At 43.8% G+C, this 288,358-nt stretch overlaps 3 protein-coding genes and 2 long non-coding RNA genes across 7 annotated transcripts; 2 read left to right on the top strand and 3 right to left on the bottom strand.

Annotated features, from left to right (window-relative positions):
- The first annotated feature begins 34,819 nt into the window (after positions 1 to 34,819).
- Cmas (cytidine monophosphate N-acetylneuraminic acid synthetase) lies at positions 34,820 to 59,711 on the top strand. Its single transcript, XM_028879867.2, has 8 exons — positions 34,820 to 35,155; positions 47,055 to 47,197; positions 47,351 to 47,506; positions 51,592 to 51,725; positions 54,245 to 54,339; positions 54,890 to 55,061; positions 55,914 to 56,067; positions 59,139 to 59,711. The coding sequence occupies exons 1-8, from the start codon at positions 34,902 to 34,904 to the stop codon at positions 59,327 to 59,329; spliced, it is 1,299 nt and encodes a 432-aa protein (XP_028735700.1). The 5' UTR covers positions 34,820 to 34,901; the 3' UTR covers positions 59,330 to 59,711.
- A 15,306-nt stretch (positions 59,712 to 75,017) lies between these two features.
- Positions 75,018 to 95,455, bottom strand: LOC114700278 (sulfotransferase 6B1-like). The gene is made up of 6 exons (XM_028879861.2): positions 95,043 to 95,455; positions 92,670 to 92,854; positions 88,500 to 88,626; positions 81,067 to 81,161; positions 80,585 to 80,771; positions 75,018 to 76,149 (listed from the first exon to the last, which is right to left on the bottom strand). The coding sequence occupies exons 1-6, from the start codon at positions 95,185 to 95,187 to the stop codon at positions 76,016 to 76,018; spliced, it is 873 nt and encodes a 290-aa protein (XP_028735694.1). The 5' UTR covers positions 95,188 to 95,455; the 3' UTR covers positions 75,018 to 76,015.
- Positions 95,456 to 115,071: 19,616 nt separating this feature from the next.
- Positions 115,072 to 259,720, bottom strand: St8sia1 (ST8 alpha-N-acetyl-neuraminide alpha-2,8-sialyltransferase 1). Of its 3 annotated transcripts, XM_037204003.1 has the most exons (7): positions 259,421 to 259,720; positions 256,124 to 256,289; positions 253,781 to 253,901; positions 193,401 to 193,545; positions 162,222 to 162,331; positions 155,423 to 155,515; positions 115,072 to 120,364 (listed from the first exon to the last, which is right to left on the bottom strand). In XM_037204003.1, the coding sequence occupies exons 2-7, from the start codon at positions 256,161 to 256,163 to the stop codon at positions 119,878 to 119,880; spliced, it is 996 nt and encodes a 331-aa protein (XP_037059898.1). In that variant the 5' UTR covers positions 256,164 to 256,289; positions 259,421 to 259,720; the 3' UTR covers positions 115,072 to 119,877. The 3 variants fall into 3 exon arrangements, with proteins under 3 accessions (XP_037059898.1, XP_028735698.1, XP_037059897.1); XM_028879865.2 differs by lacking the exons at positions 253,781 to 253,901; positions 256,124 to 256,289; positions 259,421 to 259,720 and adding an exon at positions 251,759 to 253,198; XM_037204002.1 differs by lacking the exons at positions 115,072 to 120,364; positions 155,423 to 155,515; positions 162,222 to 162,331; ... (1 more) ...; positions 256,124 to 256,289; positions 259,421 to 259,720 and adding an exon at positions 168,033 to 169,865 and having other exon boundaries at positions 193,401 to 193,541.
- On the bottom strand, positions 238,656 to 251,748 carry LOC119087650. Its single transcript, XR_005091152.1, has 3 exons — positions 251,394 to 251,748; positions 240,126 to 240,220; positions 238,656 to 239,949 (listed from the first exon to the last, which is right to left on the bottom strand). It is a non-coding gene; the product is annotated as an uncharacterized LOC119087650 (long non-coding RNA).
- A 174-nt stretch (positions 259,721 to 259,894) lies between the features above and the next one.
- LOC119087549 lies at positions 259,895 to 261,402 on the top strand. Its single transcript, XR_005091014.1, has 3 exons — positions 259,895 to 259,930; positions 260,570 to 260,648; positions 261,073 to 261,402. It is a non-coding gene; the product is annotated as an uncharacterized LOC119087549 (long non-coding RNA).
- Positions 261,403 to 288,358: the final 26,956 nt, after the last annotated feature.

Here is a 288,358-nt window from a genome sequence, read left to right as displayed (position 1 = left end):
ATCAGGTTGAGCTTAAGAAATGAATGAACTACGAGGTGATAATCAACTTTACCTACTGCCTTTGGCTAAATTTATAAGAAAATTGTCAAATATACACTGTTTCCTCTGAGTTTAAAGGTCTGACTTTTACAGATATGTGCATACACGCACACACATACATTCACACACAAACACAGGCACACATGTAGACACATAAGCACACACATACATACAGCTAGACATACACACATACAGACATACACATATACACACACACATACACATAACACACATACACATGCACAAATACACATAAACAATGTATACACATACACACATGCATGCATATACATGCAGAGAAAAAGACAGAGAGAGAGCAGAGAGGGAGAAAATAAAGAGAGGCACCTAAGAACTAGAATGAAAACAGGCCTTTATATAATTCCTTACATTTGAAGAAATAAATTAATTCTAATTTGCTTTTTATATTTCTATTTTAAAATTTTTATTTTTGTGTGTGAATGTAGGTAAGGTGAATGTCACGGTACACATGTAGGGATGAGAGGAGCAAGGTGCGGGAGTTGGATCTCTCTTTCCACTCTGGGTTCTTGACATCAGCCTCGGATCATTAGATTTGCAAAGCAAATGTCCTTACCACCTGAATCATCTCACTAGCCTCAGATTTAAAATTTTAAATTTATAAATACCCCAAAGTACAAATTGTATAGATTAATGAGATGCTATATATTATTTCAGGACATACATGTGTAATCAGGTTAACTCTCTTCCTTAATAGCAGGCAAAACAGGATATAAGGAACTAAACCTGGTCCTGGAAGGATGGCTCAGCAGTAAAGAGCACTGGATGCTCTTGTGGAGAGGACCTGGGTTAGTTCCATGCACCCACATGGCCACGCCCAACCATCTGTAACTCGAGTTCCAGAACTCCAAGGCCCTCTTCTGGCCTCTGTACACATACATAAGGAAAAAACACTCACATTCATAAAATAAAAACAAATAAATCTCTTACAAAAGAACTAAACCTAACAATTGATTAAATTAGTATATACCTACATGCTAACAACCTTAACTTTAAGAAAAGAACAACTCTAAGGCTGAGAATTGTAGCTCAGTTGTAGAGTTCTGGACTAGATTCCACGTCAGAAAGAAAATTTCTACATCTTATAGTGCATCATTTATCGTTTTTAAGTTAATACAAGAGAAGAGTTGGCCAAAAGGAAAATCAAGCAGTTTGCATTTCTTTTTGCCCACCTGCTTGCGCATTAACAGAAGGCAGCTAAGTTCCCTTTTCTACTACCTGACAGGTGCTCATGGCATTCTCACGTTACTTGCCAGCAAACCAACTGGCTGAAAGAAGATTGCCATGGAACCTACTCTCCTTTTTCTTTTCAAACATGCAAACCGAAAGTGTCACAAGAGCGCTAAGGACAAGCCCTCTAGTTTGAAGGAGGTACTCAAACTGCATATGTAATAGCTGGATTTATAAAAAGTGGTCATCTTCAGAGGGATTATTTCTGAAATAATAATGGAAGAATGTTGCTGCTGATTCTCAGTCTTTCATTTTCACACGGCCAGTAATGGTAAATGTCAACACTTTTTTCCAAACTAGACACTCTTAATGAATTTCCATTTTTAAAGATTTTTTTACAAATTTTGTTTTACGTGTATGGATGCTTTGTCTACACGTATGTACGTGTACCACATGTGTGCCTGGTTCCCATGGAGGCCAGAAGAATACATTGGACCACCTGGAACTGGAGTTACAGACTGTTGTGAGCAGCCATGTAGGTACAGAGGACTCCAGTCCTCTGAAAGAGTAACAAGTGGCCTTAACCACTGAGCCATCTCTCCAGCCCCTACATGTCTTGATAAATGGAAATGTGGTATTCAGGAGATAGGCACTTTTGTCTCTCGGAGATCCTTGCTGCCTCAACTACTACAAAATAGGAAAAGATTGCTAAACACAATCGAAATAGCTCTGTGTGTCCACCACACCGGAAGTAACAAGAACCCTGGAAAAGCATTGACCACTTTCCCCATGACCTACATGAGGCCTCGCCAACAATCACCTGTATGTATTTCATAGAGGCCTTACCTCCAATTGGCTGGGGTTCACCCTAGTCCTAGCTCCTCAGAGGTGAAGAGCAAAGGAACCGTACTACAAGGCCAATGTCACCATCATCACTGAAATGACAATAAGCAGTCAGGAGGCAGAGTCAGAAGTTCAAGGTTTCAAGGTTTCTTGAAACTATGTTTCAGGAAAAGAGAAAGTAAGTTAGCTATAGATAATAAAGAAGATCATTATATATCTAGGCCTTTTACATCTATACACATACACATCCAGCATGCAGCAAGTAACAGTCACAATTACTCAGTGGGCTTCGCTGTGAGTCAAAGTTCACAGCTAACTAGCTTACCGCCGCCGAGATCATGTGACATGCCAGGAGCCCGCACAGTGTGAAAGGAATCAACTCTCTCTCAGCCTTAGAAAGGCCAGGACCAGTGGGGTGCTGTGGGGCGCTTTTACTACAGCCATTTTAACACTCGGCAGATAAGCAGGAAGCCCTCCTGAATCCTTCAGATGGTACCTACGCTCCAGATTTTTTCTCTTTTTAGAAGAAAGTATAAATTTGAGTTTCACTGTATTAGTTCAGAGTTACATAAGAAAATAAAGTGTCTCTAACGGCAGATAAACTGCAATTCTCTTTCAGTGTGGGACCGGCCGTCTGTCTAGGGCTGAACCTGCCGCGTTTGTCCCATCCCTGAGAGTGGCTTTCCTCCCAGAGTGGAGCCGATGACAGCAGGGGAGCTCCACTCCCACCGCCTCCTTTTCAGTGGGATGCTTGCTCTCGGCATGAGAGTTACACTGTGCAACATCCACCCCACTTTTCAGGCTAAATTCCACAGCTCACGGCAAGGACTGGGTCTGACTAAATCTCCAACAAGTTTAGCTCCTAAGAGAACAATCTTAGTGGGCAGCTGTTGGTGGGAGATATGCGACCTACGATCACTTTCCTCTCCGGGATTTAAAGAAGCTATGGGCAAGGATGCCATGCGGGTAATGCCAGAGCTGACGCCAAGGACAATGCTTCTCACCCACTCACAGCGACTAGGGCTTTATGAATCTCTTTCGTCACTTCCCGGGAAGAAAGGCAGACAAGGACTTCTGAGGTTGTTTTACATGACCTTAAAATTGGTCCCCTAGCAGCCTAGGATTGAGTAAATCTCTTGCATGTGGGAAGTGTCACTCCCACGGGACTTGGAGTGGGGCAGTCCAAATTTAAACAATATATCTAGGGAAATAAAAGAATGTGGGAAAAAATAAAAAGTTGTTCTTGTATGTTTGTATAATTTCTACTTCTGGCCCAAAAGGAGTCATATGTAATCAATGGTTTCACGTTTTCTAGTACTTGGTCCAAAGCCAAATTGAAAAATAGCTCGTCTCCCACTGTAGATGATCCCCCAGGCTGCAAGTCTGGTTTGTGCTGTGAGAACCTCGGCCCAGGATGTTTCCCTTGTTCAGAGATGGGGAGAGCGGACGTGCAGACCTGAGCGCTTAGGCCGGGTCATTAACACTCCCCAGCTGTTTTGAGACATGCAATCCCAAAATAAAAGTGATGCAGAACATCCCTGAGTCTAAAAAGTCACTCGACGAACACCGGGGCATGAGAGAGGAAAGGACTTTGTGTGACTCTGAGCCACCGCTCAAGTACCAAGGGAAGGACGCTTTTCCTGATGGATTAACTGCAAAGGGACCCGGGGGGCGGGGAATCTGGGCTCTGTCTGGTCATTAGCTGTCTCCAGAGACCCAGGTATGGAAGCAAATGTGTCATTTCATCCCCAGATGTCATGCAATCTGCAAGGTCGCCTTATGCTTTGGACTTGGGTCACTGTAAGCCTGACTGTGGGACCACGGGAAAAGTCATCTTCACACAGAAGTACTTGGTTCTGGGCTTAGCCAGGGAAAGGCGCTTGCCACTAACCCTAGCACCCTGAGACAAATCCCAAGGACCTATGCGATGGAAGGAGACAACTGACTCCGGCAAGTTGTCCTCTGACTTCCACATGCAAGTGCTGCCATTCGTGTATGAGCATGCCCCCCCATGGTTAATTAGTTAATTAATTAATTAATATTTTTAAAACAGAAGTACGTGGTTATATTAATTTTTACCCATCCAAATTTAGAGTAGGAGAAAAGTTTATTATTTTACAGGAAACAAAAAAAAAAAATTGGAGTGAGCTATTTGACTCTTTCCTATTGGGATAATGCCATTGTGTGGAAATTGCTCTGTTCTTGATATAGGGACCACAATGATGTGAAATAATCCATCTTTACATTTCCAGATGTTGGTTATGCACAGGCCCAACATAAATGTTTCTAATCTGTTTTTATCTAAAATGAATAAAGCCTGGGTGAGCCAGGATCCCCTTGGAGGTGGGCCCAGAAGCTGAGGTACTGCAGATCTGTTTAAGACAGGGGATTATCTGATTTGTCATGCCGGTGGTTGAGCCTCCTAGAGAAAGGGATAGCTCACCCAGAGGTTTGGACATTGGAGTGTGCTGCCACATTTGATCAAGTGTCGAAGAGTCCAGGCCGGCTGAAGTGGAGGAGAAAGAGAAGGGCGGTGAGTGGGGAGCGTGAAGAGGTCACAGTCACAGCCCCAGTGCTGTGTGGCCTCACTGGGAGCTCCTGGAAAACTGTGTCTGCTCCAAGCAACTCGAGGCACCTTGCAGCGTGTTGAGCAGAACAGTGATGTGACAGGCATGACATTTGGACAAGGTCATGCGGCTTCATCTATGCAAACTAGGCGATAAGAATGGAAAGTTCGAGATCAGCTGGAAGGCTTCCTGAATAATTCAGGAGAAAGACAGCAGACTTACAGGTACCCCTGGAGGTGGTCAGATTCTGAGTACCTGATAAAATTCGGCTAACCAGCTTCTACGTGGGTTGGAAATAAGTGAGTCAAACACTTTCTGCCTTTTGGCCTGAACAATGCCATAGCTGACATTATGAATAAGAGGAGAAATTTTGAACACATCTAATTGAGATTTTTACAGGCTGCTGAATTATGTCTGGAATTCAGAGAGGAGTTTGGAACTGTACTGTCAAGTTGGGCATTGTCACTGTCCAGATGATACACAGAACTCGAAGTCACACACCCCACTGTTTTGTAGGACAGCAAAATAACTAGATTAGCGGTGAGCTCCATTCTACACAGGTTACACTTAACTCAAAGCAGCACTTCCCATACAATTAAGTCTTGAGGACATGGCTCAGAGCATGGAAAGAGTCCTCACTTAAACTATGGACATTTGTATTAAAACCACAAACCTGGATGGTCCAACTAAGGAAATCCGAACAAAGAAGGAAAGGAAGTCCATACAGTGGTTCCCTGGGACACTCCCACAGGCCAGGGGGAGCAGACGAAGCAAGGAAGACAGACAAGACTCCATGGAGGAATTCAGAAGGAAGTGATGTCTACCGTGGGAGCCAAAGATACAGTACAGTGGTACACTGTCCATCCAAAGAAGCCCTGAGGTCTGAAACCCAGATGTAAAGAATGAGCTCACTAAAACTCAAATGTCACTGAACATCCAAAGTAAAGACAGAATCCTAAACTGATCCCACTTGTAAGCCCAGGTACTTGGGAGGTGGAGGCAGGAGGATCATAAATCCAATCTGCCTCGGCAACTAGTGAGACCCAAATCAAAAGTTTCAGAGCAAATAAATACAGGGGTTGTAGCCCAGCAGCAGAGTGCTTGCCTAGCAAACAGAAGGTCCTCAGTCGAATCTCTAGTACATATAAATATAAATAAATAGTCGAGCAAAGAAGCACAATGAAGACAAGCAAAATTTTGTTTTGAACACTAAGCCAATTATGATTATATTTTTGAAAATATTGGTCTTTTGGGTCAAGGATATCACAAAAAAACCCACAGAATCAATCAGCCTGGACTCATAGGGGCTCACAGAGACTGAATCGACAACCAGGGAGCCTGCATGGAACTGACTTAGGCCCTCTGCACATATGTGACAGTTGTGTAACTCAGTCTTCTTGTGGGAACAGGGGCTGCCTCTGACTCTTTTGCTGGCTTTTGGGACCCTGATCATAAAACTGGGTCACCTTGTCCAGCCTTAATACAAAGGGTGGTGCTTAGTCTTACTGTAACTTGATAATATATTTTCTTGATATCCATGGGAGGCTTGCCCTTTCCTGAATAGAAACAGAGGAGGAGTGGATGGGGGTTCAGCTGGAAGATGGGGGAGGAACTTGGAGGAGAGGAGTCAGGGTGAACTGTGGTCCGGGATGTACATAAAGGGAGGAAGGAAGGAGGGAAGGAGGAAAGGAAGGAGGGAGGGAAGGAGGGAGGGAGGGAGGGAGGGAGGGAGGGAGGGAGGGAGGGAGGGAGGGAGGGAGGAAAAAAGAAAAAAGAAAAGAAAATATTGTTCTTTAAAATATATAGAAGACATAACCCATTGGTTAATGCCTGGGGAATGTTCTTTCTATACCTTAGATAATGTGGCACTGAAATGATGGATTTATTGAATTACCATATAGAATTAAACGCAGACATGTGCACCTTATTATTGGGGGACCCTCAGAGACATTTCTTATCTGTACTCAGATAAAACATACTGCTTCCCAAATAAAATGTTAAAATAAATTCTGAATAAGTCACAGTATATTTATGTACACTAAATCATTCACTTTGGGGACAACACTGGACACAATTTTAAGTATTTAATGTAAATTAAGTGATGGTTTGCATTAAAACAAAAAACAGAACAAAACAAAACAAAAAAAAAAAAACACCCTGGCCTCTCATGACTGTGTGCTTATAGCGCCATCTACTGTCTTAACCAGACAGTAAAATCACAGTATCCATTCTAGACAACTAAGAAAATTAATAAAATACAGATATCATTATTACTGTTTCCTTTTCTGGAAATCAGATGTGTGATCATATTATTTTAGAGAGTATATTGCATTGTCTTGATTGTTTATTGCGCTGAACTCCATTCTTTCCATACATGACTGCCGCGTTTCTGTTCCTGTGATAAATACTAACCAAAAGTGACGTGTGAGGTGTACCTGGCGTTCAGGTTTCAGTCCCAGGGAAGCCAAGGCAGGACTTCAAGGCTGAAGCTAAACCAGAGAGCACAGAGGAGTGCTGCTCCCTGCCTTGCGTTCCTAGCTTCTTTGCTTTGTTTCCTTGTGTGCCCTAGGACCCCTGCCTAGGCTGGCAAAGCTCGCAGAGGGATGGGCCTCCCACATCAGTCACTAATCAAGAAAACTCCCCCACAGACATGTCCACAGACTCATCTATGATTCCTCAACTGAGATTCCCTTTGCCCAAGAGACTCTAGTCAGTGCTAAGTTGGCAAAGAACAACCAATGATTTTTATTTAGCTATGTTAGGAATTAAAATATTACTAATTAACCCAAACCCTGCCTATTTTATAAAATGTACACTGCTTTTCCCAGATGCACACAGCAGGCCGTATGGCTGTGACTTTCACAATAACAGACAATGAATTTGCACACTATCTGCTGGCCATTTATTACTTCCATTAAGCCTGGTTAACTTAGACACCTCAAATTAGTCCACTAGCAGGGCCACAGAATGGGGTTTGAATCCAGGCCTGTCTTCAGCACAATGCCTTTCTACAGCCAAAGAAAAAGGTGGTCAGGGATCAAGCTCCTTCCTGTCTCCTGTGTGGAATCAAGAATCATTTTATCTAGGGGGCTGGGGAGATAGTTCAGCGGTTAAAATCACTCGCAGCTCTTGAAGAGAACTAATGTCCTGATCCCAGCACACATAGTGGGTGGCTCTCAACTGCCTATAACTCCAGTTCCGAGGCATCTGACACTTTTTCTTGGCTTTCTGCAGGCAACTGCCTTTATGTACAAATAGTTTAACACAGAATAAACAATTTTTTTTAAAAAATGTCTCAGCAGTGTTATAACACAATACTAGGCCTCTCCTTGTCCACTTCAGGCAATGACTAAGCACAATATATTCTTTTTGGTTTTTTACGCTTTGCTTGCTTATTTGTTTCTATGGTGCTGGGAATGGAACCTGTGGCTGCTAAGTGCTGCACTGTTGAGCTACATCTTCCCCCTTACTGACCATTTCTTTGCATGGAAGGCATTTGGGGTTGTTTAAAAGCCGTAGCCGTGTTTCAGATAGATTACAAAAGCACGCTTTAAGCATAAAAAGTAAAGTGGACAGTGCTGACACTGGGTGGCAGAGTCACTAAATTGAGGCCTGTCACTCAATCACTGTATGTTGGGACCAGCCTAGCTACACAGTAAGTTCCAGGCCTGCGTGGCCCACTGCCCCCCCACCCCTGGTAAATTCCAGGCCAGCCACAGCTACCTAGCGAGACCCTGTCTCAGAGGGGTGGGGGAGTAAGTAATAGAAATCTCTTAACCAATGAGTTGTGTCCACTCTAGAAGCCGAGGGGAAGTTAAATTGTTCACGGAAGGTCTCTGTCATCACCAGGTGCCCCTGGGTAAGAGTTTGGAGGTGTTTAGAGCGGGAGACCTTAATGCCAGTGCGTGTGCAGCATGCTGAGTGCATCCATTGAGTTATCGTCCAAGCCAGACAGCAAGCTGTCTCCGGCTTACAAGTAACTGGTGGACAACATGCTCGTGGGCATGCTCTGAGGGTTATTCCCTCCAAACCTAACAACAGATCTTTCAGATTGGCATGACTCCCATTTCGCAGATGGAGAAACTGAGGCTCGGCAGCAAGATGAAGTCTTCTATTTCTGTTGCACTCTTGGGAAATGGCCAAGCTAGGGTAGAACCCAGATTTCCTCCACAGCCCCTGATGCCCAGCAAGGAAGGAGGTGTGGTGGTCTGAAAGAGAATGGCCCCCATAGGCTCAGATATTTGAATACTTGGTCCCAAGCTGGTTAAACTGTTTGGGAAAGAATAGGGGGTGTGGCCTTGTTGGTGAGGGCATTCTGGGTTAGCTCTCACTCTTTACCTCATGGTTACTGTCTTAAGGATGTGAGCTCTCAGCTATTGCTCCAGCACCATGCCTGCCTGCTGCCTGCCTGTCTGCCTGCCTGTTCCCATGCCTGCCTGCTGCCTTCCTGCTGCCATGCCTGTCTGCTGCCTGCCTGCTGCCATGCCTGCCTGCTGCCTGCCTGTTGCCATGCCTGCCTGTCTGCCTGTCTACCTGCCTGCTGCCATGCCTGTCTACCTGCCTGCTCCCATGCCTGCCTGTCTGCCTGCTCCCATGCCTGCCTGCTGCCTGCTCCCATGCCTGCCTGCTGCCTGCCTGCTGCCTTCCTGCTGCCATGCCTGTCTGCCTGCTCCCATGCCTGCCTGTCTATTTACCCGCCTGCTGCCTGTTGCCATGGCTGCCTGGCTGCCTGTCTGTCTGTCTGCTGCCTGCTGCCATGTCTGCCTGGCTGCCTGTCTGTCTGTCTGCTGCCATGCCCCTTGCAATGATGGTCATATACTCACCCTCTGAAATGCTATGCCTCAATAAAATCTTCTTTCTATAAAAGGATATATCTTTGTTTTAATAATAGTATGTCGTTGTTTTGTTGTTTTATCTTCCGTGTGTTTTAACATTCTGTATCTGTAACATAGAGACCATCATTTCAGCTGTCCATATTTTCATTACTCTAAAATCAGTTTATAGAATAATAAATGGTGAACTCTAAAGAGTCCACAAAATCACCAAGTGCTAACGTTCCTGTCCTTCTGTAAGGCTTGCTGGCTTTTTTTTTTTTTTTCAGATTTATTTTGTTTTATTTGCATATGTATATGCATGCATGTTCAGGTTCCCTCAGTGGCCAAAAGAGGGCATCATATTTCTTGGAGCTGGTGTTACAGCTCTTTGTTAGCCACCCTGTTTGGATGCTGGGATCTGAACTCCAGTCCTCATGATTGAACAGCAAGTGCTCTTAACCACTGAGCCATCATTTCAGCCCAGCTTACCTACTCATGGTCCTCTGAACTGGATGCACAGTCAACCCTTAGAACATGTGAAGGATTTGTTTCAGGACATGTGCAGAAGCAAAATCCTCAGGTGCTGGAGCCCATAACATGAGAAGGATTAATATCTGCATACAATCTATCCATATCCTCGCGTGTGCCCCACATCATTGCAAGAGAATCTGCCATGCCTAACACAATATTATCACTGAGTAAATAAATCCATACTGCATTATTTTGTTCAAGGAATAAAAAAGTGTCTGTACATTTTCAAAGATGAATGATTTTTTTTCTTTTAATATTTTCTGTTTATGGTTGGTTACCCTGAAGATATGGACAGCCAGATGATTTTAGTTTCTACCCTTAAACATCCAAAAGCTACTGCTTTTTCTACTGCTATTCATGTTTCTCTCCCCACCTCCTATGAAATCTGTTTACAAAGTGCCCTGTAGTGGTTTCCTGAAGACAGACTTTCTCTAGCTCCTGTCAGTGTCTTCTGTATCTCATGAGTCTCAGAAAGTTCATGAGACTGAACCCTGAGGAACTATCTTGCCTACAGCCGCATCCCTCTCACAGATCAGGCATGCTTACCATGTACTGTCATTACAGAGGTGGGAAGATGACTGTTCTTGACTCGAATACACACATCACATAAGCAATCTAGGGAGGGATGCATGGGTCACTTGCAAATACGATCCTGTTGGATATGAAGGCCCAGGCATCCACAGGCTGTACATACTAGATCTCTCTGTAACTATGTACAGCTATCACTTAGAATCCTTCAAGACATGATTCCATATCTTTCTGCGATACAAAATTCTGTGGACACTCAGTTCCTTCACATAGCATGTGCAATCCTCTTTAGTTAAAATATTTAATATAGTACCACGTCTAGGTTAGTAGTTGTGCTGGGTTATTTAGGGAGTAATGACATGCTCACTACAGCTACAGTTGGGTTGGATCCAAAGTTCTTAATGGATCGGTTTAAATGTGGAAGAGCAGGAGCTGAGGAGGTGACTTGCATGGTCAGTGAGGTACATGCCATGCAAGCATGAGGACCTGAGTTCGAGCCACAGCACTCAGTCCCAGCACTGAGCAGCCAGACCGGAGGACCCTCTGGGTTTACTGAACAGCCAGTTTACGTGCATCAGTGAGCCCAAGGTTCCGTGGGAGACCCTGCATCAAAACATAAGGTGAAGAACAACAGAGGAAATCAACCTCTGATGTCTCCATGTACACGGCACATGTACATGCACCACACACACAAATATACTCAAATCATTCTTGGTGATGGCTCCATTTAAACAAAATCACTTCTAGGTTATGAACCTTCACCTTCCATTCATTGGCTTTTACAAATTATGATAAAATAGTTTGTGTTGGTTCACCTGGAAATCAGTAGGGGACAGAGACTACAGAGTATGAGGTCTGAGAAAGCATATCTGTGTATGAAAGATCAAATCAAACTGGGATTCCACAGACTGGGAAATAAACACAACATTTCCACAACTGAACGGTAGAAAATCTGGTTATCCTCAAGACATTGAACAAGGTACAGCAGTGTTTCATAGTCATCTTTGAGGAAGCCTTTTTTTTTCAATTTTTCTGGAGAAATGAAATGCAAGTTAATAAAAACTAAAAGGGAGGTGGCAGCATGTGAGGTATGTGGTTAGAGATGCAGGGCAGAGTGCAGTCTAGACAACAGCTGTCACAAGGGCACCTGTGATGGACTCTACCATCGTAAGATCTGGAATTGAAATCTGGTTACTGATATTCTGGAATGCAAGTCAGGATATTAAGAACTGCTTCACCTGGGTACACCTTGACTCAGTACTACAGGAGTGAGGTACCTCCTGTCACGAAACCAGAGTTGGCTAGGTGTCTTAATTTTCATTAATGGATAAATAACTTATAAAAGAAGTTTAAGATCTAAGTGATCAATTAAGGCAATACATGAGAGTGGCGGTTCATTTCATATGTTAAAACAGCTCTGCTGGTGGATACCTAATACAACATTATTTCAGCTGTGTCCCTGAGGTAATTTTTGAAAAATATTGACAATTGAATAACCAACTGGGAAAAACCACCTCCATTACAGCTGGACAGTGCTCAAAGCACTGACACTCTGAGTAGAACACAGGGGTGAAACAACAAGTTATGAGTGTTTCAGCTCAAGGAGTGAGGCAGAGTTACAAAGACAATCCACTGTGCATGGGTGAGAAATGCTAGACACGCCTTGATCGAATGTAGAGAAGTGATCCAAAGTCTTAGAGATGCTGTAATGCAGGAGTACAGTTATCATTTACAACACATTTATCCACTTTAAGAGGGTACACACCTTTACTAGGTAGTGTGAAAAATAACGTTGTGATGGGATCCCAGCCTCCTTGAAGAGCTCTGTGATGCCTTACCCCTTAGACTAGACCAAACTTTGGGAAACATAGCCATTAAACAGGAAAAGCTAAATGTAAAGGGAGAGTTGGGTCCTTGGGTATCCATGGACAAGTGCCAGTGCTCAGCCATCTATGGTCACATAGATGAGGTTACCATAGTGGACTATGGAGCCAGAGCAGGTACCAAAATAGGTGACTTATGCAAACCGAAGACCTTGGCCTAGAAGTGAGATAAACAAGACACAGGCTCGATTCTCACCCCATAGGTGAAAAAAGAAAGTTCTATGTCAAGCTAATGAGCGTCTAATTCAAATTACCTCCAATACAATAAAAAAGGCATCTCTTTTTGTCTGACCATCAAACAAACCAGTTTACAGAATCAGAATCATTGGAGTGAGAGAGAAAACCTTTGTCCTCAATCAAACATTCATATGGTTAATATTTCTCCCAGCCTTTCCTTAAAGGGACCTTTAGTCTCTAGCCAGGATATCTGTACACAAGGGGAGATTCAAATGCTAATAACTTTGGGGGACTTCTGGACAGTGTCAATAAAATGACAATGGATCCAGGTGACCATAAGTTCTATGGAGGCTTACTAGAATGGATGCTTTGCAGGTTAAGAGCCACTCTATGCCCTCACAGTAGATCCCTGAACCAACCCTGTACTGATTTTCACAATCCCAGAACACATAATTGCATTAGGCATCCTTAGCAGTAGTTGTAATGTCAATATGGGTTCTTGATCCAGTGCACACAAACTATAATGGTGGGAAATGGGACTATCAGAGCCCTTCCACTTAAGGCAATAGTAACATAAATCACTGCTGCATTCCCGGAGGATCGCCAAGGGTAGAGCAATACTAAAAACATGAAAGATGCGAAGGGGCAGTTCCTACCACAACTTTGTCCAGTTCTGTTTTGCCTGTGTAGAAAACAAATGGGTCACGGAGAAAGATGGCAGAATATCGTGAGCTTTGCCAGGCTGCAGCCCAATTGTAGCAGCTGTACTAGATGTGGGTTTTTTTTTTTTTTATTGTTGGGCAAATTAGACATGCCTTGGTAGCTCATATACAGATGTGGGTCTAGTAAATGACTAGTTCTTTTTTCTCCATATTTGTTCTGAAGACTCATAAGGATAGACTTGCTTTCATCTGGCAAGACTGACAGCATACCTTCATTGTCCTGTCTCAGACCTATACTAGCAGTCAGCCTTAGGTGCTAATTTAGCAGGCAAGAATCATAATCACCTTCCCCTTTTGGAAGGTATCACTCCAGGCTATTACATGCTATTTCGCTCATTTAACCTGATAAGCAAGAAAAAGCAATTACTCTAGATTTACTGGGCAGACATTTCCTTATCAGAGTATGGGAAATCTAAAACCCCAGAGAGTCAGGGAAATGGCTCAGTAGTAATGGTACTTGCCACCAAGTTCCATGACTAGAAATGGATGCACAGGACCCACATAGGAGAAGGAGTGAGCCACCTCCAGCACAATGTCCTCTGATATTCATACTCATACCATAGACACACACACACACACACACACACACACACACACACACACACCATGCATACATAAATGTCAACCTTTCCCCTGTGTGACATTTGTAAGGGACCAGTGGTGGAGGGTATCCCAAGACATCTGCTTTTAGGTCAAGTGTCAGCTGTTGCATCCAGCCCCCAACCCCTACCCCAAGCAAGAGCACAATGGCAAGCGCCTCTTTGGATTTGAGGGGAAGCATGGTCTCACTGTGGTGTGTTACTGAATGGCTTGAAAAGCAGTTAGTTACCCTTGAGTGGGACCCAGAACAAGAGAAAACAGCCCTAGGCTCCATGTAAGCTGCTGTGCCAACTGGATTCCCGAGACACAACACATGCGGCTGTAGCCATTGCTGTCCAGGACCTTCAGAAGCCCCCAAAGGTGAAGTCACAACATAGGACTTCAGACTTTTAGAACAAGGCCCTAACATCATCTGTAGAAAATACTCCTCTTTTGAGGAAAAAAAAAAAACCCTCTCTTACTCTGCTGCTGAGCCTTTGTAGAGGGCAAGTGCTTGACCAAGGGCCACCAAGTTACCATGGGAGTTGAACTACTCATAATGAAGTGATTGCTTCCTAACACATGAGACCTTAAAGCTGAGTATGCATGGCCATATCTAGCATCTAATGGAAATAATGTATAATATATATTATGCATTTATGTATGTGCACATATAATAATGTATATGCATAAATAATGTACAATATATTATATCGTATATAATCATATAGTACAAAATATAATATCTAATTGTATATATGTATAAATGTGGATAGATAGGTAGATAGATAGATAGATAGATAGATAGATAGATAGATAGATAGATAGGCAGGCAGACAGACAGATGATTGGGCCCAAGGAGACATGTAACTTATAGGACCGAGTGGTTCAAATGCCCATGGTCCCACACCTGCAGCCCTGCCTTTCTGTCAGCCGGTACTAAAGTCCTCACGGAGAATTCCCCATGAGCAGCTGACTGAGCATGGGAAGACTTGCTCTCAGCTTACAGAAAGTTCTTCACAATGTGCAGGCACTGTATAAAAATGGACAGCTACAGAACATGGAAGACTACATAGCAATTCATAGACTGTATGCAATGATTCAGCTATGTGACTGTGAACTTGGGAGAGGTGTGACTAAAAACTGCCAGATCTGGTGGTATACAATGGTAATTCCAGCTCTTGGCAGGTGGAGGTAAGGTTCATCAGCTTCACAGCCAGTGTGAAGCCAGGGTGGGATAGAGGAGAGGAGGGGGAGCAGGAAGAGGAGAAAATTAATCACTTAAGTAATTTGGAGACTAGATTATGCAGTCTGACCTCCCAGAAGGAGCATTTTAAAAGTGAAAGCAAAGTATTTGTCTTCCACAATGATGCTCACCAAAGGACGACTTCTTAGTAGAGGAGTGTTTCAACAATCAAATGCATAAATCAACCCATTCTTTTCTCGGCCAGTCATTGCCCAATGAGCTCATAAACAAAGGACTGTGGGGACAGGGATGAGGTTACTCACCAGTGCCCACCGAGTCCCAGCCATCACTGAGTACCTCTCCCAACACTGAACTCTGACACAGTATTGTTCCTGAAGTAGAATAAGGTAGAAAAGACTGATTTTTGGATAGTGATTTGTTGATTTATTTAGTGGTTTACTCACAGCATAGCTTGTACTGCCTGTTTGCCAAACATGACTTCACTTGCTAACTGGAACAGAATGACCTGGAGAAATGGCTGAAACAATGGGCCATTGCCCTTAACAACCTCCTTACTGCCACGTACACATCTGTAAAATATTGCTTGCTTGCTTGCCCCACCTTGTGGTTTCAGAGTATAAAATGAATTGCAAAGCGGCCCGGAACTGCCTTGGCTTCAGTCCACCAGTGAGTAAATCTCCTTTCTGGGCTCGTCAGTGTTTGACTGCTTATCCTGGACAGATTCCCACAACCAACCTGCAAAATGTCTACGTACCACCACAATATCTCACAAAGCACTGGTCAACAAACTTACTTCACAGCAAAAAGAAGTGTAGCAGTAGGCCCATGCTCCTGGGAACCACTGGCCTCGAGAGCATCCTGAAGCAGGTGTCTGGTGGAAGAGTGTAAAGGCCTTTTGGAGACAGATACAGCACTAGCTAGATACAATATCTCGTCTGGCTGGGGCAAGGTCTCCAAAAGGCTGTATACACTTTGAATTGGTAGCTAATACATGACATCAAGATTAACTGACTGGGTAACCAACGAGTGGAAAGGGAAGTGGTGCCTTTCACTCTTACGCCCTTGACCCTCTGATGTATTTTCTTTTTGTTCCCATGACTGTATGCTTTGACTGACATAGAGGTCGTAGTTACAGAGGAAAGAATGCTTTCCGCCAGAGACACAACAATGACTCCACTAACTGTCACTTAGGCACTTTGCACTCCTCAGGCCTCTGAGGTAATAGGCAAAGATGGACGTTATGGTATCAACTAATGTGGCTGGTCCTGACTCCCAAAGGGAAACTGAAAAACTACTCCATGATAGAAGCCAAGTCTGTCTGGAGTACAGACAAGCTCTGGGAGCATTTCAGTGCCTTGAGGTTAAGGACAAGGGAAATAACCACACGATGTCCTTTCAGACAAATGCTGCAGGAGTCTATATGCTGCCAGATATGCTGAGGTGCTTGGTGAGGGCAAACAGACCAGAGATGGAGTAATATAGGAAGGTAGTGATAAACAGTAGCTATGACATGTGAGCAGTTCTAGAAAAAAAAATGGGCTGGAATTGTGTGAATCTTCTATCCTTGTGAAATAAGCAAAATGTTTTGACTTTATCACTACCTAGTTAACTATTCCTCAGCCTATTTAAGTTCCAAGATGTTGGAGGAAGGGTAAACCACTCAAGGATGTGGCCGCCTCATTTGTTTGCATATGGAGTGGTTTCAGGGCCTGAACAGAACTGTGGCTTCATTGTTATCCTTGTTTGAAGATTGAGTGTGAACTAGAAGGTGTGTGGTGGCCAGGTGACAGCAGGTGCGACTCTGGTGATTCATCTTATGTGTTCCTTTGACAGGGTGTAGGAATGCCCAGATATCCGGAAAATTCTTATTGGCCAGTGTATCTGCAGTAGCATTTCTGAAAGGTGTTAGAATTAGAATCAATAGACTGAGGAAAGGTGGTCTTACCAATAGATGTGTAGTATCACCCAAGCCACTCAAGGCCTGAAAATGGAAGTGCAAAGGAAGTGTAAATCTCCCCTGTAAGCCAGGATATTACCTCTCCTCCTCTCAGAACTGTGCTCTGGTCTGAGGGCTGAAGGCTTGAGTCAGGACTCATGCTCTGTGAGACTTGAACTGAGGTTTACACTATTGCTCCTGGTCCTCACATCCTCACGCCCCAGAGATGGCCCTGAAACCACACAGGCCTCCAGCCTGAGGATGGACAATACTAGAACTTCTCAGCCTCTTTAATCATAGAAAACCACGTGACAAAGCTCCTTCACTGGTTTTGTTTTTCTAACATTAAGCATGTTTCATAAAGAAAAACTGACAACTTCTGGAGTACTTGAGATGATTTCTGTGATAAATTTTCCAAACACAAGATGAGCATGGAAGTCAAGAATATAAAGATTTAAAATTTTACAAATGTGTATAAATTAAGCAGCATATTCCTGCAATATTTTCTGAAATCTGTGGGTCAAATCTTACATTAAAATTATCAGGCCTTTGCTGCTAGCCCACTGGGGGATTTCTTATTCATTTTACATGTTTTCTTTTTTCCTATAAGGATGCATGTAGTTGCTGTCTTTTAAGAGTTCATGGCATCCCTCCATACATTACCTTTGCAGTACTAGGGACTGAACCCATGACCTGTGTCTACTGGGAAAGCATTGTGCTACTGAGCTGTCCTCCAGGCTGCCACTGTACAGTGTCCAAATGTTATCTTTGTGTCATTCAAGTTTCCTCTGTATTAATTATAAGGGCTTCCAATAGTGAAAAAACTAACATTGACCAGCCCCCATCATAACAGAATATTCACTAAAGAGATATTATAGAAATAATATAGTAAGCTATTATTAAAAGAAATACAATTACTACATCTAAATGCATTTAAGTACATCTTATAAATAAAAATGGTTCAAACAAAATTATAATTTTATTTATTAATAAATAATGTGGAATTTTTAAATGACTCTATCTGTTTGTTAATTAGATTCTGAGCCCTGTCTCATCCTTGGTGGTTTGCACATCTTACAAGCAGAGTTGAAGTGGTTTGCATTTAACGGTAAGCAGACATTCCTGGTACGTTGTTCTCTCCTGTCTTTGCTAATTAACTTGTTCCTTAAGCTTTACTTAAAATTTATGGTCTGGCTATGGGAATACATTCTCATTTAAACCCGCAAAATGTGTTCCTCCACATTTGCAGTCTCCCATGGATATAAAATTTACCCGATTCTATTTTGTATTCTGCAAGGCTAAAACGATTATAACATGGTGAGAATGTTATGATTTTGAGGTTCTCATATGGAAGGAATTATAGATGTCATGATCTAGCCCCAGGCTTTGGAGTTTATCCTCACACTTTATACGCAACACTGATTTGTGAAGTTTTCAACCTTCTTATTGACTTCCAGCTTCGTGCCACTGTGCCTGGAACAGACAGTGTGCTTTAAGTGTTCCTTAATGTCTCCAGGCTTGTGTTTTCCTGTGATCCATCTTATTCTATGTAGCCTTGAGGACAATTTGTATTCTCCTCCCAGGGAAAGGAAATGCCCTGCCTGTTAGAACCATTTGTTCTAGAGTGTAGTTGGAGTTCAGCATCTCCTGACCAATTTTGTCTGGTGAGCAATGCACTGTGGAGAAGGAATCAGCCACCCCACTGCCTTTCCTTCCTTTCCTGTAGTTACACTTGCTCTACGTTGTTGGGTGTTGTGTCAGGCAGACATTGTGTGTAAGCACTATGTCTTCTGTGGAAGCCTGCCGACAGTCAGCTGGGTAACTGGGTAGAGGCGTGAGGATTGAAGAGACAATGGAGAGGACAGAAAAGAATGAGAGGTCTGCCAGTCAATGCCAGACAATCCCGAGTTTATTTCACAGCCAGCTTATGTACAGTCTTGAAGGACAGAGGTAGAACAATGCACAGCACAAGCGTTCAACCACTATCCATCCTGCCTTGCGTCAAGGAGCAGGCAGTTTCATTTTCTATCTTGATGTACCTCTGGCTGGCATCAGCAGCCTGCGTCTAGCTAGATAGTGTGTTCCTTCTTGTGGGCTAATCAGGACTTTCTCACAGCCCTTCAAGGACACTCTGCAGGCTAATCAGGACTTTCTCACAGCCCTGGAGCAAGCAAGCTTGAACTCTATTGACTCAGAATAGACTTCAGATTCAAACTGGGAAACTGAGTCAGTTGTGGGCTCCCACAGTCTTCCTCATTTATTAAAGATATCCCTTGCTCCTCTGCCAGTATTTGCCTTAAACCTTATTCTGTCTGATGTAAGTGCCACCACCTGTTTCCTTGGTTACCATATGACACAGCCCTTTCTACACTTGGACCCCATAAGTGTCCTTAAAGCTAAATAAATGAGCTGCTGGTACAATAGACAGCATGTAGCCAGAACTTATATTTTTGCTTTGTTTAATCTATTTGGACATTATTTGTGTTTTAAAAAATGAGATGAAGTCTCACTATGTAAGCCCTGGCTAACCTGGAATTCTCGATGAATACCGGACTGGCCTTGAACTTTAAGATCCACCAGGCCACCTGCCTCTGCCTCTCAAGCGCTGGGATGAAACGTGTGTACCACCATGCCTGGCTTCATTATTTGCCTTTTGATTGGATACTCTATTTCATTTACCTTTGACATAATTGTTTAGAAACTTAATATTGTCAATTTTGTATGTTGTTTTCTGATTTTTGATAGATAAGCATGCCAAAAATACACAATAATTAGATCCCCGTACCTAATACACAAAACTCAATTCAAAGTAAAAATTTAAAGGTAAAAATCAAAAATATAAAACCACCCTAAGAAAACACAGGGAGAAAGCTACTTTGTTTGCTTGCTTGTTTGAAACAGTCCAGACTTGCCTTGACCTCCCCATGTAGTTCACTCTGGCCTCAATTTTCAGGACACCCCTTCATTTCCCAAGTGCTGGGATAATAGTTACAATCTATCAGGCCTGGTAAGGGAAAGCTTCATGACATTAATATTGACAATTTTTTTAGACTTGATACACAAATACAGACAATTAAAACCTGACAAGTGAAGCTCTATCAAAATTAAAATGTCTCTAAAAGCAACATAAAAACGAGTAGAATAAAGAGGCTAACAACACAGGCAAGAAGACATGTTCAAAAAATGTCTGGCCAGGGGTTAAAGTTCAACACATATAAAACCTATAAAATGATTAACTATAAAGTTAAAGTAAGGGTAAAAGACCTGAATAGACATGTGTTTACCAAACTCATGCAAATGGCCAGTGGTATATTTTAAAAAGGGCTCAATTCATTAACTGTCAGAGATTGGCGTATTAAGCCCACAATGAGATACTATTTCATACCTAGTAGGTTAGGTATTATAAAAAAGAAAGAAAGGAAGGAAGGAAGGAGGAAGGAAAGAAGGAAGGAAGGAAGAAAAGAAAAAAGACACCAAATATCAAGATTGCTTGAAATTTAGATGGAGCTAGGTAAGCTCAGTGGTGGAGGATTTATGTAGCACACATGAGGCCCTGGATTCCATCTCCAGCACTGAAATAAATTCACACTAGAAATGCCATATGATCTTGCAATACCACTTATTTGTGTGTGTATAATAAAATTGAAACCAGAATCTCAAAAAGAGAGCTGTGGCCCTGCAGATCTTCATTATGGCATTATTCACAATGACTAAGACTAGGAAATAAATCCAATGTCTGTCAAGAGATCCAAAGTAGGATAAGGAAAATGTGGTTTCTACTACAGTAAAACATTGTACCTTACAAGAGGACAACCAGAGACTGGAGAGATGGCACAGAGATGAAGAGCACACATTGTTCTTCCAGAGGGTCAGAGTTCAGTTCCCAGTTTTCATGTAGGGCGGCTCACAACCACATGTAACTCTAGCTCCAGGGGAGTCTGACACCCTCTTCTGGCCTCCACAGGCACTGCACTCACACAGCATATTCTCTCACACATACAGACATACACATAAACAAAAATAAAGTCTTAAAAGAGGAAAATCCTACCGTTGGCAACCACATAGGTCAGTCTGGGGAGACAAGACTGAGTAAAGTGAGCAACAATAGAACAAACTATGTGATTTCCCTGAGAAGAGAGCAAAAATAACCAAACTGTTGAAGCAGAGAATAGAAGAGAGATTTCCTGAGCTGGAGGCAGGAAACCATGGGAAAATGTGGTAAATGAGCATAAAGCTTCAGTGATAAAGATGAGTGGGTTCTAGGGTTCTGATTTAGGACATAGCATATGTGGTTAATTTGGCTTATGGCATGCACACACACACAACTCCTAAGAAGTTCTGTATCTAGTCAGTATTTTGGTTGTAGTAATATCACAGTTTTACATATCTATTCAAGCTCATCAAAATGTATAATTAAGCCAAGCAGTAGTGGTACATGCCTTTAATCCCAGCACTCAGGAGACAGAGGCAAGTGGATGTCTGTGAGTCTAAGGCCAGCCTGGTCTACAGAGCAAGTTTCAGAATAGCCACAATTGTTACACAGAGAAACCCTGTCTCTAAAAAACAAACAAAAAATATAATTAAACATGTGCAAATAATAAGCAATATTAATTATACTCCAATATAGTTTCTTTTAAAACACTGATGCAATTACTAAATTATATTCACATTGGAAAAAATATCTGTCATTGTGACATTCATTAAAGCTGTCGACATTATTATTTATCTGTACATTAAATTAAAGGGAATATTTCATTATGATGGATAAGTACGCCAGGTCAAATAGGCCAAGAACAATAAACTTTCTCAAGTAATTCAGGATTTTCCTGTTCCTTGTCAGTTTATAGTGTCTCAAAACTTTGGAATACTTACTTATTTTTTAAGGAATAATGTAGACGAATTTCTAAAGAGTCTTATTAATTAAGAAACACAGAGCCAAATACAGAGGTGAAAGCTGTAGAGATCAGAGAAATAGTGATAGCCACCAGCTAATCTTAGCTTACCACACTGTTGCCGTAGCTTCCCAAGAGAACCAGCTTCTTCCTGTCTAACCTGCACCTTTATTGCCTTGCTGTTCTGCCTGCTCATTGGCTCTAAGCCCAGCTACCTCACTTCCTCGTCACTGCCTGTCTGTATAGACCTCCAGGTTCCATGGTTGGTACTGGGATTAAAGGCGTGTGTCACCATGCTTGGCTGTGTCCTTGAACCCACAGAGAATCTGCCTGCCATGTGATCAGATTAAGGGCATGTGCTACCACCACCTTACTTTGTTTATGACTGGCTATCTATGTCCTCTGATCTCTAGGCAAACTTTATTTATTAATATACAAATAAAATATCACCACAGAATAACGTGTGTGTGTGTGTGTGTGTGTGTGTGTGTGTGTGTGTGTGTATGTGTACACGTGCACACATACACAGATTTATGTGCAATGGAATATGACTCACCCCTGAAAGCAGGAGATGCTGTGGTAAGCGACAACACCAATGAACCTGGATAACATAGCCCTATGTAAAACACAAATCCCTGTAACATCAGGTTTATGGAGAATCAAGTTCTCTTACTGATTCCAAAACCAGACATGATAAAATCTGTCCGATAAAAAAGAAAGAAACCTTCCACAACTAGATAGAAAACTTCGCATTTATCTCTGTGTTAGAAAGCTCGTGATAAATTCTGACGATAATAAATTGTCTTTAATGACTGTTGTTTAAGCCTGGCCTCCTCGTAAGATGAAGCAAAGCTGGGTTTCTGTTTGGAATCAACATAGCAAGAGGTTGCTGTGACTGTAAAGGTGAGTTTCTACCTTTTTAAGAAAAAAAAACCTTTCAAATGACAACAAAAAATGTTGAATTTCAACACGTAATCTAGTCTGCAATCACTGTTCCTTCTTAAGTCCCCCTTTTTTCCTCACTGGCACACCCTGGCTTTCTTACAGTGCTAACCCACACAGGTGAGTACATCCTGGACTCCGGAGTGTGTCTTGAGCATAAGCAGTGGTGAGCTATTTTGGGGCTGGCTGCTGACAGGAGAGGGGGGATTCCAGAAGAGTTTTCTTTTCTCTTAGAAAAAGTGAAGTGTCAGACAGTCTCTCACTACTGATGGATGCTGTGTTTAATAAGGATGCCTGGAATTACACACATAATCCCAGGGAGAGCCAGATGAGGAAGAAGGCCATGTTCAAGGGATGACAAGGAGGAAGTGGGGAAGAACCGTAGGACTAAGGGTGTCACTGAACTGTTTCTGGAATAGCGTATTCAGATGCATCCAACAAAGCGTTAACTCTGCAATGAGATGAAATGGACAGAGAAACTGCCAAAAATAAGTCATTGTGTGGGCAATGGAATTTACAGTCACAGAGCAGTTATGACATTTGTAGGAAAATGGATAGAACTGGAAATTGGTATGTGAGGCAAAATATGCCAAACTCAAAAAAATAAATACCACATTTTCTCTCATGTGTAGAAACTAGATTTTAAATCACATACATACGCACACACACACTGTCATGCACGCACGCACATGCGTGTGTGTGTGTGTGTGTGTGTGTGTGTGTGTGTGTGTGTATTTATACTTATGAATGTGTGTGAAGTGTATGAAACTAAAAGGGGTCACGAGAGAGGAGGACAGACTATTAAGAGAGGCAGGAAGGAAAGAGGGACTGGAGTACATGAGACATGAGAATAGAGTGGGGCTGTCTAGAAAAAGGAAGGGGTCAGCTGGAGGGAGACAGGGGCTGCGGGAAGGCAGTAGAGGAGAATGAACTATGACAAAGTACAATGAAAATGCCATGATGAAATCCATTACTTCATACCCTACTTTTAAAAACCATTAACTATTTTTTAAAATAAATCCAGGCAAAAGAGATGGCTCACTGGTTAAGAGTACCAACAACTCCTGCAGAGGTCCCAGGTTTGGTTCTCAGCACCTACATGGTGGCTCACAGCTGCCTGTAACTCCAGTTATAGGGGATATGATGCCCTCTTCTGGTTCTGAAAAGAACTGCACACACACTGCACACATATATACATTCAGGTACAAAGGCAGGTATACATTAATAAAATAAATAGGAAAGAAATAATTTTGGTATGGTTTCTAGACTACATGTCAAAGCAAGGAACCAATAGCAGCATCAAATGTGACCTTGAGATTTTCAGCCATGTTGGCTATGAGAGCCAATTCCACTGACATGAAAGAGGGCAATCACATCAGAATGTCCTTAGGGGTACAATAAAGCACCAGAAGTGAAAATTCAAAGATAAGACCTGTTAACTCATTTGTTAAAACTGCAAGCACAAAAAAAAATCTACAAAAAAAGGAGTGGAAAGTGAAAGAAAACATTCTAAACCTCAAGAACAAAAACCATTCAGAGCGAGACAGGGATGTCGTATTTCAAAACAGTGGCACAGGGCTGGCACTGCTGACATTATCTGGAAGCCTTCCAAAAGCAAGGAGGAAGCAGAAAGGAAAGCAATAAAGCTATTCTGGGTGAACGTAGAAGACAGTTTTATTTTATCCAATTTATCCAAATGCCAAAGCAGATGAAACAGCCTCGATCCTAGTGAGAATCCAGCAGGCCAACACTCCCAAAGAACTAGAGCAAAAAATATTGCAGCTGGTTATCTCAGAAAAAGCCAGAACAAAAACACACATGAAACAGGATGGGTTAGGCCTGGGTCACAGAGTTTTGTGCCCCTGGGATGCACGTTAGAAGGAAAAAGGGTAAGTCAAATGCAAGACTCAGTTTGTCCCCAACACATGGTGTTTGAAGCATGGAAAGGGGCTGTTTGCTTGTGTTAGATGAGGTCTCGCATAGCCAAAGATGGCCTTAAATCCTTATGTTGACAAGGATGCGCTTGAAGTTTTGATCCCATGTCCCTAGCCCTAGGATCATATGTATACATCATGCCTGGCTTCATGCAGTACTGGGAATTGAACCCAGGGTCTCACACATGCTAAGTGAGCACTCTACCAACTGAGCCACAAGCCTTGCTTCCTAGCAGTGGAGGAGAAGCTTTGTGTCTTTCAAGAAAGGAGAAGATCAACTGGAGAGATGGCTCAGCTGATAAGAGCACTTATTGAGTTTTCAAAGGACCTGGATTCTTTGGGTTCCAGCATCCACATCCAGTGCTCTCAACTACCTAGAACTGCATCTTGTGGGGATGTGACACCCTGTTCTGGACTCTGAGGACACCTGCACACACATAGCATACATTTTCTCTCTGTCTCTGTCTCTGTCTCTGTCTCTCTCTCCCTCCCTCCCTCTCTCCCTCCCTCCCCCCTTCCCCCACCAAACACACACACACACACACACACACACACACAAAAAAAAAAAAAAAAGAGTAAAAACAAAATTAGAAAAAAAAATGAACTGTGTAGCTGGGGAGATGGCTCGGGGCTAAAAAAAAATCTCAGTGCAAATATGAGGCCCAGAGTTCAGATTCCCAGAACTCATATAAATGCACAGAAAGCATGGTGTCTGAGCTCTAGGTTTGATTTCGAGATCTTGCCTCAGTGAGTAATGTGGAAGAGTGATGAGATGGATTCTCAGCATCAATCTCAGGACAGCACATGTATGTGCATGGCAACACACATGTGACCACACACGTGCAGAACATGTATGCTCACCACACACACACACACACACACACACACACACACACACACACACACACGAAGACAAGGAAAAGGAATTACACAGAATTTAGGTTGCTTGTCCATCTGCTCCTTCAAAAAATGTCTATCTCCCCTCACTCTCCCAAATTTCTGTAAACAAACAGAGGAACCATCCTATTTTAATGATGGAAACAAGAGGGTAATTTGTTCAGGGTCCCCACAAAGATCCCAAAGAAAAAAGGGGAATCATAAAAAGAGAGAGGAAATGAAGGCACGAACAGGAAAATCAACAGAGGGAAATAATAAGAGGAAGGAAATGGAGGTGTGAACAGGAAAGTCAGCAGAGGGAAATGATAAGAGGAAGGAAATGGAGGCGTGAACATGAAAATCAGCAGAGGGAAACAATAAGAGGAAGGAAATGAGGGTGTGAACAGGGAAGTCAACTGATGTGGTAGCCACAGTCAGCAGAAGAAAGTTGCCAAGTGGCAACTAAAAATGAAAACCAGGTATTTAATGAAAATGAGAATGTCTTAATGAAACAATTGTCTCCGTGGAAAGGTAAGAACAAGCAAGGGGATCCGAATGAGCAAAGAGGAAAAAGAACAGGAAGACGGGCTAGGGAACTGAGTCAGGTGGGTGAATGTAGAAGCAAGACCCTGTGCCCTGTACGTGATAACCTGACAGGGATGTCCCCACACCCACAGAAAAGCCAGTGAGTGCCTGACACCTCAGCACTTGGGGTCAGAGATGGCAAATCCTGGGAGCTCACAGGCCAGCCTGCCCATTGTAGCCACATGAAGGTGAGCTGTGAGTTCCACGAAGAAACATGGCTCGAGGCAGGAAGGGGGCTCTATAGGGAAAGACACCAGGAGTCTCTGTGGTGGCCTCTGCATATGCAAACACCAGTATACTCACAAGTATGCTCACACCTGCATACTCATGCTCAGGTGTGTGCACCACCCCTCTACACACATACATAAACAGACATTTAAAAGAAACAGGAAGAAATAATAAAACACTGGTAGGAAAATGGAAAGTCAAGTACAAGATATCACTGCCTTAGAAGGAGCAGAAGGGAAATTAGGAACTGCTGAAAATACAGCAAATGGCATGAAGGACAAAAGTGAGGTGAGTTCACAAAGGTGAAGAGTGAAAAAATGTTAAAAGGAAGGACTAGAGAGGCATCTTCATGTCAAGAGTGTTTATGCAGCATGCATGAGGCCCAAGGTTTGAGACCCACTATCAGGAGAAGGAGCAATCCATGAAAGGAATTCCCAATTCCCACCCATGAGCAGAATTCCCAATTCCCATCTTAAACAGAAGTTCAATACCAGAATCAAGAATATTTGAAAGTATACACACACATATATATGTATAAAAACATACACACACACACACACATACACACACACACACACACACACACACACACACATATATATATATATATATATATATATATATATATATATATATATAATTTGAAGTAAAAAGAGGACATACTTTTGCAGGAAAGAAGCCAACACTATGAAATTAGCAAGTTAATTCTGTGGATGTCATATAACTTCAGGTAAGCAGGTATACTCATGGAAATCTATGGGGAATCACTGAAATTTTGTTTGTTTGTTCTTAACATTTTGAGACAAGGTCTCATGTTTCCCATAGATGGACTCAAACTAACTTTGTTGATGAGATTGGCCTGAACTCCTGATCCTTCTGCCTCAACCTCCTACATGCTGGGATAAGGAGCAGGTGACACATTGTCCAGCAGATGGCTGCTGGAATTGGAGCAAAAGTCAGTACTGATAATAATGAATATAGCTATGCTCAAAATGGATTACACAACTTAGGAAAAACAAGCACACTCAAGAAATTCACAGACTACTAAACTGACTTAAAAGGAAATAGAAACCCTGGGTAGTCCTTTAAAAAAAAAAAATCCTAGAAGTGGAATTTACAAAAGATTTACACAGAGTCCAGCCACAGGTGGGTTCACTAAGCATGTGAAGACATGCCCAGCACACACAAATGTCTAAGGAAACAGAAAAGGGAATTCTTCCCAATCTAAGCCAGGTAAACCATCTTACTTTGTACCAAACCAGGCAAATGTCACAAGAAAACTAGAGACCACTATCCCCTAGAGGATGGTTGGTTTTAATTGTCACTTGACATGCTTAGAATCACCTGGGAAGTCTCACTGGAGGACTGTCTAGCTCATGTTGGGCTGTGTGTAAGGGTTGTCTTGATTGCCTCAGCTGATGTGGGAAGACCCAGGCTGGGGCCTGAAATCTAAACTAGCTGAGTTCTGAGCAATGAAGTATTTATTTCTTTCTGCTCCTGACTGTGAGTGTGATGTGACCAGCTGCCTCAGGTTCCTGCCTTGGTGAGTGGATTGCAACCTGGAAACATAAGCTAAATAAACACGTTCTCCCCTCTATTAGTTCCAGTTTCTATTCCTTTGATAAAAGACCACAACCAGAAGCAAATTGGGGAGGAAAGGGTTTATTTCCCTTATACTTCCAGGTAATAGTTCATCACTGAGGGAAGTCGGGGTAGGAACTCAAGCAGGACAGAAACCTGGAGGCGGGAGCTGATGCAGAGGCCATGGAAGAGTGCTGCTTACTGGTTTGCTCCTCATGGCTTGCTCACCCTGCTTTCTTATAGAACCCAGGACCACCAGCCTGGGAGTGGCACCACCCACAGTGGGCTGGGCCCTCCCACAAAAATCACTAAGGAAATGCCCTACAGACTTGCCTACAGCCCAGTCATATAGAAGCATTTTTCTAAATTGAGGCTCCCTCCTCTCAGATGACTATAGCTGTGTCAAGTTGACATAAAATTAGTCAGCACACGCCCTGAGTTCCTTTTTCATTGGAATATTTCATCACAATAAACAGACTCGAAACCAGGATAACATGAATACAGACAAAAATTCCTCATAGAAATGCTAGTGTATTCGTTTCTGTCTTAGCTAAGGTTTCAATTGCTGCTACAAAACACCATGATCAAAAAGCAAGTTGTTAGGGAAACCATTTATTTGGCTTATGCTTTCACATTGCTATTCACCACTGAAGGAAGTCAGGGACAGGAACTCAAACAGGGCAGGATACTGGAGGCAGGAGCTGATGCAGAGGCCATGGAGGGAGCTGCTTACTAGCTTGCTTCCCTTGGCTTGCTCAGCCCACCTTCTTATAGAACCCAGGACCAGCAGCCCAGGGATGGCACCACCCACCATGGGCTGGGCCCTCCCCCATTGATCACTAATTGAGAAAATGCCTTACAGCTGGGTCTCATGGAGGCATTTCCTCAGCTGAGACTCCTTCCTCTCTGTTGACTCTAACTTGTGTCAAGTGAATACACAAACCCAGCCATTACAGTTTCCTACCCGGTTGCAATAAATTGCCACAAATCTAGTGGTTTGAAACAGGAAGTGAAGAGAAAAGAGAAGAGGAGAAGAGAAGGGAGATGAGAGGAGGGGAGGAGAGGAGAGAGAAGGGGGGAGGGGAGGAAAAGGGAAGGGGAGAAGAGAGGAGATTTCTGGGGCTAAAAATTCAAGACCAATTTCTTTTACCAGAAGCCCAGCTGAGCGGGAAAGGGGTCGGAGACTGGTCTATCTAGTATCTGAGTCACTGAGTAGGGCAGCTATGGAAGGCTTTGAGTACATTCTGCAATGGTGTAAGCAAGTGTCCGGAAGAGAGGACCTGCCAGCTCCCCTGTTCCGTTTTCCCTCTTGGTCCACTACAAGAGGTAAGTGTTAGGCGGGTCAGTCGGGTGTGGGGTTAGCTCACTGACAGAGAGACACAAGCGAAGGGCTCTGGAAGTTGTGTGGCCCCTGAGGTCAGAGGGAGGGTAAGGAGGAAGGGACAGAAGGCGAAAGTTCATGCAAGGGCATCTCTCAGGGTTCCCCATCCTTTCCCTGGCCACAAGGAGGCCCTTGCAGGAGAAACTGAGGATCTCTGCCCAAAGCCTCAGAAAAAGAGAGTTAGGAATGAAGCTCTGAAGAACCAGCCTGCCTCCATTTTAAGCTTAAAAGCTGTTTTATAGTATAGACAAACAGGACAAAAAAATTCCTGTTTATGATTAAACTTGTGTTTTACAAGGATTGGGCTCTGCCCCACCTGTCACCTTAACTGCAAACGGTTCTGTACTGTGTGTTCCAGGAACTGCAATCATGCCTTTGTTTCCAAAGCTTGTTCATAACCATCTCGCAACCCTACCTTTGTTTTAAAAGATTATATGACCACCTATGACTACATTATTATCACCGTGACTGCCCATTATGCCTGCCCACCTTGCAAGCGTCTTTGTTTCGAGGTCGTAAGGACTGAGTTGTCTGTTCTGGTCCCGTAACCCTGCCTATTTTGCCCGCCAAAACCACCATTTGGAAACCCCCTACCCCTGAGGTATAATAGCCTTACCTTCCTCACATCCAGTGCTGACCTCTCAAACCCCGTCTTAGGGGAAGGCAGCCCGTGGCAGCCCATGGACACGAATAAAAAAGCTCTCTTTAATTAATTGTTCCATTGATGGTTTGGGTCCGTGTCTTTATTCTCCCATCTTTGCAATTAACAGGTCCAAGGCTAGAAACTCAAATACACAGGGTGTGATAGGGCCAGGGGGCTTGAGAACTTGGTGGTAATTCCTTTCAGAAACTGTAATGAGCACAAATCGGAGGTTGGGAGGCTCTGTCCTTCCCAAAGCCCAGTAAGACCCTTGTAAGTGTGTGTGTGTGTGTGTGTGTGTGTGTGTGCGCGCGTGTGTGAGGGGCAGTGCGTGTGCACATGAAAGCCAGAGATCAACATCAGCTGTCTTCCTCACTTGCTCTCCACCTTATTTTTCTGGGATATCTCTTTCCTAAACCAGGAGCACAAGACTGGGGTAGGCTGACTGACCCGGAAGCCCTCGGGATCTTCCTGCCTCTGTTTCCCCAGCATGACTACAAGTGGGTGTTAAGTCTCAAACCCAGGACAAACTGCTGAGGTACCTATTTAATATATCAAAGCTGGGCCTGGCCACCAGGTTCTCCCAGCATCCCTCGGTCCCTACATGGAGCAGAGTATGGCTCAAACACCCCTTCCCTTACCCCCGAGCTCCCCAGCCAGGGGCTGGACTGCCCTTTCCCCAGAGGCTCTTCCCTATGTCCTGCAGACATTTTGGTGATCTGCCCCTTTTTGTGTGCCTTTGGCTTTCTGGCTGCTAACACCTGGTTCCCCTATCTCCTCTCTCTCCTCCTCTCTCCCTCTCTCCACATGCCCAGCCCAGTCTGGCCATGTCCACTCTGGATTCTCCCAGATGTCCCTGCCTCTGGCTGTGCTCTCCCTCATATCCACAACGAACTTTCTCCTCCACCACACCTAGGAGCAGTCATGTCCTGTCCTTTCTTTTTTCCATGCAGTAGCACTGCATCCGTGGACTGTTTGGTTTGGGTTATTGGGGGGTTGTTTTGTTTGTTTGTTTTTTAAACATGGGTGCTGGGGATCAAACTCAGACCCTCATGCCTCCAGGCAAGCACATTTTACCCACTGAACCGTCTCCACTGCCTTTGAAACTACTTACCATCAGCCTGAAAAGTCACACAGACCTCTGCATCGGAAGCTGACTTCATAATGACAAAAAAGCAGAGTTGGCAAGGACTTCCTGTCTGGAGACGACAGGGCAAACACATCCCTTGTCCTTTTCAGTTTCAGGAGGCATCCAGCACTTCTTAGCCTGAATGCAAGAGGTGAGGAGCCTCTCCCAGACCACAGATAACAAAATAAAACAACTAAAAATTGTTACCTCAAATAGCACATGAACTTAGAAAACAGAACCTGGGCCCAATGTGAAGGGCAAGGCCTGCCTACGTAGTTTCTAACTACTGTCTGTATTTTCAACATGTGACCTTGTTACAACTGATTTAAGTCTACTGTGTTTTTCACTGGCATTAACAGGGCAGGGTAAAATTCTCCAGTCTCCTCGGTTTCTAGGGTTTCTAATACACTTCAGACCCGTTTTGTTAGGTCTCAAATGGCTATCTGAGGTGCCTATTTAACATATCAGAGTAGACCTGGCCACCAGGTTCTCCCGGCATCTCTCAGTACCTGTTACAGAGTCATCCTGGCTGGACTACTGTAGCTAGAGTTTTCCTGCCTTGCCCACAGTCAGGACAAATCTCTGTCACCCTCCAGTCCCACAGCCGCTCAGACCCGACCAAGTAAACACAGAGACCTATATTGCTTACAAACTGTGTGGCCATTGCAGGCTTCTTGCTAACTGTTCTTATTTCTTAAATTAATCCATTTCTATAAATCTATACCTTGCCACGTGGCTCGTGGCTTACCGGCATCTTTTCATGCTGCTTGTCAGGGTGGCGGCTGACAGTGACTCCTTCTGTCTTCCTGTTCTTTTATTTCTCCTCTCTGTTAGTCCCGCCTATACTTCCTGCCTAGCCATGGGCCAATCAGTGTTTTATTTATTGACCAATCAGAGCAACTTGACATACAGAACATCCCACAGCAGCCTACCCCACGTCCTACCCTAAACTCTCCAGTCCAGGGCTCAGGCTTCCCTTCTCCCCAGCTTCTCTAATTCCTATATAACTTGGGTCATTTTGGCTAATGATCCTTTTTCACCCCCTGGCCTCTTGGTCTCTGGGTCCCCAGGTACTCTCTTTGCTCCATGTCTCTTCTCTTCCTCTCTTGCTCTTGCCCAACCCCTCCTGGCCTGATTCAGTGTGGACCCTTCCAGATGCCACTGTGCTCTCCCTCATATCTACAGCCAACCTCCTTCACCATACCTAGGAGTGTCATGTTCTCATTATGTTTTCATTCATGTTTTATAAGTGCATGTCCTTAATTTTATGTGTGAGGATACAGATGCTGAATTTAAAGGTGCTATGCTCCAAGATTTTTCTGTGTCATTGGAAAGACAGATATGCTTCCAATATAACAAATTAAATGTTATTTAAGAAGAAATTCAGTGTATCAAGAGTGAAAATAAAGATGAAATGATGGGTGGATGAATGGAGATTGAAGGTGATTTATATTTTACTCCCCATGTATGACAGTTTATGGTACAGGTTACACAACAAATATCCTAAAATGCTCCAGTCACAGCTCACTTGGTCCACACACTTTACATTTTTATCTGAAGAGCCTCTCTAAGTATTATGCTGTTTAAAAAAAATCTGTCAACATGTTGTAAAACACTAACTTTTGTACCTGCTTATAACCTACCCCTCTTTTGCTAATATACAAATATTTTAAAGCTGTCTTTTGGAACTATAACCATATTCTATTCACTGTATTGGGTATTTTTTCATACATTGCCACTTAGTCCCCCAAGCAACGTTATGGATGTGGTCATTTTTCTTAGCATATATGTGAGACAGGCGAGAAAATTTAGACTCTCAGAAGAAAAGTAATTTTCCCAAAGTCAAACACTGAAGTCATAACACATAGACCATTGAGCACAATTAATAGACCAGTGAGAGACACTGTGTCCCCTGCAGGATCTTTCTGTCCCATGTAACGATCTCTGTTCTCTGTCCACACAGTCAAAGAAATGGACAGTGTGTTATCTGGGGCATTCTGTTTTTTCTGGCTTCCTCCCAGGGCCACAGACTCCTACACACTTAAAAAGTAGCATCCAGCTCTGTAGCCAGGAGCAGCAGGAGCAGAGCAAGTGAGCATGGACAGGAGCCACTGTGTGACATTCCTACGGAAGCACAGCTCTCTCCCCAGCCTCCTTGCCCCAACATGGGGACAAAGGTAGTTCCTACTGACTTGGCACTGTGGGAAATGGGACCAGCAACTGTCTTCAACTCAAGGCAACTTTGACAAAGACTATCCACATGACTACTTACAATTACAACTCTGTCCTGTCCTGTCCTAGTCATTGCATCTCTAGAGCCGATATTCAAAAACCAGTAGAATTCAACATGGTCCATTTGGAGAGAGCATCCAACACTATCAACATGAACTTCCTCTCTCCTCTCTGCATATCATGGGGTTGCTTTCTTCAGAGTGAGTGCTGACCCATTCAGAACACCACATCCCTCCACCCTTTACCTCTAGGCTTCAGTCTCACAGTCTTTTAACATCCAACAACTTAGCAAGAAAGGGTTCTTTTAAGATGTTGAGTTTGAGGCACTGTAGGACATTAAAATGAGGTAATTTCTTGGAAGGGGGGTGAATCAGGAGCATAAGAGAAAGATTAATGTTTAACATATAAATGCTAAAACAAAATTGATTCGTGCTTAGGCACCCCATGGTATGCACTAAGAAATGAGCCTCAGTTTCCAAGTCGGCAAGTTCTTTAGCTCATTCATTCATTCATTCCCTCCCTGGGAGTGGTGGCACAGCAAGAGATTGGCTCCTGTTCCAGGCCAGTTTGAGCTGTAATGAGTTCCTGGCTAGGCTGAGCTATACAGTAAGATGAAGGTCATATAGTGTGTTCAAAAGCTAGCCGGGTCAGAGAGCAAGTCGAGGATAATTACTGAGACTGACTTTTTGGAACTTCGAGGGGCTACAACCTTTGTGCAGGATGAAGGTTGAGCTCATTTAGAGGAGCTGAGGGGGAGCACACACACACACACACACACACACACACACACACACACACACACACACCAGTGCTATCAGAAGTCGCAGGTATTTCTGGCTTGACTGGGAGCAGAGTGGGTTGCTCTTGATTCCCAGGCACATTGTCTGTGCAGGTGGAGTGGAACAGTCAGGCTGGGGCTAAGCAATTCTTTATGGCTAGGGGCTATTGTCCAGTACAGCCTGACTCAATTCCTCATGTGGACCTGAGGCTGTTACCCAACAATGATGATGGGGGCGGGGGCAGCTGGAGAAGGAACAGAAAGGAGAGAAGGCCCTGGAGGAGGAAGAATGGAATCGGAGGAAGGAGTAGGAGGGAGGAGAGGTAGGAGAACGGAAAGGCGGAGGCTGAGGCGGGGGGAAGGATGAGTGAAGGAGGACTAATCCTCCTTTATTCTAGAAATCTCCAGACATTACTGAGCACTGCACCAAGTGCCTCCCGCACGTGGAAGATGGCTCAGCTAGCCGTTCTTTCTCAGAGCCTGTAGCCCGGCCAACTCCCCCCGGGGGGGGGGGGGGGCGGGCAACGGACTACAACTCCCGGCGTGCCCCGGGGGCGGGCCGAGCCGTGGGCGTGGCCTGCAGCTGCCACAGCAGGCGGGCGGTACCGAGTGGAGTCGGCGGGGCCGAGCTCCCGGATGTGGAGACGTTGGGGCGGCGGCGTGGGAGGAAGATGGACGCGCTGGAGAAGGGGGCCGCCACGTCGGTGCCCGCCCCGCGCGGACGGCCGTCCCGGGGCCGGCCCCCGAAGCTGCAGCGCAGCCGGGGCGCGGGGCGCGGCCTGGAGAAGCCGCCGCATCTGGCGGCGCTAGTGCTGGCCCGCGGCGGCAGCAAAGGCATCCCGCTGAAGAACATCAAGCGCCTGGCGGGGGTTCCGCTCATTGGCTGGGTCCTGCGCGCCGCCCTGGATGCGGGGGTCTTCCAGAGGTGCGCATGTGCGGGAGCGGGGTCCGGGGGTCGGGGGTCGGGGTCCCCAGGCCTGACCCTGCACGGCCCCTGCTGATGGGCACCTGTCTCCTCTGGGCTGCGCGGACTGTCGGGTGCTGTTGCAAGGCCTGGGAGGCAGCAGGTGCATAAATGGAGTCCGGAGTTGGGACTCTCCAGCCTGGAGAGTCTTCCCTCACCTTTGGGGAAAAATACTCTAGCTGTGAGGCTGTGAGTCAGCACAATGCGAAAGCTTCCTACGTGTGTACGGAGTATGACTGTTTTATGGGTGTGAATGGCTTTCTCCTGCCTCTTGAACTTTGGCCTCTCTAACGACAGTTTAATTTCTGCATCATTTTGGTTCTACCAGATTGATCAGGAGTTACAAGTTGATGCCATTCATCAAAGGAGGAAGATAAAACCGTTTGCCAAGAATGAATTTAAATGCACATGCTAGCTGCAACCTGATTGTGCTTTTATTTATTGCTACCTTTGGATTTTAAGATGATTGATCCTGAAGAATATTAATTCCCCATATTACATAGGCAGATTTTTTATCCAACTTTGTTTAAAACTGCGATAGCAAAAGGTATAAATTTATTAATTTTCTGTATGTTTTAACCCAAAAGGAAGCTCTGGGTGGAGCCAAGCAAATAGAGCTGACATTCTGAAAATAACACGTAATAGGAAGTGTGCTACGGAGAGATAGGGGAGTGTTGGGGATTTGGTCAGTTCAGTCAACATTTCCAGAGCCCCACTTCTTGCCATACACATGCAAGGAAATAACAAGATAGTCCATACACAGTTCTATCCCATATGGAGGTCAGGTTTGGTTTTTGGTTTTTTCGTGTTTTTAACCCTCTCAGAATACAGACTGCAAAGGAGTGAGAAATGTGTATAGGCAACAGTGGCCAAGTAAAATCTCAAATTCATGGAAGGGAAGAGAGATCGAAGTCGTATTGACAGTAGATTGAGAACAAAATTATTATTTATGATTCAGGTCACATGTCAGGATATGACTTTCAGAGATGATTCAGAAAGGGTAGTGGTTGAACTGGAGAGATGGCCCGGCACTTGAGAACATGTGCTGTTCTTCCAGACGACCCAAGTTCAGCTCCCGGCACAATTGTTAGGTAGCTCACCGCTGCCTGTAACTCCAGCACCAGGAGATTGGATACCCTTTTCTGGTCTCCTCAGGCCCTTCCACTCACCTGCACGTTTCACACATGCACAGTCTTTTAAAAGGAGAGTGTGATTGACAGGAGATGGCTCTGTGGAGAGAGTGCTTGCCATGCCTGAGAAACTGAGTTCTAATTCCCTGAGCCCATGTAAAGTCCAGGTGAGGGACTAGTGCTTCTAATTACAGCAAGACAGGGGGTGGAGAAAGGAGAATCTGGAAACTCGTGCTGTATCCAGGGCACAACAAAGGAGACGCTGTCTGAAGGTGGAAGCTGAGGACCAGGACCTGCGGTTGCCCTCTGACCTCCACACATGACACATGTGCCATGACACTCAAGCCTGCACTCACACAAACATTACATACAAGTATCTCAAGAACAATAACCAGGCTTAAGGACAAAAGATGCATCCTGAGGAAGGCCGAAGAACAATTACCAAGTGAGGGAAGATTGTCAGATGAAAACTCAGCAAGTAGTGGCTAGCAGACATTGGAGGTTTTGCTGGGAAATTCCTGCTTTGTTTATTAAACTGTCTACGGGGAGCTGGTGAGATAACTCAGCAGATAACACACTTGCCACCGAGCCTTAGAACCTGAATTTGATCCCTGGGATCCTCCCAGTGGAAGGCGAGAACAGACTCCTCCACACACTGAGGCATTTGTGTGCCCCTCACTCCTACACACTACACACTAAGTGAAAAAATGTAGATGCACCCACATAAACTCCCATTAGGAGTAATGCAGGCCTCAGCTTCCTGAAGCTGTCCTCTGTCCATGTAGACTGAGTTGTTGCTGGTGTGGACAGTGTCTTGTGTTTCTTTGAGTTGCCTGCAGGACCTGTAGCAGCAGCAGCAACCAGGAGGAATAACCCCCCTTCCCTAGAACAGCAGCTTGAGTGTCTGTCCAGCTCCGCCCTCTCTAGCTTATACCAGGTGACTTCACTCGCCTGTTTCTGGTGGTACCTGCTTATGGGCATCCTCTGTGGGGACCTGTGGAGATTAACTGGGTAGTAGAAGGTAATAGACCAGCACTGCTTCTCTCAGTGTCTGCCGACTCATTCTGAAAAGTAGTCCTGTGCTACTGTTTGTGCCCCGCTTTGGAGTCAGCAGTGTGGCGGGGGTGAGGGTGCAGATCACAGCCTCGCCACCCAGTAATCACGATTCCATCCTCTCTCTACCCTAACATCTCCACCTACAGGACTTGGATGTACATCTGAGAGGAGAGGCTCGGAGAGGATTGCGGGAGATAATGTGCCTTCAGCCCTGATGTAACACTGACAGTTTTTCCTTGTATCAAGTGCTCCCATCGAGCAATCTGATTCTTCCCTTGGGCCACAGTTCCCTTGCATGTAAATGGAGAATTAGTAACCCTGAAAATGCCTTCAACCCTGACAGTCCTTTTTGACTTGGGGCGGTTAATGGAATCATGTCTTTATTCTGTCTTTCAGCTTTCAGCAGACTTATTCTAGACAGGGCCACACAGTATGTATTGCCAGTTTTGCAGGCCAGGTGCCCTCTTTTAACGTCTCAGTTCTGAGCCTGTATGTTGTAAAAGTGGCCGGTGGTCCATGGATGAAGGGATGTGGCCATCTGCCAGTAGAATGTTATCAACAGTCTGAGGGGGAAACACTGCCTTGCTCATTCTGGTAAACCATGTATCTTAGATCCTCAATTAAAATGTATAGATTGGAACTGAACTGGCTTCGTAGGACCCCTGGAAGACTTTGGAGCATCCTCCCTACCTACGGTTCTTGCTTTTCTTCCTTCAGCAAACACTGAAATTAGAAGGAAGAAACTTAGAGCAGCCTGCTGTGTGTTTTCAGGACCAGAGGAGACTGGAAATTCAGATTATTTTGTTCAAAGCCATGCTTTGGCTCAGCCTGAACATGATGGAAGTTAACAGAATGTTTCCAGGTTGCTAAACTATGCTGCTAAGATAGTCAGCAGTCCCCAAAAAGGCGAATGAGCATGTTCATTAGAGAACTGTTCTTTCAGCTGGGAAGAGTCTTGATTTTCAACCATGCATCAACAATGGTGTGAGCAAATCTGAGAGCAAGGTGGTCTTTTGAATCTTGTACAACAAAGTGGTGAAAATCAGCATACATTTTAGTTTCATTTCTAAGCCTGTGAGGGGCCTGTGCTCTGTTATTGTTCCTGAAATGACACTTCGTGGTTCAAGATAACTGCATAGGCACCATGGCCGATATTCTGTGTGCTGAGTTAGATAGAGTGTGACTTCATTCCATACTAAAGCTGTTGACTTCGACCTTGACATTTACTCCCCTGGAGTTGTTTTTAGGCCATCTTCTCATTCTTGTTCATTCTTTACCTTTTGCCCATTTTGCAGACACCCCTCAGCCAAAGAGAGATCTGTCCACCTGGTCCCTTTAGTCAAGAGGATCATTGTGTTCAATGTGTTGTATGTGTTCCTGTCCCCAGTGCCTCCATGTAACACATGACATGTGCTGTGGATATTACTCTATATAAATAAAACACTGATGGCCAGTGACCAGGCAGGAAGTATAGGCGGGACAAAGAGAGAGGAGAATTGGGGAAACAGGAAGAAGGAGGAGAGAGACACTGCAGCCACGGCCAGGAGAAGCAGCATGTAAAGACGCTGGTAAGCCACCAGCCACGTGGCAAGGTATAGATTTATAAAAATGTGTTAATTAAGATAAAAGAACAGTTAGCAAGAAGCCTGCCATGGCCATACAGTTTATAAGTGATATAAGCGTCTGAGTGATTATTTTATAAGTGGATTGTGGGACTGCGGGGCTTGGGGAACCTGGAGAGAAGCCCTCCAGCAACAGACATGCACAGAGCTTTTCAGTTTTCTTCCAGAGCAAATAAGCCAGTGTGCAGTCCTTTATTAGCTCTTCTGTTTCAAGGCTTGGAAAATTACCATTTTTACCCCTTCTTCCTGTGGCGGGTGATTTATATTTAATGCACTCAGCCGTAGGCATACCTATAGTTATCACGACCCTTGTGCTGCGGCACCACTGCTCTTGACCACTCACCTTTCATTCATTCATCAAACACAGCATATGTTAGTCATCAACAACTGTAAAGCGTGTGAGGGAAGGGAAGGCATTAGAAGGAGCATGCTTACTTAACTGTTCTCATGTCTCTCCCTGGCGGTTTAGCAGAAATTACAGCATTGTATGGGTCTGTTTCTATTGAAAGGCCAAGAGTTTGAATAAATGGACTGCCCTGCATCTGCTGTCATGCCTCAAGGTCTAAAGTAGTGCCTGGGATAGAATAGATTGCAGCAAACATTTCAAAATAAAGGGATGAGAAAAAGGAAGGATGACAAGCTGACAGACTTCTTTTTAAAAAAAATCACTGAAACCTCCACAGTTGAATGAATCCTCGCTCAGTTGTACTTCAGCTGTAAGCTAAATGCCAGGAATGTGTGCCTTCTTTTGGTTCATTTTTACTATATTCTGCTGTCCTCCCCCTCCACCTGCATTTTCAAAATCCAGTGCAGTTGCTTCATTGGCAGTTCACTTGGTTATATACTGTTGAGAAAAAAAAAAAATCTGTGGGCAAACTATTTACAGTGCAGAAGTCATGAGCTCTTTGCTTTGCACCAAGAGACATGAGTAGGTGCTGGAGACTTGACCATTAGCCTGTAGCCATCTTGTTGAACAGGCTTCCTCCGAGGGGGGAAAATTGGGGCTTATTGACTTTATCCATAACATGTTTTTCTCTGTCCTGCCAGTCAGCTCCCAAATAATGACACTTACTATTATATAAAGACTTCTTATTAATTATTAATTAAGAAAGCTCAGCCTTAGCTTACTTAGGCTTGTAGCTCTTGTAACTTAAATTAACTGATTTCTATTAATCTATGTGTTGTCACATGGCTCATGACTTTTACCTCTCCTGCATGTCCTGCTTCCTGTGCGTCCAGCTGGTGACTCCCCCTTTCTTCCCAGAGCTCTTTCTGTCTGGAAGTCCTGCCTACCTCCTGCCTAGCTATTGGCCATGTAGCTTTTTATTAAACCAATCAGAGTGACATATCTGTACACAGTGTCATCAAATATCTCAAAACATTTCCCCTTTTTGTTTAAATAAAAAAGAAAGGGTTTTAACTCTAACATAGTTAAATTTGTACAATAAGCACAATTATCAGGTAAAAATTACATTTGCAATGTCCAGTCCATTTGTATTTGGCAATTTTTAAGAAAATACTCTACTATCTGTCCTATCCTGATGAGTCCAAAGTTTTATACCCAAACCACTTTTTATCATAACTTGTATTACCAATTCAAAACTATCTCTTTAGATGTCAAAACATTTTCTTAGATAAACAATTTAAGCTTTTATATTTCTCAACTTTATAAACTTTACATCTCTTATGTAAGTTTTTTTTTTAATTTGGTAACAAGGAAAACTGTAACTAACTAGTCTTCAATCCCATCAAAGACCCAAGAAGGATATAATGTTACCTGAGTAAACAGGAAGGGTAGAGCAAACAACTTCCAAACCTATAGAAATGACAGAGACAGCTGGCTACCTAGATAGTCACCCAAGGTTCCTCTGCAACATTGGGGCATCTATCTTCAGTCAACAAGCCTAGAATTTCTGACAGACTTTTGTGAAGCAGGAATTCTGAAGGGCTGTCATACCTCATCTTGGCAAAGTTTGGCAGTTATTTTCTTTTGTGTCCTGCTTCTCAAGTTTGGACAGCATACTGTCAGCAGCTGAGGCCAGGGCAGTTTTTTGCCCAGTAGTTAACTTTTGCCAAAAAGAAAGCAAACTCCATATGGAGTTTCTTCAGTGCCCATCATCCTCTCTGAAGTAGATTGGTGATGCCAGGAGAAGATGTGCCTCATGGTCATGAAAAGCCTTGTGTTACTAAAACATCTTAAATGCCATTTTCTGTAGGTCTCTGAAGTGTTTAAAGATCACCTACCTATCTAATATATATCTCTGTTTGACCTTGAAAACATACCTAACATGACTACAAGTTTCTTCCAGGTAGACTAACTACTAACCTGCATTTCTTTATTATCCTAAATAGTTTGTAATAATAACTTTCAAGGTCTAGAAACTTACCTTACGTTGTTAACTGAGCTATATAGGTACAATACCTTAAATGAGTAGAAACATATATACAGTATAACAAAAACAACCTTAAATTTGTGTCAATATATAAAAATCCACACTGATATAAAATATTTAAGACTAGTAGTTGCATTTTTAGTTTAAAAGTAAATTCAGTAACCTATCCTTTTATCCTGTCATTCCCATATCCCCCTTTTCTTCTTAGAACGAGATCTCTGAATCTAATCTCCTTTGCTTAGTTTCCTCCATGACTGTGACCAATAACAACTTGCAGTCAACCCCCCTAAATGATGATAAACATCCATAATCCACTGAAGAACCCAAAACCACCCACCCCACCTCTTGGAAATGTGAGCATCATGTTTTCTAGACTGCTTCCTTTTGTCTTGGGGCGGGGGGCAGTGGCATCTTTAGGGGACCCTGAGAAAATTGAAATAATGGTCAAGTCCTGAGAGAGCTAGCTGTTGTCCAGTCTCTGTGTGATAGGAAAGTGCAGGGCTGATCTGAAGTCCTGACTGGAGTAGTCTGTGAGGCTGGATCATCTCAGCTAACCACCTTGAAATTTTCCTGAGCAGTTTGTAGTCTAAAGCTAATCTTTGGATGGTGTTTGTCAGCTTAGTGGCTTTACCACAATCCAGGTGGAATCTTCATTGTAGGACCCCATCATCCTTTTGGAGACTTCAAAGGTTGCTGTTAGGAGTACTGATGTTTCACTGCAGAAAACTTAAACATTTTAAATGTTAAATGCAGATCTCAGAGAAGTTAAAGGACTGCAATTAGTTAAGTACATCCAGAGTGCCAAGCTTAATTCCTAGTTACCTGATTCAGACTAAAGCCCGAAATCATGTACAAGAAGCTGGATGAAGGCTTTTCTAGAATTAGTTAGTACTCTATGTGATCATTAATATCACAACAGAAAATTTAAATATATAAATCTTTTAAATTTTGAGATAATATTTATACCTTAACAAAGGTTTTAAAGAGTCAAAGTAAAACCAAAGGATTATGAGATTAGTGCCAATAGAGTAGTCCTTTAATTTTGTTTTTTCTTCTGTCCCATACCTGGTGGCTTTTCTGACATGAGACAGATTTTGGATTTTCCTTTAAAAACATGCTTGGATTTAGAGAAGGATAGAGCCACTCTCCATCTCCGAAGCCAGCTTTAATTTTTAATTGAATTGGGACTACAATAAAAAGAATTTGCCTTATATGTCTGTAGAGAACAGCAGAAACACAAATTTGGGTAGATTTATGAAATTTTAACCTGTTGGAAATGTGCTATATCATTAGGCCATTTATTCTTTTTCTTGGGCATTTTCTCTGGATGATTTGTCCTTTTAGTTCAGATGTCTCATTTGTCCAGTGGTCTTTAGAATTCTTAGTTGGACGCCTTGGAAACAAAAACTTGCCCCAACCCTGACTTTGGGGAGTTTCCTTTTTGGCAGATTATATCTGATCAAATGAAAGGCATGTGTTAGTCCCTTAAATTAGTTTCAATTGAATGGCCATGCTGTTGTTTGAATCTAATCTTTATTAATTTTGATTGTATCCATAGCTTTTCTTCTCTTGTACAAACAAAAGCAAAACCTCTTCCCCAACGTAACACATATCCCTTTCTTTTTATTAAGCATATCTTTTGAAGTATAATTAGGTCTTTCTATAACTGCTTGTCCTGTAGGATTATGTGGTATACCTGTAATATGCTTTATGTTGTAATATGCAAAAATTGTTACATTTTACTAGAGACACATTGTCAGTCTTAATTTGTACAGGTATTTCCATGATGGCCATAACTCCTAATGTGTAATTACAAAATCATCTTTTCAGAACTCAAAGCAGTTGCCCATTGAAATCCTGAATATGTATCTATGGTATGGTGTATATATTTTTTATTTTTCAAACTCTGCAAAATGAAACACCTCCATTTGCAAAATTTCATTTCTTTGAGTACCCTTTGGGTTACTTCCTGCAGGTAGTGAGTTTGGTTATACAAGTAGGACATTTCCTTATAATTTCCTTGGTTTGTTGCCAAGTGATAGAAAATCATTCTTCAAACTCTTGCTATTAACATGGTGTTTCTTATGACATCCTGGGACTTCTAGCACATTTCCTACCAATAGGTGATCAATTTCATCATTACTTTGTGCTAGAGGGCCTGGTAGGCCTGTATGGGATCTGATATGTGTTATATGCATTTCTATTTCTGATCACTTCTTGTAATTGAATAAATAACAAAGCTAATTGTGAATCCTGGAATAAGTTCAGCAGTTTCAATATGTAAAACAACTTTCTGCATATTAAGAGTCATTAGCTATATTAAGAGCTTCTGGAAAATCTATAATACCATGAGAATAACATATAATTCTGACTTTTGAACTGAATCATAAGGGCTTTGAGCCACTTCACTTATATTTCCTGACTTACAGCCTACCTTTCCTGATTTATTTGAGTCAGTATAGAATGTAGGGACTCCAGAAATTGGTGTTCCCTGTACAATGTAAGGAAGGATCCAATTAGTTTCTTTTATAAACTGAAGTCTCTTGGTTTGGGGATATTTATTACTAATCTCTCAAAAAAAATTACTGCAAGTTCTTTACCAATGTTCATTTTCTGCCCATAATGAGGAAATTTCAGCAATAGTAAAAGGTACCACAATTTCTGCTGGGTCTATTCCTGCTAATTGATGAAGTTTAATTTTTTTTTCAGAATCAATTCAGAAATCTTTTCTACATAAGTCTTACTTTTTTACTCTGTTGGTGTGGTAAAATTATCCATTCTAAGATATTATCTTCTATCTGCATAAGAATTCCTGTAGGAAAATGCATAAAAGGTAAAATAACCAGAATATGATCAAGCTCTGGATCTAAGAGATCCACATGTGCATCCTGTAATGTCTTTTCTGTTAAAGCCAATTCTCTCTCAGCATCAGCTGATAATTTTCTTGGACTGTTTAAGTCTGTATCACCTTGTAAGGTTTGAAATAAATTACTTAAATCTTGAGTTGTCAATCCAATTGTTGGATATATTGAGTTAATATCTCCCAGCAATTTTTGAAAATCATTAAGAGTTTGTAATTGGTCTCTCCTGATTTGTACTTTCTATGGTTGAATTTTTTGTAAACCTATCTTATATCCTAGGTAATTAATTTGTATTTTTCAGGAACAATTTGTAATCCCCAATAAGGCAAAAAATTTTTTCACCTCTCCAAACACTTTTTCTAAGGTATCTGAGTCTGAATCAGCTAGTAAGATATCATCCATATAATGGTAAATTATAGATTAGTGAAACTGTTTAAAAATTATTTCCAATAGTTGTTTTACAAAATATTGGCACAAGGTAGGGCTGTTTAACATCTCTTGTAGAAGAATTTTCCACTGATATCTTTTAACACTCTGGGAATTATTATAAATAGGCACTGTGACGGCAAATTTTTCTTTATCCTTTTCTTGCAAAGGTATAGAAAAGAAGCAGTCTTTTAAATCAATCACTATGGTAGGCAATCTTTTAGGTAATAGAGAAGGCAAGGGAATTTCAAGCTGTAAAGATTGCATTGGCTGAATTATTTATGGCTCTTAAATGTTAACATTCTCCATTTTTCAGATTTTTTTTTTTTTGGTTTTTTTGAGACAGGGTTTCTCTGTGTAGCTTTGCGCCTTTCCTGGAACTCGCTTTGGAGACCAGGCTGGCCTCGAACTCACGGAGATCCGCCTGCCTCTGCCTCCCGAGTGCTGGGATTAAAGGCGCCAGATTTTGCTTTAATGGTAAATATAGGAGAGTTCTAAGAACTACTAGTTGATTCTTAGATATGTTGAGCATTTAACTGCCCCTGGACCAGCTGTTCTAATGCCTGTAATTTTTCTGACTTCACTGTATGTATTAGCCACCTGTGGCTTTAATTTTCCTCTCTGTCCTTCTAGCCCTATACACTCAACCATATTGTGGGAGATTCTGATGCTCCCAATACTGATATAAAGTTTGCTTTGAATCAAAGGGCAGAGCTAGCTGCTAGCTGACCAAATTAGCCATAGAGTTTTTGGAGGACCGAGAACAGATAGAGAGACACAGGAAGAAGTAGAGTGGGGGCTTAGAGTCTTGACCCTTTTTTGGATCGAGGAAAGAGATAGGAGGTCACTGATGTTTTCCTTGCTGCTTCTCTGATCATTCCGGTTCTTACCCCAGTATCTGACACCCGAGTTTTTATGGATAAAGAATAATTAGATAAACACTTCATCTGGTGACCCACATTGGGTCATATCTTCACATAGTGTAATCAAATATCTCACAACATTTATCCTTTAATTTAAATCCTCAGTTGTGTGTGTGTGCATGTGCGTGGGTGTGTGCCAGGGGAAGATGTCAAGTGTCCTGCGGTGTCACTCTCCACTTTATTCCATGAGAAGGATCTCTCACTGACTTTGGAGCTAGACCAGCAGCCACCAATTTTCAGCCATCCTTATCTTTCTGTCCTTCACAGTTCTGGGTTACATGCACCTTGCAACCGTGCCTGGCTTTTTGTACATGGAGGCTAGCAATTTGAACTCAGGTCCTTTGTTTGTATAGCAAGCACACTCACCCACAGAACTATTGTCCTGGCCCTTAAATCCTGTTTCTACAAATGCTGAAGGGAATGTGTGAACTTAATAAATGAAATCCACAGGTTGGAAATTTTTTCTTCCTTTCTTAAGTGATCTTGGATATATGGCATGTATACTCTTTTTCTCTTGGTAAATGCTGAATGAATGGGACAGAAAGCAAAGAGTACATGTATATGACAGACTACAAATCTTGAAAATATCTATATACTATCATTATTAAAGCATTGTGGCTCAAGTAATATTCATGTCTTCTATTTCTAGAAGTGGGCGTTTATGAAGGTTCAGAAAGCAGGAAAGTAGAAAGCAGAAGGTTCAGGGAAGCACTTTGCTCTCTGTCTTGGTCTTAGAGAATCAAGCAGGCAGCTGTGCATTGTGGTGATGACAGCAGATGTTCCTCAGCCAGAGCAGTCATGGCTGTATCATCAGTGGTTGTTGCCCGGGTATCCATGTGTTTTAAAAGTAAAGTTGAATTTTCTGATCACTGTGAACCCAGATCTGGATATTTACTCTTTTCTAAACTTAAGACTATTTCAATTAAGCAAGTCCAGCTTATTTCTACACATGTATTAGTCTCATATGTATGATGTTTTAGGTTATTTAAATTGGCATACAAAGCAGATCACCTTCAACTCACCTTGGATTTGACTTATGGTGCTGTCTTGCTTAGTCTGTCACCATCTTAAAAATACTGAGTTCATTTTTTCCTAGTTTATAGAATTATAATCTAGAGCTACCTAAATAACAGTTTATTGTGTTATTTTTATTTTTGCATTGTTTTGGATCTTTATGTTTTTGTTTCTTTTTGTTGATGGGGTTTTGAAATAGGGTCACCCTATGCGGCGTTGGCTGGCTTGGAACTTGGGGACATTGCCCCACCCCCACTCTGCTTCCTGAGCCTCCGGGGTCCAGGCGTGCACCACAGTGCCTAGATCAGTATCGCTCTAGTTGTACGAAAGCTTTTCCAGTGCCACGTTGTGTGCGCTGGTGCAGAGCTCTGTCTTGCTGTTGGCAGTCTCTCCTGGGGACTTAGTTATTTAACTTTCTTCTTATTGTCCAAACAGCGTGTGGGTTTCAACAGACCACGATGAAATTGAGAATGTGGCCAAACAGTTCGGTGCGCAGGTTCATCGAAGAAGTTCTGAAACATCCAAAGACAGCTCTACCTCACTCGACGCCATTGTAGAATTCCTTAATTATCACAATGGTATGAGTTTGACTACTCCACTCAAATTGTATGTGATCTGTAGCCATGTTCACCATCACACAAGACTTGGGTTAACATTTCCTTTAAGATCTCAGTATTTTGTGATCACCAGGACTGTGTGTGTTTGATGCCTTTTCTTTGTGTTGTCTTCAGAGGTTGACATTGTGGGGAATATCCAAGCCACGTCTCCATGTTTACATCCCACCGACCTCCAGAAAGTTGCAGAAATGATTCGAGAAGAAGGCTATGACTCTGTCTTCTCAGTGGTGAGGCGCCATCAGTTTCGATGGAGCGAAATTCAGAAAGGAGGTAAGTCAGCTCGTTGTACTGAAAGTCGGGCTTTGTCTCGTTTTGTGGATGTATACTATTAACAGTAAAGAGAGCTAAGGAGCAGAATAGTGCTTGGAGCACAGCTGCAGTAGGCCATGACAGGTTATTCCTGCCTAGACCTTGTTGTAAAGCAAAATGGTAAAAAAACAGATTTCCTCAGCTTCCCACTCCTTAGACACCCCAGCCTCTGTTTCTGGTAGTTGGCAATGCAGACAGTTTTTAGATCAGCTCCTTTGTGTTGGTTTTTGGCCTGTCAGCTGAGCATCAAGCCACACCAGCCCTCCAGACTGAACTAGTGCAGCACCTCCATAGGGAATCCTCAAGTCAAAGTGGGTGTTGAGGGTGAGGTGCTGTGAGGGCCTGTTCAATAAACTCAGCGAGTATTTAGGTTAAAGAGATGACAGATCCATAAGCGATTGCCATACATTGTAAAGAAGTTGGGAATGCTTGAGTAAGCGCCTCACAACCCCCAGAGTGAGTGCTGGCAACTGCTGTTTTATCTTTTCATGTGCTGCGACCCTTTGGAGCCCCGGGAAGCAGAATGCTGCTGGTGGACAGCGGCTGAACCAGGCCGACAATTCCTGGGCTCTGTTATATTTCTTGTTTATAAAATCGTAGCTGCTGTCTGTGTCAGCTGTGTGCCAGTCCATCACAGATTTCTGTGACATTTTCTGTCCTTGTTACAGTAGATGTGCATGTCCAACATGGTGGTCCTCGTGCCACTCATGCTGTGTTAACCATGCCAAACTCAAATGCCCCTTAAAAGTAGAAATACATATCACAGGGCAATGGGGGGATGGCTTGGTGAGTAAAGCATTTGCCACAGTGTATGAGGCCCAGCACTCTGATCCCCAAAACCTGTGTAAAAGGTGGGTGGACATTGCAGCCTCCTATAGACAGAGATAGGGGATTCCTGGGAAAGCTGGCTGGCTATCATCATCAGTCTGCAAGCTCTGGGTTTGATTGACAGACCTAGCTGCACAAAATGAAGTGCCTGAGGCAAATGTCAGGGCTGCACTTCTCTGCACCACCCCCCACATGCACACACGTGCTCATACACATGCGACCATCATAGACCTGTGCACACACCAAATAGAAGGAAAAGTACACGCTGCACTTCTGCAATTTCATGTGGATTAGGGGTCACAGTATCTTGTTAATAATCTTATACTTACTGCAGACTGAGATGAGGTGATGACTGTTTTCTCCTGGCATTTTAAGACTGTTTTCTGAAGTACTGTCGTGAAGATGTTGTCTTCTGTCTTCCGTGTTTTTCTCAGCAATGCAGCCGCCATTCCCGTGATTATTTGCCCAAGTGTAACACCTCATCTTCCTTGGGATGCTCCTAAGAGTCTGTGTCTTCTCTCTCCCCACATTGTGTGGTGATGTTTCTTAGTTCACCCCACAGTAGCTGGTAACTTAGCAGCAGTGACACTGTCACATGAGATGTTTCTCTAGTGTTTTCTTTGTCCTCTCTCTGGAATCCATTTGAAGTTAGTTTTGAGTAGTTTCTGGTTTGTGTTTCTCAGTCTGCCCTGCTGACCTTTTTCCTTACTCTGCTTACTTTTGAGCAATCCCAGCTGGCCTGAGTGCACTAACCGTCTATTCAGCCAGTTGGAGCCTTGAATTACTTCAGGGTTGTTGTTGTTGTTGATTTATAGTCTGCATATTTGAGTTCGTTTTTTAGGAATTCCATTCCCTGGTGAAATTTTCAAGTTTATCCACCTTCATGATCTTTTTCTTTAATGTCTTTAGCATATTGATGGCAGTTATTGAAAAGTTCTTTGTGCAAATTCCAGCATTTTTGGTTTTCACTGAGTCATCTCTCCTTCTGTTCGTCCTCTTGAATGTCCTTCCTGTTTCTGCTTCTCTGTGTCTCACGGTGTGGCATGTACCTGCCGTAGACGTTGGAATCCACATTTTCCTTCGGAAAGGACTCGCCTCCACCTCTGTGATACACAGGGATAAGGAGCTGGAGACGGGTTCAGTGAGAAGTTGTACAGACTCGCTGTAATTCCAGTCCACCGCCCCGTGCGGTGGGAAGGTCTCATAGGTACAGCTGACTCCCAGTCAGCCACCCTAGACAGTGTAGGAGACGCCATCACACCGTGCTGTGAGGACAGGAGAGCCATCACACAGTGAGTGCTGTGAGGACCGGAGACACCAGCCCTCTGGTACTGTGAGACGCTTGCCTGCTCTCCAGCCCGCCCTCCTGCCCCTTGTGTGTGGCATGGCGGTGGGGAGAACCGGTGATACAGTTGTCCTGTACCTGACAGTCTACACTTGTCCATGAGTCTGGATCTTTTCTCAAGTCTTCATGCAGCAGACTTCCTCTGGTTGTGCCAAGTGTGAGCTTGCTCATCTGCCCTCACCCTCCATAAAGTGTCTCCAAGGAGAAGGGCTTGTCCTGTCCCATCTTACTGAGTCCCCTGAATTTTTAGCTGCCTGTCCACACCTCTGTTGTAGGTTCCCTGAAGGCAGAGAGTTCTATCTGTTGAAGTCCAGAAGCCTGAAAAATGTGTTGCCACTAGCTAGTCAAACATATTTGCTGAGTTTCCTTAATTTACGTCAGACACAGTCAGATGGCACAGAATGTGGTTAGTAAGGGAAGTGGGTATAGGTTAGTCATGGGAGCCTTCTCATACAGAGGTGACAGCCCAAAGTAAGATTCTGGAGTGACACCAACATGTACATGTATGCATACCTGAATACATACACATATGTATATACCCCACAAATATACATACACATGCATGTATACCCAAACACATCGTTATACACAGACTTGGGTGTAGTCGAAGTTTTCCTGTGTCCTGCCCAGCCCGTGGTCAGGACAAATCTCTCCCACCCACAGTCCTGCAGCTGCTTATAAAATAATCACGCAGAGGCTTAATATTGTTTATAAATTGTATGGCCATGGCAGGCTTCTTACTAGCTAGCTCTTATAACTTAACTCAACGCATAACTATTAATCTCTGTATCACCACGTGTTCCATGGCTTTACCTGTGTCGCATTAAATATTGCTCTTTCGGTGGCTGGCTCGTGTCTCTCTGCCTCCACCTTTCTTCTTTTCTGTCTCCCTCCTTGGATTTACCACCTGCCTCTAAGCTACCTTGCCATAGGCTAAAGCAGCTTATGTATTAGCCAGTGGGAACAACATGTATTCATAGCTTACAGAAAGACATCCCCCAGCAATTGGGGGGAATCCAGTCAGAGCAGAAGGGACTCTCTATATTGATAACAAAAGCTTCACTGTCCATCCATTATACTCTTTAGTGTTGACACTGCTGGGCTTTCATTATCAATATCATAAATATTTATTTTTGTGTTTCATATATCTTAAACACCAAATAAAAACATTTACCTATTTTCACTGGTGTAAAGCTTTGATATGGGCTCAGAGTGTAGATCAGTTGGTCATACTTGCCTAGCATGCACAAGGCCCTGAGTTCACATCAGCCTTGCATAATACTGGGCATGTTGGCACATGACTGTCATGTCATCCTGTCACTCAGGAAGTAGAGCCAGGAACATCAGAAGTTTAAGGTCATATTCAGCTAAGTAGGGAATTTCAGGCCAGCCAGGGTTACATGAAACTCAAAAACAAAAAAAGCCAAAACCTTTCAGTGATTTAATAGGAAAGTCCTTAGTTTTCTGTGATAATTCTATGAAAGCACTTTCTAACCGTGTTAGATAAATGCGCACACACTGTATTTCTGCAGCTGGAAATAATAAGAAATAGACTAAAGAGGTCAAGTTTGGAATGATATTTTATGACAAGTCCCAATCCTTGGGAGCTGTTCGAAGGTTGCCTGCATGCCCTCCAGAATCACAGAACTTGTAGAAATACCTTAAACCTGAATTTCTCTGAATTCCTTCATGAAATAATTTTTCTGATATTAACAGTTTAAAAGTAGATACAAGTAATTGTCCCTCTAGAAGTAGTACCTTTTGTTTCTCTAGATACAGATGTATGCATTCTGAGGGGGTTTTTATTTGTGCCTTTACTAAGTGAACAGTGTCTATTCTAAGTAATGTAGACTACTGTAGCTTTTGCTTTTAGTTCGTGAAGTGACTGAGCCTCTGAACTTGAATCCAGCTAAACGGCCTCGGCGACAAGACTGGGATGGAGAGTTATATGAAAACGGCTCATTTTATTTTGCTAAAAGACATTTGATAGAGATGGGTTACTTACAGGTTTGTATATTCATTTTATACAACTCTTCAAACCCTCTGTGTTGTGCTTGGAGTTCTGGGAGAGAAGCTTGGCTACATCATCTCTCGATGAAGGGTAGGGAGAGAAGCTTGGCTACATCATCTCTCGATGAAGGGTAGGGAGAGAAGCTTGAGTCCGCCATCTCTAGAGGAAAGGTATGGAGAGAAGTTTGGCTCCATCATCTCTAGAGGAAAGGTATGGAGAGAAGTTTGGCTCCATCATCTCTGGAAGACAGGTGGAGTATAATCAGACTGCTAGCTCTGCAGCTTTACCTCCAAATTCACAGTAAATATCTTTGGAGTCTGTTTAGTTGAATATTGAGATAAAAATGAGATAAGGGCTGAGAGCTGATAGTGTCTTCCTGTTCTCATTAACCCACTCAGTTGTTTGTGGTCCACATTAGGTTACAATTAGATTATGGGTATATGGTTAAATAATTTCTACTACTTTAAAACAGAAAACAACCAATTCAGTGATCTGAGAGAGCATTGACCTGGTTTTCTGGAAGGCCAAATTCTGTCTCTCTGTGTGTCACCTTGACTCTATTGTTCTGTGTGCTTGCTGGCTGCTCTTGTTTTGAAATAAGAGGACTGGCAGTCTCTCATTCTTAGAGCCTGCATGGCTACATCACATCCTGGAAAACTGGTTCATTTTCATATCGCTGCCAAGCACCCCTACCGTGGGCTGTGGAAAACGCTACATGTCACCTACAGCACTCCGCATAGCTGAGGAGGAACATTGTCATTGCTGCCCCACTTTGCAGAGGTGACAACTGCAGCTCTGGACATAGAGTAATTAGGAGCTGGCTCAGGATAGGAGCGCTGGCTGCTCTTCCAGAGGACCCAGGTTCAATTCCCAGCACCCACATGGCAGCTCACGACCATCTGTAACTCCAGTTCTGGCAGATTCAGCACCTTCTTCTGTCCTCCTTGGACACTGTATGCATGTGGTGCACAGACATATGTCCATATCTTTATAAATAAATACATTTGTATAAATGAAATAATTCAGGACAGAAGCAATACTGTTGAGATTTAGGCCCTGTTGTGTGGTATTTTGTTTGTGTTCTGACAAATGAAGCTTGCCTGGAGATCAGAGGACAGAGCTAGCCACTAGTTAACCACAGAGGCCAGGCAGTGGTGCACACAGCTTTAATCCCAGCACATGGGAGGTGGAAACAGGATTTTGCCCGTTCAGTCTGAGGATTCATAGAGACAGGATCCCCACACATTCAGTCTGAGATTTCATAGAGGTAAGAAGTCTCTGGTGGCTGGCTGCTCTGCCTCTCTCTCCAGGCAAGCTTTATTTGTCTGAACACAAAATATCACACAACCAGGCCCTTAGAGGGAAGGAGGGGTCAGGGAAATGGCTCGCTGAGTAAAGCACTTGACACACATGTGAGGACTTGAGTTCAGATCCCCAGAAGCCACCAAGTGCCTGGTGGTTATGGGGACCGCCTGTAATTCCAGTATTCAAAAGATGAGTGTGGGCATCCCCTGGGCAAGCTGGCTAGTTAGGGTGGTCTGTCCCAATGAATAAGGTGGGAAGTGGTTAAGGGAGACTCCCAACGTCAGCCTGAGCCCTTCACATGTGCGTGATCCAGGTTCATGTGCCCCACACGTGTGTATCCACACACATGTGAACAGCATGAGGGAAAGAGTAGTTCAATGGTGGCCCGCCTTCTGAGCATGTGCAGGACTGGTTCCAGTTCCCAACATCAAAAGGGAAACCTCTCCACTCTAAAATTTCTCCCGTGATTCATATTCTGAAAACAAAGGATTTTTCCCCCTAGTCTTCATATCAGTACATAGGCAAACAGAGGTCTGACCCTTCTAGTTACAGTCTAGAGTTCAGGTTAGATTTCACACACAGGTACCCCCACTCCCCTGCCACCCTTGGCTCTTTTCTGGGGACAGCTGTGGTCTAGTCCTTCCCAAATGTGTGAAGAAAATTGTGTTTCTCATTGTAACATGATTTGTGAAAACAGTTTTTAGAAATGAAGTCGCCCTGTAATTGGTCTAGTCATTGAAACAGCATCAGAGGAGTGGTCCCTCTCTTGCCCTGTACCCCAGGCACGCACGGCCTCAGCCCTGACATGCACCGTGCACCCCAGGACCTGAGACAGTCTGCAGCAGTAGCTGCAGGTGCCCACCCCAACCCTGGTCTGGGACCAAAGACTGAAAGCCTGCTGTCAGATGATGAGAGGGCACCTTGCAGAGGGAAAGTAGCAGCTCTCGGCGTCCTCAGAAAGCTCTTGTGATCAGAGCTGAGGAGGTGCCTTTCACCCCAGACAGGTCTGTTTAAAGGAAAACAGGGAAATTGCATGGTAGACAGAATTTGAAAACTCATTTGTTGGTTTGAACTTTGTTTTCAGAATAATCACTGTGGGTGTGTTGCTGGTTTACAGGATTATTTGTTTTCTCAATAATGCAAACCCAGATCTAAGCTGCGTATACATAAGTGAATATCAGAACACTCACAGCATTTCTGTTGTCTTTAGGGTGGAAAAATGGCATATTATGAAATGCGAGCTGAGCATAGTGTGGATATAGACGTGGACATTGATTGGCCGATTGCAGAGCAAAGAGTTTTAAGGTAAAAGAAGGAGAAAAGCCTGTGGTAGCCATGGACCAGGGCCCAGTGCTATTTTTAGCGTGTTTAACTAGCCTTGTAGACATTGATTTGAGATAGTCTTTGTACTCAGTTTCCTCCAACGGGAAAGGTGTGCTTATAAAACACACCTGTGATGACACCTTTGCAAGCTGGGTGGTGTGGTTTGGCTAAGCGGCGAGTTGCCGTGCTGTCTGCAAAGTGCACAGTGAAGTGGATTTGAAGAGTGATGCTGTCTGCTGCACTGCCCTTGGCCAGACGTCAGTGCGGGGGGAGTCCACTGCCCTCGGCCAGACGTCAGTGCGGGGGGAGTCCACTGCCCTCGGCCAGACGTCAGTGCGGGGGGAGTCCACTGCCCTCGGCCAGACGTCAGTGCGGGGGGAGTCCACTGCCCTCGGCCAGACGTCAGTGCGGGGGGAGTCCACTGCCCTCGGCCAGACGTCAGTGCGGGGGGAGTCCACTGCCCTTGGCCAGACGTCAGCGCGGGGGGAGTTGCATTTGTGCTCAGGAGTTCTGTCGTCTTGGTTTCTTTCAGATTTGGCTATTTTGGAAAAGAGAAACTGAAAGAGATAAAGCTTTTGGTTTGCAATATTGATGGATGTCTCACCAATGGCCACATTTATGTATCAGGAGACCAAAAAGAAATAATATCTTACGATGTAAAAGATGCTATTGGCATAAGTTTATTAAAGAAAAGTGGTATTGAGGTATGTGCTCCCTAAATACAGCGTATGTACAAGATTTTGACTCAAGGTCAAAGAATATTGCAGTAATGAAGAGATTTAAAGTTTTACTGTTTACATAGAGTTTTCCAAGTACTGCTTGGTATATGCCTAAAGAACTCTGACACTGGAAAGATGAAATTGGGGGTTTTCCAGTTCGTTAATATCTCCTATTTAATCATACATTAAGCACACTTCTTTCTTTCCCATGGGACTTTGGAACAAGAAAGATTTCCTTAATTCGTGTGGGCACCTAGAAAGGGGCAACACTTTGTAGACTTTTAAAGTACGGCCTATTCATGTGAATGGAAGGGTTAATTGGGAGTAATTTAATGTATAGGCGTATTTCTTAAAACCAAGGTTGAGCCGGGCCTGGTGATACACACCTGAAAGGCAGCACTAGGGAGTGAGACAAGAAGAGCGTGAGTTCAAGGACTGACTGTAACTCAGCGTGACCTTGTCTCAAGATAACACCTGGAAAGGGGCCTGGAGATGGAACTCGGTGATAAAACACTTGCCTAGCATGCTTGCATGATACCTTGGATAGACACAGTCCACAGTTCGAGAGGGGAAAAGTTAAGTGCAGTTCACTAGAAATCTCGACTGCAGCTGGAGATGGACGCTCCTCCTGAGCAGTTGTTGACTTCCAGGGACAGGCTGTGTGTCCCCTGGCACAGCTGGCGTGTCACCTTGACAGGCTTTAGAGGCCACACATGCTTTGTTTTGCTGTTGATTTTCCTAACTGGCCCTTCAGGTCAGAGGACCACTCATTTGTGACTTGGTTTATTCCCAAGCCTATCTGTTTCCCTCCCTTCTAACGGCCCGCTTCTTTTCCAGGTGAGACTCATCTCAGAAAGGGCCTGCTCCAAGCAGACACTCTCCGCCTTAAAGCTGGACTGCAAAGCAGAAGTCAGTGTGTCAGACAAGCTGGCCATCGTGGACGAGTGGAGGAAGGAGATGGGCCTGTGCTGGAAAGAAGTGGCCTATCTCGGTGGGTCATTCGCAGATCTGCTTGTCCTGTCCGGATAACCAGGGGGAAAGTCCCCAAATGACTGTAGGGAAGTGGACATCTCTTAAACTGCAGACCAGAGCATCACATGAGAACAGTCTGGGCCAGTGGGTAATGGCAATCGCTGTCCAGTTTGATGACCACAGTTCAATTGCCAGGATACCCGTGGTAGAGAGAGCTGACCTTTGAAAGATGCCCTACCCTTTAACCTCCACAGGGGTAGGGTTGGCACATGCTCACCCCGAGTTTCTAGTACACGAGAACATTTTTTTCTATTTGCTTTTTACAACAAATTCCAGTTTGAGAAAGAAACTGGGGTAATGTGCCAATGATGGAGAGAACAAGAATCCGTCTAAATTGCTGAAGAATGCAGCCCCTGAGCCCAGTGGATTTGAAACGGCCATCTGTGTTTATCGGCATGATCAGATAGGTCTGAGATTTTCATGTTAGTGCTAAGCAGACAGGCTTAGCGGGTCCCTACAGTGTGCAGGCAAGGAACTAGTTGCTAGAACCATAAGCATTATGTGTACAGGGTTGACAGCCCTGTGATATCAGCATTGTAAGTATTAAGATATACTAGCTGCTAAGGTGCACAGTAACTACAAATCATGCATGATGTGCATATGGGCAGATCACACCAGCCGCAAGGTCACCCGAGCCCGTGGTCTTGAAATATGGAATAGCTTTGGAGCCAAATGTAGAGAAAATGCAATAAGACATTTGTAGAAAGCGCCAGCCATGCAATACATAGGGTCCCCACCGTGCCCCTTACCCATGAGGCTCAAAGAAACTTTCCTATGACTGACTTTACGTATTCTAATCAACAAACTAAGCAAACCTTAGAAAGAGAAACAAAGATCCAAGGCTTCACATTGTGTAGGAAATGTGTCGTTTATGTAGGCCGAGGCCCCGAGTCAGATCCAAAAGGCATTGACAGAGGAGAAGTGATAACCACACTGGGCAGGTCCACTTGTCTGCATGTCAGAAAATGTTCCTATCGCGACAATGAAGGGCTTGTACGAAAAAAAAAAAGAAAAAACTTAGAGTACATCCGAAATTTTTACTCAAAATATGAGCAGTGTTTCGAATGGGCACATAAATGTATAAAAACACATTCCAGGGCTGGAGAGATGGCTCAGAGGTTAAGAGCACTGGCTGTTCTCTCTGACAGCCCAGGTTTGATTCCCAACACCCACACAGGGATTCATAGCCATTTGTTAACTCCGGTTCTGGGGCATCCAGCGCCCTCTCTGGGCCCCCACAGGCACTGCATGAACATGGTGTACAGACATACATACAGGCACAACACTCATACACATAAAATACAATAAAAACCTCCTGTTAAATTCCTTGACAGTATTGACACTGCCAGGCATGGTGGTGTGTACATGTGGCCAGCATGGGGAGGCAGGGGGAGCGCAGGGTCAAGCTTGCGTCTCAGCAACTCTCAGAAGAAAAATTAGAGACAGGATTGTGCAGAGAAATGCCGATTTTACTCTTTCTCTTCAGTGGAATCCACTCAGTTTACTTATATTGAGTTATAGGGAAACATGTCTGTGTGTGGACACATAGCACATGGGAAACAGCATTTCCATAACTGTAGTTATGCCCAAAATGGTGACTCTGTCCCACTGGAGGGCTCTGGTGTTTTTTCTAAAAGAGAGGTTGGGCAGGCGGGTGGAGGGAGGGTGGAGTTTTGTTAATGTAATTTAGTATTTCTTTTGGTGGCTCCAGTATGGCAGCTTCCCTACAAATAGTATAGGACATAGAAGTCAGAGAGCTGGTGTAGACGGAAAAGGGAGGGAGTTGGATTAGCAAAATGTACCCTGAGGGCTTGTTTTGCCTCCTGTTTTTAAACATTTCAGAATGAAAATGGCAATTTTGAAGGGTTGGGGAGAGGTCTCAGACTCCTGTTCAGATGTCCAGCCTCCGTGTAAAAGCTGGGTATAATGCCCTGTGCTGTGACCCTGTTGATGGGAAGAGGACATGGGCGAGGCTTTGGAGCTGGGTGCCTAGCTAGTCTATGTCAGTGGCGAACTCTGGCTCCACTGAGAGACCTGCCGTAAAGAAGTAGATGAAGAGCCAGCCAGATGGCCCAGAGGATGAGGGCACTTGCTTTCAAGCCTGATGACTTGAGCTAAACCCTGAGCCCACAATGTAGCAGGAACAACCCACCTCCCACAGGTTAACCTGTGCCTTCCATGTGCACACACTAAACAGATGAATAAGGGACTGAGGAAGACAACGGACGTTGACCCCTGTCCTCTCTGCAAGTGCACACCTGCACACAAAATGGCATGTTTGGAGACAGTTGGCAGTGTTTGACCATGTAATAGTTATTAAATTACTTTAAGGAATCATTATTTATTGTGTGAGTTTGATAATTTTTCTGGTAGGTATAAATGCTTGAAAATATGGGGATAAAGGCCAAGAGGTAGTGTCCACACCTTTAATCCCAGCACTCAGGAGGCAGAGGCAGGCAGATCTCTGAGTTCAAGGCCACCTGTCTACAGAGTGAGTTTCAGTACAGCCAGGGCTACACAGAGAAACCCTTCTTGAAAGAAAAGAAGTTTGGGGCTAAAGTCTGTCTGCAAATTCCTTCCACACTCTTTTTCCAAGAAAACTAGGGTATAGGACAGAGAAAGAGGTAGCGATTAAATAATCTAAAACTGATCATCATTAACTATGATACCTTGCACATACTTGAAATTTCCCTTAACAAGGTTATCGTTTGTAATTCAAGTACAGAATTTCTGATAATTACAATACACGGGGGCTGGAGAGGTGGCTCAGCCATTAAAGGCTGGGCTCACAACCAACGATTACAATACACAGTAGGTAAAGGGTACACCCCATTCTCCCTCCACGGCTGGGAAGAGCTTGTTCTGTACTGCTTAGGGAAAGCCCCGCTCACACTTGTGCTTAAAGGTGTTGTTTTGTTCCGATTGTTAGTGTTCCCACTGTTGTTCCTCATCACCTCTGGGTTGTGGGTTGCATCATTTAGCTAGAACATTTTGTCTTTCATACTTGACTGATGCTCATCTCGATTGCAGGCAATGAAGTGTCGGATGAAGAATGTTTGAAGAGAGCGGGCCTTAGCGCTGTTCCTGCCGACGCCTGCTCCGGGGCCCAGAAGGCTGTGGGGTACATTTGCAAATGCAACGGTGGCCGGGGGGCCATCCGGGAGTTTGCAGAGCACATTTTCCTCCTGATAGAGAAGGTTAATAACTCATGCCAAAAATAGAAGTGGTGTCGTGTGGGGAAGCAGGGACGCAGGCTCCGTCGGGCACTTGACTTGTGTGTTCATCACATCCATGGTGTAATCTGCAGACCTGTGATCTGATTTGTGAGATTCCTGACTCTTCTCAAAGAGTTCCTCAAATCATTGTTCCAGAACCCACGAGATAATTATGTTTGCTTTCCTCTGGTGCAAGGTAATTGCTGGCCGAGGGATTGATCTAGTGTTCCTCAGACTTTTAGTAAATGCAAGAGACATCATAAACAATCAACTTTGTGTGTACCCTGTCGAACTGTGTTTGTGTGGTTTTAATGATGCTGAGTTTTATTTATTTGAAGGCAGTGTGTCTGGTAAGACACACCCGTGTTAATAAAGTTCACAAACTTGATGAAGTTTCTGTTCTGTAGAAGACACTTCCTAGGCACTTACTTTAAGCATTAGCTGTACAGTCTCAGAAACAAGCGACTGGACGCCGAGTGTGACACATGTTGATTGTGCTTTGTATATGCACACTGAGAGAACACACACACACACACACACACACACACACACACAGAGATCTAAATACGTCCGTGTCTTTGCCTGACATGTACTGATTTAGAAAAGGCAGATGATCCATTGGCAGCCATAGCTGAAGCAATGCTACCTTCATATACTAAACTCAGCTTCCACTATGACTCTGTGGCCAATGCAGATTGTCCCCACTGAATTCCAAGAACGAGGCATCAGCTCATAAATGTAGCCGCTTAAATAGGAAGTGTTGCTTACGGAACATTTACAGCTCTTCCCACCATTAAAAAGGAACTCCTTAGTGCTAACTAAAAGTAGGTCCTTCGTGCCCACTGTGTAGTCTCCAGTCCTGTCACCACGGATCTGCAATTCTGAGGTGTCCCTAGAAGGCAGGCCGGAGTTAGAGGAAGAGACAAGTGGCTTCATCGTCATCTGCTTGCCTGTGACCGGACTTCCCCCTTGACTTCCTGCGTGTCCTACTGTATTCTCTGGCTCCCCAAGGTTCTCACCCCAGTTTTCTCCTCTAATCTCGGCACACGTGTGTCCCATCTAACCACCATCCCCTAGGCTGTCTGTCGCAGGCTGTGCATGCAGTGAGCCAGAGCCTTGGGCTGCACTTGTCACAGCCTAGGTGGTGTGATGGCACATGCCTCACTCTGGCACTCAGGAGTTCAGTGCCATCATGAAACCCTGTCTCAAAACAAGTAAGGAGAGTCAAGATAGCTTGCCTCAGTTTCTCCTCTGCACCTGTTCAGTCAGCAGGTTTTGAGTCTGATGCTGCCAGCCCCACACCCTTCAGTCTTCTCTAGGTCCCTTGTTCCAGTGTTTGATGTTAACTTTTGCAGAATCTTCTGATTACTCCATGCTGACCACAGAAAAGAACCACTTCAGTTCAAACCCTGGCCACAACCACTTCCGATGACTGTGGATGGTCCAGTTAGTCAAGGGTTTGTGTGACTTTTCAACAGCAGCCCTGTTTAGCCATATCAGCATGAACTGTTCATTCCTCAGGAACGTGCTCCCACAGGAGCTGCTGTGAGAAGTACAGTGCACCAGGGGCCCTGTTCCAGACTACAGGGTGGGAGTGCAGCGTCACTGTGGAAACACTGGAAAGATGCTGTGTGTTCATCTGTGGCAGGCAAGAGCTTACTCGAATCCTCCTAACAACAAAAATGCCAGACAACGAAAGTAACACTTTTGGAGCTTGTCTGAACAGAACAACCCAAACCCACCCAGAGAACCTCAAACAACCCAAAGCAGTTGCAGCCAGATGCCCTGGATGAGGCACTGAGGTAGTATCTGATAAGGAAGGCTAAGTGTAGACTACAGGGTGACCTGTGGGGTGGTGGCAGGGGTACCAGCGAGCTCTTACAGGGTTCAGGAATCTCCACGGCCCTAGGCAGAGGAGGAAGAACCCTGGAAGCCCTAATAAGACTACTCCATGGTGAAGGCCCTCGCCCCTCTGCTCAGGAGAATCCGTAGTGAACAACAAAGGAAGCTGACTGGGAACACCACAGGGGACAGAACAGAACTCTGGGAAGAATTCCTAGAGGAGGAACAGGCCAGCTTAGAGTGACCATTTCAGAATGCCCCCGGCCTCCACTCTTTATTTTTTCTGGTTAAATTTAGTGTGTAATGTTTTTATATATTTGCAAATTTTTAAAAAATAAAGTTTATAATTTTTTATTCCTCTTTCATACATTATATCCTAATTGCAGTTTCTCCTCTCTCCACTCTCCCCAGACCCCTCTCACCTCCCCTCTTCCCAAGATGCACTCCTCCATTTCCCCTCAAAAAAAAAAAAAAAGAGACCTCCCAGGGACATCAACCGAATATAGCATAACAAATTACAATAAGAGTAGGCACAAACCCTCACAGCAAGGCTGGACGAGGCAGCCCAATGGGAATCTTCGAGAGACCCTATCAAAGACTCCTAGTAGCCTAGTGGTAGGGGATACAGACCCTGACTTGGCCATCTTCTATAACCAGGGAAAGCTTCCAACAGGTGATTGGGACACCAACCTGGTCCAAAAACTTTCAACCTACAATCTGTCTAACTTGCAAAATGTACTGGGGTAATGTGGACGCCGAACTTGGAGGAGTGGCCAACCAACTTAAGGTATAATGAAGCCAACTCCACCAGAGGGAACCCACTCCTGACACTGCCTGGATGGCCAGGAACCAGCGTCCACTCTTACACCTCATACATCCACCAAGTCTCCAGTAAAGTGAGTGAATTGATGCACCCTACTCCCTTCCCTCCCCCCACACAAAATAACTTGCAAAACATAGGCTTTCTCTCGGGGCAGGGGAGGGGGGAACAAAAGGAAAATTCCCAAGCCACAGGCAAGGACCCTGGAGGAATTTGATTTCCCTGGTATGTACAGCTATAGTAAAGATATAACCCACCTCCCAGCAAGATTGACACAAACCTTTCTACTAAAAACAGATTAGTCACAATCTCTAAAACCCAGTTTTCCACAATGAAATAAGTTGCAAAAGGAAAGAAATGGCTAAATTTAAAGAGAGAGCAATCATGGAACCCACACTCAGGTATGACATGGATGTTTATATTATCAGGTAGGCAATTTAGAAGAGCTGTGATTTGATACAGATGGTGGGAGAGTTATACAATGTGTAAGGCCAGATAAGTAATATTAATAGAAAGATAGATACCATAAGGATGGGTTAGACTGGCCATGGTGACCAATGCCTGAAATCCAAACTTAAGGCTAGCCTGGGCTGCATTAGTGAGTCTCTACCCCACTACCACCACCCAAAAATTAATCAAAAGGAAATACTAGAATTCAAAGACATAGTGACAAAAAAGTCTATGAGAACAAATCAAAAAAGTATAACAGACAGGAATCTAAGTAAAACCGACAGGCCAGGGAAATGTGTGAGGCAACGGCAGCCGAGAGCCTCTGCAGACTAATAGAAAATCTTGAAGGGATCCACGGGCAGCAGGGAAAACAGACAAGTAGAGATTATTGCAGGTTTGCTTTACAGAAGCAAGAACAGTGGTGTATAACGTTTGAAATGCTAAAAGAAAATGACTGCCAACCTCAATTTCTACAGCCCGTGGAATTTCCCTTCAAGAATAAAGACAATAAAATATGCTCAAGGGGCTGGAGAGATGGCTCAGCCATTGGGAGCACTGACTGCTCTTCCAGAGGACCCAGGTTCAGTTCCCAGCATCCACATGGCAGCTCACAGCTGTCTAACTCCAAGATCTGACACCCTCACACAGACATACATGTAGGCAAAACACCAATGCACATTAAAACATACACATACACACACACACACACACACACACACACACACACACACACGGGACTTCACTGCCCAAAAGAGGAGGAGGAGGAGAAGGAAGAAGTTTAGAAAGAAGAAAATACAAGAGCTAGAAACTAATCTATGCAAAGAACAATAGAAAAAAATAAATGAAGGTAGAATAATTTACCCTTAAAATGATGGCTCGAAAATGATAATTGTATGGTGATGATATGACCACAGCATATAGGTAAGTGAAGTGATTAACATGAAGATGGAAAGGATGGGGTGGGTACTTATTCCATTAAAAAGCAGTTGTGTAGTATTATATAAGGGTGTATTTAGATTGTTTTTACATGTACATGTTAAACCTTGGGACAGCCACTGACAATTACTTTCTTTAAAAGTATGTACATATAGAGGCTATAAAGATAAGAGTATGTTCTGCTGTTCAGCAGATCCCAGTGCATTTCCAGCACCCACACTGGGTTGTTTCCGGCTCAGGAGATCTAACACCCTCTTCTGGTCTCCACAGGCACTTAAACACACGCACAAATACATATCACTGATATAAATACACATACCACTTTAAAATACAAAAATAAAGTAAATAAACATGAAGGATATACCAAGAGAAGAGCACTTGGTGCTGTGGATACCACTCTATATAAATAAAACACTGATGGCCAGTGACCAGGCAGGAAGTATAGGCGGGACAAAGAGAGAGGAGAATTGGGGAAACAGGAAGAAGGAGGAGAGACACTACAGCCACCGCCAGGACAAGCAGCATGTGAAGACGCTGGTAAGCCACCAGCCACGTGGCAAGGTATAGATTTATAGAAATGGGTTAATTTAAGATAAAAGAACAGTTAGCAAGAAGCCTGCCACGGCCATACAGTTTATAAGTGATATTAGCGTCTGAGTGATTATTTTATAAGTGGATTGTGGGACTGCGGGGCTTGGGGAACCTGGAGAGCACTTGGTGGGATCCTATCTTACCTCCTGTGTTGTTGAATCCCAAGTCCTGTCTAGTCGCCAGAAGGACTCTTCACCCTTCCCACCCTCCACAGAGGTGGTCATAATCACAGCCCTGCCCCCACTTCCTGCCTGCCTTAAAGCCCTCTCCCTGCAGCTGCTTGCTCTGTATTCATGTGTATTTTAAATGACAGAGATCAGGAGAGAAAGCTTACCTGTTTAGTTGTTACCATCTTGTTTCAACTGCTGGGTGCTGGGAGTCATACCTGTCAGTGGGCGCTGGGAGTCACACCTGTCAGTGGGCGCTGGGAGTCACACCTGTCAGTGGGTGCTGGGACTCACACCTGTCAGTGGGTGCTGGGGATCACACCTGTCAGTGGGTGCTGGGAGTCACACCTGTCAGTGGGTGCTGGGAGTCACACCTGTCAGTGGGTGCTGGGAGTCATACCTGTCAGTCAGTGGGTACTGGGACTCACACCTGTTAGTGGGTGCTGGGAGTCACACCTGTCAGTCAGTGGGTACTGGGACTCACACCTGTTAGTGGGTGCTGGGAGTCACACCTGTCAGTGGGCGCTGGGGGGGTCACACCTGTCAGTGGGCGCTGGGAGTCACACCTGTCAGTGGGCGCTGGGAGTCACACCTGTCAGTGGGCGCTGGGAGTCACACCTGTCAGTGGGTGCTGGGAGTCACACTTGTCAGTGGGTGCTGGGAGTCACACCTGTCAGTGGGTGCTGGGGGTCACGCCTGTCAGTGGGTGCTGGGAGTCACACTTGTCAGTGGGTGCTGGGAGTCACACCTGTCAGTGGGCGCTGGGGGGGTCACGCCTGTCAGTGGGTGCTGGGAGTCACACCTGTCAGTGGGTGCTGGGGATCACACCTGTCAGTGGGTGCTGGGGATCACACCTGTCAGTGGGTGCTGGGAGTCACACCTGTCAGTGGGTGCTGGGAGTCACACCTGTCAGTCAGTGGGTGCTGGGAGTCACACCTGTCAGTGGGTGCTGGGAGTCACACTTGTCAGTGGGTGCTGGGAGTCACACCTGTCAGTGGGTGCTGGGAGTCACACCTGTCAGTGGGTGCTGGGAGTCACACTTGTCAGACTGTGCCTCTTCTAGGGGTATTGCCAGGAGGCAGGCCTCCTGTGACTTTGTTCACCCACGGGGCCTCACTTTCCATGTGTGTTCAGTGACTATACGGCCGCCTAGCTCTGCTGCCTGATTCTGCAGACTATAAAAATGACCTCCATGTGGCTTAACTTCTTTTAATCCACACAGATCCATAAAAGAAGTACTTTTCTTCCTCTAGTTTATAGATGTGGAAATTGAGCAATAGAGAACAAGAACTACCAAAGGTCAGACACTAGGTGGCAGCTCTAGAATGTTCCAGGGCAGCAGATGGGAGCCCAGTCAAGCTTCCTCAGAGACGGCCTCTCAGCCACCTGCCAAAGCTCTTAAGCAACCGTTCATCATAATAAATAACTGTGTAAATACATGTGCCAGCCCTATCCTGGAGTGCCAGGTTCAGAACCGAAGCCTAGGTCTAGGAGTCTGCACATTAGGAAGTCTCCTGTGCACATGGAAGTGCAAGAGCCCTTGAGCTGGAGGACCTGGGGCCTGAAAGCAGAACAGGGTAGGACCAGGCTCAGAACCTTCTGGTGCTCTCATTCCCCACAGTCAGCCCCAGACACTTGTTCCGACGCACCCTCCTCCAGACTCAGACCTGTTCGGGCGTGAGGGTCTCACTAACTTGGAGGTTCCCAGTGCAGACTGTCCACATTAGCATTTCTAAGACATACAAGCCCTGGTGTCCAGTCTAACCTACAAAGCAGCAGGCTTGGTGGAGCGTGTAGTACACACCTGTAAGCCAGCATTTGAGAGACAGAGGCAGAGGATGGAGTTCAGAGTCATCCTTGGCTCCATAGTGTGAGCATGGCCTGGATGTCATGACACCCTGTCCCCAAAACAAACAAGTCACAAGTTCTCTCCCATACATGGGTTTTTTGTGTCTGCTTAGCAAAAAAGCCTGATGTTCTGACATAAAATCAGGGCAGGATGCAGCTGAGGAAATGCTCTTACATGGCTGTCCCGTGCCTTCCATCCTGCACTGGTGCCCTACCCTGTCCTCGTTCTTCCTGCCTCTAGGGAGGCTGTCCCCCAAGAAGGCCACTCAAATGAAAGGGGCTGGTTTCCCCAAACCCCAACTGCTTGCCCTACAGGAAACAAGTTCCCTTTCCTCAAGATGTACACTTCGCATTTATTATAGCAGAAACCTGTGTTCAGACAAAGCTTTGCAAAGCAAAACAGGATAGAGGCCAACAACTTCCTTGAGCCCAAGTCCTGTCTGTCCATAACAGAACAGACGTCAGTGGGGGCCCGAGCAGTTCACTTCCCTGCCTTCCTGCCATAATTAGCCCTCCACTTGATTGGCACCTTGGAAGGAGAACTGTGACAAGGCTTGTCAGCCTGGCCTTGTTACCCTCTGGCCTCAGTTTTATTTGCATTCTGTGAAAGGCTCAGGGGGTTCCCACAGGTCTTAGGAGTCTCAGGGGAAGCATCATTTTAACTCAGGGGCTAGAGAAGGCTCACAGCTCAGGAGCTGAACATGCCAAACAGGATACAATTGACCTTCATTAGGGACAAAGGAAGAAAGAAACAAGTAGTATTAATATTAATAATACCATTTGCATAATTGCCTAATGATTGAAACATTTCTGTCTGGGATGAATAAACTGTCACTTTTCAGTCCAGCCTGTGCTACCTAGCACGGTCTAGATGGCCCCTCTCATTTATTTTAATTAAAATCCCACTTGGGCCAATTACTCAGAAATACACCCTCTCTCCCTGCAGCCTGTCTAGTCATTGGAGGGTATTGTCCCACAGCATGGCAGAATGTCTTCGCAGCTGTCAGTGACACAGACAGATGCAGAGAAGGGCAATCTAAATAATGGAGAATGTTTAAAGACCACTCTTCGCTTTTCTCTGTGGGAGCAAATTTATGTAAATTAATATAAACCACTGAAATAAATAGCAAATTTGAAATGGAACAAAACCATGGTTTTACAAATATATATATTTGCACATATTCGTCCTGTTCATGGATTGATGCAGGATTTGATCCTATTACTATTTACAGCTGAGAATCTCCTCTTTCCCCCAGAGATAATGGTTGTAACAATCAGATAATCACTAAGGATTATCACTAAGCCCTTCTAGTTATATGTCACTGACATGGAAAACTTGAAATTACTCAAAGAAACTGAGGGGAGAGGGACCTAAAAACCTGCTGGCATCTATTTGCCCAAATATGTTTTGCTGTGGTTTCGAGATGACATCCCTCATACTTTGCAAGAGGAAAAATTCAGATTGTCTTTATCTAAATGGAGCACAGCAGTTGCCTCTAATTAGCCTCCTAATTGGCTACTTGTGGGGCTCCCTGGATTGATGGCTCATTTGCTCCAGTGCCCTGTAGCTTTTCATCCATGGGAGCCACTGCCATGGCCTGCTCTGCTTGCTGAGAAAACTCCTCCTGGGTCTGAACCTGTGCACAGAGAGCTGGGTGCATTAATCCTTTTACCGAGACTAAAGTAAAAGTCAATGGTGTGAAAATTATCTAAATGCAACATTATTCCCCTTTGACGCTGATTTTCAGTTAGTTGGTTTTTATTGGTATTTCATGGGAAGAATATTCCTATTGATAGTCTCACATAGTACAAGAGGAAATTGCCAGAAACAGACAAGGTTAAAGAGACTGGAGATATGGCTCAGTCAGGAAAGTGTTTGCTACACAAGCGCGGCAGCCTGAGTTCTGGTACCCAACACCCGTAAGGACCCAGGCACAGAGGTGTGTGATCCCTACACTAAGGAGACAGACTGAAACAAGACAGCCCCTGGTCCCGAGGGCTCACTGCCCAGCTAGTCTAGCCTGATTGCTGAGCCACAAATTCAGAAAGGGAATCTGCTGTGGATATCGTTCTATATAAATAAAACACTGACGGCCAGTGACCAGACAGGAAGTATAGGTGGGACAAGGAGAGAGGAGAATTGGGGAAACAGGAAGAAGGAGGAGAGACACTGCAGCCACCGCCAGGAGAAGCAGCATGTAAAGACGCCGGTAAGCCACCAGCCACGTGGCAAGGTATAGATTTATAGAAATGAGTTAATTTAAGATATAAGAACAGTTAGCAAGAAGCCTGCCATGGCCATACAGTTTATAAGTAATATAAGTGTCTGAGTGTTTATTTTATACGTGGATTGTGGGACTGCAGGGTTTGGTAGAACCTGGAGAGAAGCCCTCCAGCAACAAATGGCGCCCAACGGCTCGAGTTTCCACCTTAAACCTGAGAATATTTAATAACTGATTCTAAACAGAGGCAAAACCAGGTTCCTGCTTCTTATCTCATACAGGCAGCTAGACGCTGCAAAACGCAGGTTTGAACACTGGCGGGTTCCTGGCGTTTGCGTTTGACCGACAGTATGGCGGTAATGAGGTGTCTGCCAGCGGCACATTATGCTGTGTGGTAGATTTAGTCTTTATTAGTATTAAAAAAAAAAAAAAAAGAAGTTGTTTCTGGGCTACACGCTGCTTTGATAAGAAGCATAGACCCACTATTTCTGAGAATTGATGGCTCCCAGAGCTGGCGGAAAACGTACCACCGCCATGCTGGGAAGCTGAAGTGGGCTGAGCCAGCAGCCACAGCGCCATTTCAGGCTTAAAAGGCTACAGTTTAAAGCAATAAGATCGCAATAAGACTGATTCAGATGAAATAGTTTATAATGCATGTAAAAATGTACGTAGGCTTAAAAGAAAAAAAATATATACCGTTATATAAACAAATAGTATCTAAAAATAAAATACCGTTATATAAACAAATAGTATCTAAAAATAAAATGTTTAAAAAAAAAGTAAAGGTAATAAGCCATGTAAAGATGGCTATCACACATAAAATCTGGATTATGCTGTCTTTGATATTTGTAACTAAAGAAAAACATAAAAGCTGTTCAGTTATGCCAAAATGTAAATTTTAAAGATACCTTGACTTCAAAATTTGGATATAAGGATATGTTACTTTGGAAAAGAGTTTCTGCTTTTGTTTCCACAGAAAGCCAGAGGCTATGGATTTGTTCCAGATTAACATACATCAAGTTTGACCAGCCAAGACCCCCTGAAAGATCTCTGATGACACCATGGCCCAGATGATCCAACATCCAAAATGGTTTCAAGGCAACTGGCTCCCACAATACAGCCTCAAGGACTACCCCATAGGCCTAAAATTTTCATTGTGTCTTCATAAGATACAGCGCCCCCCTCCAGCAGGAAGTAGTAAGAGAAGCTATGCCCAAATTCCCAAATATACCAAGCTGGCTTTAGAGATGGAATTGGCTCACTCCCCCTCTAAACCCAGACATATTGCTTAAAAAAAAAATGGTTAAGCGATCCTTATGTCCCAAATCAAAAGAGTCCTCTGGTGTGGGACAGAAAAAAACCAATATTTTTATTTAAAACAGGTTGATTATAAATATAATCTCTTTCTAAAGAAAAAAAGGAGATAGTTTAGATATGATAAGATGAAAGGGTAGATTAATGAACCTACTTTTAAAGAGTAACAACTTATTTAAAATGTTTTACATTGCTATAGATTTTAGTTTATTGATACAAATTTAAGCTTAATTTTGTTATACTATATATATATATATATATTTCTATTCTTGTGTGACATATTATGTTTTTGTAACTCATTTAAAATTGTAATGGATAATTAAAAAATAGATTAATAATTAGTTATCTATGATAATCATATTTGTAGCCACGTTAGTTAAGTCTTCTAGATATACATAGATATATTTCAGATAGATAGGTAATCTTCAAACACTTCATAGACCTAGAAAATATGGCATTTAAGTAACTTAGAATTCTGTTGACGTGAGACACAATTGCTCCTGGCTGCACCAATTTGATACCGAGAGAATGTTGGGCTTCTAAGACATTTCCACTTGGAAGTTTGTCTTTTTGGCACAAAATGACCTACTGGGCAAAGAACTGCCCTTGCCTTGACGGCTGACAGTACAAATGCAATGCTGTCCTTTCCGGACAAGCAGAACACAAGGAAAGCAACCACTGTACTCTGCCAAGACAGGGTAAGATGGTCTTTCAGAATTCCTGCTTATGAAAATGGTCTGTCAGATACTCTAGGCCTGTAGCCAATTTGATTGCACCAACAATGCTGAGAAACATTAGGTGACTGTCCAGGCTGCCAGCTATCTTGGTCTACTCTTGCAAGATTCCTGAAAGTTGCTTGCATCCATCTACCATTTCTTAGGTACCATTATGTTCCTTCTCAGGTCTTTGATGTGGTTGAAGACTAGATAGTTGTAATTTCCTCAGTTATGATAAAAGATAAGTTAGATATAAAACCTTAAACTCACAAATTTAAGATAGATAGGACATCTTCTTTAATATTGTAACTGCAATTCTTGCTCGATAATTGTATTGTTATATGTAATTTTACCATGTTAAAGTTAAAACCTTCCTTTTTAAAAAAAGAAGAAAAGGGGAAGTGCTGTAGATATCATTCTATATAAATAAAACACTGATGGCCAGTGATCAGACAGGAAGTATAGGTGGGACAAGGAGAGAGGAGAATTGGGGAAACAGGAAGAAGGAGGAGAGACACTGCAGCCACCGCCAGGAGAAGCAGCATGTAAAGACGCCGGTAAGCCACCAGCCACGTGGCAAGGTATAGATTTATAGAAATGAGTTAATTTAAGATAAAAGAACAGTTAGCAAGAAGCCTGCCATGGCCATACAGTTTAATAAGTAATATAAGTGTCTAAGTGTTTATTTTATACGTGGATTGTGGGGCTGCGGGGTTTGGTGGAAGCTGGAGAGAAGCCCTCCAGCAACAGGAATCCCATCTCAAAAAAAAAAAAAAAAAAAAGATTGATTGAGGAAGATACCCAACATTGACTCTGCACACACACACACACACACACACACACACACACACATCTGTATACACACACATACATCTGTACACATACACACACATACATCTGTACACATACACACACATACATCTGTACACATACACATGAATATGTATACACAGAAGAAATTTAAAAATACATATCATATGAATGCCATAGTGCGGCACAGGAGCTCACTCTAGCCCAGGCTGGCCTCAAACTCATTCTGTAGGTAAGGCTGGTCTTGAACTCGGTACAAAATCCAATCTGGCCTCAAACTTGGCAATCCTGTATGCTGGGATTATAGGCACACAGCACCATGTCTAGCTCATATTCTTGTAACATAATTGATCTTTCTTGCCTTTCTATTTGAAGGAGAATAATTCACTACACTCAGATTGTCTTAGATACTGTAGACAGTAATTGTGTACTGTATACCTCAAAAAACTTGAAGTATTTTGAATGTTTTGGCACTAAGAAATGAGAAAGGTATAATTTCTCACCCAAGTATACAATATAAACACATATTGAAACATTGCACAGTTCTCATTAATACATGCACTCTTGCGGTTGTATATCAGTTAAAAATGAACTCATTTTTAAAGAATATACTAACAAACATAAAAAGCAAGCATGCATGGTGTACCGTGACTAGTGTGGCTTGGAAAGTGGAAGAAAAATAGAATTACACATGTAATTCATGTGTGATTCAATCAGCTTATACATTCACGGTTACAGGCCTGGTGAACTAAAACAGTGAGCATTCATTGCTGAAAGCATCCATCATGCATTCCCACAAGCTGTCTCCCCATGTACAGTTGAACTGGGAAGGAATGGCTGGTCCGGTGTGATGGAGCTTAAATTTAGCAGGGGAAGGGAGTTTACAATGAGGTTTAAATGCAGACATGAAGTATTCAGCAAATACAAAAATAGGATCCCTGTGGATTGCTATATCAGAAGTGAGCTTGCTAGAAGATTAAAAACTGGAGCTTGTCTGGGAGCTCAGGCGAGCCCATGGTTGTTGTACATCTGCTATGCTGGGCTGGGCTGGCTGGGCCTGGTGAATAGGAAACACAAAGGATAGGGGCTCTTAACCAGCAAGGGCAAGAGATGGGTGTTTAAGCTCATGCTACAAAGCCAGAATGCCTATGAGGGAGAAGGAAAATCAAACAGAAATGACAGTGGAGGGCAGGAAGTGGGGTGTAGCAGGAATCTTAGAAGGTCTTATTAATAAAATCAAACCTGAGGCCAGGTACTGGGGTGAAGCTGGAAGATCGGAGAAGCAGATCAGGCCACAGCCACCTCACCTCGCCAGTTCCTCAGCTGATCCTGTTTCCTCAGACTGGAAGCTTCTGTGTCCTCATCCCAATGGCTCTCAGCTGAACTGCTGCTCAAAAGCCTGAATGCTTAACCAGCCAAATGCCTCTAGTTTCTGGTCCTCACGCCATATATATCTTTCTGCTTTCTGCCATCACTCCCTGGGATTAAAGGCTCACTTCTTGGGATTAAAGGCTGGCTTTCTGGGATTAAAGTTATGATGAGTCACCATGCTTGGCTGTATCCTTGAACACACAGAGATCCAGATGGATATCTGCCTCTGGAATGCTAGGATTAAAGGTGTGTGCTACCACTGCCTAACCTCTATGTTTAATATTGTGGCTGTTCTGTCTCTGACCCCAGATAAGTTTATTAGGATGCACAATATTTTGGGGAACACAATACCACCACAGTTGGGCATGTCAGGTGTGTCAGAGAAGGCTTTAAGAGTGGGTGTTAAACAGATGTGAAAACAGCCAAGGCACCAAGAGATGCTGGGACACAAGGAAATGATACCCAAAGACACCTTAGGGCAAGTGTCTCTGGGATTCAGGAATTCTTCATTTACTACAAGGGGGCCACCCAGCAGGGCAGGCAAAAAGCCACCACGGGAAGACAGGAGACATTATGGGTAAAGAGATGCCTGCTAAGCTGTCTGTTAAATATGAGTGAAAGGGCAAGGGGCAGGAGAGTGGACCCAGGACTTCTGACAAGGGAGTAGCCTGGTGGATACAGAGGCTGTCAGGAGGCACAGTCTCCCCAGGACTGTGGGAACTGACTTATAACCCATCTGATTGGCTGCAGGTCTGATCATTTCTACAGTGAGTCAGGAAACAGGCAAAGGACAGCAGTAGGGTTGAGCAGAGTTTACTAAAGTCTATGTGTAGATTCTGCAGCCCTGTGCCCTCCAGAAGCAGGACACACAGTGTCTGTGGTTACAGTTAGGGAAAACAGCACCCCCAGGAAACTAGATGCTCATCAAGGAGGAGCCTGGTTGTATCTGAAATGACAGCAACACCAATGATACTTCAGTTGTGTTTCATCTTCTATGATGCGAACACTATTGACAATTATGCTGTCCAAATTTCCATCATTGAGACATAATCCTGGTGTTGCTTGTTGGTGGCATTCATCTCATCAATGCAGAACACTCTGATAAAATTTTCCTAGACAGCCATTATGGCCTGGGCATGTCATTCCAGTGTTTGGGAGGAGGGGGCAGGATGAATATAATGAGCCTAGCCACTAAAAAACAAAAACTAAAAAACTAATCTATACCACTCCTGGATATATAGCTGAGGGACCCTGAGGCAACATACCACAGAGACACCTGTACATCCATGCTTATTGCCATACTAGTCATTATGAATTATAGAGTTAGCCTCCTCATCTGCCAATGAATGGATAAAGAAAATGTGAGATATATATGTTGTATTTGGTAATAACAAATTTATGTGTTTAGTCATATCCTAGTAACATTTTCTGTTGCTATGGTAAAACATTGACCAAGAACAACTTGAAGAAGAAAGGGTTTATTTCAGCTTACAGGCTGGATGCCGTCATCAGGGGGAAGCCAGAGCAGAACTCAAGTCTGAAGCTGAAGGCAGGCACTGAAGCAGAGGCCATGCAAGAATGCTATGTACTGGCTTGGCCCCCTTGCTAGCTCAGACACCTTTCATGTCCACTCCAGGACCACCTGCCCAGGGGTGGTACCGCCCACTGTGGACTGGGCTCTTCTACTCAGTCATCCCTCAAGACAGTGTCCCACAGGCTTGCCTACAGGCTGATTTGATGGAGGCATTTCCTCAGTGAGAATCCTTTCCCCAGATGACTCTAGCTTGTGTGAAGCTGACAGAAAACCAAGCAGCAGAGTACACATTGACGTGCTTGCACACACAGGTCACCTCACTCTCATGTGCATTGGAGCCCCTCAGACACACACACACACACACACACACATACACACAGTCTCTGCCAGGGTCCTGCCTGATTCTCCATCCCTTCTTTTCTCCTCTTTCTGTGTGGAGCATGTTGATGTGTGAAGCAATCTCATCTGCCTACTTCTAAAAGATTCTCTGTGGAAACCCGCTAGAGTGTAGGTATTTTGAGAGCAAAGATTCTTCCAGCTTCATGCTACTACATCCATGGCACACACAAGGTTGACTGATCACCAACTGAGGGTTCAGATTCTTGATTACACCCTTAGGTTATTAACTGTTAGCAAATTCTTATCAAAATTGAATTAAAACCCACTAAATTATTTTACCGATCTAGAAGAGTAAAATGCCGTGAGACATTGTCTTGGTTATCTCAATGCCAATGGTCATTTTAGTGCTGTGAGGACATCTGGAGCCTTATAGGATTGGTATTGCCAATGCTTCTTCACTTTTAGCCCGATCTGTCTCTCTAGTCAGCTGGTCATCAACAGCAGATGTGAAGACAACTCAGCCACGAGTCCTCTCAGATCCAGTAAGAGGGATCACTCTGCTTTGTCCTTCAACAACTTCATTTACTTGAAGAAGGAAAGTGGTTAAAGTCAACCTTTAGAAACGTTATTTTGAGAGAAAGAGTTGCAGGAAGTCAAAAGGGATGCTCTTTATTTGTAACAAAGGCATGCACACCCAAGATTTATGCAAATTGAACTACTTGCTGAACTGCCACACAAAATACCCCAACAGATTTGTCCCTGAACATTTACATAGATTCATAATACACTAGGGTATAAAAATCAAAGAGTTTAGTTGAACTCAGCAAACCCACCTCCTGCTGTGAGCTCAGCATTAAGAGCTACACACAACACAGTTTTGATTCCCCAGCAAGCCTTCGGTAGGAGTCTACAGCAGAAGTAAACTGTGCTGAGACCTGTGGGAGAACACTGTTCAGTTCACGGAGAGTTCCTTACAGTGCCCTCTAGTGAAAGGCACGGGGTAGTGCACTTTACAGAGAGCTGTAGAGACTGGATTAGTGTTGGGCATGAGTCTGAAAGAGAGCTTGCATACTCAAAATACTATAGTCACAAGCATGGAAAGTTTCAAAGGGAAGTTCAGTTTCAAAATTGGAAAATGAAAAAGTTTATAATTTAATTGAGGTGATATTAAGAAAACACAGACTTTTCCAGCCATGTTCGGCTGGAGGATTTTCCCTTCATTCTTCATGCTCACCAATGTATGATAGGAACCTACCATTAGATGTTTCAAGTTTGACAGGATGGTCTCTGTTATTGTGATTTTAGAAAGTATTTCTCACAGACACTTGGAAATGTTGAAACAAAAACGTTGGGATACAGGCCATGCTCGTCTAAATAGGCAGAAAATGGAATTTTCCTGGTTATGCCTCTTAATCCTTTGCCTCTATTCCGCATCAGCACAGCTCATGGAGGATTTACAGTAATGTCCTCTCTCTGAACAGGAACTACCCCTGGCCTTGCTGAACATGCTGGAAGTGGATCCAGAGTTCAGCTATTGGAGAATTCTATGCCTCCTTTTATTAATATTTCTCGACTGTCACCAAACACAATGATAATAGTCTCTCACGAGGGCTACTTTTGACACTTTCTTGAAGTATGTGTTTCTCATGGAAAGAAGTCCCTGCTTTCCACATCCGTAAAGAATATTTACATGTTCTCTGGGCGCCGCACGGCAGAGGGTGGAGGTCCAGCTTTACTTCCCATCCACATTCGCATACTTCTTCAGGCATCTGCCCACATCGCTGTGTCTCATCTTCTCTGTGAATACTTCATCAAAGACTCGCTTCTGCTTCGGAGTGAAGTAGTTGATCCAATCACCCACCACTCCTAGAAACACGGGAAATCTATCAGGCAGGAAGCAGCCTAAACCACAGCACTCGCAGGAGATCTATCAGCTGTGCGATCACGTGGAGCAGTGGCTCTCTCCCGGCAAGAACATGACGGGGACTGTTTTTCACTTGCTCATTTGGTGTTTCTAATTACTACTGTGGTAGCTGTCTGTTAATTTCTACAGTTCATAATTACTTATTTAAAGAACGATTTACAATATACAAACATATATTTCCTGGAATAGTCAAGAACATTCTAGTCCAACTGTGACAAAATTGTAAGTGAGGCAATGTGGGCACAGTGATATTCACTTGGGTGCTTGCGCAGTGGAAGCTGAGTTGGGAATCACTATAGAGATGGAGAGCTCACCTTATTTTCAGAAACCTTTTCCTATAAAATTAACAATGGAGAATTGGGCACATAAACACCAGTTTTCCACACGAGACGTTTGGTGATAAGTATACACAGTCTGCTAGCATCTCTTAATTTGAAACATCCCATTTCTCAACCCCTCAGAACTGACTTTCTCTCTTCCATTATGCTCCCCTCATCCTTGGGGACTCAGGTTCCATCCCTGGGGTCTCCATGTCTTAGGGCCAATGGCACATTATTTTACCTCTACCCTGTTTTCTGTGCTCTTTTGTTTCCAATTAGCTTGCAAACCCTTGCAAGCAGGGGACTATAATGTATTCTTTGTTTGTAACCAAGAGCTAGGCATCTTACATCATGTGTTAAGAAAACATATGGCTGGGTTGAATATTGGACAATGTCACCTACAGAAAAGAAATGAATTATATTCCAGGAATGGCTTCTTTCTCACATTTTGTATATTTTATTGAAAAACACTGATATTATATAATTTTTTTTAAGCAGGGTCATGTGATGTAGTTCTGGTTGGCTTGGAACACACATATTATGTGGATTAGACTGGACTTAAATCTGCCTACCTCTGCCTCTAGAGTGCTAGGAGTAAAGATGTGAGCAATCATGCCCAGCCCATATGAAAATTAATATACTGAGATTATATTAAGATAGACATCATGACTCTGAACTCAGAAAACTATGGCCTGTGGAATAAAACTTGCTCACCATTTGTGTTTTGGGTTTTGTTATTGTTGCTGCTGGTGTTTTAAAGATGTATTATTTTATGTGTATAAGTGTTTACATCAGTGGGTGTGTCCAGTAGGAGTCTAGTCTTCCTCGTTTACATCCAACACAAGGAAAACACACGTGGTGGGACTCACATGCTGTTAGTTAGTTACAGGCAGTGGTGGCGGGGTTTCATCTGAGGATGTGTGCCAGGGTTGGGGGATGGAGGTGGTTAGCCACCACTGGAGTGTCTCACATGTTTATGGGGTGAGATTTGAGAACAGTGGTTGCTTTGTTAACAGGGCTCTCACAGGGTGAGGTAAGGAAACATCACCGTGAGGCCTGGAGCTCCCTCCTTTCTCCTTTCTCACATTCACTCTCGCCTTTACACAACCTCTCACAGTCTTTCCTTCTTCTCTTTGCTCCTTGCTTATACACACCTCCTCTAAGCTCTGCGGCCCCCTCTCGTCTCCTCTCCAGAATTCCCCCTGTCTTTTCCGGTCCTGCCTCTCTCAAACTACCACGTTGTCTTCCTCCTCTGCATTTTCACAGCTCATGCAGGGCGACCTTTACCCCTCTTCTTTTTCTCTCGTCAAGCCTTCCCATCTTCACCGCTGTGGGAACTGCTCCGAGCTCATGAGCAACTGACAGGTCCCCCTGTGTGGCTCCGGCTTCCTGCCTGATTCTGGCCCATGTCTTTCCTTGGCTCCCTTTGGGCTGCTTCATTGTAGTGGGTATTAAGGTCCCCTGAGAGCCATCTTCTGTCACTTGTGCCACAGCTCTTGGCTCTCTCCCGGATGACTCTGCCTCATCCCACAACCTGCCGATGGCTCCCCGGCTGACTTCTGGACTAACCCACACAAGCAGGACTTCTGTCACTGTCCCAGGGGTGACCCACATGTTCCTCACCTAAACAGTTTATCGGCATCTTGCTTAGCTCTTCTGCCTTACTTCCATGCTCTCTTAATCGTGGTTATGCCTGCCTCTACCACTTTATAGCACACTGGCCTGCTTCTGTGGTTCCTTCTTCAACCAGAACAAAAGAGGTTGGGGAGAGGAAAGGAGGAGATAGGAGGGGGAAGAAAGGGGAGGGGAGGAGAGAGGAGAAGGAGGAAGGAAAGGAGAGGAGGAAAAGAGAACAGGGCTTCTCATGAAGTTTAAGCTCTGTGGCCCCACTGTCTTCTCATCTACCACAACCTGCTTCACACATATTCCATGCAGCACAGAAGCCCCCTTTTATCTTCTAGCACAGACCATGAGACTCAGCTGTGGTTCTGACCCCCTCTCTGCCATTGACTTTCCCCAGAAAACATTCCTCTCCCATCATCTTCATAACCATTTCTCAAACTTTCAGTCTCAGATCTACTGGGATCTCCACTCCTTTGCAGGAGAGATATGATCCTGCCCCTACACCCTCGACCCACAGTTGTTGCAGAATATTCCTTTACACTCTGTGAAGATGTGTCATTGTGGTTGGTTTAATAAAGAGTTGAATGACCGATAGCTAGGCAGGAAGAGGTTAGGTGGGACTTCTGGGAACAGAGAGGACTCAGAGAGAAAGGAAGGCAGAGTCACTAGCCAGACAAAGAGAAAGCAGGATGAGAAGTACAGAGTAAAAGTAATTGGGCCACGTAAAACTATGTAGATTAACAAATATGGTTTAATTTATAAGAACTAGTTAGGAACAAGCCTAAGCTATAGGCCAAGACTTCATTATTAATAAGTCTTCATGTGGTTATTTGTGAGTTGGCTGGTGGGACAGAGAAAGACTTTCAACACAGTCCTAGTCACAGCTGCTCATGCTATTAGCATTGTGCATTTCTGTCTAGAATATGAATGTTTGGAGAACAGATGCTGTGTTTTACTCAATATTTGTGTATTAGTTCCAGAATTAATAGCTTATTAATATTTACTGAGTTGAATGCTTGGCTCCTTTCTAAGCCTTGGTTTTGTGACTTTGCATAAATAAGACTAAATTACAATAATAGAAAAGTTAAGATAATATCCATTTTACACATGAGTTGGCAAATATTTGCTGTGTGTGTGTGTCGGTGGGGGGGAGTTATATTAAGTTGGGCCAAAGAAGGGAAATAAATATTTGCTTTTTAGTAAGAATCATGCAAGCATATATACATATAAGACATTTTTGCCTTTACAGGTCATAAAACATTTCTCCTATATCTGGATAAAAATTTACATACTTCAAAACAGTTCTAGAGGCTGCAGAGGTTGCTCAGAGGTTAACAACCCCAGCTACTCTCACAGAGAACCTGGGTTCAGTTCCCAGTACCCACAATCAACTGTTTAACTCCACTTTTAGGGGATCCAATGCCCCATCTGGCCTCCTTGGGCACTGAACCCACATAGTACAAATACACATTCAGACAGAACATTCTTACACATAAATCTTTTTTTTTTTTTTTTTTTTTTTTTTTTTAAGATTCTACATTCAGAATTTCCCTACTTGCTTCTAATTCAAACCTGGAGAATTATTGGGGAAGGGGATTTAATTCCTTTTCTTATATTTCTGTGCACACAAGCAATGGGAGGTCCATTATGAAGAAATGAGGAATACAAAGCTCAGTGAGAGCTTTAATCACAATCACATCATCCTTCTGTACACAGAGGAAATTGGTTCCAGAATAATCCTTCTTTACACTGTGAAAATGTGTTACTCTCATGGTTAATAAAAAGCTGATTGGCCAATAGCTAGGCAGGATTTCAGGGCAGAGAGAATGCTGGGAAGGAGAAAGATGGAGTCTAAGGGACCGCCCAGTCAGACACAGAGGAAGCAGGAGATGAATATGCTGTACTGAGAAAAGGTACAGCCACATGGCAAAGGATAGATTAAAAAAATATATGGGTTAATTAAAAATGTAAGAGTTAGCTAGTAATAAGCCTGAGCTAGCAGCTGAGCATTTATAATTAGTAAATAGTCTCTGGGTGGTTATTTGGGAGCCAGCTACCGGGACACAAAGAAACTCTACCTACACCAGAATTCTCTGTCACCAACATTCTGAGATGCACATTGCTTATATAAAGTGGCATCTAACCTCTGCTTATATAAAACCTGTAGATAACCTATGAAATCCTTCCATTGCCATGATTCATCTTTACATTACTAACTACAGTCTCAACGCCACACACATAGTATCTACTTGCTATTGTTTAGGAATCAATGAAAACAGAAGTCTGCACATAATCAGTATGGTGACAATTATTTTCTTTCAAGTATTTTCAATCTTCATGGCTGACTCCTAGATGAGGAAAGAAGCTGTAGAAAGAGAGAGCCAAATGCACTCTCCAGTGGGAACCCAGATGCAGCCATCTCCTCCCCACTTACCTTTTCTGAACACCAGGTTCCTGTTGGATGTGAGGGCACAGATGGTGTGATTAGGATTACAGTTTTCTTTAACCGCATTGCTTTTCATTTCACTGAACGATGTGTTCCGAGTGATCTTACTCATTTCACTGTCATTCACACTGATGCCAAGGAAAGCAGTTATTTTCTTTAGGCTCTTAGCAAAATCCTGAACAATAAGAAAATTAAGGAAAGTAAGTATGCCTCTTATCTGAATACTAAATTTATTCCTTCAAATTTGAAAGCAAAATTCATCCACTGTTTGGTTTGGCAGTATTTCACTATGTCATCCCAGTTGTCCTGGATCTCACTCTGTAGACCATGCTGGCCTCGAACTTACAGAGATCCACCTGCCTCTGCCTCCTGAGTGCTGGGATTAAAGGTGTACACCACCCCACTCAGTTTTCATCCCCCCGACTTTTAACTTAATTTGGTTTCAGCAAAGGCTGATGGAGAAGACTTACATTCTTCATTTCTTCATAGAATAGGAAGAGGATGTTTTTATCATTTTTGTGTTTTTCCCAGCTCAAAACATGATCAAACCAGGAACCATATACAACTGGAAGAGAAGTACATTATGATGTTACTAGTTACAAGGGTGGCTTCACCCCATATCTGGCTTCTTCCAGCTTTAGCAAAGTGGTCAGCCAGAGCACTTGTTCATTAGTCTGGAGTGAGACCATCCAGAAGAGATCATTTTACTGTTATTTCACCCAGGTGTATGAGATGCTGGTGGTCATATCTTCTCACAATACTCTGAGTATTTTGTTTTCTTATTTCTAGTAAATATTTTTTATCACCATGAAAAGTAGCAGTGAAATAAAAACATATGTTTTTCTCAAAATTTATATTCTGAATTTTTATAATGCTTCCCTAAGGAAACATTAAATATCAGTCATTTTCTTTCTTTAAGTGACATTCAGAATTCTAGGTTTTCATCACAAACATTTTTAAACTTTTCTCTTGACCCATGGTCTCACTGTGTAGCCAGGGGTAGTTCTGAGGCTCATAGTTATCCTCCTGCCTCAGTCTCTTAAGTGCTGAGATTATAACCATGAGCTATCACACCCAGTTTTAAAACTCCTTTTTTAAAATGGTTGTTACAATGGTTATATATTTATTGTCCAAAAATTTAAACTAAATAAAAAACATAATAAATTTAAAAAATACTCTATTTAACATATCTTAGTTTAAGACAGAGCAATTCAGCCTTAGGGATTTATCTGTGATTGCTATTATTATTATCTCTTTGTTTTGTTGTCAAAATTCTTCTGGCTCAAATGTACAGTATCCTTCAGTGTAACCTTTTTAGCAGTGATGATGAGAAAGGAAAGCTTGCTCTTGTCTTGGGACAGCCGCTCACTGGAACCTCAACACACAAAACAGAGTAAGGTTAAATGACCCTTCCAGAGGTTATTGTCCCCCAAACACCAGCTCTGGCTTGTGTCTCAGTGTCAAAGGTGCTGGGTGGAAAACTCCTGCCTCTGCTCCCTCTTCACTCAGCAAACCAGAGTGAAGGCAGCCCTGAGTGCCTGCTAGTCACTGCATGGGATGGTTTAAACATCAAAGTTTGGAATAAATTATATATAATATAATTACAATATATTTAACTCCTAACTGCAATTTTTGGTGATTTTAGATTTTGAGGAAACAAAATGCAAGTAAATAATCCTGTGCATACATATTTCTCTTTGTTAATTTATTCATTCTCACAATACTGAGTTTCATTGTGACATTTTCATACATGTACAGTATTATTATGTGCTATTTCACACACACACATACACACATACACACACACACACACACACACACACTGAAATCTAGATTCCACTTGTGAGAGAAAACACATGGTATTTGTCTTTCTGAGTTTGACTTATTTCGTCGTGTATTTTTAAACCAGGAAATTCTGGGGCTGCTATGATGACATTACAGAGTTGGCCTTCCACCCCAGGCTCCCCCAGGTAGATAGAAAACTCCTCAAAGAGTTGCCTTGCCTTGCCTTATCACTGCTTCAGCCTGTTTCGGAGTCTCATCCAATATTTTATCTCAGAATTGCCCAAATAACCACCCCGGCAGTAGAGGATTGCTTTTCTAAAAATGGCCACCTTTTTCCCAGACTCAAATACCTTTAGAAGGAAAACTGATTTTTTTTTCTCTCATACAGCCTTAAGGAAGGAAGGATAATGTCACACCAGAAGGGTCTCAGTCTAAGGTCAATCTGCACCCTCTACCTCCTACCAGTACCCACAGCCGAGGCCCCCGAGTGATGATGCCCCATCCACAGCTGTGGATGCTGCAAGAGGCCTTGGGACTGCCCGAGAAGCCTGTGTCCTGCAGCCAGGGTTCAAACAGTCTCAGAGTCATGGCCACTGGTTAGACGTAGTCAACCTCACCCATTAAGGCTCTTTCAGAAAGAAACGAACTGCCAACGTGCGACAAAGCGAGTTTAAGAATGAATTTCAGGGCTGTACTGACTGTAATTTGAAAGGCAGCTGTTCTATTCATCAGAGATGAATTTATATTCCATCTTTTTTCAAATGGTCAGAGGCCAGCTGAAAGAATGGGGATGCTGCTCGTGCCTTCCTGACTACCACATGAAAGTATATTACTACTGTATGCAGAGGAATCCTTAAACTGCTTAGACTTTTCAAGTGACAAATTGAGTTAATTTTTAAATCACAAGCCTCATTTTCCAAGTTGTTAATAGAGCTTTACTGTAAAGAAAATTTAGCTTCTAAATTAAAGACAAATCCACCTCTGAGAGAAACTGCTCTTCTGCACGCTTCATTTTTACACTCACCAGACCCTTTCTCCCCGCTCTTGGCTTCAGTTTATGTCTGAATTACCCTCTTCCCCAGAATGCCCATGGGCAGAGCATGCTCATGCTCTCCCAATCCATATGCCTGAGAAGCAAGTCAGAAACTTCGATTGCTAGAAACTTCCAGAACTCCCCCCCCCCCGTCCCTATAAAGTGCAGGTTTCTTTGAGATGTTACGTCCTTTGAGTATTCCACATTTCTCTCCTGATCTCAGTGCTCAATCAACCTGGTCTCTCAGCCGATGTCACTAAGGACACTGTCAGTCATCTGTGTCACCCCTGTTTTGCCGCAGCTATAATGGCTTTGACAGACAGCTCCAACAGTTCTCTACCGGCCTTCTGTCTTTGATTTCTTCTCTTCATTGGCTCACTCAGCCGTCTCCTTGGCAATGTTCCTCTGCTAACTCAATGCTTATTTTGATAAACTAAAGAAAAAGAAAAAACACTCAGCAAAACACTTCATCCTCTTCCCTCTCTCTAGTTGCTGCTAGAGGACTTTGCACAACTCTGTATTTGGACTCTGGATATGTGCTTCCAACCTGTGACTCCAAGACTCCCTACCCACCTGCATGCATTACCTTAACACTCTACTCTCTGCACCAGCTGTTTCTGTCTTCACCTGACACCAATCATAATGCATGTCTTAAGATCTAGTTTCTAGACATCACCCTTAAAATATAGCCACTGTATTATATAAAGCAATACCTTCTGCAATGGAGGACTTACGAGATACACAATCCTAAGACAAGGCTTGAGAGGGAACTAGAGGTATAAAAATATGTTCAATGTTAAGGTATTAGTTTCATTGAGCTATTAATGTGGCCTGATATCACCAGAGCATAATTTATAGTTATTGTTTAACTTGACAAGCTACTACCTGGAAGGTAAGTTAGATGATTACCTAAACGTCTATCTATATCACTCTACTCTATTATCTTTTTATGTAAGTAGGAGCTGAGTGTACACATGAAGAACAGCCCAATAGATATGCAAAGCATCCTGTGAACAGCATCAACAGGTCTGTCAGATCCAGAACAAGGTTTTAGAAATCATGACCCAAGAAGTGAAAACAAGTAAATTTAAGGAAGTGGGAAGGACATAGAAAAGGCTTCCCAGACCAGATAGCACCTTCCTTATGAAGTAAGCTCCTTGAATACACACCTGTCTCATGTGAAACTACTCGAAAGTCTCCCGTGTCTAGCAGAACAGCTGAGTGGACTTCTGCGATAGACTGTAGCCATTACTTAAGTTGAACCTCTGAACAGTCCTGTAAGGTGTGCCTTTGTGTTAGTCTTGTTTTGTATGTGAAGGACAGATCTCAAAGTAGTCTGGGGACTTGTCCAAAGCCACGCAGAATGAAGTTAGACAAGATCTGGTGCCATGTCTTCCACCCCAGTCATCTATTCTTTCTACTATGTATCATGTATAGCAAAGCAAGGAACACTCTTCAGCGTCCTTCAAACACCCCTTACAGGTCACAGGTGTAGCACACCCATGCACACATGCATCTGCATTGCAGCACAAGCAGACCTTTGCTCTCCCTGCTGTTGTTTGGTGATGTTGATTTTTTTTTTTCTGAGATGGTGCCAGGTAGCCTCTGCTATCCTTGAACTTGCTATGTAGCCTGGGATCATTAAACTCCTAATCCCCCTGCATCAGCCTCTCAAATGGGATTGCTTGCCTGTCCTCTAGCTTACAAATAACAGTAAAATCATAGCTCACATCCAAATAATTTTTTTAAGCTTTGGTGACAGGGCTTGTGCAGGATGGAGTACCCAGATGTAGGATGTTTATAGATAAGATCCCATTACAACTAAAGATCTATTCATTCACCCAAGGAAATGTAAGAGAAATGCCTGGAACGTTTTACAACCATATTCTATCCTCCTCCAAGATAATCTTCTATGATGGCCTATCCTCTGCCCTCCTCCCAGATAATCTGCTGTGATGGTATGACGTTCACTGGGTGCAGATTTCCTCAGCACCAATGGGGATCATTAAACTCCTAATCCCCCTGCATTAGCCTCTCAAATGGGATTGCATGCCTGTCCTCTAGCTTACAAATAACAGTAAAATCATTATGGCCTGGCCTGGAACTTTTTAATGAGTTTGCCCAAAGAAAACTAATACGTAGAAGAGGAGCCGGGTTATACTGGTACTGCCCTGCCTTCCCCATACCTCACCTGGGTGTGTTCCCCTGCTGGGTGCAGAGTCACAATAGGGACATGACCAGGTTGGAACAAAGGAAGCAGAGAGGAGGGGAAGCTATGTTGGGTAAAATTGGAACAACAACAAAAAATAGCATTTCCCATCTTGAGAAAAAGCAGACTTGGGGTCTGTCCTGAAAATGAAATTGTGTGTTTAGACTCTGCTTATTCCAAAGATGGACTCAAGGCAGAGAGAGGCATGCTAACCATCTTTAAATATTTAGAGGACGATCATGTGGAAGAAGAATTCATGAGCAGGTGACTTTTAGACTATATACATTGTGGCACCATAGTAAGGAGAAAGATTTGGGAATAAAAATTAAATCTCGGCTCTTCTTTGTCATGTATCTGTGTGTGAGTTATTTGGCCTCCCAAGTTTGCCATTCCTTGGAGTTGTAAATGAGGATCATAGCACCTACCACATGAGGTTCTGGTGAGGGTGAAATAAGATAGAATTTACCTAGCACTGGGCCAAGCGCTGAGCTAAGCATCTCTGTCACATGGAATGCACACAGTAGAAGGTAAGGATGAAGCTGTGTGTGGCTGTGTGGGGTTTATGAGCCTGGGGCCAGGGTTAGAATGTCCAAGCCGCCACTGGTCTCGGGAGGTTGTGGGAGCGATACAAGACCTGTCAGTCTTGAGGCATCAGGCTTCTGCTAGAGGTGTGACATTTCAGGAAGGAAACTGTATCTGAAAGATGAATTGAGATGGTGGAGTCTAGCATAGTTCTCCAAGGCTACTGCAGGAGTCATGACAGACCCCAGGGAAGGTTACAGATGCTGTGGCCTCACTGAAACTCACCGGCCAAAGTTGAACAATCTGCCAGCAAAGCTGTGAAATTAAAGACCTTCTGGGTCCACTTAGTGCTGGCAGTATTGCACAGAGTAGGGTTCAGTGGGTTAAACCAAGAGTACATGGAATTGGGAGGGTAAGTGGGTGGGGGAGATAATGGGAAGAGATGGGGGAGAAGTAGGGGGCTGGATTTGACCTAACCACATTATTTACAGGTATGAAAGTCCTATACACTAATTTTTTTAAAACTCAAAAAAGTGATATGTATTAAATTCCTTAACCTAGGTTAAGTAACCCAGGATGAGGTGGGGATGGGAAATAACAGAAAGTCGGATATTCCAGATTCACTTGATTGTTTTCTCTCCAGGTCCCGTTGAGCCCCGGTAGTCCCTTAGCCCACTTATAAAATAAACATACAGACGCTTATATTATTTAAACTGCTTGGCCATTAGCTCAGGCCTATCATTGTCTAGCTCTTACTCTTATATTCAGCCCATTACTATTAATCTATACCCTGCCACGTGGCTCGTGGCTTACTGGTACCTTACATCTTCCTTGTCCTGGAGGCGGCCGTCTATCTCCCTGCCTTTCTTTTCCCTCAATTCTCCTCTCTGTTAGTCCCGCCTATACTTTCTGTCTGACTACTGGCCAATCAGTGTTTTATTTATTAACTAATCAGAGCAACACATTTGCCATACAGAACATCCCACAGCACTTAAGCCACAAGCCATGTGGCAACTTATAGATTAATAGAAATGGGTTAATTTAAGATAAAAAGGTAGATGACAAGAAGTCTGCCATGACCATACAGTTTATAAGTAATATAAGCATCTGAGTGATTATTTTATATGTGGGTTGTGGGACTGCTGGGCTTGGTGGGACCTGGAGAGAAGCTCTCCAGCTACATCCAGATTTTTAGACTGTCAATTCTTTGCAACTTATTCTTTAAGTAAAAGTTATTGATTAAATGTGTAACTATAGGAAGCTTGCAGGAACCCAACCACCCACCACCTTGCAAAGAGATTGAGTCCTCCAAGCCTTCATCATTTTAAACTCCTGTCTCCTAATTTCTTCACTATCTTGGCATACTATCTTTATTTAATATTTGTTAAGAATTAAGATTTTTTTTAAGGTGCCCAACACCACTGAGTCAGGGGAAAGGTGCAAACGAGATGGTAGTGAAGGTGATAGAACCAACATGCCCTGAGTGGGTTTGTCAAGGGTTTCACCGTCAATTGTTTTCTGCTCCCTTTCATGAAATCAATTTGCTCACAAGTTGTTCATTGGTTTCTTTGGAGAATTTGTGTGTGCATATGTATTTCCTTTGTTTCTGGTATTTCTTTGTTCCTGTTCCAGGCTACCTACTGTCCTCCACTCAGTGGACAATTACTTCACAGAAAAAACTAGTGGCATGAAAAAAAAATTAAGTTCTTATAAAGAATTAATCTCTATTTTGAAGATATTATAACTCACACACAAATATGTTCCTCCCCAGAGGCCATAAAAATGACTGTGAAGTAATTAAGAATTTGTTTAGAAGAAACAAAGATCCTCCCTTCAGTGCATATGCAGAAGCAGATAGTCACAGGCCATCAAAGGTTTGGAACATGTTTTCATTTCCAAATTATTATTATTATTTTTAAAAGATAGTTGCCAGGGTTGGAAAATGGTTCAGTAGATATAAACACTTGCAGCACAAATAACAGGATCTGAGTTCAAATCCCAGTATCCAGGTTACAGGACAGCTGAGTGTATCCAAGTGCAAGTTTGTAATCTCACCACAGCTGAGGTGGAGAGCAAAGACCTCTATGGTTCCCTATCTGCCAGCCCAGCTCCAAGTTCAGTGAGAGACCCTCCCTCAAGAAGACAAGGTGGGGATTGAGAGAGCAGGAAACATAATATTGTCCTCAACTCTGCACACCAATGTGCATGCACACACACCCACACATACTCTCAAACTCTCATAGGCACATGCACACAGACACAAGCACACTCACATACGCACATGCACATGCATGAACACACACAAGTAAATAAACACAATTTAAAAATAAAAAGATGATGACTGTTATGTTTACCATCTCCTTTGAGGAACAGCTCTAGAAATGCAGCCCACGTTTCAGTGGACGGGAGGTTGGGGTTGTCTTTGTAGTAGTGGAACAGGGACACAGCTGTATCCTTCGGATTTCTGACAACGTAGACAATCTGTTGAAACATGCAAACAATTTATTCTAGGATGAAAATAACCACAACCCAAAGTATTTCCCAAAAGAAAATTGTAGCTAAAACTTACCTATGCAAATTCTACCTTTTTATTTTTTTAATAGCTGTAGTTGATGAGTAAACAGTCTTAAGTTTCTGTCTCTGGAAATCCAGTGTGCACAAGAAGATCAGCCATGATGAATGTGAATATTTCAGAGGTCCTAGAGTTGGCCTGGCTTTCTGTGTTTTTGTCCATCCTCCAGAAAACATGGCACTCACAGCCCAGTGGACAGCTTTCTAGGTCAATTTGCTAAGTGTAGTCCTGTCTTTTAAGGCCAGGCATGGGAAAACCCCTATTTATTGTCAGGCAAAATTACTTTTTGCTTATCTATATGTTAGAAAACACTTGCATGCCGCAAGATTTTTCACAAACTCTTTATTATTTTTATAGGAAAAAACTATAGTCTAGACCTTCCCTTTTTGACACTTTAAATCCTTGCACAATAGAACATTTAAGATTCCCTTCCAGTATCTAGGAACACTGCAGCTGTAATTCAGACCACAAACATGTACTCAGTGTGTGCTGGAAATCAGGCAATACGCAATGATCACAGTGATCTAGTTCCAAGGAACACAGCGATGATCAAGATGGAGATGGTTGGAGCCCCCTCTCAGTGTAGGCTGAGGGAACAGACAATTAAATGTGCTCTTGACAATGAAGTGTGGTAGGAGTTCTGAGACAGGATTATAAAAGGAACAGGTGAGAAGCCCCCAGAAAGCAATAGAAGCATTTCTGATCATAGTCAACATTGCACAAGTTAAGAACGAGATGTTCTTGTGTTTCTAATTGACAATTGGGACAGACATCATTTACCTAGATAAGACAGAATTGGCTGAGTCACTTTTAATACATTGCTATCTTTCAGTAGCGTGTTCATAGTCCAGATGTGTGGTCCACATGAATAGTGCCTGGTTCCTTATTAATTGAGAGATATGTAAAGGTCAATGAATTCAGGAATGAAGAACCACCTTTACCCAGCCCCACCCATGATCCCCTCTAACTTACGTAACACCAAGCAACCTCACAGGCCTTGGGCCTTCTCTTACAGTGCCAGCTTCCAGAGCAGAACCACAGAAACCCAAGGCTTAGCAAACTCACTTCTAAAACTCCATTGCATGGACAAAATGGGATAAAGTGGCAAAGGTTTAAGCCTGCACTGATCAGTTGAAAATAGTTGTCCAGTCAGAGAAGTGAGTCTCTGGAGAAGCCTTAATGTTATATGTCTATGTTGTCTACTCAGGAACATAATGAAACCCATTTGTCACAGATGTTAGAGTCAACTGAGAAACCTGAAGAATTACTGAAGGAAGTTAGAGGCTATAAAGGAAAGACTGAGGTACTCTGGGAGAGGAATCTTAACTAAAGCATCATGAGGGGCTAGATAGATGGCTTAGTGGTTAAGAGCTCTTACTATTCTTCAAGATGTCCTGAGTTCAGTTCCCAGCACCCTCATTGGGCAGCTCACAACCACTTGTCATTCCAGATCTGGAGGAATTCAATGCCTTAGGTTTCCATAGACACCTGTGCTCGTAAACACACACACACACACACACACACACACACACACACACACACACACTAAAATAAAATCATTATTAAGCACCATAAAATGAGTCACAAAGTATAAATTCCATGCCAGAAATTTTCCTGGCAAAAGGGGAAGGAGAAAAACCAGATGAAGAAGGAGATCACACAACTGTCTTCTGCTGTGGATATCGTTCTATATAAATAAAACACTGATGGCCAGTGATCAGGCAGGAAGTAGGTGGGACAAGGAGAGAGGAGAATTCTGGGAAGCGGAAGGCTGAGGGGAGAGACACTGCAGCCACCGCCAGGACAAGCAGCATGTAAAGACACCGGTAAGCCACCAGTCACGTGGCAAGGTATAGGTTTATAGAAATGGATTAATTTAAGATAAAAAAAACAGTTAGCAAGAAGCCTGCCACGGCCATACAGTTTATAAGTGATATAAGCATCTGAGTGATTATTTTATATGTGGATTGTGGGACTGCGGTGCTTGGTGGAACTTGGAGAGAAGCCCTCCAACAACAGTCTTCTGCGCTCCCACCACACACACCAGCTGCACATGTGGTACACAGACACACACAAGCAAAATCCTATACACATAAAATAAAATATTTTTTTAAAAGAAGAAACAACAGAAACTAAATGAAAGCAAAGGGTTTTGGGGAACACTTAGAGGCGAGAGCCAGTCCTGTGTGGCCAGGGGAAGCTTGACAGGCTCACAGCCTTCAGGACTGGCCTACAAGCCCATCCACAGAGGATAGATAGCCAACTATATGCAGCACTGCATCATGAGCTGATAGGAACAAGATGTTCAGCTTGTGTTTCAATGGACAGCCAGGGACATGCAGCTGACTTAGATAAGAGAGTATTTGCTGAGTCATGTAATACTATTCTATCTTCTGGAGACGAGAAGGGAGGGCAGAGACTTGGTTCCCATTAGGGTCATTCAGGAAGGGTTGTGCCTTAAGACTGAACTGTCAATGTGCAGGTTAAGAAGTAGCTGTCCCAGCTTCAGGTTCTTTGCTTTTAAGAGGCCTGTGACCCCATGTGTCATGTGTGGGGGACAAACACAAAACCTCCTGGCTGGTGGTGACTGGAACAAGTTCTCCCTCTCACTACCTCTCTTCTTCTCCCTTCTCCCTCTCCTTCCCCCCCTCTACACACACACACACACACACACACACACACACACACACACACACACGTATGTATGTATGTATGTATGTATGTATGTATGTATGTATGTACGCATCAGGGTATGTGCGTGTGTATCTCCCCCTCCCTCCCCTCATCCTCTCCTTCCTCTGTCTCCAATGTCACTTCCATATCTCCTCCCTTTCTCCCTTCCTCTCTGGGCTTTGATTTAATCCAGGCATGAAAGACGAGAGGCCTGCCTTTCTCTATCTGCCTGCCTCCCCTCTGTCTGTCTCAGAAACAGCCTGTTAGAAAGGAAAGTGGTTCGGTGAGTTTTGAAAGTGTAACTGAGTTAAGCTTTCCCTGTCTGGCAGACTTCTGACCCTGACTGATGGTTTACTTTTGTTTATGGGGGAATGGGAGCCTGCAGAGCTGTGGTTACAAAGTGACAGTCGAAGGGGAATCTTCTCTGCGATGTCATGTGGGACAGGCCCCTAGTTTTTGTTTGTGTGGTTAGAAAATGGCTGGCATGATTGGAAGAAGCTTCATTCTGCGAACTCCATATGTGTCTTGTCTCCGATTTCCAAACATTATTATTCTCCTGCTTTATTTCGGATCACAATGTTCCTTATGCACACATTTGTAAAAAAATACACTGAATGCTAATGCCACACACTAGAAATTCCCTTCACTTGTTTGGCTATGTGAGTCTAGTGGGTTTTCCTCCCCTGTGGAGATATGTTTTAACCAAACTGAGAATATTCGTTATGTGTGACCTAAAAGCATAGTTTCTTCATCTCTTTATCATACAAAAATCCCTCCATGAAAATCTAAATGGGAAAAGAAAACTGTGAAAATGGAAAATGTTCTTTTAAATTATAATTGGCTTTTAAAAATAATAACCTACGAGTTAATAATAATGGCTTGAGGAAACTGTCCTTTAGCATTTCTTGTTATTATAACTTTTCCTAGAAAAATAACTAAATATAAATGGCACTTGCTTTGCTGCCATCAAGCTCCATGAGAGGGCAAGAAACTACAAACCCCAGGCCTGGGGAGATGGCTCAGTGGTTAGAGCTCTGGCTGCTCTTGAAGGGGACCTAGGTTCAGTTCCCAGCACCCACATGGTGGCTCACGATTCTCTGTAACTCCAGTTCCAGGAGATATGATGCCTTCCTTGGGACTCCAAAGCCACTGCATGCACACGGTGTGCACACACACCTAAAGGCACTCACACAAACACACAAAATTAAAAGAAAATGAGTCTTTGAAGGGGAGGGAGAATTCATCATTCCCAAGGCTGCATGCCGAGAGCAGGACTTACCTTACATTGCTTCTGTTTAACGCTCACAGGAATCATTTCATAGCTTAGATGCGTTGGGATAACTCTTCTCTTAGGGACCACTTTTAGCTCTTTGAATTTAGAAACATCTCCCCACTCAATAGGAGATGTGAGAGTGATTCCAGCATTGGGAATGTTTTCAATGACTTCTGCCACCCAGTGGGTTCCTTCACACAAACAGAAGATGAAATGCAGCTTTAATTAAATGTTGCAGCTAAGGGAATGTATGTAGAACATGAGCACGTGATGAAAGTGAAGCAAGCATGACTGTAATCAGCAGCCATGACTGTGACACCCCTGGAACCCGATGAAATGCTAACTTGTTTTGAGTTGAATCCTGTTACAAGAGTGAAAAGGTTTACATGGGGTGCTTGCTGATTCTCTGTCTTAAAATAATTTGTTATTACTCATTTCTAAACCTTTCAAATCACCAACTCACACACATGTTCTCTAATGTGATTCCCATAATCCCTTGAGCCATTTCCTTTTATAGGCGATCTTCTACCTTCCCAATACCCACTCACACAGTGAGTATCCATTTTCTGTCTCCCCATGGTACCCAGCCCCTTCCTGTGTTAGAATACACACTGGAATACAGTTACCATGATGTCTGTGCATTTTTACCTCCCCATTTACCCCTTGAAGATAGACACAGATCTCCCTGTGAACATAGAATAGTATTTATGCAAACCAAGTCTTTGAATCACAAATGTTTGTTACACTCAGAGAGCTAAAAGGCTATCCTGGGATCTGGATAGAACACATGAGCTCTGTTTTAGTGCTTTTGAGGGGATGGTAATGATGGTGAAGGTGTTGTTTTAAAACTGTATTTGTTATTACTGTATTTGTACATGATGCTGGGGAGTGAATGTCACAGAAGGTCAAAGGACAACTTCGTAGAGTTGGTTCTGTCTAAGACCTTTATCTGTGTTTCCTGGATCAAATTCAGATTGCCAGGTTTGCACACCAAGGGTTTTACCCATGAAGCAACCTTGTTGGCCAAGTGTTTTTGTGTTTGTTTATGATTCAGGGGGTTGAACCTTTGGTGCTTCATTCATGCTACACAAATGCTCTTGCACAGGACTTCCCACACCGACTTCATTCATGCTACACAAATGCTCTTGCACAGGACTTCCCACACCGACTTCATTCATGCTACACAAATGCTCTTGCACAGGATTTCTCACATCCACATGCCCAGCCAAGAATACAACTCTGCACTTGGGTGAGGCAAATAATGGCTATGTTTCAATTTTGCAGTAGAGAAACGAAAGCTTGCAGGAGGAAGTGGGGACATTTTGCTAATATGAAGACTACATCCCTAAGGAGATTCAATCCGGCTAGTGCTAGTGTCCATTATTTCATTGTGATTTCAGTGAAGGGCAGTAGGCACAACTTTACAGCTGAGAAAATATTCAGAGTCTAAATAGTGCTCTGATTTGCTTTACAGGTTTTATGTTGTGTACTTTAGAAAGCTTTTTTGTTTTGTTTTTCAGATTTATTTTATGAGTGTGAGTGTTTTACCTGCAGGTATTTATGTGAATCTTGTGAGTTCCTGGTGTCTGCAGAGGTCAGAAGGGGTCATCAGAATCCCCAGAACTGGAGTTAAGAGCTGTGTGTGTGTGTGTCTGTGTGTGTGTGTGTGTGTGTGTGTTTTCAAAAAAAACCCTCTGACTCATGTGCACTTTGTCACTTCCCACAGTAAGGACCTCCTGCTGTAATTGATGACTACAGTACACAACCAACTCAAAGGCAGCTCGGCTACCAGCTGTTGAACTGGTTACCGGGTAGCTACCATCTCCATGTGACCACTATTCTGGAAATAGTAGCAGGCAACTGGACATTACATAACAAAGCAAAATTAGCATAGAACCAATTTCAATGGCGGAGAGACTGGCATTCCTTATTGTAGTTAATGCACATACATGTGTATAGTAGCCAGTATGTATACAACTATGTAGGAATCAATTCTGAAGGAAAACTTTTTAGCAAGAAAAGTATGGTTCTTCTTAGAGCAGATGAAAGAGTTCTAAAGCATTAAGCATGAACTGAACAAAGGCTGTTTAGTCATCACAATGACTGGTGCAAGTCACAATGGGAATTTGTATAAGCTATTTTTCTTATTACATATGGTATAGCAACACTTATGTATCTTCATAAATTGAACAAAAAGGAAAGCTTTACAGAACTTTAATTAGTTCACCTGAATCATTTAAAGTAACAAAATTTAAATCCTTAAAGATTATATCCCCCCCCTTTGAAATAAAATTTCTGATAAAGGTATTATGGAAATGATTGTCCTGTTTGTTATTGTTACATTTCTGCATCTTACAGTGCACTTTAGAAGAAACTCACCAGATTTGGGGTAGGAAACCAGAAATATGTCATCTTCTCTTGCTTCAAAAGAATCCAAGGAATCAAGGAGTTCTTCTGAAGACATGGCAGAGAAGAGGATGCCCTTGTACTTGTGAAGGAGGCTTGGCTGACTCTGGGATGACATCTCCCACCTAATCTATTAGACGTTGTATCCTCCACACAGTCCCTACACAAGCCACAGACACCCGGCCCTCGGTCACAATTCCAGAAGAGTAATCTTGTTGTCTCTAAGCTGACATTCCATGTGTCTATATATACCTTTTGCAATTCTTCACAGGAATAATTTTTAAACCATATCTGAGCCAATGTCTATTATAAAAATGGTGTTATCTGAATTTTTCTGATAACACGTTACAAAACATTTCCTTCCACCCAGCTTGGGTTCATTTGTACAGAACACTACCAGGCAACCAAGAGCAATCACCGTGTTAAGATAGTAGCGCTAATCAAACCCTTGGCCTAAATAGGTAAATTCTTTTAGCCACTTATTGAATTACATCACTGAAGAAATACTTAGGGAAATTAGATTTCTACTTATTAACACGGTGGTGTAGGAGGCAGCCAGGATTTACAGTTGGAGGTGAATGAGGACAGAGACAGGAGAAGCAAGCAGGTTTCCAGGAATTGCGACAATCTTTATGAGCTATAATTTAGAAGAGATCCAATGAGAGTCAGAATACTTATGGTAAAAAGGGATCTCTTGAGAAATATGCAAACAGGAGGCTGTAGAAAGAAGGAAGTTAATTCTTGTTCCAGTCACTTTTAGTCTTTGTCAATAATATTCCAATATTCCAGATTCAGTGAAACATAGTAATGAAATGCCCAATTATTTCAGTGAACCACAATTGAACATTTGGCTTGTCTAACAATTGAAGGAACAATACACATTAATGAAGAAATAAACAAACTTTTAATTGGGCAACAAAAATAGACATATACTGTAGGGGAAATATTTGAAGAAGGAAGATGTCTATGACAGTAACAGAAATGATTGATCATACACTTAGGCAATGGCAAAGAATTTACTAATAGGTTAAACATGTGAACTGAGAAGAGCTGCTGGGTCATGAGGTCAGCACGTGAAATAAACCATATTCCTGCATTCTAAGAGAAAAGCAACAGAAAGCAGAGCCTGATGGTGGGGCTGTAGCTCAGTTGGTACAGTTGCCTAGCATGTGTGAAGCCCTGGAACAGATACTCAGCAACATATAAATGACATATGGTGGTGCAGGCCTGTAATCCCAGCACCTAGCAGGATGTAGGAGGATTGGAAAGTCAAGGTCCTTTTTCAAAATAAAAATATTAGAGGGATGCAAATATTAACTTTCTAATAAGGGATGCAATGGGGGAATGCAAAAATTAACTATTAAAAAACTGTTAGGATTAGTTTTTTAATAGTTAATTTTTGCATTCCCCCATTGGCTCTCTTTTAAAATTATTTACTTTTACTTAATTAAAATATAATTACATAATTTCTCCCCTCCCTTTCCTCCTCTCTACCCTTCTCAAATTCTCCCTCCCTAATTCACACTCTCCTCTTCTTTACTGTTAGATATACATATAAATGAATAACTATATAAAAACAACCTGCTGAGACCATTCAGTGTTACCTGCATGTATATGTTTCTGGGGATGACCATTTGCTATTAGATAATTAATCAATGGGGCTCATCCCTGGAAAATACTGATTTCCCCTCTCTCAGCAGTTGTTAACTACTCATAGCTCTTTATCTAGGGTTAGGGCCCATGAGATTCCCACAATACACTGGGGTATCAACTGATGTTATAATTGTTCAGGTCTTGTTTAGGCAGCCATGCTGCTGAAATTTCATGGGTACAGTTTCCCTGTCATGACTAGAAGATACAATCTCACAGCAGACTTCCTCGTTCTCAGATCTTACAATCTTCTGCCCCCTCTTTCTTGATGGCCCCCAAGCTTTGGGTGCAGGAGCTGTGGTGTAGATGTACTCACAGATGCTGGGCACCCCATGGTCAGTTGTTCTCCCTGTTTCGACCAGCTGTGGTTTTCTGTGATGGTCTCTATCTGCTGTGAACAGAAGCTCTTTGATGAAGGGGAAAGCCACACTCTTCTGTGGATAGAGGCACAAGTATTCAGAATACAGTCAGAAATTAGGCTAGTGGAGGTTCTCCTTTGAGAACCATGATCTCACTAATCCCAGGTAGTTGACTTAGTTTCCAATACTGGACATGATTTCCCTCCTGTAGAATGGGTGGTTGTTAAGTCCAATTAGTTGGTTGTCGTCAAGAGATAAGCGCTGCTTTTGCAACTTTAGGGCTATCTCCCCATGCTGGACATTGTTGTGGTTCCTACTCATTGCAGCTGGGTAGGACTATTGATCGCTTTCCTCCCTTGGCAGTTTGCATATCAGTTTCTAGTACTATGAAAGCTAGTCCTTAGGGAGGAGTTCCTGACAGTTCCAGCTGAAATTCTCTGAGTCCTATGTCCAAAGTACATGGAGTCTTCAGCAACAGGGTCTTGCCTTCAACTTCTGGGAGACAGCCAAGGGCCATAGCAATAATGTTTGGGGAGTCTCTTGAATAACCCTTATCAAAAACTCAAAAGGAGGATTCTCATGCCTGGTGCTGGGGTTTTTGTTAGATAATTAATGGCTCTTTGGTGGGAGCATTGTCAGTTCAAGTGATGTAACTTTATTTAAGATATATAATGCATGTACCTATAACTGGGATTATATGTAATTTTAGGAATCCCTGTGTCTTTTTCAAGTGCCATTAGTTAAATTTATCCCTCCTCCCTCTTTTTCCGTATTGTTCTATTTCCTACCTCCCCAACTAAAGACCCCTCTCTGGTTTCCCATTTCCTCTTCATATCACCTGTATCCTGCTATTCCACTCTCTAGAGCTACCTTTGCCCCCCAAAGTCTGGTCCTTTATTCCTGGTTACTACAGTTACTCCAGATTATTTCCTTACATCTGAAGATTTGGAGTTAGAAACCACAAATGAGAGAGAAAGTGTAGTACTTGTCTTTCTGGATCTGGGTTACCTTACTCAGTACACAATCTTTCTAGTCATCCTTGGCTACATAACAAGTTCAAAGTCAGCCTGGTTCCCATGAGATCTTGTGTCAAAAGAAAAAAATAAAGAATTTGAGAAAAGATTTGGAAACGAATACTATTTATGATAATGTGAAAAAATAGTGTTGAAATATTAGTCTATCATAGCGTGTCCAAGCAAAGTACAAGGAAAACAGTCAAGCATCACAGAGATCATTAGTGAGTGCTTAGATAGAAATAAGTCATACCACAGAACAGATGACTCAGGATTATCCTAATGTCTGAATTCTCCTTATGATTTATAAGGTCAATACAGTTGGATCAAAATCCAAATAGGCAATCGCACTTGTCTATATACTCATGAGTGAACATCAGTTGGCAACATCTATGTAGACACAAAAAGGTCCTAGAATAGCCAAATAAATCTGAAGGGGTAAAAACTCTTAGGACTTACAAGATTTTAAGGAGTGCTACAAGGCAGTAGTAGTTAAGGATGATGTAGGCTGAACCCAACACTACACAGATAGACCAATGGAATAGAGGAAAGAGTTCAGAATGGCATTCATTCTTGGGAGCAGCATGAATCCCACGTTACACTATATACAGATTGTTAAATTTTTGATATAAAAATATTCTAGAGGAAATCAGGATATCTTGAGACTTTTGAGTAATTCAACAATTTCTTCAAAAAGATAGATAAAAGTACTAACTGTTAAAATATTATAATCGGATTCCATTAAGTTAGAAAGTTGTGTTGGTTAAAAGTCATTATTAAGAGAATAAAAAGCAAGACAGACTATCAGAAAATATTGAAATTCATATATTAAACTCTGTGCTCATTAGGAGGCTCTTTAAAAAAAAACCCTACTAAGATCAATAGTTTTTTAAAAATCAAACAGCTCAACAATAAAAATGAGGGGAGATCTGAATATGTCTTTGAAAAGTGTTCAGCACTAGTACTCATGAAGTAACGGGAAATTAAGACTAGCAGTATAAATGAGGTATGTGTCCAGAGCCAAGGGCCTGGTGGACCTACTCACAGGGAAGCAATAATCAGTGGTGACTCAGAGCCCAGTCTTTTCAAAACAAGGTGAATATACAAACATTTAGAATCTCTAGAAATTGTCCTAATGGTAGACAGCAGTCAAAAATGTGTATTCAAGAATCTACGAAGGTGCAAGGAGGTGAGCCACAGGCTGCTGCTTTCCTCAGAGCCCTTCCCCACCCACTCAGCAAGTACTGTCCATTACAGACTACAGTAAGGCTAAACCGTGAGGGCCTCTGGGAAGACAACCCTCGCCCACTTCTCAGTTCCTCCAACCACTGAGATGCCCTCTTCCCAAGCATGCCAAGTTGACAGCCAAAGCTGACTATGACAGGAACTCAGGGAGATTCTAGGCCCAGCAGATGGTATATGGACTCTCACTGTGTTCTCATGAAGAAGAAGAATAATTAAGAATAAAAAGTTGATTAAGTTAATTAATCAGATTGACCCTGTGCTGTGAGCATTGGATTCTCAAGCGAGGAGTCAATCTTCAGCCAAAGGTTACAAGACCTGATCCCTGCAGAGAATGGTCTGGGAACCAGTTAAATGAAGGACATCAAGGGTAAGACAGATGTGAAAGTCTTTCACAATCAACATTTAGAAAAGCTGCCTTCACTCCTGGTGGCATGCTTTCCACTGTAATGACAAATGCCTGAGATAAGGGTTGATTTGGCTCAGGGTTTCATAGACTTCCAACCATGGCCAGCAGGCTCTTTAGTCCTTTGTAGGCATAAGAAATCATGAGACAATGTGCAGTGAAGAAGGGCTCTTTGCCTCTTGTTAGCCAGGAAGCAACAAGAAAGAGAAGATAAGACCAGGTTCCATTATCACCTTTGGGGGCATGCCCCCAGGGGCCTACCTTCCTGCTCCTGGGTTCCTGCTCTTAAGGGCCTGCCACCTACCAATAGCACTTCAGGCTAGTGTGGAACCATCTGCTGTGGGCAGACATTTTTCATCCTAACCATGGTGATTCCCAGAAGCTCTTGCCTTTCATTAATGATTTATTTGGCTTTCTCAAGCTTTTACCTTCTTATGTTTCAAGAAAGAGAGGGAGAGAGAGATATCAAGGGGCCCAGAAAGATGACTCAGAAGCTAAGAGTACTTGCTGCTCTTTCAGAGGATCAAGGGTTCAGTTCTCAGAGCCCAGAGAGGTGGCTCACAACTGCCCATAACTGATGCCCTCTTCTGCCCACCCCTATGTGAACAGAAATAACTACAAAGAACAAATGCCATATGCAGCCTACAGGACGATAACCTGGAGAGGTGGGGACTGTGGGAAACCGGAGACTGTTTATTCTGTCTCCTTGGAACAATTAATGCTCCATAGTTTATTGCCTCGTGGGAGCTGGGCTTGATATGAGAATATTTTAGGTTTGCAAAATAAAACCCCAAAATTCTGATTTTTAAATGAAAGCCCTTAATTATTTCACCAAATGGAGGAGAATAGTTCTTTGTTTTTGTTCTTTCTTTTCAGTTTTTATTTTTATTTTTTAACCTTCTCTTATACATCACATCCTGACTGAAGCTTCCCCTCCCTCCACCCCTCCCAGATTCCCTCTCCCCCAGATCCACCGCACCTCTATTTTCTTTCAGTAAAGAACTGGCTTCCCAGGGATATCAACAGAGCATAGCACAGCAAGGTGCAATAAGACTAGGCACAAACCCTCTTATCAAGGCTGGATGAGGCAACCCAATAGGAGGAAAAGGGTCCCAAGAACAGGCAAACGAGTCAGAGATACCTCCACTCCCACTGCTGGGAGTCCTAACAAAACACCAAGCTAACAACCAGCAGCATGTATGCAGAGGACCTACGGCAGATCCATGCAGGCTCCATGTCAGTCTCTGTGAGCTCCCATGAGTGGTGGTGTGTTGATTCTGTGGGCCATATTCTCATGGTGTCTTTGGCTCCTACAATCCTTCTCCCATCTTATCTACGGGATTCCCCTGGCTCTGCCTGGTGTTTGTGTAGGTCTCTGCATCTGCTCCTGTTAGTTGCTAGATGAAGCCTCTCTGATAAAAATTAGAATATCCTTAGGAATCATTTCATTGACTTTTTATTCCTTTCTTCCTTTTTTTTTTTTTTTTTTTTTTTTTTTGTCAGTCATGTTTGATTCTGCCCTAGGTCTCTGAACCATACAGCTTCAATTCCTGGCCATCCAGGCAGTGTCAGGCATAGGCTCCCTCTCATGGCTTGGGCTTTAATTAGACCACTCATTGGCTGGCCACTCTCACAAGCTCTGAGCCACCATTACACATCCTACAGGCTGGACAGGTGTGGGTCAAAGGCTTTGTGGCTGGTGACTGGGCGTCTTGACTAGTTACAGAGGATGGCCAGCTCAGGCTCCATAAGGAAGAAAACAGTTTTAAAACTGAAGAAGCTAGAGATCACCAGGACTAGACCTCCCATCCTTGGAGTTTTCTCACAGAAGCATAGCTTCAGTGAGGACCTGACTTCAGGAAATTATCTGGGGAATCTGCGGCAGGACCTGAGTGTTCTGCTGGAACTCTCCAGCTCACTCCCGCTTGGTCTGGAAAGCCCATTTCTCTACCTTCAAACCCCTCCCTCTCAGAGAATCTCCAACAAAGAAAAGCCACCAAAAAGACGAGTGCCACATTCTTGGCGGCTGCAGCAGCTCCTCCCCTGAAGTTGCCAGGGGCCCAAGTCCCAGCCTAAAACATACCATACTTGGTCACAAACCCAGCTTATGGAGGACATCATCACCCCTCACCTACAGGGTATTTAAGTTCCCTGCTATAGTTCGGGCAAGTGACTTCTGTCTCTTCTCCCTCCTCTATCTCTGGGGCTGGAGAACTCACCCAGGAGTTGCTTTGCTCAAAATAAACGTGTTCTTTTACCTTTTCAATTTGGCTTGATCTGGCTATCCGTGTCAGCGGAGAAACCTACTATTGAGTTACAGGAAACCTATTATCTTGGTGCCAAACCTAGGAAGAGTTGAGCCTTCCTGCCAGGTGGACCGAGTCCTCCTGTCACTCGGGGAGCCACTCCTCTCCCTTTATCTTTCTCTTCACCAAAGGTGATCGACTTTCAACTCAGGGTAAGTCACCCATTTCCCAGCCACAGTCTAAAAGAGGTTCGGGGTACCTCTTCCAGGTCAAGACTCCTTCTGGGTCAAAGACCCTTGGGATCCCCTGCCAAGCCATGGCCGCACCAGGGTAAGCCTGACCCATTTCTGGAGCCAAGACAGTCTTTATTTCAGGGGACCTTTATGGAGGAGATGTCCTACCCAAAGGCTACTAACCCCACCACCACCACCACCGTTCAACCCCAAGTTATCGTGGGGGATGCCTTGCCTTAGTCTTCGGTCTCTGCCACAGGCTTGGAAATGGGCAACCCTGGGTCTGAACCTGATCCACAGTCAACCCTGGGGTGTCTGCTGCAAAATTTATCCAAGCTGGGGCTGTCTGACACCATAGGACGAATGGTTTGAGCTCCCTTATCCAGGGTTTCTGAGCTCTGCACTCCGCCCCTCCCTCTGTAGCCAGTGCTCGATGGCCCAGGTTTTGTTGGCTGCGGTTGTGAAGGCTCAGGTGCCTTTTCACCCAGGGACTGACCCTGAGCCCTGCACCCCGACTGGGCTGCTTGAGTCACTGAACCCCCCCCCCCCCGCCCCACTTCTCTTCTTCCTCCTGTCTCGTCCCTGTTCTGTTTGCCTGTCTACCTGCCTCTCTCGTGTCTCCACTCTGAGATGGCCTTTTGCTCGTTTGCTCTCCCCATTCCCCAATAAACCTCTGCACTAACTCTGTTGGTAGTGGTGTGCTCTCTTAGTGGCAATACCTTGGCGGGCCCATCGAAAGGCACCCACTTTGCCTTTTTTACTCATTAGGTTTTCCTGGTGTTTGGTCTGGCGGTGCTGGGATCCTACCCACCCGCTCCAACTGCAACAGATGCGATCTCCCTGTTTGTTTCTGTCTGCTCTTCCACCCTACCGTGCTGGAATCCCACCTGCCTGCTCTACCCACCTTGATTCAGGCTCCCACTACCCATTTCATTTCTCAGACATCACCAGATATTAGAAAGAAATTTTAAAACGCCGAGGATGGCACCAACGCCCCATACAGGAACTGGTGAAAACGGCTTTTAAGGTTTTTAATGGCCAAGAGGAGGCAACTGAGTCTCCCAACAGGCTGAGCTGTCAACAAAAGGCTGTGCTCCAAGCCCCTGCCTTGGCAGCTGCCCTGAGGCCATCACCATCACCACAAGGGGAACAAGGAAAGTTCACAAGGCTCCATCCTCCCAGAGCCAGCCAAAGCCAACTCTGCCGGAGGCCTGCTTCTAACGCAGGCAGAAAGGCCACTGGTCCTGATTCTTCCCCAACCCTTGGCCGCCAACAGGACCATGCCCTGTCTGCTGGCAGCCTAGCCACTGGAAGTTGGAGTGCTCAAATGCTGGCTCATTCTGTATGCCATGCCTTGGAGGTCCAGGTCCACCAGCACAGGCATCTGAGACTTCCCAGCCTTCGAGCTCCTCAGCCTGGTGGAGGGCTGATGCAGCCTAGACTTGGTGAGTCCCATCACCCCTCGCTGAGACCAGGGTAATGCTCCAGATAGCGGGTAGGTCCATCACCTTCCTGGTGCACATGGGAGCTACCTTTTCTGTCTTGACCTCTCACTCAGGTCTCACAGTTCCCTTGCCAATTTCTGTCATGAGGGTGGATGTGACCCCCTCCTTTCCACTTAAGACCTTGCCTCTTCCCTGCATTTTTGCAGGGCAATTCTTCTCACACTCACACATAGTCATACTTGTCTGTCGGGTACCTTTACTTGGTGGTGATATCCTCAGCTGCTTTGGGGTCACCCTCTCCTTGGCCCCCACACTCTCTTCTGACTCCCATCTTCTCCTTCCCTTAATTGCCCCACAGATCCTCACCCCAGACTGCCCTGTCCTCCTGGATCCAGTCGACCCCAAGTATAAGGTATCTCCACCCCGGTGGCTGCTACTCACCACCAGCCAGTCCGTGTTCTCCTTAAGTACCCCTCCTCCTTCCCTTCCAGACCCCAGTTTCCTGTTATCACCTGCCTGCTATCTCAGGGACTGTTAACCCTATGGACTCACCCTGCAACCCTCCCATTCTCCCCCTGCGTAAGTCCTCCAGTGCTTACCGCTTAGTTCAAGACCTCAGCCTCATTGACGAGGCAGTTATCCTGACCCACTCAGGGGTCACCAACCCTTGCACCCTTCTTCCTAACGTTCCTCCTACAACTTCCCACTTTACCACGCTGGACCTAAAAGATGCCCTTTTTACTGTCTCTCTGCACCCTGACTCCTCTTTTCTCTTTGCCTTCACCTGGGAGGACCCTGATGCATGGACCACCAGACAGCTCACATGGACTGTTCTCCCTTAAGATTTTGGGATAGCTTCCATTGCTTTGGCCAAGCCTTGGCCCGGGATCTTTCCACCTTTGACCCAGTCCCAGCACACGTCTGTCTCCAGTATGTTGATGACCTCCTGCTTTGTAGTCCCTCCCTGACTCTGTCCCAACGGGGCTCCTAAACTACCTCTGCTCCCTGGGATACTGTGTTTCCCATCTAAGGCTCAGCTGTGCTCTCCCACTGTGGAGTATTTGGGTGTTCAACTCAGCTCAGGGTCTAAGGCCCTCACCTCTGACCAAGTCTGAGCCCCACAGGATTTACAGCCCCCAATGATGGGGGACCAGATTCTCTCCTTTTGGGGCCTGATGGAATTCTTCTGTCACTGGATCCCTAACTTTGCCATCATGGCCAAGCCCATGTACCAGGCAGCCAGAAAGACCCCCACAGGGCCCCTCACCCACTCGGCCACTTCTCTTTATTGCAGGACGCCCTCCTAATGGTCCTCACCCTTGCTCTTCCCAACTCCACCTGACCCTACCACCTCTACACAGATGACAAGGTGGTAGTGACCACTGGGGGTCTAGCCCAGCTGCTTGGGCCTTCAAATCGGGCTGTTGTTTTTCTGTACAAATAACTAGACCCCACTGTGTGTGGATGGCAGCCATATTTGACTCACCTGGGAGGCTCTCAAGATCACCCTGCTCCGGCCAGTCACTGTACGCTCCGCCCACTGCCTCTCATGCCTTCTCAGTCACTCCTCCTTTTCCTCCTTGATCCCTCATGGGTGCTGTTTCTAGAAAACCCCCAGATTACCTTGGCCTCCAGCTCTGCCCTAAGCCCTGAAACCCTCCTTCCTGCCCCTTCCTCCTCTGATGACCCCCTCACTCTTGCCCAGAGGCTATGGAGGCCTTCTGTTCACACCAGCCTGGTCTCCTAGACCTACATGTCACAAACCCCCAACTCACGCTCTTTGTTGACGGAAGCTCTCTTACAGACAGATCAGGAAACCGCCAGGCGGCTTATGCAGTGGTCACTTCCTCTGAAATGGTTGAAGCAGCCCGCCTGCCAGTGGGGACCTCTTCACAAAAGGCCGAATTAATCACCTTCACTAGAATGCTCCAAATAGCCAGGGGTCAAAGGGCAAACATCTATGCTGATTCTAAAAATGCCTTTTTAATAGCCCATACTCATTCTGTCCTTTGGAAGGAAAGGGGCTTCCTCACTACCAGGGGCACTCCCATAGTTAACGGACCCCTTACAGCCAAGCTCTTGGAGGCCCTCCAGCTCCCTGCAGAGGTAGCCATAATCCACTGCCGGGGACATCAGTGGCCTTAGGCAATGTCAGGGCTGACTCAGTAGCCCAGAGACTGGCCCCCAACTCCACTGGACCTTTAGGACACATTTTGTTTTTGGCACCCTCCTATGAGCCCTATTACTAACCAGAGGAGAGGAATGAACTCCTGAGCAAAGGGGCCACACAGACAGAGGATGGATGGTTCTACTTAATAACCACCTCATACTCCCCCAGGATCAGGCACTGCCCACCATTTCAGACATCCACCAGACCTTACACACAGGCCCCAAAGCTTTGCTCCGCTTCTTAGAGCCCCTCTTTGATCCCCCATCTTCGAGCCCATATTTTATAGGTCCACTCCTCCTGCCAGACATGTGCAAAGTGGCCAAGATTAAATGACTAAACTTAATTGACAAGAATTAAAAAGATCAAAATTTTCGAGTTTTGCTGGGAATATGGAGGAACTAGTTTTCTTTCAGCTGCCACTGGTCAGGTAAAGTGGCACATTTTGTAACAGTGAGGTTCCATCCTGAAGGCCAAGCCTTTCCCTGCTGCCATTCCATGCTGAGGTGTTCACCCAAGGAAGCCGACTTTGGCTCACAGCAAAAACTCTGAAGAAAAACTCCAGAGACAAGCATGTGGTGGACAGTGTATGGTGCATCCACATGATGGTGTCAATCCAGCAACAGAAAGGACTACACACTGGTACACTCTCCCATGAGCAGGATCCTCAAAACCATGTTGCTGGGTGAAAAAAGGGCCAGACAACAAAGCTTATGCCTGGCATGATTTCATTTATTTATATGAAATTCCAAAATCTGTGTGTTGAAAGGGCACAGATCTGCTGTGTCTAGGGGTGGGTGGCATAGGGACTGGCAGCTGGAACAATGACAGGAACATGAGACACCTGGGTCTGACTGATTGACTCATGCTGATTGTAGAGGGTACATGGGTATGCACAGATGTCAACTGTATGTGTTAAATATGTATGATCTATTGTAAACCAATTCTACTGAATGAAGTTGTTAAAATATTTAAATGCCTATGCTGTAGGATGTCTTTCTGTACACTGTGAATATGTGTTGCTCTGATTGGTTGATAAGTAAAACACTGATTGGCCAGTAGCCAGGCAGGAAGCATGGGGGGGGCAGCAGAAGAGGAGAATGCTGGGAAGAGGAAGGCTGAGTCAGGAGTCACCAACCAGACACAGAGGAAGCAAGATGACAAGGCAGAACTGAGAAAAGGTACCAAGCCACGTGGCTAAACATAGTTAAGAATTATGGGTTAAATTAAGGGTAAGAGCTAGTTAGTAATAAGTCTGAGCTAATGGCCATACAGTTCATAGTTAATATAAGCCTCTGTGTGCTTATTTGGGTCTGAGCAGATGTGGACCGGGTGGGACACAGAAAAAATCCAGCTACATACCTAAACCCAATAATCCAGAGAGAGAGAGAGAGAGAGAGAGAATATGTGTGTTCAATACAGTGAGGTCTTTAAAATAAATTGTAATTGAAATGATCTGAGAGATGCTTTACAAATTTTTGTAAGTCTTTTTAATTAGAAATTTGATTTGTAAAAACTATTGGAAGCATGTAATTATTATGTGAAGTCTTTTTTGCTTTTCAGGTAAAGGGTTTCATACAGCCAAGACTGGCCTCAAACTCCTGATGTCTCTGCCTCCACCTCACAAGTTCTTAAGATTACAAGCACATGCCACCACACCTAGCTATTGGTTCTTTTTCTTTTGATTGTGCTGGTTACTTCTTATGCTTTTCCTCTCCCTCTATGACCCTTCACTTCATCTGTCCTCATCATTGGCCACCTTCTTCTCTCCAGCAGCAACCCCCCCCCCCCACCTCCACATGGCTTTTTATTGTACCATTTTCTCTGAATCATAGAAATGCGCTGTTTCCAAAGGCAAAGCGAGCCCAGCCTGACTGGCCTTTCTCCTGAGGCTTCCTCCTTAGCTGTTGATTCAGAGGCATGTGCCGTGAGGACGGTATTCAGCTCAGGGAAACTGACATCTGGACTGTGGCCATTTCTCTTCAGTCTGAAAGGTCTCCTTGGGAGTCCCTGGTGTGTTTTCATTCACAGCCTCCGCCAAGAAGCTTAGTTGGGAATAGATGCTCGGCAGGCATTGTGGGTATTGGGTTGGGGCAGGGTTCCATCAGGGCCTGTTTTAATGTAGTCACATGGCCCTTTCTTTATCGAGTCAGAATGATTTGGTCTTTGGATCCTCACTCAAGGATGCTCGCAAGAGGTAGTGCCTCCGTTATTACCAGTCCCACATCTCAGTCAGGAAGATCCCCTGGAACGCAGGACCTGGCACCTTTATTGAGCAGATTCTAATTGTTTTTCCAAGCTAAAGAAAGTTGACCTGATGAACTAGACAAGGAATCTTGAATATATATATATATATATATATATATGTATGTATGTATATACACATATATACTCAAAATAATACATATATTCAAATACACATACTCTTCCTTTTACACAGGCTAGTGTCAAACTCACAGTCCTCCTGTCTCAGCGTCCTGGGTGCTGAACTTAGCAGCACACACCTCACATTCAGCTCTCTCCACCTTCTTCTGTCTCCTTTCCTAACTTGTCTCCTGCCTCCCTTTATTTCCACTTGTACTGATGCTTGATCTTTCCCACAACATTGGAATCCCTTCACGGCTGAGTTCAGAACCTAATCATCTTTACATTCCCTAGAGAGACAGTGCTGCATAAATACTTACCAAGGGAACGAATTTGAAAAACAAACAAGCAAATGGGCTGTCAATATTTTCTTTTAACACCTTGTGTGTTAGAGCCCCCTAGTGTCCGACTTACGTCTAAAGAAGCCAGGTTAATGTGAATTTAAGCAGATTGTCAGGGGAACTATGTCTGACTCAGTCCTTCAACGCAAGATCTTTTCTGTGCCGTCACTAAGCCTCACCGGGAGAGGCAAGGCCAGCAGCGGTGTGGGCATGCTCATTTCCTGGATGGCAGCTCTCTGTGTACCGAAGCCTCCTCACAATTGCTTTTACTTCACTCGGGTAATGGAGGATAAAAGCATCCTATTGATTCTAAAATAGACCCTTTTCATGTTTTGGCATTTCTGAGATCGAATCGCATCCTGCAATTGCTGCCTCGTTTCTTATACTTTAGCTATTGGCAATTGTGGGATAGTGCTCAATTCCTACACCCACAAACTTGGTTACAGGCTTCTCTGGTGCACATCAGTTGAGTTGTGGACATTTGTTCGTATCATTTTGTGGTTGCTGTTGAATTTTAGACCATTTAAATATCTGTAAATAGTAACAATTTAACATATGCATGTATAAAATCATGGACCATTAACCTTACAAGGAGGCAGGAAGATCAGATAAAAAGGACATATATTCATGCAAATTTGTATTTTGCAGAACACATTTCCGTACAACAGTGAGAAACAATCATGTTGTCAACAACACCCAAGAAGAAGGAAAGATGACCACACAGTCTGTGAGGCCCGGTGCTCTTAGAGAGGCTTGTTCAGAAAGAGTTTGTCACAGGCTCAGCAATGCCACTAAAGGTGGGAACGTTTGTGACAGTCCCACAGAATAAACGTTTCTAGGTCAAGTGACAACAGATGGTGTAATCTGTGCACTCGTTGTGAAGGACTGCCAAGATGTCTGTTTGTCAGTACTCTCTGTTTTAATGTGTGTGTATATGGGTGTGGGTACCCCAAGATATTGGGAATGCCGGAGCCATGGGATACCAGGCAAGGAAAGCTGCTAACAGGGAATGGAACCATCCCAAGAGAAAGAAGTATGCTGCTGTTAACAAAGTTGAAAAGAGTTGGAGGTCTGAAGAGCATTTTGATATCAGACATGGAGATGAATGTTTGGAGTTTGTCTAGCTGGTTTTCAGTCTTGCTATGGTCCAGTATTTCCTCACAATGCTCATCTCCCTACATTTTGGAACAGTTTTGTATATCCTATGCCATTATATGTTGGAAGTATGTGATTTGATTTTTTTTATTTTTTTATTTTTATTTTATAAGAGATTATAGTTAAGAGATTGCATGAATTTCAGAAGAGACTTTGAACTTTGGACTTCAAAACATTATTAAGACTGTGATAGACTATGGGAACTTTGAAGCTGGACTAAATGCATTTTGCCTTATAATAAATATTATTACAAGCTTATGGGGGCCAGGGAGTGGAATGTGGTAGTTTGAATGTAATTGGCCCTCATAAGCTCCTAAGGAGTGGCACTCTGAGGAATGTAGCTTTGTTGGAGTGGGTGTGGCCTTGTTGGAGGAAGTGTGTCACTGTGGAGACGGGCTTTGAGGTCTCATATATGCTTAACCCACATCCAGCATTTCAGTTCACTTTCTGTTGCCTACGCAAGATGTGGAACTCTCTCTCAGCTGTCTCTCCAGCACCATGTCTGTCTGCACGCCACCATGTCCCACTATGAAGATAATGGACTGAAATGAACCACTCAACTGCAAGCCACCCAATTAAAAGTTTTCCTTTAAACTAAATCTAGTCCACCTTGCTGTGGCAGGAAATGGCTTGGGCCACAGAGGCCCAGTCAGCTCTGGCACCTTGAGGGGCTCAGGCGTGAGGTCACAGCTGAGAAAACCAGCCCGCCTTGGGGCCGCACACCCATCCTCTGAGGCCGCCAGTCTGTCTCTAGAGCTGCAGGTGAGCCAGGCCGGCAGTACTGCAGGCTTCCCATCCTGTGCAGGAGCTGGGGCACTGCCCCCACCCTTATAATCCAGTGACATGATTCTCCCACGTCACCGGCCAGCCCAGGGGGCCCAGGCCATCCTTAGCTGCCCAGCCTCATGTGACCTTTGTATTCTATTCTGTGCAGTCACAGACACCTGTGCCTAGCAATATTTCCACTTGTCCAAATACCCGAATCTTTTTCCATTTATATGCAAAAGATAGAGTTTTAAGTAACTTTTTATAGCGATGATACAATGGTACGTGTGTACTCTAAGCTTCCATGTCCCCGCGCTTGTCCCCTCCTTCCCGGTGACCAACTTGAGGGGGAGCCCAGGCCAGTGCTGCCTCTGCCTGGGGTAAACGCTCTGAGACCTGTGGACTCCTACCTTCAAATTTTGGACCAAAGTTTTGTTTTGTTCCTGACTCTGACTAGGCCCAGGTGAGGGGCTGACCTCTAGGCTGTAACGCCCTCCCCAAATACACCCATTGTGCCTAGCCTGTCTCTACGGGAGGGGTTCCCTGGACTTTGGTTCTATGGAGGAGTGGCAAGAGTGTAAATATTTATGATTCTTATACCTGTGTGGGGCTGAGGTGGTGCAGCAGTTTTTTTTTAATAGTGACAGATATATATTTTGGTAACAACTACAGACTCACATGCAAACATCAGAATAGTCGTGACTGACACCTAATTTGATACCAGTAAGCTCTTAATTGTCTTTTAATTCAACTTTTCATTTCATTGTTTATCATAAAAAATGTCCCCAGTAAACAGGGTTGGAGAGATGGCTCTGTGGTTGAGAATATTCTCTGCTTTTTCAGAGGACCTGAGTTCGATTCCCAGCACCCCGTGTTGGGTGGATTACAACCACCTGTAACTCCAGTTCCAGAGAAGCCAACATCTTCTGGCCTCCGGGAGCACTCACACGTGTGTTGCAGACACACTACACATAAATAAAAAGTAATCAAAAATAAAATCTTAACATGTTCCCAATGTTGAGGGTGGTTTCCCTGCCTTCCAAGTTTCTGCCCTGAAACAATGACTCCTACGATATAAACAAACAATAACCTTCAATCTGTCTGCATAATAGGAACAGCAACAAGTTGGTATGTTTTCAAAAGCCCCAGACTGCAGACTGTGAGTTAGAAATGAATCTGATCACCATCCTTTAATTTCTCCTATCATCTCAATAGCCTACGACTTGTGATTAGCCTGCTTTCAGGCTTGGCGGGAAATCTTGAGCATACATGTGCCTTTGGGCTCTGTTTACAGAGTAGAAGAGCTGGACTGGGTACAATTTGGATTGTGTGATCTGATGATAGCTAGTGACCGAAGCTACGTACATTTTCCTCACACTGTTAGGGTCGCCCCCGTTTGTAGGACAGGTCTTCCCAGCCTGTGAAGTGACTCACTAGAGACCATGCCTCACCTCCACTAACTCATGGACTCTTTCTTCCTAAAACAGCTGTGGCCTAAACGGCTACCGTGAAAACAAAGTCAGACAATTAGTAAGAGCTATACCCAGTGCCTGGATCAATTTCCAAGAAGTGTATCATAAAGGGTGGACAAGGCGCCTTTCTTGATGTCACTCCTTCTGAGGAACCGTCTGACAGAATTGGGACACAGAGCCCAAGGGACTGAGAGTGCAAGGCAATTACCTAAATGACTTTGACAGGAAGGTATGTGTGGCCTCTCAAAGTCACCCACTATGAACAGAGGAGGAGTCTCAATGTCTTGTCTCATGTTAGCGATTTGTGAGAGTATCTCTAGACACACACATGGACTCGCTACAAAGACAAACAATTTTATTGCTGGGAAAAAAGGCTCATGTGTATTATTAGTATTACTATGTAGATGCACAATTTCCTTCCCGCTTTGCATAGGAGACAGTCTTTCCTCTGCCTAAGATGAGTTCTTTCCTGTACTATGCAGTGTTTAAATTTGTTTTCAGTCTGGATAAATGGCTCAGGAGTTAAGAGCACTGGCTGCTCTTGCAAAGGATCAGAGTTTAGTTCCAGCCCTCAACTGGTTACTCACAACCACTCAGAACTCCAGTCCCAGGAAATCTGACGCCCTCCTCTGGCCTCCTCAGGCATTGCACCTGCATGGTGCACAGACATACATGCAGGCCAGACACCATCCACATAAAATAAAAGTAAAAAAAAAAAATCTTTAAAAATTACATTAATTCATTTATTTTACAATTACTTATTATTTACTTATTTTATGCTTATTCACATGGCATACATGTGGAGGTCAGAAGACAGCTTTCTTTCTGCCACGAGGGTTCCCAGAATCAAATTCCCGTCCTGAGACGTGGTGGCAAGCCTCCTCACCCACCGACGCCAGCTCTGTGTGGTTGTGGTACTGACACAGCTGTTATAATTCCATATGCATTTTCTGCTTTAACTTTTGTATTAGGTTGTATTTATTAATTTTGTGTGTGTGTGTGTGTTTGTGCACCTGGGTGGGTGGCACATCTGCCACAGCACATGTGTGGAGGTCAGAGGTCATTTTTGGGAGCTGTCTGTCACCATGTGGACCCCAGTGATCGCACTCCGGTGGTCAGGCTTGGCAGCAGGCTCCCTTGCCCACTGAGCCGTCCGTCTCACCAGCCTCTAACCCTGCGCTTCTACAACGGTATCCTTACTAAGCTGCACAACGTCCACTCATCTCGGAAGAGCAGATACAAAGTACACAGAGAACCGAGAAGGAAACAGCAAGCATGCTTCATAGAAATAAAAGGACTTCACAAACTGCATTGAAAAAAATCCCATTTTATTCACAGGGTACATTTCCAAATATGCTCCAAGGAAGGGAGGTAGAGAACTGAGACCAGTTAATCTTCTCACTGCTAGCCATGGTTCATGATCACAGCAAAGAAAAGACATTTTTCCAGTGACCCTCTGGGCACATCACTGTTCATCTCAGCCAACAGATAGGCACCATTTTTTTTTTCAAGTCACACCATAAAAAGTACCAATTAAACCTATTTTCTTACCTGCTACATTTTATATAAAATTCTTAAAAAGAAAAGAAATGAAAAGCACTGGGTTACCCCACACTTGCTGTCAATCAAATTTGGCTTTAATAGAAGGACACCACTCTGCAAACACTTCAAAGGTTGACTTCAATTTTATAGTCTGATCTAAAAGCTCCAGAATTATTAGATCCATGGACCAGTAGACAGTACATGAGAAAGAATATTTAAAATTTTCTACTTTAACTCTTCCCCAACCTCTGAAAATATGCACTGATAGAACAGCTTGCATGCCTGTGGAATAGTCTGGAATGAGCAATGATAGAGGCTAAAGGTAAAAATATTCCCCAATATTTTGCAGATCACAGTATGCTGCATGGTAACTATTAGTCTAGTAATATTATAGAGCTTTGTAAAGATGAAGCAGGCTTTAGAACTGTGTGTTGCATGTCTTTTCTCTCCCCTTCTCATATGTAGTGTCTTTACGTGCACCCCGGTAGCCATCAGTCACCCTAACTGTGGAGAGAGAAGCCTGTCAGTGCTGACGACAGGATGGAAAAGGCAGTAGGTTGGTTCCTTGCTTCTGTGAATACTGGAATTTTCTGGAAAAACATTCTTAACTCTAGGAATCTTCCTGTAGCTATCACCTAAAAGACCTTAGAAAAATGTTCCACAACTGAGCAAAGGATATTTACACACCATTATCAGACTTCTCCAAGGCCTATATACTATCATGAATTTCTATAAAATAGTCCCATTTGCTACATTTAAAAGGGTCTTGCTGATGATAAAGGTACAAGTTGGACAGACATGGAAACATCTGCAAAGCAACAAACACATGAAGGGAATATGTAAGTGGGGAGCCGAGCCAGGAAAAGTTAAGGCACCCTCTGCCACTCCCCAACATTACCAGTTACTTTCTATTTTCTGTGGGCATAAATAATATAAGGGAGGAGGGAGATAGGGAGGGAGGGAGAAAGATTGAACTGAAACATGGAGGATAATGAATCTAGGTTGCCATCGCCTCTCTTGGGAATCATTGTGGGGACAGGAAGCTAACAGTAACTCTTGCTATGTGCAGTGTATAGTGACCACATCCACCAGTCAACATCAGGGTGATATTTCCCACCATCGCTGTATCATCTTGACAGGAGAGCTAAATTATAACTCACCTTGAGAGTACGAATCAAAAGGCAGGTGACAGAGGGACATGGAGGTGTTTGCTTCACTGAACACAGGCACCCAGGAGGGCACTGCCTGGTGGGCGGCACAGGAACCTGAGGCCTCCAAGACCTCCAAGATCCACATGGGAAAACAGGTACCAGCTTTGAGTCTTCCCTACAACAGCCTCGCAATCCATGCTCATGGTCCATCTAGCATCTTTTCATCCTAACCCTAATGATGGCATGGCAACACACTTCCTTTCAGTTACCTTGAAACCATTCCATTCTTGCAAATGCATTCTAAGACAACAATCCCTTCCTTTCTGTCTGCCGAGCTTCCTTCTGAGGCTGAGACCCCTCCCAAAAGGTCCTTTGCAGTGGAGAAAAAAAATCAATATTTGCTCTTAGTTCTCATTTTGGTCACATCTTTTCTCTATTGCATTTTTTTTTCTTTCTGTTACTATACAGAGAAGTCCAGAATTCCATGAATCCAGTTTTCTCTGTTTTGGACTAAGTCACATCTCTTGGTGTTTACTGTTATTGCATGAAACACACATTTGAAAGTGTGAGTTACCTGGAGGAGTCGAATTACACAGAAGCTAGAAGAAGCATGGTCAGTATATTTGGGTATCACAGCATAAAACTCTTGGACAACATTGTGTCATTGATTGAATCCCCAAGTTTCAATTGAAAAGCAAAACCAAGAAGGCTTTTAACACAGCAGTGAAATTGAGAGTCATAGGCAAATGAGCAACCATAAAATATAATTCCTCTTTTGTGCCCTATCAAGTGATAGTCAAGGGCTTTGGCTCAAGTGCTCACGATATTATAATTCACTTCAATATGTTTGTTTCTCTGTGTTAAAGGAAGAAGAAACTACAAACGTCAGCAACAGAGAGAAAACCCAAACAAGGAAGCAGAAGCATGTTTCTTCCTTGTTCAACGAGAAAGGTTAGATAGTATGAATAGTATGAATGACCTTTCCATTCATACACACACGTCAATCATTCATCTCTGGGATGTATGTGAAAATGTCAAATGGCACATTAAGGCTGAGAATAAGGCAGATACTATTCATATTTGTGTGTGTGTGTGTGTGTGTGTGTGTGTGTGTGTGTGTGTGTGTGTGTGATGTTTACAAATTTAAGACTCTCTCCCTTATAAAACAGAAACTGTATAGGGCCTCACATTTAAAGACTAAATGTGGACTCTGGGCTTTAGAAGTTCATGATTTCAAAGACACAGCACAGGAACTATGGGGTATTTGCTATCTCCCTAGCTTTGGGGATTCAGAAAGTTCATCTGTGTACACAGAGACTAGAGCTCTACTCCTCATGATCATATGCAGGGCTGCAACTGGGTCAAGGTGACCAGACTCTGCGATGGGAGCGCTTTGATTAGCAAGTGCAAGCTTAGGCACGGCAGTTCCTAAGGTGAAGACCCCTCAGTGCACTGGTGACTGATGTCCTCATTAGATCCCTCCTGACAAAGATTTGGCAGCAAAAAATTCCACACAGCTGATATTTTTCAAACATAGAAATTAAAACTATAGATGACTGGCTTCCCAGCAAAGCAGCAGAAAGGGCACTACCTGAACACCTGCCACTTTAGAGAACGAATTCTCTACCTTTATTAAGATGCATTCACTTATTATGTGTATGTATATGATCCCACTTGCATGCAGTGTCCATGGAGGCCAGAAGAGAACACCAGATCCCTTGGAACTGGAGTGACAGGCAGCTGCACAGGGAAGCATGTGTCAGGAACTGAACAGTCAGCACTCTTAAGGGCCGACAAGTCTCTCCTTCTGCTCACTTCCTTTGACAAAGTCATAAAAGTGAACAAGCTAGTTCAAGCACATGATTTTTATGCACTTTTGTGAAGTACTTTATAGTGAGTATATGGGTCCACAGTCATCATCTGTGAAAAGATCTTTCACATACAAGCTTTATCTCTGGTGGGATAACTTACTTTCCATCTGGCATAATTTTTAGTGAAGTGTGATTGAAATCAAATAGCAGCCATCCTCACTCAGGAGCTTGAGAACCAAAGCAATTCTCAAGCTGCAGTTGACTAAAATGGAAGTTCCTATCTGGGTGCTCATTTGCAGTCTCTGCAACCTTTCCTGTCCGCACCCCCATGAAGCAATCTTACTTTTGTCTGTCTGTCTGTCTGTCTGTCTGTCTCTCTCTCTCTCTCTGTCTCCCTCTGTCTCTCTTTGTCTCTGTCTCTCATATACACTGCCATGCATGCACACATACACACACTTAAAACATTGGTCTAATTGGTGGTAGAGAAGGGGCATCATCCCTTGCCAGATGCACTGAACTGAATTAAATCCTTTTTATTGAACATATCCACCATAATGCAAATCCCTTCTGTCTGACCATTAAAGGTCAAATACATTAATGGACCAGGCCCAGAGCTGAAAGCCTTAATTTCAATAAGTAGAATTGAATAATAAACAATCTCCTAAGGGTACTCCAGAATGTTCTACAGGACAATTCTGGAGAGGTTTCTATGTAGGAACATGTATTTTACTAAAAATAATGTAAATACACACACAGTTATACACACACACACACACACACACACACACACAGAGGGGGTGGTGAGACCTACCTCTTGCTTAACTACATCATCTAACCAAACACACAAAAAGTTATACATATAACACACCTATGAATTGTCACTATAAAATAATAAAGGTTGCAGCAATGCTGTTTGCGACATGAACATTGTACCTATGTCCTAAAAGGCAGACAGTATGAGCAGTCAAACTTTCCTTTTGGTCTACCTTGGGGTTTCTCAGTTTTCACACTACTGACAATTCTCTGGGTCGTTCTTTGTGGTAAGCGGCTGACCTGCTGCTGTTGGACCACTATCCATGGCTGTTCCCTACCACAAGCAGCTGGCATTCCTGGTCATAACAATGAAAAATGTTCTCAGGTGTTGGCTCATGGCACCTGAGGGGGAGGGAAGTCGGCGCAGGTGGAAGCACAGGTCAGCTGACAGTGTTGGTCATCTCCATTCCGCAATTCAGATGCCATGCAGAACAGCTTTACAATTCATAGACTAAACACACAAGTCTCTTACACGGACCTGTTCCAGGAACTGTAGTGAGAGTTCAGACTCCCAGACAGCATTCTCAGTGAACCATGATGTGTGGATTTTATGAGCTGCTTCTTCAGATTTTGACCAATTAATGCATTCATCTGAATGCACACTTAATTAATCTTTGTATTTGTTGTTTTCTTAGACCTTTTACACTTTTAATGAATCTATTGGTAAAAATGTATTCTTTCTTAGGTAATTACTAACTTCTAGTCACTCAAAACAGGGATTATATTCAGGTCAGGGTTGGACAGACAGGACTAACACAACTCACCCTGCCTTCCTGATATCCTGATGCTGCCACACAGGATAGAAACACTAAGCCAGCCCTGCACAGTGGTGAGCTTCCCAAACTCTTCATTCTCTAAACATCGCCACAAGGTGTGCACCATCGTGGCACCTCATGCCAGTCCAAATGCCGATTTCTAGAATGACCTGGATATTTAATCACATTTGGAAACCCCCTGCCCCTAGATGAACAACTCAACAACTCTGATATCTTGTAAGTTAGACTTCTTTTTAAAGCCCCTGTCTTCATAGACATGGTCAATATACTAAGTTTCTACCTCCATGGTGCAGAAGAGCTTGTGGGTTGATTTTGCCTACATCATGACAACACTTGAAAGAATAAACGTGAGTCTTCATATCTCCTTGGAGCCTAAGACGCCTCAAAGCACAAATGCTATGAAAGATGTCCCTGCTTGTCCCTTACCTCCAGTAAACACATTTGGCCATAATCTGCAAGCAGAGTGCCCCTGCCGTGTTGTGTTAAAGCTGCTGTGCCAAGCTGCCCAGCAGCCCCACCTGACACTGAGGAAGTCCACAGCTAGTGGCTCCTACCTGCTCACCTGCGTGAGCCACGTCACATGTCACTGTGCTCAACACAAGGCCCATTCATGAGGTTTGGGGGGAGGGGGAGGGGAGGCAGCATGAGTAAGAGGGCAGTTTTCATTCTGGATTACGTATTTGAGGGTAAAGCTTGCACCCTGTGCTGGCATGCAAACTGACAGCAACTGCTGTGCCAGCTCAACTGACGCCAACGTGGGATGGATTCTGTACTCTATCTCTGCAGCTCTCCAACACCAGGCCATGCGCACTCAGTTTTCATAGTCACATGAGAATAATCTTTGATTACTTTGTATAGTGTGTCTATATTTATGTGTGCATACACACACATTATCTTGAAAGAAAACATTCAAATGTGCACACGCATGAGTTATCTTGAAGGGAAATATTCATGTTAAAGAGGAAAGGGCCCCCTGCCTTCTGGTCTGTCTGCCTCAGAGACGAAGTTCTTACTCACTGTGACCTATTTCAGCTCTCATTAAAGGAAGACACTTTTGCCACTTTACAAGTAAAGAATGTACTTGCACGTGTAGTGATTTTGTGAAAATAATAGCAACACAGCCAATGGGTTGATGTAATGGGGACCTAAAATTGAGTTTCTCTCTCAATTTCTGAAGAGAGGAAGTGTCTCATGTTATCTAGACTATGAATCAACACAGTCTAACTTCAACAGAGCTTCATGCTAAATAGCTTAACCAAAGAGGCAAGAAGCAATTCTTATTTAAAACTGTACTAGTGGAGGGGACTATAGTCAACATAGACTTGTTTTAATGAATCACAAAAATCAGCAGGAAGGATTTTGTAAGTCTACCCCATCACCCACCCATAGCCCTAAACAGGGCAAAAATAAATAATAATTTTTAAAAACCTACAGTTCTAATGCCAGTCTCAATAAGACAGGTTTTTTAAAATGACTATGATGCCAGTGTATATTGACAGTCAGCAATACCCCAGCATCTCCCACATGCTGCCATGATGAGCCCCTCAGCCTCAACAATGAGAGTTCATCTGGTCCTTGAATTGCATCTTCTAGATTTGAACCACAGACACATGATCTGCTAGCATCATCTCCTTGGTGTTGTCCCAGCTGCAAATCCACAGCATGATATAAAATGTTCCCCCAGAACATTTTACTTCTTATTGTTCTCCAAGCCAACATCAAAAGCAAAGTTTTGCTTGGGTTTTTGTTTGTTTCCTATCATGCCAATCCATGACACACTTTGGCCATTCCTTTTAGAAGTCACATAGAAAACCTAGCAAAAAATACCCGACCCGGTCCTTTCTTCTTTTATGGTCCCTAGGAAGTGGGCTGAAGAGATGGTTCCTCACATGGGTTTAGCTGCATCCTCAGTGCACCAATTTTATGAAGGTACCAGAGTTGGAGAAATTCCTCAGGCATGGCATGGAAGCCTGAGTAGGGCAAGACATTGTCGTAGTAGTGGTGACTAATGGGCTCCTCCTGCAAATTCACAGAGAAGGGCCAGAAGCCATAGATGGCCACCTCCTCACAAAGGCCCAAGGCTGCGCTCACCAGAAAGAGTCCTGTAGACAGGCGCTTGGCATGGATGCCCCTGCTCTTCCAGAACTTTCCAATGTTCCGTAGAAAGTTAGGGTTAGCAAAAAGCACTGTTTGATTGGCACCAACATCTTTCAGTGTGTAATACACACGGAGAGAGGGCTCTGTTCCCGTCTTCATAGAGAAGGCAGGCATGTAAATAAAGCTGTGGTTATAAATCTTCATGCTGTCCACGAACGTCTTTCTGGACCACAGCAGGTTTTGAAACCTACGGAAAATAAAAGGCTCAATTAAACCTAAGAAACACAAACGCATCAAAGTCCACTCACCCTGTCCTCTGATGGTTGAAGTTCTCAAACTGAACACACACACACACACACACACACACACACATCACTTCACTTGGAACTTCTCATCAGCTACCTCGACTCATCAAACAATCCTACCTTGAACTCATTAACATTCCTTAATGAAGCTCTCCTAAACTAACATGAGCTGTATAGTGTGTTTGTGCCTGGAATGTAAAATGATTTAACATTCATAAATTTGTAAAGATTGCTGGCTGGGGTGGTGGTGGTGGCAAAAAGCTCCATGTGTGATCTGATGGGAACAAAACCGGTTTCCTCATCTGAAGATGAAAAGGAATCACTTGGAAGACAATTTTCCCTATCAAAATCCCACGTTCTAGAAGTCTTCAGTTGGCCAGTGCTCTGAGAGACTACATGGGAAAACCGGAGTCTGTTGCTGCTGCAGCTCCATGCAGAGAGCTGCCCACATCCCTGTCTGGAGAATTCTGCTTGCCTCTGCTCATCCAGGGCTATCTGTGGAGAGAATCTCTGATTCGAATGGATGCAACTAAAATGTATGGAAGACCTCCTGTGTGCCAGACATGAGAGAAATACAATCAATAGCTTGTTTGTGATCTCACTTACCTTTTATTGACCTTACATGCGCATGTACCTATGGGCAGACTGCACATTGTGGGGGTCAGAGGGCAACCTCAGCTGTCAGTCCTCACCTTCCACCTTGACTTTCAGACAGTGTTTCTGGTTCTTGTTGTTTGCCACTGTGTAAGCCAGGCTGGCTGCCCACAGAGCTTCTGGGGATTCTCTTGTCTCTGTCCCGCATCTCACTATGGGAGCTCTGGGATTACGATGCTTGCTGCTGTTCCCAGGTTTATGTGGGTTCTGGAAATTTGGACTCCAGTCCTCATACTTAACTCACCAAGCCATCTTCTCAGGCCTATGCCTCATTTTTAAAATTTATTTTTCTCTCATATATTACATCTTGACCACACATTCCCCTCCTTCCACCTCTCCCAGCTGCCCCACTCACAACCTTCCTTCTCCCCGAGAGCCGCTCCTCTTCTGTTTCCCTTCAGAAAAAAGCAGGCCTCCCGTTGACATCAACTGAACACGGCCTAACACATCACAATAAGACCAGGCACAAACCCTCATATCAAAATGCCTCGTGTTTCAAGTCAAGAAATCTTAAGTCCAGTTAAGGAACCAGAAGTGTAACCAATACAACATAATGTTCCAAATGCCACACTTGATAGATCTACCAAATACCATAGAATGCAGGGGGGGGGGGAATCAGTAATGATTTGGAAGAGAGAGTGAGGTCAGAGAAAGCTAGAGAATGGATCACACCTCAAGACATCAGGCTAGGGAAACAAGAAGAGAAGAGAAGAGAAGGTCCTAGGTAGGAGAGCACAAAGTGCGGCACATTTAGGAAGGCGAGCTGCTCCTGGAACATGGGAGGTGGGCATGGTTCGGACAGTGGCTGAAGATAGGGCATGTTGTAAAATATCTTCCTTATCTCTACTATGTTGATCTTATTGTCACCCTGTGGTGAGAGGCCCCTCATGCCCCAGTGACTGCCCACAGTGTGTATCACAGCATCCGGCTGCCAAAGGTTGAGGAGATACGATTAGGAAGTAGAGGCTAGCAGCTGGGAGACCAGATAAGACACTGCTGATGCAGCATAAGTAAAAATGAAAAGAAAGGGGAAGGAGGGAAGGAAGAGGAGGAGATGGGAGGGGTAGAGAGGGAAGTGAGCAGAGGAGAGCAATGAACTAGTACAGGACTTCTTAGGTCAGTTGTCCTGTCTCAGGCTCTCTGAGGGTAGAGCAGCAGTGTCTATGGGAATGGAGTCATAGCTAGCAGAGACAAATCAGGCTTACAGATATGTGAGATTCACTGTGAATACAACAAATCCAAAACACTGTGGCAATCATGATTCTTTATCTGCCAAGAAAGGAAGGGGTGCTTCTCAAGCCCAGAGGGATGACCTTTCAGACTCTGCACATCCTTGACCCAGAAACCACATGAGCCATTTCCCCAGGGTACTGGGGAAAAGTGATGGTAGTGTCTACAGGTAGTCACTTACCTTAGGGCAGTGGTTCTCAGCCTTCCTAAAGCTTCAACATTTTAATACAGTTCTTCATGTTGTGTTGACTCAACCATAAAATTGTTTTCATCTCTGCTTCAGAACTGTAATTTTGCTACTGTTATGAGTCATAATGCAAATATCTGATATGCAGGACGTCTGATATGTGATTCCCACAGGCTGAGAACCACTGTAATTTTGCTACTGTTATGAGTCATAATGCAAATATCTGATATGCAGGACATCTGATATGTGATTCCTACAGGCTGAGAACCACTGCTATAAAGGATTCTAAGGAAATACATTTTCTAGAGTGGTGCCTTACTCTGTTGCATGAATTCCCAAGCTTGGCTCAGCGATTCCATCATGTCTCCTCTTGCCCGCCCACATCTTTGCCCTTCCTAAAATCATAAATACCTTCCCAGTGATGCAGAAACACCACACAGAGGACCTAACTTGTAGGTCCTTGTACTTTGGCTAGAATAACCTACAGAATTCGCTTGTACCCCACTGTCTGGATTTCTGGTCCATGGGTGGACTTTTATATCCATCACTCTCTGAGTCTGAAATCACTCACTTAGCAGACGCAATGGTTAATCATCATTGCTAATTTGAATGCATTTATATTCAGCGTGGAAACACACTTCTGTGTGTATCTATGAAGGTGTTTCCAGAAAAGTTTGTGTAAGCAGGGAAGACTCACCCTGAATGTGGGCAACACTAGTCCTCGCTCTGAGGTGGATTTCCCAACTTTAACCTTTTCCTTTCCTATCTTTAGGGAATCACTCTCTCTGGCTTCTAGACATAGGAACTCCCCCACCAGCTTTATTGACCAGTATTTGGCAGTTCAAAAAATGTCTTTATTCTAAGTATACAATGCAATCTTGGTGCATGGATACATGTGAAATGATTACTGCAATAGTTAGAATTTGATTAAAAATAGTTCTCCTTGATATACCCACCCTGTGAGTTACATTCTGTCTCTCATCTGACATCAGTATCCTGGGACAGGATCCTTTCACCGCCTTTCCGATTTACTATGCTGTGGCTCCCTTCCCAGTGATGCTCTGGGTTTCCCGTGAAAACCCAATCTAAACATTTAAAGCTAACCCCTTCATTCTCTTAACCTTTCAAAGGTCTCCTCTGGCTTCTGTGGTGACTCAAGCCTGGAATCCCAGCACGGGGTGGTCTGAAGGAGGAGGCATACCAGGATCTGGACACTAACCTAGGCTGCATAGTAAGTTCCAGGCCAGCCTGAGCTACAGAATGGGAGACTGTTTCTCAGAAAATACAGCATATGGTGAAAAAGATTGTGCAGTGGGTACAGGTACTGACTATTGAGCCTGGAAACCAAACTTCAGTCCAGGGAACCACCTGGTGATGGAGAGAACGGACTGTGGCACATGTGCCTTCCTGAGCACGCATTCACAATGAATCCATAAATAAATAAACACAGAACAACAGCACTAATGATTAAAATCATAGAAGTTGTTGAATTTCTCAGTAAGAATCAATATATCTGTTAAGACTATATACTCACTGGAAGACATGAACTAGTCTAATCAACCCTTCACATTTTATAATCTAGCTCAGAAGAGCTGTGTATCATATATTAAAATTAAATGGAGATAAAAACCAATAATGTTTTGCTCATGCCTGTAATCTGAGTATTCAAGGCTGAGGAAGGAGGGTTACTTGAGTTTGAGGCCAGCTGGAAATACACAGAAAATTCTAGACCTTGTCTCAAAAGCAAAATAAAACTTTAAAACCGTGAAAATTAAATTTTTATTTAATAAAAACTGAGATATTTGGAAGTTTGAGGAATAAAGTCATGCCTCACAAGAAAATTCCAACATAATTTCCAGACGAGCAAGACAGTGATCAGAAATACAGATAAAATAATAGAAAAGCAAAAGAAAACCTGGGGACTCAGAAAATACTAACAAAATCACTGCTGTCAGGAAGTGAAAAGCTATTGCCATGAAAACCAGATGGCTACTATAGAAAGGATGTGACTCTAATGTATTTACAGCAAAGTTGACAAGTGGCGGGACGCTGGAGGGAATTCCGACCTGAAGCACCGGCATGGGACATACCCCAAGCTTCAGTTAATGTTTCAGTTAATGAGAGTGTTAAAGTATTTGCTTAACAGGTTGCTGGTTATAGCATTACAAACTGAGCAAGATCAAGAAAGAGAAAAGCTCCCTTTCTCTCTCCCTTCAGCAAATCTCCAGGAATGAGAGAAAAGATTGTTTTGAAAAACCCATATCCACACTGAAAGCTGAGGAACAGCACCCCCAGGAGTTGCCAGACTTTTGGGGACCTTCCTCAGTATGAGTTGCCCACAGAAATACCAAAGCAGGAAGTGACGTGCAGAGCAGTGTGTAAAAGGTGGCGGTGTCCTGTGCCCACAGGCAGGAGACACCAGGGAAGAAGACACCTAGAACAATCAGCAAGGTTGGCAGTCTCACTGTGGGTGCCAGGGGCACACAGGGATCAGACCCTAAAACCCTGCTCCGTCTGTCATCTCTGTGCGTGAGTGAAGAGGTATTAGGTCCAGGCAGTGTGTGCTCAGCCCGAGGGAACCTGGCACCATTCTGGACACACAACACCTGCACAGCCAGGCTTATATACCCCAAAGGAGGGGTGACATTTACCTTTACCAGCCCAAGAACAAAGATACGCATGCAACTTCATGAATGACTCCCAGGAGCTACCCAAAAGAAACTGAGTGTGCCAGATTCTCAACGGGAGCAAAGGCTACCTTTAGCAGGTCCTAAGAACAGAGAGCCAAGACTAGAGATCACTGAGGGACAACCTGGAACAAAAGGAACCAAGATCATCAGAGGAGCAGAAAGAAATGCTTTGAAATCTATATTAGTCTGTTTAAAAATATTCATTGCGATCGTATCCAGACCAGGGTGCTATAAAAGGAGAATATTTAGGTAACAAGAACTGTTGGCAATTAAACACGTAATGACAGACAGGTCTAGCAAAGGGACACTCCAGGCAAAGAGCTACAAGGGAGCCTCAAAAGCCGTCCATCAGATGGTGCTGAGCAAAAGCCCACACTTCCAGGACATTGTCTCAACATCCTTGATTCCATAGCAGGCCAAAGTGTGTGGCAGCCACAAGGGAATTGCCGGGGCTCCACAGGAGTCCATGCTGCATGGCGAGGGTCCGTAAGACCCAGAGAAAGTTGAAAGTCGAGCAGGATGGAAAAGAATATGACGGGTCATTTGCCTAGTGAACTGTCTCAGCTACCAGCATGGGCACTGGCCTCAATCGGGAGGTCAGCAAAGCATAATGTGCAGGACAAGCTGCTGTGTAGCCAGAGAACAGAGATCAATCTTTATTTTCCCACAAGCAATCAATAGGTACATTAGAAATTTTAAAACTGTAATTAAACATGCTGCTTTTAAATCAAAGAAGAAAAAAGGTCAGCCAGAGACAGTGGAAGGAATTGATTTCTTGAGACATGACTTGAGGGGAGGGAATGGGAGGGGAGGGCTGAGGCCAAAGACGGGTGCTTCTCTTTTTAGGCTTTTTTGTTCAATTTGATTTTTAAAAACTGTGGACATGCATTATTTTTATAAAATTGAATATTTTATTTTTAAAACCCTGAAAAACTTGTAAAATAATGTGTGTTGATCAAATTCGCAAGACCAAAAAAAGTTTATGATATTAACAAGATGATATATAAGTATGTATGCATGTATGTATATATGTATGTATATATACATGTATGTCTATATATGTATTATACATGTATGTTTGCATGTATACATGTGTGTATTGTGTATGTATATGTATGCATGTACATGTATGTGCATGTGTGCATCCATATATGTATGCATGTATGTATATTAGACATGTATATGAATGCATATGTATATGTGTGTACATCTATGAATGTGCATTGCATGCATGTATATGTATATGTATACACATATAAAATCACAGATATTAAAAATCCATAAGCCTACATAGTGAGTCTTTAGTTTAAAAGTGTAGATTTTTAAAATATAAAATAGAAGCTTTCTAAAAGTGCCCGCACATTTTGTTACAAAAGAGAAATCAATATAATAAAACAATCGCTATACAGGGCACAGTGTCATCAAAATGTATTTAAATGAGAACCCAGCTACACAAAGACATAGGCACTGAGGAAGAGAGTGTCTGTAAATGTCTGTAAGAGGAAGTCTGTCAGTCCAGCAAAGCTGACTGATATTTATTGGAGCCAACAGAGATGTAAGCAAGGCCATCTTACTACACAGCAGCAATGGGGTAATTTAAAAATAGAATAAAAATATATAATTTACTATTGTAATACAATTCCTAAACAACCTGAAACAAACTTAACGAATATGTGATATTTTACAGAGACATTAAAATGGATAGTTAAAAAAAAGTCTCCCTAAATATTTGTTGTCTTAGTTAGAGTTTCCATTGCTGTGAAGAGACACCATGACCATGGCAACTCTCATAAGGGAAAACATTTAATTGGGGTGGCTTACAATTCAGAAGTCTGGACCATTATCATCATGGCAGGATATGGTGGCATGCAGGCAGACATGGTGCTGGAGAAGGAGCTGAGAGTTCTACATCTTGATCCACAGGCAATAGGAAGTGAACTGTCACAATGGGCGTGGCTTGAGCATATATGAGATCTCAAAGCTTGACCCCACAATGACACACTTCCTTCAAAAAGGTCATGACCTAGTCCAGCAAGGTCACACATCCTAGTAGTGCCACTCTCTATGGGCCAAACATTTAAATACATGAGTCTATGGGGGCCATGCCTATTCAAAGCACCACTCATGTGTAAATTCAACATGGTCTCAACTGAAACACCACTACTATTTTAAAGTGAAATTTGAGAAGAGTCTAAATTTTGCCAGAAAGTGTAAACTAAATCAGTGCTTGTATTCAGGACAATACTGAGTGAAGGCATGGTGGTAGGTAGGGCAGGGGTGGGGGAGGCATCTTGTCAGTGCCAAAACTGAGTGTATGACTGCAGTGAACTCCCCACATTTGAGGACTTTGAGGATACATTGAGGAAGCCCCTCTCCACATGTGAGGACTCCCTTTCTGATAAGTGACGTTTCAAACAAGCTTACATGAGCCTGGCCATCCTGTACATCGTACCATGACCACTGGCTAACCAACAATAAGAACTAAGATAAATGTTTGCCCCACACTGTTAAGAAAATTAAACTTCAGGTGTAATGATGGTATCTAAATAAAATCAGAAGAAAACACAATGGAAACATCTGTAAGACCTAGGGACACAAGAAGCATTGTAAAATAAACCATAAAAAGCAAAGTCCATTAAGCAAAGAATTGATAAACACAATTGCTTCCAAAATAAAGCCATAGTGGGGCATAGTTGGCACACGCCTTTACTCCCAGCTCTTGGGAGGCGCAGGCAGGTGGATCTCTGTGAGCACTAAGCTAGCCTGGATTTCTATTTATTTATAACATTGGGTTTTTATTTATTTATAACATTGCTGATACTCTGGGATTAAAAAAATGACACAATTAAATTACAGAAATAGTCAACGAATTTCTGCTTGGGAGGCTGGAGAGATGGCTCAGCAGGTAAGAACATTTGCTGCACATGGGTGAGGACCTAAATTTGCATTCCCAGCATTCATGCAAACAAGCCAAGTGTGGTCCCACACGCCTGTGACCCCAGTGATGTCAGGGGACAGGGGCAGAAGGAACGTTGGGGCTTGCTGGTGCTAGTCTAGCTGAAACACTAGTTTCAGATTCAGGGAGAGATCCTGCCTCTGAGGATTAAGCAGAGAGTGAATGAAGGAAACACCCGGCCCCTGCATGCACACACAAGCATGTGCGTGTGACCATACATGTGCATATATACCACACACGAACAGCACACTTACACCCACCAAGATCCTTGCTTGGATCATGCTGTTTTATTCAAGTCCTGCTGTAGCTCCATGAAGGGGGATCCGGCCTATTGTTGAGGGTGCTGGGACAGGTGGGAAAGCGCTCTGACTATGACAGACAGCTTCTCACTCAGCTGGGCTCCAGGTTCTGAGAGTTTTCAGCTGTACTGTGAGGTTTTTTTTTTTTTTTTTTTTTTTTTTTTTTTTTTCTTGTGGGGAAGATACATCCCACTGTCCTGCTGACTGACATCCATTCATTTGCAACCTGAGACTCACCCCCTCACTTTCTCTAGGACCCCATCCACAACATCCTCTATATAGCCTTTATATGTCCAGGTTTATTTTCATTGACTCTGGTCCCCATGTGGTCACTTGCTCAAGTCTTTTCTAATCAAAAACAAATGAACAAAAACAAAAATCTCCTATATGAACTGATCAGAAGTTCATGATTGTGGGGAGTTAGAACATCGCAGATTCAATGTCATCTTTTTTTTTTCAGCCTCATGTTGGGACTCATGTATCTTACCGAACATCCTTATAACTATTAAAACCTTCTAAATGTTTCTTAGCAGACCACTCTGCTTCCATCAACACCAAAGCTAAAAATGTCATCAGATAACGTGAGACCCAGCACTGTCTTCCTGCTCTGTTGTAACCCATCTACCTGTGGCGCCCACAGATATGTTTGGTGAATGCCTTGACTTATTGTGTTCTTTGTTCTGTAGTTGATACCACATCACATAACCTCTTCTACAGCTGAACTTGTGTGGCGATATTTTGTTTGTGCTCCAGCAGATAAAGCTTGCCTGATGATCAGAGGATAGAGCTAGCCACTAGTTAACCATAGAGGCCAGGCAGTGGTGGCGCACATCTTTGATCCCAGGACTTGAGAGGAAGAAACAGCAAGTGATATGGCTGGGCGGAGAAAGGAAGTGATAAGGTGGGTGGAGACAGGAGCTTGGCACATACAGGCTGAGGATTTTGCTGAGGTAAGACATCTCTCTAGTGGTTGTCTCCTTTACTTCTCTGATCTTTCAGCTTTACCCTGATATCTGACTCTGGATTTATGTGAGTTCGAGGCCAGCTTGGGCTACCAAGCGAGTTCTAGGAAAGGCACAAAGCTACACAGAGAAACCCTGTCTTGAAAAACAAAAAAACCAAAACAAAACAAAAGACCAATTAGAATTTGTGCTACAAACTTGTCTTTGTGGGCAATCTGAACCTGCATTCCCAGGCCATGGTTGCTTATATGTGCCTCAAGAAGAAACTGTCTGTTTTCTCCTTTGAGGTGAGAGGCACATTTTGCATAACACCTGAAATATAATCTTTTTGGCTGGGAAAGGTGATAGTTCAACCACTGAATGCTTTGTCTTGCAAGCAGGAGGAACTGAGTTTGATCCCCAGGACCTAGATGAATGTTGGCCATGGTGGCATGAACTCATAATCTTCATGCTTGGGAAGCCAACACAGTCCGGGAAGGTGGAGACAGGCTCCCGAGAGCAAGCTGGCTAGCAAGACTAGCCACATCAGTGAGCTCTAGCTTTGACTGAGAGACCCTGCCTCAAAGAATGAGGTGGAGGAGTGATCAAGGATGATTCCTGACATGGGCATTGGACCTTTGCATACATGTGTACCCACATTCATGTGTGTTCACACATGCAAAAACATACACATAGACACACGTGCACACCCACTCCCACACGTGAAAAGTGAAAAAAGAAAAGGAGTTCTTGAGTAGCTTTTGATGACGTTCAGTGGAGTCCAGGCCATCTGGGTATTCAAGCCCTTTGTGATGTAACCCCTGCCCATGTCTCCAGCCCTTCAGCCAGCAGCAGCTAGCTGTCTTCTCTTCCCCACCAGCCTGTACCTGGCCTTCTCAGACTTCAGCAGGCCCTCACTGCTCCTTCTGCCTCCCCTATCCATGATTCCTCAGGACCCTGCACACAGCACCAACTGTGGGGACTCTCCAGGCTTGGGTATCTAACTTTACATTGTCTTACCCCTTGATTTTCAAGGGTCTTATCACTTGGTCATGTGATTATCACCTTTCACTTTCTTGTCCTTGCTGAACTGCTAAGGTCCTTTCTCATGTCTGTGTCCTCTCAGCTCAGTGTTATGGCTTACAAAGGGCAGGGGTCTAGGAAGCATTTGCTGAATGACTGAGTTCACCAGGCCAAGCACTCTGGCACCATTATCTATCACAACATGCATTTCATTCATTTGAAAGCAGGATACAAGAGAAAGAAAAGTGCTTTTCTCTTCTCAGGAATATCACAAGAGACATTCTGACTGTCTCCTTGTTCATCAAACATCATTTCCTATCACTGTTTTTTGTTTGTTTGTTTTTCGGCTTTTTTTTTTTGTTCTTTTGTTTTTAATGCAAATATGTCCCCTGCCTGAAACTAGAAAATGAGTATTTAGGTACTAAATGGCAGTCTTACCTACAAGTCCCTCCTTATTGAGCCAAGCTCACTTTCTTATAAACAGATTATGCTAATTTCTGGAAATACCAAACTTTCTAAGAAATCAGGAACTGCTTAGAACAAAAGAATCTTCTCTTGCAGAATGGAGGAAAAGGTGTGTGCTTTGGTTCTGCCTGTGTATTCTCTTCAGGCTTCTCTCTTTGGTGGACCACAGAGCAGCAGTCATACCTATCTTTCCGCTTGTCCATATGAAATAAAGCCAGAGTAACCCTGAAAAACAGACACTGCTTCACTTTGAGACATACAATTAAAGGATGTGTGTTGTGATGGGGGGAATGTCACCATTTTTTTAAAAAGGATTTATTTTATTTTACGTGCGTGAGTATTTTACCTGCACACACATCTGTATGTGCACCACATGCATGCCTGGTGCCCATGCGGTGTCAGAGAGGGTCACCAAATATCCTGGAAATGGAGTTACATTGTAGTGAGCCATTATGTGAGTGCTGGGAATCAAACAGAGGTCCTCTACCAGAGCAGCAAGTGCTCTGAACCACTGAGTCATCTCTCCAACCGCAATATTATCCTCTAAGTAAAAAGGATGTGTGTGTGTGTGTGTGTGTGTGTGTGTGTGTGTGTGTGTGTGTGTGTGTATTCTGCCATATGTGTATCTATATGTTTAACATGCAGGGTGTATTCAATGCATGTGATATCTGGCAATGGAGAAGCTACTTCGAGAGGGTAATATGTGCCTTTTCTTCAGGGAAAAGGTAACGTACCAGTCACTTCATTTCTTCACATCCCACTGTCTCATCTAATTAAAGAGAGTGGGTGATAAAGCACCTAATTAACAGGACTCCTGTGAGAACAAGGCAAGCTCCCACATACATCATTCTAGAAAGGACACAAAGTATGTGGCTGTACTTTCTCCTCTCCTGGCAAGACCAAGCCATGGGGCTCTGTATCTGCAAGACTCCTAAAGAAATGTTACCTCTGAGGAACCAAGTCAGAACTTAGCAGAGAGTCACTGTTACCCTGTACTTGCTCAGCGGGGTCTGGATAGCACATATTTTTAGACAAGCATTACCCAACAGAGGCCTCACATTACATTCTTTTTGTTGGTCAAAACTCAAACACGTGACTTATCTTACAACCTGTCAGAGAATAACCAACAAGGCAGAATAAGTTCGGGGTAAGTGGCAGTGGCAGAGTGCATATCATCTGTAAGAAACGCATTTTGGAGCTGGAGGCATGGCTCTGTGGTTAACAGCTGTTGTTCTTGAAGAGAACTGGGGTTCAGTTCCCAGAACCCATGTAGGGAGGCTCACTGACCACCTCTCAACGGCCCGTAATGTCACCTCCAGGGAATCTGACACTGTATGCCAGCCCATGTGGAGAGTTGCGTTCATGTGCACATTACTCCTGCCCCCTCCAACATATACATAATTAACACTAAATCTTTGGACTGGAGAGATGACTCAGTGGTTAAGAGTACTTTCTGCTCTTGCAGAGGACCTGGGTTCAATTTCTAGCATCCATTATGGTGGCTTACAATCATCTATAACTCCAGTTCCAGAGGATCCAGCATCCTCTTCTGGCCTCTGGAGATACCAAACACACACACACACACACACACACACACACACACACACACACATGAAGGTAAATAATTATACACATAAAATAAAAATAAATCTTTAAAATAAAGGTGAAACAAAACAAGAACATCAAAGAACCTCTCCAATATCAAAGATGAAAAGGCTAAATAAAAGTGGAATTTGATAAAAGGATGAAACCTCTCCAGAGTATTATAGAATTAAACATTTCTATTTTACAGCAAAAAAAAAAAAAAAAAAAAAACTTAGCTGTGCCATACGCGCTCTAAAGTAATTAATTGAACTATTCTTGCATTGAGTATTTTTAATACAGCATTCATTTATTCTGGGTACCACATTCACTTACATAATGATGCCTTTCATTATCCAAGCATTATGTAAATGAAAGTTTTTGCCAACAAAACATCACAAGTCTAAATTACATGGTGTTTTAGTTTTATTATATGTTTACGGCCTCTCATTATTTTTCAGCTGAAAAGTTAGAAAATCAGTTGAATTTCCTTTTTTTTTTTTTTTTCTTTTTGACATAGACTCAACTTGGACTGAAGATGGAGAGGGTGTGGAGGTTTGATGAGAAATGTCCCTACAGGCTCATATACTGCAGTGTGTTGTCTCCAGTTGGTGGTGCTCTTTGGGGAGGTTATGGAACCTTTAGGACATGGAGCCTTGCTGGGGGAAGTGTGTCACTGGGGGCTGGCCTTGAGGATTTATAGCCTTGCTATGCCCAACTCTGCCTCTAGCTCTAGGGCCTTAGCAGGCTGGATCCTGGCTATTCTAAGTCAAAAGCAACCTAGTGAGGAAGCTCCCCTGATGAGAACTTCTAACATAAAATCATCATGAACTGATCATTGATAAATCCTTCAGGCTACTCAAGAGTGTGCTTGCAAGTGGTGGAAGAGCAGATGGGATGTCCTACTGTTTGTGGGACAGGTATGACCAAGACTACTTCTGGGGGCTGCCACCCACACATTAGGGTGTCCACCACTCAGTTGTAAAGAAATTCCATTTTCTCTGGAGTGACAATATGTCTTCCTGTGCACAGAACCCACTTCTTTGGAAGCAGAGTTGACCACTAGTCTGGACTCCCTTTCGCATAAGCCTTTCTAATGCACTAGGGTTTGACTATGAATACTCATGTCCTGTCAGTCCACGGGCTTTTTCTCCTTCTGCAGATCAAAACAGAACCAGAAGGCAGTTTGTGTGTAATCACAACACAGTGCGTCTAAACTTGTGAATGAAATGTTTGCGTGGGAACTCAGCTGCTCTGCAGACTGACTTCTGAAAAGCTTGACTAAAAGCATATACTCAAGAATGGAAGTCACTTCAGAGAAGATGATGAGCATCAAAGAAAAAAAAAAAAAAAGAACAGAAGTCGCTTCCAAACCCTGGGTGAAAACTAACAAGACAAGGCAGGTGTCGTTCATACCCTACTACAGTGAAGGAGACCCATTTATTCTTTAATAGCACTTAATTACTTCTTACTATTTACAAAAGCAAACTCATTTAATCATAGAAAATTAGGCAATAAAATGAAGTACAAAGGAGTATACTTGACAGTAAATGTATAATACACGTTGAATGATGATGATGAGACAGACTGATGTAGATGTAGATGATATATATGATATAGATAGTGTAAATATATAAATGGAGGAAGAATAATAACCACCAAACAAACCTACCATTCGGAGTCAGCCTCCATTAACACACTGATTCCAGTCTTGCATACACACTAATAGCAAGAACAAAAATACCCACACAAGTATATGTGAAGAAGTCACACACACACACACACACACACACACACACACACACACACACACACACTCTTAATTGCCCTCATCAATGTTTCTGCTTTCATGGCTAGCAAGAGAGAAGAAAAAGAACACATTTCAATGTCTCTAAAATAGTGGCTCTCAACCTTTGGGTCCCAAGCCCTTAGGGTTTCATGACCCTTTTACAGGGTTTACCTAAGACCAGTGAAAAACACCGGTGTTTACCTCATGATTCATAACAGCAGCAAAATTATAGTTATGAAACAGCAATGAAATAATGCTATGGTTGGGGGTCACCACAACGCGAGGAACTGCATTAAAGGGTTGCAGCGTTAGGAAGGTTGAGAACCACTGCTCTAAAGGAACATGACTCCTTCAGAGCTGGCTTTCCTCCCAGAATGCCCTCCTCCTCTCTCCGTGGACCTTATTAGATCTTCCAATTGTCCTTCAATCAGTGTCTCTAATGTGGTGAGGCTCTCTGCTCCTGTCCTCAGACCCAGGGCTGGCATCTAAGGATGTGGAGCCTCTATACTGGAGGCCATGCTAGTGATTACTCATCAGATCTGTGGTGTCTGCTGCCCCAGAAACCGGCAGCCGCCCTTGCTCAGCCTTGGGAACTTCTTGTTCCTTCGGTACTTTCGGTGTTTTGTATTTTTCCTAAGGGAAAGGAGGACACGTCATGGCTCTCAAAATGGCATGTGTAGAGTACAGAGAGTGAGATGCGTCCACTGAGGTATATCCACGGATACCCGCCTTCAGCTTTTATGGCTATTGCAGAGTTTTTGTGGCTACTGTTTTTGCTGTTTGGGGTGTGAAGAGATATTTTTAAAAGATTTCTTAACACCCACTTCACTTCGACTTTTCCGTGGCAGACACAAGTTGTGGCTTGTGACGGGGTAGGTACAGGGAGCATAAGTAGCTATTTTAGTTGAATCCAAAGCCTATGTTTGTCTTAGGTAATAGGTAAACACATGCACAGGTGTATGCATATATAAAATCAATAGGCAAGTAAATTAATTTATTTATTCTATTAGTTACTTTTCTTATTACTGTGGTCAAACACCTCATAAAAAGCAACTTCACGGAAGAAAGGCTTGTATTTGCTCCTGGTTTGAGCACATGTCCATCAAGATGGCCTGTGCCCAGGCTGCTCTTTCAGATTCAGCCCTCCCCCACATCAACATAGCCATACTAATTCTCCAGCTCATCCCACACCAGGAAACAAGGAAAGAAAGAGTGAAAACAGGGAGAAGAAAGAGAAAGAAGACCCAGGACAGAACCAGAAACGATGGGGCAACAGGAAGAGGAATCGGAAACAAGCTGAAAGATGGAATCAGGTGACCTGAAGGGTCCGTCATACACAGTTCTTGAGGTACAAAGAGAAAAGGGAACAAAAGTCATTTCATTCCTTTCACTGGTCTATTCCGTACCTGCCACAGGGAATGTGCTTTGAACAGAGAAAATAGCAGAGAGGAGGCGGTGAGAGAGTATATCTCCCTGGCTACATTCAATATCAAGGACTAATTATACACTCATTTTATCTCACCTTCAATTATTTCAAACCGTATACTGCCAACAGCCCCAAGCAAAGCTCAGCAGACTGCAATCCTGTCGATTCAATAGCTGGGTTAAAACAGAGTCTCGGAGTTAATTATATTACAGTTGTTGAAAACAGAACATCTATTTTCATTGCCTGTGGTGATCTAAGTGTGAGCAGATTACATCAGCGTTTAGAGGGAACTCTTTTCCCTGCTCACACCTATTTTAGATGTAGGGCAAACAGCAATTTCTCCCAATCTGTCCTGAGATATTGTGTGCTTAGGCTAAGAAGTATTTAGAGTAACAAACTTTATGTCAAATATGGAAAAAAAATTAGCCATTGTATTATTTATCTAAAATATAGATAATATCAGTATTCTTCATCCACTTTTCAAACATAAGAAAGAAAATTCAATGAAGGAAATAGTATGGGCCACACTCTAACATGTCTTAAACTCTAAATTGCAATGTGTTGGGGTAAGAGACCAAACATAAGTACATTAAGGGTAAGTTTGAAAAAACAAAACAGTCAAAAAGTTGTTGTTTTAGTTACTTGTCTCACGGCCCTGACAAGTGACTTGAGGAAGAAAGGGTGTGTTTTGGTCCACAGTTAAGGTCCAGTCCATCACAGCCACAGGTGCTTGAGGTAACCCATCACATCATTCCACCTGCAGCCTGGAAGCAGAGAAGATGAATGCTCCTGCTCAGCACTCTCTCTCCTTTTTATGCAGCCTGAGACCCCAGCCCACATGATGATGCCTTGTTGGGGGATATTTGTACTCTGTGTGAATATGTATTTACTGTGGTTGGTATAATGAGAAGCTGAATGGCCAATAACTATGCAGGAGGTGTAGGTGGGACTTTCAGGGGGGGAAAGGAAGGGGAGGAGGAATCCAGGCACACAGGAGAAGTCAGGAGACGTGGAGAGGAAACAAGAGGTTCAGGATGGAAGAGCGGTGACACCACCTGATAGAATGCAGATTAATTTAGGAATAAGCCTAAGCTATAAATTGAGATTATAATTAATACGAAGTCTCCATGTCATTATTTGGGAGCTGGCTGGCAGGACGGAAAAAGACTCATTACAATACCACCCACATTCCAGATGTTTCTGCCCACCTCAGTCCCTGCCAGGTATGCCCAGGTGCTTGTCTCTGGGTTATTCTGGATGTTGTCAGGCTGACAATGTTCACCATCACAGTTGGTGACCTGTGTTTATCATTAAACTTTAAACATGTTAGTCAGACTCTCGAGTGCTAGGCTGGAGGAAGCAGCGTTGATGCTGAGGCAGAGGCGGCCTCCAAGTGGGAGAATCTCAGGGTTCTCTCTGCTCTGCTCTAACAGCCTTCTTCCAGGAATTGTTTGCATTAGAAAATCTCTAATTTGTGTAAAAGCAAATCTCTAGCATTTAAGGGAGAAAGAAAAAAAGATGCTGGGGAACTTGAATTTTTGTCACAGTTGACATGAAGGTTATCTATTTAAGATGCTAAAGCAATTTTAAAGTAGCAAATGACCTTATTATTGGTCACCTAGGGGAGAGGTCAGATGCACACTGTCTGCTGGACTTTCAGCCGCAAGCAATCACTATTTTCAATGATTTATTTTTTTCTCCATGCTTAATGTGGTTTGAATGTAAAATATCCCCTTTGTGTCTGGTTCCGTGGCACTCTTTGGGGAGGCTTGCTGGAGGAAGTGGGTCACATGGGATGGGTCTTAAGGTCTTATCATCTAGCCCCAGGGCCTATCTGCACTCTGATTTTGAATTGCTCAGATGTGACCAAGCAGCTTCTTATTCCTATGGCCAGAGCTGAGAGCTGTTCTTGCCTTTGTGTCTTCTCTGCCACAATGTGTTGTGGTACCCTCAAACCTCGAGCAAACACAGGCCTTTCTTCTGTGAAGTTGCTTCTTATGAGGTGTTTGACCATAGTAATGAGAAAAGCAACTAACAGAAAAGACAATTTATTTGTCTATTTACCTTAAATAAGATTAATCATGTACTATAACACAAATATATATATACCTGTGCATGTGTTTACCTATTACCTAAGACAAACACAGATCCTGAATTCAAACTAAAATAGCTACTTATGCTCCTTGTACCTACCCTATCATGAGCCACAGCTTGTGTCTGCCACGGAAAAGACAAAGTGAGGTGGGTGTTAACAAATCTTCTAAAAATACCTCTTCGTGCCCCAAACAGCAAAAACAAAGCCACGTGCATATTTATTTCTGTCTCATGCTTGTCTTCATTAATTCCTGTTTTTATTTAACAAACATTTGTTCACCTGTTTTGATGGAAAATGATAATCATGAAATTAATTTATGATCTTTTGGAAAAGATTAAAAATATAATTCAGTAAAGGAATATACATCATGGCCATAAGCACGTTTTTAACCACTGGGATGTTTCTCAAGAGTGCTTGTTGTCTGTATCTGTATTCTTTAAATGAGATCACATACAAATGTATTTCCATTTTGAGAAAGTCTCACTATGCAGCTCTGGCTGGCCCGGAATTCACAGAGATCCACCTGCTTCTGCTTCCTGAGTGCTGGGATTGAAGGTGTGCACCAGCACACCTGGATTGTTTTGTGAGGAAAACACCAAAACCAACCAAACAAAAACCCTTTAAGTCAAAAGTAGTTTGAAGTCATTTAAAAACACTGGATGGATTTTATTTTTTAGATTTGGGGTGTAGTAAATATATGGACTAGGTCCCCAATACCCACAGCAGAGCTCCTGCTTCACTACAAGGCCAGTCAATGAGATGTCAACTTAGCCATGGGTTAGGCCCAGTCAACGTGATGAAGTCTCAGTCAATGAGACCCAGACTCTGTCAATGGGATGTAAGCACAGTCAGTGGGAAGAGGGATCAGTCTGTAGGATGTCGGGACAGTCAGTGGGATCCAGATTCAGTCAACAGGATATGGGTTCCGTCAGTGGAATATGAATACAGGCGCCTTGAATACTGAACTAACCTAATGGGGAGAGGGGAGAAATGAGGAGTTGGGGCCCTTGATGTGGAAGGCAGGTTCCTCACTTTGCAGATCACATACAGTATGGCTTTGGGAGTTCTTTCCATTGCCCTCCATCAGGACCCTCCCTACGCTTCTGAGGGCCTTAAACAGAGCCTTACCTGTAGGCTATCTTCCCTGGGTTCCTCCCTGGGTTCCCAACACCACTGAAGGAAGAACCCGATTCAGCTGTCCCTTTTGCCACCTGATCTTTTAAGCATTTCACATTTCCAGATTGTCTCTTTATGACTAATTTTGTTGGAAGCATTTTTACTCAAAGGGAACACTTTAAAAGTTCTCAATACATGTTAATTCTTTTCTTTTTCCTCAACAGAACACTGAAATGATTGATCCTCCCATTATCAAGCAGCCCAGGAGACCGTGGGTGCATCTAAAGCCTTTCTCTTTATTTGTGCTGTTCTGGTAGTTAAAAATAGAGAACATGCTGTTTTGATGTGAAACTATTTAATTATTAATGCAGCTGAATACTTGCTAATCTTAGGAGCCATCTGTATTTACCTCTTCCAGGTCTTTCCACTTCTATATCCAATCACCGCCCAAGGCTTCTACAATTTTCATGAATGTCTATATATTATATCTATAGAGAAGAGACATCTGTCCTCCCTCCCACTAGACCAAAGGCAACTATTGTTTTCCAACTGGTTGTGGCTTTTCCTTCTTTTCATGATTTTATGATGAGAACAGATTTAAAAATTGGGAGTCAAATATAAATCATTATTTCTGCCATTTCTACAAACAGAATACACTATCCTTGGTGGTGGCGGGGGGAGTGGGAGTATGTGTATAAATAATTTTTATTTTTGTAGTTTGTTTCTTAGCTCTGATGTGTTAATCTTTGACCTGGATTGAATCCCTGTTTCCTCTTCTGATGTGAGATGGTCTTTCTGTATGCTGTAAATATGTGTTTCTCCCATTGGTTAATAAAGAAGCTGCTCTGGCCTATGGCAAAACAGGTTATAGCCAGGTGGAAAAGATATAGGGAGAAGAAAGGCAGAATCAGGGAAGATGCCAGCCTGCCACCCAAGGAGCAACATGCCAGCAGACTGGTAATGCCACAGCCATGGGGCAAAATATAGATGAATAGAAATGGGTTAATTTAAGATGAAAGAGCTAGCTAGAAAGAGTCCTGAGCCATAGACCAAGCAGTTTGTGATTAATATAAGCCTCTGTGTGTTTATTTAGGACCGAGTGACTGTGGGACACAAGAAAATTTCCAGTTATACCCCTCCACCCAAAGTTAACATACATTCTGATACGAGTTTGGAAATGGGCTCATCATAGATTGTCACAATTAGGTCAAAATGAGGTCACGGTTAGAGTAGGCCCTAGCTAGCCCTATGTCCTTATAAGGGAGATGCTAGAGGAGCAAATACAGGAAGGGGGCCATGGAACCACAGAAGCAGAAACTGGAGGGGTGAGGGTTGACTTCTGGCCAACAGCAGAAGCTGGTTGAGGTGAGGAAGGTCCCTTCCTAGAGCTCAAACCGTTCCAGGAGCACACAACACTGCCGGAACCTGTCTCCACGACTGAGAAAGAATACACTTCTGCTGTTTTAAGACACTGTTTTTGTAATTCGTCCCAGCAATTGTGACAATTAGTCTTTGAAAGATATTTAATTACGTATATCATTTATTTGTGTGTATGCACACATGCACATGTACCACACCAGGCCAGAGCACAACTTTCAAGTCACACAGTAAGTGGGAGTAACAACCACAGTAAGGACTGTGTTACACCCAAACTCCCAGATTCTCTGCCACTGTGTGCTTTCTTGGTTAGAGGAGCAGCCAGAGGTAACAACTTACACTCCATCTGAGAGAGGATGCCTTGAAATGCCCTCCACCACTGGTCCTTTACTAATTACTTACAGGGAAAAGATCCCTGAGTCTTTCCTCCCTTTCTTTCTCCCTCCTTTTCTTTCTCCCCTCCCCCTCCCTCCCTCTTTCCCCTCTTTCTCCCCCCTCTCTTCCCCTCCCCCCCTCACCTTCCCCCCCCCAACCTCCCTTCCTTCCTTTAGTTTGGTCTTCTTTATTTCTTTGCATGTGTATGTTTGTGTAACCATTGCTTATAAATGTCTCTATTCAAGAAAAAGAAGCAAGCTCACCAGTTGGGATCCACCACCTAACCTAGTTACAGTTATCTACCCAGGGACTTTGCAGCAGGATAGAGCACATGGCTGTAACCAATCAGGTACCTGCTATGTTCCTCCTCCTCCTCCTCCTCCTCCTCCTCCTCCTCCTCCTCCTCCTCCTCCCCCTCCTCCTCCTCCTCCTCCTCCTCCAGTTCCCTTCCCCCAAACCTCAAGTCATTTAGTTTGATGATTCTTCATGACAGAGTTGCTGTTCACTCAGATAAACACTTCAACATTTTTGCTGCATCTTGGTTCACTTTTTAACCATTCCCAAACCCTATTCTGGCATCCCATTAGCAGCTAGAAATGAGACTAGGATAGGCCAATCAGATCAGCAAACACAACAGATTAAAGCTCCCTCAAACCCCACAACCAGTTTAGAAACATCCAGCAATGTACTGCAGTCTCTTTATCTGTACTTCACATTGTTCCAGTTCTGAGTCCCAGTTACTCACACTAACTTTCTTATTTTTGAGTATTTGGCTCTCAGCTCTAGCATGTATTTGCAATAGTCATGTGCGTAGTATCCATTTATAATCAAATAATTCAGGAAGTGTCCCAGAAATGTACTCTGGGACCCCTTGTTTTACATATGCATGTCAGCTGGGCCAGATAAAGGACAGTGCCTATCAAATCCACACCACAATGACATTTGTCCTCAAACCCTGTGATACACAGGAGGCTGAGGCCACAGCCATCTTGTTCCTTCATAAGCAAACCATACTTTTCTGACTGTAGAATTTTGCTCCTATTTCTGATGTTTAAAATTTTGTTACAACACATCTAAATGTGAGTCCTTTCTGTCAGCTTCAGCCTGGAATATAATAAATAATTCTGTGTGCCAGGTCCTGGTTTAACTCTGGAAGGGTTTTTAGTGCTTAAAACTCTTTGTATTAGAAAAAAAAAAAGTTAGGTTTGATGAATGCTTGTTTTTAATTCTTTCTTGCTGCTATTGCTTCCTCCTCCTCTGGTGTGCGTGCGTGCGTGCGTGCGTGCGTGTGTGCGTGTGTGCGTGCGTGCGTGTGTGTGTGTGTGTGTGTGTGTGTGTGTGTGTGTGTGTGTGTGTAGGCCAGAATTTGACACTGGGTGTCTTCCATCTTCCTCTATTACTCTCTGGCACAACCATATCTGAATGGAATGGCAGAAATCATAAGGCCAGCACAGCTGCTTGACAAAGATCCAGCTGAGCCGCATGATGGCTGCCATGCCACCTTTGGTTTTCATCTTCACCTGTTACATACTTGGGGCACTTTTAATATTTGTGCAGTTTGGGGATATTGGAATGATGGGAAATTCCTTATGAATCATTTATGCCTTCTCCCAGGAATACTGCGTCTAAACTTCCCCAGGAAAGTCCTGAACATACTGTCCCGTTCCCCCCCCACACACACACACACATACTTTGAGGGAGATATCCTTATCTACTTGAAGGATCTCCTTGGAGGTTTTGACACATAAAGAAGCCAGAGGTTTCTTCATGGGGCTATGAGACATTCTTGAACATCTGTCCCTGTACTTATACTGGAACAAGATATTCAAAACAAAGTAAACTTTAAAAGGTCAACAAGATTTGGTAGGCTAGAGGAGTTGGCCACATTCAGATTACAAGCCTTTTTCCACTGTACACTCAGACAATTCTGTAGCATACAACTCTGCCCTACACAGAGACATACTGATGAGCAAAATAATGACTGGAAAGATGATAAAAGTATGAGGTGTCAGGATCTCCCTTTCTTAGAAAAGTTAGCTCATGCAGAGCCACTATGGTGTCACATGACCAAGGAACAACAGAATGCCAGGATTAGACATATAGACCAATTCTATAAAGATATAAATGTGAACATTGATTGTGTTGTGTCAGAATTTGAATAATAACTACAGGAGCTTTGGCCTGAAGATTTTTCTTGGGCACTCTGACCACTAAGAGTTAATAATACATTGCATAGGGCATGGCAAAATGCCCAGGGTGATTGAAGATTTTGTTTTGGTCTAGTGTCCTTGAAGTAACCAAAGCAACCAGCCTGAGCACAGGCTGTCATATGCCTCTAGGTTCTCAAAAATTGGGTTATGGGGTTAATGAGTAAGAATAATAACTCTTTATTAATGATGTCAAAACTTGAGGGAAAATGATTAGAAATGATAATTCTGTTCTGTCATAGTTTATTAATGATGACTAAAAGATGAGCAAAAGGAAGTGAAACACGTGTCCAAAACAAATGATATGATCTATGTTTTGGAACGTCATGAATGTATCCCTGCTTACTGAATTCTGTATAAATAAAGAAGCACTCTGGCTGCTAGTCAGTCAGGCTGCAAGATTCTCCTGACCACCATGGCCTGGCTCACTTCATTCCCCTGCCAACTCCTTACATCCTCTACAGGCCCCATCCACCGCCAGGGATGGCTCCCGGCAACTCTCCACTTTCTTGGGTTTTGTTCTTGGCTTTGGAGATAGGGTCTCTCATAGAGGTTCATGGATTTGGCTAGACTAATTGACCAGAAAGCTCCAGGGATCTATCCATCTCCACTTCCCCAAGCTCTGTGGTGATGGGCACACACCACACCACACCACACAGGCTTTCATGTGAGTGCTGGGATCTGTACCCTGGTTCTCCTGCAGGCACTACAAATACTTTGTCCTTAGAGTCATCCCCCAAACCTTTCTTAATTCTTCTTTGGAAAACCTAAGCCTGGGAATAAATCTTTTCTTTCCCTTTATGTGATTTCAAATCACATTCATCTCTGTGTGTTGTTTGTTTTCTCCATCTCCATCTTAAAGTTGAAATATGAAGGACTTTGCCTTTTGAACTGTATTGCTCTGTGCAGCATTCACTGTGGACTTGACTTCCTTTGCTTCCCCACATACTTTTTTTTGTTTGTTTGGGTTTTTTTTTTTTTTTTTTTTTTTTTTTGAATCAGGGTTTCTCTGTGTAGCCCTGGCTGTCCTGGACCTCACTTTGTAGACTAGGTTGACCTCGAACTCCCAGATATTTTCCTGCCTTTGCCTCCCAAGTGCTGGGATTAAAGACGAGTGCCACCACCACCCAGCTTGTTTCCCATTTTAACATAGATTTTTACTAATTCTTTGAGACTGTCATACATGCATACAATGTATTTGGATCATATTCACCCCCTCCCCCATTTCTTCCCCTAACTTTTCCAGGACCCAACCCTTACTCGTCTCTCGGACTCCCAGCTTCCTATCTTTTTTTTTCTTTTGATAATTCCCTGAATCCAATTATTGCTATCCATACAGGCATGGGTGTGGGGCCACTACTGAAGCATGGTTGACCTACCAGGGTCCACACTCCTAAAGGGAACTGACTCTTCCTTTCCTAGCACCCATCAACTGTCAAAAGCTCCTCAACTGAGCCCCTCCACTTCCATGTTTTGAATTTTTCTTCTAGTCCCTCTGGAAAACCATTTTTATTCGTGTCTTTTCCTGTACATATTTAAGTCATTTTCCCTTGGGTTGTAGGATTTCAGAAGAAAAAAAGAACTACCTTATTTCCAAACCACATTTGGCTTCAGATTGGTGTGCACACTGTTGGGGCTGCAGGTGCCAATCATTTAGATATTGGTACGTTTTGTTTCTGCGATCTAGACTTACAGAGAACACTGTGGTGCCGAGTCCCGAGCCTGCATCCTGTCTGACAAACATGCGTCTCTAAGTCCTGCTTCACTGTGAAGGGGTCTTCTGCCCCATTGGGCGGGTTGTCTGATGACTCAGGAATCTTTCACAGAATTGAGTTCTTCACACAATGACAGAAAAACTGCACCTCCACCTCCCCAGTTCCAAGGGCTCCTGTCCATCTTCTTTCCCCACCCCTCACTGTCCTCCTGGAGACGCTGCTCATCCTGGCCTTCAGAGCCCTGCTGTCTCTCGTGGGCACTCTTGGTCTGCTGCAAAGCTGTGCATCGTGAAGCAAGGCTGGGAAGCAGACGCCATAAGAAGAGATACAGCCACGGTGGGACCAGCCAGGGGCCAGCCAGCTAGTAAAGCGATGCACTTGACTTTGGGATCCTCTGTGTCCTCTGCCCTCAGAGGGTGGGGGTGAGTCACCACCACCTTCCTTCTTCTCCCAGATTCCCATGCTATTCTGGTTACACAGGCTCGGTTTAGGATTACGACTCCCAAGCCATCCCACAACTCCTTGCAATTGGTGGAGATTCCCCATAGTCTTAAGCAGGGCATGGTGATTCTCTTGTCCCTATTCTCAGTCGTCTTGTCAGGTTTTTAATCTGCTTATTTACAGTGATTTAGCTAAAACACTGAGAAAGATCATCTCCCCAGAACTGCACATAAACACCTGGTACTCGATGAAGTCGGACTCGGTGTCAGACCCTCAACTGGACACTGACAATGAAAGGATGCAGGGAAAGGACTCCACACCTTCGGGAGGCTGAGCTTTGCCAGTGACATAGAGAGACAGGCGTGCCATACAAAGGGTGTGTGCGCGTTCAGAGGTTCCCATGAGCAGGTCTGTCAGATAGACAAATGATGCAAGAGTCTGAGACAAACAGGAGGAAATGGAATGGGATGAAGAGCTGTAATTCCGTGTAGACGATATGGTGAGCTAGTGAAAAATATTGATTTGGGATTTTAATACAAAAGTATACTGTAAGAGAACCTTTTTTAAAGGGCTTATGGAAGATATTAGGATACTATTATTAGAGTTCTTGGCCAGGGACTGTCAGAGCCAGAACAAAGACTATGGAAATAATGTCAGTACAGTTTGCAGCTAATGCGGTAGTCATACTGATGGGCTCTGTACTGAGTATACATGGATGGTAACAATGCCATACAAGATGGTAGGACAAGAAGGAGTGAAACACTCCTTACCCACAGGCTCGTTGAGGAAGAAGGGGCAGACACGTGGTGGGGGCCAGAGGTTCAGGAGGTGTGCATGACAAGGCTGTGGCACACGAGAACTCCCTCCCTCTCTCTCTCTTCCCTCCCCCTTCTCTCCCTCCCTTCCTCTCTATAGCTCTAGTTATCTTCTGTCAAGATTAATTTTGAGTATCAACTTGATTGGATCAAGACATGCTTGGCACCACTGAGGTACACTTTTGAGTGTGTCTGTGAGGGTCTGGGTTCTATGTCAGAGAGGGTAAACTGAGGAGAGAAGGTCAGCTGCAAATGTGGCCACACCATCTCATGAGCTAGAGTCCCACACTGAATAAAAAGAGAAGAAGAAGCCAGCTGTGGGTCCACACAGGGTCCTGCTGCCACAGCTGGGTGCCATTCCCAAATCCCAAGATAAAGCAAATCCTTCCTCCACTAACTTTCTTCCTGTTGAGGATTTAATCCTAGAGAGGTCACTCAAAATTAATCTTGACAGAAGATAACTAGAGCTATAGAGAGGAAGGGAGGGAGAGAAGGGGGAGGGAAGAGAGAGGGAGGGAGGGAGAGAGGAAAGGTCTCAAGAGCAACACTGGTGAACATCAACATAAAGGTAACAGATAAAGGGAGAAATCAACAAAGGAAGCCAGGCAGACAGATAAGAACGATGGGTCTCTGGAAAAACTGATTTCAAAAACACAAAAATAGCAGAAGTCAAGTCACGAGAATGAATAGATACTGATTTCCACCTTCCAAATCATGGAGTTTCTACCACCAAATACTTATTCAATAATAACCTCTTAGTACCCAGAAGCAGAAACCAGAAACTCTTACACAGCACAAATGCTTTCATCAGAAAACATTGTCATCTAATAAGATTCTGTATTATGAAGCCTGTGCCCCACCAGTGTTCAATGATATCAGGCACAGGTTATTATCCAACACATATTTGAGATACAAGCCTCTTTGTTTCACAGAGTTGATGGCATGAGATGTAACCCAAGGGAAAAAGAGAAATGGGGGGGGGGGCAAACTTGCAAGAGCTTCCCGTCTGAGGCCACCAGCAGACCTGTGACTTCTGTCCTTTGCCCTTTGCCCTCTGTGGCACTCTGTGGCACAGGAGAGTCCAATCTGTTTCCCATTAGTTCTCCAAACCATCATTAATCTTAGTAGCATCTGGGAAGAGCTAGCTGTCAAAGTGGCATGGGGCAAAGACCACTAAAGATTCCTTTCCAATCTTCTGTCAAAAATCCTTTCCCAGGCCTCAGCCCTTTGCTCCCACCCCAGTCAAGGTGTGGGCAACTCCTCCACACAGAGAATTACTCCATTTTATGAAAACACTAAGTTTTCAATGGGTAACTCTGGTTAAAATACAAAAACACAGGAATAAAACATGATCCCTCACCAACCACGAGAATGCATCCACAAGGACCGGGGCTCATTATCATCTTGAGGAGAGGGACATCTAAAACACAGGCATTGCCAGAGGAGGGCTCCTGCAGCCATGGAGTACACTGGAAACCCAAGATGTCTGTCACAGTGCGGTGGGGTTGTTGTAAAGAAGAGTGTTCCTGGCTTTTCTTTAGATGCTAGTAATGAGCATATGGGTGAAAAGAAGAAACTAGCCAAGTAGTGACTGCTAAGATAAGAGACTCAAAAGAGAATGCTGATTTAAGGAAAAAGTACCAATCATACCCGAAATACTGACAGGTCAGATAAGATGGGAACTGACTTAGACAATTGACTGCAACAATAGCACTGTGATTGAGGAAGAAATTCCAGAAACTTCCAAAGTGGAAAACATAAACTTGAAGGTTGAAAAGGCCCCCTCAGTGCCAAACAATGAGAGAAACCAGGCCAAAACACAATAATTATGAAATTTCAAAATATAGAGCATGTATGGGTGTGATGGCTCATATTCTGTAATCCTACTAGGAGGCTGAGCCAGGAGGATTGCCAGGAGTTTAAGGCCAGCCTGAGTAAGAGTGAGACTGCCTCAAAAACCAAAACCAAAATGCCCAGTACAGAGCAGAACAGAACCAGATTGGAATGCAGGGGAGCAGTAAAAGATCGGGTTACATACAAAGAGATCAGGACACAGAATGTCATTTCATTTCCCCAAAACACTGAAACTAGAAAACACTCAGTGAATTTCTTCAAAAGGCTGAAAGGATTTACAAAAGACTGGAATTCTGGGGCTGGAAAGATGGCTCAGGGGCTGGGGGGGGGGGTAAGAGCATTTGCTGCCCTTACAGAAGGCCCGAGTTCAGCTACCAGCACCCATGATGGGGGTAGCTCACAAATTTCAGCTACAAATTTCAGGGGATCTTCTGCCCTCTTCTGGCCTCCAAGGGCATTGCACTTAGGTGCACATACACAGAGAGACACATAATTAAAAATAAAATGTTTAAAAGCATGTTTAGAAATAAAATGTCAACAAGAACACCCATAGTATACAAAAATATAATACTGACAATGTCAGACACAAAGGGTCTCAAAACTTTTGCTTTCTTTTACTTTTCCTGAGGAAATGCTTGGAGAATAAGTACTCAAAAAATACAAAACAATATTTAAAAAAAAAAAAAAAAAACCTTTCCCAAGAAAAATACGATTCAAATTATAGGAATTCAGAGACCTCATTCAGGTAAAGAGCAACATTAATCTGTAGGACAGTGGTGAAAGAAGGTTCCAGAATGATAGTCTTGTACTAGAGAATAAACTATGCATGTTTCTGGACCCATTCCTTTTAAAGGATGCTTTCTGGTACCCCTTGGCATCATTGAAGCTCTCTGAGCACCTAGGGAAGGTCTGAGAAGTTGTGAGAGAGAAAGGGGCATTCAAAAAACAAAGGAAAGCAGAGATGGGACAAGCATTCGCCCCAGGTGGAAGGGACTAGGACACCAGGCCCAGAGACTGGGAGCATGGTGGCTGGCACAGGGGACAGGTCTGGTGTGAAGCTGTTGATACTGACGGCTTCTTTTCATTTCTATGTTCTCAATGACAGAAATGGATATTATTAGCTGGGACGAGGTGATTGAGAAGGGAGTATTAAAGTAAAAGCTGTGGTATAGTCCTTTAAAAATGGGGTATGAACCAACATGAAAAGTGCTATAAGACTACCTGTCAGTTCTTAGTGGCACATGGAAGGGCTCTCTGGCTACGCTCCCTTCAGATTGCTGGCACAGCTAGGGAAAGGTGATGCAAGCAAAGAAGAACAGACATTATCCCCAAACAGGGACCGAGCCACGAATGTGGCCCACAAAGGTCAGTGTGGTCTGCTAGGGAAAGTAGAGGTCACCTGCCGTGGGGTGAGCAGACGTGGGAAGTGACTCAACAGAGACGTGACAGAGGCTCCTGTGAAGAAAAGTCATCTTCAGACTTTAAAAAAAAAGCTTTGCAGTCAAAGTATCAGAATGTATTGATGTAAAAAGATGAGCAACAAAATGAGCAGAGACGCTGATAGACAGCCATAACAATTTATCTTAGACAGACGTAATCACTGTTTATCCAGGCGGGACATGGAGAGGGTTTAGTTGGAAGCTACCTCTGTAAGCAGTTATTTAGTGGTGGAATGCTTCTGTAATAAACAGCTCCAAGCCAACTGGAAATAGGAGGTCTTGTCAATTATACGTTAATAAAAAGCTTCCCTATAGTAACCTGTGGAGACCTGCGGTCTCTTTCCCGCTGGTTCATCATGTTAAGGTAGTCACGCTGCGCCTTAACTGTGGCTCACGCCACTCTTCCTTCTGAATTGTTAATGTTTATCAAATGTGGATTCTTCACCCTTCCCTGTATTCTGTTACTATTTGTATCAGCTACTCTTCTATTGCTGGGACAGATCGTGACCAGACAACTTACAGAAGAATGCTTATTTGGAGTTGCAGAAGGCTAAAAGTCTACAGTGGCAGAGTTGGGGCAGGGTGGCTAGAGCTGCAAGTTGAAAGCTCACATCTTGAACACAAAAGGAAAGCAAAAAGATATTTAAAATGCCATTAGATTTCAAACTCTCAAAGCCCTTCTCCAGTGGCATACCTCCTCCAACATGCTGACACCCAAGCTTCCCCACACTGTGACACCAATTCTGGACCAAATATTTAAATGCCCGAAACTATGGGGCTATCTCATTCCAACTACCACATAAAAACATGGGTCAGAGAGTCCTAAGCAAATCTCTCCTTTTAAATAGTGTTATGGCTTGAATGTGGAATGTCTCCAATTAGGCCCATGTGTTTTAACACTTGGTCCTCAGCCAGTGATGGTGTCTGTGGTAGTTTGAATGTAATTGGCCTCCACAAGCTTGTAGGGAGTGGTATTATTAGGTGGTGTAGTCTTATTGGAGTAGGTATGGCCTTAGAAGTAAATGTGTCACTTCTGGGGTGGACTTTGAGGTCTCATACATGCTCAAGTCACACCCAGTTCCTCAGTTCACTTCCTGTTGCCTGAACAAGATGTAGAACTCTCAGGTATCTCCAGCACCATGTCTGCCTGCATGCTGCTATGTCCCACAATGATGCTAATAAGCTGAATCTCTGAACTGTAAGCCAGCTCCATTTAAATGTTTTCCTTTATAAGAGTTGCCATGGCCATGGTGTCTCTTCATAGCAACAGAAACCCTAACTAAGGCAGAAGTTGATACCAGGGACTGGGGTATTGTTGTGATAGGCCTGACCATGATCTTGTTTAAAGGAATATGGACCTTAGGACTGTGGATTAGAAAAGCAGTTGAATGCTTTAAGTGCTGCTTAATGGGCCATCCTAGTAGAAACACAGAAGACAGTGTGATTTGAAGGAGATTTGAATGTGGGGGCCTAGCTCGAGAGGTTTCAGAGGAGAGGAATATTAATATGTGGCCTAGAGATCAATCTTGTGTGTTTTGGTGCATTTTTGTGCCTGCCTTTTGCCCTCACCTGAAGAGTCTGCCTGAGGCTAAAGTGAAGAGTTTTAGATTAATTCTGTTGGCAGAGGAAATCGCCAAACAGCCTAGTACAGATTCTGACCTGTGGTTATTAATGGTAACACTAATGAAGATTTATGATAAATGGAGTAAGCTGAGCAAGAAAAAAATATACGATGTAGAACAATTTGAGGAGAAAGGAGAACCAGGAAGTGGAATGGAGCTAAATCCTGTGTTCAAGGAGATGAACAGATTAAGAAATAGAATAAAGGGAATGGTGACCTCAGGGCAAGATCCCACCCAGAGAAGTTTCCAACTTGTGAAAAGAAATTAAAGAAAAGTTTAGAGCTGGGTGTGGTGGTGCACATCTTTAATCCCAGCCCTGGGAAGGCAGAGGCTGGTGGGTCTCTGAGTTTGAGGCCAGCCTGTTCTACAGAGCAAATTCCAGAACACCCAAGTTCAGGAAGTAAAGGGAAACTGGAAAACAGAAAGCTGATGGAGATGTAATGACCGAGGAGGTCATATTCCAGCTCCAGCAAGCAGCAGAACTTGGCAGCTTCAGCCACATGGCTCTGGCTTCAGAGTCAAGGATGGAAGAAAGGGGCTATGGAACCTCCCTTCATGACTAAGGAAAGCCGCTGAGGCCAGGCATGTGTCAGGTGTGTTCCCGAATGGAGGCCTAGAGAAGCCATTGTGTGAAGCTATGAAGGTGAAGCCTAGATTGCCTGGGAGACCCCAAGACGTTAGAGATGCCAGAGCCATGGGATGCCTGCTGAACAGAGCTGCTAACAGAGGGTAGAACCAGCTCAAGAGAAAAATAGTGTGTTACAGTCAACAAATCTGAAAGGAATTAGAGATCTATAGAGTGTTTTGGCATCAGACATGGAGATGTAGCGTTTGGAGTTTTCCTAGCTGGTCTTGCTTTGGGCCAGTATTGCCTTGCTATGCTCCCTTCCCTATATTCTGGAACAACAACAATCCTGTGCCATTATATGTTGGAAGTATGTGGTCTGTTTTTTTATTTTTATTTTATAAGGGATTACAGTTAGAAGATTGCATGAATCTCAGAAGAGACTTTGAATTTTGGATTTTAAAACATTGTTGAGACTGTGATAGACTATGAGGACTTTTGAAGTTGGACTGAATGCATTTTTGCATTATAATATTGTTACAAGTTTATGGGGGCAAGGGAGTGAAATGTGGTCATTTAAATATAATTAGCCTCCATAAGCTCATGGAGTGGAACTATTAGGAGGTGTAACTTTGTTATAGTAGGTATGGCCTTGTTGGAATAAATGTGCCACTGTGGGGGTGGCTCTGAGGTCTTATATATGCTCGTCACACTCAGTGCCTCAGTTCACTTCCTGTTGCCTGCACAAGATGCAGAACTCCTCAGCTACCTCTCCACACCACCATGTCCCACCATGAGGATAATGGACTAAATCTCTGAACTGTAAATCACTCAAATGTTTTCTTTATAAGAGTTGCTGTGGTCATAGTGTCTCTTACAGCAATAGAAAACCTAAGACAGGGTCTGAGGAAGTGGTGACATCTTCAGAAGGTCTCACTGAGGAAGTGGGTTGCTTGGGACAGGCTTTCAGATATATAAGACCCCATTTCCTAGCTCTCTGCTTCCTCATTGACCCACGTAAAGTCACCAGCTGCCTCAGCTCCAGCTGCATCACCCAGAATCTGTTCTTGCTGCCATCTTACCCCCATGCTTTCTTACCAGGATTGACTGTGCCTTCTCAAATCATAAACCAAAATAAATCCTTCCTACCTTAAGTTGCTTCTTTCAAGCATTTTATGTTTGACAAGAAAACTAATTAATTCAAATGCAAGTTCACCAGTTTACCTCATGGAGTCATCTCTCTTCCAGTCATGGCTTATCTGTGGAACCAGCTATAAACCGTTATGTGAAATCTCTCCAACCACTTTCCAGTGCTCACAGGTGATACCATTTGTTAATTATTAAAACATCTAAATATTCATGTCTATTGTGCAGTCCCACAGCTGTACTTTCAGATTTACTTTCATATCAGGAAAATCCTCACTTTTCTTTCCAGTTCACCAATTCTCTTTTCAGTTGTGTCTAATCTGATATCAATCCACTTCAGCAATTATTCTGTGCATTTCTAAAAGGTATATTTGTTTCTATTTTGTTTTTAATTCTTAATTGACACATCATGTTTTGCTACAATGATTTCATATTTTGTAACTTGGCATACCTGACAATTTTAGTAAGTTCTCAGGAACTTATGCTAGTGATTATTTTGTTTTCCTTTTGTCTCTGAAGATGATCATTATCAATGACTAGAGTGTACTGAAGGGCTTGCTTATGAGACCGCACTTGTTTGAACAAAATGAGATCTCTGAGAGCATTTCTCTGAATGAATTTATGTTAGCTTCTATTGGACACTGATGGCTACTCCTGACCTTCAGTCACATGAACCCACTTCTCAGGTTCAACACAGGGCACTTTGAGTCTAGGGCCTGGCCTCCTGTTCTGAGCTTCAGTGTGTGACCTTTACAGGTTTTAGGATCCTACTTTCTGCTCTGTATTTGGGTTTGGGGAGGCTAGGGGAAGCGTGTAGATGCCCTTGAACTTCTCATGTGTTTAATAATGTATTTAAAAGCACGTTTAAGATTAGAATATATTACAACAGGAGGTCCTCTAGAGGATCAATTTGGGACAGCAGTCAGCATGGCTTCATTGACTCTGTCACATTATTTCATTTTTTTCAATAGTCCTGAGATGAATAATTGTATTCCCAATTAACAGAAAGGAGGTTAAATAACTTAAATAACAAAACTAGTAAGCATTGAAGTATTAAAACTGGTCTATTGGAGGTGCTGGAGATTGAACCCAGGCATTGTACATGGTAGGCAAGTACTGAACTATACACTCAACTTCTGATACCCATGCTATTTACCACTATGTAACATTGCCTCTCATATAAGCACTGTGCATTCATAGCCTCCAAGGGGCATTTCTTTCTTACCTCTACTATGCTCAATTCTGGTTTTAGGTCTTGCTTTCTAATATCCTGCTACACTGCAGATATCAAACGGAATGGCTAACCCTTGGTGCTAATCGTGAAACACTGCTGAGTTTGAAGAGAAGAGAAAAAAGAAGTCAGCAGAAGGGACAGAAGTTTCAGGAACACCATCTAAGACACAAGTCATAAACTCTAGAGAGACACTGCTTAGATCCTTCTGATCCCAAGTTACTGTCCTTAAAAGTCATAGTATGTGTTTGAAAAGTACACACATAAAGTGTTCGCTAGGAAGGTGGGGAGATGGCTTATGGGTAAAGTACGTGCTCCCAAGTGTACGGATCTGAGTTCAGATCCTCAGAACCACATAAAAGCCAGATGGAGCAGTGGGGACCTGTAACCCCAGCACTTGGGAGGCAGAGGTGTGAGAATCCTGTGGCTTTGCTGGTCAGCCAGTCAACCCAGCTAATCAGCAAGCTCTAAATTTAGTTAGAAAATAAGAAAATATTTGTTTCAGAAAAATATTGTTTTAGAAAATAAGATGGAAAAGTAATTGAGAAATACACACCATGTCAACCTCTGGCCTCTATGTGTGTGTACACACACACAAGAGAAAGGTAGAGAAGAAACAGAAAGAAAATATTTGTTGATGAATGAAGTCTGGTATTGCAAAAAAACCTCCAGGCCACAAAAGGCCCCATTCATAACAGAGGAATCTTCGGAGTTGGAGTGAGTCAAGAATATCTCTAAAAGAAACCAAAATGTGTTGTGCTTTATCTTGTTAGGGACAGACTCCTGGCAGGTCCCCATGCCTTATTTTATGTTGAATAATTAGGTGTCAGGGAGAGGATTCTATTCAGTGACATTGTAACACTTACTTGAATATAAAAGGCCATCTTTGTGCCAGAAGTTACCTTAATGTAATCTGACTGAGAACCCGGGCTTTCCCATCAGGACAGGTTGCACCAAAAAACACTCTGAGATTTGACAATGTGCACATAAAGCATATAAGTAACATAAGAAACTGAAAATCTACAATTTAACTCCTGCCAAAAATACTAGATAACATGATAGCAATTAAGAAAATCACGATATTTTTTTAATTATTTTGAAGGATACTTGAACAAACAAGTTTGAAATCCAGTGGGTCAGACTCACAGGTGTGTCCCGTACTCTCTCTCTCTCTCTTTCCAAACAGTCTTAATTCACCAGTGGGCTTCATCAACGAGAGACTGGCCCCCAAATGCTCCCATAGTGGTTGTCAAGCATTCTGGAACTGATACTAAGACTTTTTTATCTGCCCTCCAAAGTCTGATATGGTATAGTCAATCTATAATAGTGCATGCTCTTGTACATTCTGAAAACGTTGCTGTCTTGATGTGTGCATGTGGCAAATTGGTCTTTTCTTTGTCTTTGGTTTAATAAATCAGTTCACAGTTGCTGGCTGGAATGTCAGACCAGAGCCAGCACACTGGATATGAGTAGTAATGAGTGGGCAGGAAGCTGTGCAGGGCTCTGAGCAAAACAATCGATCCCCCTGTCATTTACACTATCTCTAACAGAGAGAGCCAAACCCTGGAGGAAGCATGAAATACCGAGGACTCCCATAATCCTGCCGAGCTTATTTATGATTCCCTCCTCCTTCCTTCCTGCCTGTCCAGATGGCTTCCCCCTTTGTTTCCCAGGCTGAATGATGCCCACTCCCTTTGAGATGCTGATGACTTCACAAACCTTCCTCTTGAGTCCCCACAAAGAGAAACCGTGAAGTCTTACCTCTGTCGAATTATGCTGGGATTAGCTGTCACCAACTGAGTTTTGGATCCGACATCCCTGGTGTACTCACTTGACAAAGGAGGGAGATTACATCTAGAAATGCAAGAAGGAACATTTCAAAACGACTCATGTACTTTTAAATCAAGTCGATTATAAGGACACAAATAGGAATGTTAATTCTGGTTCAAGTCACAAATAACTGTTTTCAGCCCCGTTCCCTTTTCATAGGCATTAGATGACTAATGAACCATTAGCATCATCAAAGTGCTGGGGGGCTTGTTTTTTGTTTCTTGTTGTTGTTTTTGTTGTTGTTGTTGTTTGTTTTTGTTTGTTTGGTGTATGTGTGTGTTGTTGTTGTTGTTGTTAGAAGAAAATGTCAGGGACAGAAGTAGATGATCTACCAAAGAAGAGATGATAACTACAGTGTATCTGTTTTGCTGAAAATATATTTGAAGTATGGTGTCATACACCTGTAATCCCATACTTGGGAAGTAGAGAATACAGAATCCAAAGCAGCCTTGGTTACACAGTGAGTTTAAGTCAGCCTGGGCCACATGAAACCTTGGGTCAAAAGTAAACATAAGAATGAATGAATGAATGAATGAATGAATGAATGAATGAATAGATAGATAGATAGATAGATAGATAAATAAATAAATAAATAAATAAATAAATAAATAAATAAATAGGGGCTTGAGAGATGGGTCAGCCATTAAAAGCATTTAGTGCTCTTGCAGAGAACCCAGGACTCAGCACCCACATGGCAGCTCACAACTGTCTGTAATCTGATTCCAGGAGACCTGATAGCCTCTTCTAGGTTTTGCTGGAACCTACACACATGTGATGCATATACACTCACACTTCATAAATAATGAGAAAAGAAAAAACATTTGAAGTGGTAGAACAGAGCACTTTAAACTTGAAATGAGGGCTCAGAAGGTAGAGGGCAGATGCCCCTCCCCACACCCTCTGCCTACATATAAACACTGATGAATTATGCTATTTTCTCATGTTTTTCTTTATTTTCCAAAAATTTACATTGTAGCAGCACTTTCTGGGTCACGTACTATTCAGCTAACCTAATGCATGAGTGATTTTTGTACATGTGGCCAAGGTGTAGGTGGATTAAAGTGATGACAGAGAGCACTGTCACCCAAAACACTGTGATGTTCTCTACCCAAAAAACTGTACTGCTCTGTCAAGGGTAAAAGTGGTGTGTGGGGGTGGGGGGCAGCGGGGGATAGTATGCTCTGTGCTCACAGGTGGAGACCAGAAGTCAACATTAAGTGTCCTCCTCAATCACTGTCCACTTTATTTTTTGAGACAAGATCTCTCACTGAACCTGGACCTCACTGACGTGGCTGCATTAGCTGGCCAATGAGCTCCAGGATCCTCCTGTGTCTTTCCATGGCACTGAGATTATAGGCACCTGCCACCATGCCCAGCTTTCGCTTTTCCCATGGGGGTGGGGGTGGTGGGGTGGTGGAACTCACACCCTCAAGCTTGTGTGACTAGGATTTTACCAACTAAGCCATCTTCCCAGCCTAAAAAGTGATGTTCTTCATGATAGAGAGCAATCACCCCACTCCTACCCCCAGACTCCATCCCTGCCCTAACCGCTTCCTTTGGTAATGATGGCTTAAGAATGCATAGAGTGGGAAACACGCCTGTCTCACATCCAAACCTGTGGCGTCAGGAGGTTCATGCATTCCCCTGCCCACAGTTCCTTCATGACCTGGAACTAGGATAACAACGTTGCCTGCCTTCCCGGGCCATGGGAAGGACGAAGAGCACGCTGCTAAAAACTCTCTGTTTTGATGTTTCACACAGCCACAACTATCCTGTCAGAAAGACCACAGACATCTGATCATGCATTTGCATTATAAGTTGAATCTTTCCTCTCCAACCACATGTCAGACTTGACTCCTACCACATCAGGGCATGTCCAACTTGCATGACTTATTTATAGACAAAGATGTGGTCTCTGTGAGCTACTAAATTGTCCTTACCAGTGTGCCCCGGAGATGAAACTGCCCGTGCAGCTATCAGCTGACCTGCTCCCGTCCCCAGCTTCTCTTTCTTATGAGCCCCGTGACTCCCACCACACCAGGCCATCCAGGCAGAAACATCTCCATGTTGATTAAAAATCTCCCTTTCATCTGCTTGTGGGTAATTAAAAAAAAAAAAAAAAAAAGCAAAACAAAACTGGGTTTTCTGGTAGCCACACACGGGCCAGTCAGCCAGCCAGCTGGTGACTTGTTGAATGTTCACTAAAAGCAAACAGGGGGCACTGTGGAACACTGTGGAGGAGCTGGTCACAAAGCCCATGCTTAAGGCATTTACAAGCTCATGGTGACACCATACCCCATGTGGCTTCCTGAGGAGTCTTGCAGAAGCGTGGACTCAGTCATCAATATCCAGGCCCCATCATGCGGTAGTATGGATCAGATTGTGATTGCACTATTTAACTGTTCTTTGCAAAGACAAGAGATGGCCTCTCAAATAAAACACAGGCTAAAATTTGGACGTGCCTCTTAAGGATGCTTTGATCTGGACTGCCCTTGTGAACATCTGAGAATCAACTGTAGGTTCTAAGTTTTGCTAGGGAGTCCTTGTGATGTGTCTTGTCAATAACAAAATAGTTTTCATATACAATCTTTTGCTTTTTTCTGTGTTCCATGATTCATATGCCTGGATCCATTTATATCTTTTACCATGGAGTGAAACCTCAAAAAAAAAAATTCTGTCAATAAATAAGCAAATAAAAAAACCCAAACAACAATAAAATTTGCAGAATTGGTTTCTCCTGTTAAAAGAGGGGTGCTGATAGCAAGATAGACTTTCCATGTGGCTTTCTGAAAACGGATGACAGTGCATATCGGTGAAATGTCCACCTTCTGTTCTGTAAACATTCTCTCCCAGCACAAATAACAGGGCCTTTCCCTGTATCTCTTTCCTCAGGAAAAGAGCACTCTGAGTTTAGCTCCTCAATTCCTAAATTGATAATTACATAGGTTTACATAAAAGGCCCATTTAATACAGTCAAATTGTTTCTAATAAGGCATAATTGGATAAAGTGTCCCAAATTCCACATTATTGCTTGTTGTCACAATTGAGAAAACATTAGTTGCTTAAAGTATCTCCATAATGGTAATGCTTGTGATCCTGAAGGAGATCCAGGAACAGAAGAGTAAACTGAATGAGGAATGGGCATGCTGGATACGACACTCAACAAAGGAAAAACACTCTGTGTGTGTGTGTGTGTGTGTGTGTGTGTGTGTGTGTGTGTGTGTGTAAAGGCACACAGAACAGTCTTCTGCACACAATCCAAAAGGCTTCAAAACTGTTGCCATACTGTGACTGTGAGCCACACAGTCTGTCTTCAGTGTATAATCATTAATACTTCTGCCTTGAAATGTTCTAGAGAAATTGAATTCAAGAATTTGTTGTTATTGTTCTGAGACAGGGTCTCCTGTAGCCCAGGAATACCTCAAATTCCCTATGTAGCCAAGGATGATCCTAACCTTCTGATCCACCTCCCAAGTGCTGGGATTAGAGGTGTGTCCTACCACATCCAGTTTTATCTAAGTACCCTACCCACTGAACCACACAACCAGCCCCACAAAATTATTTTTAAAGTGCCACTTTTGGTTAAAGAATAAATGTGCATTTTGAAAAATGGGAAATTGGTTTTTAACATTTTGAAGAATATGTCTAGAAAATGTCTGTGCAAAGAACACCATGGAATGCTTGAAGGAGAGGCCTGGAGGATATTCTCAACTGTAATCTGGGTACACTGTATAGGCAAGTCTGTGTGGAGACCCTCTTCCCCCCACTTCATTTACCCATACTGCAGCTTTCCAATCTCCCAGGCACTCAATAGTCCTGAACTTGTATAGTATCCACAGCAGATTGTGTAAAAGGTCAACCTATTCATGTCAATTTGGGATAAAAGGGGCACCATGAGATAATCCCCTATGGTGCTTAGGCCAGCTCTTTTCCATGTTAAGTTGAAAATACTCATCTTCCTAATGGTAGCCACACACACACACACACACACACACACACACACACACACACACATGCACACACACACACACACACACACACACACACACACACGTTGGGAGCAATAGAATCTGCTGTGCTAAACAGCTTGGCTCCCCCTTGGGCTGCAGGGTAGCTGAGAGCAGGAGGGATGGGCATCTCTGTCCTCATCTTGTGCTGCACTTGGGATGCTACAGCAGAATGTCACTGTTCTTAGCCCCTCTCTTGAGTCACCTTAAATTCCAGGCAAATAAAAACCTCATAGGACAGGCCTCCCACCCCAGATGAGGACGGTTATCCATGAGGGCAAGTGTGCACCCTCAGGACGAACAGGTTTGGACTAGCTTGTAGGCCAGGATGAGAGCTATAACGATGATGGGTCGGTGATGGGTAGAATTAGGGGACTACTTAATTACGCACAGCCTGCTGGAGCTGCTGAACCAGGCTCTGTCCTTAAAGCCTCTTCTAACATTTCCTCACTGAATGTGCTTCCGAGCAACTTGAAGGTTTGAAAAGGATGTAAACAGGACAATGACACAGTATTCACAGATGTGTAAAATCAGGGTTGACCGAGGGATGTCTCTTTCCCCTTCCTCCAACAGCCTAGGCAGAGGTAAAATGATACTAGGTAGGGCACCAACCTGGTTAACCATGAGGCTGGCATGTCCTCCCAACCCCGTTCTTTATTAGCTTCTCAGCCACCCAGGGACTGGAGTGGGTGCTGACCTCTCCGTGGTTCCCTGCTACCCTCCTCTGCCTCTGTCTTCTGTGAGACTTTATCCACTCCTGTGACGTAAATATGGCTCCTACATCTTCTCCCATGTTTTGTGACACCCAAGCAGCACTCACTGGAGCTGTAGAGAAGGTTGCTCCATGAACCCTTGCTCTGTGTTAGCGTTTATGGAAGCTTGTTCCTCAGCCTGCGGCGGGGACCATGCCTCTCCTGAAGCAAGTGCAGCACTTGCTGTCTTAAAACCTCCTCCACTCCTCCCCATTATTTGTGTACATTGCAAAAATAACGTGAAATCAACTAAATAGCAGTGGAGAAGAAAACACAGCCCTACCATGGGAAATTACAGTACTCCCGAAGGAAAGGCAGGAAGGAAGGGAAGGACACCCCCGCCCCCACACCTACACCCCACAACCCACTGCCACAAGTGTCACCAAGTGAGACGCCATGTCTTGATGGCGAAGCAACTCTCCTCTGAGAGGGTATGTGGCATTCTCTAGGGAAATGGCTCCCCCTGAAACACTCTCACACAGCTCTGAGCTCCAAGTTGGATTAGACTTCTCAGAGCCCCAGCCCCACCCCCACCCTACATGTGCACCCATGGTGTGTGTGTGTGTGTGTGTGTGTGTGTGTGTGTGTGTCCATGCATGTAGAGGCTAGTGGTCTGAAACAGTGCCTTCCTCAGCCACTCTCCCTCTTATATTTTGAACCAGGGTCTCCTGCTTAAGACTCTCACCCGAAGAGATCAATTCAGCTAGACTGGATGCTCTACAGACGCAAGGCATCCTCCAGTCTCCACCTCCCTACCTCTGGAATTATGAACACATTTGGCCTTTTAGGTAGATACCAGAATTTAAACTTAGGTCCTTTCAGGTTAGAGGATCCTTGGGTTCCTGGTTCATAGCCATTCCTATGCCCTTGAAATTTTGGGGTTCATCTGAAAGATTCCCCCGGCCTTTCAATGTTCTTTTGTTTCCTCAATGAGACATGTTTTCCTTTTTCCACACTATGTCTCAGATAAGCTGAGCTCGCACTCCAGGGGCCATGCTTAGCCTTGAACTCATTAATTATTCTACATTTCCCTCACCGCCCCCCCCACTCCATAACCCCGCCCTGAACGGCCCTGTCGCTTGGCCCGTTCGTTCCTCTACTCCATCACACCTCTCATTGCAGAGCCCACTCCTTATCCTGACCTGGCTTCGGGATGTGTCACCTCACGTGATTTCTATCTAGAGCCCTCCCTCCTGACACTCCACCTTCCCTCCTTCTTAGCTAGACACCGTCTGTCCATCTGCGCCAAGGCAGCCACGTGCAGTCTGCGCTCTCCACATGTCTCCTTAGCAGGGTTTGCTCAGACTCACCCAGCACCAGCTGGCGGTCTGCAGTGTGAAGGTGAATTCCTTTGGTGAGGCTTAGCAGTTTTTATCACTGCCCTGAAGGGGCCCCCTGTCCTTTACAACACTCACATCTGTGTCCCCACATCCCCATGCTGCTCAGAACCTTGACCAAGGTTCCTCCTGATGTGAAGTTCCCTCTCCGATGCTTCTTGCCAGTTTCCTAGTCACACGCAGACCAACCCCATCTTTAGATCCCACTTGTTCCTTTCTAATGCTTCTGTGGAAAACTAAGAAGAAAAGGGTACACTTACAATGACTAAAATGTTTATGCATATGGAGTCAGCCCCGAGGAAAGAGCAATTTTCACGGTTTTAATCGCCCAAGTACATAATCTCAGGGAAGGTCTGAGCCCAGACCCCTGCGGCCCTCGTTAGCAGCAGAGCATTACCTCTGCGATTGCAGCGCCTTCTTGGCTTTGGAATTTCTTGGGGGAAAGCCCGCCCCTTGCTCGCTCGCTCGATCCCTGGGTGCGCTCCTAACTCACTTGTCTATGGGCTTGACCAGAAGCTAAAGACAGCTAAAGACAGGGGATTAATTGCAAGCCACTAGATTTGAAAGGCCCTGGGCTAAGGAAGGGCAGGAAAAAGAAGAGGAGTCAGAGGCCACACTGTGGGAGCTCTCTTACCGCATGACAAAATCTGCTTCATCTATTTGACGGCCACAGCCACTCATCTTCAGAATCCCACCGTTTCCCACCACCGCACATTTCTTCAATGGCAGCTGTAAGGGGGTTGCCTAGCAACAGAAAACAAGGCGGGTTTTCACTGCAGAGAACAAACATACAAGCGCTCCGAAATCATTATTGACAGCAGACCTGAGGAATTTGAAGGAAGACTCGGCAGGGCAAAAATACTGAGAAGGAGGAACAAACTGGCCTGTTTCTTTGAGCTTTAAAAGGGCGGGAGGGTGAAGCAAAACTACAAAAAGTCCCGGGAATATATTTAAATGTAACAACGTCATTGTTTTGGGTTTTGTTTTTGTTTTTTTCCTTCTCAAATTGGCTGAGCATATACCACAGGGTGTTTGCTAGGGAAAACAGAAGAGTCCAAACTAAATACTAGATTGTTTCTAAAGGCCTCAGACAGGAAATAAAGTCCAGTGAATCCTGTTCTCCGTGTGATTGCAATGGCACCCTGACCATTCACTTCCCAACTGTTTCTGGGTATTTCTTAAGTTAACTGCTGGGGACAGCTAGGATACAGAAGTCTGAGGCTTCAAGATCCACAGTGTGGGGTGTGAAGAGAGGAAGGAGTGACCAGTGTGAACTTTGGCCACAAACGAAACTGTACCATAAAGTCGCCAACTTTGCTGAAGAGGAAGCCTGAGCGACCACTAGGCAAAACCATGAAGGAGTAGGTAGGTACTCAGACAGAGCTTTGTCATTTGAAGAATAAGTAAAGAGCTAAGGAGATGACCCAGTCAGCAAAGTGCTTGTCTAATGAGTGTGAGCTCCTGAGTGTGAGCCGTACAACTTCTGTGAAAAAGCTGAATAGGACTGTGTGCGCTTAGAATCCTAGAATGGGGGGCAGGGAGGGGAGGCAGTGAAGACAAGACAAGGAGAGTCTGGCGTTCACTGGCCAGCCAGCTGGGCAGAATCATGAGCTCCAGGCTAAGTACAAGACCCTGCCCCAGAAAATAAGATATAAAGCAATTGATAAAGATACCCAGTGTTGACCTTTGGCCCTCAGACATGTACACACACACACACACACACACACACACACACACACACACACCTCCCACATAGAAAGAAGAACACTCAGGACCCTGCCAGGCAGAAGTGGCCGTACAAACAAAGGCATCAGTGTTGCTGGAAGGAAAGACACCACTTGTGAGCAGAACACCCTGGGTGGTTCTGTTTAGAACTCGAGAGCCATTAAGGGACAGGTGACTTGTGTCAAACCAGACAGCATGTGACTTTCTTCTGCAAATATCGAGCTAGACTGCAAAGAAAATGTTCTGTGTGCCTGAGTGCTCCCTGGAGTGCTATTTATAGTGCCAGGGAATATGGAAACCCAGTAATAGTCCCTGAAAGTGAAATGAGTCGTTTGGCCTCTTCTAGCTGGGTCAGCAAGAACTGCCAGGTACCCAGGCTCCTTGGAGATGCTGGAACAGAACAGTCGTTGGAGTTCTTGGGGGAAAGACCTTGAATACACACACAAACTGGTCTAGAAAACAGCCAGATTGATAGGCCTCGCCATTTGCATGGATCACGTGCAAAAAATACAGACTATACCGAAGATAAAATGGAATTAGTTCATGAATATACAGTCGAAGGCCCCTGCCTGGGCATGAAGTAATAACTCAGCCAGGAAAAAAATTCCCGGGAGTCTCTGCTTTCATTGGTAGCTGAAGGAAGCACTTAATCTAACATGAGAAGATTTTATTCCCGTGATTTCTAGTAGTAAAATGAACAGCCAGAGCTATGTAAATATTGGTGATAAATATGTGGTGTTTGAAGTGTAATGTCTAAGCATTTGCCCACAGGGAGAAAAAGAATTGCCTGCATCACCACAGCAGAGATCAGCCCAATACACTGCTCCAGAGTGAGGTGTGTGCATGAGGGGAGACAGGCAAGGGAGAGCAACTTTGTTCAGAACGATGTATATATATTTTTTAGTCATTCCTAAAAAGATATGGAATTAACACTTGAAAAACAGCATTATCCATAATCAGTGAGATGGAGAGTTGGGGACTGATGCTCACATTGGCTTGCCTGTGTATTCCACAAATGTTTATTGTGACATGTGACTGGTGAAGACAAGTCAAAACCCATGCTCCCTGGGTGCTCACACCATACTGAGGAAAGCAGAGAAGAGCAAAGGAATGCAGGAGAAATAAACAGAAGGACAGATGGTGAGGTGGTCTGTGGTGAGAAACCGGGAATCAGCACAAGATGGTCCGGAGATGCTTCCTGACAGGAACTGCAAAGGTCAGCAGGGTGATCAGCCACAGTGCAGAGGAAGCCCTTGAGCAGATTCCTGTAGCAGTTGAGAGTGTGAGGACTTAGTAGCCTCCACTGGTACAAAGACCTTGAAGAGGGGACATTCCTAGGGGGAGATAGAGGGGCAAGGGCCTCTTTTGTCTGCAGATGAACCAGCAGGGAGAGAGAAGGAGTAGAGATTGGTAGGAAATAAGTGTGGAGGTTGGTGAATGAGGCCATGTAGTGTGTCATGAAGACAGCAATTTTTATTCTAAGATGAGAACAAGTCAATGGCAATAGGTGGAGGGGTGCCATTGTGACCTATGCTGGAGTGAGAACAAGATGAACCGAAACTAGACAGGAAAAGGGACTAGGGTGGAGTCTGGTGTGATATTCCTCACCAGGGACTTCAATGACCTGGAACAAGGAGACAAGAGAGGGGAAAGACATCTGATTCTGGAGGGATCTGGAGGAAGTAGCAAATGGACTTGCTGGTGTACAAAAATAAAGGAAGGAAAGAAACCAGAGAAGAGAGAGGAATGGGGAATGGTGCTAACAGTTTCTTCTTTAACCAATGACCAGCTGTTTCCTGAGCTAGAGAGGACCACAGCAGGGAGCGTGTCTGGGGGACTGATTAAGAGCTCAGTCTTGAGAACATCAAGGGTACCATGATCTTCAGATGTCCAAGTGGCCTTGTCTAGTATGTGACTGAGTACACAGACAGGGAACTGGTCTGTATGAAGTGAAAAATGGAGAGTGTCTTAGTTAGGAATTCTATTGCTGTGAAGAGACACCATGACCATGGTAACTCTTATAAAGGAAAACATTTAGTTGCGGTGGTGGCTTACAGTTCAGAGGTTTAGTTCATTATCATCATGGTAGGACATGGTGGCATACAGGCAGACATGTTGCTGGAGAAGTAGCTGAGAGTCCTATATCTTGCAGGTAACAGGAAGTAGTCTGTCTCATTGGTGTGGCTTGTGTAGCATGAATCCTAATTGGTCTTAATAATAAAAACCTGGAGCCACACATGAGGGAAAAAGCTGAAAGATCAGAGAAGCAGAGCAGCCAGCCACAAGTTCTTACCACTATGAAATACTCAGCCTGAAAAAGACCAAGCTCCTGTCTCCTTCTGCCTTATATTCCTCTCTCTGCCCAGCCATCTCACTTCCTGTCTCCACCTCCCTAGTGCTGGAATTAAAGGCATGAGTTCCCAAGTGCTAAGATCAAAGGTGTGTGCCACCACTGCCCGGGGCTTGGCCATATATGAGACCTCAAAGCCCACCTCCACAGTGACACATTTCTTCCAATAAGACTACACCTCCTCCAACAAGGCCACACCTCCTAAAAGTGCTACTCCCTTTGGGGGGCATTGTTGCTGTTTGTTTCTGCTCTATTTGGGGGCCTGCTATCCAGCTCCCATATAAATCACACATAGAGGCTTATTCTTACTTATGAATGCCCGGCCTTAGCTTGGCTTAGTTTCTTGCCAGCCTCCCTTAACTTAACTTATACCATCTACTTTTTGCCTCTGGGTTTTTCCCATTCTCTTACTTCTGTAAATCTTACTCCATTGATGGTTGTGTAGCTGGGTGGCTGACCCCTGATGTCCTCCTCCTTCTCTGACTACTTCTCTCTCCTAGATTTCTCCCTCTATATATTCACCCTGACTGCCAGCCCTGCCTATCCTTTCTCTTGCCTTGCTATTGGACAGTTCTTTATTAGACCATCAGGTGTTTTACACAGGCACAGTAACACAGCTTCACAGAGTTAAACAAATGCAACATAAACAAAAGTAACACACTTTAAAATAATATTCTACTACAGGCCATTTTCTTTCAAACCACCACAGAGAGTGATTGGGTATTTAAAGTCAAGAGCCAGGATGTAGGTGAATAGAAAAGAGACAAGGTCTTAGGGAACCAAGCCACAGGAAAAACACATCAAGTGTTCCTAACAGATGAAGGGTAATAACAGCTGAAACCCACCCCTGGACTGGGCAGCATGGAGGCCACAGGTGTCCTTGACCAGGAGAGGTTCAGCAGTAAGGATGAAAGTTGACCTGAGTCTACTGAGTTGGATGTATATAAATGTATATCCATTTAGATGTATCCTGGAACATCATATACTAAAAGAAAACATGCAATTAATATGTGAATATACACTATGAGTCTCACAGAGTCCTGCTGTAATGATTAAGCTGGGGGGGGGCCAGGCATTCTCCACTAATAGTGGGGCTTATAAATGCAAGCCCCAAACCCCTTAGCTGTTAAAGAGGAGACCCTGGACACAGAGGGCTGGCTACCCCAGGTTTTCAGGCAAGAATCTGGGCTCTGGACAGGTAGACTCTGGTAGCAGCTACATGGACCTGAAGGACCAGGCTATGGGGCAGGGGGAAGATGTCACAAGCCTCCATGCTCTGCTCCTTCCCTCCACAGGAATGTCACACTGTGCAGGACACTGTGGAAGCACTGGCTGATGGACAGAACTCCCTCTGTGCCTCAGAAGAGCAACCCATTCACCTTCCTCCCCGTTTCCACTCCTTGTCTCCTCCCACCAGAGTCATGGACTTGTCTACGCCTTGGCAATTCTAGATTCTAAGGGCTTTCATGGACAAGCAAAGGAGTGATTTGTTTAACTGTCTAACTCTATCTTAACAATAAAGAACCACTTTATTAGGAGAAAAATTAAGTAATATATGTCTACACCCTTAGCACCACCCTCCAAATCCTCAAGCAAAATTTGAGGCTCTAGGGAAAAGAAGGGGCTCTGACTTTCTTCTGACACTTGTTTGCTCCTTCATTTTCTTAACTGCTGGACTCACAAAAGAAATCCATCTCACTTCATTTCAATAAATGCTCTCAAGTGCCCAAGAACACTCTGCTGGCAATGCTAATACACCAGCGAACAATAACACTACACCAAAGCTTACAACAAGAAAAACCTAATTGAGAAAACACTGTGGGTGTTAGCTACCTAATAATAATGGGATAATAATATCCTTATTCTAGTTTAGGATCAGGGTCCTTGGCAATGGTCGGTGCTGTCCAGAATGGTGTCTAGCAAGGGATCTCCTTCTAGCATACGTTACGTGGGACAAACCATGTGCATCTTATGATTGAGGGAGTATCTTTATGAAGCTCTGCCATGTTGTGTTTTCTGCTGTATCTCCTTGCATGCTGCTATATCCAAGTATGGTAGTAAGCTGCCACACCCCTGCTCATATTAATAAAAATTATTACTTGAAAGAATTGATTAGGATACATTAGATGAAATACAGTGATAAGGTGTATTTAGAATCTCACCTCCCAGGCACCTCCACTTCTCAGTGGCCCCCAGGAAAGAAAGTGTAATGATGACTCTCCAATCAGAATTAAAGACAAATGAGGTCATTGAGCATCACCAGGAATACTGTGAAGTGCTATAGACATATATGATATTTTATATTACAATACATTTATTTATATAAAATCAACATTACTATACATAAAGTTAAATTCCTTCCTGGGGCATTGCTGTGGTGATTTGGATGGAAATGTGCCCCCATAGGCTCATGAGTTTGATCTCCAGTGGGTGGTGCAGTTTGGGAAGTATGTGGAACCTTTAAGAGGCAGAGCCTCACTGGAGGAAGTATGTCACCAGGGGAGGGCCTTGAGTCTTTATAGCTTAGCTCTACTTTCTTTTCTCTTAGTTTCCCGAGTATGGATTCAATGTGATCAGCCAGCTGCCTGGTCCTGTCAATGCCTTCCTTGTCTCTGTCATGCTTTCTTGCAATGATGGACTATGTACCCCTGGAAATGTAGGCCAAAATAAACTGCTTTACTCTTAAGACTTTTTTTTTCAAGGTATTTTCTTACAGCAAGGAGAAAGTCAGTGAGGCCCTCAGTGTATTGCTAAAACACTGCTATACATAATCCATCTTTATGTGAGATACTTTGTTTAGAGGATTCACATAGACTTTCAACAAAATCCTATTTTCAATCCATTGGTCCCTTTGAAGATGTATTTATTACACTTACTTATAAAGAACTATGAGATTTTAAATGTGAGGGTATTTTTTTTTTTTTTGGCATTCTCTATCAAATCAAACACTGAACAGAATGATCAGCAGTGTGTTCCATGGATTGATGGCTGAGCATCCTAAATGCTTTGCTGTGATAAACACCATGATCAAAAAAGCAACTTATGGCAGAAAGAATTTATTTGGGGGTATAGTTCCAGAGGGGTAAGAATCCATTATGGTGGGGAGGCATGGCAGCGGGAGCAGGAATCTTCAAATACAAGTGTGCAGCAGAGACGGAAAACAGGAAGCAGGAAGATGCTCTAAACACACAAAGCCGGCCTCAGGATGAGGCACTTCCCCCAGCAAGGTGGCACCGCCTAAGACTGCCACCGCCAGGAGATGGAGTGTCCGAAGGGCTGAGCCGATGGGGAGCACTGTCACCTCCAGGAGATGGAGTGTCCGAAGGGCTGAGCCGATGGGGAGCACTGTCACCTCCAGGAGATGGAGTGTCCGAAGGGCTGAGCCGATGGGGAGCACTGTCACCTCCAGGAGATGGAGTATCCGAAGGGCTGAGACGATGGGGAGCACTATCACCGCCCGGAGATGGAGTGTCCAAAGGGCTGAGCCGATGGGGAGCACTGCCACCGCCCGGAGATGGAGTGTCGGAAGGGCTGAGCCGATGGGGAGCACTGCCACCGCCCGGAGATGGAGTATCCAAAGGGCTGAGCTGATGGGGAGCACTGCCACCACCAGGAGATGGAGTGTGGGAAGGGCTGAGCCGATGGGGAGCACAGCCACCGCCTGGAGATGGAGTGTCCGAAGGGCTGAGCCGATGGGGAGCACTATCACCTCCAGGAGATGGAGTGTCCGAAGGGCTGAGCCAGTGGGGAGCACTGTCACCGTCTGGAGATGGAGTGTCCGAAGGGCTGAGCCGATGGGGAGCACTGTCACCGCCCGGAGATGGAGTGTCCGAAGGGCTGAGCCAGTGGGGAGCACTGCCACCGCCAGGAGATGGAGTGTCCGAAGGGCTGAGACGATGGGGAGCACTGCCACCGCCCGGAGATGGAGTGTCCAAAGGGCTGAGCCGATGGGGAGCACTGCCACCGTCTGGAGATGGAGTGTCCGAAGGGCTGAGCCGATGGGGAGCACTGTCACCGTCTGGAGATGGAGTGTCCGAAGGGCTGAGCCGATGGGGAGCACTGTCACCTCCAGGAGATGGAGTGTCCGAAGGGCTGAGCCGATGGGGAGCACTGCCACCGCCCGGAGATGGAGTGTCGAAAGGGCTGAGCCGATGGGGAGCACTATCACTGAGTTCACCACAGTGAAGACAACAGTAGGATTTCCTTTTGATGCAGCAAACAAATCAATTAATCTTAAATCTGATGAACAAGGCCTATCACTCCTTAAGAGGAAGGTGGCTTATAAAGCTGGTCAGGGTCTCACCTGAAAGGCCCCCATGCCTTCTCATCTTCCACACACTGCACCTCTGGGCCGCTTTTTAGCTCTGGTAACAAACCTCTGTGATCACTCAACAACCATTTGATAAATATCTGTTATGGGCAGGAAGCCAGGAAAGCTGTGATGTGCCCTGCTCCTACTAAACCAGGCTTTAACAACAAGATGGGTCCATGCAGAGTGTGGAAGTAAGAGGCCAAGGTTCCTTGTCTACTAGACAACATTCAGAAAGTTAATAAATGAACGCAATGAAAATTAGACTCTTAGGTGTTTCCCACCAGGAATGATAGTGAAGGATTTTTGAAGGCTAGAAGACTTTTAAAAAACACTCTGTTTTATTGTGTATGTGCTGTGGGCACAAATGCTCCAGTGCTGCTATGGAGGTCAAAGGGCAACTCTGTACCATTCTTTCTCTCATTCCACCATTAGGTTAGTTACAGGAAACAGGCTCTGGCCACCAGGCTTGCACAGCACATGCCTTGAACTGTTGAACAATCTTGCCATCTCTGAAAGCTGGAAGACTTTGTCAGCAACCAAGTCCAAGAGCCAACTGTGAAAATATTCCTGGCCAACAGAACGACTTGTGAAAAAAATCCACTAACATCTGAAAACTTAAACCTGGGGGACTGTGCCTTATGCAAACAGTACTAGAACACCCCTGAATGGTGAAATCATGTCAGACAAACAGAAGTTTTGATTTGCTAACCTTTTAAATGACCCAAAGGTTGTCACCACCATGCCAATTGATATTAGTCACCCTGTCAAAATATATGCCCACTTTTCTTGATGAAAACTTCAAGTTTTCCACCATAAGGGCATCAGCACACACCTTACTTCACCCAGTCCAGTCATTTCTCTGTCCCCTCACCTACCACAGGAGATGGATGCCCACACTTAATTATACATCACCCACACACATAATTTAATTTTTTGCACATATGTTAATTATAACCTCAACCTAAGCATCTAAACACCCCCTCCCTGCTTCACTTCTAATTATAACCCCCCTCTTATGAATGTAATTACTCTATCATCCACCCATCTAATTGTGCCCTCCTCAACATATTTAATTGCATTGCCCTGCTCAAGGACCTAATTATATTGGAAGCAACACACCAATTAAGCCCCAGCCCTCCACCGATATTCCTCAGATGCATATAACTGTGTCTCTGGCTCAATTGCTTCATTTCTTCAACTAAAGATGAACAGTTTCCCAGAAATAAATCCCTGACAAGCATGCTACCCTCTGGCCAGGCAAATCAGAGACACAGTTGAGTCAAAGAAGCCCCCGTTCCTTCCAGGAGGTAAACTAGCACGCATTTGCTCCTTCCGTCATTTGACAAGGTCCTTGGGGGTCCACGTTAAAATTTCAGCTACATTCTTCCTTTCCATGTGTGAGCATTTGTGTGATGAAAAATATCTAGTAATTAGTTCATTTAAAGGAAAATGTTTCTTATTACAGATATTTAGTTATTGAATTCTTTTCAAAAGACTATCCCAAACTTTCTCTAGGGATATGTATGTACTGACTAGAGAATATTTGCAAAACTCTGCATTCAAAACCATTTAACAGTTTTGCAGTTGTGTAAGGACAGTTTCCCCACAATGTTAATGCTGAGGTTGGTATGCCCTCTCAATTAACATCATTGTGATCGGAAAAAGGAAAGTCCGTGTTATGTTTTCTACAGAGCATGCAAAAATGGAAGTTGAATGATATGAATATTATACTGAATATTCTCTCTCTGTCTCTCTGTCTCTCTCTGTCTGTCTCTCTGTCTCTCTCTGTCTCTGTCTCTCTGTCTCTCTGTCTCTCTCTCTCTCTCTCTCTCTCTCTGTGTGTGTGTGTGTGTGTGTGTGTGTGTGTGTGTGTGTGTGTGTGTGTGTGTGTGTAGACCAGTGCTCAATGTTGGGTGTCTTTCTCAGTCACTCTTCACCTAATCTTTTAGAAACAGGGTCTCTCTCACTGAACCTAGAGCTTGTAGATTTGGCTAGACTGGCTGGCCAGGGAGCTGTAAGGGATTTTTCCTGTCTCTACATCCCCAGTACTGGAATTACAATTAAATGTCACACCCAGGTTTTTTATGTGGGTACTGGGGATTGAACTCAGGACCTCTTGCTTGCATTCTCATCATGAACTGGGTACTTTTGTCCATTAAAATTTGTTGCTCAAATCAAAACAACTCTGAGATACCACCTTACGCCTGTCAGAATGGCTAAGATCAAAAACACTGAGGACACTTTATGCTGGAGAGGATGTGGAACTCGGTGAACTCTCCTCCACTGCTGGTGGGAATGCAAGCTTGTACAACCACTTTGGAAATCAATATGGCGCTTTCTTAGAAAATTGGGAATCAATCTCCCCCAAGATCCAGCTATACCACTCTTGGGCATATACCCAAGAAATGCTCAATCATACCACAAGAGCACTTTCTCAGCTATGTTTTTATCAGCATTGTTTGTAATAGCCAAAACCTGGAAACAACCTAGATGCCCTTCAACTGAAGAATGGATAAATAAATTGTGGCACATATACACAATGGAATACTACTCAGCAGAGAAAAACAATGAGATCATGAGGTTTGCAGGCAAATGGATGGATCTAGAAAAAAATCATCCTGAGTGAGGTAACCCAGACTCAGAAAGACAAATATGGTATGTACTCACTCATAGGAGGATACTGGATGTGGAACAAGGATGACTGGACTGCTACTCACATCACCAGTGAGGCTACCTGGAAAGCAGGACCCCAAGAAAGAGACGGGAATCGCCCAGTGATGGAGAAATGGATGAGATCTTCATGAACAACCTGGACATGAGTGGGAGCAATGAATGGTGAGGGTCGAGGGAAAGAGAGCAGGAGATCCCACCTGGATCAAGAACAGAGAAGGAGAACAAGGAATGGGAGACCATGGTAAATGAAGACCACATGAGAAAAGGAGGAGACAAAGTGCTAAAGAGGCCCACAGAAATCCACAGAGATACCCCACAAGAGACTGCTGGCAATGGCCGAGACAGCCGGGACTGACCTACTCTTTTGATGGGATGGCCAGGCGCCCTAATGGTTGTGCCAGAAACCCCATCCAAGTACTGAGGAATCTGGATGCAGACATCCACGGCTAGGCCCCGGGTGGAGCGCTGGGAGTCTAATTAGCGAGAAAGGGGAGGGTTTATATGACCTAGAATTGTTGAGACCAAGGTTGGATAAAGCACAGGGACAAATAGCCAAACGAATGGAAACACATGAACTATGAACCAAAGGCTGAGGGGCCCCCAACTGGATCAGGCCCTCTGAATAGGTGAGACAGTTGATTGGCTTGGTCTGTTTGGGAGGCATCTGGGCGGTGGTGCCAGGTCCTGGGCTTGCTGCATGAGATGGCTGTTTGAAACCTGGGACTTGTGCAGGGACGCTTGGCTCAATCTGGGGGGAGGGGACTGGACCTGCCTGGACTGAGTCTGTGGGGTCGATCTCAGTCCAGGGGGTGGCCTTGAACTGGAGGTGGTGGGAGTGGGGTGTGGGCTGGGGGAAGGGGTGGGGGCAGGGGGGGGAACAGGGGAATCTGTGGCTGTTGTGTGGAACTGAATAGTATTGTAAAATAAAATAAAAATAAAATAAATAAAATTAAATTAAAATTAAAAAATTTCGTTGCTCAGACTACTATAAAAAGTAACACTTTGAAATTTTGCGTATTTCATTCATATTTTTGCTGAGGACACAACTCCATATGGTATGACTCCATGTGACCATTCAGAAGACTTACTGAACATCTCTTAGTCAATGCCCAGTTAATTATTAATTATTAATTATTGCTGATGTCATTTCTGTCTCCTGAATGACAAAGCAGTGGCAGAGACTGTACCTTACACCATGCCCATGTGGGATTACATTTCAAAGTCATCAAAATCACTGGAGCCGTTATGTTTTCCGTGGTGTAAGGAAATACAAAGAGCACATAACATTTCAGAAGCAGCAGGAAGTTTTCTCCATGGCAGAGCTGAAAGCAGGAAGGACTGACTCACCCATCATCCCAGGCCCTATGCTTGCACATCCTTCAATGGAAACACCATTAAGAGGCATAGTGACGGAAGCTTCCTGTTAGCACAGCAGTTATCAACCTGTGGGTCGTGGCCCCTTCAGCAAACCTCTACTCCAAAAATACTTACATTACAGTTCATAACAGTATCAAAATTAGAGTTATGAAGTGGCAACAAAAATAATGTTATGGTTGGGGGTCAGCACCACATGAGGAACCGTATTAAAGGTCACAGCAATAGGAAGGTTGAGGAGCACTGTGTTAGTGAGTATTGCCTCTGGACCCCATCAGCCTTCAACTGACTCCGGCTCCAATGTTTCCCTCTGCTCTGTTGACCCACGTCCCTAGGGCTTCTCATTTGTAGCCTTGGTGTCCACTCCCTAAACTCTGAGGACTGAGGAGTCACATCTGACACAAAGTGGCCAACAGCCACTTTTAAAATTTTGTGTGAACCAACGGGGCCTTGGCATCACAGACCAGAAATCTTGAATTGATTTCTGCTTGGCTCTCTCTTCAAATCATCCCATCAGCTACTGCTTCAGAGGCTGCTGAATTCTTCCCCACAGTGTAATTAAGAGCTCTCTCTCTCTGTCTCTGTCTCTGTGTCTGTCTCTGTGTCTTTGTGTCTGTCTCTCTGTCTCTCTGTCTGTCTCTCTGTCTGTCTCTCTGTCTGTCTCTCTCTCTCTCTCTCTGTCTCTGTCTCTGTCTCTCTCTCTCTCTCTCTCTCTCTCTCTCTCTCTCTCTCACTGATTACATATATATGGCTTCTAGTTCATCCCCATGATTGATAGTAATTCATGTCCTAAGTTTTCTAAAATGAAGCCTGGTGCAAGTTCCTCATTTTCAAACTGAAAGTCTCACCATGTTCCCCCAGACAGAGATCTTCAACAAGGTACCCAGAACCCAGCACCCCATGAACTTCCTGCTTGTTCTTTTGTGCCCCACATTAACTAGGCAGACACCTAGTATCCCCTCCTCCACTCCTCTGGCATACCTGTGCTTCCTCAAACACAGCCTGAAGGTGCCTCCCCCCTGCTGCAGCAGCCATGCCCCTCTTCTGTTTTCCTAACTCCATCATCTCCCCACGGGATTGTTTTTACTCTTCAGATCTGCAGCTACTGTGCCAGATAGGATGTGCTCACATTCCCAAGGAAAACTTGACGGTGCGAGCAGATTAGATGCAAGTTATAATTCATTTATTCTCAATGAGTCATGAGAGTTTTGTGTCAGAGCTGTGTGCATTGGCTTGTAAACCTATGTGGAATCAAATAAAATCATTTCTTTAGCACTTCAGAAAGCTTAGGGTTTACTGTTTGTTATTTTGTCTCAAACTGGTAGCCTCTGTTGGTGTTAGTAAACAAGGCAGTTCATGAAAACCACCCCAGCATACAACAAAACCATCACCAAACTCTCATCAGGAGGAACCACTGACAGGAGAACGGATGCCTGTCACTGATTTCTTTTTCTCACTTATTTCTAGAATGACTTGTGAAAAAAATCCATTAACATCTGAAAACTTAAGCTTGTGCCTCATGCAAACAGTACTAGAACACCCCTGAATGATTATATAATAAATGAATGAAGACCTGCTAACCAGGGTCATTCACAAAGACAGATGCCTTGACTCTTCCTCCCTTCCCTGTGTGTCTATACAGGAGAACAGGGCCAAGGACTACCCAGCCCAGGAGCAGAGACAATGCTGTGACCTCAGTTGGTGGAGCAGAGAGATCAGTGTAGCCTCTCATACCACTTAGACATAACGATTGTCTACAATGAGTGTCTGAGTTAGAGTTTCTATTGCTGTGATGAAACACCATGACCAAAAGCAAGTGAGGAAGGAAAGGGTTTATTTGGCTTACATTTCCACATCACTAGTCACCATTGGACCAAAAGGGCCAAAACAAAACAAAAAACCCACAATAAAAGCATGGAGTTTGTTCCGCGTTGTTTTCATTGCTCTTGTTGATGTTGGTTTTGCTTTTCCTCTGCTTGCTTTTGGCTTGATTCTGCCCTCTAAGACAGGGTCCACTCTGTGACCCAGGTTGGCCTTCAACACATAATATAGCTGAGGCTGGCTTTGAACTCCTGATCCTCCTGCCTCAGCTTTCTATGTTGCTAAGACAGCAGGTGTGATGCCACACCTGAATTCCATGGTTTTACACTGAATATGGGATAGATCTGGCTGTTAGACTTCTCACTGTACGTTCCTGCATTGATGTAGTGTTCTTCAGTACACTGAGTGAGTTTTACCTGCCATTGGCTCTTCTTTTCCTAGCTTCCTGCACCAGGTTCTAGTCCCCCTTTTAGCTGTGGTTCACACTCTTTGCTTTGTTGCTCTTTTGTAGGGTGGCTATCGTAACTATTTAGGAACAAACAATGTTTTCGAAGTTCGAAATAACTGAGTGGCCAGGGTTAAAGTTTGCTGGTTTCACTGTGTGTAACTTCAGGTGGTACTCTCTTAGTTAAGAGTGATTTCACCGTATGTAACTTCAGGTGGTACTCTCTTAGTTAAGAGTGATTTCACCGTGTGTAACTTCAGGTGGTACTCTCTTAGTTAAGAGTGATTTCACTGTGTGCAACTTCAGGTGGTACTCTCTTAGTTAAGAGTGATTTCACTGTGTGCAACTTCAGGTGGTACTCTCTTAGTTAAGAGTGATTTCACTGTGTGCAACTTCAGGTGGTACTCTCTTAGTTAAGAGTGATTTCACTGTGTGTAACTTCAGGTGGTACTCTCTTAGTTAAGAGTGATTTCACCGTGTGTAACTTCAGGTGGTACTCTCTTAGTTAAGAGTGATTTCACTGTGTGCAACTTCAGGTGGTACTCTCTTAGTTAAGAGTGATTTCACTGTGTGTAACTTCAGGTGGTACTCTCTTAGTTAAGAGTGATTTCACCGTGTGTAACTTCAGGTGGTACTCTCTTAGTTAAGAGTGATTTCACTGTGTGTGTAACTTCAGGTGGTACTCTCTTAGTTAAGAGTGATTTCACCGTGTGTAACTTCAGGTGGTACTCTCTTAGTTAAGAGTGATTTCACCGTGTGTAACTTCAGGTGGTACTCTCTTAGTTAAGAGTGATTTCACTGTGTACAACTTCAGGTGGTACTCTCTTAGTTAAGAGTGATTTCACCGTATGTAACTTCAGGTGGTACTCTCTTAGTTAAGAGTGATTTCACCGTGTGTAACTTCAGGTGGTACTCTCTTAGTTAAGAGTGATTTCACCGTGTGTAACTTCAGGTGGTACTCTCTTAGTTAAGAGTGATTTCACCGTGTGTAACTTCAGGTGGTACTCTCTTAGTTAAGAGTGATTTCACCGTGTGCAACTTCAGGTGGCACTCTCTTAGTTAAGAGTGATTTCACTGTGTGTGTAACTTCAGGTGGTACTCTCTTAGTTAAGAGTGATTTCACCGTGTGTAACTTCAGGTGGTACTCTCTTAGTTAAGAGTGATTTCACCGTGTGTAACTTCAGGTGGTACTCTCTTAGTTAAGAGTGATTTCACCGTGTGTAACTTCAGGTGGTACTCTCTTAGTTAAGAGTGATTTCACTGTGTGTAACTTCAGGTGGTACTCTCTTAGTTAAGAGTGATTTCACTGTGTGTAACTTCAGGTGGTACTCTCTTAGTTAAGAGTGATTTCACTGTGTGCAACTTCAGGTGGCACTCTCTTAGTTAAGAGTGATTTCACTGTGTGTGTAACTTCAGGTGGTACTCTCTTAGTTAAGAGTGATTTCACCGTGTGTAACTTCAGGTGGTACTCTCTTAGTTAAGAGTTGATGCTGATTTTCATTCGTGACACACACAGGGGAGACAACTGGACAGAAGGGTTCTTGCTTTTGTTGTTAGTGGAGGTGATGAGGTTTTGTTATTTTTCTTTGTTTGTTCACTCCACTATTTCCCTCCAACCTCTTTTCTCTTGGATGGTGACAGAGAACAAGACTTACTTAGATAGTTATAAATTAAAGCTAGAAAAAAAAAATCTCCCAGCCATCAAATGAGACTGTTAGACAGAGTAACTACCAGTATTAAGTACAGAGCTGAAATCATGTCAGACAAATAGAAGTTTTGATTTGCTAACCTTTTAAATGACCCAAAGGTTGTCACCACCATGCCAACTGATATTAGTCACCCTGTCAAAACATATGCCCACTTTTCTTGATGAAAACTTCAAGTTTTCCACCATAAGGACATCAGCACACACCTTACTTCACCCAGCCCAGTCATTTCTCTGTCCCCTCACCTACCACAGGAGATGGATGCCCACACTTAATTATACATCACCCACACACATAATTTAATTTTTTGCACATATATTAATTATAACCTCAACCTAAGCATCTAAACACACCCCCTCCCTGCTTCACTTCTAATTATAACCCCCCTCTTATGAATGTAATTACTCTATCATCCACCCATCTAATTGTGCCCTCCTCAACATATTTAATTGCATTGCCCTGCTCAAGGACCTAATTATATTGGAAGCAACACACCAATTAAGCCCCAGCCCTCCACCGATATTCCTCAGATGCATATAACTGTGTCTCTGGCTCAATTGCTTCATTTCTTCAACTAAAGATGAACAGTTTCCCAGAAATAAATCCCTGACAAGCATGCTACCCTCTGGCCAGACAAATCAGAGACACAGTTGAGTCAAAGAAGCCCCCGTTCCTTCCAGGAGGTAAACTAGCACGCATTTGCTCCTTCCATCATTTGACAAGGTCCTTGGGGGTCCACGTTAAAATTTCAGCTACATTCTTCCTTTGCATGTGTGAGCATTTGTGTGATGAAAAATATCTAGTAATTAGTTCATTTAAAGGAAAATGTTTCTTATTACAGATATTTAGTTATTGAATTCTTTTCAAAAGACTATCCCAAACTTTCTCTAGGGATATGTATGTACTGACTAGAGAATATTTGCAAAACTCTACATTCAAAACCATTTAACAGTTTTGCAGTTGTGTAAGGACAGTTTCCGCACAATGTTAATGCTGAGGTTGGTATGCCCTCTCTATTAACATCATTGTGATCGGAAAAAGGAAAGTCTGTGTTATGTTTTCTACAGAGCATGCAAAATTGGAAGTTGAATGATATGAATATTTATATACTGAATATTCTCTCTCTCTGTCTCTCTGTTTCTCTGTCTCTCTGTCTCTGTCTCTCTCTCTCTCTGTGTGTGAGTGTGTGTATGTGTGTGTGTGTGTTTCAGGAAAGGTTCAACAGGAGGGGAAGACCCACCTCCTCAGACTGCACATATCTTTGATCTCTGGTCTCCAAGTGAACAAAAGGGAACAATGAGAAGAGTGGAAGGTTTCATCTGTCTCTGCTTCCTGACTATTCCTGTGACTAGCTGCCTCACACTCCTGCCACAATGGCTTCCCCCGCCATGATGGCTCTCCTCTCAAACTGTAAACCCAGATACCCAGATAACACTCCCTTTTAAATTGCTTCATATCAAGTATTTGGTCATAGGAATAGGAAAAGTAACTACTACTCCCTGGGCAAACATGAGGACCTGAGTTCAAATCCCTAGCACTCCCATAGGAAGCTGAGCATGGCTGCATGCATCTGTATCTCTAGTATGGAAGCTGCAGACAGCTCCTGAGAGGTTACTGGCCAGACTAACTCAGGCAGAAAAATGACAAGCCTTGGGTTCAGTGAAAGACTGTGTCTCACGGCATGAGGCAGAAAGCAATAGAGGAAGACACTGGGTGTTCTGTTCCAGGCTCCACATGAGGATGCATGGGTTCACTCACTGCCGCTCAATGCACACACCAAGGTGGACAGCATCCAAAGAATTGTACCTAAGGTTGACTACTGACCTCTGCATACATGTACATTCACACAAACATGTGTATGTACAGATATCCACAAAATGTTGGCACATGCTTCAAATGGTTTTTCAAAACTGTAGCAGCCAGATCCAGTTCATCTAGGGGATGTGGTTTGTATGTGGTTCTCTAGAACTCAGGCAAGGCTACAGCAGACTCGGCTACTCAAAGAGCGGTGGTCACGGGCAGGACAAACCTAAATTACTCAGAAAAGTACAGGAACATATGTGTTTTAGGGGACTTTTTGCCTGTGACTGAGAAAAATCCCCTTCTTCTGGAGCTCAAATGAATTAAGAAGCTCTTTGGGAGGGTAGTTAGAAACAGACAAACCCGGGAATCTACAGGACAAAAAAATTCCAAAGGGGTTCTGGAAAGTTCCTCTCATTTCCATTGAGAAAAACATTAAGATTCGCTCATGGCTCCCTGTGGTCCCCCAGCCCTTGCACATGCATGCCTGATGGCTTAACAATGTATGGCGGGTCTCTTTCCATGTCATTGTGCCATCGTGTTATCCAGCTGCAACGGTAATTCACAATTTAATCAGCTCCTTAACACTGAATATTTTCTGTCAGTTTTTGCACACCTTTGAACAATAATGGTGCACACACTTGTCATCCTAGCCCTTTAGTGGTTGAGGCAGGAGGATCACCAGTTCCACTGGCAACAACAAAAACCTTTGAATCGTTGCCAGTTATGGCAGTGATGGGGTGGGTGGCTATCAGTCAAGGCTATTCTCTCCTTGATATGGACAATAAAGTTTGGATAATTTTATAGAAATCAGCAGACCAAGGCCTCTTCAAGACCCCCTTTAAAAGATCCCTTCATGAACCCAATCCATACAGTGTTTCTCCTGCTGCACCATGACCTTGAGCACTGATCCAGTCATGTGCTTCAGAGACATCTTTAGATACAGTCGGGGAAGAGTGGATGTTCAAGGTCTTTGGTTTATGTTACTGAACTGTTCACAGGGAAGACTGTTGCTGCCTCAACTTCCCCATCAGCCTTTCTTGGGTTGTATTGATAAAGTATGCATCTATTTTTACATGAAATATTCAATGAGCTGTCCCAGATCTCATTACACTATAATGGGAGAGACTTTATTACCCTATAATCATTTTACAGTGTATTAATCAGAGGAGGAAGCCAAAGCCACATAAACAGCTAAAGCCAAAGATTTGGATTTCAAGAGGGCTGAGTAAAATCCTGACTTAGGGGTCACAGCCCAGAATCAGCATCTAGACCAGTGGTTCTCAACCTTCCTCATGCTGTGACCCTTCAATACAGTTCTGCATGTGGTAGTGACCCCAACCATAACATTATTTCATTGCTACTTCATAACTGTAATTTTGCTACTGTTATGAATCATAATATAATTATCTGATATGCAGGCTATCTGATACTCGACCCACAGGTTGAGAACTACTGATGTAGAAGGAAATCCTAGCCAGGAACTTTAACATCTAATCTCCAGCACCCACATAAAACAAAAACAGCATCGAAAAGCGGCTGTGCATGGTTGTATGTGCCGATAGCTTAAACAATGGGAGGCAAAGACAAGTGCCTCGCAAAACTCCAGGTTCAAGGGAGAGAGTCTGTCTCAAGGGAATAAGGCAGAGTGTGAGAGAGACACACATGACATCCACATCCACACACGTGTGGATGCACACTAGACACATACATACATACACACACACACTCACACATACACACTCACATGCATTCACAGAAACACATGCTCAGTTACAAAAATACAGTCAGCTTACTCATTCTATAGTGTATTTTTTATGATACACTTACTTGATTTTCATTTGTTTTCTAAATATTTTACCTAAAATGTTACATTTTTAGGAACCAAATTCTGTAGTGGGTATAAACTTGTCTACCATTTCTGATTTAAAATAAAAACACTGATTTAAAATTTAAAAGGTTTCAGATGAGGTATTCCTCTAAATAGGCATGCTGATCTGCTCTTTTTCTCTTCCCTGGTTTTTCAGGATAACCTACAGAGGGATGGGTTTCATGGTGGCGTCTTCCCACACATGCGCCATATGCTCTGCTCTCGTGCTAGTGGAGTTCACCTAAGAACTTTCATAGCGGAACATGAGTCATCCTAGAACTTGGGAGGCTAATTTAGGAGGATCATTGAAGGATGAGGCCATGGTGGGCTGCATAGTGAATTTCAGGCTAGCCTTGGATATAGTTTGAGACCCTCTCTCCACAAGCCAAAAAAGAAAGGAGGAAGAGATTGGAGGTGGAGGAAGGGGGGTGGGTTAGTCTCTGTAGAGGTTGTAAGAACACGTTCAACTTGCTGTATTTACACAGGTGCTGGGTAAAGAATCTTAACCGATAAAAGGAAACAAAGTTGGAAAGTCACTAGAGTGTTTTTCTATTTTTTGGCCCTATTCACTTGCATTTGGTCCTCCTTACACCTTATCTCTTGCAACAACGTCTGACTTTCCCCTGAAGGAGGGCATTCTCTCTGTATGGGGTGTGAGGGAGGGTGCTGTCTCTGTGTTTGAACTTCTCATAGATGCCGATTTCCCTTTTCTTGTCAACCGGAACTTGAGGAAAGCAAAGCCTTCCTTGGCTGTCTGGTTGGCAGTGGCCTAACAGGACCCTTTGGCTCACACATCCTTTAACCAACTCTGTGAGAAAAAGAAATGAAAAGATATTCTCCTTTACCAGCTGAGCCAAGACAACTTAAAAACAAACAGGCTGTGTGTTAATTTAAAAACATGAATCCCACTCGTGTGTTCTGTGGGGAAATTGGACCAGAACATTTGACGGTAGGAAGACTGGATTAAGATGGAGCACCAAGACTTAGTACTAGGGCTGAAACCTGCAACAGGAAACTGAGGAGCAGGCCCGGGTTCTCAGTGCTCTGCCCTATGCTCTTCCTCCATGTCAGTCTGGTTGGAAGATGAACAGAGACAAGCCACACTGGCAACTCCAACTGGAGTTATAAATCTGACAAAAAAGCAATTTCTCCCTCACTGTGTCCCGCAAGATTGGCTGTTTCACACCACCTGAGACCTTGTAATGATGGACGACCACACAGGAGCGTCACGGAGCCACAGTGTTAGAGCAAGCACTTCCTTCCACAGGCTCAGGTGCTTTTTTGTTCTCCTGGGAGCTCTGTTTGGGGAGGGACTAGAAGAAATGAGGCACTGACTGGGCCAGGCTCACATGTAGTTGACGTTTATCTGTCCGCCAACCTGCGAACCAGCTGCCTTCTGCTCCTGCCAAACAGCCGCAGCCCCAAGGTCGCCGTGCCTTCCTAGTGATGATGACTCGTATCCTCAAACTGTAATCCATAGCATGCCCTTCCTCCTTATGTTGCTTGTTCCAGGTAGCTGAGCATAGCAACAGGAAAATGCACACAGTAACGAAAGGGGCTCATTGGAAACCAACTGACAATACCTGCATTCTCTTCCTCAAGGCTCAGGCTGGGACTCCCCAAACACACTTCTTCCGGGGTAGAGTGGTCCCTCCACTCTGACAAGGAGCTGCAAGTCTCCACACAGTAGCACAGACCAGAGGAGTAGCAGGAAGCACCCAGGGAGTGAGCACATGTGGTAAAAACCCAAGCAGCCTCATAATTCAAAAGAGACCTTGGCATAGCAGCCAGACAGGCCCTGTGGGATGCTGGGGTGGGGGGCAAGCATGAACAGATAACTAATGGACAAAACATGGACCACTGAACACATAAAGGATATTCATTAGATAACAAGTTTGTTTAGATGTGTTTCGAATGGAAAAAAATTATTGTCAGCTGGATGTTAACCTATTTGTGAGGAAAAAACTAGAAATAACTCATTCATTTATTCATTCATCCTTCTAAAATTTATTAAGCCTCTGTTATTCTAGGCACAATGCTATGCACAGGGATACTGCAGGCCCCTAGCACCCCCAACTGAATAACTTCTCTAAGAGCTTTCCAGGGAAGTGGAGAAACGGTCCTGAATCAAATAAGAATCACCTCATGCAGTGAGGCAATCCCCCACAAAAAAAAAAAAAAGAAAGAAAAAAAAGAAATTCAAACAGAATCTAAAAGATAGAAATTAACGAAGAAGAAGCCAGGGGCTTCCAGGAAAGGGGGCTGTGTGGTGTGTGGAGGAATCGTTGGAGAAGAAAGCACACATGGTATTTATGAAGACAGAATGAGTAAGTCTATCTAGAGACAGGAGTCCTGTGGAAACTGACCCCGGAGACCCAGAGACACACGGTCAAAAGGATGTGGGAGGGGTTAGGGAGTCGTCTTTGTCCTGAAACAAATGGGGCGACAGCCCACAGCTGTAGGTGAAGTGCACACAGGCAGGACCCTCACTTGTACTTTAAGAAACGTAACCTGGGCAGGGCAGCAACCTGGAAAACAGACCAGAGATGAGGCCAAACCTCATGGACGAAGACCAGTAAGAGGTGTTTGGAGAATTCTGAGCAAAGACTCTTTGTTATATGAAATAGGATGCTAATCTAAGTTAATGATGGATTTTTTTTTTCTGAATCTAAGAAAAAATTTCCTTCAGTTCGGCTGAGGATTGAACGCCCCTTTCCAAACCCATGTTGAAATCTGATTATGATGTAATATCATTAAGAGGGTGGGCCCTTTAAGAGATGATGAAGTCATGAAAGGTTCTGAACTTCTGGATGGTAATTAATGCCATTATGGAAAGAGTGGGTTAGCCACTGCTTTATCAATAGCAGAGTATCCTGGGAAAATATTTTCAGATTTAATTACAATCACCTGACCTCAATACTTTTTCTACCTTAATAAAGAATCAAAAGTCTGAAAACCCTGTGTTTAGATTCACGAGAATTTAAAAAAAAAAAATCTTATATTTAAAAAACTATTCATTTTCAATTTACAAAATGTTACCTTGTCCTCAAAATGCATTTCCCACCCTAAACTTCTCCACCACACAGCCACACAACCATTTTCTAACAAGCTGCCAAGATAATGCCTTAATGATTCCTCTGCATAGTCAGGTTCCACAGAGCTAGGCACAAGCGAGTAAAACCTAATGCTCTTGTCTGAAAAGCTCTAAAAGCTTTACGGGATGGCATTCTCAATCTCTACAAACAGCCTGGATTCTGTCAGGAGTCCAGAGCCGGGACAAGGACATGGTGGATCTCACGTGTGATCTGGGGCAACTGAATCTTGAGAACTGTGGGCTGTGCTTCTCCCTTAGGGCAATAATCTGGGAATGGTGCTGAGGTCCCACATTTGATTCCTAGCACCAACATGGTGGCTTACAGCTGCTTATAATTCCAATTCCAGGGGATCAGAACCCTCTTCTGGCCTTCACAGGACCAGGCACACAAGTGGTGCACATGCATCCACGCATGCAAAAGCACTCATGTCTAAAAAAATTAATATTAAAATTAAAAACAGCCAGGCGGTGGTGGCACACATCTTTAATCCCAGCACTTGGGAGGCGGAGGCAGAGCCAGGCGGATCTCTGTGAGTTCGAGGCCAGCCTGGTCTACAGAGGGAGATCCAGGACAGGCACCAAAACTACATAGAGAAACCCTGTCTTGAAAAACAAATATGAAAATTAAAATTAAAAATAAATAAAAGTAAAAACAAAGACAGTAAATACTGGGCAGTCCTGTGATGGTCCACTTGTCTCATCTTCTTAGTAGCAGAGCACTTTGGAGATTATAGACAGCAATCCATTACAACTCCATCTTAATTAATGGAAATTAGTAATTTACCTGACACTGTACTTTCCATTTACCCTGTTCTCCAAATATAATCTTTTTATCAAAAAAAGTTTTTATAAATATGCTACACACCCCCTGGGCCCCACACTAAACAGAGTCATTTCTTTCACTGTCTTGGGAAATGGATTTTAGCCCTTGGCTAGTGGGGAGCTTTTCCTCATCAGTTCCTGGTATCACCAAAATTCCCAGGGAAGGCTTAAGTCTGCAAATGCTTTGACAGATAAGAACATATAGGAGCCGGGGATGTAGCTCAGTTGATGGAATACCTGCCTTGCATAAATGACGCCCTGGGTTTAATCCACAGCACTGGATAAACTGGGTATGGCAGTCTAAGCCTGTAATCCCAGCGTTCAGGAGGCAGAGGCAGGAGGATCCAGAGTTCAGGAACATCTTTGGCTACAGAGTGAGCTGGAGGCCAGCCTAGACCACATGAGAACTTGTCTAAAAACAAAATAAAACACACAACAAAAAAAAATAGCAATAATATAATATCATAGTCTTCTTCAGAGGAATCATTGCAAAGCTCTTTTATATCCATAACTGTGTTTTAACTTTGTTTCTGAAAATACTACTAAAATTGCATTTAAAGACCAGAGGTCATTCATTCCATCTTATAAATTATAAAATAAGGTTGGATGTAGTTAGTATAAATTATATAGAATCACAAAGGATATCAGGAAAAGGCCACGGATGGACCTGGCTTTTCACATTATATTACCCATAATGTTCTGCAATATTGGCATTCAACCAAAACCAGCAGGGTGAATTGTCCAAGTTGCTCAGTGATAATGGAGGAATGGTCTAGATTCCTACAAGGAAGCAACATGCAGAAAATGTCTCATTCCCTCTGGGGACCTGGATTTCTCTTTAATAAATACCAAAACACTAGAATTGCTCTTGCTTCTCTTCACTGTGGGTTACTGGGGTTCACAAAGCCAAAGAGAGACACTGTATTGTGCAGAGCTCCATAGTCTCCAACTCTACACTCTTGTTTTTCTCCTGAACCGTGGCAACAGAAAAGTCCCCAGCTGTTCCAAGGTAAGAAAAGTGAAAATCTTTAAGACAGTTTCATGGTGACTAACAGGGAATAAACTGGAGATCGTGTCTCTAAAAGAAAGACATAAATGATACGATGCTATAAGGTTTTTGTGTGCATGTATGTGTATAGCTTCATGTGTGTGTGCACATGTAGAGCTCAGATGTAGACATCCTGAGTCTCTTTAAATCACTCTCTACTTTTTTCTTTGAAAGGTCTTTCTCTGAACCTAAGGCTTGCCAATTAAGCTAGACTGGCTGTGCCAGCACACTCCAAGGCTTCTCATGTTTCCTCCCTGGTACTGGGATTATAGGCACACACTTTCATGTCCAACTTTTACATCGTTCTAGAAATTGAACTCAGGTCTACATGCTTTGTGGCAAACACTTTCCTCTTCCTAGACCCCTATAAAACCTCTGAAATCTTACTAGCTAGGTTTCATCTTCCAGCTTTTTGCCCACCAGCTCTGGAAACCAGAATTGGTATTTGAAACCTCTCACTCTTAGTTCCACCCATGAAATGGAAAGAATAACAACACTGTGCAGAGATGTTTCAGGGGCAGACTGAGACAACGTGACAAAAGCAGGCCACAGTGTGGCGTGGCAGACGTGTCGTGTTGTCCTGGATTCCAAATCCTGAACTACCAAGCCTCTCTGCAGCGGGACATGTGACTTAGTGCTGACCAAGGACACAAGAGCATTAGTGTGTCAGGAATTCTCTTCAGTCTCCTTCCTCCTGCTGGCATCCTGGAACCAGGTTAGGTATCTCCTTGGGATCAGCTAGGATCATTGAGCAAAAGAATCCTGAAGGCCTGATGGTACACTGTGGCCAGAACCCACCCCGAACAACCTTCCCTCTGCTTCCCTATTACTTGAGATAAGTAAGCACCGATTTGGTTAGAAAGCGAACCCGACAACAAATGAGACAGACGCCTGGCAAAGCTCTGTGCTAGGTAAACTCAGCCCCTGAGCTCCATTACAGTTGAAAGAGCTTGTGTTCGGAAAGCGACCAGAGTAATCGACTATTTATAGCAGTATACAGATTTCACTAGGAGGAAAAAGAAATTGCTATGAGACACAGGAATATCCAGGAGCTGAGAAAATTACATTCTGCACAGGTCTATGAAGAGGGAAAATGTACACTGTCATTTCAAGAAGGCCAGTTTCAGAAACTATTTTGAAATGTCCTACTGGGTTTCCCAGAGGCCAAGGACACAGCCTGGCCAGTCTCAGGAGAGCACAGTGGGAGATGTGATTAAACTGAGGGGCTGGGAGCATGTGCTAGCATGGGGTGCAGTGTGTTTATTCCCTGCACGGGGCTTTGGGGGTCATTCTGAGGAAAGTGGTCTAGTTTGTGACCCACATGTGACTGTCCTTCATGAGAAGACCGTGGGTAGCTAGCCACATTTTTATTGTACCAAGAGGGATATTTTTCAGGTTGTGTCAGAGCAAATGTGGCTTCTAACATTCCCGTTCCTTTCTTGCCCGAAGAAATGTATGCTTCTCCTAAGGGATGTATTTTAATCCAAAATAGATTTTATTTTAATGTAATTCCTGCAATTGCCGGACCATGAAGGCTTAGAAAGGATGGTCCTGTGGGTGGAGATGTGGCTCGGGCACTATAGCACTAGGTCCTGGGTTCAATCCTCAGAACCACAGAATTGGGAGGATGGATAGGAGATCCTGAACTAATAAGGAAAATGATAGCCCAACCTAGGGTGTGGGTTATCATGTAGGTGGGGAGTGGTATTTGTGCAGGTGCATGAATATTCACGTTCATGAAAGCCAGAGGACAACCTCAGGCGTCAGCCACCTTCTGGTCTGAGGCAAGGTCTCTCACTAGAACCTGGCTAGACTGATGGGCCGCTGAGCCCTAGTAATCCGCCTCTCTCTCTGCATCCCCAGCACTGGATTATAAGTTATGTCACTATACTTTGTTAAACGGGCACTGAGGATTTGAACCCAGGACCTCATGCTTGCACAGTAAGCCCTTTACTGACCAAGCCAGCTCCCACCCATCATACTATCTTCTGTACACACACACACACACACACACACACACACACACACTGCAGATATGTAAGAGTTACAGTCAGCATTTCCATGGTAGGGAGTCTGTGATAGATCTGAGCTGAGCTGATACGGCAGCCAGGAAGCAAAACAGGGAGCATGCCTGCATTAGTGGCTCCCTCCTCCTCCTCCTCCTCCTCCTCCTCCTCCTCCTCCTCCTCTGTTCCACCTGGAGCCCCACCATACTGGATGGCACCAACCATCTTCATGGGGGATCTTCCCCCAGAGTTATCTGGCCATGCTCCCACAGACACACCCAGAAGTGTGCTCTCCTCACTAGGAGTCTCTTAATCCAAACCGGCAAGTATAACGATCCAAGCATCTCACAGTAGACATAAATCCCTTAGCCTAGCTCCCATCCTTGAGAGGTTTGAAGCGAATCCAAGAATCCTTATTAAAAGTTCCAACAAAATAAGTAAATCAATAAAACAAAATCAGCCTTCATGCCTAATCCCGTTCAACAGTTCTTCCAGTAAAATGTGTTCTGAGACCCATTCGGACGTAACTGCATGAGCTCTTGGTCTCCTGAAGTTCAGCCGGAGTGGGACCTGGACAGGGCCTGCTGGCAAATGAGCAGATGGCAATGGTCTTGGGGCAATGGGGGAAGCATCGCTCTACTCACCCCAAGTCCTGGAATCAGGAGAGAACTCTGAGGAAACAGCAATGTGCACACGTGCAACTATGCAGAAAACTAGTATGTGTCAGAATTTAATAAGGTCGGTAATGAAGCTATAGGAAACTGTGGAAGGTCCAAATACGAATTGGCAGACTGTGATAACAGAGCTTTGGTGCAACATCTCCAAGACACAGAACCCTCCAGAGTCCTTGTCTACAGACACAGCCCTAAAGAGGACCCGTTAAAGTCCCTTAGCAAACACAGCGCCTTTCTTTTCAGCTGTATCTTGGCAGCAACACTAAAATGATGAGTAAAGGTAGGCAGAGGAACAATAAGGGTAAGAATTCTATCTAACACGTGTGGAGTGTTTAGGGGGACGTGACAGTAGAGCTACACGGACAGTCTGGGCTAGAGAGCGAGTGACCTGGGAATACCAGGGAATTACTTTACTGAAATTCAGTCTGATGCTGCATCTTGACAATTGAGTTAATAGGACTGAGAAGCAGTGGGGTGTTAGTAATGTACCCCCTGTGTTGGGTGCTTCCAGAGAAGGTTAGATCATGGGGGCTGTGGCCTAATGAATGCTTTAACCCAGTGATAGAGTCAAATGTTAAGTAGATTATTGAAAGGCTCTGGAGTGATGGAAGGCAGTACTTAGTTGGAAGAAGTAGGTTGCCAGGGGCTTGTCTTTGGGGGCTAGAGCTTGTCCTGACAACTTCCTGTTGTGACTCCACTATGCTTCCTGTCTGCACCCTGTACACAGCCTCGGAATCTGAGCTACTCTGATCACAGCAGTGTAAAGGGCTGGCCGATGCTCACGGGGAAAGCCATGCTTTGCTGACACTGGCAAAGCCAAGCAGAGCCCGGTCACCTGCTTCCTGCTTCCCAGGAGCAACATAAATGAAGGACATCGACTAGCTGGCAACTTAGTTTGCTTGTAACAAACTAGAAATATGGGGGAGGGGCATCCACAGGAAGCTACTGATTCTCCAGAGAGTTAGTCATTTCAGAATCTCACAGGAGAACACACGTGTGTCCTTAAAAATCTATTCACTGAGCATTTTGCACAATTACACACACATAGTGATGTAATGACCTCTGGTCCCTACAGAGAACCACCTTTTTCCTTTATGACTGTGGGATGGTGTGGGATGGGCACAGAACTCATCTGCACACACTTTAAAAAGGAACTGCTTCCTTCCCTCCTGCTCCTGTGATTGTCAGCAGGCTGTTTTGCGTCCCTTTGATCATCTCTTTCCCTCAACTCTATTTCCCACTATAAAGGTAAATGCCACTCCGCACACTGAAAACCCCCCACTACAAAAAGCCTCTCTTGGATGTTTTTAACTTTTTTTTTTAACTGTCAAAGACAATTGTTTCTTTTCTCATCTTCATTTAGCTCATCAGTATCTATTCTTTGTTCTTTTGTCTTAAAATTAGGCCTTGCTGTGTAACTTTGGCTGGCCTTGAACTCACCTGCACCTTAGACTGAGTCTCCTCCACCTGATGGGCAGAGCAGCACAGATGCTATCTACTCACAGAGTTTTGATATGGATTAATTTAGATCAAGCATGCCAGGTGTGCTGAGACCATCAATGTGATCCGAGGAGGGACCATCCTGCCTCAACCTCCTGTGTGCTAGGACCACAGGTGTGTGCCACCATGCCTGGCTGGCACTAGTTTCACAGAGGATCTTACACATCAGTTCACGCTGGATACCACTCTCTCATTACCGTCTTGCTGAATCTTGGGAGCGAAAGGCTGCCTTGTCTCCCATGCCTAGGCAACAGATGTTCTGGATGGAAATGAATCTTTGCATTGCATGTACCTGAATGAGACCTAATGGAAGGGAAGTCCTGAACCCCATCTTCTAGACACTGTTTCTTCTGGAGGTGACTGTGGCCACACGGATGACAATGGTTCTAGAGCATTCCCATCCCAGAGCACTTCTATCAAGTTCTGGAACTCAGCTCCAGGAGTAGCACCTTGGCTGATGCTTTGCCCTTCTCATGTTACAAGCACCTGATCCCCTGACAAGGTGTCTTTTCACCTAAAGTGCCCAGGGCAATTTCCGCACATCTCTGCCCTGACTGACACTCCTAGTCTCATGAGCCAGAGCGCTATCAGCACTGGCAATCAGAGGTCACAGTGCACACCAGCATGCTTGAGATAAATGGGTGTACACTGCCATTCTGCATAGACAGGACCCATACTTCTCTCCCCATCATACAGGGAAGAAAACTGAGTCTCACAAGAGATAGGGTGAGTGTCTAAGGCATTTAGTTGGTAAGAGAGAGAGAGAGACAAAATTCAAATCCACACTTTCCTCTGATACTCCAGAACCAAAAACAATTAAGAGCAAAAACCCATGAGTATTGGCACAGAATTAAAGCCTGTGGAGGGCAGAGGACCTTGTGTGTCTTCCATCACTTTCTGCCTGCTTGTCCTGAGGCAGGGCCTCTTACCGAACTAGAAGCTCACTGATTTGGCTAGGCTGGCTGGCCAGTGAGGTCCTGGGCTCCACCTCTCTCGACCCTCCCCCCATGCAGGAGGACAGGCACAAGCAGACATGCCCAGCTTTTACACAGACGCTGGCAATTTGAACTCAGGTCCTCATGCTTGTAGTTCAAATGCTCTTTACCACTGAGCCATCTACCAGCCTACATTTCCTAGTTTCTATTATTTTATTTTATGTATGAGTGTTTGCCAGCATGCATGTATGTGTGCTACATGTATGTATGCCTGGTGCCCGCAGAGGTGAGAAAAGGAGTCAGATCCGTTGGAACTGGAGTTAGGGATGTTGTGAGCCACCACGTGCCAGGTCCTCTCCAAGAGCAGCAAGTGTTCCCCATCTCTCCAGCCCCCTAGTCATTGATTTTTCCCCCCTACTTTAAACAGCAAAACATTCAGTTATACTAACACACCTAAGGCGACCTGATAAAATACAGGATGTTTCTTTTTTGTTGTTGATTTATTAAGTTCTGGTTAGCATAACGAAGAAAATGTTTCATTGTGACCTTTTCATACATGTAGATCATTATACTTTGTTTTGATTTGTGCGCAACCCACCCCATTTCCCCCCCTTTCCTCTCTGTCCCCCTCCTGCTCTGAAATGTTTCTTCCCTCTGTGTCCATGTCACATACATCCCATCATCCTCTTCTGTTCCCCATACCCCTGTCCTTCAGTCCTTCCTCCCTCTCATTTCTACTTTCATGTCCTGCACATATGTACACATGTACACGCACACACACACACATGTACACACACATACATACATACACACAGACACACATGCATGTTTCAATTCTGCATGAGAGAAAACATGTAACATCCACCGTCTGGCTTTGTTTTATTTCACTTAACAATGATCTCCAGTTCTGTTCATTTCCTAACAAATGTCATGATTTCAGTTTTCTTTAGAGCTGCATAATTTTTCTTTGTGTATGTGAACCACATCTTCTTTGTCTGTTCCTCTGCTGGTGGACGTCGAGGCTGACTCTATGTCATGGTTACTATGGACATGCAGGTATCTCTGTGGTAAGCTGACATAGAGCCCTTTTTCAAGCTAGCCAGCAAAAATCATTTCACTGCAATGTTCAGGAAAACGTTAAGTGAGCAATGATTGCTTTAGACAGCTTTAGAAGTGGTCAGACTGAATTCTTCCTCTCAGTGCCCACCACTCCTCCACCTCATAGCAAGAATATAGCCACAGGGTTAGCATTCAAGAGTTCTGAGTAGACATATGGTCCCCACTCCCCAGTGGCAGCACCAGTGCAAAAAAAAAAAACCATCGTTATCTCAAATCCTCATGATCCTTCCACAGCCGACCTCAGAACGCTAGGATCCCACCATTCCCTGACCAGTGATTGCCTCACTTTCATATGACTGAAATCTAAATGGCAAGGAAAACTGTAGCTCTATGAAGTCCTTTCTTTTAAGGACTTATGTCTTTTTTCCACCCTTGCATCAAAGCAGAAACATGGAAAGACATGAGAAAAAATTTGCAAGATTAAAATGAGAAAAGAGAAGATGAAGAGAGGAAGGCCAGTGGGTCAGCAGACTCATGCAAACACTTCCAAGCAGGAGAAATGTAAGGAGCTAGAGCACAATGCAATGGACTCCACTCACCTGGGGGAAGAGGGAGTACGTGGAATTGTCAATGGTGAATGAGTATAAAAACTCCCCATCATACCACAGGCTCTTCCCCATGGGAGAATTCATCTTAGTCATAGCAAAGAGATGGGCGGGATCGCAACAGTCTTCCATTTGTTTCCTAGGAGAGAAAGAGAAAAGAACAGCAGGTTGAGTGAGCAGCCGACTCACTCATTTGCCATCCCCACAGGAATGTGCAGTCTTTCGCCGGCACCAGCTCACTCCACAGTGTCTCCACAGTGATCACACTATGATTAACTCACACTTCCAGTCACTGAACTGCAGGGTTGTAATATTTTACTTTAAAAATGTTTCAGAAAAATATGCCAGCTCCCACGTGTGGCTGAAATATGTCTAAAGGCAAAAGATGCATGATCTTTGGAGATGCATTGATTGGTCCAGCCATCCAGATCCTGTAAAGACTTGAAGAGCTGGCTCTGAAGGGTGACCCGGTATTCAGTGGCAGCAGGAATACACACCTGTGGCTTGTTTGCAACATCGGGTAGTTAGGAACAGTGTGGAGGGATGCTAGAGTGTGAAACAGAGTCGCCCAAAGAGGGTGCACACCCCCCAAACTGAGAACAGCATTAGAGAGAGCTCCGCAGCAGTCCCTCTGGACAGAAGCAGGCATGAAATGGTGTGGTCTCAGAAGGTGGTGAGGCAATCTGCCTTCGGGCTGTCAGGGACTGACTTGGTTGAACACTGTGAACTTTGCCTCAACCTCCCCTTTCCCTCTCTGTGTTTGAGACACCGGCCTCTTATGGGATTGCCCAGGCCCTGTGCGCTGCCTTATAGATGACTCCCTTGTTGGCTCCTCAACTACTGGCCATGTTACTGCTTTCTGGATCAGCTTTAATGAGTAAGACAAATTGCTGGCACAATGGCACATCTCAATTGTCAACACTACTGCACAGAGCAGTTCCTAAGAGATTAGTGAAGCACACTTCGGGGCATAACCATGAGTTGCCAGAGAAGATTAGCTAAAATTGGGGTGATCCTATTCCATAACAAGGAGTCTGCGTGGAATGAACTAGTTCTCTCTACTTCCTGGCTTCCGTGAGGTGAACTGTTCAGGTCCACCACGACTCCTTGCTGTATGGCAGTTTCTTCCACGTTGAAGAGAGGAAGGGGAAGGCTCAGAGGGTAAACAAAGGGTCACATGTCTGGGAAAACAGACTCTTGGCATGTTTTGGAGGGCCCCTCCCCAGCAGTATTAAAAAGGAGTCAACAGCTGTTGGGGGAAGAGACCCTCTCCTACCTGACCTCCGAGGCAATGTGGTCAGCTGCCCTGTTCCCATCACATGCCCTCCTCACTAGGACACGTGTGCAGTGGGTATTCGTTCCACCCATGACCGTGGGGTATCAGCCCCTAGGGCGTGGTCTCTTAGTTAGCTTAAGACCTGAAGAGCACATATGGGTACGCAATGGCCCTTGCTCCCCTCCTCTCCCTCTTTCCCTCTCTCCTCTCTCCTTTTCTCCCTTTCTCTCTTCCTCTCCTCTCACCCTCTCTTTACCTCTCTCTCCCTCTCTCTCCTCTCTCAAGTTCTTGGATGATGGAGACTGACTCAGGCAGCGGAAAGCATTGTGGGAACGGCTCTCAGCCTTTCTGCGGCGGATATACCTTCCCCTGTATTAGTGAGTTGTCCTCCCCAATATAATTCCTTAATAAATAATTCCTCTATCAGTTATCTGTGGACTTTCTGAATTGTCCATGAGCCAAAATAAGCCCTCCCTCCTTTAAGCTGCTTCCGTCAGATACTTTAACACAGCAATGAGAAAAATCAATGCACTGTGACACCGTATCCAGACTGGATCACTTGCTAACTCCATGAGTGGGGTTGGGGGTAGGGTGCCACACTTAGAGCTTTTTAAGAATGTGCTGAAAACGTTCAGATGAAGCAGAACAAAACCCCAATGACCATTTGAATGTTGTCTCCAAGATTTATGTCAAAATGTAATTGCCAGTGTGACCAGATTGGAACTCTGAGAAGAGCTGAGTTCCTCTACTGTGTTTTTCATGGTCAACAAATGTGGTTTTGCAGGTCACGAATCATAGGATAACTCTATTTCCTTCCCAGCTTCCAATGCCTGCCTCCAACCCAGTGTTTGTGATGAACACCTCCATAGGTCATGCAGAATGAGCACCTGTACACCTGCTCCAACTTCAGGTCAAAGGTCAACGGATCCGAACTTTAACCTTCCCTTACTAGGAGGGCATGACAGGAACCTGTTGTGTAACAACTTCTTCTGAAACTGAAACGTTCCATCCTGCAGGGATGCTCCTCAAACAGGAAGGGGAACAACTCAAATAGCCCCAGGAAGTCCCTGAAACCAACCAGATTCACGAGGCCCCCGACTCCCACAGCAAGCAATAAAGCTGTTGAAAGTCACTCTGAGAAGCCCAGCTGCCTGGAAGAAACAGAAACCACCCTAGCTGCCTGAAAGAGATTTAGATCAACTGAGTCACCTGGAAAGGACATTCTCCACCTTGGTGAGCTTCACGCAGGAAATGTGCTCCAGGTTCCCAGCTTTTGAGAGCTGTCACCCATGTTGGGGTGGACTTTGGTGATGCAGCTGTCTGTGAGTCATTTCCGCTCTTGTAAGTGACCCCTCACCCATATTCCTGTAAGTAACCCTAATAAAGCTCATGATCCACTAAGTTGGACTTTGGTGGTATCTGTACGTTGATCTCTCGTGGGCTTCCTATCTGGGGTGAGTTGTGTCTCCCTGAGAAGATTTTGTCACATGACAGGACCCCATTTCTTGTGCTGTCTCCCTTATCCCCAAGATTGAGCCTTATTAGGATCACATTCCTAATGCCCCCGACTTCTCCCCTGTATTGAGCAAAAGAGCCCAAGTTAGAGTGGTTGGCACTGAAGATCAGTAGCAGCAGGCCTCCAGGACAAGCTTAGGTCATGGAGTCCATGCTTGGGGTGACCAAGGCCACTGTCACAGGAGGGGGTTCAGACCACTTACTTTTTCTGCTTCTGCTCTCTCTGCCCTGGAGTGCTGCCCCACAGGATGCCCTCTACCGTGTTATGGCACAGCAGGAAAGCCCACACTAAAGGATGCCCTTGGCACTGGACTTCCAGTCTAAGGGACTGACATTAATTTGTCTTCCAGAAGAGAATTTCCTTGATAAATTCCCTGTCATGTGGCATTATGCTAGCCTAGTAGAATGTGAACTAAGACATCAGGTATTGCCATTATTGTTACATTGCCCAGCCTCACTGATGACATGACGCTCATGGCCTGGCAACCTGTTCAGCCCATGAGCTGCTGAGCTCATTACACTGTGCTGGGTATTCTCTCCCTGGATCTTGGCAGGCTTCCCCTCCACACTGGCTTCAATGAGAAGAGGACAATGGAGAGGGTTAAGGACAAACTCTCTCCTGTCAAAGATTTGATTGTCATATTTTGCTGCTAATCCAACATTCTATTTATCATAGACTGTCCTTCTCTTTCCTTTCTCATCTGTCTTCATCATCATCACTATTATTATCACCATCATCATCAGAATCGAGACAGGGTCTTGTTATGTAAACCAGGCTGGACTCAAACTCATCATCCTCCCAACTACTGAATGCTGGCATTAGGGATGTTCACTACCACACTCAGCTCACCATTTAATTCTTATTAGTACTTCTCTACCAATGATAGCATGGACAGGAAATGGTTATGTTTCATCATGAGTTGTCCCTACATTTTGTCAAAAGAGCACCCTAGGCACTATATTTTATCCACATGAGCTATGTGGTTTAAGACAAGCTCTTAAAATAGTGAGAAGTCCCACAGGCATGAATCTAAATGTTGGGGAGAATGCACTAATGTTTGCGTTTCCAGGTCTTGTGACAGCTCACTTTCTTTTGTCCTTAGAACAGCTCTGAGAGACCATGAAAGAAATTATTGTTGTTATCATTATGCTCAATTTATATCTACAAAAAAAAAAAATGGGCCACACGTGGTTTCAAGACTTGCCTAGGCCACAGGAAGGACACTCATGCAGATCTATGAGTCTAAACTGGGCTGTTTCCAGTCTGTTTACCAAGTGCTCAGAACCATACTGACCCATTTCCCTTTTCACCATCCAAGGAATCTTTTGCACAAATGGTCCCAATGCCTGCCATGCAGCACATGACTTCAGGACAGTATGTCCATCCAGTTCCCACCGTACCTTGGAGCTGGGCAGCTTTTAAGATACTTTCCCCACAGTTTGTCTTAGGTCACATAATCGGCACAGTGGTGGGGGGGGATGGCTTCACCCGCAAGTCTTTCCACCTCTCATCAGGTCCTTCCATCCAGACTGAAGCCCTCACCTCTAAACTCTACTAAATCATGATTCAGTAAAGTGCCATGAGAAACATGAGAGAAAAACTTGTCAGAGTCAAACGAGAGCACTTCTTCTGGCTGGGACCCGACAGCTTACAAATCACATTCATATTTGTTTCCTCTCTGAATTGTAAAAAGAAAAAAAGAAAAGAACATAGGGAAAAGATCCAGGCATTCACATTTTTCTGAATGCACAGACAATGAATCCAGTGTCTAAGCCAATAGTTACACAGGTTTGTCAGGCTGATGAATGATTTCTCTGGTATTAATAGCATGTGTGCTGGGGGACACGGAGTAAGTTCACCTCTCTCCCTCCATCATCACTGGGCTCGGGGCAATTATTCCTTTACTGGGATAAAGTAGAACTAGACAGAAAACAGGCGTTCCTTATGGAGAAATAGTTCCAGAAATCCTACATTTCTAGCACATTCATAATGGTCCTATTGCTCCCTGCACTGCAGAGTTTTCTACGTGCCTTTCTGACGTCTTTCCCTCCACAACTCTTCCACGTCCCCCGTCATGCTGAGCTATGGAAGAGCTAAGGGAGCACAGTGAGAAAACATCCTTCATGCCTGAGGGGCCTAAACCAGCTACAGGGATCACAGCTATAGTGTCCAAAGCAGCAGAAGAACCAGGCAGAATCTGTAAATCCAGTACTTGGGTGACTGAGGCAGGAGAATAGAAATTTTAAGGCCAGCCTGGGCTACATAAAAATAAAGAGCAAAGCACTAGCATTAGGGGTATCAGCAGTAATAATCATAATAGAGGTAGTAATAAGGATTTTTAATTCTTAGATAACATTGTGCTAGGCCCTTGAGATGTAAAAGTAGATTGAAAAAATAATAAAGTCAGAGCTGCCTTCAGAAAACCTAAGAAGAGGGCAAGCAAGCTTAAGGCTACATAAACTAACAGAACCATGTCAAGCTCCAAAGTTCTGCACAATAGGAGCAACCAAGAAGAAAATGGAAAAACAACTTACAGAGAGAAAGAGGGAGAGAGAGCACGAGCCAAGCACATCTGGTAAATTAATATGCAACTTTTATAAGGAGTTCTCCCAGCTCGACAGTAGGGAAACCAGTCATCTGACAGACAGGAGCCAAGCAGACACTTGTCCCAAAACCAGGAGGGCTCCAGGGTCAGGTGCTTCTGGGCAAGCCTTAGGACGTGAGCCTGATACCTGGAACCCAGGTTTTGTTTGTTTGTTTGCTTGTTTGTTTTGTTGAAGCTGGATGTGATAGCACATATTTGTAATCTTGATCCTCCCACTGTGAAATGGGATGCGGAGACAGAATCAAACAGAAGCTTGTGAGCCAGCTATCCTGAAGTATGCTGGGTAGCCACAGAAACAAGAGACCTTGCCTCAAAAACAAGGTTGAAGGAGAAAACTAACAAAGTTGTACTCTGGCCTGACCCACAGCCTCACTATGTTTCTCTCTTTCTCTCACTCACTCTCTGACTCTGTCTCACTCTCTGGTTCTCAATTTCTCTCTCATACATAATTAATTTTTTCAAAATTCAAAGCAACAGGCAAGAGTAACATGGCACTTAGCTTTCTTTGTCATTGGGGAAATGCATGGTAAATCACAAAGAGCCATAATAACTCCCATAAGGATGGCCATCTCCAAAGAGCAAAGGACAAGAAACATCAGAGATGGCGTGGAGGAAAGGACCTTAGCGCACTGCTGATAGGAATTTAGGTTGGTACAGACATTGTGGAAGGGAGAATGGAGATTCATAAAGAAACCAAAAATGAAACTCTCACATGACCCAAGTGTCCTCTTCCTGGGTATGCACCCAAAAGAGACAAAACTGCACCTCATAAAGACAGTCTGTGTTCACTGCATCATGACTCACAACAGCTAATGTATGGCAATGATCTAGATGACATCAACAGATGGGTGAACAAAGAATGTGGAATGTGATTCTACTTTGACAAGGGGACCTTGCCATTTGTCACTTGCATGAACCTGAAGGATGTTAGGTTAAGTGAAATAAACCAGACACAGGGAGGGACACAAGTGGTGTATGATGTCATTATGTCATCTGTATGTGGACTAAAAAAAAACAACCTAAAACAAAAAGCACAAAGATGGAATGAAACAGTGGCATCCCGAGAGTGGGGCATGGGACGGAAATGGGGATGAGGGGATGTGCAGCTCAAGGGTCAGAAAACAGCAAAGGAAACAATCCACAAAATGAGGTATGAGATGTTCAAGATTAGCAAGCTAAGCGGTCAGGAGGACTAGGCATAGTAAAATGAAAGATCCCAGGGATTTTTGTTAGGCGCATTTTAGCTGCTCTTACCACAAATAAAAGTAATTTTCAGATGAAAAACTATTAATCTACTTCCCTACAGTGAGCATTTTATCCTCTGTTTATATCCCATAAACCTCAAGCACAAAATAAGTTTATTTTTAAAATGGAAAAGGCCAACCAACATGTAAGTTCCTACTTGTGTCTGCAGGGAGATGTAGCCAGAGGTTCAAGGGACATCTGTGGTTTCTTAGAAAGAACAAGCATTGAGTTCCAGCCAGGGTGCTGGGGAGTGTTTCCTGCCCTGCGCGCTGGCCTGGAACAACAGGCAGAATGAAGGAAGAGCCCAGACATCTGAGGCAGGAACGCTGCAGCAGATTCACCAGGCAAGAGGATGCAGTTGGATTACATTTGCCAGAATACACGATACCGGTCCTGAAACTGGTCTCTAAGAACTGTTGAGCTGAATCATGTATTCCATCTCTGTCCAGCCTTCAGCAACACTGGAGGGGAGACGCAGACCTATCAGCTATTAGAGTTTTTGGCAAATTCATTTCCCTCCTCTTTCCTCGTGCATCCTACTGATGACGGTTGCTACCTGCTTTTCTTTGTAGGAAGACAGTAAAAATCACAAGGAGGGCTGGGGCAGGGTGTGGCTCATCCACTGAAGAGCCTGCTTACTCACCCAAGGACCTGGACACAATCCACGTAAGTTTCAGAAACCCCCAGGCATGGTGGTCCACCTGCAGTCCAGTGCTAGGAAGAGAGAGAGAGGTGGATCCCTGGGGCCACTGGCTAGCTAGTCTGGCCTACTTAGTGAGTTCCAGGCCCATGAGAGGTCTTATATCTAAAAACAAGGTGGGTGGTTGGAGGAAAGACACCTGAGGTTGTCTTATATCCTCTGAATATGCACACAAACACACATAGAAAGACAACAATAATAAAAAAAAAAACAGTTAATACACGTTTCAGGTTGCATCTTGCTTTTATTAGGAGAATCCCAGCCTCTGAAACAGTCCCATCTGAGATACTGCAGTGAGACCATAAGAGTAAAAACACACAAAGTCCAGGAGGTGCTGATCCATAGGCCACTCAGGTCTCAGGCCTCCCTCCTAATGGGAGCTGGGGCAGGGGGTCACTTCAGCCATGAGACCATTATCTATGACAAAGCTCTTTAACTGTGGTCATGACCCCCTCACTCATGGGTTCCTGTAACTGAATATGAGGCAGTGAAAGGGTTAACAACAGTGAAAGGTGTGCAGAACAAGCAGCAGGTGAATTCAAGGTCAAATATCCAGTGCATCCAGAATATTTCCGGCAGTTGTCACTGTGTTATGGGTAACCTGATGACTAACAGTGATTGTCAACTTGACATGACCTACAACCACCTAAGAGACAGGCCTCTGAGGGATTCTCTAGATGAGGTTAGCCCCTACAAATGCTTGTGAGGGAGATCCTGATGAGGTTACGGTGGTAAGACCCTCCCTCAGAGCGAGCAGCACTGTTCTCTGGGCATGGGCCTCACAGGCATGAAAAGGAGAGGGAGCTGAGCAGCAGCCCTCGCTCTCTGCTCTCTGACTGGAGGTAACATGACCAGTTCTTCAGCTCCTGCCAGCAGGACCTCCCCTCCAGGATGGATGCTGTGCCATCAAAGTATAAGCCAAAGTAAGACCTTTCTCCCTTGAGATTTTGCCGCAGCAGCACGAGAGGTAATGAGAGGAGCGATTTCACTGCAGCCGGAGCACACAGAGTGCTCATTTCTGCACGGCACATGCCAAATGACACTGGACACAGTCTGAAATGCCTTGCACAGACAGCTGCATGCTGTGAACTGTAGTGATCTTACAGTACGTTAAAGTTATCTGATCTCATAGCCGCAACATGGTTGTAGTGAAGACTCATCTCTCCACCATCACTGCTGGACCGGGCAAATAAGTGCAGTCATCTCATTAGTATTCAAATTTGCTTTAACTTTAATGAGCAGCAAATCATACATTTACCAAAGAATTGTTTTGAAACCAGTTTCTTTATGATGTTATTAGTAATTATACATATTTATTAGGTGTTTTTAGTAAATGTTTAATTTGTATACCTCCTTTATGTACCGATATGTAAGTTTCTCAGGTTAAAAAAAAAGTTGCCTGTGGGTAGAATTTAAGAAGGATGGTCAATAGGCAGATATTATCTGTTTATGTCTGCAAATTGGGGGTTATGGGAGTGGGAAGGGTGGGGGAGTCTGAAATTTTGAAAATAAAATCAGTAAACAAATAAGGGTAAAAAAGGACCAGTCAATTATGAGTGGCCAGCATCAGACAGACCTTCCTGAGACTCTTTCAAACCCGGACTGAGCACCCTGGCTCCCCGGCCTGAAGAGATCTAGCGAGCCACCATCCCTGGGACTAACGCTTCTACACTCTTTTCAAGGAATGGTGGGGCTGAAACAGTAGGAGTGCCTGAGAAGTCTCTCTTGTTCTCAGTATTTATATCTATGCCATTCCTGGCATTCCTAAACATGCGTGCACCAAACAACTGTGTGATCACACACCATGACTATCTTATCTAAACAGGGCATCCGTGTGGCAGCCCAGGCAGAGAGCATCATGCCTGTGTACAACTAAGAACTGAATGGTGATTAAAATTCCTGACAAGCAAGTCAAGGAGGAAGAGAATGAAAATCTCCTCATGTACCCCACATGCTTATGTACTTCCCGGCTTCTGTCAGCCAGGAGATACAGAGTACACAGCTAATACTGCAAGAAGAAAATGCTACAGTCATAAACGCACGATGGAAGCTACCAACTTTGCATACAAAGTATATGAAAAAGTATTGACAATGAAAGTACATAACTTGACAGTAAAATGAAATATTATGTTAACCAATGTATGGAAGATAATATGAAGAAAAATATACATCATCTATTTATCAACAAATAACTACATTTTTAAAAATAGCAATATCTGATAAGACAAAAGAGCTGAGATGGTATGTTACTGATGTACTGGTATTCAAGACATTTAAACAAAATAACCACCAAGAACTATTTCTAGGGGCTGGAGAGATATCTCAGTGGTTAAGAGCACTTGTTGTCCTTCCGAAGTACCTGGGTTCAATTCTCAGCACCCATATAACACCTGTAACTCCAGCCCCAGGGAGTCCAATGCCCTCTTCTGACCTCTGTTGGCACATAGCATGCATGTGGTGTACAGACATACACACAGGGAAACCACCCATATAAATAAAATAAAAATAACTTTAAAATGTTTAGAAAATAACAATATCTATCTTTAGTTATTTATTTTATTTTTGAAGATAGTTGATAAAGTGGGGAAAATGCTCTAGGTGGGAACTCTTCATACTCTGTCATGTCAAGTTAAGGGTTAGATGTCAAATTTGTCCCCAAAAGTCTATGAAAAGTAAGATTTCTAAGAATGGTATCTGTAAGAAATTGCTTCTGATGCAGACATGATAGAAAATCCCTCAGATTCTCTTTATTATTATCCCCTCTATTTCCTGCTTTATTCCACAGTACTTAGATCTGCCTGGGGCCATTGGCTGAATATATAGTCTCAGTCACTGTCTATCTCCCTCTATCAGTAACTTTTCTCGTTGCTGGGATACCTCATGAGAGTCAACTGAAGGGAGGGAGGGTTTGTTTGGCTTACAGTTTAAGACACACAGTCCATCACAGCTGGGAGACATGGCAACAGGGACTGTGACACATCTCTCATTTCCACCATGGGAAAATGGCAGGCAGGAAGTGGGGCGGGCTATAAACTCTCAAGGTCCATCCCAGTGAAGCACTTCCCCCAGCAAGTCACCTCCTAGAGTTTCCACAACCTTCCAGATATGTGACCTGTTGAAGACCAAGTGTTCAAACATATGAGCCTACAGGGGACATTGCATATTCCAGCCACAATAGTCTCCAGGACCCAAAGCACAAAACTCCAAGAAGAAAGAGACTTCTTTTATTCATACCTCGATACCCTGCTCCTGGAAAGCTGGCTCAGCCATTGAAAGAGTGATTAAATATTGATTGGGTAAATGGATAACAAGTGATAGATAGATAGATAGATAGATAGATAGATAGATAGATAGATAGATAATGTTGGAGGATCTCTATGCAAATTTTGTTCTCACCAATCAAAATACAAACTTAAGAAGTCCATTCCTTACCATTTGCACCTACAGAAACTAAAAACCAAAGCAGACAGAAATAATTGCTATAGACTGGCAATTACTATACCACTGACGTCAGCAGTAGATGATACAAGATTGAGATCTTGAGATGAGCTGAACTCCAAATTCAGTGAATGAGTTCCTTTCACTGTCCACTGAGCTGTAGTACAGTGAGGACAGGCTGCCCTGGAGAGGATGGGCACACAGTCAGGGTCACAGGAGCAAGCCACTGACTGATAAATTATTTTTCCTACACCATAAATGTCAAACTTTCAAATTTGACTTTTAAAGCATTTGATAAAGTTTCACATATAATCCCACCTTCCTAAAGTTCTTTCTTGGCTGGTAGTATCTAAATTTTGTCAATTAATGATTTTAATATTTAGCTTTTGGCCAAAGTATATAACAAAGGCATTTCTTCCAGATGTCTAAGTCGATAGACTTTATTGTAAACTACCCTAAGATAAGTTTCTGGAATTTCTTTTCAGCTATTTAATGTTGACTACTTGGGTAATGTCACAGAGGTGAGGGTGGCTCTGGGATTGAGACCCTAGGTAGAGAATGCTCAGAACATAACATGATCTCAGTAAGTATTCACCCCATTGTCCCTGATTGCTAAGATATTGTCCTTACACCTTGCCAGCCTCACACAACCCTAGTTCAAAATTGTTTTTGGTACATAAACATTCCCAGACACATCTCTATCTTTTAAAGATTTTTACTTTTAATCATGTGTGTGTGTGTGTGCACATTAGTGACAGTAACCATGAAGGCCAGAACAGGGTGTCAGATTCCCTCAATACAGTGTTACAGGTGATTGTGAGCCACCTAACAAGGGTACTGGGATCTGAACTCAGGTCCTCTGCAAGAGTAGCAAGGACTCTCGACTACTGAGCCATCTCTCCAACCCCAACATATCCCTATTTAAATGATGAGGAGGGTTCACCCTATTGCATACAGAAGCTAAAATGCTGACATTCAATGAGAGGACTTGGCCTCACGTGGAGTCTGGTGCTTGCCAATGAAAGAAGAGAAGTTTCTTCATTCTCTCTGAATGGTATAATTCACAGAAATTATGGAAGGTAGTTCTGGGGCCATCATGAAGTTGTATTTTCCCTTGATTGAATGAAATCTCCGTCTTAAATCAATTTCAAAGCAAGTTTAGAGATGGGAGTCAGAGCTGGGGTGCAGCTCGGGGCAGAGCTCCTGCTTTGCATGTGTGAAGCCATGACTTAGTCCAGAGCACCCCAAACAGTAATGATAATCACAAGACCTAAAAATAAACTTAAAAAGATGGAGCCACTGTTGACTAAGGGCCTTGTAATGATTTGAATGTGAATGTCCCACATGGGCTCATATGTTAAAACCTGGTTCCCCAGCCAATGGTGGTATTTAAGAAAGTTCTAGAAACTTTAGAAGGTAGCACCTAGTTGGAGGAGATAAGTTATTGAATGGGAGTGGAGTCCTTGGGGATGTGTTGCCTCTGGCCTGTTTTACTCTCTGCTTCCTGCCCACTATGGGGCAAAGAATGATCCTACCACCAGAATGCCCATTCAGCATACATGGTGCCAAGTGATCACAGGTTGACACCATGGAAAACATGAACCAAAGTAAATCCTCCTTCAGGTTGTTTACGCCATCTAAAGACTAAAAGAAATTAGTACCAAACACAGACACATAATCTACTGTGCTGTGGAATAATCATTTTGTATATTGTGAAGATGTGTATTTGCCAAGGCACCTTCCGAATGGTTTAATAAAAAGCCAAATGGCCAATAGGAAAAGGTTAGGCAGGAATTCCGCACAGAACAGGAGATGAATCTAGGCAGGGGAGAGACACAAGAGGACATGGAGAGAAAACAGGAGGTGCAAGATGGAGGAGAGTTAATGCCATACAATAGAGCATAGATTAATATGAACAGGTGAATTTAAGTTATAAGAATTAAGGGGACAAGCCTAAGCTATAGGCAGAGCTTTCATAATTAGCAAGACGTCCCCATGTCATTTCATTATTTGGGAGCTAGCAGTACAGAGAAAAACTTGCTACCTATGGCATCCAGTGTGGGGTCTCAAATATCCAAACACGCGGCCTGAGAAAGCTGAGAAAAGTTCTGGACAAGGAGCCGGATGTGGCTTGCTAGTCCTGCAGTCTCTCGGGCGGGCTCACCGGTGCTCAGCAGCATACAGAGGCATGGCAACTGGCTGCTGCCTGCCGGCTGGAGCCAACCAACCAACACACCAGTGCCATGCACTACACTGAGCCACATGGTGGCTGACATGCCAGTTTAAGATTTGTTTCACATGGTCAGAGAATGGCTCAGTAAAGAAAGATCCAGACACGGGCTGGAGAGATGGCTCAGAGGTTAAGAGTATCAACTACTCTTCCAGAGGTCCTGAGTTCAATTCCCAGCACCCACATGGTGGCTCACAACCATCTGTAATGTGATCTGGTGCCCTCTTCTGGTCACACATGCTGTATACATACTAAATAAATAAATCTTTAAAAAAAAAAAAAAAAAAAAAAAAAAAAAGATCCAGACAGAAAAGAAAAAGACTCTAAATAGTTTACAGTGTGTTTAAAAATTGTGTGTAGGCTTAAAAAAGAAAAGAAAATAGGAATAGACAAAAAAATAGTTTATAAATAATAAAGTCTTTAAAGAGAGAATAAAATAGTATAAAAGGATAAGCCACATAAAAATGGAAAATACATAGTGAGTCTGGATCCCATATGGTGTCTAATTGACTTTGAATTTTTTGATTGCTGATGAGTGAATGACAGCTGCTAAGAGACATGGGATTATAACAGGAACAGTTGAAACAAACTAGCCTAGATATGTAGCTGAAGTTTTTCTAGTCCTGCCCGGCCCATACTCAGGACAAATCTCTCTCACCCGCCAGTCCCAGAGCTGCTTGGACCCAATCAAACACACAGAGACTTATATTATAAACTGCATGGCCATGGCAGGCTTCTTGTTATCCAGTTCTTATATCTTAAATTAACCCCTTTCTATAAATCTATACCTTGCCATGTAGCTTGTGGCTTACCGGTATCTTACATCATGTTTCTCATGGCAGCAGCTGGCAGCCTCTCCCTCTGCCTCAGCCTTCCATTTCCCAGAATTCTCCTCTCTCCTTGTCCTACCTATACTTCCTGCCTGGCTACGGGGAATCAACACTTTATTTCTCAGTCAATCATCCACAGCATAGACACTTTAGGAATGCCTTAACTTTAAAATGGAAGTCAGAAAATGTATCACTTTGAGGAAGAAATTATGCTTCTGTTTCCACAGAAAATAAAAGGCTGTGGATTCCTTCAAAGTTGACAAATATCAGGTTTGACCAGGGAAGAAACCCTGAAAATCCTAGCTACAGACATAAAGAAATAAACCTAAAAAAACTACAAGACAGCAGGTGATATGGATAGATAGATAGATAGATAGATAGATAGATAGATAGATAGATATAGATATAGATATATATTGCCTGCTCAAACATAAAACAAAAAATCATCTTTGGCTGACTTGACATAGTCCATACTTGTATTAATACAGTATGTATGTTACCTTTAAAAGTTTGTGTGTTTTCAGAGCAAGGGGTTCAAACACTAATGGAAACTGGTGGCCCAAGTAATCCAGCCTCTCAGATGCCTCAGTTGCAGTTTCCTCAGAGTTCTGCATCTAGAACAGCTTTGAGGCTGCTGGCTAAGATGGTCCAGCCTCACAGATTATTCTAGCCAGGACTGCAGACAAGCCTTGTGCTTCCTCATTGTGCAGAGACTGGACAACAGATGTTACAGCTAGCTCTCCCAGGACTTGATCATTATCCTAATTTTTCAGGGTCCCCCAAAATTCCATCACCCCCAGACAACAGGAAGCAGACTAGAGAACATGATGCCCATGTTCCCAAGAGGTGTGGTGGTGGGTGGTTTTTGGTCATTTGATGGATTACGGATATTTGTCATTGTTTAGGGGAGTTGGTTACAAATTATTACTGGTAATGGTCAGGAAGAAAGCTAAACAAAGGAGATTAGATTCAGAGATCTCTTTCTGAAGGGAAAAAGGGGGATATATAGTATAGAAATGATGGGATAAAAGAGTAGATTATTGAGTCTACCTTTAAATAACCACTAATCTCAAATACTTTACATTGGTATGGATTTTTGTATATTGATACAAATGTAAGGTTGTTTATATTATACTGTATATATGTTTCAACTATTGTTTAAGGAATTGCACCTTTACCAGGCTTTCTTTTAGGCCACCAACCAGCTCCCAAATCATGACATGAAAACTACTTCTTAGTTATGGATGCTCGGCCTTAGTTTAGCTCTTATTTTAATCTTTTTCTCTTTGTCTACATTTGTGTTGGGGCTTTCTAACCTTTCTTTCTGTGTATCTTACTTTCCTGCTGACTCCACGTCTCCCTGGCTGGCGGCTGCCTGGCTTCTGGTCCTGGGTGTGTCCCCCTCTTTCTCCTTGTTCTCTTCTCCTTTTCTCTTCTGGCGCCTAGATTTCTCCTCCTATTTATTCTCTCTGCCCACCAGCCTTGCCTATCCTTTCTCTGCCTAGCTATTGGCCACTCAGCTCTTTATTAGCCCAATCAGATACCGTAGGCAGGCAACCCATCTTTACATAATTAAACAAATGCAACATAAAAAGTAACACATCTTTACATAGTTAAATAAATGCAGCATAAACAAGTGTAACATACTTTACACAGTTAAATATTCCACAACAGAACCTATGCAGCTCATTTAAAAAATGTAATGTAACATTTTAGTCCTTGAAAGCTATTTAAAATAATAAAGAAAGACAGGATAGTAGTTAGTCATGTATAACAATAAAACTTATAATCATGTTAGGTATCTTTTCAAGGTCATACAGAGATATATTTTAGATAGATAGGTGATCTTCAAATACTTCAAAGGCCTACATAATGTAGCATTTAAAATGTTTTAAAAACATGAGGCTTTTCACAAGAGTGAGACTTATCTGCTCTTGGCAGCACCAATTTTCTTCAAAAAATGATGATGGGTATCAAAGAACTTCCATATGGAAGCTAGCCATTTTGGCAAGAAACTCCCCTTGCCTCAACTATTGAGAGTATGCTGTCCAAATTGGGAAAGCAGGACACAAAAGAAGACAACTGCCAAATTTTCCAAAACAAGGTAGGACTGTAGGTAGAGTCTTCCTGCCTTGCCCACAGTCAGGACAAATATCTCTCACCCGCCAGTTCCACAGCTGCTCAGACTCAACCAAGTAAACACAGAGACTTATATTGCTTACAAACTCAATGGCCGAAGCAGGTCTCTTGTTATCTAGTTCTTCTATCTTAAATTAACCCATTTCTATAAATCTATACCTTGCCACATGGCTCATGGCTTACCAGCATCTTTACATGTTGCTTGTCATGGCAACGGTGGCAGTGTCTCTCTGCCTTAGCCTTTCACTTCCCAGAATTCTCCTCTCTCTTTGTCCCGCCTATACTTCCTGCCTGGCTACTGGCCAATCAGTATTTTAATTATTAACCAATCAGAGCAACACATTTAACATACAGAACATCCCACAGCACTTCCCCTTTTATTTTCTTCAAAAGGAAGGTTTTAACTTTCACATAGTAAAATTACATATAACAAAACAATTATCAAGCAAGAATTACAGTTACAATACTAAAGATGTCCTATCTATCTTATATTTGTGAGTTTAAGGTTTTATATCTAATTTATTTTTATCATAACTGAGGAAATTATAACTATCTAGTCTTCAACCACATCAAAGACCTCAGAAGGATATAATATTACCTCAGAAAAGGGGTATAAAGCGAATATGGTTGAGAGACATAAAAGCTTAAATTGTTTATCTAAGAAAATGTTTTGAGGTCTAAAAAGATAGTTTGGAGTTGGTAATACAAGTTATGATTTTTAAAAAATGGTTTAGGTATAAAACTTTGGACTCAGCAAGATAAGATAGATAACAGATCTCCAAATTTGCCAAATATGAATGGACTGGACATTGTAAATGTAATTCTTACATGATAATTATTCTTATTGTATATAGTTTTACTATGTTAAAGTTAAAACCCTTTCTGTTTTATTCAGACAAAAATGGGGGAAATGTTGCAGAATAACCTTTTTGTATACTGTGAAGATATGTTTTTGCCAAGGTGCTTCTGATTGCTTTAATAAAGAGCTGAATGGCCAATAGCTACACAGGAAGAAGTTAGGTGGGACTTCCAGGCAGAGAGAAAGGGAAAGGAGATGAATCTAGGTAGGGGAGAGATGCCAGAGAACACGGAATGAAAACAGGAGGTACAAGATGGAAGAAGGGTAAAAAGCCATGTAACAAAATGTAGATTAATATAAATAGATTTAATTTAAGTTATAAGAGCTAGTGGGACAAGCCTAAGCTATAGGTCAAGCTTTCATAATCAATAATAAGTCTCAGTGTTGTTTATTGTGAGCTAGTAACCCATAGGAAAATCCATCTACACTACTGGACACAGACTGAGAGCTGGCAGAAGCTGTGCTGAAGAACGAACGCTTCAGTTATGGCTCCTTTCTCATGCTCACTGGTCTACACAGCTAGGAAGAGGCATTAAGGAAAGGAATATGTCCCATCAAAGCCCACAGTACTGTTCTCACCGTGGCTTCCATATTTGACCTAAACACATTTGAAGTTTTATATATTAGAGTGGGATTTGGTTCTCTCCTTCCATTGTGTGGCTTGTATTGAACAAATTTAAGGTGTGAAGCTTGGCTACAAGGGCCTTTACCTGCTGAGACATCTCCCCCACCTCATCTAAGAGATATAAAATATATTCTCAAGGTCTGGAGAGATTGCTCATTAGTTAAGGTCATAGATCCTCTTCTGGCCTCCATGTACACTACACAAACATGGTACACAGATATTCATGCAGCCAAAACACTCATATACATACAATAAAAATAAATGTCTAAAAAATAAAATCAATTCAAATATATAGAAAATAAAACATATACTCAAGATAGGTAGAAATCTGAATTTTCCTTAATATTCCATGAAAAGCTCTTGGGCTATATGTAGAAGAAATGCTTTTGTTATACTACTGCCTATAATAATGTTTTCTGCAGATATAACAGGAAGAATTCAAGGGATTAGTCTTTAGATAATTGCCATAACTATAAACAAAGAGGGAAAACAGCTCTTATCCTCGACTGAAGACAGCATGTGGCCTCCCATCCAGCATCATTTGCTTCTTCCCAGTCGAGATGACTGCACAATACAGAAAAGATGGATTTTTTATGTGTGATTTGTATTTCTCAAAAATGGGCATAGCAAATGGGAGAAGTGCTTCAAACCTGAATATTCCCAAAATTATCTATTTTTCCTATTTTTAAATTATCTAGTAAATATACACTGTTCCTTTCAGAACTGCCCATGTGCTATTTTAGCAGCTGTCAGTGAGTGAGCTGTTTTGCAGAGCACACATACTATTCAACCATCCAATACACACTGAGCATCTTCTATATGCTCAGTGCTGAAGGGCTGGGATGAGAGATAACCAACTCATAGGTTATCAACACACCAACATTGTCAGTTCTAAGGGAAGCCAATCAAAACGAGATAAACAATTGCTTGCACTAGGTTTGGAGGGTGTGATCTTCAACTGGAGCACTTCAGTTTATCCTCACTAGGTGAATGACCTTTGCGTGAAGACCAGAAGCCATATGTACAGGGAAGGCAAAACTCTTACTTCTCTTGTCCTAGTGTCCTGGCCCAGCCCAGGAATTAAACTGGCATAAAATAGGCTAACAGGATAAAACCATCCAATTTTACTTAATGAGAGTTTTATGTGATACAGGAGCCCTCCTAGGAAAATGAAGATCAGAAGAGCAGTAAAACCTACGAACTTTTAGATGAGGTTAAACAAATAGAGGCATTGGGGGGAATAACAAGTTAGTCAGAAGTGAAAAGAGCCTGAGAATTCTGAAGGAGGCTGTGTAGAGTACTCCTCATCGAAGCAGGTGCCCTTCCCTTGGCATGAGAAGCTGATCCCACACATAGGAGGCTCCGTCTTACAAAGATGAGGGGGAGCACAGCACCCTCTGCCTCTGCTGCTTCTCATGTGCCTCCCCTTAAGAGGACTCTGATTAAGCATCCTATGTGCATTGTCCATCAGAAACCCTCACATCGCCTACACTTCCCCAACCCCTAGACGGTTTTGCTCTTGTTTTCATCACATGCATGATTTTATGCGTTTATATAAAGTCTGTGCAAACCTACATATTTGTCTAAGATATGCTTAATTTGTGTTCTCTGGTTATCTCCACTTTATAATCAATGCTGTAATTCCAGCCTTCTTCGTGGCTGAAAAAAATAGATCCCATTGTTTGTAGAAAGTGCATTCCCTTTGTCCACCCTTCTGGCCTGGGCACCCAGGTTGTTTCTCCTCTACCATTCACCTACTAAGGATAGCGCAGCACAAAGCACTGAGGAGCAAACATCCCTGTGGTGGGCTGACTTGAGGTTTCTTGGGTGAATATACATGAGTGGTGGAGCCATATGTTAGACCTATTTTTAGTTTAAGGTCGGATTTTGTGTTATTATTAATTTTTAAAAAATGAGGCAGAATTTCACCAAATAACTCTGGCTGACCTAGAACTTGCTATGTAGATCAGGCTGGCCTCAAACTCACAAAGTTGTACTTGCTTCTGCCCCCAGAGTGCTGGAATGAAAGATGTGTGCCACTTCTCCAGGCCAGGTCTTTAGATTTTTGGGCACTTCCATAGTCATGTCCACCATGGCTGGACTAATTTAAGCTCCTACCAGTAGTTTACTGGGCTCCATTTTCTCCTAAGCCCTACTCGGCATTTGTTACTGTTTTCTTAATGACTGCCATTCTAACTGGATTGAGTGGGAATCTCACTGTGGCTTTATGTTTCTTTGGCACCTGGTGAAGTTGAACATCTTTTTGTGCATTTATTGGTCATTCCGGTTTCATTTTGAGTGACTTTTGTGTTACAGCTCTGGGGGGAAAGGCATCGCCAATCCAAGTGTTACAGCTCTGAAAGGAAAGGTATCCTGGCAGTCGGGAGCCAAGGAATGCCTGCCACAAAGTCACACCCCACAACAAAACTCACACGAGATTTTGGGGGGGAAACACAGGGGGGTGGCTGCCTCTGCTCAGGAAAGAAACAAGAGAGAACTGAGCAAGAGGCAGGTTTTATGTAGGGTTTCTCGTGGGCAGCTTTCCAGGTAGAGATTTCCAGGTTTGGGGTTGGTGCGATTTCAAGGCCTGAGCTTGGGGAGAGCTCAGGGATTGGTGGGATTTCAAGCCCTGAGCTTGGAGAGAGCTCAGGGATTGGTGGAATTTCAAGTGCTGAGCTTGGAGTGAGCTCAGGGATTGGTGAAATTTCAAACTCAGGGACTGAGCTCAGGCTTGTTACCCAACAGCTTCCACAGTTCATAGTGGCAGAGTTTTTAGGGTAGTGCTATCCTGCACCATCCAAACGCATTCCAGGCAGAGCCAAAAGCAAGTGAAGAGGCCTTGAGGAACGTGCCTGGTACATCCGAAGGATATTCTGACGATAAAAATGTGTATCTTTCATTCAGATTCAGTGCTTTTTTCCTGAGTATCTTCTTTCATAATTGGTTGAGTCTATATGTGCAGAATCCATGGTTATGGAAGAACACTGTATTAAATATAATGACTGCAGTCACAAATACCTTTGCTTTTATGACACCTAGAAAGAAACTAATGAGAAGTAATCTCTGTGAAAGACGAACCGAAATTGATGAATTGTTCTGCATTTTCTAAGCTAGGAGGCTGAACCACCGAGCAGGGAGAAGATCTCCTGGATAATGTCATGGATTCCAGACCAATAGAACCCGACCAATAGAACCTCTAAACGCTGAAGCTGACAGTAGTATTTGTCCTGGGAAAATCCCAGAGCATAATTGTCTTTTTCATGATTCATGGCACACACTTCTGGCATTTTTGTGAGGAAGATTCAAAATTCTTTTCTAAGAAAAAATTTGGCTTTGCGCTATGACCCATTTCCACAGGCAAGAATTCTGTGTAAACACAAGTCAGAGATTCTCAATTTTCCTTACAGAATATTAACAGTGCCACCTGCTTGTCTAAAACATATGAGTCTTTCTTTACTCCACACAGAATAGCACCATCTCAGCTTGTCAACAACATTTAATTGACTGCCACCTGGTTTCTATTAAATATGCAATTAAAGGAGCATGTATTTAGAAGAGAAGAAATGTGTTAGTTGAATTTTCTCCTGGGAGGCAAAGTCTTTATACTCTCCAAATATCTAGTTAAATCGCAAGCAAGAACAGGTATATGAATCATGTAAACATATCTATTTTAAAACATCTACCCTATAAATTCATAGTTATGATTAAAACTGGCTTCATATCAAGGGGGTCAGCCCAGCTCACACCCATCACACTGTGAAAATAGTCTTTTCATCCCACCCACCCATCAGCTCTTCCTCACCACCATGTTCACTATATCTGCACTTAGTTTGGGTTTGTTTGTGAATATCACTCACCCCCTCACGATAGGAAAGTGCAGAGGTATTTGAGTTGGCATCAGTAACTAAGGAGAAGCGTGGGCTTAGAAACACAAACAATAGGAGAGATGATTATTTTAATCTGAAAGCATTGAGAAAATAAAAGATATTTCAAGTGTATATGGGATGAATCATTTGATGAGAAGTGAATAAAAACAATTGGCAAAGGGAAAATGATAGAAAAAAAGGGAATTTTAAATTTTTGTCAATAAGATAATCAGACACTGAAAACTAGAGACCAGATAAAGCAATTATGATGTACCTACACTGAAACACCAGCAAGACTCTAACAAAGAAATGTGTAAGTCCACCCCCACAGCTAAATAAAAACACAGATGGCAAATGCCTCTGAATCCACTGGTAACTTTTTTTTAATGGAATTGCATCACTAAAAATATTATTTATTTACTTAGTTGGTGGCATGTTAGGAACAGAACCTGGAGCCTTGGACATGCAAGACAAGCCCTCTACCAGTGAGCTACATCCTCAGGCCCTACATTATCTACAAATTCAAAGGAACAGACAGTTCAAGCACTGCTAATAAAAATGTATCCCTTATACTCAAGGCCACCATGGACCTGCATTCAAGAGTATGGCACAGTAGCCTATACTGAGAAGTCCCTCCCATCATGTGGGGAAGTAACAAGAAAAAGTGTTCACTTGATTTATGGTCCTTCAGTGGAGACAAAAATTTGCCTGCTTTGGAAATCACCCAATAAGTTACAATCCAAAGAGCAAAATATGCTTTCAAAAAACACCTTGAAAGTCATGTGTGTGTGTGTGTGTGTGTGTGTGTGTGTGTGTGTGTGTTTCAATGTACATATATGTTCATGTGTGTAAGGCTACATGTATGCAGATTAATGTGTATATATGTACATGTAGGGGTCAGAGGTCAACCTATGTGTTCTTCCTCAGGTTCTGTCTTGGGGTTCACTGATTAAACTAGGCTCTAGCAAGCCCCAGAGATCCACTTGTCTCTGCTTCTTCAGCACTTAGATTATGTCCATTTTTACATGGGAATTGAACTCAGGTCCACATGCTTACAGAGCAAGTACTTTTCTGATTGAACCATCTCCCCAGCCCTTCCAAAGCCTATTTTTAAAATACAGTGTTTGGAGATGTATTAGAAGGTACACCGTTTAGATCCTCCTGGTCATTTTGAGGTTGAAACAACTTGTGCAATTATAACCTACATGGAAGTAAAAGAATCTTAGAGTTCAGCACCAATTCTGTGGGAAAGCCTGAACTAGGCACCCATGCTGTGGGAAAGCATTCATCAAGTGACGGTGTGAAATTACACTTTCATTAACTAACCTTTCAAACGTTATAATGATATACTTTAAAAAAAATAAAAGCTTTGATGTATTTTATGTGTATGTTTTGCTTGCATGTATGTATGTGTGCTGTGTATATGCAGTACTTTTAGAGCCAGAAGGAGGAGTCAGATCCCCTGAAGCTAGAGTTATAGATGGTCGTTAAACACCGTGTAGATGCTGGGAACCAAACCTGGGTCCTCTGCAAGAACATCAATTGCCCTTAACCACTAAGCCCTCTCTCCAGCCCCATTAAAGACCCTCTTGAAATTATAAATTATTCTGTTAACATTTATCAATGTCACAAGCCACACTGTTATCCCCATATTTAGATATGGAACATATCTATGAGTTCCATAGAATAAAATGTTTAAAGTCGACTTGAGGAATCCAAGGTTACATTCTGTTGGGGCATCACCTGTTTCAAAGAGCTGTTATGCCTTCTTTTATTTATTCTTTTCCTTTTTGCTTTTAGTCAAGTGAAATGTGTGTGGAGTTTAAATGAGTGTAAGGTAACACACGTTTCCCTTTCAGAACGCCTCCTGCATCTCCATGCAAAAGGCAGTGGTATCATATATAGATATCACACAAAGAATATGATGTTGGCTTACTACAGTAGAATAGAAAAAGAGCGTGTCCTTTTCATTGTGCTATGATAAAAATACTCTGACAAATGCAACTTAAAAAAGAAAAGGTTTATATTATCTCACGGTTCCAGGGTACAGTCTACCATGGTGAGTAAGCCTGAGGTAGCTGGCTACATGCATCCATATTCAAGAAGCAAAGGGAGATGAATTCTGGGGTACAGCTCACTTGCTCCATGTTTTTACAGCCCCAAGAATGAGGCCACCCACAGTGGCTGGATCTTCCCACTTTAATTAACCATGTTAAGATAATCCTCCATAGACATACCCAGAGGCCTCTTTCCTGGATGAGTCCAGATATAACTGGGCTGACAACTGAGAGTAACTACCATACGTATTATTTGAGGGTAACATAAAATTTCCTCCTGGAGAAAGACACAAGCAAAGTATATTTGTATATTTGGAACTTTTGCTTTCTAGTTTGGCTAAGAACAAAATTCTAGAGCATTTAGAAATAATTTTCTTAAGATCTTGAAGACATTTTCCATTATTTCCTAGATTCTAGGGTTCCTCCTGAAAACTCTGATACCATTCTTCTATCCAGTCATCTGAGATTTCCCCTCTGTATCCAGCATCACACCTTTAATGACAGAGGCCCTTCCTTCCTATTGAGGTCTATTTTCACAGCTCCCACCCTGGGGGGGGGGGCACAGGATGTTTTCTTTGGAGAGATGATGACTGCACCCTTTGCTGTGCATGCTTCTGCTTCCTGCATTGTTTATTTCCTGTGCTTTGTTCTATGGTTTGCCCTCTCTTTCATGTTGAGGTTTTCTAGAAATATACACTCATCAACTCTTCGTTCACCTTGAGAATGAGACACCGAACATATGACAGAGCTCTTTAGGCTTGTCTGGTGGTTACCATGGCTGGTCCTCATAAGAATATGGTTCGGTCACAGGGAGCTTCATGGGGCAGTCTCTGTAGTCTTTTCCCTTGATAATGTTCAAGGCTCCTATCTGATGTGCTAGGAGAGAAGATAGGTTTCCTTGTCTAATGAACAGCCTCATTCTACTATTGCCCTGTTTTCAGCTAATGCCCCACATGACAATTCTGACCTGTTTCTTCAGACTTTCAGTAGACGGGCAAGGCCACTTTCTAGGCCTGTGGGGGAGGGGAAACCTGGCCCCCGGCCAGCTATTTTTCCTATTTTTAGTGCCATCAGCCTTCACACTTCCTCAGTCCTGAGCTTTCAAGAATTCTGTAATGTGGACACACTTCCTTCTTGCTTGCTGCCATACTATAGCCCTCAAATTTTGGACTTCTGCGCTGTCCCAGTCAAACATCACTGGACCATCTGCTCTTTGTCTCCTAAAATTCTGTTTATATCTTTCGCTGCTATTGTCTCTGCTTCCACCATCTTTTTCCTACCAGTTTAAGCCTAGTTATATTCTCTTCTCATTTTACTAGCCATTTGTGAGAGATCAGAAAACCAGAAGCTAGATGGCATTATCTTTTAACTTTTAAAATCTTTCTTTTAACTTTCTATACCTGGAAATTTCAACTTTTAATGTCTTTCTTTTAATTTTCTATACTTGGAAATTTCCAGTGCTTTCTGGTTTTGAAACATGTATGTGAAAAAAAATCACTGAAAGGCTACCAATATAAATTTGATGCTTAATAGAAATAAAAGACCATGATAAATGAAGACCACATGAGAATAGGAAGAAGCAAAGTGCTAGAGAGGCCCACAGAAATCCACAAAGATACCCCCACAATAGACTACTGGCAATGGTCGAGAGACAACCCGAACTGACCTACTCTGGTGATAGGATGGCCAAACACCCTAATTGTCATGCTAGAAACCCCATCCAATGACTGAGGGAACTGGATGCAGAGATCCACCGCCAGGCCCCAGGTGGAGCTCCAGGAGTCCAATTGGCAAGAAAGAGGAGGGTTTGTATGAGCAAGAATTGTTGAGACCAAGGTTGGATAAAGCACAGGGACAAATAACCAAATGAATGGAAACACATGAACTATGAACCAGTAGCTGAGGAGCCCCCAACTGGATCAGGCCCTCTGGATAAGTGACAGTTGATTGGCTTGATCTGTTTGGGAGGCATCCAGGCAGTGGGACCCGGTCCTGTACTCAGTGCATGAGTTGGCTGTTTGAAACCTGGAGCTTATGCAGGGACACTTGGCTCAGCCTGGGAGGAGGTGACTGGACCTGCCTGGACTGAGTCTACCAGGTTGATCTCAGTCCTCAGGGGAGGCTTTGCCCTGGAGGAGATGGGAATGGGGGCTGGGCTGCGGGGAAGGTGGGGGGGGGGGGGAAGGGGGGAGTACAAGGGAATCCATGGCTGATATGTAAATTTAAAGTAAATTGTAAAATAAAAAAATAAATTTGACACTTGTTACCTTAAAAGGATGGAAATGGTACATCTGAGAATGTGGGGTCTCTAATTTTCACGTTGTAAGTTTCTACTGTAGTAGGTAGCCATTCCAGCTTTGGTCTGGAAGTTCCTACCCCCATTGAGGTTTTGGTAACTATCACGCCCACAAGGTGGGGCCAAGGGAGGGCCTGAAGACCCGAGATCGGGACCTGCTGCGCTCTCTTGCTGCTGGGAGCCCAGATGCTAGAGGTGGACAGAGGACAGTTCTCCAGAGAACATCGCCAGACTACTGCTGCGTCTTTCCCAGAACCCTCAACCTACCTATTCCTTCATTTGTAAGTTACGCCATTAAATAAATCTCCTTTTAACTACGTGGAGTGGCCTTAATAATTTCACCAATATTCTACCTCACCTTTGGGGATCAAGCCCAGAGTCCCATGGAGGCAAGTTCTCAACCACTGAGCCACACAGCCAGCCCACACTTCCGTATCCTCTTAGAGTCAGGAATTTACACAATTTTTATCACTTTGCATGCGTTTAATTTTTAGATGCTATTAAAATTGAAGAGGTAATTGATGGTTGTTAGAGGAAAAATCTATGAGAAAGAAATTAAAAGTTAAAAAATATTAAGACAAGATAAAAAATATTGTAATGCTCTTTCTTCTGTGGCTCTCTTCAAACTTAAAAAATGGAAAATCTAGACCAAAGCAAAACATAATGCTCTAACCAAATCATACAACCCTTTCTTTCCTCATATCTTATTCATGCTTACCTTTCTTACACTTGACACATTGACCAATCCTGTTCTTCTTACAGTTTCCCACCCCGGCAAGAATCTCATCCAACCTATCTCCTGCCCCTTCGCCTCTAATTGCCTTTTCTCTCTTTCCTGATAAAATAACACCCCTTTCTCTCATCATGTAGGGTCAAACTTTGGTCCCCACAACCCCTTACTCTACTCATATCAAAAGACTGCATCATACTCCCATTCCTTATAGCCATGCCCCAAAGGCTAATTTCACCCAATGTACTGCCTAGTGACCCAAGCAAATCTTGACATCCCCATGAGCACCTTGTCTTGATTTTCTCTGGGGACAGGATGGCTGAAGTCAGGAATTTCCTCTTTGGGGAGGCTATATAAAACCAATGTGGTTGAAGATAACAGCCAGAGTGACCCAGTAACACTCTAAATTCCTTATAGACTAATTTCTCTATTGACATTGTCTCTATGACCAAAAACCTGTCAAGAAACAACTTCTGGATAGGAAGGTTTGCTTTGGCTTACAGCTTGAGAGGATACAGTCCATTACTTTGGGGAAGGTGTAGCAATAGGGTAAGGCAGGTGGTCACAGTGTATCTTCAGTTAGAAATCAGATAGTAGACAGGAAGTGCAGTAGGACTATACAACCTCAAGGCCTGCCTTCAGTGACCCATCTCCCCTGGTGAGGCTCCACCTCCTAGAGGTCCCATAACCTCTCAAAATAGTGCTAGGGACCAAGCGTTCAAAAGCATGAGCCTATGGGAAACATTTTACATTCAACCAGCTGCTGGACCCACAGGCTCATGGCCATTTGCTAATGCAAAATGTGTTCCTCCTATGTCAAAAGTTCCTGTTAGTCTTTAATAGTTCCAGTATTGTTCAAAAATTCCAAATCTCTTTTGGGACTCAAGATAATCTCTTAAGAGGGAGCCCCTGTAAAATCAGACAAGTTACACACTTCCAATATACAACAGTATAGAATAAACGTCTCTATTCAAAAACTACAGTTTAGCTATAAAAAAAAAAATGGGGCCAAAGTAAAACCAAAACCCACCAAGGCAAACACCAAATCACTACATGTTCAACATCCAGGACTCACAATGGCATCAGCTGGGTTCCAACCGCCTTGGTAGCCTCTCCTCTTCAGTTCTAACATCTACAGCAGATGTAGCCCCTTTCCTGGGTCAGATCTACTTGTGTTTTTAGCTCTCCTTGTCAGATGTCCCACAGGGCTGGTTTCTCCAGCATCCTGGGGTCTCTTGTACAACCAAGCCTTCACTTCACAGTTTTACCCAGGGGTCTCTTTCAGGGAATCTGACCCTGCATTTCCTGCAACCTTGGTGCATGCCTACACAACTCCCTTATTCTTTTATCTTTCATTTCCTGCTGAACTGGTTTCATCTGCATGGTGGTGTCAAGTTCTGCCACCAACCCACTTGGACAGGAGCAGCAGTGACCTATGTGGGTGTTAGTGGCTAACCTATTAGAGAAAAGCACTTCCTGAGACAGATGAGAACTCTTTCGGTGGTATTCTCAGTTCCAGCTCTCTCCTTCCAAGTGAATTTCTATTTTCACAAGTTGGAGCTTTTGATGGATGGAGTCTTGTGTGCAGGGATCCTTCCTACTGTCCAGTGCAGAACATGGGCTTTTCTTGAGCAGAACTCATCTCTTAGCATTTACAACTGCTCCCTCAACACCAGCCTTGTCAGCAACTCTCAACCTGTTTACGCTCCTCCTACATTTTTCACCTTACGTCTTGACAGAGCAGGCCCTGGGGTCAGGCTGTAATATCACGGCAAACTCCCAGTGACCTGTTTCTTCCAGCAAGAATCCACATCCTGAAGGTCCCACAACCTTCCAAAACGGCACCACTGCTGAGGAAAGACACAGACTCTAAGCCACATGGTTCTGACCACACACAACTACCGGGCTTTCGTCAAATCTCTGAGCTTTCTGTTGACTCGTTTCCTCACCTACAAATGAGAAGCTGTGCAACATTCCCAGCATCTCTGAAGTGGTCATACAGGGTTGTGATGACTGGGAGTCTGACAGTAAACACAACTAGTTTTCATAACAAAGGGAAGCAGTCGGCTAGTCCAGGAGGGAGAGTTTTCCAGAGATGAGGGGCTAACAGGCACAGACCCAAGTCGAGTGCTGGATCACTTTGGGACACAGCCCTCAGCAAGGACGCATCTCCAGGCAGCATGGCTGTGTGGGAAGCAGGGACAAATCCTGATTAAGTCAGTGACAGTTCACCACAGTGTGCTGTGCTGGGAAATTTCTCCATCCAGACACATGTGCTCACCCAGCACTGATGAGTCTCTGAAGGAATGTCTTGTTCTCTTTTCATTAGGTGTGTGTGTGTGTGTGTGTGTGTGTGTGTGTGTGTGTGTGTGTGTGTGTGTGCATGTGGATACCAAAGAACAACCTTTGGAGGTCTGGTCTCTCCTTCCACTCTGTATGTCCCATGGATTGTTAGGACCACTGAGCCACCTGACTGGCCCTCAGAAAAGAAAAAAAAAAAAAAAGCCAGAAAGGGGAGATAACTTAGTCAGCAAAGTATTTACCTTACAAGCTCAAGACCTTGAGTTTGATCTCCAGAAACTCATGTAAAAAAAAAAAAAAAAAAACCAGGCCGGTGCCAGGCACTTGTAATTCCAGAGCTGGGGAGGTAGACAGATGGCTCTCTGGGGATCTGCTGACAACCTATCTTATTTGGCAAGTTCCAGGCCAATGAGAGATATGTCTCAAAAGAAAAAAAAAAGTTGATGGTGGGCCTAAGGAATGACAGCCCAAGGGTCTCTGGCCTTCACATGCACATGCTGACAAGAGCACACTACAACTGCACAGATACGGTTACTGGAAGGTTTGGTTTTTGGGTTTTGGGTTTTTTTTTTTAAGTGATATTTTTTAAGGTGTGTGATTTTTAAAGGAACTGTTCCAACAAAAAGGTACCAGGAGCCTCTGTGGACTTGGAAAGGCCTGGCCACGGGCACTGCCTCCTCTCCTCCAGACGGTCTACAGCACGTCTCATGCTCCTCTTCCCAAAAAAAATGTGCTCATCGACAAGGCAACCCACAATGGACGGATGGAGTGAAGAAAAGAAGCCGACAGAAGAGCTAACAGAAGCAGCAGCCCCTGGAAGCCTTTCAGACGGCAGCTGGGACCGTTCCAGACACTCTGATAATGGAGAACATAATTAGTTTTCCTCAGCCCAGAAAAATAAAAGAGCTGATGAGGTCAAAACCCATAAATTAATTCAATTCGGTTCAATATGGGTTTGTGTTTGTCTGAATAAATCCTACAGGCTTGAAACCGTGGGTCGGTCACAGAGGATGTTCAAGACACAGACAAAGGGCACAAGGGGAGAGGGACAGTCACTCACTGGCCCCTTTCATCTCCGATATTTACCGTGCTCTCTGTGACAAAGGCGATGTGCTACCCTTTGGAAATGAAGGTAAGATCCAGCTTCTGCCTTCAAGAATTCTGCGCTGATTTGGAAAGACAAGCAGATGTGCATGTATGCCTACCCACGTGAACAAGGGAGAGGAGTGGGCAAGGGCAAGGTGCAAACACACCAGACAGAGGAAGAGGGTGCCCTGGGGCAGGCAGGAAGCTGAGGCCTGAGAATAGCAGTGTTCCCACAGGGAAAGAAGAGGCAGTCACAAAACATCCCAGCACCACAGGCCGGTGTCAGCTTGTAACTGCTGCCAGCAATGTATGGCAAAATGAGGAGAAGGCCAACAAGAGTTTCTCACTTTCACTGTCAGCTTTGGATTCTAAGATTACCATCCCTTCCCTACACACACACACACACACACACACACACACACACACACACATACATACACACACACACATACACACACATACACACACACACACATACATACACACACACACATACACACACATACACACACACACACACATACACACACACACACATACATACACACACACACACATACACACACACACACATACATACACACACACACACACACACACACACACTTACCTCGGGGCCTCACACATGCTAAGCACATGCTCTACCACTGAACTACATTTCTGGGGCCTTCTTCCTGCCTTGTGACTATAACATGTAACATCTCCAATAAAACAGCAGTATTTTATAATTTCTTTACTTGCCAAAGATACAAAACCATCAACAACTTATACAGCTATTTGTCAATTTTCTAAATCCCTAAATTTCAGAAAGTCCTAGCACGAGGCAGTGACTGAGGCCCAGTACTTGGTGTGGTTGGTAGGCACATTAAGTACACGTGGTAAATAAATATGCAATAATTTACAAAGCAGATTGAATCTGGCAAGTGGGTGGGGCCCAGTTCTGAGGGGATTTATGATATGACTGTCAATGAACTTCCAATTTTATGAGAAGGGTGACCTTCCGGGATCAGAAGTCAGGGAACACAGTGTGCTTTTTTCTGACGTTACCGGGAAGTGTGGTGTTTAAACCCACAGTCATGGGCTGCAAAAATAACTCAGTTGACAAAGTACAGGCCTGAAAAGCTGAAGCACCTGAATTAGAACCCGTGGAAGAGGGTGCTACTCACTGGTAACCCCAGCTCTGGGCAGGCCGAGACAGGGGGCTCCAGGGACTCACTGGCCAGTCAGCCTTGCCTACTTGGTAAGCTCTCAAAAACCAAAGCGAACGACAGCCTAAGGAACAGCACCTGAGGTGTTCTCTACCTACCTACACAGACACAGACACACCTACGTGCACAAATGCACACACACGTGCATACCCATACACATACACATGCACAGTCCTGCATGCATACACCTGCAGATATGTGCTCACATACATACACTCAAAGAAAGCTCAAGATAAGTACACAAACCTCTATGAATTCCAGTCTTATTCCAAAGATGGAGAGTTAATATTAAAACATCCCCCTTCTCCTCTAAGTAAATACACACAACAAATGTTCCACACTGACTCTGTTTCCTGATCACTTTTGGACAGAATCCTGGGACAACAGGATCCTAGACAGAGGACCCAAGCTGATAAAGCAGAAAGACACTACGAAGTAGATGACATCTTTCCACTGTCATTTAGATTTATAGCAACACCTCTTTCTAAGGATGATCTATTAGTTTTTAAAGAATCATGAATATTTAGTTACCAAATGCTAGAATCATCACATCTCCCTTTACCCAGGACTCTCGTTCAGTCTGCAAGGAAGCCTGGCTGCCATGCCGCACTTGGCAGAGGAACAATGGCTCCTTTGTGTAGGAGCACATGCACAGATCCGAATTGCCACAGTTGTCAGAGAGGATGTTTTTATCAGGGAAGCGCCACTGTTGTGAGGAATGGACTATAATTTTTCAATTGCTATTGCTTTTGTTAGTAAATATGAATTAGCCATTGTTGGATTCACCAAGAGGCAAATTATATTTGCATTTATAGTGTCATCCAAAAATGGTCATTACAGAAGTGAAAAGGATATGTAAAAATAATTTGAAATTTAAATTTCTACACAGCCCAGAACTAAAACTTTACAAAACTATGTAGGTAACATTCTTGGATGGGCTGTTATTGTTTGCTTTACAGTGCAAGGGTTGAACCCAAGGCCTTGAGCATGCCAGGCAAGCACTCTGCCACTGAGTTACAACTCCAGTGCTGTTTCTCAAGGCTAAGGTCTTCTGAAAGTTTTCCTCAGAACATTTTATTAACTCAGTAAACATTTTAATTATTTGAGAGCTATCGGTCTAACTCTTTGGCATGTAGGAATGAAAATTTACAAATTAATGTTACTTTGTGCTATAATTTTAAAAAAACCTTTAATCTGAGGTAAATTAAAAACAGAATTCTTCATGATCTATTGGCATAATCACAGGTCAAGGTCAGCAGCTCCCCTGAATTTTAATTCTGGCTCAATCTCTCACTGCTCAGGAGACCGGGAGTGTACACTGTAACTTCTCTAAGCCTCCATTTTTCAACATGCAAGTAGAAATAAAGCGATACCTAAACACTCTATTAAGCCACACACAGGAAGATCCCTTTGCACAGAGCCCGCTACATTTCTCAAAGATAACCAATAGTATTTATTATGAAGTAGGTCTTTTTTATTTATTTTTTTTTATTTTATTTATTTATTTATTTATTTTTTTGGTTTTTCGAGACAGGGTTTCTCTGTAGCTTTGCGCCTTTCCTGGAACTCGCTTTGGAGACCAGGCTGGCCTCGAACTCACAGAGATCCGCCTGGCTCTGCCTCCCGAGTGCTGGGATTAAAGGCGTGCGCCACCACCGCCCGGCGAAGTAGGTCTTTTTTAAAACACAAGAAAAATAGGTGAATCAAGAATACACAAAAGCTTAGGGCACAGAAAGCACCAAATAAATACACTTGGGGTTTGCCAACAAAGAATGCTTTAACCACACAGAATAGATAGTGGGAGATACATCTCCTCAGAGAAACCATGGAGGGCAGAGGATGGCATAATATTCAAGGTCACAGAAAATAAGAAGAGGATTCTAATCTGTGCCAAAGGACCTGGATAACCATTTGTCCACAAATGTCACCCTCACTTGGTCAACCTGGGCAAGAAGTTCAAGACCTACCATGTTCAACAACACAGAGGAATTCTGGGAAGGTCTGCTTGGCTGAACTACTACTGAGGAATTTAGGCATGAGAGCAACTCACCAATTTTTGTGATAAGTACTTTATCCTCCTTCATGGTTTGAGTGTGAAATGCAACCCCCCTTTCAAGTGTTTGAATACTTCGTCCCCTTGGGGGTGCCATTTTGGCAGGTTCTAGAACCTTTAGGAAGAAGTGGGTCACTAGGGTCCGACCTCCAGGCTTTATAGCTCAAGACTTGCTTCTGCCTTCTCTCTACCTCCTTATGCAGACGTGAGTGGACAGCCTCATGCCCACACAGCCGCAGCCTGGAATCACCCCTGTGGCTCACCTCTCTGCCCCCATGACGCCCTCCACTCCCAAACCATGAACCAGAACACACTCATCCTCTTTTAACTGGCTCTGTCTGGTGTCCAGTGTCATACTCGGCTGCTCAGGCAGCACAGGCCCTCCAAGACAGCTCACTGCACCGCAGCTTGTGTCCTCCTGTCTGCCGGGTCTGATCAGCTCGCACAAGATTCTGGCCCCACCTTTCACAACAAGACATCATTCTTGAAATAGCAGGATGTCTTAACCTTAAAACAACAGGATATTCTAACTGGCAGACAGTTATAAAATCAAACACAAGACCTTAAAAAAAAATCCCCAAAAGGAATAAACAACTTTTAGTCCAAAATAATTCTGACAGAGCATGGGGGAGGGGACACACGGTTTAAGCTTACATCAACTAAAGTGGGCAAGACAGATAAAATGGGGAAACTCTCTCTCTCTTCCTCTCTCCCCTCTCTCTCCCCTCTCTCTCTCCCTCTCTCTCTCTCTTTCTCTTCTCTCTCTCCCCCCTCTCTCTCCCCCCTCTCCCTCCCCCCCCTCTCTCTCTCTTCTCTCCCTCTCTCTCTCCCTCTCTCTCTCTTCTCTCTCTCTCTCTCTCTCTCTCTCTCTCTCTCTCTCTCTCTCTCTCTCTCTCTCTCTCCCCCTCTCTCTCCCCCTCCCTCCCTCTCCGGTGCTTCTTTCTGCTTAGTTGAGTAAAGTGCATCTGTTTTCACTTTCAGTAAAACTTGTTTGCTACACCGATCATCCTGTGTGTGTATCTGTGTCACTAATTTCTCCCCCACCAAAGTGCAAGAACCAAGAAAAGCCCCTGACATTGACAGCTGCTCAGAACACAAATGCTGACCGAGACTTTCCTTTTGTACATGTCTGCCCCTCGAAAGAAAAAGCCTGAAAAACACTATCTGACTGTATCTGCCCAGTGTATGTGTTTGTGTATACACCAGAGACTGAGTGTGCTGTGGGGTAGGTAAGTGTGCATATGGAATACACACTTTATCAACCTTAGAGATGTGAGCTGACTATAAACTGTCTGCCTGTGAGCAGAGAGCCCCAGGTCTTATCCGCCGCACCCCCCAGCACCTAGGTGAAAGTCTAGTGTGGAGGTGAACTTGCTATCCAGGAAAGGGAGGTGATGGCAGGTGGATCCCTGGAGCTCAGTGCCCAGCAAGCCAGGCCTAATCAGCAAGCTTCTGGTTCAGCGAGCAACCATTTCTCAAAATAACAAGGTAGACAGCCTCTGATGAACAACACCCAAAGCCAATCTCTGGCTTCCACACGCATACAAACACACAACCAGGTGCAACAGCATGCATGTGCATGCGTGTGCACTCACATGCACACACACACCCAGAATTGAGCTAATTGTCTGAGGAGACATACAAGAAGTGAATCGGATATCCAGAGGCTGCCCCTACCCTAGCCCAGCTAGCTTAATCCCACCAGATCCAAAGCAGCTGAGGCACAATTGGCGAGAACTGAGAAGTCATTCAAGAACCCGCAGGAGACAGGGCAGCCTCTCTTTCCTACTGCAAACTCATTGATGCCAGAATCGCTATAGACTGTCAGTCACCAAGGAATATTCAGATACCGCTGCTTCACATGCCCAGTTCCTGCTGACCAAAACAAGGGGAGGAAGCCAGGAGCGGCCTCAATTCATGAGCTCATGGTAACAACTCACTGGGCTCACCGGAGTGCCTGCTGGGCAGAGCATGTGTAAACAATCAACGCATTGCTAGTAAGATGGCTGTCCTGAGACGGCAAGAATCCCACCTACCAACTGGAAGAACATTTTAAAGAAAAAGGGGAAATGATAGTGGCCTTAGTGGGCAGAGGAAAACACAGTTCCAGACACAAATAGACCAAGTGTATCTGGACAGTGTCAAACTGACCTGGCCTCTCCGTTTGAGACAGCAGCACTTGAGGCTCCAATCTTATTTAACTTAAGTTTGTCTCCCCTCCCCCAACCCCATCATCACACATACTGGCGTCAAAATTCTTGTGTTGCTGAGGACAACCTTGAACTTCTGACCCTCCTGCCCACACCTCCTCAGTGTGGGGATTCCAGGCAGTAACATGGTGTGCAGCTTGTGCCCTGCTGGAGGTCAAAGCCAGGACATGGGAATGCTCAGCAAGCACTGGACGAACCCAGCTGCAGCCCGGCCCTCCTCCTCCGATTCTGTTAATGTTACAAAGTCATTTTCCTTATCCTGGGGTGTTCGGCTGGGTCTCTTAACTTTGCCCATTCTGTGCTATCCTATTTCCGTTCTAGAGTTGCCTCACAGAAAGACTATCACTTTATCTTAATGAATTACTCTGTCAACTGTACATGTTATAGAGCTCAGGATGACAATTCAGTACATGTATACAGTCTACAGCCATGTGACTACCTGGAAGTACCTGTCAACTTAAATATCAGTGTGTCTTGAATATCCCATCTCCTTATAAATCAGCTTCTTCATTAACATATAATTACCATGTTTATGATGTTCAGTGTAATAGTTCTTTATTTGTAAAGATATGTTTGAATTTAAATTTTTATCTATCTATCTATCTATCTATCTATCTATTTTGGTTTCTCTCTGTGTAGTTTTGGTGCCTGACCCAGATCTCACTCTGTAGATCAGGCTGACCTCAAACTCACAGAGATCCACCTGGCTCTGCCTCCCGAGTGCTGGGATTAAAGGCGTGTGCTACCACTGCCCAGCTAAATTTAAATTATTTAAATATTATTGTTTAAATTATGTAATAGTTGATACGTACATGTGAGAACATTGCCTGTGGAGGCCAGAAGAGGGCGTCAGGTTGCCTACAACTAGAGTTATAAGCAGCTGTCAGCTGCCTGACACAGGTGTTGAGACCAGAACTCCAGACCTCTGCAAGAGCAATATGTGCTGTTTACCTCTGAGCTATGTCTCCAGCCTCTCTGTGTGTTGACCAAGTCACCATAGTTAACATTTCCACTCCTTTCCATTTCTTTTGTGTGGAACCTTGACATCCTCTTGTCTAGTTACCCAGGAATGATCTGATAGGTTATTATGAACTTGTCAGCCCTTTATACAGTAGAACACTGGAACTGATCGTATTTCCATGGTTTACAAACCATTTTGTTCTCCAACCCCCTTTTTGCCAACCTTCCGAGACTCTGGGGTACTGTGATACAGTCAGCTGGACTCTTTTATTGTGAAATGTTATTTTAAGGTGTGCTACTTTTGTTTACATTGCATTTTTTTAACTCTGTGAAGCTGTGTTACTGTGCCTGTGTAGAACACCTGATGGTCTAATAAAGAACTGGCCAATAGCAAGGCAGGAGAAAGGATAGATGGGGCTGGCAGGCAGAGAGAACATATAGAGGGAGAATTCTGGGAGGAAGGAGAGCTAGGAGCCAGAGAAGGGGGACTCCAGGGGCCAGCCACCCAGCTACACAACTAGCAATGGAGGAAGAGTAAGATTTACAGAAGTAAGAGAATGGGAAAAGCCATGAGACAAAAGGTACATGGAATAAGTTAAGAAAAGCTGGCAAGAAACTAAGCCAAGCTAAGGCTGGTCATTCATAAGTAAGAATAAGTAGGCCTCCATGTGTGATTTATTTGGGAGCTGGGTGGCGGGCCCCCCAAAAAAGTAAAAAAACCAACAACACTCTTTTATATGTGAGAAAAAGCTGTGTGTGTTTTCTGTGTCTGACTTACTTCACTAACATGACATCCTCTAGTTCCACCCACCTTGCTACAAATGATATGACATCATTCTGTCTACAGCTGAGTGATATTCCATTGTATGGATGGACCATAACCTTGTCATCTCCTCATCCGCTGTTGGGTATCTCCGTTAACATGGGCAGTAGGGGAATGATGGTGGATATTTCTTGGATTAGCAGACGTCACATCCGACAGACATACAGCCAGATACAGACATGTAGCACAGTGGGACAGCCACAGCAGATCTGTTCTTAGCTTCCTGAGGCCCTACATACTGACTGCACCATTTTGTATTTTCACCATTCCCTTTTCTCCGTATCCTTGCTAGCATCTGTTACTTTCTGTCTTTTTACTAAACAACAAACAAACAACAAAAAAAAAAAAACAACCTTGAACTGCAGTGAGATATCTCATTGTGGTTTTGATCTGATCCGCATCTCCCTGATGCTAGTGAGCGCACTTTTTCATAGATTTACTGGTCTCTTGAGTTTCTCCTAAGAATCAACTTTTAACTCCTATCTCTGCCTCCACTCCTGTGGTGCCAACCTACCACATGCACACACACACACACACACACACACACACACACACACACACAAACACACAAACATACCACACATGCACACACATGCGCATGGACACACATGCACACACACACACACAAACACACACACACACAAACACACCACATACCACACATGCACACACATACGCATGGACACACATGCACACATGCACACACATACACACACACCACATACACAGACACACACACACACAAACACACCACATACCACACATGCACACACATACGCATGGACACACATGCACACACATACACACACACCACATACACAGACACACACACACACACACACACACACACCACATACCATACATGCACACACATATGCATGGACATGGACATGGACATGGACATACACACACACACACACACACACCACATACACAGACACACACACAGACCTGGACACACATTCACACATGTACAAACATACACAGACACACAGACACACCCCACACATGCACATAGACACATATACAGAGAAAGACACATACACAACACACACACACACACACACACACACACACACACACACACACACACATACACACACAACAGAGATCTGTGGTCCTGGTATCAGGAATGTCTGATCCCCAGAGCAGGTAACAGCTCCCAAACCTCTGCTAAGTCCTATCCTAACTGCTCAAGATCGCCTTTTATTTTTCTCATATAACCAATTTCTGTCTAAACCAACCAATTATCGGCTCTTCGCTAATTCAGATCCCTCTCATCCCTCAGGAGGAAGCCCAGCATGACTGGGCCCCCATGTACCATTGCTCACTTGTGCAGACATTAGCTGTGGTCACCCAAAGGCCAGGGACTCCACTGCCCCGGATGGTGAGTTCTCAACCCAGTGATGGCAGGGTAAGTAAAAGAGAAGGAGCCGGGATGAACTCCAGAGGCAATCGCTTGAGGGTAAGGACCTGCCATTCTTACTGTGCTTCCATACTCCTCATCCATTCTCGTCCCAGCCACCATCACAGAGCTGTGCTCCATTCATCACAGTCAGGCTCAGAGACACCCTAAGACACAAAGTAGTTCTGCTGAAAGTAGAGACTGAAAATCAAGGCATCTGAAGGATTTTCTGTTTTGTTTAATCTCAGGTGTGGCTGGTGTGCATGTTCACAATCATGCGTGTGTGCATGTCAAGACCTGAAGTTAAAGTCAGAGTCTTCCTACATCACCTTCCATCTTGTTTACTGAGTCAGGGTCTCTCAGTTGAACCCAGAGCTCACAGATGCAGCACGTCTGGACTCAGTGCTTTGGGAGGTTCTGTCTCTACCTTCGCAGCACTGAAATGACAGATGCTGCAACATCTCCTTGGCATTATGTGGGTTCTGGGAGTGCAAATCCATTCTTCATATTTGCAAAGCAAGCTCTTTAACCAAGAGCTATCCCCCAGCCTCACATACCAAGTTCCTAAGCAGAGACCGGTTTCCTGTCCTCTGGCGAGTGTCTATCTTATCTCTTGTTGTCCACACCTCCACAAGGATCGAAGCTGTTTTCTTTCCCTCTCCGGGGCTCTCTCCTGAAATAATGACCTTTCCAGAAGCTGGGTCCATTTAATTTCAGCATCTCCCAGGGAGCTGTTTCCTGTCAAACTGGCTGCCTTATGGTTCAGAAGCACAAGTGGAAAGTGTAACAAGAGACTGAAGAGCAGGGAGGGGAGAGGGGACTTCAGAACAGCACAGAAGATCAGAGCAGTTAGTGAAGACAAACTCTGGTCCCCAACACACACACACACACACACACACACACACACACACACACACACACACCTCTTCACAGTGGCGTGGCTCAGTGCTGTGCCTAGATCTTCAGTTCTTAGCGCCAATTCAACCATGTCATAATTCTGGTCACCACAATGGCAATCTGGATGATTATGAAATCAGTGGCAGATTTCCAGAGCTAGTGAAACAGCATGCATTCTGGGACGAGTCTTAGTGACTAGACTTCACTGTATCCAGAAACAAAATGCAGAGAGGATGGAGAAGAAAAAACCTAGAGACAAGCCAGCAGCCAATGGCATTTCCAAGTTTTCTTTTTCCTTTTTAATTGTGTGTGGGAGTAGGGTAGGGTGCGCGTGTGCCAATCACATCAAACATGCAGAGGACAGAGGGCAACATTTGGAAGTCAGTCCTCTTTCCATCATGGGTTTCAGGGATTTGAAGTCAGGCTGTCAGACTTGCATGGCTCTTTTCCTCGCTGAGCCATCCTGATGGCCCCCAAATCCTCTCGATTGAGATTGTATGGAGCAATGTTTAGAGAATGAGCTGAGAGGAGCGAGTCCTCGACTTGAATCTTTTCACAGCCCCTCTATAACCTTTACTTCCTTCCCTAAGAGAGAGATATGACCTAAGGACACAGAGGTAGAAGCCGATGTAGGGTGAGAGTTAAGAGGAGAAAGAGAGAGAGAGAGAGAGAGAGAGAGAGAGAGAGAGAGAGAGAGAGAGAGAGAGAGAGAAATTCAGCTTGAAAACCACAGAAGAAAACACTAAATTCATACTTATTAAAAAAAAAAACAGGAAAGCATAAGAAATAAATGCAAGGAAGGAGGAAAGAAAATCTCACTATTTATAAACGATATACATATATCAGTATGTATCTAGCAAACTGAAAGGACTGACCAGGAAAAAAAATGTACTTTGAAAATTTTAGTGAGAGAACTAGATGTATGTAACAATTAGCACCTTTCTTGTATACAAACAATGGTTTCTTACACAATACAGTACACGAAATATCTTAAAAATTATCTCAATAAAAATAAGGAGATATGTGAGAAACAAGCCTGAATACTCCATTTAGGCATTTAAGCATTGAATATTAATTAAATATATCTTATTCTCAGGTAGGCAGTTTCAATTTTGTAGTAAGAATGCATAAATTAATGCAATTCAAATGAGAAGTTCTAGTGAAATTGAAAAACTATCTCAATTGCACCTAAGAGAAAATTGTGGCAATCAAAGACAATTCTGACAGAGAAATAGTAACTGGTTCCCTATCAGATATTAAAATAGCTGGGTATGGTGGTGTACGCCTTTGACCCCAGCAGCCAGGAGGCAGAGGCAGGCAGATTTCTACGAGTCTGAGGCCAACTTGGTCTGCATAGTGAGTTCCAGGCCAGGCAGACCTATCCCAAACAAACAAAGAACCACATCAAAAACCTTAAAACATCACTACACCGTGACAGCTACTAAGCAGGTCTGACTTTTGAATGAAAAGAGAAACACCTGAGGAAGAAGAGTAGGCGTTCCAAATCAGGCCCACATGTAGAGGGCTGCCGAGTGCAGGTAGACTTGGCATGCCAGGGAGGGGTAGACTTTTGGTTTGGGTTTGTTCTAGTGATGCCGCCAGACTGAATAGTGGGGTCAAGTCCACAGCTCACTCTATTAAAACAAGAAGATACATAGATCTCAAAAGTTAGATCATAAAAATATCAGATGAAAATATCTTGGGCTGTGGGCATCAGGACATAAAGGTTTAAAAACCATAAGTGAGGGCTGGAGAGATGAACCAGCAGTTAAAAGCATGGAATGCTCTTTCAGAGGGCTCCAGCTCAGTTCTCAGAATCCATGTCAGGCAGGTCACAGCTGCCTGTACCTCCAGGTCCAGATCATCTGACGCCCCTGGTTTCTGTGGGCTTCTGCACTCATGTGCACATACCCACACGTGGATACAGTTTGAAAATAATAAAGGCAAACCATTTTTAAATAGTTAAGAAATTTAGAGATGGATGACATCAGTTTTCTGGTGACTTCTGAAGTCTTTATAGAAAACACTGACATGAACACAAGGATGGTCAAAGCTCTGGGAACACATCTTCCGTAGATATTCTCTGTAACACGGGTACTGGTGCCCAGTGGAGGGGGGAAAGGACTCGGTCCCGATGACTGGCTGCATGCTTTGATGTTTAGTAATCCAATTTAATAATCTAATAAACTTGATAGTCCAATAAAACAGCAATAGCTACTTAGCAACTGTCGTTTGAGGTGTGTGACAATTACCCCCAATTTTACCAGTGACTTAACTCTGTGCATCAGGAGTATCTCAGTTAAGCCCTTGTAGCTCACATCGCTCATGAAGTTACAGTCAAGCTGTCAGCTGGAGCTTCAGTTCAGAACAAGGACGCCCTTCTTGGCTCCCATCCAGGGCTGCCGCTGCCCTCAGTTCCTTCCTGGCCATTGACTAGACCTCAGTCTCCTATGCACAGGCTTCTCCGCAGACTGCCCGGATGTCCCCACAGCAGGGCAAGGATCCAACGGAGAGAAGGAGGCCGTCCAAATGAAGCCACGGCGGCTCCTAACCCAGTCTCGGAGTGACGCACCATCGTTTCTGCAGTATTCTGTTCTGTTTCAGAAGTGAGTCACTAAATGCAGCCCACTCTCAAAATGAGAGAGGACAACACAGGGCATGGGTGCCAGAGAGGGGACGCCGGGAAACCGGGCGTCATCCTGGAGGCTGCACATCAGTATATAGGATAAATAATAGACACATGACAGAAGATTGGTGATAGATACATAGATGATAAATATAGGATAGTTGATAAATTATAAACAATAGATGATTGATATAGTTAGATGACAGATGATATGTAGATGATAGATAACTAGATAAATTATAGGAAATAGATAAATGGATGCTAGGTGGAATGGATAGATAATAGATAAGTGTGGTGATATTTCATTTGTGATCTAACTTGCCTGATGATCAGAGGGCAGAGCTAAGCCACTAGTTAACCATAGAGGCCAGGCAGTGGTGGCACACACACCTTTAATCCCAGCACTCAGGAGGCAGAGGTTGTCTGATTTCTGTGAGTTCAAGGCCACCCTGGGCTACACAAGATTGATCCGGGCTAAAGAAGAAACAGAGACAGGCAGTGGTGGCACACACCTTTGATCCCAGCACTAGGGAGGTGGAGACAGGAAGTGATAGGGTGGGTGGAGAAAGGAAAATAAGGCGGGAGAAAAAGGGAGCTTGGCCCCTTTCAGGCTGAGGATTGAGTCGCGGTAAGAACTCTGGTGGCTGCTGCTCTGCTTCTCTGATCTTCCAGCTTTCTCCCTGATATCTGACTCTGGGGTTTTATTAATAAGACCAATTAGGATTCATGCTAAGATAAATAGTGATAGATAATAGATGCTAGATACAGATAGCAAATGGACTGATAGATGATAGATAACTAGGTAAATAATAGAGAACAGATAAATAGATGCTAGATAATGAATAGATAATAGATTAGAGGACAGATACAGATGATAATAAAGTAGATTGACTGACAGACGGACATAGATGTTGATGATACAGGCATATAAACTCATCTGTAGGAAGGGGATTATACACCCCTGTTTGTTTAAAATAGCCCTCACTCATGCCAGCAGTCCTGGCAAAGTTGTAGATTCCACCTCAAGGGTCCAAGCTTGGATAATGAGCTAGAGAGAACAACCCAGAAGGACACAAGGAAATCTAATGCTCCTGACCTGCAGGGATAAGATCCAGCCAGCTTCTACACCACCTAGTACCCTTCCATAAGTTTTAGTGTAAGAATACAAGAGTTTATTTTACACATGTGCATGACATCTCTCAGCTATCTTCCTGAGTAACATTACAGCCCAAAAAAAGTCCCTGAGGATTTCCCCAGCTGAGAAAACTGAAAGAAACAACACTTTCACAGAGCACAGAACCTCTCTGTGCTCAGCTGTCTCTTCTCCTGCTTCTCACAGGAGTACAGGCTCCAGCCCTGCGGCCACAGCACGGTTAACAACATGTTCCCACGGCACATGTCTCAGAGATGCCAAAGGCAGGAGGGGAGGAGGCCAGAGCAGAGAGGAAGTTAGGACAACAAAAGAATTCTTCACTAAGTTTCAACCAGAGACATCAGACAGATGCAGAAGGAAGGAGACAGCCGCTTCCTGCCTTGGTGAAGGCCCATGGCTTTGGTTTTATGTGTAGAACCCTTGACAAAGGTAACATCAAAACCACACCATTAGAGAAAGTGAAAAGCAATGGGCAGTGTTAATTGTCCTCTGAGATTTACCCTCCTGGAGAAATGTGCGGCAGCTGGTATGTGGCTCACATCTGGAATCCCAGTATTTGGAGGGGCTGGGCTTGAAAGGGTAGCCACAGAGTTCTGAGCCAACCTGGACTACATAGTGAGCAATAGGCCAGCCTAGGCTACAAAGTGAGACCCTATCTCAAAAGAAAAAAAAATAAAAATAACAAGACTGCAAAGGAAAGCTTAATTACCAGAGTTCAACTGAAACCCTCAGTGTGAGGACTAAACACTATTATCCCGTGAAAAGGAAGTTCTGGGCCCTCATGGAAGGCCATTACCAACTGTATGACCTTAGCTAAGTTCCTTAAGGTTCACGGGCTTCAGTCTCTCCACCAACAGAAGAACCATCCTGTGGGGCCACCAGGATGATGTCATCCTACAGGACCACCAGGATGATGTCATCCTACAGGACCACCAGGATGATGTCATCCTACAGGACCACCAGGATGATGTCATCCTACAGGACCACCAGGAGGGTGTCATCCTACAGGACCACCAGGATGACATCATCCTACAATATGGTCATATTTTGTTGTACTCTAATAAAATTTGCCTGATGATCAGAGGACAGAGCCAGCCACTAGATTAAACATAGAGGTCAGGCAGTGGTGGCACACACCTTTAATCCTAGCACTCAAGAGGCCGAGGCAGAGATCCAGATGGATCTCTGTGAGTTCAAGGCCACCCTGGACTACATGAGATTAATCCAGTCTAAAAGAAACAGAGCCGGGCAGTGGTGGCACACACCTTTAATCCCAGTACTTGGGAGTCACATGCCTTTAATCCCAGCACTAGAAAGGTTGAGAGGGGAAATGGTATAGCTGGGCAGAGAAAGGAGTATAAGGTGAGAGGAGACAGGAATTAGGCTTTTTTGACTGAGGACTCAGGCATTCAGTCTGAGGATTCATGGAAACAGGCTGAGGAGTTGGTGAGATGAGAAGTGGCTGTGGCTTGTTCCTTTGTCTCTCTGCTCTTTCAGCATTTACCCCAATGTATGGCTCCAGGTTTTTATTAAAAGACCATTTAGGATAAGTGCAATACTACATGACCACCAGGATGATGTCATCCTATAGGGCCACCAGGATGATGTCATTCTACAGGGCCACCAGGGTGATGTCATCCTACAGGACCATCAGAATGATGTCATCCTACAGGACCACCAGGATGATGTCATCCTACAGGGCCACCAGGATGATGTCATCCTACAGGACCACCAGGAGGGTGTCATCCTACAGGACCACCAGGAGGGTGTCATCCTACAGGACCACCAGGATGATGTCATCCTACAGGACCACCAGGATGACATCATCCTACAGGACCATCAGAATGATGTCATCCTACAGGACCACCAGGATGATGTCATCCTACAGGGCCACCAGGATGATGTCATCCTACAGGACCACCAGGAGGGTGTCATCCTACAGGACCACCAGGATGATGTCATCCTACAGGACCACCAGGATGATGTCATCCTACAGGACCACCAGGAGGGTGTCATCCTACAGGACCACCAGGATGATGTCATCCTACAGGGACACCAGGGTGATGTCATCCTACAGGATCACCAGGATGGTGTCATCCTACAGGACCACCAGGATGATGTCATCCTGCAGGACCACCAGGGTGATGCCATCCTACAGAGATACCGGGCTGATATCAGCCTCCACCCAGAACCTTTCAGAAAGAGCAACACTGGGTGTTCCTTGAATTCAGGTCACTGCCACCAGGAACCATCTTGAGCAAATAGTCATAGCCTGCTTCTCTGTAAAAGAGGGGCAACAAATATGTTCCTCACCCAGTTCTTGCGATGGTTAAAAGTAGCACTATACATATAATGCTTAACACAGAACTGACATAGAATAACCACAAAATAAACACCTATACTACTAGAAATTATTGTCTGCAAAATGAAGCTAAAGATCCAGGGTTAAACCAACTAACACACTGCACAGACAGCATGTGCATGGTGCTTACACATAATTGGGGCTTGGTAAATGTTAATTAAATCCAAACTTAATTTCCCATATTGCATCTCTATTTTAAAAGTTTTTGGACTGTGTACAAGTGATAAATCTTGGAACCTGACACACAAGGAGCAGTCTTACAGCTTCTTTACTGAAACTTGCATTTTGTCACAAGATTTTCCGTGGGGTTTCATGCTAGAGACACAGGCATTACTCTCGGTTGGTCTGGAGACGCGGTCTACTCCTGAGCTCCCTGGGCCAGGAGAAGAAGCAAGAAAGAGCTGGCAGTGGGAGATACCACTAGGCAAGGAAGCATGACACAGTCACAGAGAGGACAGGAAAGAGGGCAGAGGAGGAGGGGAGGAGGAGGGGAGGAGTGGGAGGAAACAAGGGGAGGGGGAAGGGAAGGAGCCAGAGGGAGAGACTGAGCACCATGTGCTCTGCTTAGAGTGTGCCTGTGTGGTAGAGTGCTTGCCTCCCATGTGCGAGGCCCTGTTTCAGAATGAGTGGGTGTGAAGATACAACTCAGCACACAACTGTATCAAAATACGACATTGCTTCCCCTCTTCTCTGGAAACTGAAGCCCCCACAGAACCACCCTGGCTTTCCAAGTTCAGAACACCATCCGGGTCGAGAGCTAGCTCCTCTCAATGGGTTTATTAAGCAGGCAGAGAAGCCGGCCTCTCAGTACCCAGTGCAGTCACACAGGGGAGGACTGAGAAGGAAGTGGTGTGGCGGCGATGGAGCGTCCTGTTCCTAAGTCACGGCTACTACTTCTCCAGAGGCAGAGGGAAAACACGGTTCTTCTTCCTTGATGGCAGGGAAGAGAATTGTGGGAGGCTCCAAACCAGTCATAGTGAATATCAAGGGCGTTTACCGCAAGGCGCAACAGGCATTCCTTCCCCGGATCGAAATACTGTTTCTGGTCTGTCAAGAAAGCCAAGGGAGAAATGAAGGAGATGCTGCAGCCCACTGAGGGTGGGGCAGTGACAAGCCAAGGCGACCCCCCCAGCCTGGAGAGGAAGGGGCCAGCCCCTTGTGGGTAGTGTGCTCAAGAGTTCTCCTAAGAAGGCAGGTTGTGAACAGGTAAAGGAGGGACTCACCGTCGGCCAGTGTTCAAATCAACAGGGACCAAGGAGGCCAGAGATCCATCAAAACAGCTAGGGGGGGGGGCACTGGAGATGGCGCAGGAAAGCTCCTTAAAGGGGAAGATAAACAACTCAAAACAGCGCAGGAAGTTCCTAAAACTGACCAGATCCACTCACCACCAGATAAAGCAATAAAAGCTGGGGTACTTTCCAACAGAGAGAAGAACTACAAGGGGGACTCTGAGACCAGCCCTCTGGAAGCAGCAAAAAATCATCTATGTTGTCTAAAAGACATTTGGACCAGAATCACTTGGGAAGGACATTCTCCAAACTGTAGAGCTACATGTTGCTATGCCGTGTACTCCAGGTTTCCCGGTTTTTGTGAGCTGTCACCCATGCTGGGGTATGATGATGATGCAGCTGTCTGTGAGTCATTTCTGCTTCTGTAAGTAACCCCAATCAATCCCATCATTCACCAAGTGGGGCTTTGGTGGTATCTGTCTTTGGTCTCCTGTGGGCTCCCTGTCTGGAGTGGGTAGCCATGTGCTGTGTCTCCCCAGGGAAAGTTTTGTCACACAGCACAGTAGAGCTGTTATTTTTAAAAAAAGTGAGCCAGCCAGACATGTGGTAAACACCTAGAATCCCAAAACTTGGGAGGTGGAGGCAGAAGGATTGGGAACTGGCTAGTTGGTAGTTGATAGGGCTACAAGTAATGAGATGGGAGTTCCAGGCCAGCCTGGACTACAGGAAACCCCGTCTCAAAAATAGAGTGGAAAAATTATGTTTTTGTTTTTACTCCTAACTGAGCTTCTCATTCCAGCTCCAAGAGTCTTACTGCCCAGCTCTCCCTTCCTTACCCAGGTGGCGGGGCCAGTACAGCAATGGCCTGGCCTCTGAGTGTTCTCACCCAAGCCAGCCTGTACCCCAGGCTGTGTTCTATGGGTGACTGGGCTTAGCTTCCCCTGTGGAATGATATCTGTTCCTGATTTTTGTTTGTTTGTTTGTTTGTTTTTGTTTTCTTTTTTCAAGACAGGGTTTCTCTGTGTAGCTTTGGAGTCTTTCCTGGAACTCACTCTGTAGCCCAGGCTGGTCTCAAACTCACAGAGATCTGCCTGCCTCTGCCTCCCGAGTGCGGGGATTAAAGGCGTGCGCCGCCGCCGCCGCCGCCGCCGCCGCCGCCGCCGCCGCCGCCGCCGCCGCCGCCGCCGCCGCCACCACCACCACCACCCAGCTCTGTTCCTGTTTTAAAGTGCTTCTTCCTCTAACTCTTCACATGTTGCTCAGAGTCAATAGATATTCTAAGGCCTCCCACCTCCAGTCTTGGCCTAGAATCAAATGAAGTAGAAGGGGCCGGGCCCTCTCTGTACTGTACCAAACACGGACATACACAATGAAGTTCTGAAAGTAACATTGAATGTGTGCTTAGTTTTTTCTCCCATTTAAAAATAAATAAATAAAAAGAGTTCAAAGCTGGAGACATAGCCCAATTAGTAGATGCTTGCCTAGCATGCACAGGAACCTGGGTTCCACTCCAAAGACCACACATGCTGAACATGGGCGTGCAAGCCTATAATTTGCACACTCAGGAGATAGAGGCAGGAGGATCAGGAGTTCAAAGTCATCCTTGGCAACATAGTGAGTTTATTTGAGAGTTATTTATTTGAGACCATCCTGAGCCACATAATACTCTGTCTCCAAAAAAGGAAGAAAGTCAGATGTGGTAGCCCATATTTGTAATCCAGCACTCAGAAGACAGAAGCAGGGGATGAGTCCCGGGCTAGCCTGGGTTATGCAGTAAATCTGTCTCAAAAAGAAACAGCACAGCTGTGGGACTGGAGGATGCTGCTGGCCTTCATTGACATGCTATGTGCTCATCTGCTCGTATGGGTGAAGCCTGTGTCCTTGGGGCTTTTCAACAGTATCTGGAACAGGAGGACACTGAGTAGATCTTGTTCAGAAAGTCATGAATGAAGCTGTGCTGAGTGAGTTGGAATCTGTTGGATCATCAGTGGAACCCTACCTCACAGGTACCAGACATTTCTATCCACCCAACAAATCCTTATTAGACATCAAATACATGGCATGCCCACATTTGGTGAGAGTGACGGATGGGGTGAGACAGAGAAACATAAACAGCTCTGAATACAGCCCCAAAATACCAGAGGGGACAGTTGGCCAGTCATTTTACATAGGACAAAAGAGGATACAGGACAGTGATAGAGGATGCCGACGGCCTCTCCCTGTATAGCATACAACCTCCAAATGCTGACCCAATTAAAGGTCATTATGGGTTTTTGTACCTTTATAACCCAACATCACCCTCTTTCAGAGTCACTCTCCACACTTCTAATTTTACAAAGTGACTCCCCAAACTACAGTCGCAATTTATAATGTTTCTATTTTATCTGAGCTACTTTTCTTTTGCCTCAACATCTCAACTTCAGCTTGAAGTAAGGTCGCCTTTATTTTTATATTACAGTCTAATTACTTAAGATGTAGAAAAAAACATGATGGCAGGGATTGGATAAGGCACTCTTATTTTCCTGTTGATGGAGCCAGTGCTAACTACCCTCTGTAAGGAATGGCGAGGGTAATGGGGAGAGATAGCCATGTGTACCATGACCCCAAATAAAGGCCCTCCACGGGGAGGGCCGGCACCAGGCAGGGATCCAGTGTGTGGAGACTTTCTAGTGGTTTTGACCTCTTGAAAATTCACCTGAGGGGAATTTCATCACTCTAACAGTCATTGTGTGCCTGCATCTTATGCAGTTACCCTCTGCTCTTTTCAAAGATGGAAAAACCCGAAGTGCCCTTGGCCAAAGTCAGTTACATTCTATGAGCAACTGTCTGAGGCAGTTTGGGTCGGATGGTAGGAGCAAGGCTGCCAAGGTGTGAATTCTTAGCCAGTTGTGGTGGTTCAACCTGCAACCCCAGCACCTGGGAGGCTGAGGCAAGAGGACTATGCTGAATCTGAAGGCTACAAGGTGAGACCATGTCTCACAAACAAGCAAGCAAAAAGGATGCCAATGAGATGCTTTTACTAGGAAGCATCTGCAGTGGATGCTCTAGGTCAAGGTGTTTTACGAACGCCTAGAAACACACAGAGCATCTGAAAGGACATGGCCGGGAAAGCTCGCTAGATGTCACTTATCTTAAAAACAGTGTTACCTTCAACACTTTGAAAGCAGAACCGCACCCCGCCCCCCTCTGAGACAGGGTTTCAGGCATCCCAGCCCAGCTCTGATGATCTTGAATTCCTGAGTCTTCTGCCTCCATCTTGCAAGTCCTGGGATGACAGCTGTGTATCAACAAATCCAGTTCAAGGAGTGCTTGGGTTTCAACCTAGGCTTCATGCATGCTAGGCAAGCATTTACCAACTGAGCCACGTCCTCAGCCACAAAGCATAGTTCTTTGAAGGGAATATATAAAAAACCACTCACAAATACACAGAAACATTTTAAAGGGCCAATGTACAACTTTTCCAGCAGCAATGTGAATTGCCTTTTATAAAAGCTAGCTGTTCTAATATGGTAACTTCTTGAAAACAACAATAACAAAAAAAAACTCACAATAAATGTTATTTTTTTTTCAAAATAAAAATCATAAAGCTGTATTATCACAATTTTGAAAATAACAGTTACATGACAAAATGGCAGTAAGTATGGTCGTGAGTGGATAAAGGAATATATTAAGCTAAGTCTACAAAATATACACTGAGGAATAATAGAGACACATGCAAACCAATTTGTTCACACTAAGTACCACTAACAGCATTAAGACTTTTTTTCTCCTTTTTACTGCATTTTAAATTGTTTTGCATTAAATGTGTATTATTTCCAAAAATCAGACAGATAGTAACACTATGAAATGCTTAAATGAACACAGGGAACGTGAAATCATGTATGTATTTCTCATATCAATCAAGTCACTGAAATGAGTGCTTCTCAGTCTGTTCTCTGCACAGCCACATGGAAGGCTCCAGCAGGGGGCCTCAGCTGGTGTGAAGTGGAAGTGTGCACCTCTGGATCCAGCTTCCACACACAACCCTGCTGTTTGGCTTGCTTCTATCTCAGTGACACAATAAAAAATGGTTCCCCAGACAGACAGACCAATCAACTGCTTCAAAATTATCATAATTACCTAAAACTGACAGACTGCATCTCTTGGGGCAATACTTCAGTTAATTTCTTTCTTTTTTTTTTTAATTTAAAATGTTGTTGTTATTGGAGAGACATTTAGATGGGGGCCTTACTATGTAGCCCAGGCTGCCCTCAAACTCATAGAAATCCTCCAGAGTGCTGGGATTACAGGTGTGCACTGCTAGGCTCATGATTCAGCTTTTCATTATTTAACCAATGTTACTAGACTTCGGATTTTATAAAGTCTAGGACCCCATTGTAGTAAAATATTATTATAAGGTATGTTACATTTGTTTGTGCTGTGGAACATTTGTTTGATGATGCCAAGATGTGTTGCATTCTTTTATGTTGCATTTGTTTAACTCTGTGAAGCTGTGTTACTGTGCCTGTCTAAAACACCCGATGGTCTAATAAAGAGCTGGACAGCCAATAGCGAGGCAGGAGAAAGGACAAGTGGGGCTGGCAGGCTGAAAGAATATAAAGAATGAGAAATCTGGGAGGAGCAAGAAGAAAGAGTAAGAGAACAAGGAGAGGAGGACACCAGGGGCCAACCACCCAGCCACACAGCCAGCCACAGAGTAAGAGTGAAAGTACAGAAGTACGAAAAGGAAAAAGCCCAGAGACAAAAGGTAGATGAGATTATTTAAAATTAAGAAAAGCTGATAAGAAACAAGCCAAGCTAAGACCAGGCATTGATAATTAAGAATGAGCCTCTGTGTGTGATTTATTTGGGAGCTGAGTGGCGGGCCCCCAAAAAAGATAAAAACAACAACACCCCATTTTGATTCCTTGCATTCCCCTCCCCACATTAGCCCATAAAAAGCATTCTGACAGGAGATGTGGGTAATGAGCAAATGGCTGATAACTTATACTAGGTCTGCTGTCTTCCTCAGCAGGCCACGAGCCACAGTACAGCTTCTTCAGTACCCAGTATGGAAAGTAGAGTGCATCATAGGGTCACATTCTATTGCCATGTATCCCTTCACTGAAGGGACAACTATAGGCATAAAATGTGCCCCAAGACATGGCTATTACTTAGCAATTATTCAGTCAGCACCTAATCCCCCTCAAGGTTAGTGGACACCAATGGCCAAGACCCCAAAGGCCTAAATGAATTATTTGAAATTCCAGCATGTGGAAGGGAAGTAGAAACGGAAGGATCAGGAGTGCAAGGCTAGCTTCCACTACACAATGAACTCAAGGCCAGCCTGGGCTACTGTAGGGAGGACTGGAAGTCAGCATCATTCCAAGATGACCCATGACTTCAAACAGGCCACATCCAAAACTGACATACATAATCACTTGGTTAGTCCAATTAATTTTTTTAAATAGCCCTCTCTTTTGTAAGAAATTGAACTCAGGACCATTATACATTCTAGACAAAAACTCCACTGCATGCCAATTCCTCTTTCCACTGGTTTAATTTTGAGGCAGGGTCTTGATGTAGTTGAAAATTACTCCAGAGCCCAGGCAAGCCTTGAACTTCCTGACTCAGTCTTCCCAGTAGCTTCAATCATATGTACATGGCATGAAGGAGACAGAGAAGGACTGGGAAAATGGTTCTTGCCATGCCAGGGTGAGGATCTGAGTTTGAATCCCCAGATGCAAGGTATGGGGATAGAACCCTGCATCTTCAATCCCAGGAGCCTTGTGGTGAGATGGGAGGTGGAGCCAGGTGAATCCCAAGAAGCTCCTGGGCCAGTATGTGGTACATGCAGTGTCCCCAAACCAGAGACTCAGCCTCACAGTGAAAAGAGGGCTCTCCTGACACACCTGCAGCTGCATCCACACCAAAGATAAGAGAACAGAGAAGAGGAGGAGGAGAAAACAGTGAAGATGCTTTAAACACAGCCCAGGAGGGGAAAAGACTAAAGAAAGCCAAGCTGAGGCGTGTCCATGGCCTGAGCATCAATTACATGCTAGATCCAGCTGTGGGCATTCCCAATGCATTACCTAAACTGATCTCAGAGCAATCCTACAAGAAACATTTTTACAGGCCGGCAGGCAATGAAGACTGTCTTCTTCAAGAGCAACCACAGCCCGGGTGCTATGGGGTTATTCGGAGCTAATGTCAGAAGCACTGTGAGCAGTCCCTGTCACACACTCCCCAGAGGTGACCCGGAAGTAGACTGGTGAAGTGCAAGATGATGTGATCCTGGGGAAGGAAAGCCCAGGCCAGAGGAAAGATGCACAACATCAACACAGCCTGCTGTGTTTCCAGGACAATGACGAGCCCAGTGTTACTCTACAAATCGGACTGGGTGGAGGGTGACAACGGAGAGACCCAGGAAATCAAGGTCTGATTAGAAAAGGCACAGGCCATGCCGCCGTTGCCCACCATCACCAGAGAATGAGCTAGAGGCTTAAATTACACAGCTCCACACTGGAAATCCAACTCCACCTTTTGGTTCCTGGATCTCTCTGACTCCCATAGTTTCATCTGTAAAACAAAGCGTTGTTTTAAAAATCTACTTTATAGCCGGGTGGTGGTGGTGGCGGCAGCGGCGGCGGCGGCGGCGGCAGCGGCGGCGGCGGCGGCGGCAGCGGCGGCGGCGGCGGCGGCGCACGCCTTTAATCCCAGCACTCGGGAGGCAGAGGCAGGCGGATCTCTGTGAGTTCGAGGCCAGCCTGGGCTACCAAGTGAGTTCCAGGAAAGGTGCAAAGCTACACAGAGAAACCCTGTCTCGAAAAAACCAAAAAAAAAAAAAAAAAATCTACTTTATAGAGTTGCTTTAAGGACAAGTGCTAAGAATGAGGCCAGGTACATTTTATATCCAATAAATCTTAATGGTAGATTTTTTTTTTCTATGATGATTATTGCTAAGCCCCTCCATATTTTAAGCCATAACATAACTGTAACATATTATTTTGGTTTGGATTTTGTTTGTTTGCTTGCTTTTGAGACAGAGTCTCCCTATGTGGCCTTAAACTCACGATTCTCACCTGTCACAATCTGCTGTGTTGAGACTACAAGGATGTACTGACACACAGCTTCTAGCTTAGTCTCTTAACTTCAAAACTTATGATGCCAACTTGTTCCAAGAAACTTTTTCAAAGTTGATTCCATAATCCCTTAACATAGCAGACATTCCGTGTGCATGCCGGGCACTGACAGCTACACCCTTCTCACCAGGACAGTGTGGCAATGTCTGAAGTTTTGAACCTCCACAGCAGGAGAGGCACAGAGAGGAGGATTCCTGTTGCTCAATGGCCACCCAGCCTAGCCTACTTGGTGAGCTCCAGGTTCAGAGACAGACCCTGTCTCAAAACAACAAACAAACAAACAAAAAAAGGTAGATAGTGTTTCAAGAACAACACCTGAGGTTGACTTCTGGCATCTACATGCATGTACACATATGTGCACATGCACCCACACACATTCGCTCTGCCTTTGTGTTCATACACACAGACATTTTGATGGATTAGTACAACTTCTGTCCCCTAAATTCCCTGGTGGTAATAATACTATCAGTCCGTATCTCACAAGGAACAGCCTTAAAGGCATTTGGAGATTGGAACCAGGCTTCTGCTGACCTCCAAGTCAGCCTGTCACCTGAGTCTTCATTGGTAGCTTGAGGGCATTACACACAGCAATCACATACTTCCATCTCTGCTAAAAAACAGTCTTCCACCCACCACCCCATTTTACTCTTCTTCAAGGCTTATAACAAACCCCATCTCCTCTCTGAAACCAATTTCTCCTCTCACTTGAAGTTCAAGTAGCAAGTTTTGTGAACTTCCCAGTGCCTGGCTGATGTTTCTGTTGCCATGCCTCAGAACCATACAGATGTGGCTAGTGTTCCGTGTACACTTTCATGTCACTACAGCCCTTGTAGAATCTTCACGCATCTTATTCACAAGTCAGGGAAGGAAGCTGTGAGAGTTCTTTGCCTCACCAATGAGCCACACGTAGGAAGGGGTGCAGCCACATTTGGACCCTTCCCAGTGCTTTCCCTCAGGCATGCTTCCTCTCTCAGGTGCCTCAACATCCAACTGGTTACATCCACATCCATCTAGGTTTGTTCCTCCCGCAGGAGTCCAGAAAATCCTTCTGTTTTAGGAATCAAGAAGCATTCACCTTTATCTATTTTAACAAGTTTCTCAAGGGAATTGAAGTTGACAGATCAGGAAGAGCGCTGGAAAGTTAGCTAAGCAGTAAAGAGCGCTTGATGCTCTTGTGGAGGACCCGAGTTCAGTTCCCAGGACCCAACTCACAACCTTCTATAACTCCAGTTCCAGAAGACCCAATGCCTTCTTCTGTCCTCTGTGGACATGCAAGTGGTGCACATGCATGCAAGCAAAATAGTTATACTCCTAAATCAAGAGTACGGAAGTCCTCTTGGAAGACAACACATATAAGGCCCTGGCACTGGTTGGCACTGGTTGGTTAGTTTGGCTACAGTGCCCGGTGCTAAGAAAAAAGCCTTACACAGAAGTCCTGGTGGGGGCTCATTTCTGAAGAGCAAATGGATCGGGTCAGGAGCTCCCAGAGACAAAAGCACTCCTCTAGCTCAGCACTCCCCGCCACATGAGCAGTCTGTCCACAGGAGCAGGAGGAGCGAGCATGGGCTTCCAGAATGAGGCTGGCTACTCCACCAGCCCCTCCTCAGTTCACAACCTCCACAGCTCTGGACTGCCAGGCTGCTGTCTTCCAGACTTCCCCCATCAGAGAAGTCGACCCACAGGTTCCAGGGCAGGAAAAGTGAATCAGAAAAACCAGTGGGGATCCAGTGAGCGAAACAGCATCTGAGATGCAGGGTTGCAAACACAGGGAGGTCCTCTTTCATTGCCACCACTTGAATGGTGCTTCCAATTTGTTTACTTATTTGTTTTGTCATATGTCCCTAGTGAGAGATTAGCTCTTCCACCCTATGCATTTGGGTCCTATGGGCCTGACCCGTAGAAGGTACACAGAAGTCATGCACTAGGTATTGGCTGGGTGACTGCAAATACATGCTTATAGGTACATCTCTATATGTGTACATACATATATGATAGTTTTCCAGGTTCATCAACAAGTCTGTGTCTATCTCCTCACATAAATATGCATTGTCAATATGTGCACACATCTTTGTATCTGTGAAGATGTTTAAGACTAGACGAACAAAGGTTTGTGTTGCCAAAGTGAGGCTTTGCAGCGCCACCGAGACCCCTGGCTCACCTGTCTATCACAAACACAGACTCCCGCCCACGGACTAGTCAGGCAGATGTCTAAAAAGTGAGGAATTTTACAAATGTTTGAGGCATAAACGTGTTTTAGCTTAACAAAAATAAAATTTCTCAAGTCTTTCCAAACTTTCTGTCTGCTTATTAATTTAATCAATGTGAGCAAGGAGGGAAGCATGGACAAATATGTCTATAAATGTGACAGGCGACATGATGGGAACTCCTCCAGGCAGGCCAGAAGTGCCCCCTAACATGGTAACATATGCAGGAGGTTAGAGTGTATGATAACCACAGATGGACCATTTTCTGGATACACAAGGTACCAGACACCGGGTAATCCTCTTTTCAATCTAAACCACAGCACAACCCTGGGAAGGAGATAGTATTGTCTGCATTTTGTAAATAAGAAAGCCAAGATTCCAAGAGTTAAGTAATTTGCCGAAGAGACTGTGCTCTGGGACTGGCCACGACATAGGCATCGTGCAAATTCTGGACTCTATTTGAAGTTTAAGTTGTTTTCAATGAAGTAAGTGCTTCTTGCACACTTTTACAGACACTGACTCTGAGGGATGTGTGCATAGGCACATTTGATGGTATATAGGCATAACTAAGTCTTTCTCTGAACACAGAAAGCAAGTCAAAGGATGAAGACCACCCGGAGTTAAAGACAGTAATGAGCAAGCGCATCTCAGAAACCATTGTCTGTGTTCATCACACTATGAAAGCTTTTGCACTTGGCCGAGTCCTCTCAAAGAAATTTTCTATTTTTTAACAAGGCATATGTGTGTGCATGTATGTGTATGTATGTGCATGCATGTGTGTATGTGTGTGTGTGTTTTCTAACAAGGATATATATATATATATTTACCAGGTTCTTTCAAGCCAATGGAAATTTCTTAATTCATTTCTGTCCTTTTCTCGAACAGAAAAGTGCCTTCAGTCAGTAAGGAGTCACTGGGTAGTATGTATCCCACCTGCCTTAGAGCCCAAAGTAAATCATCTTTGTGTACTTTGAAGGGGAGTGGAATTATTTTAAAAACAACTGAGGACAGAGTGAAGAAAGGGGAGGGAAAAAAAAGCTCTTCCCTCTAAATCTGAAAGGAAATGTCAGCTGCCTTCATCGAGATTCTGGAAGGACCATTCAACCTCTGCCTTCCCGGAAGTTGGCCTAAGGAGGGAAGTTATATATTTTTAAAGATTTTACTTTAGCTCATAACATCAGTGGGAAAGGTTTCCACTGGCTCCTGCCTGTCTGTCACCTCCTCCCTCAGACCACTATCAGAAGGGGCCAGCAAGGCAACAACATCTTGGCACCAGGGCCTGAGGTGAGAAGACACTGCCCAGTGTGGTCATTCAGTGGGTTTGGTTGGTCAGTCAGTTCCCCCACCAGTTCCACCAAGGTGCCGGTAAAGTGCAAAGGGATTTTTATCTGCGCTGGCTGGGGTGTAGCTACCCAACCCTGCAGGAACCTGTCTTCTGCTCCCTAAAGTAACACCTCCCCCAAGAGGAGGAACTACCAGCTCTGTGTGGTCCCTACTTCAAACCTGGCCTTGGGTTTTGTTTGTTTTCTGATTTCAAGCCTTTTCCTCATATGCATCTCTCAGAAACATTCCTGAGTCTAAACTAAGGGAAAAACGAAGCCAGGAGCTTTGGAATGCGAGAGCAGTAAAGATTCTACGCCTGCACTTGTCCTAGATGATGAATGACCTTGGGCTAGTAACTTGCTCTACCAAAAAAAAAAAAAAAAAAAAAAAAAAAAAAAAAAAAAACTGGTCAGAAGAAAAAAATTATGTCATCAAAAAGTTCTTGAAATTTCAACACAAAAATCACGCAGTCCCAGTGCTTAGCAGGTGCTGTGCTCCGGACTCGCTATGGGCACACTGCACAAAGCCACAGGGGTGGGGGCACAAAGACATGGAATTCAGGGGGTTCTGACCCGAGGCTTGCCTACCATTCCTGCATGTTCGATTTACATTACCATTTGCCCCCAGACGCCTCTGAACCTGCTTCTAGCTTACTTCTTAGCGCCAAACATCTGCAGAGTCCAAGAAATAAATTCTCTGAAAGTAGCAGAGATTAAGTTGTCCTGGGTCTCCCTTCTCACCAGAGCTGGGCCAATTGCAACAGAAGGCGGACTCGGGGATGATAACACAACACGTCTTTGCTTACGCAAAGGTGCCTGATACATCTCTTGGCGTAAGGGATGGGACAGAGACCCTGACTTCAGTCTCTAGGTTGGGCATGGCACAGAGGGAGCAGGACTGGGAAGCCTCACAGATGACCCTGTCCTCTGCACCCTAGCAGGAAGGGATGCTGTAGGGAGCCGCGGCCAGCAGTAGGTACCTGAAGAGCCTGGCAGCGGTCTGGTTCCTCCTCCAAGCCATGCGCTGTGCCAGCACCCCTTGTACGATCTCCTTCTCGTTGGGTAGCCGGTAGACAGGGAAGACGTAGAGCCAACAGAGGACCACTACACAGAGGGCACTGGCTCCCACAGGCAGCCGGGTACGCGGGAACTTCCATGCCAGCATGGCCATGGCCCCTCTGGACGTGTGTCGCCGGGCCCGCCCGCAGGGGCTCATCACAGTCTCGGCATCCAGGGTCGGTCGTGGGAGCCTCAGCACAATGCCAGGCGAAGTGGCAGGAGAGGGTGCCTCCACGGCCGGCCCCCCATACACACACACCTTTAGCTTTCTTGCATGCACACGCAGGGCTGGGGGGACCCCCACCACGGCCCCAGAGGTCAGCTACAAGGATCTTCGCCAATGCAACTTTTCCCACGGATTTCTTGCTAGAGGAAGTGGCCTCTGGGCAAGTCACGAGCCATGGTCCCTTTCCCTGCAGAGGTAGGCGACGGAGGGGTTTGGGCGAGAGCAGCGGGGCCAGCTGCTGCCGCCCTTACTACAGCATCACAGCCGCCCTCGGCTGGGGTCGTGGAAGAGGTGCTGCTGGCTCTGGGACATCTGACCCGCTGTGTCCCTTCCAGATAAAGATGCTCCTGCGCCCTGCACCGCCCTTTCCCCCGCCTCCTGCGCCGCCGCGGTGCCCGGCACCCCCCAAGACGTGCTCTCCCAGCCGCGCCAAGTCCTTGGAAATTTCCACGGCGGCCCGGGACCGCTAGCCCGCCCCCGGCGCCTCTGCCGTGCCCGCCGGGACCCTCGCTCCGCTCCCCTCAGGGGCAAGCTGAGAACTCGCTCTCATCAGTTCATTCAGCGGCGCGCCGCAGCCTTCCGCTGCGCCCTGGACTCCGCAGACACGCGCCCCGGGATTGGTGGAAATCAAGGTCTCCTCCACCCTCCCCCACCCGCGAAATTGCCTCCTTCGACCCGCTTAGGGCCGCAACACTAGCCCAGGGCGCAGGCCCCTCGCCGCTGCCCTTGTTCTCTGCGGAGAAAGGCAGACAATAAGAACAACGGCCCCTCTGGTGCATGCATGCACACGCACATTTATCTGTCCCTGAGTGTGCACAGACTGGGGGCCCGCACCCTGTGCGCCCGGGCTGCTGTCACCCTCGCCTTTCTGCAACTGATTGGTTATAAACGAGCAACGAGGAGGTTAGAGATGATTTATTCCTTCCTGAGCTCCCTTAACCAGATCAGCCCGTCCGCGAGCTGATTCCATGCACGCACGCGCATACACACACACACACACACACACACACACACACACACACACACACACACACACTGATGCTGGTGGGCACGAAGGGAGGTGCATGCACACCGGGGTCCACCACCTCGTCTCCACCCTGCAGAGAGCAGAGCTGCGTCCACATATGTATGGTTGGTGTCCCAACCAGCAGACCTTGGGTGGGGGGGAGATAGCGCCTCCTCTGCCACTACAGATAAAAAAAAATTGTTTATTCTTAAAGGGCTGCGATGGCAAGCTTATCACAACTGCGACCTTGGAAAAGTGCCACCCGCCTGGACCCGCCTAGTGGAGGGACTCGCTGTAAGCCATTTCTGCTTGCCCAGGCAGAAGACAGAAAAGCTCGGGTACCTCCTAGCGGCTGCCTATTCTATTTGCTTAAGCATCCTGTACAAGGACAAAGAAGAAAGTCTGCATCCTCCAAAACCAGCCAGCTTAGTCATCACCCAGCCAAAATCTCAGACCACAGTTCCATTTGTTCAGCCATGAGCGGCACTCTAGGCGGTCCATACTGACTAATGTGCGCCCTGCGGCCTTTTTCTAGCACCTTCCAGCACAGAGAAGTGAAACTTGAGATGTTGGGGCAGTTACTTACCAAACACGGATGTCTGTTATTCTACCAACATCATTATGCTTTTCTTAGGAGGACCACTCAATGCCCCCATGGGCCGGCAGCCCCCATAGTGGAACCTAACACCGATTAGTTAAAATAAAGATTACCCTTGCTGATGGAGAGAGGCTTGCTGATCTTGTGGAGGACCTGTATCAGTTCCCAACACTCGGTGCAGGCAGCTCACAGCCTTAAATCCAGTTCTGGGAGATTTTTCACACTCTGGGGCACCTGTATACATACACATACCTCCACATAGTTACAGACACATAATTTAAAAATAAAATAAATCTTAAAATAAAATGAAGATCCCTCCCACCCCAAACCTACTCTATTCTAGAAAGAAAGACAGGATGGGGACCTGTTTCCCACATTTCAAGGGCTATAGACACATCATCTACCACTCCCCCCCCCACCTATAATTTAAACAAAGCCCAAATGATCCCAATTTCTCTTCCTCCAGCTCTCCACACAGCTGGAGAGTACATGAAATACCAACCAGCAAAGGGTCATCGGGGTGGCCTGAGGCCCCGGACTGTATCGCATTTAGTACTGCATTGCATGTGAACCCACTGTGCCGCTGACATCTCACTCCTTGCTCCCTCTTTTCCTACCCGTGGTCCAGTTTTCTCTGATTTTACTCCCTGGTTCTCAGTAGCATTAACAATGGCTTCAACGGTGTTCCCTTGACTTCTCCGAGTCTTCAGTGTGTCATGTCTGGCAGCCTGTAGTGACCACAGACTTGAGTCTGTTTTGCTCCCTCCATACAAATCTACTGACTACAAATCTAAAGTCAAGTGGCCATTAAATTTTCCCTCAAAGACGTGCTGGTCCCAGACCACCTAAAACACCAGCTTTTAAGCCACAAGATGGTTCAATTGGTGAAAGTGTTTGCATCCAAGCCCAAAGACTGGAGTTCTGTCCCTAGAGCCCATAACAGACGGAGAGAGTTGATGACTGACATGTGCCTCTGACCTCCACATTCATGCAAAGGCAGGCTCACACTCACGTAGTCATCAGACACATATACCAAATAATAACAACAACAAAATGAAACAAAAATAAAGCAGAATTTGTAGTATGCATGCTCAATAAGTATTTGTGATTCCTGTTCCCATTTCCTTTGACCTGCTCTGGATACATCTAGAATTTTCTAATCATTCTGGTTAATGATTAGGCTCTTTGGTGAGTTTTTCTGTTGTAAGCATTTTCCACACAGAACTCTTCCTTGGCCACTGGGTAGTAAGGCAGTTTGGCCTGCATTTGAACTCCCCAAGCTGTGTTTACATGATTAGGGGAGATTAGGTATGATAGTTTTTATTCTTCACGTTTGCCCAACTGCCAGTTCAAGCCTAATCCCATGCCAATGCAAGAAACAACTGCTTTAGGTTCTATAAAATGTCCAGCCTCAGAGTTACTTGGGTCATTGCTGACTCAGCACCATTTTAAGGCAAAGTGTAAACTCCTGCGTCTTAGTGTTTTAAATTAAATATCTTACCTGACATCCGGGAACTTTATTTAAATGGCTTTCAGCAAGGGGTTTAGAATTCTGTTGTAGTCTACATCTGAGTGCGTAAAGAGGACATGCAGGGTTTGCTCAAAGGCTAAAATGCATTTTAAACTCTATAAATGTTTCTGAGACTGAACCCTAGTCTCAGTGTCAGGCTAGGCTAGCTCATATCCCATCTGTTACCTATTAGCTACATGTGGTAATCTATTCGTCTAAGCCCTGAGCTGTGCTTCTCATCCCTAAAATAACACTTGTTTCATGAATCTGTATGTTGGTTACCAGGTGACAGAACACCCAACTCAAGCCACTTAGAAGAGGAAGGACTGATGCTGGCTTGTGGACACAGCGGGTTTAGTCTCCTGGGGCCGGCTCTGTTGTTCCCAGGCCAGGTAAGGTGGAACATCATGGTGGCTGCTCCCAGAGACCTACTTCCTTTAAAAATGTCCCACTTCCTGGCTTTCACTTCCTCCCGATAATGCTATTACAAAATCATGAAAAAAATATTAAACCACTAATTAAGTTAGAGCCCTTGTGATCTAATAGCCTGGAAATGTCATCACAGACACACAAAGCGTGCTTCACCGATGCCCTAGGCATTCCTTGATGCAATGAACTTGACAATGAAAACCATTTTATTATGAGCACATAAATGAAACCTGCAGCAAAGCACGGCCACCATTTTACCAGCGTCCCAGTCCTTGAGTCGTTGGTTCTGTTTTATTGTACATGCAGGTTTATGCGCATGTGTTCACACATGTGTGTAGAGAGCCAAGGGCAACCACATTGTAATTCCTCAGGCGACACTCACTGTGTTTGGGGGTACAGCAGCTGTCACAGGCCCAGAACTTGACAACAGGCTCGGAAGGCTCCCAGGGACCCCAAGGGACCTGCATGTCTCCACCTCCCCAGCTTTGGTACTACCATAGGGAGCCGCCACACCTACCCTGGCTTATTTGGTTTAACGTAATGACCTCCACTTTCATTCACATTGCCAAACATGACAGGGTTTCACTCCTTCGATGGCCGAGTAGGACTCTGTTGTATATATGTACCACGTTTTCTGCACCCATCAGTTGATGAACATTTGGGAGGTTTCCATTTCTCACCTGCTATGAGTAGCATTGCCGTTATCAAGAGAGTATAGGTTCCCTTTGATATTTAATCACTAGCGCTCAGGGAGGAGTCTGACCCCGTGGGATTAAAGCACATATTTAATGGGGGAAGTAAAAGGAACATGACAGCCAGAACATGGCCAGTCTGTGCCCAGTTAGGATCTGATGTGGGAAAATGGCCGCCATATGGGCTAGCTCCAGCTGCTGATGGACGACGGGATGGGGTTAGCGGTGAAGGGGTGTTAGCCGGTGCTAGTTCACTCACTTGTTAAGCAGGTAGAGGATGACAGGCCTGATGTCCACTGGGAATCCATGACTGTACACAAACTGGACATGGTACAGTCTGGGGTGACAGGGTTTATTAGATACCAAGAACGAAGCTGCTGCAGGGTAAATATCAGATCAAAACCAAACCTTTGAGGTCTGACAACTTCAGGAGTCAGACCTCACTTGCCACCTCATCTGAGATAGCCTCTTGTCCACCACTGAGTACACCTGACTAGCAGACATTTGAACTTCCGGGATCCTCCTGTCTCCACCTCCCATAGTGCCATGGGAACACTGGGATCACATATGTGTGCCATCATCACCACCATTTTGTGCACTGTGAAGATCCAAACTGAGGTCATTAGGCTTGCATAGCAAGCATTTTACCCTCTAGGGCATCTATCTCCCCAGCGCTTAGGTGAAGAATCTTTAGAAAAACAATCAGAGAAAAAACAGTGGTGACCTGGGACAAGAGATGAGGAATAGAGTAACAAAGGGAGATTTTAGGTCAGAGTATGACTTAAGTCCACAGAACTAATGAAATAATTAATAGAATTGTATTAGAGATTATTGTGAAATAAGTTGATTTTAACCTATAATTAATAGAATTGTATTGTATTAGAGATTATTGTGAAATAAGTTGATTTTAACAGCTCATCACCGAAGAAAGCAGCTACACATGATGGTATGTTACTTTGCTTCATTATATTACCAATTTACCTTCTGTGTGTATCCCATAACATCATGTTATAAGTCTCAAATATAGATAATAAAATGTATTTAAATATAATGAAGATTGTGATTAAAACCAGCTAATTTTCAACAGCTTGCTTCACAGCTATGCTCTTTGTCCTGTGGGGGGAAATTAGTGAGTAGTTCCTATAAACTGGCTTGTTTATTGTGGCCCAAATCAATCTGTGAAGGCCCCATCGGGTAGTCATGGGGGAAATTCAACAGACCAAGAGAGTGACTGCTGACACAGCCTTGGTTAGGTCAACTTTTTCTTTTCTGTCCTAATCTTAGAAGACATTCAGGAAAAGTTTCCTTTTGCATGGGAAGGATGGATAGACATTGGCATCACTTTCTCTATGAGGTCGTTGGATTCTACAGTATATTCCAAAAATGTGATGAATTAAATTTTTGATTCAATCACAGTCAAATGAAAGTTGAGGGGCTGGAGAGATGGCTCAGTGGTTAAGAGTGAGTACTGCTCTTGCAGAGGATCCAAATTCAAGTCCCAGCACCCATGTCCAGTAGTTCACAACCTCTTATAACTGTAGCTCCAGGAGAATTAGACACCTCTGACCTCTGCAGACAGCTACATTAGTGCACATAGCACATGCACACACAATTAAAAATAAAATAACTACTATAAAAATGCAAGTTTATTGTGGTATTGATGAACACAGGAGCCTCCCTCTCAGAGAAGGAAGCCCACACAGATTTGAGAACAGCACTGACTGACCCTAAGGAGAGCAGATCCATGCAGCTAACATGCAGTTCACTTAGCTACAAATCTGGTGTGACACTGGTTTCCTTCATCACCTTGATGAATCAGCAGGAGACCCATGGGCATGGCTGTGAACGTATTTCTGGAGAGGTCTATCCAAGAGGGAAGACCCACCCTGAATGTGTGCAGCACCCTCCGTGGCCTCCTGGACTAAATGAAAAGAAGAAAGCGAACTGAGCCCTAGCCTCATCCCTCTGCTTCTTGGCTGTGGAAGCAGCATGACCCACCATCTCGAGCTTCTGCCACCGCGCCCTCCCCACCAGGATGGACTGTACTCTGGAACTGTGAACCAAAGAAAACACTCTCTTCTGTCAGCTGTTTGTCTGGTGTTCTGTTACATCAACAAGAAAAGTAACTGGCACAGATGGTACCCCAACACAAGGACTGACTCTGAAGGTTAGGCAGATGGTGGCACCCCCAAACACAGAGTCTGTTGGCCTAGCACACAGGTGATTTGGGGGGCTTTGTTTCTAGACACTAAAGCCTGGGGCTGAAGTCTTTAGCATGGTCCTTCCTACGCCAATGCTTCCAGAAGACTGGCTGTGATGTCACCTGATGCCAAAAGGTAACACTTTTGAGGGACTCTTAGTAGAATGTAGTGGAGGGTTGCTTCTGATTGTAGATACCATGTAAACACACACACACACACACACACACACACACACACACACACACACACACGAGCTCCCTTTAGATGTTCTTGTCAGGTAACCATATTGCCTCAATGACCATTGATAAACCACTGATATTTTATTTCTGGAGTGTAAAAAAAAAGCATAATTATGGAAAATTTTACAGCTTATTCAAACTCAGCCCAGGTTTTGTAGCTGCCCCAAACACAATTCTTGAGTTTTGCCCAAACCACAAATACACAGCAGCATTTATTGAGCCTGGTGACCAGCAATGGCCTCCCTGTGGTCACAGAGGAGCCTGAGTCTTGGCAGTGGTGGTTGATGGGTGGGGATGATTCCCTAGGCCGGGCCCTGCGATAGGAAAAACCTGTTCAGCCAGATAAGACAGCTGGAGGGGCTGCTGCAGGTTTGACTGAAAGTCTGGAAAGGGACAGCTGTGTGCCAACTGGGGATGCTGGCTGTCCCAGAACTGCGAGAAGACAAGCCAAGCGCTGTGGATGGACCTTGGCACACAGATCACAGATCTAACAGTGTCCATGTGTAAGGGAGGGTTAGGCCACATGGATACACTGTGGGGAAATCATGGTTTAAACCATGGCAGGGGACTGCTGGTGGGTATCTTCTTCATATTGGTTCTATCATGCCCTTAAAGACACAAATTAAAAAGATACGTCTATTCTCCAAGGCACAAATTGGTTATGGTGGATTAGTAATCTTACCTTTCAGAGGAGTATGCCTTCAGTTCAGACCTGCTAGGTAGAGTCGAGCTCTGAGAAACACTGATATGAATTTCATCTCACAAGGCTGCACTGCCTCAGTTTCTGCCAACAGAACCGAAGGAAGACTCTGGGGCTGTGGTGGTTGATCTGACTGTCAGCTTAACTGGGCCTAGAATCACAGAGACACAAACAGATGCTCAGTACTGATCGTCAACCTGACAAGATCTACAATCACCTAAGAGACAAACATCTGAGAATGTCTGGGAGGGAGTTTCTAGATTGGGCTGACTGGTATGGGAGGTGGGTGGCCATATTCTATGGGCTGGAGTGCTGTGGGATGTTCTGTATGGCAAATGTGTTGCTCTGATTGGTCAATAAATAAAATACTGATTAGCCAGTGGCTAGGCAGGAAGTATAGGTGGGACTAACAGAGAGGAGAAAAGAAAGAACAGGAAGGCAGAAGGAGTCACTGCCAGCCGCCACCAGGACAAGCAGAATGTGAAGATGCCGGTAAGCCACCAGCTACGTGGCAAGGTATAGATTTATAGAAATGGGATAATTTAAGCTATAAGAACAGTTAGCAAGAAGCCTGCCACAGCCATACAGTTTGTAAGCAATATAAGTCTCTGTGTTTACTTGGTTGGGTCTGAGCGGCTGTGGGACTGGTGGGTGACAGAGATTTGTCCTGACTGTGGGCCAGGCAGGAAAACTCTAGCTACAGTGGAGTCCTGGACTAAATAAAAGGGAGGAAATTGCTAAGCACAGGCACTCATCTCGCTCTGTCTCCTGACTGCAGACGCAACGTGACCAGCTTCCTCATACTTCTCCCACCATGACAGACTGTGTCCTCAAACCATGAGCCACCCCTTTCCTTCCTTACAATGCTTCTCACTGGGCATTTGGTCAGAGAAATGAGAAAAAGTAACTAATGTGAGGTCTTTAATCCAGTGTTGATGTTTTCAAGTATATCATATTGTACAGAATAAAAATTTCACTGGCCAAGCATCTATTTGGGACCATCAGGTTTTGTGTGTGTTTGTGCGTGTTCATGTGCAGGTATGTACAGACACATGTGTATGGATGTTTACATAAGTGTAGAGGCCATAGGTGTCTTTCTCAATTTCTCTCCACCTTTATTTTTTGAGACAGTTCTCTCTCCTACAGCTCACCACCGTTTAGACGGCTGGCCAGCGAGCTCAGGGGTGCTCCTGTGTTTACCTCCGCAGAGGTAGGATTACAGGCACATGCCACTGTACCTAGTTGTTAGGTGGGTGCTCAGAAGTGGACTCAGATCCCACGGTTTAGACTAAAGCGCTTTACTAACTGAGGCATTGCCCCGCCCCCTGCTGCAGTTTTCTATGTATATATTAGTGTTTTAATCCCAAACACGACAATATGAATGGTTCAGTTTTTTTTTTTTTAATTGCTTTACATTTTATGGGGATGGATGTTTTGGCTGCAGGTGTATCTATGCATCATGTTAGTGCCTGGTGCCCGCAGAAGCCAGGAGAGACTGTCAGATAATCTGAAACAGAATGCAGACAGTTGTGAGCCACCATATAAGTGCTAGGAATCAAACATGGGTCCCCTGAAGAGCAGCTAGCACTCTGAATCATCTCACCAGACCCCTAATGAAGAATTCTTTGAGACAGGTCTCACTACATAAACAGAACAGCCTTGATCTGTGGTCATCTCGGCTCAGGCTTCTAAGTGCTGGGATTACAAGTGTTCACCCACCACCAAAGCCTGCTCAAGCATCCAGACTTAACACAGCCATGTGATGCCACCACCAAGATAAGTGCTGGGATTATAAATGTGTGCCACCACATCCTGCTCAAGCGTCCAGACCTAACACAGCCACCTGAAGCCACCACACAGGTGGCTCTGCTTTTTCAGTCTTCTTTTTATTGTTCCAATAAATGGCTTTTCTCTGTCCCCCTTCATTGGTGACTTCAATAAATATTACAGTATATGCTCTTCTATCTCCTCCATTAGAACGTCATTTATGTGACATGAAAATACAAGATTGAAGTACAGAGTCTTAACTAGTCTGTTTACCTTCAAATAACGCCGTGTGTTTCTCCATGTGTAGAGTGAGGATCTTATGGTGTAGGGGGAGGAGCTCCTCCCTGGTCCTGTCACCTTGCTAGTATTTAATTCATTTATCTGTATGTCAGAATCTTCCTATATGTTGTTAGGATTACTATTACTTTAAATGGTTAACTTTTAGATGAATTTCAGAACCAAGAACTAGAAACTATTTTATCATGCCATCCTAGTTTCTACTTGGCATCATTTCCTTCTCTTGGGAGAATTCCTCTTTTTTCAGAGTCATATTGCTAATAATAAATTACTTCTGGTTCTTCTGGATGCAGACTTTATCCTTTGCTAATTAAGGTTAACTTCACTGGATAAAGAATCCTAGGTTTGAGCCAGCCGTGGTCATGGACCCATATCTTTTATCCCCGGCACTTGGAAAGTAGAGGAAGGTGGATCTCTGAATTCAAGGCTAGCCTGGTTTACAGAGTGAGTTCCAGGATAGCCAGAGCTACACAGAGAAAGCTTGTCTCAAAAAAACCAAAAAAGAAAAAAAAAAACTCTTAAAAAGAATATCAGAGGATAGAGGATGGTTCAGAGGTTAGAACACTGACTGATCTTCCAGAACATCCAAGTTCAATGCTCAGCACCCAGTGGCCACCTCACAACTGTCTGTAGTTCCTGCTTCAGAGTATCCAACACCCTTTTCTGGCCTTCTCAGGCCATACACATCAAAACAAATAAGTAAACAAGCAGATAAACAAAGATGTGTGATTGGGGAAGATGAGAAGGGAAAGGGGTCAATGGGAATGGAATAAGAGAGGGGTGAGTATGAAAAAATGTATTATATATACATGAAAATATGTATAATTAACTATGCTAATAAAATATATACAAAGCACATAACTGAGACAGGGGCTAGTTAGTTCTCTTAGTTGGAAGTGGGAAATGGATGATGGGGTTAAAGGGAAGACCAGGGTTAAGGTGCCAGGCCAGTGACGGGAGGCATGCTGTAGCCGGAAGACCCGAGGAACATAAGCGGGGCACTGCTGGCCCTTCTGCTTCTGATGCAGTTATTTGCAAATAATTAAGTAAAGCTTCTAAGCAAGGCCCCCACCTATTTCAGGACAGAGGTCCCACACCATCCTGTAGATAAAGAGTCGGTCAGGAACAGCTGGTAGCCAAGATAAACAAAGAGCATAGTAAGTTACCAGCTCTCTAGGCGGGAGGTGGCTGCACCGGCCAGTGAGTGACATCAACAGCCACACCCAACCACTGACAGCAGGAGTCTGAGACAAGCAGGGAGCCTTCCATCACCCTGTCTAGTTTTCTTCCTGCTGCTGATAAACACCATGACCAAAAGCAACTTGAGGAGGTCGGAGTGGGTTTCTGCTTACATACCCTGGGTCACATCACTTGAGGAAAGTCATGGAAGAAACTCACATCAGGAACCTGAAAGCAGGAACAGGAGCAGAGGCTGTGGAGGAGCACTGCTCACTGACTTGCTCTCCATGGCTTGCTCAGCCTGCTTTCCTAACACCTCAGGCCCACCCACCCAGGGTGGCACTGCCCACGGTGAGCTGGGCCCTCCCACGTCAATCATTAATCAAGACCATGCCCCACAGACTTGCCGAAGCCCAATCTGATAGAGAGATTTTCTCAATCGGCGTTCCCTCTGCACAGACGCCTGAGCCTCGCTGGAGTCAAGTGGACACAGCACTATCCAGTACACACTGTGAGGCACATAAACACAACATGATCCTCACCCTAACTGGGCCAGGGAGGCATTCACAGTGTGGAGCTCTTTAATTGGCCGACTGATAAAATTATCTGTTTGTCCGCGTTCTGCTGAATCCTGTTACAATGATCAGACTAAGAAGTGGAATGGTTTTTTCTCTCCTGAAGAACACCCCCCACCCCCGACACACACACACACTGTTGGGTGTTTCTTTTGCTTCCCCTCAATTTCTCTAGGTAAAGTTTGCTTCTCGGACTGGAGATATGGCTCAGTGCTTAAGAGCGCTTGCTGTTTTTGCAGAGGACCTTTGTTAAGTCCCAAGCCCTCACATGGTGGCTCATAATCATTCATAACTCCATTTTCAGGGGACCCCATGCCCTCTTCTGGTCTCCATGGGCACCAAGCATGCACATGGTGTACACACATACATACAAGCACACTCACACACATAGAATAATCTAAAAACAAAAAATAAATAATGTGCCCATGAGTGTCCACACCTTTAATATCTCTGGTGTGAGAAAATGAACTTAAAACTACTGTCTGTGGTTGAGTTTTAAAAGAGTTTGGTTTCTTGGGTCCCTGAGATAAGCACAGTGGGCTGAGAAAGGTACAGTGCCTTCAAAACCCCAAATCATCAAGGACAACAGTATGATGATGGTGCTCACCTATAATTCCAGCATTTCGGAGCTGGAAACAGAGGCAGAATTCAAGACCAGCCTCAGTTATATGATTATCTACCTCTAAAAACCAAGAGATAAACCAAAAACAAAAAAAAAATTAAAAATAGGAAGAAATTTTGATGCACATTTTCGCAAAATACAAATAAATACAAAAGAGAATCACCACAGGAATGGCTGGATCTCATCGAAATTTATTCTGAGGTTATTTAAAAATTGCAGTGAGCCACCACTAAATATCTACCAGAATAGCTTATTAATTCATTAAGTACTTAATAAAGGCTCAACTAAGAAATTAAAAGCTGTTGACAATACTAAATTCTCACGATCAGACAAAGCACAGAGAGCTCCCATCCATCACTGATAGGAAGACAGCCCCGCACAGCCACTTAGCAAAGCAGCATGGCCTTTCCGACAGATGACTCAGCAATCTCATTGTTGGTTATTTATCCAAAAGAAATAAATATGATACTCATACAAAAACCTCTACACAGATATTTGCAGCAGCCTAATATATAATTGCCAAATGTGGAAAGTACCCAAATATTCTTTCACTGGCAAATGACAAATTCTGGAGCATTTATAAAAGGGACATGAGTCAACAATTTAAAGAAGAAAACAGCCATCGATACAAGAACAAGTCTCAAAATACATTCTAGTAAATGGAAAGAGCCATGTACTCCACAGGCTGCCCCTGTACAATTCCACTACATCACATCATGGGAAAGGCAGACTCACTGGCACAGGCATCATTTAGCTCCGTGGCGCCCGCACTGGGATTATGCTGGGAATGATGACAAGAAGGTATCATGATAAATCAGTCTGGGCTGTAAGACTGCTCTGCATTTCAATTGTGGTAATGCTAATTATATGACTATGAATAGTTCACAACTCAGAACTACAGCAAAGGAAGTTTTAATTTCACCATATGCAAAATTAAAACCTAATCTTCTTAGATCCTCTCCCCCAAGTACTAATCATCCCAAGGATTAGATCCCTCACCACAGTTCTGTTACTATATGAGGAGAGCTATCAGCAGTCTCCCCATGGGGAGCTTAGTTGTGCATGAGATTAACTCTTTCCATATAGGTCCATGAAGAGAAATGACGAAAAGAGAACAAATTTTGTAGCTGGTAGGGTTTTTTTGTTTTTTGTTTTTTTTTTGTTTTTTTTTTTAATTGCAGAAATTCTCTCCACAAGGAAGAAATTTAGTAAAATTACTGGGGGCTTAAACATTTGGAGAAAACCACCACAAGGTAATAGAGGGGAAGAAAAATAACTAACCAAGAGGAAGGAGAAATGGGGCGGAGAAAAAGGGGGCTAGGAAAAGGAAGAATAGGGTACCGAAGAGGAGGAGGAAGAAGAGGAAGAGGAAAAGGACCAGGGGAAGGGGAAGGCAGAGTGAGTAGAGACAGTAGCCTGGAAAGGGAAGATAAAATCCTATAAGAAGTGAGGACCATGGGAGAGTTTAGATCTTTGTTATGCAGAATAGATTTCCCAGGGCTGTAGCTCTAAAAACCAAAGCAACCAAGTGCCAAGCAGTACTTCTTAAGAAATTGAATTATATTTCTCATATAGTGAAACAAATTATGGAGTGTTCTCACTGCAAAAATATTGTCAATTATTTTCCCTTAGTGCTGGAAGTAAAATACCACTGCCTATCTCAGAAAATGAAATTGTCTAAATGTTCTTTTTATAGATGTCTCAGATGGCAAAAATGTTTCCTCTGGAGATATGAACTTGAAAATGACATTGAAATCAACTTAGAAGACAGGCAAGGATTGCACAAAGTTACCTATAAGGATAGGACGTCTTAAAACATTGTAACCATACAGTAAGGCCTGAGCGTCTTCATGCCTCAGGAGATAAGCAACACTACCTCCTTCTAGTCATCTTCCATTCCTTAAAAAGGCCTTGGAAATACAAGAAAGACTAGTGAGAACAGTATAAAGTAAAGGTTCGCAGACAACATACCAGATTCCCAGGGTTGTCACTCACCGCACTGTTTTTTGGGGTGAAGTAAGAATAGACCTCAACTATATACTGTGTTCTCTAGTTTATACATCTTAACATAGCAGAATGTTTATACAAATCACTGACACCTAAAACACAGTTGTCTTCACATGCCTTCCCAGGAGCATTTAACATAAATATTTAAAGGGCTGGGTGGCGCTCAGTTGGCAGGACGTTTGCCTGGCATTCACAGAGCCCTGGGTTCGACCCTAGCACAACCTAAAACAGGTGTGGTGGTGCATGCCTGTACCCCAACACTCGGAAGACAGAGATGAGAGGATCTTACGTCCAAGGGCATCCTCAGGTTACACAGTGAGTGTGAGGCCAACCTCCCATATCAGCAAAACAAAACAAAAATCCTTAAAATTGATATGTACACTTCTTTGTTGAGATAAGATCAGTGCATTAGTTACTTTGTTGCTGTGATAAAACACCATGACCAGAAGCAACTTAGGGGGAAAAATAGTTTATCTTGGCTTACAGTTCCAGACCAGGAGCCCACAAAGCAGACAAAGCACAGCAGAAAAAGACTTCAGACACAAAGCAGAAAGTGAACTGGAAATGGTGAGGCTATAGACGCTCAAAGTCTGTTCTAGTGACGCACTTCCTCCAGCAAGGCCCCACCTCTTAAGGGTCCATAACCTCCCTGAATGGTTCCACTAACTGGGGACCAAGCATTCAAATACTTGAGAGTTTGTGATATATGTCCTAATTCAAGCCACCATCATGTTATGCAGCTCTGGTACTAGTTATGTGGCCCAGGGTGGCCTCAAACTCGTGGCAATCTGCTGTGTGCTGACATTACAGGAGTGTGCCACCACACTCCACTTACATGAAGTTCCTAGACTCACTCACTGACAGTCACCAATCTCCATGCATCCCGGAAAACAGCACATTTGGACATCTCAGAGGCCTCATGCTTTTCTGCCCTTGCTGTCTTCCGGGCTCTCTACCAGCCTCCAGCTGTTGCATGTTAAGCAGGCTCCTCTAGCCCACCTGTCAATCATCAACTCGGTCCGGCGCTATGGAAAGCGGGGCCGGAGTTTCTCCTCGAACCTGACCCACCGCTCCCAGCGTGTGCTTTTGCTACTGCGTGACTATCAACGGTTTTCAATCTAGAAAATTTTGTCCTTCCAATTTGAATATCTGGAGATATTGTGGATGTGGCAATTGAGGCAAGAGTGAGGTACTGATGGCATCTCACAGTGTGGGCCGGGAATGCTACTAGGGATTCTGGGATGCACCTACCGCAAGGCGTTATCCTACCCAAAACAGCGACACTGTCAGGGTGAGGAAATCCTGCTCTCGGTCTCTTTTATGCCTGCCTGGATATATCACTGCATTAGAGATCTTATCTATTTTTATTGGAGTTTCTGAGCTGGGGATGTTTGGAACTACTGACGGATGGATGTGATTGGTTCTAGATAAAGGGCTGAGTTCTGTTCTCTTCTGAAAGGTGCTAAAAATACAACATTGGGTTCACACTTGTAGGCACAGAGATAATTTCTGGTAGTGAGATGGAAATGAGGGGTGGATTAAATTCCGTCCAAACTGAAAAGGTCCCCGTGACGGAGACTACTGCTCTGACAAGAGTGCAAACGGGGTGGACATGCACTGGAACTGAGAATGTCTCTGCCTCTCATGTGCCCGAGTCTCTGTGAGAGACACAGCAGCAGATGGGTCACTCTCCCACAGCGATGAGAAAGGAGACGATCTAGCCTGAGTCTAGTGACAGAAATGGGAAAACCGTGTTGCTTTAGGAACACTGCAATGACTTCGCAGAGCTCGAGGAAACGTCCAGAGGGCTGGAGATGACTCTCAGTGGTTAAAAACATTGCTTTTCCAGAGGACCCAAGTTTGACTCCCAGTACCCACACAGCAGATCACAACTGTCTGTGACTCCAGTCCCAAGGGATCCAATCCTCTACCAGTACTGCACACACCAGGGGTGTGGACATATGTTTCAGGCAAAACATCCATATGCATAAAATAAAATAGAAAAAAAAGGGAAGTTTAAGGGCCAGAGAAATAGATCAGCAGGTAAAGTGTTTGCTTCTCAGTTGGATGACTTGTTCAATCCTCTGACCCAACCCACACAGTAGAAGGATAGACCCACCCCACAGGGCTTCTGACCCCCACATGCACATCACGGCATGTTCATGACCTGGCACCTGTGTGCCCCTCTCCCCACACACACATTTTACATTTAAGTAAATACATGTAAAAAGATAAAAGACCATGTTAAGATAATGTGTCTGTATTTGGAAAATTTAATTGGCTACATTAAGTTTTGTGTTATAGTTGTTCAAAGTTTTGTGAATATTTGGGGAAAACCAGATTAAGGATTAAATGGGCCTAAAGTTGCATACAAATAAAAGTGTGAATTTCTGCATATACACAACACATTCTCCATAAAGCTGAATATTTAACAAAATGCCATGTGGTATTGGTCCTTGGATTAAGGCTCTGATTATAAGGTCATAATAAAAGAGAAAATCCACGGAGAAAAAAATGCATTGGCTGGAGAGGAGCAAGTTAGCTCTTCACGGAAGTCATCCTCCCCACTCCCTCCTCACACAGTGTGCGCAGTCATCCTAGCCTCCGGCAGCCTGAAGAGAATCACAAACGGAGACCGGCCAGAGATAAACAGTTTTTGTCACTCAAAACAAACAACAACAACAACAAAGAGATCTCATGTTGGGGCTGGAAAGATGGTTCAGGACTTAAGAGCACTAGCTATTCCTCCAGAGGACTGAGGACATAGTTCAATTCCCAGCAATTATACGGCAGCTTACAACCATCTGTAACTCTAGTTCCAGGGGATCCAGTGTTCTTGTCTGACCTCTGTAGGCACCAGACATGCACACAGTTCACAGACATGCAGGCAAAATACTCATGCACATAAAGCAAAACAAAAAACAGGAGTCTGTGTTTAAGAATTAGACTTCCTGGGTTCAAGTCCATGGCTCCACCATTTAATCACAGTATCCTTTATGTAAAGTATTGAATTACTCAACTAATGGCTTGTTTCATTCATTTATAAATGAATATAACAACCCTATGGGGTTGTTATAAAGACTGAATGAGGTAAACCCTTTAAAGGCTTCCCAGGATGGGGAAAGTTTTCATTATCGCTGGTTTGATTTTGCTTGAAGGTCTAGGTAGGGGGTCAAGCCCGGAGCCTTGAACATGCCAAGCAGGTACCCTCCCACTGAGCTATATAACTCCAGCAAGAGTTCCATTCTTATATCATCCTGACACTGAGGCATCCCTCCCTACCCAATAGGACAGACAGGATTGTTGTTCCTTTTAGATATATCATAGGCCCAGTCCTGAGCATCAGGAGACAAACTAGCCCCAAAATTCCAGAACTTGTCTTTGACTTCAGCAAAATGCAAAGGAAAGATAAAGCCAGCACTGGTAAAATGTTCTGTGTCATGAACTCATTTCGCAAATACAAAAATCAACAGGATTGACAAGAAACCCTAATGTACTCTATTGAGTTCTGTTTAATAAACATTCTTAGTTATTTGTTTTTCATGGTTGGTTATGTGTATGTGTGGGTATGTACACATGAATGTAGATGCCTAAAGAGACCAGAGGCATCTACATTCCATCTGAGGCTGGAATTAGAGATAAGTGGGAGCCACTTTGGTGCCAAGAACCAAACTCGAGTTCTCAGAAGGAGCAGTGTTCTCCTAACAGCTGAGCCGTCTCCACAGCCATGATGCTCTAGTCTAAAACAGAGGAACTTCTTTTAGGAAACCAAGCAAGCAGAACTTGGTTGACTTAATAGGGTTGAGAATCCCTCGTCCATCCCAGTCTGAAATTTTCTGAGTAACATGGAAAGTTCCATTGTTATGCTTTGCCTCATGCACAGTTTTCTGAAATATTATAAAGTTTGCCTCCAGCTTACACACATAAGGAGTATATAAAACATAAGTGAATTTTGTGCCTAAGCTTAAGTCTCATCTCTGAGAGGTCTTATTATGTACATGCAAGTACTCTAAAAATCCAAGGATATAAATACTTTTTAAAATCCGTAAACTGAATCATTTTTTTCTGTATTATTGTAACCCCTGACTTTAATTTGGAAACAATTTTTGTTACATATGCCCATGACTTACATGCAGGTCAGTTGCATGACAGGGTTTGGAAGTTACCAGTTCAGGAAATTACCTGAGCTTTATTAAATGCTGATAAAAACACCTCCTAACAAGTCTGCATTTAAGCACACCGCCTTAAAGAGGACTCTTTCCAACTTTTGACACTACTTTTCCACACCTAAGCCAATTTGTGACATTTGGGCTGCAAGTACAGACAAAACAGACTCTGTCTGATGGTCACAGACGGTCCGCAAACAGGTCCCTTCTGAACACAGTAACGATTTTCAGGAGCAAAACTGGTCTGAATGAGAACCAGATAAGTTGATTTGCCTATGCTACCACACCCATTTTCTCCCATCTTTTAAGTATGCAAGTATGTGCCTGGGGTGTTTCTGAGCTAGGTTAGTTGATTTGCTAAAGCAAAGCAGGCAAGAGTCAAGTGGGAACGGGAGATGCTCCTTCCTCCGACCTGACCCCCCCCCTTTTATTTACTTATTTATTTTACTATCACTGTGGTTTTACTTGTGGGTAAACAGACTGGGTCTTGCTACATAGCCAATGCTAACCTGGACAGCTCGTGGTCTTCTTGCCTCAGCTTCCCCAATACTAGGATCACAAGCCTATGCTACCACACCCATTTTCTCCCATCTTTTAAGTATACAAGTATGTACCTGGGGTGTTTCTGAGCTAGGTTAGTTGCATTGCTAAGTGGAAGGCTGGTAAGGATGAGCCATATATAGTGACTCTCTGAGAGCCCTGAGCAGGGAGGTATAATACAAGCAGAGAGAAACATCTGGTAGACCAGGCTACTCAGATCTTGCTAGGCACAGAGGTAGGGCCTTCGGAGATGTTTTTTGGTGTTGTTTGTTTTGTTTTGTTTTTGCTCTGCATTTGCATTTGCACTGTTTTGGCAAAGTGAGAGGTTCCATGGTCTAAGGATACTTGCTACACCCTGAACTGGATCAAAAAAAAAAAATGATTTTTCTACAAATGCGATTTCTACCTACACTTACTTTTAAGATAAGGAACAGTAAGTCAGTTGAAGAAGGAGGTAGGGCCAGGGGCTAAGGAATCCTAGTCAGTCTCTAGCTGGTGGTAGACAGGACAATTAGTAGTCCATCAGCGGACAGCCATGCAGCATCCGAGGCCCTGCTGCACACCATTTACCAATGTGTAATGTGATTTCAACAACGAGTTTCTGTGGCACAGAACTCCTGAGCTACTCCATTTTAGCTTTGTGGTGTTTAACTGGGCTGCTTTTTCTATTCAGATCTCTTAGACTGTTCTTCTTCATGTACTATATATAACCAAATGTGAAAGGAAGTCTTGTTTTATAACCTGTCCTGAATTACGGCTACACTAACGTAATCATTCCATAGAGCATTCACAGCTGGCAAGTCCTGGCTCCATTCTTGTCTCGGTACTAGGAGCAGCACTGTTGCTGACAACCCAGTTATGTCAAATGTTTTCATCAAGTGTGAGTCTTCTGAAAGCCATTTCAGTAGCGAATGGCCAGCAAATGTTGCCAAGACACACAAACAGCATTGACTCGGGATCGTACTCAGCCATCTTCTCATGTGGAGCCTTCCCACTTCTGATGAGGGAAATTCAGCCTGTGGGAGCAGCCCATGCAAAGGTTAAAGATTAAATAAAGAATCTTCAGATGCATTCTGTTTAAACCAGGACTCAGGTTTGCCCAATATCTGCTTATTCTCTATTAGTATAGTAAGAGTCCTAACCAAAAAAATAATGCAAGGAAAATAATGACAAGCTGTAGCTAGAGTTTTCCTGCCTGGCCCACAGTCATGAAAAATCTCTGTCACCTGCCATTCCCACAGCTGCTCAGACCCAACCAAGTAAACACAGAGACTTATATTGCTTACAAACTGTATGGCCATGGCAGGCTTCTTGCTAACTGTTCTTATAGCTTAAATTAATCCATTTTTATAAAACTATATCTTGCCATGTGGCTCATGGCTTACTGGCATCTTCACATGATGCTTGTCATGGCGGTGGCTGGCAGTGTCTCTCCCACTCAGCCTTCCACTTCCCAGAATTCTCTTCTCTCCTTGTCCTGCCTATACTTCCTGCCTGGCCACTGGCCAATCAGTGTTTTATTTATACAGAATGATATCCACAGCAACAAGCATAAGAACTGGAAAGAACAAAGCAATCAGCATTGATGCCACAAAATCTTTTTTTAAGATTTATTTTTAAATTAGGTATAAGTGTGGTTGTCTGAATGTGGATTTGTGCACATGAATGCAGTGTCCACAGAGGCCAAAAGATGTTGTATTGCCTGGAGCTGAAGTTATAGATGGCTATGAGCCACTCAGTGCTGGGGACTGAACTCAGCTCTGAAGAGCAGCAAGCACTCTTAACCTCTAAGCTGTCTCTCCAGGCCCCAGGGAATTTTATCAGCATAGGCACCTAGCCCATTCAGTGCAAGGTCAGCACATAAACACACCAGCAGTCCCCAACACAGCAACCATCTACTGGAAAACAACCAAAGTGCAATACCCTGATCAACAGTAATAAAACTAAAATGTAGAGGAACTAACTAAGGTAGACTTTTATTAAGGATGCTCTTGAACTCTATGAAGGACTAAAAATGAAGACAGAACCTCATGTAAGGGTGAACAGCACAAGAACATAAAGCAGCTTCTCCCTAGACATAGACACTCATCAGTTATAGAAAATATCTATAATTTCTTTATGATACTAATGGACTATGAGAGACTTACAGATATTCCCAAATTTAGATGAAGGGGAAAACACCTTGGAATAACTTACGCCATTTTGGAAACCAATTAAGAAAGATGCATGACTAACGGTTGTCTACACTGCAACCATTTCGTGTTTCTCATTTGTAGAGCTCCAGTTTTGTTCCCAGTCAGCCCAGTGACTCAATCATCCTACTTCCCAGGTACATCCTAATCTATCTTAGGCAAGCGTCACGACCTGATGACCTTTGCCAGTTTGGGGTTAGATGTGACATGTGATGTTGACATGGGAGGGAAGGCTTGCCAGAGGCTTTATAGAAAGGTCCCTTCACTCTTGAAAAGACAACCCTTCTCCTGATGAAGTGGTCTGGTCTATCCTGATCTGTTTTATGCTATGGCTTAGAACCATTTTTAGCCTGGAAGAGAAGCCAGCATGCCAATGATAGCTGAATAGGAAAGTGGGCATTGTGGGGAGCCGTGGAGCCTAGTCTCAGATCAGCATGTGTCCAATGGGTTTTCTAGGGGCAAGGCACCCATGGAAACAGATTCTCACCTGGCAAGGACCAGTAGACCACGGGACAGTGTAGTGGGTAGCCATTCCAGCTTTGATCTGAAAGTTCCAACCCCCATTGAGGCTTTGGCAACTGTCACATTCCTACCTCTGTTATAAATATCTTGTGTATTGTCACAATTTTGAGGTCATCGTTCTTTACCATACATTTGCTTATAGACTGTTTACCTTGTTTACATAAAGCCTTAGTCCTTAGGTTATTTTGGTAGATAAGACTTATAGATTTATAGTCACCTATGCTTGTCATCTCTATAGTTACGTTACTTAGGTTATCCAGATTTGCAGATACATAGGTCAGATGGACAGATAATCTTCAAACACTTCATAGACCTAGAGAATATGGCATTTAAATAACTTACAATTCTGTTGACGTGAGACACAATTGCTCCTGGCTGCACCAATTTGATCCGGAGAGAATGTTGGGCTTCTAAGACATTTCCATTTGGAAGTTTGTCTTCTTGTCACAAAAATGGCCTACTGGGCAAAGAACTGCCCTTGTCTTGATGGCTGACAGTACAAATGCAATGCTGTCCTTTCTGGACAAGTAGAACACAAGGAAAGTGACCACTGTACTCTGCCAAGACAGGGTAAGATGGTCTTTCAGAATTCCTGCTTCTGAAAATGGTCTGTCATATACTCTAGGCCTATAGCCAATTTGAATGCACCAACAATGCTGAGAAACATTAGGTGACTGTCCAGGCTGCCAGCTGTCTTGGTCTACTCTTGCAAGATTTCCAAAAGTTGCTTGCATCCATCTACCATTTCTCAGGTACCATTATATTCCTTCTCAGGTCTTTGATGGGATTAAAGACTAGCAGTTATAGTTACAACTATATATATATATATATATATATATATATATATATAATCTTAGATAAAACATATTAAGTATTAGATTCAGGTTCTTTAGGATAGAATACCTTTTGGAATGATCTTTGTAATATGCCATTTACCTATGCTCTATACTTCTCTGGATTTTAGTATGTGTTTCTTGCTTGATATTGTTTGCATTGGTTGTAACTCCATCTTATCTAGGTCATTATCCCTCATTAATCCTGGACAATATTTGATAACCATTCCTTTGTATATAGTCTTGTGTTAGGTTAGAACCTTCTTATTTAGACAAAAACAGGGAGATGTAGTGGGTAGCCATTCCAGCTTGGATCTGGAAGTTCCAACCCTCATTGAGGCTTCGGCAACTGTTACGTCTACAAGGGGGGGCCAAGGGAGGCACTGAGAGACGCGAGATCTGGATGGGCCAGTGCTCTCTCTGTTCCAAGACCTAGACAGTGGAGGTTGACCTAGCAGAGCTCCAGAGAACACTGCTGGACTGCAATACACCTTCCCCAGACCCCGCGACCTACCTATCCCTTCATTTGTAAGTTATCTACTAGATAAATCTTCCTTTTAACTACGTGGAGTGGCCTTAATAATTTCATGAATAGGACAGCATAGGAATTTGCAAAATTCTTGCAACTTTTGGGTTCTCTTCACTCTCATTTTGTTGTTGATTCTTTGGATGGCTTTTAGTTTTGTTTTATCAGTCCCACATGCAACAGTTTTAATTTTCCCTAGAAATTCTGTACTTTCTCAAATATTTTCCCCTAAGATTCAACAGGGGCCTAATGCTCCTCAAATTTCTTATCTGGAATTACTAACTACAGCTCCAAACCCTGACTCATTAGAGACAGTTGGGTACATTTGAGAAAACAACACTCGTAACATTAACCATGTCTCACAGTTCTGGAAAGGAGAATAAGTCATGTACACACAGAATAGGGAAAAAGCCTCAGGAATACATAGTGCCAACTGTTGAGAGTAAGTTCTCTGGACACTAATCATATAGCATCAATGGTAGGATCTAGTATGACCCAATGGGAAAATGCAATGTAAAACATGGGATGGATAGATTCATCTATATTATACACAGGAGCTTATATTAGTGAAAAAAGTATGGTGTAGTGGGATGAGAAAAGAGTGCCTTGTCAAAGTCTACTTTTTATAGAGAGATTGAGACATGGGGCCCTCTTGGAGAAAAGTATAGTTGTTTTTTTTTAACCCTTTGCTCTTTGCAGACCCACCACTCAGCTCCCGAATAAATACACGGAGACTTATTCTTACTTATGAATGCCTGGCCTTAGCTTGGCTTGTTTCTAACCAACTTTTCTTAAATTATCCCATCTACTTTTTGCCTCTGAGCCTTTACTTTTATTTATTCTATATATCTTTCTTTACTTCTTACTCTGTGGCTGGCTGTGTAGCTGGGTGGCTGGCCCCTGTCACCCTCCTCTCCTCCTTTTCTCGCTCCTCCCTGTAGCTGGAAGTTTTCCTGTGTCCCATCCAGTCCTGTAGTCACTTGCCCAAATGGCTAGCTTTGCCAAAATGAAAGCAAACTCCATATGGAGTTTCTTTGATGCCCATCATCCTTTTATGAAGTAAATTGGTGCTGCTAGGAGCAGACATGTCTCACTGTCATGAAAAGCCCCATGTTAACAAAACATTTTAAATACCATATTCTGTAGTTGTAAGTTTTCCTATGTCCTGGCCAGCCAGCAGTTGAGACAAATCTCTCCTACTCATATCCCCCAAGTAAACACACAGAGACTTATATTAATTATAACTGCTTGGCCATTTGCTCAAGCTTATTCCTGACTATCTCTTACACTTAAATTAACCCATAATTCTTATCTATGTTTAGCCACATGGCTTGGTACCTTTTCTCAGTTCTGCCTTGTCATCCTGCTTCCTCTGTGTCTGGCTGGTGACTCCTGACTCAGCCTTCCTCTTCCCAGAATTCTCCTCATCTGCTTACCCTACCTACACTTCCTGCCTGGCTACTGGCCAATCAGTGTTTTATTTATCAACCAATCAGAGCAACACATATTCACAGCATACAGAAAACATCCCACAGCAATATTCTGTAGGTCTTTGAAGTGGTTGAAGATCATCTATCTGTCTAAAATATACCTGTTTAACCTTGAAAATATAATTAATGTAACTACAAGTTTGATTATGATAGATTAACTACTAACCTCATTTGTTAATTATACATTGCATTTTTAAATGAGCTGCATAAGCACAATACCTCAAACAAGTGTAGAAACATATATATCGTGTGTCTTAGCTAGGGTTACTATTGCTATAAAGAGACACCATGACCATGGCAACTCTTATAAAGTAAACATTTAATTGTGGTGGCTGGCTTACAGTTCGGAGGTTCAGTCCATCACGGCAGGGAGCATGGTGGCGTACAGATAGGAATGGTGCTGAAGAAATAGCCAAGTGCCCTACATCTTGAAGGCAACAGGAAGTTGATTGACACACTGAGCAGTATCTTGAACATAGTAAACCTCAAAGCCCACCTCCACAGTGACATACTTCCTCCAACAAGGCCACACCCACTCCAACAAAGCCACACCTCCCAATAGTGCCATTCCCTATGAGATTATGGGATTATGAGATTTTTGGGGGCCAATTACATTCAAACTACCACACAGTGTAATGAAAATAACTTTAAATTTGTATTAATATACCAAAATTCATGCCAATGCAAAATATCTGAGATTAATAGTTATCTTTTTAACATATATTCCTATATTCCCCTAAATGAAAACAAACATTCAAATAACCAAAAACCATCCATACCCCAACTCTTGGGAATGTGACTGTCATTTTTTCTAGACTGCTTCCTGTTGTCTGTGGGTAAAGGCATCTTTAGGGGTCCCTGAGAAAACTGAGATAATGGCTAAGCCCTAGGAAGACAAGCTCTAACCTTTGTTGATATATATCACCTGTCAAAATTCAGGAGGTCTTCCCCCATCAAACCTGATCCATATCAACCCGGAAGGAATTGACAGACTTGTGTTTCCTGTGGAAGTAAAAGTGAAATCTCTTCTCCACAGCAATGAATTATTTTAGTTCCATTTTAAAGTTAAGGCATTCTTAAAATATCAAGGGTTGGTTATTTCATCAGTCCCTATATTTCAATCTCATGTCTCTTAGCAGCTGTCATTTGCTTATTGGCAATCAAAAAAGTTAAGGTCAATACAGCAACATATAGGATCCACACTCCCTGTGTATTTCTCTTCTCTACATGGCATATTCATTTATATTTCTTTACTTTTCTCTTTGAAGATTTTTTATTATTTTTAAACTATTTATTCCTTTCTATGGCTGTCTATACCCATTTTCTTTTCTTAAGCCTATGCACAATGTTAAACACACTAAAACCTGTAATGCAGAAAGTCCACAGATAACTGATAACAGAACTATTTATTAAAGAATTATATTGAGGAAAACAACTCACTAACACAGGATAAGGCAAATCCATCACAGAGTCCTGGAAGGCTGAGAACTGCTCCCATGCTACTTCACACTGCCTGAGTCAGTCTCCACCATCCAAAAAAGAGGGGTGGGGGCCTGAGTGCGTGCTCCTCAGGTCTTAATCTAGCTAAGAGGCCACACACTAGGAGCTGGTACCCCCAAGGTCATAGGTGGAACCAATACCCACTACATCTCCCCTTTTTGTCTGAATAAGAAAGTTCGAAACATAATATAAAACTATATACAACAAGAAATGATGATCAAGTACTGTCCAGGAGAAGGGAAAGGTAATAACATAAACAAAAATGGAAATACAACCAACAGGAACATCAAACAAGAAACAAACACATGCTAAGTGTCCAGAAATGTCCCAGACCATAGGTAAATGGCAAATTACAGAGATTACTCCAATAGCTGCCCAATCCTGTAGAATCTAGCTCTATTACCTAATATGTTCTTACCTAAGATACAACATGATTGTAACTGTAACTATCTAGTCTTCAACCCCATCAAAGACTTGAAAAGGAAAATAATATTACCTGAGTAAACAGGAAGTACAAGTAAGCAACTTCCAAAATTTTGCAAGAAATGACAGAGACAACTGGCAGCCTGGACAGTCACCCAGTGTTTCTCAGCACTGTTGGGGCATCCATTTTTGGCTACAGGACTAGAATATCTGAAAGACCATTTTCAGAAGCAGGATATTTTGAAAGACCATCTTACCCTGTCTTGGCAAGGTTCAGCAGTCACTTATCCTTTGCCCTGCTCATCCAGATTGGATAGCGTGCTTACTGCGAACAGTTGAGGCAAGGGCAGTTCTTTGCCCAACCAGCCATTTTTTGCCTAGAAGAACACAAACTGCTATATGGAATGTCTTCAATGCTCAACATTCTCTTAGGGGTAGATCAGTGCTGCCAGGAGCAATTGTGTCTCATGTCAACAGAATGCTAAGTTATTAAAACATTTAAATGCCATATTCTCTAGCTCTAAGAAGTATTTAAAGATTACCTGTCCGTCTGACATATATTTTTGTATATCTAGAAAACCTAACTAACCCGACTATAAATATGACAAGCATGGGTGACTATTAACTTGTAAATCTTATCAACCTAAATAACTTAAAGACTAAGGCTTCATATTAAGAATAATCCATCTGTAAATAGATGTACAGTATAAAGACAATGACTTCGAATTTGTGACAATATACAAGATATCTTAATCAGAGGTAGAAATGTATAGTGCAATACGACAACAATATCCTTAATATGTATCAATATACAAAATATCCTAAACAGAGGCAGAATATACATACAGTATGACAAATATAATTTTACATTTGTATCAATATACAAAATATTTCAAACAGGAGTAGGAACATATGTACAATATGACAAATATAGCTTTGTATTTGTATCAATATATAAATTATCTTAAGAAGGAATAGAAAAATTATTTTACATTTGTATTAATATACAAGAATCCATACCAATGCAAATTATCTAAGGCTGGTAGCTGCTGATTTAGTGTACAAGTAGATACAATAATCTTCCTTATTATCCTAGTCTATCTATTCCCCTTCTTTCTTTTCCAAAAGAGAATCCCAAGTTTAAACTTTATTATTCCACCCCCAACCCTATTACAACTTATAGCCAACCCCTAACAGATGACAATTATCCATAACCCTGAGAAAACAAAACCTTTTGAGAGAAAGTGCATCGTTTTCTTAAAATTGCTTCCTGTTGTCTAGGGGGCTACAGTATCTCTGGGGGATCCTTTAAGAAAGCTAAAACAATGGTTAAGTCTCATAAGGACTAGCTGTAACACTTGTAGCCAGTCTCGGAGTAATAGGTAAGATTTATCTGAAGTTCTGGCTAGAAATGTAATATGATGGACCAGCTCATCTGGGAACTGTCCTGAGGAGTCTGTCGTCCAAAGCCAATCATTGAGTGGTGTTTATCAGCTCAATGGCATCATTATGGACCAGGTAGAGTCATTGTTGTGGGGCCCTATCTTCCTGCTGGAGACTTTGGAGATCACTATTGGAAAGATTAATTTTTCACTGTGGAAAACTTAAACATTATTAATATCAAAAAAGAAAGTGTAAATTTTAAGATGGCATGATATGTAAGGAATCAAGAATAAGTATGGAGAGAAATGGAATCTTGACAGCAATAGTTCCCTAGATTATTGGCTTTCTTCTGTCCGGCACCAGTTGGCTCTTCTAATATGAGACAGAATCTCTTAATTTTTTCCTTTAGCAACATGTTTTGGTTTAGAGAAAGAGAGAGCCACATTCCAACTCTAAAGCCAGCTTGATTTATAATTGAATCAGGACCACAACTTTTCTAGTTGTAAAGAGATATTGATTTCAGGCAGTGAGATATTACCCTGTAGAGTATATTGGTACTAATAGGTCCAATATTCTATGCTTGTAAATTTTTTCTATATAGCCTGCCATTCTGCTTTATACATCTAGATTTCCAAGACCTTTTGACTTCTTGAAGATGGTTATTTCTATTATCCTGTTAAGACAAAAAACAGAACCCTGCCCTGACCCTTTTTCATTGAGTTTTCCTTACCACTTGGAGAACTGTCACATTCATTGGTGGTCAAGCTGTCACTTCTCCTTACCAAGAGGTTTCTCCTCTTCAAATCGAATTTTTACTAATTTTGTTGGTATCCACAGCTTTTCTTCTCCCATGGAAATAAAAGCAAAACCCCTTTCCCAACATTGCACATATCCTGGTTTCCATTCTGAGGTCAATATATCTTTGAAGTAAACTGGCAGATTTAGCTCAGGAGGTTTTTTTTCTGTTATCTAATGTCTCTCTGCAGCTGTTGTTCCTTTCTCATCAGCATTAAGAAAATTCAAGGTTAATAAAGCATTACATAATCTATTTCTAGGGGTCATTATTACCCCTTTCTGTTTATTTAGCATATCCTTTATAGTTCAATTAGATCTTTCTGTAACTGCTCAGCCTGTGGGGTTGTTTGGTATACTTGTAATATGCTTTATATTGTAATAAGCAAAAAAAAAACTGTTTCATTTTACTAGAGACATATGCTGGAGCATTGTCAGTCTTAATTTGTACAGGTATTCCCATGATGGCCATAATTTCTAATAGGTGTGTAATTACAGAATCAGCCTTTGCAGAACTCAAAGCAGTTGCCCATTGAAATCCTCAATAGTTATCAATAGTGTGGTGTACATATTTTAAAATTCCAAATTCTGCAAAGTGAAACACATCCATCTGCCAAGTTTCATTTCTTTGTATACCTGTAGGATTACTTCCTGCAGGTAATGGAGTTCGGTTATAGAAGGAAGAAGTAGGACTTTTTTTTTTACAATTTCCTTAGCTTGTTGCCAAGTGATGGAAAAGTCCTTTGTCAAACCTTTGCTATTTACATGGTGTTTCTTATGAAATTCTGAGGCCTCCAGCACATTTCATATTAATAACTGATCAAGCTGTCATTACCTTGTGCTAGAGGACCTGGCAGACCTATATGGGATCTGAAGTTAATTCTGTTTTATCAGGAATAAATTCAGCAGTTTCTATATGTAAAACAACTCTTTCTGCATATTGAGAGTCAGTAACTATGTTGAGAGGTTCTATAAAGTCCATTAGTACCATAAGAATGGCATACAGTTCTGACTTTTGTACAGAATTGTAAGGGCTTTGAACCACTTTACTTAAATCTCCTGATTTATATCCTGCCTTTCCTGATTTATTTGCATCAATATAGAATGTGGGGACTCCAGAGATTGGTGTCTGACGTACAGTGTGAGGAAGAACCCATTCAGTTTTTTTATGAATTCTCTTGCTTTTGGGATAACAGTTGTTAATCTCTCCCAAAAAATTGCTGCAAGCTCGTTGCCAGTATTCATTATCTTTCCATGAAGAGGAAATCGCCTCATTAGTTAAAGGTGCTACAACTTCTGCTGGGTCCATTCCTGTCAACTGGCGAACTCTTAATTTTCCTTTTAAAATCAAATCAGTGTCTTAAGCTAGCTAAGAGGCCACGCCTTAGGGGATGGTACCCCAAGGTCACAGGTGGAACAAATACCCACTACAAACCTGTTTGGAGGTTTTGTCTGTCTGGATCTGTCTTTGCTGTGTATCACTAATCTTTTTTGACCATGTGAGCAAACTTTAAACTGCTAATCGGTGGGACCTCTGCCTCGGCTTTAGCAGCTGGCTCCGCCCTTCTTCTGGGTAGGGAAAGCCAAGTCTAAAGCTTGAGCACTGGTCAGATGGCCCCTGTCAGAGGTACACATACGACCAGGCACTCCCTTCAGCCCCTGCTGTGGCACGCTGAAGACTGGCACCGTGGCAGGCCTTTTTTACTTAGTTTTTTCTTTCTCTTTAGCATGAAAAAGGTTGTTGAAGTGCTCTGCTGTAAGGCAGTTTCTTTCTTTCTTTCTTTCTTTTTTTTTTTTTTTGGGTTTTTTGAGACAGGGTTTCTCTATGTAGCTTTGCGCCTTTCCTGGAACTCACTTGGTAGTCCAGGTGTTCACACTGGAACACCAAAGTTTTTGTTTGTTTGTTTGTTTTACTCCTTGCTCTTTGGGGGTTCACCACCCAGCTCCCAAATAAATACACAGAGATTTATTCTTACTTATGAATGCCTGGCCTTAGCTTAGCTTGTTTCTAGCCAGCTTTTCTTAAATTATCCCATCTACCTTTTGCCTCTGGGCTTTTACCTTTCTTTATTCTTTATCTCTGTCTTTCCTTCTTACTCTATATCTGGCTGTGTGGCTGTGTGGCTGTGTGGCTGGCCCCTGTCATCCTCCTTCTCCTTTTCTTGCTCCTCCTCTTCTCTCTTCTATTTATTTTCTCTGCCAGGCAGCCCCACCTATTTCTCTCTCATTTGTGGCTATTGACCATTCAATTCTTTATTAGTCCAATCAGGTGTTTTAGGCAGGCAAAGCAACACAGCTTCACAGAGTTAAACAAATGCAACATAAAAGAATGCAACACATCTTTGCATCATTAAACAAATGTTTCACAGCATAAATAAATGTAACACATCTTCAACTAATATTCCACAACAGAAAAGGGAACTGCATAGAAGTATATCTTGCAGACATGAAATAATTGTTTGGGTTTAGATATTGTTGTTCTTAAAGCGTTGTTCCCTTGTCTATTCCTTAACTTTGTAACCACAAGTAGCTGCCAGCTGACAAGTCCTGTGAGAGCAGGATGTGTCTGGCTGACACTTAGTTCAGCCTGCAAAAATGCTCAACTCTATGTCTAGAATAAGGTTATATAGGGGGCGGGAAAGTGTATTTGGGGAGGCATAAAGGGAAGCAATGGGGGCTTTCATAATGACCATGATGTATTTCTTGAAAGTCAAGTAGAACTGGTCATGTAAGCCTGGAAGAAAAAACTCGGTTAAAGTATAAATAAAGACAGCTCAAGCTATTTAGGGCCACTTGAGTTCAACCCACCTGATGGTCAGAATTTTTCCTTGTGCCGATACCCCTTCCCCATCTCAGGACCTGAACCCAGGGCCAAAGCTGGACCTGGCCAGGGAATGGACCAGATTTCTTCACTTCTGAATGAAACTGCTTTCCAGTATTCTCACTCTAGGATTCCCTGTTCACAGACTAAGAAATGTTTATATAATACTGCTGGTTGTGTTTAAAAAGAGAGAGAATGAGATCTTAAATATTATGATAGCGAAAGCTGGTGAAACACATTCTAGACAAAAATCTAAAATAGTCTACTTTTTGTAAAAATAAAAATATACGTCTATTATTTATACATATAAAATTGTCCAAGGGAAGAGAAGAACATGTGTGCATGCATGTGGCGTGTGTGCAGAGGTCACAGGACAGCTTACAGGAGTGGTTCTCCCTTCCACCGTGTGGGTCCTGGGGATCCAACTCGGGCCGCCAGACTTGGGGACAAGCGTCTCTATCACCTCACTGGCCCTAATGTGCAGTGGAGGATGTTCTTATAATGAACATGTATTACTTCTTCAAAATTAAGTGAGAAGGAAGGGGATGGTGGTTTTTCGGGCCAGAGGAGTGAGAAAGGGGAGATCAGTTTCCTGGGTGAAGTCGTGAATGGAAAGCGAGGATAAAAAGGAAGCATCAATGGCTGCGGCAGTTGGCGTCCAGGTTGGAGTAAGGGCCGGGGCTGCTCACCCGGGTTTCAGGTGCAGTAACAGCGGAAGCGTTGCCACTCACCTCTGTTCTAGAACAACTGCGCACACGGAAGGACACTAAAGGTGGACGGTAGGGCCGTTGAATATCCGCTCCCAGCTTGACTGAGAATCATGGCCGCCACCCCACAACGCCCACCTGCATCTTTTGCAGACGTGGAAGGGGTGCTGCATGCTCACTAAGTGTCCCAGGCGGCGTTGGAAGAAGTCAAGGACAACAACAGTCTCTAGAAAAACAAACACCACAAAGCAGCTCAGGAAGCAGCATCTGTCGGTGTACCAATAGAGCAGCCACCTTGCCACAGTGTAGCAATGGGACAGCCACCTTGCTACGGACGTGTCTGTTGGCAGTTGGTTGAATGGTCAAAAATTAAACCAACCAGAAATCCAAATAATAAACTTCTGTTGTTGGGGGCTGGACAGATGGCCGAGCATAAGAACATTCTCTGCTTTTGCAGACAACTAGGTTCCATTTCTGGCACCACATGGCATTTCACAACCCCTGATAACTCCAACTCCAGGAGCTCCAGTGCCCTCTTCTGGCCTCTGTGTGCTCCTGCATGCATGTGTGCTGTGGGATGGTCTGTATGTCAAATTGCTCTGATTGGTCAATAAATAAAACAATGTTGGCCAGTGGCCAGGAAGGAATTAGGTGAGACAAGGAGAGAGGAGAATTCTGGGAAGCAGAAGGTTAAGACACTGCCAGCCACCGCCATGACCAGCAGCATGTGAAGACACCGGTAAGCCACCAGCCACGTGGCAAGGTATAGATTTATGGAAATGGATTAATTTAAGCTATAAGAACAGTTAGCAAGAAGCCTGCCACGGACATACAGTTTGTATGCAATATAAGTCTCTGTGTTTACTTGGTTGGGTCTGAGCAGCTGTGGGACTGGCGGGTGACAAAGATTTGTCCTGACTGTGGGCAAGGCAGGAAAACTCTAGCTGCACATGTGGTACACATAAACCCACACAAGCTAACATATACATACACATAAAGTAAATAAATATTTTAAAAAGAAATTCCTATTATTATAAGCATAAAGCCCCACTGTGTCAGATTCCAGGAGGTAAAAGACAAATTAAGCCTTTTAATTTATTTCTAATTACCTTCCTATTTTATTTACTGTAATGCTGGTAGCAATGTTCTTGCCATGGCATACATGTGGAGGTCAGGGGACATGAGGAATTAGTTCTCTCCTTCTATTATGTTGGGTCAGGGAATCAAACCCAGGTTTGAGGATTGGTGAAAAGCACCTCTAGTCGTGGAGCCCTCTTGCTAGCCAAAGCCTCTTAGTTTGAACCAAACTTCACCTAACTGCATGAAGTTGAAGTGCAGTGCTCACAGAACCCTCATAAAAGCAGAAAACCCATTAAGAGCATGCCCATTACAGTAGCAGGGACCTGGAATCTGAAGCACAGTTGGTCCTCTGAGGAGAAAATAGCATTAATGGGACAGTAATTGGTGGAAGTTATGTGTTCAGTCCCCTAGTGGGCTAATTGTCTTTGTTTTCAGGCTATGTTGTACAATTTTCCCTTTTAAACACCCCTGAAAGGGCCAGAGGGTACTGTGGCCTCTCTCTGATACTGGGAAAGGAATTGAATGGCTGGCTGCAGGTGCAGCCAGTAACAGCATCGTTAAATGAAAGACAGCCCCCCATCAAGAGCACAGAAGACACTTGTCACTGATTAGTAGTGGTGAGTGTCAAGCCAGTCAAGGCAGCCAACTGTTTTTCTTTTGATAAGGGACAGCACTTTTTAAACACGTGGACCTAGTAACCTGATTCATGATGATTTACAGAAAACTGTATGTGACATGGATCTTGATTGTCAGTTTGATAGGATGAGAACCACCCTGGAAGGGAAGCTCTGGGCAAGACTTTGAGGGGTTAACTAGATTAAGCCACTGAGGTAGGAGTCCCACAGCAACTACAGAGCCTGTCACTCCCTGCTTCCTGACTGTGGATGCCATGCTACCAGCCACCTCCTGCCCCTGGGCACACGCCCCCCAAGATGGACAGTTAGCCCCCCATGATGGACAGTTAGCCCCCCTAAACTGCTTCTGTTGGTACTCTGCAACAGGAGCAAGACAAGGAGCTAATAGCTGTGCCTTTTAAAGTTTTCTAGGCTATCATTAAGCATTAAAATACTTCACAGTAGCTCACGGAGGAGAGACACTCTAATAATCCTGTTGGCTTGACCTTGATAATTCAAAACATTCTACTGTTAGCTTTTCTCCCGACACTTGTTATAATAATGTTCACAGGACTAGACAGTTTGCTTGTGAGTAAAAATGAGTAACTATTGTATTGGTGTCCATTTGTTATTTACACCAATCACTCATTACTTGGGACACCTTGGAAATCTTTGCCACTTTATGAGATTGCCAAATGATAAAGTTCTCTGGGTACTGTTTAAATATTAGAGTCAAATACCAAGACAGTTGAAATCTGGTCAGAAAAATTTTAGAGAAAAGTTACTTGGTGAAATTTGATAGTTTCTTCTCCAAACCTAGTAGTCAGCAGCTCTAGAAAGAAAGTGAAACCTAAGAGAGCCGGCAGAGGAGGGAAGAATTCCAGCTAGTTCTCTGATAAGCAGGATTGTTTTTTCTATCAGCAAACCTTGCTTCTCAAAAGCCTGTCTGGAAAGAGCTTTAAACACATCTACAGGGTCAGCAAGGTGGCTCAGTGGGTAAAGACACTTGTTGTCCAGCCTGAGGACCAGAGTTTGATCCCCAGAACCCACATGGTGGAAGGAGAGAACTGACTCCTGTGTGATGTGATCCTCTGACCTCCACATATGTGCCAAGTTCACTGTCCACGTGGCTGGATTTACAGTCACCTAGGAGATCGGCCTCTTTCTAAGGGCATTTCCAGAGACGTTCACACACGGCGCGGGTTGAGGGGGGAAGCATCTGAGGCAAGTGGCAGCATCCTATGGGCTGTGGTCCTGGGATGGATAAAAAAAAAAAAAGTGCTGTGTGGCGCGGGGGTGGAAGAAGAGCGTTAGGCTGAGCATCAGTGCTCCTCTCTCGCGGTTCCTGACTCCAGATGAACCGTGGCCAGGCACCTCATGCTCTTGCTGCCATGATGGACCAGCTGCATCCTCAAACCACAAGCCAAAATGAGCTCTTCCTTCTTCAAGCTGCTATTGTAGGGAACTTCATTACAGCGCAGAGAAGTAGCTAAAACGGGCGAGGAGATAACAGGGACCGGAAGAGGGCTTTAAAGGAGCCGAGCTGATTTAATACCAGCTTACAGGTCTGCAGCACACCAGGGCTGGCAAGATGCCTCAGCAGGTGGAGCTCTTGCTTCAAAAACCCCAACAGCCTGAGCTCCAGACCCCGCACAGGAGGAAGAGAGCACTGACTTACTTCCCAAGCTCGCCTCGGGCCACCAGGCACACAGCAGACGGACCACACCTGGCAGACAGCACTGAACCAGGGGAAACGCTTCCTCAAACAGTGGAAGTTTTTTTTTTTTTTTTCTAGACTGTGTTCTAGAACTTGAATTGCATTTCTGAAAATAGAACACACTGCTTTGTGGATCTGTGCAGAGCCGGACACAGGAAGCCGCTACACGGGGGCTGTGGAGGCTTTTTGAAACATGTACCATTTCTTGATAATGTGCATTATAAGGTCTTTGGTCCTGTGGAGTCTCAGTCCACAAAAGCAAAACAACGAAATAAATCCTTGGGAATCTGGGAAGAAAAGTCGGGTCATTCAAAAGAAAAGTTTGACTTTTAAGACTGGAAAACTTTCTTGGTAAACAGGAAGTTCTTGTTTCTGCACTTAAATAATTTTTCCACTTCCATGTTCTTGTGACCACAGCACCACACACATCAAGGCTCCTTGCTTCCTCAGAGAGGATCAGCAGGCTATTATTTTGTGTTTAGTCAGTAAAGGTGATCAAAAGATTTCCCTACATCTGCTGAGCATTCCCCATGACTCCTATTTTAACAGCTTCTAATGCACCAAAAGCAGCAGCCAATGTCCTATTCCCTTTGGGAGAGCTACAGAGGCCACAGACACCCTGATTTCAGGGACCCTTGAAAGCCTCCGCCCCCCTGCTTCACTTCTCCCAGGTACTAGGCAGCACACAGCTGCATCCAGAATAAATCAGGTCAATCTGGGAGGGAAATTTAAAAGTGTATTGCCCTCCAATAAAGTAAAATATAGATTACTATCCAAGAAATACTAAGTGGAGGGTGGTGTGAAACCCCGGCCATTACCCTGCAGCTTCTACAGCAGAAATGAGAAAGAACTTTATGATTAGCTGTCAGTCACTTACATTCTTGTCAGGCAGGAAGGTCACCTAAACTTGACATGATTATAACCAATTAGTTTGATTTAATTGAACCATACTGACAGGAACAAAAGCTTCGGGTTTTTGTTTTATTTACGATTGCCAGCGGCACTTCAGGGGAACCAGGGTGAACTGTTTTACCTGCATGCTTACAGGCGGTTAAGACTCCAGGTAGCCAAGTAGCCAAGATGTGTAGGTGCTCGACCCCTTTGTACAGTGTCATGGTGTTGGCACATAACCCCTACATCATCCTCACATAAACTTAATCTCCAGGT

This window comes from Peromyscus leucopus, chromosome 3 (genome assembly GCF_004664715.2).
Source record: "Peromyscus leucopus breed LL Stock chromosome 3, UCI_PerLeu_2.1, whole genome shotgun sequence".
Taxonomy (NCBI): Eukaryota; Metazoa; Chordata; class Mammalia; order Rodentia; family Cricetidae; genus Peromyscus; species Peromyscus leucopus.
Note: the sequence above shows the minus strand (reverse complement) of the source record. Positions and strands in the feature narration are given on the sequence as shown.

Bases quoted from the DNA above. Each gene is read 5' to 3' on its own strand.
- Cmas (XM_028879867.2), top strand. From the start codon at position 34,902: ATGGACGCGCTGGAGAAGGGGGCCGCCACGTCGGTGCCCGCCCCGCGC. The intron at 47,507-51,591 runs GTAAGTCAGCTC...TTTTGCTTTTAG, and splicing joins GAGCGAAATTCAGAAAGGAG to TTCGTGAAGTGACTGAGCCT. The intron at 54,340-54,889 runs GTAAAAGAAGGA...GGTTTCTTTCAG, and splicing joins GCAGAGCAAAGAGTTTTAAG to ATTTGGCTATTTTGGAAAAG.
- LOC114700278 (XM_028879861.2), bottom strand. From the start codon at position 95,187: ATGTCATCCCAGAGTCAGCCAAGCCTCCTTCACAAGTACAAGGGCATC. The intron at 92,855-95,042 runs GTGAGTTTCTTC...GTTTGTGTGAAG, and splicing joins GGTTTCCTACCCCAAATCTG to GAACCCACTGGGTGGCAGAA. The intron at 81,162-88,499 runs GTAAACATAACA...CTTCTCTTCCAG, and splicing joins GCTGTTCCTCAAAGGAGATG to TTGTATATGGTTCCTGGTTT.
- St8sia1 (XM_028879865.2), bottom strand. From the start codon at position 251,994: ATGAGCCCCTGCGGGCGGGCCCGGCGACACACGTCCAGAGGGGCCATG. The intron at 193,546-251,758 runs GTACCTACTGCT...TTTCTCTCCTAG, and splicing joins ACCGCTGCCAGGCTCTTCAG to GAAACAAATGGAAGACTGTT. The intron at 155,516-162,221 runs GTAAGAGAGCTC...TTGCATTTCTAG, and splicing joins GAAGCAGATTTTGTCATGCG to ATGTAATCTCCCTCCTTTGT.